We start from the raw sequence: 279,638 nt of genomic DNA on the forward strand, positions 1-279,638 counted from the left end.
CTGGGAGCACTGGGGAAAGCCCAGACCCCCGCCCCACTACAGTGCCCTGAGCATGCCCAGATCTGAGGCCCAGGAGTCCCCTTCTCCTTGGCCTCCCCTCTGATATCGGGCAGAACAGCTCAGTGTGGTGGGAAAGCTCCCCAAACCCACAGCCTGTATTCTTAGACAGAAGTTGCTGGGTGCTGGGTGAGCAGGAACACAGGCTTGGGGGCACCCCTCAGGGAGCAACATCCAACTATCACCTCCTGGGTGAAAGTTGATGGCCCAGAGGCGGCCATCCTGACCGTGAGGGGGGTGGGCGGATAGAGAACCAGCAGGGTCTGGGATAGATTCCCAGGCCCACAGCCCAGCGGGGCTGGGAACGGGGAGCTCCATTTCCTAGAAAGCTGGACCAGGGGTCCGGAGCGTCCCCTAGCCAGAGCAGGGAAGGAACAAACAGCGAGCCAAGGCCTGTCCAAAAGAACTATACACTTTCCATATATATTTATATACAGCATATAAATCTCTTTCATCTTAGTCCCAACAACACCCTCCCCCCTCCAACGAAAAAAACAAACAGAGAACAACAAAATAAAACAAAAACCCAACCTAAAAGTTGTCAGTAGCAGATCCGAAACCTTACAATAAGAGAGAGAGAGAATCAAGTCCTTCTTCCCGTTCCTTTCCTTGCTGTGGCCTTCGCGAGGGGGTTGATGTCGGGAACCGTAAGGAAAGGTGGCGTACGAAATTACTCAAAGTGCAAACCCACTGGACTGGCTGAAGTGGCCTGGGCTGCGGCTGGCCGGAGGCGACGCTGACGGTGGGGGACGGTGGGCGTCGGATGAACCGTTGTCCCCGGCACTGGCCACCTGCCCTGGGGTCTTCTGCGCTTTAGACGAGGCGTCCTACTGGGGGTGAAAGTGGGAGGGGTGGAAGGGCAGACAGTGGCTGTGTTGGCTTTGGGGATGCCCAGTGGTGCCTTAGGGGCATTTCCCTTCCAGGAGCAGACTGTGGTGTACTGGGGGTTTCTGGGAGCCTGGCAGTGCCCAAAAGCCCCTGTGTGACCAGTCTGAACATTGTCACAGTGATGGAGGCACACTCGGCATTCCACTTGGGGTGTGCACCCGACACCAACCACACCTTCTCCCTCCCCGATTCCAGCCTCCCAGTCGGGAACCAGAGCTACAGTGCCAGGTGCTTGTTTATAGGTTATAGGGGATGGCCCTCACCCCGTCTTTCTTGGGGTTCTTCACAAACAACTAAAAGTGAACACGAAAGCCCAAGCCCCTCCACTCCTGCCTGAGGGGGTCCAAGGAGAGGAGCCTGAGAAGAAGGTGACTTACTGAATGGGTTTGTGCCTGCACGCTTGCCTTGGGGGAAGCTGCCCAGACTGCCACCTGCAACAGATGGAAACAGAGGGTGCTGGCAGGAGCCGGATGGCTGATCACACAATTGAACCTCCAGAATAAAGAGACCACTTGAGACAGAGAGGAAAAGAGCAGAGAAAGTGTGTGCTCTCTGTTCCCTATTCTTCCTGACCAACTTTTTTTTTTTCCTTTTTGGATCACACCTGGAGATGCTCAGGGGTTACTCCTGGCTCTGCACTCAGGAATTATTCCTGGTGGTGCTCGGGGCACCATATGGGATGCTGAGAATCAAACCCAGGTTGACCATGTGCAAGGCAAGTGCCCTACCCACTGTACTACTGCTCCAGCCCCGATGGCCAACAACTTTAAACAAACCCCCTTTTCCCACATGGCCCAGTCTCCTGCCTTCTTGGTTTCTCCTCGGCTGTTCACTGAGAAAGGGTTGGCATGGGGGGATGTTGGCAGAAACTTCTTGGGCACGAGTCTTCCAAGTCACAAAGTTGGTCAGAGATGGACGGAATCTGAGCCAATCTGCTATGGTGGGGGCAAATCTGGAAACAGGCTGAGAGCAGAGGGTCCTGCGAGTGCTCCTGTGAACCCCCAGGGTCCCTCATGGCAGAGGGAAGTACCTGAGAGGGTCCTGCAGGGGAGCAAAGCTGAAGGAAGTACCCCCCCCCCCATACTCGGAGCCCTGCGGGTTGTGGGACCATGTACATGGACCCCTCCCCACTTGCCCTCTGGATGGGAACAGAAATGGGAACCAGAACTGCCCTGCTTAACTCTACTTCTCTCTCTCTCTCTCTTCTCTCTCCTCTCTCTCTCTCTCTCTCTCTTCCTTTCTGGGAGGAGGATGGGCTGTACTTGAGTAGATGTGGGAAAAGACATGATCAGAGGAAAGGTTGGGGAACGATTCCCACACTCACCCACTGATCATGTGACCCCACTGCTCATCCTCCCCACATGGTCAGGGGAACAATCCTTAGCGCCAAGAAAAAGAGACAGAAGGGGGAGGCATGGTTGATCTTGGGTGTCTGGTTTACCTTGGGGGAAAGCAACTTGGAGAGAGAGAGAATAGAGCCATGTTGGTATGTGGAAAGTCGCGGGGACAGGTGGCGAGGCTCTGTCCAGCGACTGCAATCCCTCGGGAGAGTGGCAAGATCTTCCACAGGAAGAGGGACAGTGCCACCCTGGCAAAGGGGTGTCAGGAAGGCGGGAGAGAGTGCCCTCCAGTGGGAAGGCCTGCTGCTCACAGAAGCCAGAGGAGCAAGTTCCTCATCTGGTTAGGTCCATCATGATGGAACAGGCTTGAGACATCACAGCTTTTGTTTGCTTTGGTTTGGGGGCCCTAGCGGGTGGTGCTCAGGGCTTACTTCTGGCTCTGCACACAGGGGTCATTCATAGCCGGGCTTGGGGAACCATCCAGGGTGCCAGGGATAGAACCCATGTCGGTCGTATGGAAGGCAAGTGCCCTACCTGATGTCCTACTGTTCCAGCCCAAGCAGTGGGTCTTTATCCAGTGAAGCAGTGTGGGCATGACTCCCTGCCTCGGGAAAGCCTCTTTTAATTAATTCACTTATTTTTGGTGTTTGAGCCATACCCGGTCCCACAGGAGGGCAGGAGGAGAGACTGTATCTGGAACCACCAGCAGCCTTGGGCAAGTCAGAGGAAGAGTTGGCACTCTCTGTTGTCTTATTGCCGGGGGCCACATCCAGCAGCATTCAGCTCTTGCTTGGGGTTTGCTCCTGGCAGTGCTCAGGGGGACTCTACAGTACTAGGGTTGAAACCCAGGTTTCCCACATGCAAACCATGTGATCAGGCCACTGAGCCATCAATTGGCCCAGAGCTAGATTTTTAAAGGCCATTGCCAACAGTGCTCAGGACTTATTCCTCACTCTGTGCTCAGGGATGTTTCCTGGTGAGGCTCAGGGGACCATATAGTGCCAGGGATGGAACCTGGGTCAGTCACATACAAGGTAAGCACCTTACCTATTGTACTATCATCACTCTGAACCCAGAACTGCTTTAAATATATGTGTGTGTGTGTGTGTGTGTGTGTGTGTGTGTGTGTGTGTGTGTGTGTGTATGGAGGAACTATTCTCTGTCCCACCTACCTTACAGGACAGTGCCCATGGGTTTGACACAGGTGCTTAATAAAACTGGGACAACCCCAGGAAAAGAGAACCAGCATTTCAGAATGGCTGTTCTTTCCAGGATGTGCAGAAAATTCCACTCCCCAACAAGGACTCTGGTTGGTTTATAAATAAATGAATAAACTATTTTAAAAAGGACTAAAAAATAGAATATGGATTGGGTCCCTTGCCTTGCATATGGCTGATCCTGGTTCAAATTCCTGGCCCCCTACATCGTCCCCTAAGTACTACCAAGAGTGGTCCCCGAGTACAGAGCCAGGCATAAGTCCTGAGCACCACCTGTGTGTGGAATCCCCCACAAAAATACCCCCCAAAAATTACAAAGCTAATTAATAAAATAACCTGCCTGTAGGAAACATTTTTAAACACGTCCCTCAGACCCAAAGCTATGCTCATCCCTAAACATTACCCCCCATTTAGTGTGCAAGCCTGGCTCAATCCACCAGAGGGTGCCACCTGACCCTATCTGGCCTTGGTACAGGCTCCCTAACCTATACCCTGGGGGCCCTTTGCTACCACTTCCCAGAATGGAGGAGAGAAGGGAAACCTCTTGTGTTCCTAGTAGGACATTCGCCACAGCTGAGTTCTTCACACCAACCATGGTGTTACATCTTCAGGCCAGATCCACGAGGTGAGTGACTGCAGATGAGGAAACTGAGACCCAAAGAGTTCTGAGAAGTCACCCAAAAGCGGGCAACAGAAGTGGGATTCAAGGCCAAGTGCAAAAAACTTCAGGGCATCTGGTTTTCCCTGCAACTCCCCCCATCCCTCCAGCCTCCAGCCCAGTTCCCCAGGCCTCTCCCACGCTATCCACTGGGGGTCTGCTCTGCTAGGATGAGCCTGGCTGGAAATGACGAGTTTCCCTCTAGAAGCTTCTATTTCTAGAGGATCCGATCCCCCACTTCTCAACACTGGGACTCCCCCTGGCAAATAAAGATTGTGCTGCTCATGCAAGATCCTCTTCAGGGACTCAGAAGCTCCTTAGGAAGGGGCCCCAGGCTGGTTGGAGCCCCAAGCTGTGTCCACACCTTTGACCTTGCACTGATGCCTTTTTCTCTTGGGCTTGTGTAGACACCCCAACTACAACATGGTCTAGGGAGCCTCAGAGACTCCCCCCTCTCGAAGGTCCTGCCAACATGTAGACATGGGGAACAGAGTAATCCTGATCTACTTGTGTCCATGCTGTCTCTTCCTCATGCCACCCTGGCTGATTCATCCTTTCTGCCTCACTGCATCTCACACACACACACACACACACACACACACACACACACACACACACAGGCTGCCAGACTTCCAGGCTTCACACACACGTGCAGACATAGGAAGACAGACATGCCAGGGCGTGGCAGTGCCACCCACCTTCCAGATAGACAGACTATGCAAAGACACGAGAGACACACCTACCTGCCACCATGTTCTCAACCCTGCAGGGCTCAACAGCACCTCCAGACCTTTGGGTTGGAAGGTCGGGAGGGTCTTTGAAGAGCCCAGAAGAAAGGTGACTGCATGTGGAAGCACCCTGGGAGGGCCCACCTGCACAGGGCTGGGATGACAACTTGAAAGGAGGGGGGGCAGAGAGATAATACAGTGGGTAGGGCACTTGCCTGACACCCAGCTGACCTGAGTTTCACCCCTGACATCCCATATCCCCCTCCCTCCCCAGCACCATCAGGAGTGACCCCTGAGCACAGAGTCAAGAGTAAGCCCTGAGCACTGCTGGGTGTGGTCCAGAAATGAAAAGAGAAAGGAAACCCATCCCAGCTGGAACATCAGACTGAGCCCCACCCCGCCCTCCCCAGGGTGCAGCGGGAACATCCCATCCCGGGGGCCCAAGGAGCGAGGCAGGAGCACTCACCGTCTTTGCTGACGCCCAGGCAGCCCTTCAGCTCGGGCAGTGAGATCACCTTGTCCTTGTTCAGGTCGCAGTAGTCTGCGAAGCGCCGGGCGCATTTCTTGGGCTTCGCTTTCTTCTTCACGTAGCGCTTGAAGGGCTTCATCTCCCGCTTGTTGATGTCGCTGCTGCCGTTGCTGTCTAGCTGGCTGAAGTACCAGTGCACCACGCGCTCCTCCAGGGTGTGGCTGGGGTCTGGCTCCGAAAACCTGGGTCAGGAGCCCCACAGAAATCCTCAGCCCCAAGGCCGTGCTCCCCAGCCTGGGCAGCAAGCAGGCAGGACAGTGGTGCGGGGCTGCCTGCCCCCACCCCCCAAAACACCTAGATGGTTCATTTCTTGGGAGGGTCCCCAAGGGGTGACCCTTCTCACATGAAACTGCCAACACCCCCTCCCACGCCCAGGAATGTTCTTGGTAGACAACTGGTGGGTGCCCCAGACACCCTGGCATCCTTGACTTCATCTGGGAAAACCACTGGGGTTCAGATTTCCCTGCTCCTGGCTGAGTGCTCGCTGCCAATGAGGCTGTTTTCCCCAAAAAACGGGCACAGAGAAGGCCCTCCCCCACAGGTAGGAGCCACACTCTTGGCTCCTGGCCAGGTCCTGGCACAGCTTCAAATATGGGATGTGTAGTGTGACCTGTGGCCTCCGGCTGGCCATCATCTTAGTGGGACAGAGTCAAACACGTGAAACCATACAGGGATGAGTCCATGTCCCCCGTGACGTGTCCGTAGCTGGGCAGGGAAGAATGGGGAGAGGCAGCTGTGGGTTGGGCACGGACAAAGGTGTTGAGACAGACTAGTCCCAGGATCCTCCAAGAAGAGATGATTTCAGGAGATCCAGGGGGTAACAGGAAGCCACATGCTAACTGGAACCCCCAAAGAGCTTCTGCTGAAACACACTCCACTCACTCACTCATGCAGGAAAGAAAGTGTCAATGTCAAAGGCACATCACTGAGTGCGTCCATGTCAGCCCATGCATACACAGCGATCATGGCATGAGACATGAGCAGCACTCAGGGGGATGGAGTGAAAGCACAGCAGGTAAGGTGCTTGTTTTCCTATCATGAGACCCCAATTCAATTCCTGGCACCTCATGGGATTCCTGGGAGCCCTACCAAAAGAGATGCCTGAGCACTGAGTTAGGAGCAAGTCTTGAGTACAGCCAGGTGTGCCCCCCCCTCACACAAATCCCCAAAACAAGAGCAAGAAATAAATCCTTGGTTGTGTTTCTGTCTACAGGGCTACCCACCCATTTTACTCACGATGCTTCCTTCCCCACAAAAGGATCCATGATGGAAGCTAGTCTTTGGCTCTCTTTTTTTTTGAGACACTCTTGGTGGTCCCTGGGGGCTACATGGCATGTGGGGGGCTGGTTGTGGTGGTGGTCTGGGACCACCATGCATGCAATGCTGGAGACCCAACTCAGAGCTGCAAAGTATGTGCTCCCGCCTTTTGAACCATCTTCTGGCCAGTATCTAAAACACTAAAAGCCAATGATTGGTCCTCTCTGGAGCCACTGGCAGATCTGAGGCCAGAAGCACCTTCCTGGAGGCCCCCAGCTCCTGCACCCAGGACTTGGCACTGAGGCAAGGGGCCCAGGCCCTCCAATTCAGATCTCCAGACACTGCCTTTGTTGGCAGGAGGCGGAGATTAGGAGCCTCTCACAGTCACATATTCAGGCCACAAGCACTGGGACAGACTGTGCAGCTAGCGCTGGCCAGAAGTGACTCCCCAGGGGACCCAGGCAGGCCCATCAGCAGAAAATAAAACTGTCCCTGCCACGAAAATGCTCACTCGAAGAGGCGGAATGCAACTCAGTGGTAGAAGACTGGCCTTACATGCAGGAGGCCCAAGTTTGATCCTAGCACCGCAGGGTTCTCCAAGCACTGAGCTGGGAGTAATCATAAAGTATCACCAGTGGTGACTCAAGAAGAAAAAGATAAAAGAAGAACGAGAAAATGATTTATTTTGTTCTGGGGTCACACCCCTTGGTGCTCAGAGCTAACTCCTGGGTCACTCCCGGTGGTTCTCAGTGGACCATATGGGATGCTGGGGATGGAAGCCTAGTTGTTTGCATGCAAGGCAAGCCCCCTACCTGCTGTACTATCACTCTGGCCCTGAAAGAATAATAATATCTAAGTGCTTGCCAAAGCCTTGGTGTTGTTCTCTGGGGGTTTCCAAAGGAGGCCACTTCAGTCACCTCCCAAGGAAAGAATTATTTCCAAATGACCTCAATGATCAGAGAGGGGATGGAGGCTCATGACTGGGACCAGAGAGCTAGTACAGAAGGTAAACTTACATGTAGCCAACATACATTGAATCCCCAGCCTGTCTTGTTTGCCACCAGGAGTAATATCTGAGCCCAGAGCCAGGAGTAAGCTCTGAGTACTGCCCAGTGTGGTTCAAAAAACAACCAAAAAAATTGTCGTGTTTTTTTTTTTCATTACCAAACCCCCTCTCGGGCTTGCCTGAGAACCAGTGGACCCGTGTGCCTCGGGATTCTGCAAGCCGTGGTGGACCCAGACCCACGCATCCTTTGAGACAGGAGAGAGTGCAAGTGCATGCAGCCCTGTCTGTCCGCAGGGTTTGTGCTGTCAGCATCTGCCACTCGCCCTGCAAACCTCTCCCTTTCCAACCTGGCTCTGCCCAGCAGGAGCCTCTACCAAAACATTGCAGGAGAGAGACAGAGAGAGAGAGAGAGAGAGAGAGAGAGAGAGAGAGAGAGAGAGAGAGAGAGAGAGAGAGAGGTCAGAGTGCCCCACCAGCCCATGCCTCTCCCGAGGGACCCCTGGAGGGGGGGCATCAGAGCCAGTTCTCCCTTTAACCTTTAGATGCCACATAGCGTAACGTCTACAGAGAGGGTGGAATAATAAAGGCGCTTTCCTCACGGAGACGGGTGGAATGAGGTCATCGCCCGACACTCTGCCAGGGAAGCCTCTGGGCCTCTGGCGTGTCCCCCCGGGGCTCCTGCCTCGCCAGCGGATGCAGCCACTCAGCGAATGGAGCAGCAGCAGCAGCAGCCTGGTGGGCTGTGGGCAGGAGAGCTCGTCCCCCACCCCACTGCACGCTTCGGAGTTCCTTCCCTGCCAGGAAGTGACCACTGCCCACTCCTGCCCTTCTCCCCCTCCTTCCTTCAACGCTTCCCTTCTCTCCCTGTTGTCCACAGACTCTCTTCTCACTCCCGAAGACTTCTGAGCACAGAAAAGCCACCAGGCAGGTGTCAGGCTTTCTGAAATATCCCTTCCCCCCTGTTCAAAGTTCACTTGGGGAGCCCAGGGCTGGCTGCTTCTTCCCTCCTCTTAGGGAGGCTGCTCAGAGTACCCCTGAGCTCCACTCACCCATGCACTGCCCCACAAAAAGTGCCCGCTTCCGGGACTGGGGCAATAGTACAGCGGGTAGGGTGTTTGCCTTGCACAGAGCCAACCTGGGTTTGATTCCCAGTATCCCATATGGTCCCCCCAGCGCCGCCAGGAGTAATTCCTGAGTGCAGAGCCAGGAGTAACCCCTGAGCATCGCTTGGTGTGACCCCCCCCAAAAAAAAAAAACAGTGCCCGCTTCTGCGTGGAAAGCTGGGCCATGCCAGAACCCAACCCTTTGTTCTAGCCAAGTTCCAAGGACATTTCAAGCAAGAGTTCCTTACTTTAGGGACCTTCCCCCCCCCCAAGCACCTAAACACATGTGCTAGTCCTTCTTGGTAGAACAGTTTGGGGACACATGGAACTCCACACATTTCAGGGGTTCAGTGGCACATTTGAGGTAGAACACTGAGCTCAGGCCTGGCCTCTGAGGGAAGGCAGGTGAGCCTCGCCATGGTGCTGGAAGGACATTCAGCATGAGTCTCACAAGAAACAGGAATGGAGCGGGCTGAGTGGTAGCTTCCATATTTTTCTAACAAACCCCTGAAAGCATCTCACTCTGAGTGAGGCTCTGGTGTGGCAGCTGCCTCGGGTCCCACCTACCTAGTTCAGTCCAAAGTCTCTTTTAGAGAGACTAAGATTTCTGCAGAGTCCAGCTTTGCCCAACCAGAGAAGACGTGGAGGCCACTGGGAGCTCAGAACCACACATGACACAGGATGTGTGTGTGTGTGTGTGTGTGTGTGTGTGTGTGTGTGTGTGTGTGTTGGTGGTGGTGGTGGACAGGGGGCTGGCACGAAGGCCTTCTCTGGGGTCTCTCTGAATCTCTCAAGCCATTTTCACAAGAACTTTTTCCATCACAGTTAGACCTCCCACCCCCACACCTCTCTCCTGACCTCAAAGGCAGACCCCACACCTTTCCTGCCCTTGCATCCTTCTAGAAGGATTCCTTAAAAACAGTGTCAACTTGCATCCCCAGCAACTGGGGCTTCTACTTCCAGCCACACTGCACCCACTCAATCAGGCCTCCTGTCTGAACTGCTGCTCATCAGACAAGGCTGCATCCCCACCCCCATATGCGGGAGCAAAGGCTGCTCCAGACTCTGTGCCACCCACCTCCCACTCCCACTCAAAGGGCTCTTTGGACCCATAGAACATCCCCGTTTCCTTGGAGACGGCACGGCAATGGCACCCACACAATCCCAAGGTCCAGCAGGGGAATGAGCCCTGAAACTGGACTGTCTGGCTGCCTCTGGGTGGTTTTGGGGTCGGTCGAGTTGACGCCCATCTCCAGGGTGGAGAAAGACTCCAAGGGTCGAATCCCTGCTGGGCCTGCCCCCCCCCCAGGCTTTCCCCTGGGGCAGAGGTGGCTGCCCTCTCCCACGGCACTTTCCGTCTTGCTTCGTGGCCCCGGGCTCGCCGTTGGGCCTTGGCTGCCATGCTCGGCTGGAGAGCCAGCCCCATTCCCCACAAGGAAGCTGGCTTTGGCCAAGATCTTGGACCCGGTTCTGCTGTCCCAAGCAGTTTTAAAGAAAGGTGAGGCAGGGCGGCCTGGAGGTGCTAGCCAAGCCAAGCAGACCCACGGAGCCCATCTGGAGTCCGGCCGGCTCTGCCAGCTGTGCGGGTGGGGCTGGGATGTGCCGAGTCAGCAGCATTCCAGCCCCTTCCAGCACGGTCCAGTTTGGACCGACAAGTAATCTCTCCAGATGGGCCAGGGGAAGCACAAGAACTCTCGATGCAGGATGAGGTGAGGGGTCAGGAGGCCCACACAACCCCTCAGACCTCCACTCATAGTTGACTTCCTCTAGGATGAAGAGAGAAGCCAGCCACCAGGACCTCAGAGATAACTTTTATGACTGAGAAACACTACTGGGTGCCACAGGAAGGACTGATTGAAGGGGCAGGCTCTGTCTCCTGGAATTCTAGTGGGACCGACCCAGGGGGTAATTTGAAGGCCCTTCACTATGAACACCCCCCTCCCCAAATGCAGTTGAGCATGTGCCTCCACCATCCACCCACCTACCCACACACACACACACACACACACACACACACACACACACACACACACCAGTCACAGATGTTCCCCTGAGACCCTGTTCTACAGTGCTCAGTTCTTCAATTTAGCTTTCACCACTAAATCAGGCTGAAAGGGCTGTCACAAAAGTTGGCCTCTCCCACTCTTCCACTCCTTATATCTAATAAGTCTTCACATACTACAGACTTCATTGCTGGAACTTGAGTAAACTGCCCCTTCTCCTGCAGCTTTATTGTTTTTATTAGGGCAGGTGGGCATTGGGAGCCACACACAGCTGTGCTTGGGGCTTACTCCTGGCTCTGCACTCAGGGGTTGCTCCTGGCAATGCTGGGGGGACATATGTAAAGTCAGGAATCAAATCAGAGTGGGCTGTGTGCAAGGCAAGTGCCTTACCCTCTGTACTATGTTCTCCCTGGTCTCCCGTGGCTTCAGTCCAGGCTCCCCTCATCATTGCCCACCCCACCCTTTCCTCAGGCACCCTCCTGCCCTATCTTGCCCCCTGACCAACCAGTTCCCACAGGGCCTGCCAGGATGGTTCTGGGAAACTACCATCCATCCCACAGCTCCCTGCCCCCGTCATTGGCATGACTCTCAAGGTCAAGCATGACCTTCTCCATACGACAGGCTCAGCACTGTCTCCCAAGTGTGTGTGAGCCAGACTTCTCACAATTCCTTACACAGACCTTCCCTGGTAAAGACCTGCCCTCTGGCCCCACCAGCCCTCAGCCCTCTCTGCTGGGCTGGCCTTTGCCCACCCTAGTGGCAGGAGCAGAGCATGTCCCCATTCGTAAGTGAAGATGTGGCGCCAACATCACCTCCCAGGTAAGGTATTCTCCCGCCTCCCTGTCGCAGCATCTCTGTCTCTGTTATCACATGGACTTTCACCACTTCTCCCAACCAGAGCCATGCTCCTGCAGGCCAGGAATGGTGCCCATTTCCTTGTAGGCCCCCAGATTCCAGCTCAAAGTCTATCCTGGGGGCGGGTGATATAGGAGAGTCTGTGCAAGGGTTGGAAGCTAGTACCATAGGGAGCATGACCCCCCCAAAACATAAGCATCACCGGGTAAATCCCTGCAGGGCCCCAGCATCTCGGTGGGTGACCCACGTCATCTCCTCCCCAATGGGACCCCACAGACTCCTGAGCATACCTTGTAAGCATCTAAATTCCTCCCCACCAAAACACACAATAGAAACACCATCTGCACTCCTATGTTCACTGCAGCACTATTCACAATAGCCAGAATCTGAAAACAACTTGAGTGCCTGAGAACAGATGAATGGATAAAGAAACGATGTAGACTACACAATAGAATACTATGCAGTGGTATTGAAGTCATGAAATGAAGTCATGAAATGAAGCTTTGTAAGGGTCTATTTCACAGTGATTCAATTAAAAAAATTTTGCTTATAAATGGATGGACATGCTGAGTGAAAGAGTCAGAAGGAGACGGATAGATATAGAATGACTGAATTAACTTGTGGTATATAAAAAAAATACATAATAGAAGACTAATATCCAAGGCCAAGGAAAACAAAAGCTAGGAAGACTGGCTGTTGGTTGGAATCTACCGCAAGTGTGTGTTCGGGGAGCGGGGGGGGGAAGGGGGGCGAGGGAGGGTAGGTAAGATAGAGAAGGGACCAGTATGACAATAATAGTTGGAAATGATCGCGCTGGACAAGAAATGTTAAAAGTAGGTAAAGGGATATACACAACAACCTTTTAGTATCTGTACTGCAAACCATAATGCCCAAAAGGAGAAAGGAGAGAGAGAAATAGAGAGAGAGAAAGGGAAAGAGGGAGGGAGGGAGGAAGGGAGGGAGGAAGGGAGGGAGGGAGGGAGGGAGGAAGAAAAAGTGCCTGCCACAGATGGGGGGTGGGTGGAGGGCAATGGGAGGGAAACTGGGGACACTGGTGTTGGGAAATGTACATTGATGGAGGGATGGGTACTGGAACCCTGTATGAGTGAAACCTAATCATGAACAGCTTTGTAAGGGTCTATTTCACAGTGATTCAATTAAAAAAAATTTTAAGGGGTTTGTTCAAAGCCACAGTATATTTTGCCTGAGTGACAGAGAACAGATTGGGAAGAAGGTGCCCTCTTTTCTGGAATGCCCTGAGTGGGCTGGCCTACTTCCCACTAGCCCTGCTGATATTCCACGTCAAGGACCAGCCCCTCAGAGCATGCAGGAGGAGTTAGATGTGGCTTCTAGGAACTCCTGCCTGCCTGCCCTACTCTGCCTGAATTCAGAGTCCAAGCCCAACTCCAGGAAGCCTGGAGCTCTTGTTTTCACTGAGCCTCTGCATGTGGCCTCTGGAGGGCTGATGTGTGCGAAGAGGCCTTCCCCAGACATGCCTCTGTCAGACAGGATCCACGACTCCCATTAGCTGTGTATTCATGTAGCAAATGCAAACCCTGCACAGTCCAGGGGTGGGGGAACCAGTTCAGTGGCTAAAGTGCCTGCCAGCATGTAGTTCCCTGTGCTACAAGATGGAACACACATGATCCCAGCAGCAGCTCCAACCTAGCAGCTCCAAGATCCTCTTCATCACAAACTTCCAGGTCATTCCACAGCCAGGTTGTAGAATGACCTCTGACTTCTTGGAATGGTACAGGAAAGAAGGCAGGGCAGATTCCATCTCTCCCAAGACTTACCTTTTCAAGGGGTAAGAGAGATGGTAACTAAAGTCTGAGATAAGGAACTGCCAAAGAAGAGGGAGGGTGAAGGCAAAAGGAGATTTTTCTGACAAAAGGTTGGACAAAGCCACAACTGCGTAATTCTAGGAAAATGATGAAGAGACAAAAACAAAACAAACAAACAACAAAATACCTAACAACAATTGACACCAGGGCCTGAGGATTAGAGGTGGCATGAAAGATGGTGACTAGGCAGCCTTCTTGACACCAGGAAGCAAATAGAGGGTGACAGCCAACATGACAAGTGGGTCTAATTATGAGAATATTTGGAGTGGGGGTTACTTCTTTGGGACCTGGAGCCCGTAGTTCCAGGATGAAGGAACAACTGGCACGGAGGGCCTGAGTGGCCCAGGTTTGGCCCGTTTGAGGGCATAGTGAGCAGAACAAATGTACTGAGGGGAGGGAGAAGGATGGGTGAAGAGACAAAGAGGCCACCAAGACTAGCTGTGGGTGGGGTCAGGCAGAGGCAGAATGTCTAAATCAGAGCGTCCCCTAGAAAAGATGAAGTCATGAAATTTACATACAAGTGGTGCTACATGGAAAGTATCATGCTAAGTGAAATGAGTCAGAAAGAGGGACAGACATAGAAAGATTGCATTCATCTGGGGAACATAAAGTAACAAAATAGGAAACTAACACCCAAGAATAGCTGAGATAAGTACCAGGAGGTTTACTCCATGGATTGGAGGCTAGCTGTACACGCTAGGGGAAAAGGCAGCTTAGGAGAGAAGGGAGCACCAAATAAAGGGTATTTAGAGGATCCTCCCAGTATGGGAGATCCATGCTGAGAGTGGACTGTGGACCGAACATGATTGCCACTCAATGCCTCTGTTGCAAACCACAGCACCCAAAAGGAGAGAGAAAACAAAAGGGAATGCCCTGCCACAGAGGCAGGATGGGATGGGGGGAATGGGGGGGTGGGAGGGATACTGGGATCTGTGGTGGTGGAAAATGGGAACTGGTGGAGGGATGGATACTCGATCATTGTATAATTGAAACCCAAACACAAAAATTTGTAAATCTACAACTGTACCTCTGCTGTCTCACTAATAAAATAAATAAGTAAATAAATAAATCAGAGCATCCAACTGCCAGCAGGGTCCATGGGCTGAAAGGGCTAGTAACCCTGCATGAAGCTCTGGGAAGGATTTCAGTCCAGGAAAATGGGGGACTGGCCAGTTCTTCACTTTGGAAGGGGTTCACACTCTCATCTTCCCTCTCTGGCCCCACCCGCACCCCTGAGTCTAAACCTCTTCTCTGTTTACCTTCACCTTGTCTGCCTCCGAACTACAAGTCCTGCCTCTCCGTAACACAGTTACCAAAGGCTGTTAAAGCCTTTCCGCTTGCATCCACCCTGAACTCGGTCAAGTTAACAGGCACTTCAAATGAAAAACAGGTTTAGGAAAGGAGTTATTTTTTAAACTTCTCCCAAATCTAATTGCACCCAAAGGAGAGAGGCTGGAATTTTTTTTTTGTTTGTTTGTTTTTCTAGGAAATACAAAAACCTCTTCCCTAAGGGCACACTGGTATTAAAAACATTTATAAGCGTCTTAGTTCTTTTCTGCCAAACATCCCTTCTGCTCATGATTCCTAGGCAAGGTATCACCCTGAATCCCCCTGGTGGGGTATGGAGCGTGTGTGTGGAGAACGAAATATCCAAGATCTTGCCCCCACCCCCAGCCCCTCTCATGCTCCATTCACACCCCCCTGGGCTGGGATGCAGCCAGTTCAGCCAGTTGTGTCCAAAACTCAGTGATCTCAAACTGGGTATTCAGAATGTCCATCTTCACTGCCTCAGTACAACCGAATCACCAAGAGGGGGTCCCTGCTTGAAATGCTGGCTCCCAGGGAGGCAGCCCTGCATGGGTTCTTCCACCTGCATGGGGCTTGGCACTCCTTGTCTTGAGGACACTCAGGGCAGTTGCTGGGGGCCAATGCCTTTTCTTGGTAAAGCACATAGGCTCAAGGCAGGTTTCCCATCCCTAGCGAGCACATGCCACTTCCCTAGTCTGACTTGGCTGTGGGAGCTTCCAATTCTATTACAGTGAACTCCTTGGGGGCTCCTACCTGCTCAGAAGAAAAAAGGTCACAATGTGCTCTGTATTCCTCCTCTGCCTGTCCTGCCCCCTCATCTCCTTCCTGCCTACCCTTTGGGACTCTTAGTCCAACACACCTATTTCCAAGTCTCGGGGGCTACATGGCTCTTGGACTTACCTATCATCAGGTAACTAAAGCCAGAGATAAGTAACTGCCAAAGAAGAGGGAGGGCGAAGGCAAAAGATTTTTCTGACAGAAGGTTGGACAAAGCCACAACTGCGTAATTCTAGGAAAAGGATCAGCTTCCCAGCCCTTGTTCTATCTAACCCATCCTCATTCTCCCCAACGCCCTTAGCATCAGAAGTCTGGAGCCTTCATTCCCTGCTGCACCTGAGACCCGCTCACATTCTCACCTCCCACCTCCAGTGGGTGCTGCTGAGTTAATGGCCTGCACCATGTCTGTGGTGAGGGCATCCAGGAGACTGGTGATAAATTCCATCTTCTTCCCTTCTGGACAACCTGAGAGATAAAGTGGGATGTGAAGGCAGACATGAGGAAATAAACCATCAAGTAAATAGCTTCTTCAATACTAGAAACCATCTCCCAAGCTGCTCCTAGCGCCTGCCCAGCCAAACCCACCCTGGGGGGTTATTTACCACTCATAAATCTACCATTTCCTCCAGAGTTCCTTGCAGCCCACAACGCATCAGATCAAATGGATAATAATGATTTTCATTTTAATTTTCTGCACATTTTTGCCGAGGATCAACTCAGGTACTACGTTAAATGTTAGGGGTAGAATTCTGAGTTGTGCACAGGGGACCTTATCTTCGTGGAGTTCATGACAAACAGGGGGCTTCCAGTCAATGGCCAGGCAGTCATAGCAAGGTGTGGAAAACACTTCTCCAGAGGTAAGGACCAGGCGCTAGTGGACAATGTGGAATCCCCAAGGGAGAAGTTCCCATCTAACCTGACTCAAGAAGACCCAACTACTGTTTATCCAAGAGCCCATTTTTCACACCCTTGTCATCCAGCCTAGTGAACTACCAAATCTCCTTGATAAATACTCTCATGTCTCTTGTTTCTCTTCTCCTCCAGTGCACAATCCAGAGAAACTCCAAACCTGGACAAACCTCCTCACAGCTAGATTCTCCACGTCCTTGCACTGTGGCTGAGTGCTGTGGATACAGACACCAACAGACCCCTGGAGGGATGGTGTCCCTGGAGCCCCAGCCTCAGTCCCCTCTGAGCCCATAGAGCTACCCACAATCCTCCTCTCTGCGATGATTTCATTGCCTTCCCTCCTGGTAAAATGCCAACCACAGGCAGACTGCACTTGGTGTTCATGGCACCTGTCTCCTTACTACTCAGGCATCTGGGCGCTTCTGACCACTAGGTGGTGTAATGCCCAGCGCCTGGCACAGGGCAGCATCTTAACTCACTTTGCTGGGATGAAAGCTAAGAGGGTCCCAGGGCGGCAGGACTCCATTCTGCCAACCTCACCTGGACCAGAACCCTTGGCTTCCAGCACCCTCTGACTCAGCTCCTCTCACTTAGGAGTTCTGATAGAGTCGGGTCGAGAGTGGGGGTGGGAGGTGGGATAGCGAGGGGCTGCGAGGGGCTGGTCCAGTCCCAAACTATGTCCCTCCACCTCTGCCCTGAAGCCCTGATCCGATCTGAATTGGTGCTGAGCAAAGACTAGTTAATGTTCCAAGCCACCAATATTTACACATCTGATTGTAATTTACTGGCAGAGAACATTATAAATAGCAGACATGCTGTACAAGTGTCATGTTGAGGTCCTGGGTGACCAGCCAGTATGTCCTGTGTTGTATATATCCCAGTGACTCTCTGTGCCAACAGGGATCACTCATCAGTGCAGGTGACAGCTGCCAACACACCTTTCAAGACAGCCCCTGACTGGAAACTATCTTTTCTCGGAGGCTCTGGAAAGAGGAAGTGCAGCCCCCAGAATATGACCCCAATCACCCTGGGCTAGAGAAAGAAGAGCAGAATTGCAGGGATAAGATCTGAACTTTGTGCCTACTTTGGGTGTGTTTGGGGAGGGGGGAGTGATAGTGCACAGGGGACTTGGAGGTCATTCACGACTACTCACACCAACCAGTGGGGACGGTCACTAGGGACCAGCAATGCAGTTCTGCTTACACCCAACAGTGCTGGGGCCATCAGGGCCACTCCTGGTAGTGTTGGGAGAATTATATGGTCCCAGGGATCATATCTGGGGCTTCATGCATGCCAGGCATATAACTCCAGCTCTTTGAGGCCGCTCCCAACCTGGCCTGCACTTTAAAGCTAGGAAACCAAGGAGAAGCCTGGGGCCCAAGACAAAGATCAGGCTGGTTGCAAAAACCCTTGGAGTTCCTGGTTCCACCATCTTACAGTGCCCCAACCCAGCAGTGCCCCCTGCAGGTTATGGATGGAGAAAGAGACCAGGAGAGAAAGTGCTGGAACAGCCCCCAACCCTGCAGAAGGGAGCAGAACTACGGAAGAAGGTATCACTCGTGGGGAAGGGGGGTGGGCAGCGTCACCCACCTGGCAGCTCCCTGTCCTTGAAGGGGTCGTCCACCTCTCCACTCTTGGCCCTGGCGTCGCTCTCACAACTAGGCATCACGTAGCTGAGAAGAGAGGTGCAAGATGGGAAGGGGGACAGGCGGGGTCCTGGGACTCCTGGAGCTGACCCCTGCAGCAAGCAGGTCCGGCAGAGGGGTCTGGCCTAGCACCAATGTTCCACTGACACATGCTCAGTCATGTCACTTTATTTTTTTTTTTTCATTTTTGGTTTTGCTTGGGGGCAACACCTGGGGGCTTACTCTTGGCTCTGCGTTCAGGAATCACTTCTGTGGGTGCTTGGGGCGACCATATGGGCGGCCGGGGAATCAAACCCAGATTGGACACATGCAAGGCAAGTGTGCCTCCTGCCAAGCTATGTCTCTGCCGCTGCCCACCACTACCAGGCATTTGTGTTTTGCCACGTCCCTCAAATCAAGAGATCAGGATGAGGTCAGCGATTGTTGGCTCCAGGATGTTTGGGAGTCATAGAAATGTGGAGCAGGGCAACGGCTGTCTTACAGGAGAGTTGGGGTGCAGTGTAGCCACCTCATTTCCCAGGGTCGCCCAAGTGGGACCAGCAGGGGCTTTGTTGCACGCACAGGGTCCACTGTCCTGCTCAGTCCTCACTCACACTGTCCCAGGCAGAGTGGACAGGAAACAGGCAGGGTCAGCCTCACTGCAAAGTGCTCTGCTTGATTTGGGGGCAAGGTTGTGGGAAGAGATGGGGATCTTACCGTGTGGAGGTCCCGGGCAGCGGGCGCCCTGTATCTACCAGCACACACCAGCAGTAGCCGGTGGACTGGTGGCACTGGACTGGTTTATAGAGTCCCCCAGGGGCACACTCAGGAATAACAATGCCCTCGCGAGGGTTCTGCCGGGCCTCTTCCAGGGCACTCTGCCGCTCCTGGTCGCATGAGTAGACTTTCTCTGCAAGAGAGATGGCCCTGGTGAGCTTCCTCATCGTGGCTCCTGTGGGGGCGGGGGGTGCCCAGCCTGGACCCCTGGAAGTGAGGGTTTGTTTGGTGCCTCCAAATAGCATCCTCTGCTGCCCACCGGTGCACACCGGCGCTCAGAATCCAGAAGGTTCTACGGCAGGCAACTAATGGGTCTGGGACCCAGGTTTGTGGGTGTTTGCAACTGTTTTTTTTTCCCTAGTAGGCTCTGTTGATCACTGTCTGTGGGCCTCAGTGCACAGGCCTGAGTGTCCTGCGAGCTGCCGAGCTGACACAGGAATGTGTGGGTGAGTGACCATTCTCCCAAGTCCAGACACAGCAGGACAGAGCCCCTGGCTGCCAGCCACGAGGAGCGAAGCTCACAGCCGAGAGAGGAGCTGAAACAAGGCATAACCTGCTCGTTCCCGCCTGCCCCCAGGCCCGCAGGTCCAGTCCGCAGCTGGCAGCCGGCAGGAGAGAAAACTGGCAGGGCAGGAAGGTGTCTGCACCCAGTGGCCTCTGGAAAAATGTGCATCTGTCTAAACAGCCAGAATTGCTTTCCCCAGAGCGAGGCTCGGGCTGCGGTATTCTGGGGTGCCTTTTGCCAGGCCCCAGCTCAGGGGCCCCAGGCCCACCTGTAGGGGCCTGAAAAGTTGCCTGAAAATTCTACCCTGCCAAGCCCTCAACTTGCCTGATTTTCCTTTCTTGCATTATTGTGCTATGGTTGGTTTTGTTTTGTTTGGGGTTTTGTTGTTGTTGGGAGGGGGGTGTGCAAATCTGTTGGTGCTCACGGCTTACCTATCTGGCTCTGCAGTCAGGGATCACCCCTGGTGGAACTCAGGGGACATTATGGGATTGGACCTAGCCTGAACCATATCACTCCAGACCTGCTTTGTTTTGTCTTAAAATTACTAAAAATAAATAGCAATGTATTTCTTTTCTTTTTAAAAAAATTTTTTTTTGCTTTTTTTGGGTAACACCTGGAAATGCATAGAAGTTACTCCTGGCTTTGCACTCAGGAATTACTCCTGGCAGTACTCGGGGGAATTATATGGGATGCTGAGAATCAAACCCCGGTTGGCCTCGTGCAAGGAAAACGCCCTACCTGCTGTACTATCACTCCAGCTCCAGCATTGGATTTCTTATAAGGGAACAAATTGAAAACTATGTAATCGCACTAAAGTTAAACACTCTTTTCCTATGACACGTATTCTATAATGTTATTTACCTTTTGTAAAGGCCACACCTGGCCGGGCTCAGGGCTTACTCCGGGTTCTGTGTTCAGGAATCTCTCCGAGCAGCAATGAGGGGATTACATAGGGTGCTGGGGATCAAATCAAGGTTGGCTTGTGCAAGACAAGTGTCAAGTGTCTCACCCAGATCCCAACCCCACACCACCTCTCTGGCTGCAAGACACTTTCTTATGCACAGACACAGATGTAAATCCATAGTCACACCTACCTTTCCAAAAAAAATAGTAAAGGGATGACACTATACTTTTTAAAAATTCTACTGAAGTATCTAGGTATCTATTTACTTTAATAATATTTTCCCCCCATGAACATTACCCTACAGTTTTCCTCTTGAAGAGGATAATAGGAATACAGTCTTAGACAGCCCACAAATTTCCTCAAAAACCCACCAAACGTTCTGTTACTGAACATTCATTTTGTTTTGCTTGGTTTGGGTAGGTTCGGGTTGTGGAGGTGGCAGTCACACCTGCTGTGCTCAGGGCTTATACATGGCTCTGTGCTCAGGGGTCACTTCAGGCTGTATTCAGGGGGATCACAAAGGGTACTGTGAATCAAGCCCAGGTCAGCCAAATGCAAGGCAAGCTATTTACCCACTGTACTATCTCTCCAGCCCCCCTAAAATCTCATTCTTTTTTTTTTGCTTTTTGGGTCACACCCGGCTATGCACAGGGGTTATTCCTGGCTCTGCACTCAGGAGTTACTCCTGGCGGTGCTCAGGGGACCATATGGGATGCTGGGAATCGAACTCAGGTCGGCTGCGTGCAAGGCAAACGCCCTACCCGCTGTGCTATTGCTCCAGCCCTAAAATCTCATTCTTAAAGACAATGTTTTGGTGGAAGCACGAATTAAGAGATTCTCAGTGTCCTTGAATAACTGTACAAATGATAAAAAAAAATAAACTCAATGCTACTTTAGAAGAGCCAATCCCTTAGAAATAATGGCTGTGGGTGATACCTGTATGTACGGTACAGCTGTTTCCACCAACCGTAGGTGCACACAGAGAAATGCAGCAGCTCAGCACTGCTGAGGAGTCAGAGTACTGCTGGAAGTGATTTTCAGTCTGTGTCTTAGAAAAAAGGCTGAAAAGTAATTGCCTCGGTACCTTCATTGTACAGGAACAGGAATACTTCCGGAGAGGCACAGAAATCACTGAGCACCAAGAGGCAGGCAGTTTAACATGCTCATTATAAAATATAATTTTGAATTTAGAATATGCAAAACTCATGATGATTGCTTTATCACTCAGACATAGCAAAGCTAAGCAAAATCTCTTTAGTCAGAGGAATGGTCACTGAAAGCAATTTTGAGAGGCCCTGGCCCAGGGATTCTGATAACCACCACCAGGAGCACCTTGTAAAGGGGGTAGAGAGGTCAGTGCAACCTCTGCATCCATGATGGGCAGAGGGCATCCTGGGGAAATGGGTCTTGGAGACCTGATCTTGGACATGTGCCCATGTCTGGGATGGAGCCTGGCACCCGCCATGGGATTCCAGCAGGGTTTGTCGACTCTCCCCCGATTGTAGTAAAGTGGCCTTATTTTCCTACCTCATATTTCATGCCATGAGGGCGGCAGGGGAGCACACACAGGAAAACAGCATTTTATGGGTACCACGCTCATGTAGCAACCTCCAACAGAGGCTCTAAATTAAGATCCTGCGAGTGGACATGCTGAAGCCATAAATCATCACACTGAAGAGAGACAGAAAAGGCGGGGAAGACTTTCCCCCTTCCACCCCAGGCCAGAGTCCACGCAGCTCTGCCTTCACAACCTCAGGGGCATGAAAACTTCTGACACTGGGCACGGAGCCCAGGGGGAACCTGCAATGCGAGTGCCCAGGGGAGAGTTCTGCAAGTCCTCCAGGGTTGCCCTGAACTAGTTCCAGCCAGCTCTGGGAAGAAACCCATCCAGGTGATGGAGGTGATTTGGAACAACGGGATAGGGGTTCAGCAAGCTAAGTGCAGGGTTTGTGACTTTTTTCATTCATTCGCCTCTTTGTTGCTCTATGACTGCCCACACAAGCCAAGTACCCCTCCAAGAAAAAGGTGGAACTGCAGCTGAGTGCAGAGAGTTTGTCTTCCGACAGAGGAAGGCAAATCCCCCACCAACCCCCACAAAGCCATAGAGAAACCACTGAAACCAATAGTAGTCAAAGCAAATATTCATGAAGTGAAATGATGGTGTCAGACAATACATGAAGGGCTTTCCTTGTTGAATCTCAGTGTCCAAGGGAGGAAGGCACTAATTTATTTATTTATTTATTTATTTATTTGCTTTTTGGGTCATGCCCAGCCATGGTCAGGGGTTACTCCTGGCTCTGCACTCAGGAATTACTCCTGGCGGTGCTTGGGGGACCATATGGAATGCCAGGGATAGAGTCCAGGTTGGCCTTGTGCAAGGCAAACGCCCTACCCACTGTGCTATCACTCTGGCCCCAGGAAGGTTCTAATTTTCATGTCCATTTTTTTCAATGAGCAAGCTAAGCTAAGGAGAGATTGACGAATTATCCCAAGTTCTGTCAATGCAGAGAGAATTCCTGAAACCACACAGGTCTTGCTAACCTCAGTGAGGAACTGCAGGACAGAAGCAATCTGGCTGGCAGGGGCGGCCCACTGCTAGTCACACGAGCTCTCCGGGGAAAAGAAACAAAAGGTGTTTCGTGTTATAGCATCAAGTCCTCCCAGATGGCCCCCTGTGTAGTCACTCCAAATCTGCTGTGTTCCAAACCAGGTAGGTTAAAACCCCCAGCTTGCCATCCGACACAGCACCGTCTGTACACCCATGGTGTCAGCATACAGCATGTCTTTTTTTCTATTTCTCAGATCTGGAACCCCCACATCCTACATGTATCACCCAGCTGCCACTACCCACTCATCAGAGTAACAGTAACAACCAGGCACTGGGTCAGGGCAGACCACAGGCCAGTGTGGCACTGGGCAGTCTGCAGGTACGGGCTCACTCCTGCCCATCACGAGCCTCTGAGGTAGTGTTCAACCCTCCTCCCTGGGAAGCAAGGGCCCCAAACCACAGACTGGCTGGGTGGGTCCCCAGGGATGTCCACTCAGGATGAGGCACCGTTGCCCTCTGCCCACAGTCGTCTCTGTGGCTGTGCCCTTGTCTCCTGGACATCATCTTCCCCTGCCACTAGCCCAGCATCTACTCTGACTCCATCCCACCACTTAGACTACCTCCGCCCTGGCATCTTACCCTGAAGCTGGCATCTCGCCCGCCACAGGCAGCTCTGACGGGTTATCTAATCGCTAGCTTTCTTATACTTGTTCTGGGAGCTTGTTACAAAACCGTTCGCACGTCCCCGCACTCATGCTCTTGTGCAGACCACTCCATGCTGACTCCACACACACACACACACACACACACACACACACACACACACACACACACACAGATAGGCAGGCAGGCAGGCAGACAGGCAGACAGACAAACAGACACAGAGAGACATACATAGAAAGAGAAAATTATTTTAAGGAGATGGCTCACACACAGTTGGAGGGGAAGACTGGTGAACCTGAAATTTGGAGCATATACAGGCAGATGAGAAATTCAAGCAAGAGAGATAGCCCAGTCTCAAATCCAAAACCAACAGGTCAGGCGGGCGGGATAGAGATTTTGGCAGGGTTTCCCTGTTACAATCTTGAGGCAGAATTCTTTCTTCGGGGGAAAAAAAAATCTCAGTTTTGACTTGTTAGGCCTTCAGCTGATTTGATAGATCCACCCACCCACCAGCAGAAGGTCATCTGCTTTACTTCACATCCTCTGAAGGCAACCGGTGATCCCATGAGAAGGGTGCCTTGCCTGCTGCACCTGAACCTGTGTCTGATCAAACTAGGTATCAGAGCTTAGCCATGCTGTCACAGACAACCACCACCACAAGGTCCCTATGGAAAGTGAGAGCGAGGGGAAAGCCCATTTACCAGGAAGCCGGGGAGTGTCTCGGGCTGTGGAGTGGGGTTCTGGGAGGCCCTGTACGGACTAAGGCGTCCTTCCTGGCACCCAGCAGCGCTCCTCCTGTAGACAGCCCTGACTCACAGCGGCCTGTCCTGCAGAGACCGTGAGTCTGACAGGGCTGAGAACATTGTATGAAGAGCACAGGAGCCTGAGTCGCTCCAGGTGGAGGCTCACAGGGAGCCGTAGGGACACAGGTTCTCATACTACCTTTGCAGTGCTCTGTTCTGGTCCCATGAGAGGGCAAGGACACACCATAAGAATGAGTCTGCTGTCTGCACTCGCTGCAGGCCCCTCCAAGAGAGTCTCCCTGCACTGAGTCCAGGCTGGGGAGCTGCCTTGGGGGGGCCCTGGGCCCCAGTTCCTGGACAGACAAGACTGGGAATGCTTGAGGGCCAACTCTGCTGAAGGTTCCTGCTCCTCACCAGCCCTGCTCTGGCTCCACAGGAGAGCCCGACAGCTTGGTTTCAGGGTGCATACAAGGACTTAGCCCCAGTACCACCCCTACTGCTTGAATCTCTGCTGCTCCATGTTCAGGCACAGCACTGTTCTCTCAGCACTCGCATACAACGTTGAGTAAACACCGAACCATGGCATATGAGCCGGGAGCCGGAGAAGGGTGGCATGTCCTTCGACTCAGCCTGGGCAAAGCTACACTCAGACCTTGGATGCTCATGCACTGGATTTTATTTGTGTGTGGGGGGGTAATCAGTAAAAGGTTCTTTGCCTGGGAAATCAGAGCAGCTTATTTGTGTTTCCTTATAAAAGGAATTGTCCCAGCAGGCCAAGAATATTAAGGAGAACACTAGCATCATGTCGCCTGCAATGACCCTGAACCCCCTTCAAACAGCTCACACCCACCCAGCCTCTTATCAACAATGAATGAAATGCTGAATGATAACCCAAAATAACAAGCTGCGTGCTTAAATAAAACCTCTCTGAAATAACATGAAATTCCAGAGGCATAAGAAATCATGTGGTTCCTGCTCTGGTGTTCTCTGGGTCTCTGTGGGTGCCTGTGTGTCTGTGTGTGGAGGTATATGGGTTTTTGTATATGTAAGCGGATGTGTATGAGTATATAAGTTTATGTCTGTTTATGTGGGTGTATGAGCATGTGAATGTGTGTCCCCACAAGTATGTGTGTGAGCATGTGTATGTGTGTGAGCATGTGTATGTGTGTGAGAGCATGTGTACAACTGTGTGTACATGTGTACATGGTATGGTGTGTGAGAGCACTGTATGAATGTGTGTATGAATACGTATGTGCATCTGAGTGTATGTGAGCACATGCTTGAGTGCATGAAAGTGTGTGTGTGTGTGTGTGTGTGTGTGTGTGTGTTGTGTGTGTGTACGTGTGAGTACATGCTGTGGGGGAAGGACTGCAAGAACCCACAAAGGGTCAGGGAGGTGCTAACTTCCCAGATGCAGAAGGGTAACCGGGAGGGATGATGCTGGTGTCTTTGGGAGTGATTTATGATACCTTGCCAAGCAGGCCCTTTAGGTTTATTTAGCCACAAGGTTATCAACACCAACAGTTTCAGGCCAACTCTGAAGAGGTTCTTTTTCTCACTTGTGCTCTGCACTTCTTCACAAAATGGGCCCAGAAACCCCAGAGAACCATTTTTACAAGCCCCCTGTGCAGCGATGTTTCTGCCCTTCCACCGTGAGTCATTCAGCAGGCACTGAGCTGGCCCTTGGTATCACCGGAATCTCACAGTCACCCGAAGACTCCTAAAGAAGGAAATCCCTACAATCATGGCTCAGGGACGCCTCAGGAAAAGAGGGCAAACAATGAGTCTAGGAAAGGAGGTTCAGGGGAGAGGGCATGACAGGCAAGAAATAGCCACAGCCTAAAGAGCCAAGTCAGGGGCTGAGTGATAGTACAGCGGGTAGGGTCCATGCCCTGCACGCAACTGACCTGGGTTCAATCTCTGGATCCCATATGGTCCCCCAAGCTACACCAAGAGTGATCCCTGAGCAACTCTGGGTATGGCCCCAAAACAAAATAACAACAAAAACATGGGGGCGGGGGGAAGCCAAAAAGTAAAGTTAGCCCTAGAACTTGTACAGAGCTGGGGTAGTGGGGCTGGAGAGACGAGAAACTGAAGGTTCACATTCAACAGTCACCCCTTCCGCTCATGTGGGTCTCCCTGTCTCCTCAGACCCTAGCACCCCTTTCCTCACTGTGTAGACAGCTCAGAGAATGAGCATGGGGAATCTCATCACTCAGTTGTATCCCGCAAAGGGGGTGTGGCTGTGACATGGAGGCCATGACATTAAGTCCTTCTGATGGCCTAACTGGCCTCAAGAAGAGATCTCTGCAGCCCAGAGAAGGGAGAGTGGAGAAGAGCCCAGGGAATGCCATCGTCACGTGCAGAGAGAAGTCAGGGCCACAAGGCAGCATAGGGTCCAGGGCAGGTGGATAGGAAGGTGTGGGGAAACCCAGGCTCCCTTGGTCAGGGTGCAAGCCAGAGCAAAAGCCGGCTCCTGCTCCTTCACTCCACTGAGGACCCAGAAGTGCAGGAAGTTCTAGAACTGTTTCATAAATGTCAACAGTGGTTGGAATAGAGGCAGTGTAGCATAATGGTCAAGAGTAAGGGCTTTTGATACTTCTCTAAGAGGACCTACAGAGTGCCCACAGACACAAGGACAGGTGTTCAACACCACTTGTTATTAAGGAGATGCAAACTCAAACACCCATGAGAAGAGCCTATTACAAAAAGATTGGAGGAAGCCAGAAAGACAGTAGAATGTGTAGGGCACTTGCCTCACATCTAGCAGACCCAGGGTGAATCCCTGAACCCTGCCAGGAGTGATTTCTGAGCACAAAGCCAGAAGTAGGCTCTAAGCATAGTTGGTGTGACCCAAAATACAAAAAGAAAAAAATTAGTGGGGCCAGAGCGATAGTACAGCAGGTATCATGTTTTCCTTGCATGTGGCCAAGCCGGATTCAATCCCTAGCAACCCATATGGTCCCCCAACTACCGCCAGGAGTAACCCGAAAAAAAAAAAGAAAGGAAAAAACTGGAAATGACAAGTGTTGGTGACGATGTGGAAAAAATGGAACTCTAGTACTCTGTTGCTGGGAATGTAAATTAGGACTCTATGGAAAACAGTATGGAAATTTCTTGAAAAATGTTTAAATTGTACATGATCTAGCATTACTACCCCTAGGCCCAAGGATATGAAAATATTAATTTCAAAGGCTGCTTGAACTCTTGTGCTTATGGTAACTTATTTATAAGTCCAAAATAGACTCTGTCTAAATACCTATCAACAAATCAGCAGATTAAGAGGCGATGGTCTAATACTGAGACACAGCTCTGCCCTAACAGACAGAATTGTGCCTTTTGGGACAAAATAGAAAACTTTGAGGGAATTAGACTAAGTAAATTAATAAGCAAAAGAGAATTCCTGGATAGTTTATGTGGGAACTTATGAACTGGAAAACATGACGAAACTAACTCCTAGACTCAGTGAGAATGAAGGGGGCACCAGAGGGACAGAGGAGGGGTGGGCAGGAGGAGTGGGACCCAACCTTGGCCAACTATAATGCAAGACCAGTGCCCAAGCCAGCCTGTTGGAGGAGTCCAGCAATGGGCCCTGTGACCCCTGAAGCCTTAAAGGCAGCAGAACCTGGAGAGCTTGGAGCCCGGTGGCCTGGGCACTGGGTACATGGTGGCTGCTATAATTCTGAGCATCTCTAAGAGAGAGTAGTAGCTCCGGAAAACGTGACTGGGTCTTCTAGACCCAGGCCTGTTCATTGCTATCTCCCCAATGGCTGGAAGGATCTGGCCACGGATGGAGTGGTAGAAGCAGTATGACAGCAGGTCTAGTGGTGACACGGAGGGAAACTAAAGCAAATAATACAACTAAGGGTCTGTCTGCTATCTGCGATCCCCACACTAGCAATTCCGCACACTGAAACAGGCCCTTCCTTCCCGCTGGGGTGGGCTACCCCCCAGCATCCTCCCTGGGACCCACTGAGGCCCAGAACCAGTTCCTTCCTTAAGTGCTTATCTCCTGAGCTTTTAGCACCAAGCAGATACCTTGGCACAGAATAATCGTTGATGGGCACGAGATCTTAACTACTTTGGGTTCCATCATATCATTCAACATTAAGCAAGACTGGAAAGAAAGCTCAGAGTGCTGGAGTGTCTCTGCGCACACACAGAGCCTGAGTATGATCCCCGGCACTGCGTCACCCAACAGCACTACCAGGAGTGACCCAGATCGCTCCCAAACACTGCTGGGCCTGAGCAGCATTGCCTCAGTGTTGAAACATCTGGCCCAGCTGTCAGGGCATCACTGGGAGTGACCCCAGGTTAACTGAACATGGCTTTGTAGCACTTCCCCTACCCCAAAATAAACACTGTAGCACTGTAGCACTGTCCTCCTGTTGTTCATTGACTGGCTTGAGTGGGCACTAGTTACGTCTCACAACAAATTGTGAGAACTTGTTGTTACTGTTTTTGGCATATCGAATACATCACAGGTAGCTTGCCAGGCTTTGCTGTGCAGGCGAGATATTCTCAGTAGCTTGCCGGGCTCTCTGAGAAGGGCAGAGGAATCAAACTCAGATCGGCCGTGTGCAAGGCAAATGCCCTACCCACTGTGCTATCGCTCCAGCCCATCCCAAAATAAATAAATGAATAAATAAAATAAAGTGGTGATAGTAGATGGTCCACAGGCCCTTTCCACGCCCACTGTTTTGTACCCTGAAAGGTGGTGTGTTGCTTGCTCATGGATGGTTCAGGGGCCAGTTCATACCCAGTCTCCTTGGTCAAGGAGAAGTGAATTGGGAAGACCTGAGTGAGGGCAGGTGTTGGGACTCCCAAGATCTTTCTTGTACTTCAAACCCCCTCCACAGTCAGGCCTGTAGATACACCTGTTGTTGCTCAGAAGCCTCCTGGAAGAGCCTAGCCAGGCCCTTCAAGCATTTTTGCACACCACATCTCAGCATAGCAACTCAGGAGTATCTGCAGTGGGTACAGATACTGGGCATGTTGCTAGGAAAAATGTCACAGGGGAGGAAGAAGTCACAGATGAATCTGCCTGTCTGAATCCTAAACGGCCATGCCCGGTGCCCTCCCTCCCCCCATACCCTCCTCCACAGACAGAAACTCACTTCTTAGGGCATGGAGGAGAACAAGACACACATTCCAGAGGCTATGGCTCCAGGACAGGACTGGCCCCAGAAAACTTGGAGAAATGAGTCCCAAACCATCACTGATTCACATCAACTGGGATTTGAGCAAAGACTTAGGTCTTCTGCCCGTCAAAGGAACATGATGACTCCCACATACTTCAGTGTTTCTGCAATGGCAGGGGCTGAGCAGTGGCAATCATTGACTCTGGTTTTCTTGGTCACTTGGGTTGTCTGTACGAGATGAGCTCTGGCATTAAAAGACAAAAGCCAGGCAAAGAGGAGGGAGGGGGCATAAGCCAAGGGAGCAGAGGGAAGAGACGGGTTTTAAATAGCCAAAATCAACAACTAACTTTACTTCCAAACACTAATGGTGTGTGTGTGTGTGTGTGTGTGTGTGTGTGTTTGCGCATGTGTGTGCCTATGTGTAAGATACATATACCCTGTCTACCTGCAAAGTCACTTTACAAAAAAACACAGCAAGCAGTTCAAAGCAGGTTTCATACCTATCTTTGAGCAAACCAGAAGAAACCAATCACCAAACCTCGGCAGCCCCTTTGATTCCCATTGCAGCATTCAGGGCCAAAAAGAAACTTGAAATACGTGCTTCTGTGACCAAACAGTACAGAAATTTAACTGCAGAAACAAAACTTTGGCTTGGTCGAGCAAAGTCCTAGATGCTGGATCCCATCATCCTGCCTGACTCCTCAATGTGCTGAGGGGACGTTGTGAAAGGCAGGGGCCAGGCAATGCACAAAGCTCAGGGGAAAACATTCAGGGTGAAAGTGGAGATGAGGCCAATCTTTCTAGGTGTTGATGCAAAGGGAAAACTTAGAACACTTGAACATGGGTCTCAGTGAAGACCCCATGCCTGCCTCTTATCCTTCCTACTCACCACGATGGACCAAGACACCTGCCTAAGACAGATGGGCAGACTTCCAGAAGGCCAGTTATAGAACAAACACCCAGAGCTTATTTTTATATAGATATTTTAAATGCACACAAGTCCAGACCCGTCGGGCTGCTAACGTTAGTGGATTACTCATTCTTCCTTCAAATCACGTCATGCACGGGGCTCCAGGTGGCTTGTGAGGTATTTGCGTACAACGGCTACCGCTGCTTTCCCCGAGAGATGTTTATTTTTCCAGGCCTCAGGTCATTACATCAGCTGTGGTTTCTGGGCAGACCCAGAGCGCTGGTGTGGGGGTAGAGATCCAGCCAGGGGGTGCGGTTGCCTCAGTGACCACCCCCCTCCAAATGTCCATGGAAGCAGCTCTCTGGCAGGACCCTTCTTGGGAAGGAGGGGCTCAAAGCCAGGGAAGGATCAGGTCATGCAGGGAAGGTCAGGGTGCTGCCTACAGTGTCTGGTCCTTGGATGCTGTGAGGGTAACAAGGAGGGTTGGGGCTGGTTTCCAGGGCATCTCGCATCAGCAGTGCATCTCTACATGTGGCCTTCCCAAGGCCTCAGTCTCTGGGGCCAGAGTCACCATGGGAGCAAGGATCCAGGAAAAAGGAAGGCCTCTTGCCACTGGGCCAGGTTCTAGAAGCCTGAAGCCAGATCAGAAAAATAAGTTACACAGTTACACAGCAAAAATGCCAAAAGGAAAGAGAAAGGCAAGGAAGGAGACTGGGTGACCCTTGACACTGCAGGAGAGAACCCTGCTGGACAGTGGGGAAGGGTCCCTTGTCCCCGCAGAGCTCGGCTGCACAGACAGCACAGCCAAGTTCCGCCAGCACATTCCTGAGAGAGCGTTTTCCCAGAGCAGAAAGCACAGAATTTCATCATGCGCGGGGCGGGGGGGGGGGGGGGGGGCAACATAAATCACAGCTGTCGGGTGCTGTGGGGGAGGGACTGTTCTGGAGAGCAGTGCTCGGGGCCCTGAGGTCCCTCCTTGTGAGAGTCAGAATGGTCAGGAGGGTCAGACCAGGGCTGAGGACTGGTGATGTTGGAGGTCTCCAAGTGAACACCCTGTGACGCTTGAGGTTTCTGCGGGACCAAGATTTGAACTCAGATTCACATGTGCCCCCAACATCTAACCAGCTCCTGTGCCCCTACAGCTGTGGTATTAAGTCTTTATGTGTAATATCTGCATATAGAAAATCAGAAGCAATGAGGATGAAGATTTGAGAGGAATCATATTTTTTCCATTTCTTTCATCATCATACTCCTCTATATAATATAGATTTTTGTTTTCCTTTGGGTTTTTGAACCACTCACAGCTCAGGAATCAGTCTTAGCACATGTGGCATTGGGGATTGAACCCAGAACAGCCACTTGCCAGGTAAGTGCCTTATCCACTATATTATCTCTCCAGCCCCCTTCAGTGTTTAAACAATATTTTTTTAAATTCCTATTATCTCAAAATCCTCCTTGGTAGCCAGCCCCTAATACAAAGAACTCAGCCGGAAGTCCTGGTTAAAAATGGGATGGCAGCTTGTGCAACAGAAGGGACCTGAGCTGGCCCCTGAGCACGCAGGCTCCCTGCATGAAGGAAGACATCCTGCTGACACCAGGGTAGAACCATGAGCACTGAGATCGAAAACTGCCCAGCTGGGAACAGCTAAGCACCCAGAAGGCAACACGGGTCAGGGTCAACACGTGACTGTGCCTCAGACAAGGAGCAAATCCTCCAGGAGAGAGAGGGAGATGGGACACGTCTGTGGGCGTGTGTCATGTTATTGCAAAACCTCAGCTGCCCAGTGGAACCCTTCCAACATCAACAGTCCCCAGGCCAGAAAACAAACCTGGCGTCACAGGGTCTGAGTGTGAAAGAAGGGTGTTTGGGGTGTAAAAGAAATGGGGATGGCCTTTTTGCCTCTGAAGACGATTTCTCACCCAGACTGCTTCTCAGGGTGCCACGGAAAAGCTCCCAGAGATAAAGACTCACATGCCCCTTAACCCTGAATCTTTCCTCAGATACTAATGGGAAACATCTCCAGGGGGGGTGGCCCTGGGGGCTTCAGGACACACAGAAGTCAGCCACAAGTTATCCTCCAAGTTCAGATGACTGCTCAGCACACCAGAGGCCCCAGTGGCAAAGTGGTGAAAACACTGCAGAGAGACAGGCCATCAAAAGTGACTCTGTTTTTCTAAATCATTTATAGAGATCTATTATGTGCTGTTGACCGAAATCCGAGTGCCAAATCTTCAGGAAAGTTCTGCAAATCACTAATACTTGTGCTCTGCACAGATGGGAATCAAGACTCATAGAACGCGACTTGGCTCTTTGTAGCAAGACAGGGCTGTAGGCTGCCTGCTAACCAAAGCCCATCCAAGTGCTTTCAATTGACTTAATTCTTCTAGCTGCAAAAGCTTCCTGACCTTCCTGCCTATGAGAGAAAAGTCTCTGGAGGCTTCCTTTGTGGTCCTCCTATGACAGCAACACCAGGACCATTGCCGATGCCTGTGGAATCTCAATAGAACTCCCGGGCTATCAGGTCCTTTCTCTTGAGACATGCCTTCTACTTCCACCTGGCCCATGAGAGAGGCCCAACACACCTGAGAAAGAGACTCCTACCAAACATACCCCAAAATGCACCCCTTGCCGTCCTCTCCACCCAGAGCCAGAAAATATTTTCCAGTCAATGCTTTAGGTTTTGCAAGGAAGGCCAGACCATCTTGCTTACCATTGTTCAACTCTACCATGAAGCAAAAAATAGTCACAGAACATATATATTTTTAAAGTGGGTATAGCTGTTGCCCAATACAATTTTATTTGCAAAACTAGGCAGCTGGTCAGACATGCCTTTGTGGCATCTGATATTTTATGCACAATTCTAGCAAAAGATGGAGAATCTAGGGGAGGTGGGAGCCTGAGCAATAGTGTAGCAGAAAGGCACTTGCCTTGCCCTTGCATGCAGCTGACGCTGGTTCAATCCCCAGTATCCCATTTGGTCCCCCAAGCACTGCCAGGAGTAATTCTGGAGTGCAGATCCAGGAGTAATCCCTGAACATTGCCTGGTGTGGCCCCAACACAAAACAAAACAAAAAAATAAATAATAAGATGGAATGATTCTCAGAGAGTATGAACTCTGATTCAGATGGAGAAAGTCTCCCAATTTTGTTAGAAAGTCCCATAGGTATCCATTTCTGATCTATAACACTGGTGTCAGTCTCCTTTTCCAGTTATCCTGCCTATACACAAACTTTACAGTCATACCTTATAGGCATAACAGGGGTTAAACAATAAAAAGTAGCCAGGTGACCAGGTCATACCCTCATCCTCCCATACCCAAAAGGAAGTAGTTGTACCTCTCTAGAGACCACTTCTCACTGAGATCCTACTCATCCATTTGGAATCTAGAGAGCGGAAGTAGGAATGGAGAGCACAAGAACACAGGAGACAGTAAACATCACCAGCTGACTTGACATTGCCATTGGACACACACAGAAAATTTAATTCAGGGCAGAGAGACAGCACAGGGGCTAAGGCACTGCTTTGCTCGCAGCTGAACCCAGTTCAATCTCGAGCATTACGTACAGTCTCCCAATGACCACCAGGAGTCAGTCCTGAGAACAGAGCAAAGACTAGCCCATGGGCATCAGTGGGTAAGGACCAAACACTTCCCCACACTTCTGCTCACCACCCAAAAGAAAAAAAATAGCTCAACAAGACTCCCAAGCTTGAGCACTCTCTGACCCCATTACTTAGGAGTTGTGCCCAGGATTTAACTGCCACATCTCAGCTGCCAAATCTTTATCTGTGAGATGAGGACACTAGCAACACTTATGTCAATGACAGAAAGGGTGAGGATGAGGTCGCGTGTGTAAAGTTCTGCAGGATGTAGCATGGAGGAACAATGATGACAGTAAGGACTCTCATTTTACTGATGTTAGGGAGGATGATAATTTTTTCTCCTCAAGTAATCAAGCACATGGGTTAGACTCTAAGCCACTAGACTGGCTAGGAAGCCCTTGTCTCACAGAATGTATAGTCTGTGAAGAGTAATTAACCAGTGAGAGATGAAAAAGGAAATTTAGGGGAACAGCTGCTAAGCGTCAAATAAGTGTCAAGGTGCTGTATGATTTCAGAGAGTTTTCCCACATACGGATCACTTGGACACAGAATGATAACTAATCTGCACACTAGGGTTTTGCAAATCTGCCAGGGACTAAAAGACTGGGTGGATCTGTGGGGGAACATTTGCTGGCATCACTTCAGATAGCACAGACACCAAGACTATATCTCACATTTGCCAAGTAGCGAGTGAAGAGTGTAAGAAGGTTATAAGGAATATCTTGATATTCACCCCTCCCCCCCATCCGACCTTAGGTTGACAGTCAGAGAAATTGTTTCTGAGTTGAAGAATTCTTATGGTAGTTTTTCTGCCAATGATGATGATGATGGTAAATACCTGCACTTATGTACTATGTTATCACTTAGCCAGGCCTCCTTTAAGGCTCCAGCGATTGATCACTACCTCAGGGAGTGATCAGGATCCCGAGGGAGTACAGAGGCTCTGGAATCCAAGGGGATTGGGTCTCACTAAGCAGAGGCAGAAAGCCCGCCTAGGTCCCTCTGATTCTGATGCCTGTACTTAACCCCTGCCCTACACTGTCCAAGACTGGCCCACAGGAATGTGCTCACATAGTTTCATTCCAATCCCATTCAAACAAGTCTCTCACAGCTTATAGATTCTGCTTCAGAGACCTACAGTGAGGCACAGATCATTCCCAGTCTTAGAAACCACCCAGGACGTCGAGGCAGCTGGATTCAGCACAAAGTCTCTTTCAACCACCACTTAGAGGACCGAATTGGTCTAGATAAACCTGGAAGGGGCCAAGGACAGCACACTCATCATCAATGATCACATGAGACTCAGCCTGCCAGTTCAGAGGCCTTATCTCTGGCTGCTAGGTTTCCTCTCTACACGGGAGAGGGGCAGTGGCAGAATTAAACCACCAGGCATAAAGTATGCTCAGGTCCATTTCGCATAGTGAAGTCATAGAGGAAGAATTACCTTCCCAGAGAAAAATGCAGACTGGGACTATGAGACTTATTTCTTCTTCTCTGTTTTTGGATCACACCCAGAGATGCTCAGAGGTTATTCCTGGCAGTGCTTGTGGGACCATATGGCATACCAAGGATCAAACCCAGGTCAGCTGTGTGCAAGGCAAATGCCCGATCCGCTGTACTATCTCTCTGGCCCCCTGAGATATTTTTCTGATAAAGGAATTTATTGACTTTGGGCTTCATTTATGGCAAATGAACTCTACAAATAAGTCCTATGAACAGGAAAGATATTTTTAAACTAATCACCTTTAAAAAGGGTCCAGCCAGTACCCATGCCTAAGTACTCCCAGGAACATTCTGAGATCAAACAGAAAAGACATGACAGCAAGCAGCTCTGGAGAGCCTTCAAAACACAGAGATCAAGATTTGGGAGGTTTGAAATCCAATGTCTCTCTGTCCAGCCATTCTTTCAAATTCTTCTGCATAGCATATAGAAAGCCAATTCAAACAATAAAATGGGTTTAGCTTTCTTGCTCTCTCTGTCTCTCTCTCTCTTTCTTTTTTTCCTTCTAGCTTTCTTTCTTTCTAGCTTTCTTTTTATTTTTTCCTTCTGTTTTTGTTTGGGGGCCATTTCTGGCGGTGCTCAGGGAACTCCTGGAGGTGCTCAGGGACCATATGGGGTACCAGGGATCAAACCCAGATCTGCCACATGCAAGGAAAACACTCTACACACTGAATTATCACTTCAGTCACTGGTTTTGTTTCTTAACTGCATTGGAGGTCACACCTCATGGAGCCTGGGATCAGATGGGGTCACACCTATACCCCACCTTGGGCCTTATATATGCAAGGTGGATGGCTCTGCCATTGGAGCCACATCCCTGGCCCAGGATCAAAAGATTTTTTTAGCTAAAAGGGTCATCTAGTCACTAAAAAAATGATACTTGAGCTAATAATGGGTCAGGGGTATTAAGTCAGAAGGAACTGATTCATCAGATGTCATTTTATGGCTATAGAAAATGAAGACCAGACAAGTTAAGTGACATGCTCATGCCTGCAGAGCAGGTACTCATGGGGCAGTCATGAGTATAATCAATTCATTATTTACCTGAATTTCTTACATTGGTGCTGTTCAATTTGGAGTCCTTGATTACCAAGTGTTTGATCCATAGAGTAGGAGCTGTGATTTCTGGAGGAAGGGGATGGGGGAGGGGGGGAGGGAGGGAGAAGAAAGAGGGAAAAAATGAAAATAAAGTCTGAGCCAATAACATGTAACAAAGTTTTATTCCTAGACTTCTTCAGTAGCTTTCTAAGAAGGCTGAGGCGTCAAGGTTTGACATGGACTCTCTCATGTCCACTTTGTCCCTATACCCTCCGGCTCTCTCGCAGGGAAACTCCCTACCCCATCTGCTCTTTTGTGCCAACAAGGCCCCATGTGCCGAGAGGCAGAGTGGTCAGAGTTTAGAGGCACTGAGACACTCCATCCAGGAATAAAAATATTATCCCAGGAGGCAAGGATCATGGGCCAGGTCAACTCTCTCAGCTGCTTCCCTGAAAGAAGATTTAAAGGGGATAAATCAACAAATCAACGCCAAACAAACCACAGCGGCCATTTCAGAGGAAATGACTGAGTCACCACAGATTTCAGAAACTAGTCCACATGGCGAAGAAAGTAACAGCTTTACAATGTGTTCTGACTCAGTTTCTCACCATTTCCCACTGAACGGAGGCTGAAATCCCCCAATCCCAAGTGCTCTGGGAGCCCACTGGCTCTCCGGGCCTTGGGTCTGACAGAGTCCTCATGACTCAGGAATCCAGAATGACCTCAACACCTAGGAGAGTGGCAAGATCTTTAGGAGAGGTGTTGAGAGGGTTAAGATCCATGCCTTTCTGATTCCCTTGGTCCCAGAGTCCCCAGTGATCCAGGACCTTGGCGGATCACAGAGATATTTGAATTTCTAGACATGAACAGAAGTTTCAGAAAAGGCCCAGTGAGTTGCAAAAGACATCTGACATTTCCAGCCCTTCTCTCTAGAGCTGTGCCTGTGCTTCACCAGAATATCAGCCAGTGGCATAATTTCTTTCTAATCCTCTGTGTCACTGCCCAGTCTTGTGATCCAGGCCTGGACACACTGCTGAACGCAGCCTGTTGCTCGGCATTACATCCTTGTCAGATGTTTAACAAACGGCACTCTGAGCCAAGCTTCCTGGCCTTCCCACTTGGGAATCTGGGATATTGCGCAAAGTGTGCTGAAGAATGCAGGCTAGGCCTCTGGACCCCATGCTCTGCCTGACCGCTATTCACACCTCTAGGCAGATATAGTCTCCATTTTGCTAGCAGCCACCACGATTTCTTTTGACCTAGAGTTTCCCCTTTCCCAGAGGTCTTGATTCAATTCCCAAGGTCCTTCTGCATTAGTCAAACCATCTATAGCTCCACTCCACCATCCCATCTCCTGGGTTCACCCCAGCCGTGATCTCAATGCCCTGATTCACATTCAGGATCCAATTCAAGAACCATCTATTCATCAGATGGTTTCTCAGGCCATTTTATCTTTCTTTGGGTGGGGAAAAGGCTGAGCCACACCAGGTTATTCTCAGGGCTTACTCATGGATCTGTGCTCAGAGATTACTCCTGGCAATCCTCAGGGGATCATACGTAGTGCCAGGGATCAAACAGAGGTTGGTTGCATGCAAGGCAAGCACTTTGCCCACCATACTATCTTTCCAGCCCCCTATTAGCTCTTTCCTTCCATAAATTTCCATTATACTAAAAAAAGGGGGGGCACCATATCATTAACAGAAAGGATCTCTAATAGAGAGAAGAGTTTCATCTCATTTATTTCCCCCTGCTTCCCAAGGATCTGATTCTTTGCAGGGCATAAAGCAGGGCATAGCTCATTTACTAATAGAACACCACCCGCAGGGCTCCTTGGTCTTGGCTGCCTGAAGGGTCCATCCAGGCTGTGTTATTGTTGGACATCAGCTGCCAGGCAGGAAGCCTGGGGAGAACAGAGAGGCCTTTCCAGAAGGGGAGAGTGGACCAGTTCCTGGGAAGACTGGCATTTTTGTAAAGGTTAAAACAACCCAGCTTAAACTGGGGGAAACTTGCATTTTAAAAAAAATAGAGAAAATAATAATGAAGCTTAAACAAACATCCGAAAGGAAGACCTTCCCTAGATCTGAAGTGGGCAGGAGGAGAAGAGTAGGAAGCGCCGTGCAAGAGCTTACTTACCATCTCCATCGAACACCGGCTGAGTCTCCACTGTCGGTGTCGGCTTGGACCCGTCATCTGAATTCAGGGTTAAAAAGAATCGAAAAGAAACTACCATTATTGAGGTAAATACTATCTACTCTCCAGCACTGTTGAATGGTTGGGGTTTGCACATGGCCCGGCCAAGTTCCAGGGAAGAATACTGGGACTGGAGAAAGAGAAAGAAAAAGAGAAAGAAGAAGAGGAAGAAAGTCAAGCAGTCAAGAATAAGAAGGGAAAGAGAATCACAGAGACATCCCCCACAGAAAGAGAGACCCAGGTATGTGCTGGCCAGCCCGGTGAGGGCGGAAGGGAATTCTGCTGGCCTGAATCGAGACAAACCTTCTCCCGACCATCACCTCTCCTCACAGGAAGTCAGGAGCACTGCCTTCCCCAGACTGACATGTGGGGATAAGGGTAGCATACTTGTGGTACATGATCTCCAATCCCTCTCTGTCCAGCATCCTCTCGGTGGCCCTCATCAAAGAGCTCAACACAATGATGCTGTGTGTGCCACTGATGGCTTGAGTTTAGCTTAATCAACATAAATTGCATGGCTGGCATCAACATGTCAAAGAGGAGTTGATGGCGCTGCCAATCCCTTCCAAACACCTACCTATCTCCCCAGTCTCATCTGAAAAACAAGGTAGGCAGAGTGATGGTACAGCGGATAGGGTGCTTGCCTAGTGCTGGGCCAGCTGGAGTTGGTCCTTTGGTACCACCTATGCAGGTGAGCCCTGCAAGGAGTGCTCCCTGAGCACAGAGCCAGGAACGAGGCCTGACCACAGCAACAGGTGCCCCCAAAGGAAAACAAAACAAAAATCAATGTGAAGGCAAAAAGAATCCACTTCTTGCTGGCTGAAGAGAACCAAAGAGAATCAGGAATCACTTTTAGCTCTGAGACAGCATGCTTTCCAACTCCCAGGCAGAAGTGGGGGACACACAAAGTGGAAGGGACTATGAGCAATGCATCATGGGAGTCTGAGCTATCTAACACAGAGGAGAGAACAGAGGGTTCCCCAGAGCAATGTTGTCGTGCTTCTCCTCTAGTGCTGGTGACTCTTGGCAGACCTATCACCTCCATGAGTCAGGAGTTGGGGTCGACTTGATTCTCCTTTCAGAATTCCCCCAACCTTATCTGAGCACAATGTGTCTCAATTTGTGTTTCATTACCACCCTCCAAAGGCACGTTTTCAGGCTTTTATTTTTCCAAATCATCTTTCCAGTGAAATCATAATGGCAAAGACATTTATGTATGGACTGGACACCTGCCCGTGATATGCACACACAGCATGTGCTCCCACAAAAACAAATCTTGCCCTCTGGGTGACGTTATCTTTGCCACAATGAGAATACCATTTGTGATTTCTCTGCTTTTTCCCTTGACACAGGGAGGGAAGAATCACTCTCTGGGCTCAGGGAGTTGGGTGATTATGTCGTCCTTTCTTCCAAGGTCCCCACAGCTCTTTTAGAATTGAACTCAACATGACTATTCTCCAAGTAGTAACAATTTATATTTATATAGAATCCAAGTGCTCCAGTCATCCCATGATACCAGTCAGATCATCAATGATAATGACTCTGGACCTTATGGAGCTCTCAGAATCTTTGTGCATCATAGGAAGGGTGGTGGGTTGGGGAGAAAGAACAGGGTGCTGATCCCATTTTTTGCACCAACTACCTGAACTTCGTCTCCTCAGATTAGAGAGATGTGGAGCCTGTCCCCCTTCGCTGGAGGCTGAGGCCAGCAATGCAACTGTTGTGTAACACCTGACACTGCTATTATCTTCAGGTGCTGACACCAAGACCTGGCTCCCATGGAGAGCGACCATGGCCATCCTGGCTGATTTGGCTGTCAGTCCACGGAAGAGGATGTAGCAGGAAGACATGAGTAAACTATGGTGGATATCTTATTTGCCTCCAACTAGAGTCGAGGCCAGGCACTATCTGCTGCCAAACCGGGTAAGTTTGCTCTGGAAATCACTGAGGAAGAATAAACACATTCTGTGGGGAGAACAGATCCCCACAATGTCATGTCTTAAGCGGCATCACTTCCCCTGACTCTATTAACACCTCTCTCCATTGAATTCAGCAAGCCACAGAAGAAAGATTTTTGGCAGCTGCCATGCAGATTTGGTCGCTCCCACTGGCTGCAGAGTTCACAGTCTAAAGAGTCCAGTGCTTGGCCCCTCTGAGCAGGGTGGTTTCATTCTAGGGGTTTTCCGAGGGAACAAGGAGAGAGGGAGAAAACCAACACCCACACACTCACACTTTAGGGACAACAGTGAGAACCCAAGTGGAAAACAGCACATGCACATTTTAATATTCAGTTAAAATTCTCCCATATTCCAAGAGCTGACTCTCTCCCCAGAGCAGAAGTATGCTGCCATTTTGTCCCCTCTTCCAGGGACTGTGGGACTGCCCATCTGTTTCAGTGATCAAGAACAAGGGTCGGGACCTCTGCAGGGGGGCCAGAAAGCAGGAAGCCACGTGCAGGGAATGAATCACCCAGCAGGGGAGGGTCACCTCGGGTGAAGAGTCACCCAGCTGCACTGCCACAGGGAGGCCCGAGGGCAGGATCTCTGTGAAGCGAGAAGGGGCAGGGGGTGCCAGGAGAACCACCTGTGCCACTCAGCAAGCCCAGAGAAGAGGAAGCCAAGCCAAAGCCAATAGGCCCCCCTGCCCATCATCTCTGGGCACCTGGGCCACCGGCTTCCAAGGTGGCACACAAGCACCCCCTTCTACCAGCATGAGCCCCATGATGCCAACACGGTTCTGCTTCCTGGCAGCCAGTCCGAACAGCACTCTGGGGAGAGAATAAAGCTGCTCACAGATGCCCCAGCCTCCCTCCCACCCTCTAGGTCCCAGTTTTTCATCCACTGAGTGGGGGTATCCTGAACTCCGCATTTTTTCTTCTCTGAGCAGTGGCATCTATGAATCAAAAGTGCCCGCCTACCCTCTCTCAGACCTCGGTGTAGGAATCAGAGGTGGTGAAGGGGCTCTGAAGAGTAACAAAGCTCTGGAACTGCTCAGTCACTTATCCAAGGACTGACTTTTAAAACTGGGTTTGCAAAACCAAAACCCTACCAAAGTTATTAAATGAAAAATAAAGCATACCTTAGACCTCAATAAGAAGATAGCATGATTTATATGGCAAGATATTTTAATGGACATTTTACCAAATGAGTTGCATAGACAGTTAATAAATACATTCAAAGATGTTCAAGATCATTAGTCAGAAAACACAAATTAAAACTATAATGAGCCTACCACTGCATTCCCACTATAATGACCTCTTTCTTTTTCTTTCTTTCTTTCTTTCTTTCTTTCCTTTCTTTCATTCCTTCTTTCTTTCTTTTTTTTCATGAAAAGACCACACCAAGAGTTGGCAGGAATATGGAGAAATGGAAACTCTCATTTGTTACTGGTAGGAATGAAAAATTGGGTAGCCACTTTGGAAAAGAGTTTGGCCCTTTCTTTAAAAAGTTAAACATAAATTTACCACTCAACCCAGAAATTCCACTTCTGGGAATCTATCCAAGAAAAATGAAAACATGACCACTTGAAGTTGACATGCATACAATTAATCACAGCAACTTTATTTATGGTGGCTTCAAACTGGAAGCAGTCTAAATGTTTGTCAACTGGTAAACAGATAAACAAACTGCTGTATATCCATATATTCGAATGTTACTCAGCAATTAAAAGAAATGAATTATTATCCATGTGGCAAAACAGATGATCCCCTCAAAGTACTAAATGAAAGAAGACATGAACAAATATTACATATTGCATGACTCCACTTATATGAAGTGTCTAACAGAGAAATTATAGACAGAAAGCAGATGTGTGGTTGCCTAGAGCTGGGGTGAGGGGGAGTGAGAGAGAATTGCAAATGGGCACAAGCTTTCTCTCTAGGATGATGGAAATGTTCTCTGATAATGGTGGAACCACTCTTTAAATGTGCCAGATTCATTAAATTGTATACTTACCGAGGGCAAATTTTATGCTGTGTAATTATACTTTATTAAAACTATTAAAACTATTAAAATTAAAGGGGAAGCAGTGCCAAAGTCATCTGCTAAATAAATCATCCGCTTGATGACTTGAACAATTCTTAATTTGGGGAAAGTTTACTTATATCTAAGCAATATCTATGTTTATGTGCATAACTATTTACGTACATTTCTGAATCTTAGTTTACACCTATATACAAGGTTGATTGGATGTTTGTGTTTGGTACCCATTCGTGGTGATTCTTTTGGACCTTGAAATAATATCACTTCATTTCACTTTAATTCCAGACTATTCCTCTACCCAAGGGCAGAAGGGTAGGACACTGCAAAAGTCAATTCAAAAATTATTGTTTCCTTAGTGGGGAAAGTAAGTAAAAGTAGCACTTGTAGCACTGTCCTCCCGTTGTTCATCGATTAGCTCAAGCGGGCCCAGTAACGTCTCCATTCTGAGACTTGTTACTGTGTTTGGCATATCGAATACATCACAGGTAGCTCCTCAGGCTTTTCCATGTGGGCGAAATACTCTCGGTAAAAGTAAACATATTTTATTTAAACAAATAAATAATGAGTAAATAAATAATAATCAATAATAAATAAATATTAAAGCAAATAAATAAATAATAAACTTATGAGTATTTCTCAAGGATGGTATCAAAATCAACAACCAGGGCCCAGAGCGATATAGTACAGCAAGCAGGCAGCGCATTTGCCTTGCACACAGCCAACCTGGGTTCAGTTCTCGGCATCCCATTGAGTTCCCCAAGCCCGCCAGAAGTAATCCCTGATTACAGTGCCAGGAATAACTCCTTACTGTCCTGGATGTGGCTCCAAAGCAAAAACAAAAACAAACAAACAAAAAACCCCAACAACCATAAGACGATTATGGAGGAAGGGCTGAGGAGGCAGTTGGGACAAATGCTTAGCATCCATCTCACCTGGGATCCATGACCAGTACTATGTGACCACCTGAGTACAAGTCCCCAAAGCCCCCTTGTATCACTAGATGTGGCTCTGATGAAGGCTTACCCACCATCCCAGTGGAGAAAAATCACTGAGAGTGATTTCTGGGCATCCTGAGCACCACTTAGGAGGACTCCTCCCCAGATTCCTCCCCCCCATAAAAAAGAGTATTATGCTGCAGTTTGCCACACTCCGAGTTTCTAGCAGGTGGCTTTTCTCTTGTGTTCTCACCACCAGTCAGGGCAGAAGAAGTCAATGGGCCAATAAAAAGAGACTGAATCTCTTTTTCATGCCAGAAAGTGATTTGTCCAAGGTCCCAAAGGCATCAGCAGCTGTGGAAAGTGCCCAGACCCAGGAACATTATTTGGCTTTCCAAGATTCCCCAGCCCCCAAGAATGCCCCATCCTTGCAGGTGCAGACCCTGCATGGGCTCTGCAAGCCTATACAGACAGTGGGTTTGTGTGACAGAAGGCCTGGCCCATGCACAGACAGCTGGAAGTCACTTCGACCCCCAATGACACTGTTCAAAGCCTCCTCTGTTTGGCTTTTTGATTCCTGATTGACATTTGCTGGCAAGTGGAGATAAATGCCGAACCGAGGACAATGTTGATCCGCTCGGACTATTCTCAGGGAAAGACTTTTCAGAATAACAAACAAAACCAAACAAAACCCCAAAAACATTGGTGTGCTTAAGGGACTGAATAGAGCCCAAGAGGTCCAGGGAAGTAGGGCCGGGCCTTTCAAGGGGCTGGCAAGTCCATTGAGGAGTTAATTGTTTGGGTGTACAATGAGTTTATTCTGACCACATACAAAGAGCTTTCTCTTCCAGGTCCTTCAAAAGCACATGTGTCAAAAGGGGCCAGAGTAGGAATCTGTATTAATGGCATCTTTGGGGGTCTCCAAGACTGAGGAGCCTTGGAGAATGAGCAAAAAGAAACCACCATCCCCCATCCAGAGATTCAGAAGGTCTCTCAAGATTCCAAGTCCCCATCAGTTCTTGGGCCCTGCCCAAACCATGTCCCTCACTAACCAGTGACCCTCCCTCTTGAACTCCTGTATGCTGCCATTGGTTAGTTATCCTTTACAAAGACACAGAGATAAACTTCAGCCTGGTAAAAATGCTGGAACATTCTTGCTTTTGTGGGGACCACATTTACGTCATCGTCACTCTCCCCCTCTCAGTATGTGACCCGAGGGCCCAGTGAGGAGGCTGAGATGACTCATTCTGGGCATCTTTGGGAGACAACTTGGGCCTGTTTTCAAAATTCTCTTAAGAACTTGGTCTGAATCAGACCATGAAGGAGGCATGTTACTCAACCTCAGCATTTCCTGAGATGCTCAGAAACGTAGTGTGAGCCAGCCCCATTTTGACCTTTGAGAACTGAAACCATCCAAGGACTCTGGGTCCAAACCAAAGCAAGGTGAATATTTTCCATTCTTCCTGCCTATTCTCCTGCATAGTCTCTGCCCAAAGAAACTAAAACCAGCTCCAGCTGGTATGTCACTGATTCCCTTAAGGTCCACATCCCCCTGAAGAAGAGAGAAATCACAAGGCAGGTGAAAAAGGTAGATCAGAATGGAACGAGAAATGGAGAAAGAATGGAAGGGAATTAGGGGAGAGGAGAATGAGCCACAGTGGAGTTGGTTTGGTCTAGGCTCACACAGAAGACTGTGGAAATGTACTTTAACTTTTTAATTCTGAAATGGTTACAAATCCTTAGGGAGTTGGACAAATAATACAAAGAAATCCCATGTATCCCTCGCCCTATAATCCCCAATGGCAGCAACCTTACAGCTAACAGCACTACACAGGTAATCTGTAAGTATATCAGTAACATCATTAATGTACAATGTCATAATCAGAACACTGATGTTGGTGTAAAACCACAGATCTTATTCACATCCCACCAGTTTCACCTGCACTCATCTGTGTGTGTGCCAGCACAGGTGGCATGTCATTCTATATAATTTTGTGCAATCAAAGATTCATGAAATCAATGTGATAGTCACAATACTGAGCGATTCCATCATCGCAAAACGCTCCCTTATGCAACCCCTCTATTTTCACGCTTTTCTTCTATCTCCGCCAGACCACTGGTAAATCAAACTCCATTTCTAATCATGATTTTTTAGAATATTATACAAATGAAGTCAAGTGAAATAGGAATTTTCAAAATTGGTGTTTTTAGCATTCACTTTGCTAAATGTCTTTGAGATCTCAGTCAACATTTTTTCCCTTCCGTATTACTTAGTGGTTACACTAATTCCATGGTATGACTGTATCTCCATTTGTGTTTAGTTTTCATCTCTGATTATGCCAGATAGAAGTGATGTGATCAATCATGTACAAGTTTTTCTGTAGACAAATATTTTTTTTCTGCAATACAAATACTCAGGGGTACTATTACTAAATTACGTAGTAATGATATACTTCGTAATTTCATTTTTGAAGAAACTTCCAGAACGGCTATATCATTTTATTACCTGAATATCATGTTTTTCCATAGCCTGCCCAATACGTGGGAGTATCACTAGTTACTTTTTGCCTTTTTAACAGGCACAGAGTGATACCTTATCGCTGTCTTAATTTACATTTCCACATGACAGTTTTGTGACTATTTATTTTTCCTCTGTATATGCACTTTGGTGAAGTGCCTATTTGTGCTTGTGCCCATTTTTTAATTGAATTTTTTCAACTGCTGAGTTTTGGAGAGTTCTCTATAAATCCTAGATATAAGCCCTAGGTCAGATATGTGGTTTGTAAACATTGGTGCCTGGCTGTAGGTTTTCTTTGTTCTCTTAACAGGATCTTTCACAGACCAATTTTTTTCATTTAAAAAGTTATGTTTTGGTATAAGACATCAAAGCTCAAGGCTCATACGCATATAGATTCTCACAATTTTCTTCTGTTCTCTTCTAAATCTTTAGTAGCTTTAAATTTTATTTTTATTTATTCATATATTTTACTTGTATTTATTCATTTATTTTAGGGTCATACCCAGTGGTGTTTGAGGATTACTTCTGGCTCTGTGCTCAGGGATCATTCCTGGGAGAAATCAAGGGACCATATGGGGAGCTAGGGATCGAACCTGGGTTGACCATGTGCAAGGCAAGTGCCCTACCTGCTGTACTACCACTATAGTTCTATACTTCCTAATACACTTCAAATTTATTTTTATATGGTATGAATTTAGGTTAAGGATTTGGGCATGAAGGTGATTCTTTTTTTTTCCATAGCTATCCAGTTGCTATAGTACCACTTGGTGGAGAAAAAAAATTCTTCCTGCTTTGGATTGCTTTTGCACCTTTGTAAAAAAAAATCAGGTTGCCATGGGGACAAAGTGATAAAACAGAAGGTAGGGCACTTGATTTGCACATGACAGACCCAGGTTCAATTCCTGGCACCTCATATGTTGCCCAGAGCCCTTCCAAGACTGATCTCTAAGTGTATCTCTAAGTAATCCCTGGCTCTACCAGATGTGGGCCCACCTCTTCCCAAAAAGAACATGTTGCCATACCTGTATAGGTCATATCTGTTCTACCTTGTTGTATAGATCTATGAGTCTATCCCTTGGTAATCTTGGTCATATACCATCTCAATTACTGAGCATGAGGTCTAAAATTCAAAGAGCTATTTTATGACATTCATGTTACTGGCACCCACTCGAGCAAATCAATGAGCAACAGGATGACAGCAACACTGTGATACAGTGATTTTATGACATTCTAGGAAAGGTAAAGCTATGGAGACTAAAGAGAAATGTGACTTTCAGGGGTTGAGTTAAGGAGAATATAGGAGGAACACAGAAGATGAATCTGGTACAAATCCTCAGTGAGATACCCTAATACTGGATGCATGTTATTGCATGTGTTCTTCCCATAGAATGTACAAACCATGAACTTTGGCTGACTGTGATGGTCAGAGTAGTTCCACCAGCTATAACAAATGTAACACTCTGATAGGGAATGTTGACCATGTGTGTGTGGCACCATCCTCTTAATTTTCCTATGAACCTAAAACTTCTAACAACTAAAGTCATGGGGTAGGAGTGCTCCCAAGTAGTGCTTAGAAGTTCAAAGAGGCCTACCAGTGGCTGAATCTCCAGGACGGTGGTTCTATGCAATTGATATAATTACTGCTTAGGCCCAGAAGGTCTCTGGGGCCATACCAAGTGGTGCTAGGGATGGGTGGGATGATGTTGAGGGCTCATGGAGTGCCAGGAATGGATCCCAAGTTGGGTGCATGCTAGAGAAGCTCCTTCACTGTTATACTCTCAGCCCCCCCAACCTGAAGCCATTTTAAACAAATAAACATTTTATTAAGAGGGGAGTCCCAGCATTCGTTCAGAAGAATGAAACGACACATGGACTGAAAATCAAGAGTTATAAAGAAGGGCTACAGCAATAGAACAGTGGGTGGGACACTCGTCTTCCACAAGGCTGATCCAAATTTGATCCCTAGCACTATCTACGGTCCCTCGAAACCACCAGGAATGATCCCCAATGCAGAGCCAGGAGTACATCCTGAACACAGCCTGGTGTGGCTCTCAAACAAAGCAAATACAAGGAAATAAGACATTAATTATCTCTTTATTTAAAAACAAAACAAAACGATAGTGAGATCTTCTCAAAGTTTGTGTGTGTGTGTGTGTGTGTGTGTGTGTGTGTGTGTGTGTGTGTGTGCGCACGCGCATGCGCTCACATGTGCACGCCAGGAATAAAACCCAGGACCTCACACATGCAAAGCAAGTACACTATTGCTGAGCCCCTTCCAGACCCAGTGCATTTTGTTGCTGTTTTAAGGGTCATACCAGTAATGCTGGGAGGGATGAGCACATGTTCTGGGGAATCAAAGCTGGGGTCTTCCCCAAGCAGGGCCTGGACTCTACCACTCTGAATCAGAACCCTGGTCAATACTGTTTCTTATGACAAATGATGTTAGCTGGTCTAAGGTCACTTCCCTCTTGTGTGAATTTTGCTAAGAGCAGTTCTTGAATCGCTGTCTCCCTCACAGGCACAGAATTGGGGCACCAGGGCCTGAGTATAACTGTTCCGTGACCTTTCCTTGCCCTCTGGAGTGACATGGTGGTCAGAGCTGGAGAGAAGGGGCCATAGGCTCTTCCTTTGCCCAACAAAATCCCTGCCTCCCTCCAGGTTCCAGCAATAACTCAAACAGAACCTACTCCTAGAGTAATAGTGACCAAATATTTTCTCCAAGGGCTCAACCCTCTTGACTTGAAGTATTTCCCACCACCTTGACTAACACACACACACACACACACACACACACATACACACACACAGATGGGGAAGTTCCTGATGGGTCCCATGCATCACAAGGGCCCTCTTCCCAGGGTCTTTGCTTAGAGGCATTGGCCATGCAAGCTGCCCGCTAGGGTTGTTTGGAGGAGCTGCCCATCCATCCACCTATCCCCCCAAACAGTGACAACTTCCTAACACCAGCCATCTGGAGGTTTCCCTGGGAGGTTTGACCCATCCCTGGAGATAATAACCTCCAGAGAAGGAGACAGAGGCCCCCTGACAGTGGGTGCACGATGAGGAAAGGCCCAGGCTCATCCTCCATTCTGGCTGGTCCTCAGTGACTGCAACAATTCTGGCTCTCTGCACATCTTCAACAGACAACGTTGAATAAACAGAATGAATTAATCAAATGCAAATCCCCAGTGGCTCCTTACGACATCAGAGGCTCCTAATAACCTATGACAAGGAGGGTTTTACCAGAACCCTAATTCCTATTGGGGCTCCAGTCCTTGATTTAGGATCCACCATGCATAAATCTCCTCTCAGCATCCCTAGAATAGGGGCTCAGATGGAAGACAGGATGATAAGAGGGCGGAACCCAGCTAGGGGTTCCTAAACGCTTAGTTCTCTGTGGGAAGGAAGGAGAAGACATGGTGCAGTCATGAGCTCAAGCACTCATTTGCTCGCCTCTTCTGCAGTTCCTCCTCACCATAGCTCATTTCTCAATGTGCTAGGTTTCGGGGCTCAGACAACATATAAGCAGAGAGCAAATGAGCTGCTTTGGGGGCTGGAGAGACAGTATAGGGGTTACAGCGCAACCCTAGTATGTGGATGACCGTGATCCAATCCACAGCATCACGTGGTCTCAGAGCACTGAGTACTACAGACCTGGAGGTCCCCAAGCAGCCTTGGAGTGGTCTTCATATTAACATGCCCACCAAGAGTCAGTGAAGGGATCCCCAGGGGTTTTATGAGTACTACATGGGAGATCCCTGTGAAACAAAGAAAGAAAGAAAGAAAGAAAGAAAGAAAGAAAGAAAGAAAGAAAGAAAGCAAGCAAGCAAGCTGCCATTAAACCATAACATCCAAAAGGAGAGAGAGAATAAAACGGAATGCACCTGCCACAGAGGAGGGGAAGGTGTGGGGGGATAGGGCGGGGGTGGCGGGAGGGATAGTGGGAACATTGGTGGTGGAGAACAGGCACTGGTGGAGGGATGGGCACTCGATCATTGTATGACTGAAACGTAATCACGAAAGTTTGTAAATCTGTAACTGTGTCTCATGGTGATTCATTAAAAGAGAGAGGGAGAGAGAGAGAGAGAGAGAGAGAGAGAGAGAGAGAGAGAGAGAGAGAGAGAGAGAGAACTAAAAGAAATAATAAAGCTGCCATTCAGGACTTGGAGCTGTTCAGGTCCTGCTGTGTCAACAGGCACAGTAGCAGGAGGAATGATTCCCACAGGGAGATGTGCTTGGGGAGCAGAGCTTTCCCACAGGGTCCCTGCAAGCCCTGGCTCACAGCTTGTTTCTGCTTTTGCCGTCCCCATAGCAATATACCATAGAGTATGCTTCCCCTTGGTGCTGGAAGTTAAAGATAAAAGGAGACACAAGGATGTGGGGGGAAGAAGGGACTCTCATCCATCGCGGGTGTAAATATCAAGTGAACCTGTCTTTGTTGTTATTTTGTTTTGTTTGGCGGCCACAACAGGCAGTTCTCACGTGTAACTCCTGGCTCTTGCACTCAGGAATCACTCCTGGCAGGCTCGAGGGATCATATGGGATGCCAGGGATCAAATTCAGGTCAACTGCATACAAGGCAGACACCACTTGTACTATCTCTCTGTACTATCTCTCTGGCTCCTGGTTCCACTTTTTTTGGAAGACAATATGGACAATCCTCAAAAAACTAGCATGCGACCCTGATTTTGAAGCATACTGCTTCCTGGTACTCTGAGTCCCCAAGCCCAGCACGTTGAATTTCCATATAACCCTGTAATTCTACTCCTTAGAACATGTCCCAAGGGCCAAAAACACAACATAGGCAAGACATCTGCACTCCTATATACTGCATATATATGTATATATATATATATTATATTCCTATGTAGTTAAAATCTGAAAATGGCCTAAGTGCCCCAAATCAGATATCTCAATAAAGAAGCCATGGTACATACAAACAATGAAATACTACTCAGCACTAAGAAAAGATAAAGTCATGCGATTTCTGATACATGGATGGATTTGGAGAGTATCATGTTGAGTTACATTGGTCAGAGGGATAAGGACAGGACACAGAATGATTTTCCTCATATGGGGGACATAAAGAAACTTCATAGGGGAATAGAAAAATGCCCAAAGGAAGAGAAATGAAAAGCAGGAGAACTGGTCTTCAGTAAGATGCCTGACCATGGGGTGGGGAGGGGCGGGGGATAAGTTAGGGATGGGGAACACTGGGATAATGTGGGAGAGGAAAGTGCCTGACACAGAGGCAGGATGGGAGGTGGGAGGGGACACTGATAGATGGAAGTGGACACTGGTGAAGGGACTGGTGTTGGAATATTGCATGCCTGAAATTTAATACTGAAAAACTTTGCAACTGTGTTATTCACAGTGATTTGGTTAAAACAAAAATTCCCCGGGGAGAGGTAAAAGTGACATAAGCAGAAAAGGCATTTCACAGGTGGACGGTCCCACACAGCCACCCTGTGGACCTCAGCCAACCCTGCGGCAATGAAGCAAAATTCCTGCAGATGCCCACTGAAGACCTCTAAGCAGTCCGCCAAGAGCCCCATAGCCCTCTTCACCTGGATGTCTGCCAACCGCCGCCCATCCCCCAAGTCCATCGCTCAGTTCCAAATAAGAATACTGCTTGTACCATTACTTCAGTGAATAGGTTGACACCCACTTAGGGTTTAAAAATAAAGACTCAGAGCAGGACCCTGGAGAAAAAAACCTGTCACTCATTGTTTTATGCAGCTCATGATGGATCGAAAAAGAAATCTGCAGGGCCAGAGAGATAGGCCAGCGGGCAGCATGCTTACCTTGCACACAACAGACCCAGGTTTGATCTTGGCACCACATCTGGTTCTCTGAGCCCTACCAGGAGTGATCTCTGAGCTCGGAGCCAGGAATAAGCCCAGAGCATAGCCAAAACAGCACAAAACAGACCACTGAAGAAATCTGTAAACTGTGGGTGGACTGGGTTTTGGATGACTTCTGCTCTTCTCCAAGACTGGTATGACAGAGCTAGAAGTCCACACGAGAATAGGAGCAAAGGCAGTTTGTTCCTGGCTTTGTTTTCTCTCTCTCTTTCTTAATAACTAAAAATAACTGATAACTAATTCCCAGAGTCCTAACAAAGAACCAAAAAAACAAATTTTAGATCCCCCCCCCCCCCGCAATGACCCTAAAGTGGCCAGAGAACTGTCAGGAATCAGTTTTTGGGGTTGGAGTGGTAGCACAGCAGGTAGGGCATTTGTCTTGCATGTGGCCGACCCGGGTTCGATTCCCAGCATCCCACATGGTCCGCTGAGCACTGCCAGGAGTAATCCCTGAGTACAGAGCCAGGAGTAACCTCTGAGCACCGCCGGGTATGACCCAAAAAGAAAAAAAGAAAAAAGATAAAAGAAAAGGAGTGAGTTTGTAAGTTCTCTCTCATCATCACTCTACACCCACCCCCCTCCTCCAACCCCACCTCAGGCTGAGAATATCCTTCCTGCACCTTGGCAGCAATGAAACCCACTGTTCTGGGATCTGGGAGCTCCCTAGATCACCTCCACCCATTAACATCAAGGCACCCAAAAGAGGCACCGGAGGGAAATGCAGAACCCTGGGAGACCAGGAACTGCAGGTCTGGCTAAATTCATCATCTGCACACACTAGTGTCCCAGCTTCTTCCCTTCAACTGCTTCGCCGAAACTCGTCTCTCAATGCCTGCAGCCCCTCTGCTCTGGTGGGCTTTACTTCCCTTTTTCATATTCTTCCATAGCATCCATAGAACACATGTGCTTGTTTCTCCAGCGCCCCCCGCCCCCCCCCGACACACACACACACACACACACACACACATACACACTCAAACTCTCCCCCGCCCCCATATCCCCACCCCTGCTTGCATCTCTCTTCAAGACTTAGGACCAAAGGAGGAGGGGAGGGGCAGGCGGGATGGGAGCGCCCCAGATCAATGGATATTTGAAACTCACACACATGGCCCGGGACCTACCCTGCACGTGTTAATTACCACACATGTGCCCATAAAGGAGTCGTGGAAACACAAGGGGCCCAAAGAACAGAGAGAGGAAAGGACATTCCAGGGGATTAAGTAAATAGTCTGAAGTTCTGACCCTCCTCCCCTGCCAGCACGTGCATCTGGGTAAGATAACAGCGCTCCCTGCCCCTGCCCCCCACTTCTCCCCTCGGGCCCCACACCTGTGGACCCAGGAGGGGCAGCAACCCGGGCCTCCAGTCCAGGGCCAGGCTGTGACCTGCTACCACCCAGCGGCCGCTCGCTCTCTCCTCCCTTCGCCCTGCGATCTCCACACCTCCTCCCCTCCGCCTTTCCGCTCCCCTCTTTGGAGCACGAATTCCTGGCTGGCAACCCCAGTCCCCTCATTGCACAATGTGCCTTTTCGCTTGCTTCCTTTGTGGCAGAGAGAGCCGATCCCTCCAGACTTGTCGCTGAGGATAGGGAAAGCAACTCCTCCATCCCCCACCACCTTGCTCCCCTCCCTACTCTTCACACACCAGGACCTTGGGCCTCCCCTCCTTTCTGGCTCTCGCTCCGCTCAGGGATCCTGGGCTGAGCATCAATCTGTAGCTGTCTCAAGGCCGCGAGCTCTGGCTCTTGGAGACCCCACGTGTGGGCAAGAGCTCAGACAAGAGGCCTTTGTGCCTTCCCACCTGCTACCCTCCGGAACACATTCCATTCTTAAGTGGCGGCTGAAAGAGGGACCTGAGCGGGCCAACACAGGATATTATGAATGCCCTCTTGCACCCTGTCCCCATTCAAATCCCCACTTCCTGGACAGGTGTGGCTTCAGATGGCCTTTTCTACAGGTGGCCTAAACCTGCTTCTCTTCTCACTACCCACCGCAGGCAAGGGAAAGGGATCAGCTCCTATTGTGATGAGCCATCACAGAGGGAAAGCCAGGTCACCGGGTAGAGTCAAACTCTCTCACTTGCCAGGGCAAGCAAGACCTAGCACTACCACCACCACCACCCTGCACCCCGGGGCCTTTGCACCAAAGAGGAAGACTCTACAGTGACACCTGGGAGGGAGGGGAGCAAGGCCTGAAAACTCATCCCTGTCTCCTGCATCATTTGTGGGAGGATCAGACTCCCTGGGTCCTCTTCCTGATGAATCCATAAGAGCTCATGACAACCACAGGTCTGTTTCTTCTCATTTATCACGGGATACCAGGTCACCTCTACCCAGAACACACTTCTCTGTGCAGTTCAACAGCCAAAATCCCACGACCGGTCTTTCAAGTTGTGGGTGCGACATTCAGTATCACACACTCACGCGGTTCCCACTGATGTCAAACGTTTGTGTGATCTGTTTCACATGACTGCCACCTTTTTTTCCCCCCAGTCCAGGAATGATGCAGCACTCCTGAAGACTTCATTGCAACAAGCAAACCAGAAGGTTTTGTAACCCCCATTAAAGTGCACACAGTCATATATGTTTCTGTGCTGAAGACTTCAGGTCTTTGCAGAAGGAAATAATCATGCCCCATCCCAACATATAGAGATATTTCCCTTTATGCTGGGAAGGACATGGAGAAGGGTTTGCTACTGTCTTTATACCCACTTACTTAGTCCTTCTGTGGGGAGGGGCACAGCTCTTCAGTCCATGGATCCATAGTGGAGATGGCAGCACCATGCTCTACCTCTAAGTCTTCTCGGAGCACCTGCATTCTTGTGTTGCAAGTTCTCTTCTTCTCTCTCTCTCTCTCTCTCTCTCTCTCTCTCTCTCTCTCTCTCTCTTTCTGCACTCTGGCAGGAGAGTAACATTACCTCCTTTTCACTTGCAATAAGCATCTGGGGCAGGGCCAGGATCCCACCTTGATTGATGGGTTCCCTATGACTGCGTATGTTGGACGAGCACCTGAACATCAGCAGACTCCACTTTTTTAAAGTACCCAGATTCAAGTCGAAAACCTCAAACTCTACCAGCTTTCCTGTCTGGATTTTTCCTAAGAGCAAAAACAGGGATAGTGAGGCAAGCAGAGGGGTGGGAGATGGGAGGGAAACTGGGGACACTGGTGGTGTGAAATGTACACTGGTGAAGGGATGGGTGTTGGAGCATTATATGACTGAAACCCAATCATGAACAACTTTGTAACTCTGTATATGATTGTGATTCAATTAATAATAATAATAAAAGAAAAAAAACAGGAGTACTAGAATGCTTGCACATGAAATGAAACAAACACTTGATAGTCATACAACTATCAACTCTTTTTGTCTATTGTCCTAGAGGATTGCAGAGTAAATCTTAGTGTCTCTCACACTGGAAACAATGGGCAGCATATCCCAGGACCTCATCCTCATGTTGGCTGGTCTGAGTTAAACAACACTCAGTCAAGGACCTTTGTGAAGTAAGCTTCATAATTTGTAGAGTACAGACTAAAAAAGATTCAAAAATTCCTTTGTTCAAAACTCAGGGGGGAAAGAAAACAAAATGCAGATTTACCTTCTGTTCAACAAGTACTTTATACATTGCATTGAATGACATTCTGGATAAAGGAGAATTTTAAAAAATTCAGCGTACCATGAAAACCCGTAGTCTGTATCCCAGCTGCTCTGTGTGAGCATTCAGGGTGGGCAGCAGATACAGAGTGCACAGATCCCTTCTGCTCACCAGTACCTTCCCCCGTCCCATCAGACTTTGCTTACAAAGCACAAGTTCAAGGACAAAATAACTCAGAATGTCAAGATAACTACAGAGGTGGCAAGTTCACAAAGCCCAGCATAAGTATTAGTAGAGAGAATATGGAACAATTATCAAGGGGAATCAGCCAGGAAAACCCTGCTCAAGGAGGTTTCCAAAATAAGACCTGGGGATGTCTACTTTCGCCTCCTTTTTGGTTTAATCCTGTCTACACAGTCAGCTGATTGGCAGACCCCACTCAAGAACCGAGATTCTCAGGGCCCCTACCAGCTCTTGCACTGTTGTCACTCACAGAAATGTGCATGATCCTTACTTACCTCCAGTGCTTCTGGGAGGAAACACAGAATACAAATGGAGATTTTCTGCAGGGCACTTTTGTACCCTAGTCTCTTTCCGTCTTGTCTAAGAGCTCTTGCTTGGATTGGCTTTGGAAGGGAACATTTAGATAAAGCATAAAACTCTACTCACCTTTCCTTCCTGAGTTCCCCTGGCTCAGGGGCTTGTCTGTGACAGAACCTTGGGTGAGAGAGGAAACAAAAACACAGACATTCAGAATGCATTGTGGTTGGTTTCTTTCAGCCTGATGTTCTGAGCATATGGCTATGTGGGTGTATGTATGCATGTGTGTGTATTGTATACACATCTAGGAACATTATATACAAAGTCAGTGCATACATACATGTTGAGTGGGGTTTGTTTAATATCAATGTCACTGATACCTCAGCACTGCTAAAACGGACCGTGATGCCTTGCCCAGAGTTTCATAAAATTATGCATTTGCATGACTCCCTTGATGAACTTCCAGTGACTTTCTCACCTCCACTTCTCATGTCCTTCACTTTCTACCAATTCCACAATCTGGGCCTTACTCAGTGATAGGGTCAAATTAAAAGAACCTCTCTTACTGCAAGTGCAATGATTGACATCCCTTGCTGGTTACGACAGGAAATCGGCAATTTTCCATCTACATTAAGTAGAAAATTGTGGGTCCAATTGTACTGAATGGGCCCAAATAGTCTGAGGCATGGAAACAATTTTCTACACATAGCCTGTTCGTCTGGGGGACGGAGGAGAACATGTGTGTTTGCCCACATATTTTGATTTGCAAAAATGGGATTGTCCTGCATCTCCATATAAAGGCCAGGCCCCTACAGCACCTGTCCTCTCTGTGAAGCTCAATCCCGCACATGTCAGGCATAGCCAACGCATCTACAGGACAACTGTGGCTCCTACCAGCAAAAGAGAAGAAAGACTTTGTATTGTCCCACTCCACAGCATGTCCCTTCTCCGTAGACAAGCTTAGTAAGAATTCAGTAATACCCCCTGCAGGACTGGCTTCTGGCACATTTGTTTGCTTTTAATGAAACTTTCCAGGTCAGCAGCAAAGAGGACCTGTCCCTGACCTCCCCATATAGTCCCAATTAAAGTTTCCAGTTTCCATGTAGACCACAAATAAACACCCCCCCCCCCCACAATTGCCTGCAAATCTTTATTCCCCAAGGCAGAAAGTTTCCACTAACTTTCCCCTTTCTACTGCAGGGTCAATAGAAAAGGGAATAAATTTTGATAAATAAATAAATAAACAAGTTGGGATAGCAGAACTACTAATCTCCAAAACTACCCAATAAAACATTTTTAAAATAATGTTTTATACATTGGCTGCACTTAAAGACTAAAAATAATAAATAAAGCCTCAAAAGACAGAGATTTGAGGAAACGTGAAGCCACTAGTGAGTGGAGATACTTTTCTGAATGAGGGCTGAGCCCACAAGTAAATTGAGGCTTGCAACCCCTCTCCCATCCGAAGGGAGACTGAACAAACAGGGCTTGCATCAGGAATTTCATCAAAGAGGCCCAAGAGCTAAATTTCTATTGGCTGGCCAAGTTTGGAATAGAAAGGACTTGATTTGGACCAGCCCCATAGGTCATAGTGGTTCTGACATGAAGTACCACTCCATGGCTCCCCTTCTCTGATACATCTATCCACCAGAATCACCTGAGAAACTTCATAAGCATGTAGAATTCCATATTTTGCCTCCTTATCACTCCATCCTACTGGGTGTCCTTCACTGGGTGTCCTTCAGATCAAAACGAAGGGGGCTCAGCATCTGAGTTCTTCCGGGCATCAAAAAAACCCGATGCCTGGAATCTCCTAGGCTCTGCTGACGATTGGCAAGATTTAAGGACCACCATTATGAGTTTTCCATTGCTCTCAAGAGCAGCAAGGTAGGGAACATGGGCCACCACTCCCTCCCTGTGCCCTGGCAGCCATCAGTAACTGATCCCCCAGATTCTGATGCCAGAGTCCCATGTCACTATTGAAATCTATCCCAGTAAATCCATCCCAGAGCTTCTAGCAATCAGAGCACCCGAGATGAAAGCTTGAAAGACATGCACTAGGGGTTATGCATGCTTCAGAAGATAGAGAGCAAAATCCAAAATAAATAAATATAGGCACACAGGCATTCGGGGCCCAACTGACTACAAAGCAAGCACTGTGGAGTGAATTCCCTGGTCTGGAAGAGGACTCAGAACTGTGACCTGTCTCCCAAGGATTCTCCCACAAGACATTGGAGACCACCCAGGGGTCTCTTCCACGCCCTTTTCTTTCTTCCCGCCCCTCCCTACGGTACCTGAACATACAGGAGTTTTGTTCTGCACAGAAGAGCCACTGATGGGCTTCCCATCGGGGGTGACGCACCAGCAGTAGCCCGTGTAAGTGTGACACTGCACCTGTCCAGGCAGGGAGGAAAGAAAACATTCAGTCTTGGGTCATGACACCAACAGTCACTTGCCCCCACCCCCATATGCACCCTTTCAGAACACCACCAGCATTCTGGAGGGGCTCCCTCCATCACTCACCCAGCATGTGTCCCCAAAACCTCTCATGCAGAGGGTCTGACACTCAAGGACACAATTCTGTATTTTCTGCGGGACTTCTGCAGGCAACCACAGCAGTTTGTCTATCATTTCCTTATGACTTTAACACTGAAGATATCAAACTAAAATAAGTCCACTCTACTTTTCCTATGCTGGTGCTCACCTATGTCGCTCATTCCCACCCACATCCTTGGGATCCACTCCCATCCAATGCCTAAAACTTCTGGTTGATGAGTGAATCTGGCAAGAATAAATGGGCAAGTCCCAGGGGTACATTGATAGAGCCCTTTTAAAATAAGTAGAAACAAGGGCTAAGTTTTCCCCCCTCCATCCCTAATTTCCCCCAGGACCCTTTCCAATGGTCAGCCTGCTAGCTACTTGTGTGGCCTCTTGAGACACAGGCAGGTAAGGCATGAACACTGTGTGTGTCCTGGCTACAGTTCCAGGTGCCCTGCTGCATCGTCATGTGCTTCTCAGATCTCCAGAAGCAGCTCGGATCCTGCCCGTGGATCTTCAGTGAAAATGAGGCTTTTGTTCCATTCAGGAAAACTATTCAGGAAAGCTGCTAGTCTATTCCTTCACCCTCCAATCTGTTTTCTGTGAGAGGTTCCTAAACATGAACAGGGCATCTCTCTTCTGCTTCAAACTGCCAGTTGGAAAAATCACTTCAGAAGCTGTGGTCTGTACACTCAATGGAAAACTACTCTGTCAATAAAAAGAGGAAATTGTGCCCTTTAGGATAACATGGATGGATCTTAAGGAGGACATGCTAAGGGAAATGAGTCAGAAAGTAAAAGACAATTACAGGATGGTTTGACTCACATGCAGCATAGGAATCATCAAAACAAACAGACTGGCAAAACACACACACACAGAAACACACAACAACAACAACACCAAAACTGGTCCCTCCTCATTCAGTGAAAATGAAGTGGGTAACAGAAGGGAAGTGTAGAATAACATTGCCACAGGGAGCTTAGGTTTATTAGGTTACACCCATCACACTGCTCCCATTCCTCTGTTTATCTGTAAATTCTTCTCTGTGCTCTCTTCCCCAGTCAGTTAAACACCTTTTTTCCCTAATCAGATTCTGTTAGCTTCTAAGACCAGATCCTTCTAAGGACACTGAACTTGTATTGTAAGTTATGTCCTTTGCATAGTTTACCTTAAAGCAATGCCCTTTCTGTGTGGACACAGAAAGACAGTTAATATTATACTTTGTAACTTGGGAGTTGATTGACTCCGAATAATATTTACTCCTGGGCATCTGCTTTCTTGAATCAGTTGCCCTTAGTTCCTAGCACCCCAAAAGCAGGGTCCCGACGAGGGACTGAATGGACCCAGGGCAAGCTGTGAGCTACCCTGGTATCGAAATGGGCCAGGCCAAAGCGCCACGATACTCAACTATAAGTTGAGGGCATGATCATGGACAAATGCTGTCATGATCCAAAAGAAAGTAATGACGAGACTAGGACCCTGCTGGGGCTAGGAAGACTAACCTGGCCTGAGGTAATATATATATATATATATATATATATACATATATATATATATATAGAGAGAGAGAGAGATGGTGGCAGTGGGGAGTGGGGGGTAAGGTGGGAGAAATGAGGAGAGGGGTGTTTGGATGGTGGATATGTTAAAAATTATACACATACAGAGGTGTAAAGTTTAACCATGACATTCCATTGCAGAAGTAAATTTTAAGTCAACTAAAACCACCGAAAGAAACAAAGGCAACTAGTGAATGCACGTGTGCATGTACACACACACATACACACACATGCACACAGAGAGAGAGAGAGAGACAGAGAGACAGAGAGACAGAGAGAGAACCACTTAATGATTTGCCTTCAGACTCAAGGCAGAGCTAAATTTCCGGCACTTCAGCAACTCTCTTATCTGCCACCTGCCAATTCACACAGCCTTTGTGTTCACCCATCTTTGCACTCACCTTCCATCCCGTACAAGAAACATCTTTGAAGCACATTACACTGTCCTTCTCTTCAGCTATTCAGTTAGTCTAGCATACCAGGCTCTAAGCCAGCTCTCACTCTTTCCCAACACTGGCCCCCTCTGACCTTGTTTCCTTTCTATACCTCTGGTCCTACTGATTTGCCCCTAGTCTTGTGCCATGCCCCACATTTACACAATTTTCACCTCTGACCCCTTGAAATATGCTGGGCCCCATATGGCCCCTGATTGAGAAATGCTGTTCCGACCCATTTCTAACCCATTCACTTAGGGCCCCTTTGATTCCCACCCCCTTTTGATATACTTCTCCTCAAAGAGGTTCTAACCTCCCTCTTTCCTCTAACCCTCCACATACCCCAGTTCTCCAGATCTAGACCCATGTGACAACAAACTACAAATTATAAACTAGATAATCTACATTATTTAGGTATCCATTTAGATCATTACCACTGTAAAGCTAGGAACTTCTATATTCTAAGGTAATTTCTATATTACAGGCATCTAGCATAATACATCTACTGTAGCCACCTGATGAATTGAATAAGTATATGTATTTCCTCAACTATTAGTCCCTATCAATTCTAAAAATGGAACACCAGTTTAAAAGGCCCCACCACACTAGAAGTAGTTATGGTGCCCAATTAATTACAAACGTGTGTCAAATAAAAGAATATTAAAATGGGTGGGGATGGCACCTTTTAGAATCAAGGGCATATTGGAATTGAGAATAACCCATCAATGGCATACAAAATGAGTGATGCGGTAAGTCAGGGAAAGAGATATCTGACAACTGGGGTGAAATTCAGAAGTCGGCAAAAGGCAGAAAGGCAAAAGGAAGAAGGATTCTGACCTACCACATGGAAAACTCAAAATAAGGATAGGGCAGCTTGATCCTACCTATCCATTGAGTATTATAAAGGAGGTAATGCCAGGTCTGTACAGGTGAGAAAACTCAACTCAATGTCTTTGCCCCTCTTCATCCTGAACCATCTGTGCAAGGAAACAAGATTCAATGCCTTTGTCCCTCTCCATCCCAGGGAATCAGTCACAACATGCATAGCTGTGACAGTTGCTCCAGAAGCTCGCGCTCAACTGCCATCCTCGATTAGGTCAATGCTCCCCTCAAAAGAGGCTTGATGGGACAATGAAAAGGACCCCAGACAGACCTGAGTTCAGATCCCATCCTCTCCACCTCCAAGGTGGCGCTGTGTTGGCCTCTTTGAGCCCCATATGTGAAATAAGGCCATCAGAGCCAAACTCAGAGACTCTGGCTTGAACAACAAACAAGGAAGCCTGGCACCAGACGGTAACGGGGGAGCTCAGCAATACCTGGCAAGCAGCCTCCTTGAGCAGCCAGAGCTCCCCCTGGAAATTCCAGAGGCTTGGGTAGGAAACACTGCTCGCAACATGGAGCCACCCCCTTCAAGTCTTGTCAGCCCTGCAGGGAGAGTTCCTAAGGGACTGTCCTGCCAATGGGCCTGGCTGGCTGTGCTCTATAGTGGCCAATAATCATCTCTGGGAAACTTGTCTCTGGGGCTGGGCAGCCTTGCTGACACAGTCCTGGGCCCCTGAGCAACTACGGCTAGGACTAGAAGTCCCCTCCAAGAGGGTAGTGTCCCTCGAGTCCAAAATGGAGTCTGTGCCTCTGAGCCGGCACTGCTGGCAGAAGTGGGTGCCATGGTCTAGCAAGCCACAGAGAACAACTGAACTGAAAGTGGCTCCACCAGCAAGCAGAGGCCCTTCCAAGGCTCCCAGAGACTGAGCTAGATGCATACATAGGAAGCTCAGCCCAGAGCTTTGTTTCAGGGGAAAGAATCAGACCCCTGGGTGTAAGAGGTCCTCAGAGCCACAAGCTCCCTGAGAGCACACATTGTATCCTTTCATCTGCAGTACTGCCTTCATCCCCCAGACACTCCTGCAGGCACAGACTCAGCCCCTTTCTCTCCTGGGTCCTCATCATGGTCCTTAGACCCAAGCTTCCAAGACACCGACTCCAGATATCAAAATCCCCAGACTGGGAGTTGCAACCAAATCCTGCAAACATTTATAATGGAATGGAAGGAAGAATTGTTGTTGTTTTCCCATGAGGAATGCACACCTTTGGACTCATCTGCCCCACGAGCTGCAGGGAAGGGGCAGCGGGGAGCAAAAGACAAAGAGGACAATGCTGCAAGAGTGGCCAGCAATACCACTTCCCTCGACTGAAGGAATGTGACTCTCACCCTCAGACTGTGACTCTCCAAGCTGGAAAGATATCTGGGGAACTGACAAGACGACTTCTTGAAGGAAGAGAAGTCCCTGGACTCAGCCTGCAGCCCAGCTCCCGTATCACCCCAGCTAACTTCTTAGCTACTCATCTGTCCCCCTTCCACAGCCTTGGAAGGACTTTGCAAACCAAGCCTCAAAGTGTCCCTGTGTATTTAAAATCTGGAGATAATAATACATTCCTCACTTGGTGGTTCAGAGGATTGAATTAGATGGTGTAAATAAAGCACTTTGTTCACAGGGTTAGGGCGCAGTTCAGACAAGCTATTTATTTTTGTGATCCTTGTTTTATTTTTCAGCAAACTGTCTGGATACCCATTCTCAGGCATAGCCTGATTCTCTGATGGCATCCAAAGAACATCCTATTCTGGCCAGCCTCATAGGAAGAGGCAGTAGAAAATCAGCAAAAGTTTGAAAAAGCCTCAGAGGAAAGTGAGGGGAAGTGTATGTTCATATAGAAACAGTTCTAGTACTCTGCAGAGAAAGGTGTGCTTCTTATAGAAAAGCAATCAGGGTATAAATTCTCTAGTATTGATGGTTTATGCATACATGATCAAGATGGAATTCTACCCTAACTTAACATCTTCCCTTGCAAACTTAATTTTAATTCACTAAGTAATACCTTTATTTTTCTCCCAGATCTAGTCTCAAATCAATCAAGTCTCAAAATTAATTTACAAGAAAAGCAAGAACTTGACAAGGCAATCAGCTAAGTCTAGTAATTCACTTTGTAGTTCTGAATACTTGGTCTCAATACTCAATACGCAATACTCCTCAATACTCAATACTTCTCAATACTCAAGGGCTGACCTCAGTGGTACAGACACAAACCGTGGAATTAGCTTGCTTCCCAGGAAGCTGACATATCAATGGATGGGTCTCAAGAGAACAAAAGTGTTGAACGTGGATCTAACTTATACTGTAACTTGAATATAACTAGTAGTCAGTCCTTTACTGCAAAAATAGTGGGGTTTTGATTTTATCATTATAGTTTAGGTAACATGATTACAATAATATTAAAGTTTATGCTATTGAGATAAAAAGTCACTGTACCCCACCACTACCAAAGTGCCTACGACCCTCCACCATGTCCCTATACCACCTCTAATAAGATCTTCATTTCCCACTCACCCCCTCTTCACCCCATTGTATATTAGTCAGCTTTGTAATCCCCCAGTTGTTTGTCGTTGTTCAATATAAAACAGTGCATTTTTATTTTAGTAAGTACATTTCATCTCTTATTCATATGCTTAAACATTTTTGGCAAGATGCCCTTTGTATAAACAGTCTGGTGGTGTATTTCAGGTGCTAACTCTGTCCAAATTAAGACAAATTTGCAATTATTTTGAGTCTGTTCATTGTCAACATTACCCAGCCCCTAGATGCCAGTAAAGACGTGGGAGGTTGGTTAGCACCCCCAATAAATGCAGCTGTGTGACAGATGAGTAAAGGATGATGAAACAAAGCACCAGCTTACTATACAAAGTGGATTTTGGAAGCATCGAAAATGAGAATGACACAAAGACCTAGGTTCGCTGGTCACTCTCTCCCCTGGGCACCACATCCAACATAAGAATCCACCTTTTATCATGGATCCCCCAACATTTAGACTGTAAGGTCACTCCACGCATGACCTCTATTAGAGAGGCACAGAGAATGAAAGTTATTTGTCCAAATGTCCCAGGTTGTTTATAAAAGAACCAAAACTGGAGTAACATTATTCAAACACTCATCAAATTTTAGAGTCAGTAGAACAGGGATAAAACTTTGAGACCACCAATCCAACCCCAATGCCTTATAAATGAGGAAACTGAGGTCCAACGGCAGGGAGGATGAATGCCAGCACCAAAGTGTCCCCAGCTGGAAGTGAGCAGCAGAAAGGTCTGATTTCTAGAGCTGGTGCCAAAACTCTGGGCACTCTTTGGAAGGGGGGAGGAGGAGATACGATAAATGTCCATCCAAGGAGGCCACCAGAAGAGAATCTTTGTTCCACTATGAGTGAAAAGTTACCTGGAGTCATTTGGGTGATGATCTGGGAGACCTTTCGGTCACCCTCTACTCCAGTCAGCCTGTTTTCCTTGGCTGTTCTAGAAGGGGTCAGACTCATGCCCCAGGGCAGGTTACCTTTGGCTGAACTCCTACCCTCCTTCCTCACCAATACCCCCTGCTTCTTGACAAGGCTAATATGTCCTGCTCATGGCCACTCTCTTCCAGGAATGGGAAGCTGCAGAGACACGGAGCACATACCCTGTATGCACAAGGCCCCAGGCTTGATTCTCTGAACCTCATGGTTCCCCCAAACACTTCCAGGTGTGTCCCTGCACCCCTTAGCACTGCCAGGCCTGAGTAGCATCCTATTACCAGGCCCAGGTCCTAATGGCGCTGTGGGCCCATATCACAAAGTTTCACTAGGAAGGCACCCAGGTCCTCGAGCACTGCAGGGGGTGGGAGGAAGTGGTGGTAGTGGGGTTCTCACTTTTCAATAACTACAAAGTTCCAGTTGGTCAGGATATGACTCCATGGTAAAGCTCATGATTCATAACTGTGAGGCTCTGGGTCAAGCACCCACAAAATGTCTTGACTAAGAACTTCTCAGAGTAAGGAACACAAGGTACCATTCGCAGCAACTCCCTCACTTACTTCACAGTGGGACCCTTCCTTAATTTTCTGTGGAAAAGCCTGATAAGGTAGCAGTGTTGTCTGGCAGTAGAATCCCTGTGTCCAGGAATGTTCTCAGAAACATGCTTTGAGCAGGCAGGGGTAGGGAGAAACAATGAATTACCGGGCCTTGCTACATTCGGTTTCCAGTCCTACTTCCTCTCCATCCAAGTAAGTTCCTTCCAGAAAACACCATCCACATGTTGTCTTGAGAGACATGTAGTTCCAAGGAGCAAACTCTGATCCTCACACTGCGTGGAAGGTGCTACAGGTCTCTGAGCTACGTCCTCAGCACCACTCTCCCACTTCTCTTTGGCACTGCTTTCTCCAGCTCTCCAGCTGTTAGAAAATCATCATGATGAGGCCAGAGAGGGAGAGAACAGCCAGTAAAGTGCTGACCTTGAAGGTGGTCAACCAACCTGCAAGGTGGTACCAGATTTGGGTAGTACCAGTGCTCAAGTTACCATAAAGGGTGGTACTCTGAGCACTGCCAGAAGTGAATGATCCCTGAGGACAGAACCAGAAGTAATCCCTGAGCACAGCTGGGTGTGGCCCAGCTCCCAGTGGCCCCCCCATTGATCATCTTGAATTGCTTTAGACCTGCCCTGAGCACTGTATTCCTTCCAAGGCACAGTACCTTCTCCTGCAGAAGGTCAATCTCCACCTCAGCCACATCTTACTTCTTTGTGCTTCTATTATAAAATGAAAAATGTGAATGTAATGCAAAGAGAACAGCTTCATTCAACATTCCTAGTATCAACTACCAAACTTGTAATAAAGTGGTTTCTATGACCTACAAGAATATTTTCCTAGGGGGAAAAAGTTAAACCCAAAAAAAGAAGGCAAGTGGGCATTTGTCCTCCAACAGGAGTAGAGACCTTCTTTTGTTATGCAATCTATCAGTTGTTCAAGATAACTTAGCAGAGGATTCAAAGGATAAAGCAAAGATGCAGGAGCAGGGAAGCATCTTTCCACTGGGCCAGTGAATGACTTTGGATCTAGCAGTATCTTCAGCTGCCCTGTTCTCTATGGGATAAGGAATTCTCTGTGGGACCCCTGAAAAATGGTGCTTCCCATGAGTGTCATGGGTCCTGGCTGGCAAACTGAGCCTGCAGGCTATCTGTGGAGACCATGTGCTCCCCCTGAGTCTCCATCTGAAGCATCAGGAGAATAACATTTATGTGGGCGGGATTTAGATTCACCTGAAGGGTTTGTGAAGCCAGGAGTCATGTAGACCAGACTTTACTTCAGAGTGTTTATATTCCATTTGTTCTGACAGTATGTGGGCTCTTGTCTTGCTTGTTTGTGGGGAGGAGGGCACACGAGGCAGCACTCAGGGATCACTCTTGGCAATACATGGAGAACCATTTGTAATGCAGGGGACCACACCAGAGTCAACAGCCTGCAAAGCAGATGCCTTGACCCCTGTACTATCTCTCTGGCCTGGCATGTTGGCTTTTAAGTCATGGATTGAGGGATCATAGCATTAAGTCTTCTGGGTGGATTTGATTGCAGTGAAGAAAAGAGAGAGAAGGAAGGGATGATGTGGTCTTTTGAGTCTTGGGAAACATGAGCTCGGATTAGAAAAGGTTATCAAACGTTGCCCTCACCTTTAGTCAGGTTTGCCTGAGAGGCATCAAGATGCAGAAGGAAAAGTAGCTTTTGAGCCTAAAGGATTTGGGTTTTAAATGGCAGTTGCTGTTTTGACAAATTTGACAAATGCACCTCTCTGTGCAGCAGAGAAAGTGGCCCCCACCTTGAAGACAAAATGGGACAAGACATATAAAGCATCTAATATGATATTGGGCGTTGGGCCCACACTTAGCCCGAGCCCTTTTCTTCCTCCTCCTCTTCCCTTTTACGGGGTGGGTGCAGTGCTGCTATTCCTGTTGGCTGTAGATATTGTCTCCTGCTCCGTGCCAGGTCTAGGGAGGACAGTCTGTTGGGAATGAGGGATTTTTCCTTTTAGGGTATCTACCTCATCCTCCAGAATTCATGAAGGGGATGGAGGGAAGGAAGCTGATCCTTCCATTTCAAATCCTCCTAAATATGGGAGTCTTTGCTGACCCTGTTTTTATGTGCTGATGGTGTGGTGTGGCTGCCAACATGAAATTAGTTAGAAGTGGTGTGTTTAGAACGAGAGAGTCTCCCTCCCCAGGCTGTTTATGACCACATCTGCAATACTGTGTCCCGTTTGCAGAAGAACAATTTATGGGGGTGGGAGGGAGGTTTAGAAGGCGGGTGGCAAATCAAATTCAGAAGAAAGAGGCCAGGAGGGAAAAAGAGAGGCACAAATCCCTATGATATGGGAGTGGAAAAAGTAAGAATTTTAGCCAGGCCAAAATAAGTAAATAAAAAAGCAACTACTTGTTGGCTGAAAGAGAGTACTTCATAAGAATATAGTGGTGACTGTGCTCAAATTTTTCAGTACAGTGTAGGATTTCTGAGCATTCTGAAAGTCCATAGTTATAACTGGGGTGATCTGTTGGAAATTACATGAAGACAGCATTCATATCAGGCTTTTAAGCTCAAACCTCCAACCCCATGATGTGTTGCGTCATGATGATAATTCCAATGGTGGCAATCAAGCAGAAGGTTGACAACCACTAGGTGGGAGATTATAAATGAGTCCTGGGGTAGGGGAGAAAGGGGAAGGAGAAGAGCCTTTGAGGTCCCTTTCAACACTCATGTTCTATTTATAACCTTTCTCTGTGTTGAAATTTCAGTGCTTACAAATAAGGTAGCAATTTATAAAACAGTAAGTTTACCTAGCTGTCAAAGACAAGACCACTATTCCAAGTATGTGATGGAAGAAATCATTTTTATTTTCAAAAAAAGTCTGAACCCCACCACCAACACATATATAATAATATTCTAAATATCTGAGTTTTAAGGCTTCAATGAATGTTATACTCTGTAGTTTTTTTCCCTTCTTCTGGATGCTTCCAATGACTCGGGTTTGGTAACCAGAAAACATGACAGCTCTTGTTCATTTGCTTTTATTTCCATTGTGAGGACTAGGAGTGGGTGTCAAATACAATTCAGCAGGTAGGGCGTTCGCCTTACACGTGGCCAACATGGCCGACCCGAGTTCGATTCCTCCGCCCCTCTCGGAGAGCCCGGCAAGCTACCGAGAGTATTCGATATGCCAGACACAGTAACAACAAAAGTCTCCAATGGAGACGTTACTGGGCCCGCTCGAGCAAATAGACGATCAACGGGAGGGCCTTTACCTTTACCTTTACCTTACAAAAATACGTACTGTTTAGTAAAAAGAGGCTCATCTGTAGGAGCTCTGTTGTGATCAGAACTATAAAGATGGACCCAGAGATGAGAAAAAAGAGATATGGAAGAGTAAGTGCTATTTCTGGTTCCCCAGTGCTAAATTCACTGTTTTGGTTTGACCTGGTTTGGCTTGAGAGGCTATATCTGACCCTCAGGAGCTCAGTCTCAGTACCCAGAGTCACTTCCAATATTGCTCAGGGACGCAATCAGTGCTGGGGATCAAACCCAGAGTTCCCACATGCAAAGCATTTGCTCCAGTCCTTTGCAATATCTCCCCAGAGGCCCCTGAATTTTTCCCCCACAAACCTTGTAATATAATTAGCTGGCGCAAATTATTCATCAGACAAGTTGGACCTAAGCATCTTCCCATAACATTGCTGCCCATGTACCCAGATCAATTAGTAGTAACAGTAGTTAAGATTTACCAGGCTATTACCATATGCATGGCATTAGGCTAAGCATCTAGAACACAGTTTATTTACTTATCTTAATAGCTTGACCTAGAATGTATTATAAGAGTTAGAGTCTTAAATCCCTTGCATTATGACCTAACTAGAGCATAATGAGGCTGGGACTTGATTAATTAATCTGACTCTGGATTCCATGTGCTGCTCTTACTTACCTTTCTTCTTCAAAATACTATTTTTTTAGTTTCAAATTTAAGATGATTTTTAAAGAAAATTATTGACAGTGATTTACAAAACTATTCATAATTGCCCTGAACTCATTTTTAATGAAACATTTCTCCTTTCAGACCTCTCTTCTCTGTGCCTATTGCCTTTCCCTACTTTGACATGGAAAGAAAAATCCAACCCTTTAATTTCACAGCAGAGTTTAGATGACTAACCTGCAGAGTCACCCCCTGGCATGTTACATGCACCCACAGTGGTGTGGCAATAGCCCCAAGTGCGTGTATATTAATAGCTCTGCCTGGAAGGTTCTGAATAAATGTTTGCTATGCGCCTACTTGTGCCTACCAACTCAAATGAACATCGGGTCTCATAAAAACCTAAAAAATGTAGATTTTACCTTCCAAAAGTCATTGAATGTACTTCCTTCCCAATGTGGTACCTCCTTGGGGGTGCCCATTCAATCCCTTTCATTTCCCAGGGTGGGGAATTAAATTCTTTAACTCATATATTCCATCTGTGAGCTGCTCAACCTGTAAAAGGTTTGAGTCAGAATCTGATTCATGGTGTGTTTCATCCAGGGAGCCTGGGTAGGCTCTGCTGGGCTAGTCAGTAAAAACCATTGTCAGCCACAGACAAAGGCTTGCAGACCGCTCTCATGTTTGTCTTTGGTCATCTCTTTCCCATCTATCCTTTGATTCTTTCCATCTCCAAAGCAAACATCTCTGACTCCTTCAAGTATTCCTCATGTGACAATATTTCCCAGGCTTACCCTGCTGAGTAACCCTCCTGGATATGGTCAGTTTGACCACATCACTTTATAGGATGGCAACTCCCTTTAAAAGAGGCTGTATAGAACCACGGTTAGAACCAAGAGCTCTGGCAATCAGAGTTGATCTCAGGCTGATCACACTTGAATCCTGACTCTACCATCAGCAAGCTGTGACCCTCAGCAAGCTACTCAGCCTCTTTGTGGTTCAGTTTCCTCATCCATCCAATGGAAATTGATAGTGTCTACTTCATGGGTTGGAGTGAGGATTGGCTAAATTACTATGTGGCAGGCACGTATAAAACACTGGCACATATTAAGTGCTACATAAATAAGTTTTGTTGTGGTTACTGAAATTTGAACAAAAAAAATAAGAAAAGAGGAGGGGACTGAAGCTCCCAATCTCCAGCTTCCCTTTATAAGAGGCAGCAGGAGCCAGAGAAGTAAGCCTTAATACCTTTCTTCCCTCTCCCCCTGCCTCCTCTCTGCAAAGAAAGAATATTCCTGGGCTTAAAGAGTAGTCGCGAATAGTGCTCAGAGCTTTCTGCTTTCAATTCCACAATAGACAGCCTCACCCAATGACAATGGCCCAGAATGGCCAGTTCAGATGCCAACCCAGATCTGGTTCACTTTTTCCATGATGCCAATCAATGTAGCAGAGCATGCAGTGTAGCCATGCAGCTAGATCAAAGCCATTGAAGAGTCAAAGCAACCAGTGGTTGAGGGAGGTGAGTCCCCACAGTATGCGACAAATGTGTTCTGAACACAGCATAGCCATTCATCCTCATCCTCATCTTCTTGCACTCCTCTGTCCCTGACAGGTGTCCTCAAGAGTGAGAGCAAGTTCTCTCTTTGAAAAGATGAGAGGAGTATCTACAGCTTTGTTAAGGAGCTTAGCTAAATCACCTGCAAGACAAATCCTCCTTGCACCTAGGCCCTGCCCAGTTAGAAATTTTAAAAGGAACCTTCAAGCTACCTAATGTAGTTTGCACATGCACTGTAAATTATAGGCTATCTAAAGATCAGCCAGAGATAGAAACTCTCACCCGGCATGAGGAGGTGGGTCCTGGACCCTGGGACTCCTGTTTCTCCATTGTTCCAGACCCTGATGTGCTGAGCACTGCGGTGACAGCATAAAGCAGTGTGCAGAGAGGGAATGGTCTAGTAACCAGCTTGCATACTTCAGCCATTAAAACACACATAACTCACAGCTTCAAGTTTGAAGGAAAAAAATCCCTCCCCTACTTGCCAACTCAAAGAAGATATAATTTGCCAAAAGATTAAGACATGTATAAATCTCATCTCTGGTGATTCTAGAAGAGTTTTTCACCCTTAACTTGCACCCCTCTTTTCCCTTGCAAACACCAAATCAAGGGCCCTGATACTGGTCATAAAAGCTAAAACTCCAGCATAGGCTTCAGGTTTCTGATTATCTCCTCTTCTAAATTGACCATCCCACATATGGGTCCAGAGAAACATCATTTCACTGTTTGTTTAAAAAGAAAAAAGAAAGATCTAGAGAGACAGCAGTACAGGAAATAGGGCCCATGACCAGGTTTGATCCCCAGAACCACATGGCCTCTCAAGCACAGTCAAGTGGAACCCTAAATATACACCCCAAGACATCATCAGGTGTGGCCCTAGAAATGCCCATGGATCACTGTGATGGCTCTGGTGACCCCTGGAACTAAAGCACAACATCCTGAGACTGTAACACTAACTCACAGGCCCAGTGGATCAAGTATCACCAGGAAAGACCTCCAAGCTCACTGAGAGCACCTCTTGGGAGGCCCCCCTAATAACAAGTAAAAAGATGATTTTAGAACTTACTGAAAAGCTGCAGTAATAAATCAGCATGTCACTGGCACAAGGATAGACATATAGGGCCATAGCAACAGAACAGCAGGTAGGACACTTACCTTGCACACAGCCAACCTGAGTTAATTCTCTGGCACCACATACATTCCCCCAAGAATCACCATGAGTGCTACTGAGTCAGAGCCAGGAGCAAGCCCTGAGCACCACTAGGTGTGCCCCACCATCACCAAAAAATAAAAGAGATAAGGATAGACATATACATGGGTGTAATAGAATTAAAAGTCAGAAATAAACCCTCATCTTTATAATCAACTAATTATCAACAAAGATACCAAGATATTCAAGTGGAAAAGAAGAGTTTTTTATTTATTTATTTATTTATTGGATTTTGAGCCACACCTGGTGGTACTCAGGGCTCACTCCTGCCTCTGTATTCAGGGATCACTCCCAGGCTCAGATGATCATACGGGATACCAGGGGTTGAACCCAGGTCAACTTCATGCTAGGAAAGCACCCTAACTGCTGTAGTATCACTTTGGCCCCAAGAATAGCTTTGTTTTAAATAAGTGATTCAAAGATGATTAGATATATACATGCAAAAAAATGAAGTAGGACCTCTACCTCATGCCATATGCAAAAATGATCTCAAAATAGACCATGAACTATGTAAGAGCTAAACTCTAAAACCCATAGAAGAAACCACAGGAGTAAATTTTTGTTATTTTGTACTAGGAAATGATTTTTTTATGTATGACAGTAAAAGTACAAGCAACATAAGAAAAGTTGTGATTTCGGGGCTGGAGTGATAGCACAGAGGGCAGGGTGTTTGCCTTGCACACAGCCGACCTGGATTTGATTCCAAGCATCCCATATGGTCTCCCAAGCACCGCCAGGATTAATTCCTGAATAAATGAGGCAGGAATAACCGCTGTGCAACGCCAGGTGTGACCCAAAAAGGAAAAAAAAACTAAAAAAAAGAAAGGTTGTGGTTTCAGTGGCTCTTTCATGAAAATTAAGATTTCTTTGCATTAAAGAAAATAATCAGGAAAGTAGAAAGCAAGCCCACAGAATGATAAAAACAAAGTGAATAAGTCATATAACTGAAAAGCCATACTAGAATGTATAAACACTCTAATAAAAACATGCAAGTAAACACAAAAATAGATAAGGTATCTGAATAGACACTTCTACTAAGAAGATATACAAATGACCAAACAAACAAGAGACTATAAAATCCAGCTCCTGGAACCAAGCGGCCGCATTCGCGGCCATGCGACATCTTATCAGGACATCTTTTTATGACATCTTATTATCTCATTCCTACTTTGGACAAACTTGCAGGCTATCGAATGTAGCCTGCCCACAGGGCAGAGTCTGACAAACTCCCCTTGGCGTACCAAATATGCCAAATACCAGTAACAATGATGGGTCTCATTCTTCTAAAGAGCCTTGAATATAATCTCAGGGCTAGGATGAAAGAGACGTTACTGGGGCCTGCTCGAGGCAATCGACGAATAACAGGATGATGAATGAATGAATGAATCATTAGCCATTGAAACCACAAAAAAGCAAGCTCTGAAAGTATCTATAACTCAAACCACAATGAGATAGCAGTTCACATCCAACAGAGTGACTATAAGAAAGAAGACAGACAAAAAAGGTTAGCAAAGATATAAATAAAGTTGAAATCCCATGCATTGCTGGTAGAAAGGGAAAATGGTGCCACCAACTTTGAAGAAAAGTCTGTCAGTTCCTCAAAAGTTCAAACATAGTTACCATGAATCACAGCAATTCCTTGATATAAACCAAGAAAATTGAAAACATAAATCCACACAAAAATTGTCATATAAATGTTCAAAACAGTAACTTTTATGATAGCACCCCCCATGGAAGTAGCCCAGTTGATGAGTGGATAAACAAGATTCATATGACCATTCATATACCCATCAATGGAATATGCTTTGGCATAAAAAGAAATGAAATACTTATTCATGCTCTAACATAACTTATTCATGCTCCATATTCCTGGTACATGGAGCCCTAAGTTGGGAACTACTCTACTTTTTTTTATGTACAAGAAATATTAGTTATGTGTTTTAAATCTATAGTATCTATTAGAACTTGAATCACTCATCTGCATAAAAAATTTAAGAGACTGGGGAATAATAACAGCCACCAATGAACACTGTTTGTTGCTCAATGCTAGAAAAATTGCCATAAACGTGCATATATATATCCTGCTGAACCTTGAGTAAAGTAAGATTTGTTTTAGCTTACTTATGCTAAGGAAGTTAAGTCACTAAAGACCACGTGCTATGTGATTCCATTAACTGAAATGTTCAGAACAAGCAAGTCCATGAAAATAGGAAGTATATTATTGTTTGTCAGGGCTTGGGCAAGAGAGTTCCAGAAAGACTCCACTAATGAACTTAAAATCTTTTCTTGGGAAATAAAAACGTTTCAGCATTGGAAAGTGGTGATGCTTGCACAATTCTATGACTATTCTAAAAGTCACTAAATTGAATGAACACTCTAGAGGTACATTTTACAGTATGTGAATTATACCTAAAGATGTTAGGGTACAAAATAAGTTGGCTAGTTCATAGACCACAGCTTGCTGAGCTCTGACATGCTTAACTGGCTCTCCCATTTCACTGCTAAGCAAACTGAGACCTAAAGAGGAAGAAAATCAACATTTGTTGTGAGCAATTATGTGCTGAACAGGGAATTTTCATATGCAATATGTGGTTATTTGGAACAAAAGTAATTCAATGAAAAACACATGGAAAGCAAGGAGTAAGATGCCCTGGGCACAGTAGAAATTCAAATAGTAATAACAATCATATGTTTGTTGAGCATTTAACAAATTAGGGGGGGAAATTATCGAGCATTTAACAAAATATGAAAAGACAAATAGAAAATCTTGCCCAACAGTGGGTCTATTTACTATTATTCCATAGATTCATAAAGGGTATTATTAATTTTAACAGTGCAACTGTTTTAGAAAAAGAACAGTTGGCATTAGACATGCCACAAAAGGCTGCAGGAGACTCAATCAGGACACCATCTGCTAAAACATACAGAACTGGCTTTGTCTGGGGGCAACCAACGGTCTACTGATGGCTGGAGACACTTTGAGTACTCCAGCTTATAGGATCAGCTTGGCACTCAGTGCTTTTTGTCCACAACCCTCTACATCATTCCCAGAGACCACACAGCTGCCCCAGGTAAGGCACGGCGTGTCCACAAGGAGACAAAAGAAAACATCACTTCTGAACTCTTTTAGGTCTGCTTCCACCTGCCTGTGTTAAATCAGCGAAGGGCATCAAAGACTCACAGTCATGCAAAGTATGACAATCTCCTTCAGTGCTTCTATGAGACCCAAGATGGTGAGTCAAGACAACCTAGTCCTGAAACTCAGGCCTGCAGAGCTGACTTGAGGAAGCGGTCTGTACTACAGAATAGCAGGAGGAGTAGGTAAAAAAGAACATCAAGCAAGTTTCTGAGTATATATAAAGATCGAAGCTGAGGCACTCAAGAAATAAATATAATTTCTCCCAGGTTTTAGGAAACACAGCAGTAAAAACAATAGAAATGCTGGTAAGGGAGCTCACTGATTCTGCCCAAAAGCCACAGAACTTTATTCTTTACACTTCCAACTTTCGAACAAAAGCATCATCAAGAAAAAATTACAACTTCCCAGGTCCCTATATTCAAAAAATGACACCAGGAAACCAAACAGGGGGGAAAAATGTGTCTGTGTTCACTGGTGAGAGAAAATCACTCCTTAGAACAAATGAAAACAGGCAAGTGTTGGTCCAGATTGTTCCTGGTACATGGAGCCCTAAGTTGGGAACTACTCTACTTTTTTTTATGTACAAGAAATATTAGTTATGTGTTTTAAATCTATAGTATCTATTAGAGCTTGAATCACTCATCTGCATAAAAAATTTAAGAGACTGGGGAATAATAACAGCCACCAATGAACACTGTTGCTCAATGCTAGAAAAACTGCCATAAACGTGCATATATATATCCTGCTGATCAATATTCAACTTTTGGAAATTTAATCCCCAAATCTTTAGGGGATTAAATAACAGCCACCAATGAACACTCTTTGTTGCTCAATGCTAGAAAAACTGCCTTAAAAGTGCATATATATCCTGCTGATCAATATTCAACTTTTGGAAATTTAATCCCTAAATCTCTAGGATTCATGATATTTTCATATAACACAGTACAGCCATTTTTAAAATGAGGAAGATAATTTTAATGAGTTAGAATTACATCTAATTAAACTAGAAATAAATCCACAATATAATTAAAATATTAGACATGTTTTTCTAAAATCAAGAGACATATGGTCAACAGACACATTGAAAAAAGTATTTGGCATCATAAACATGGAAATATAATTCAAAACCATGATCAAATATCTCCTAAAGCCTATTATAATAATAAATAAAATAAGAAGTACCAAGAATTTAATAATAAAAGAAATACCAAGAATTGGTGAAGATGTGGGAGAAATTGAATTTGTGCAGTGTTAGCAGGAAAGTAAATTGACACAGTCACCATGAAGAAAACTGGCTTACTTGAATTTCTACAAAAAATTAAATATAAAATACTATATGACCCAACAATTCCATTTCTAGGCATTTATCCAAAGAAATAAAAACACAGAAAGATATTCATACCCCAGCAGATATTCACTGCTGCATTGTTTACAATAGTCAAGACATTGGACTCAAATGATCTTGGATGAGGAGTGGATAAGGACAAGGTGTCATATAGTATACAATGGAATATTACTCAATCTTTAAAAAAGAGATTTTGTCATTTTTACAGCATAGGCAGAATTTATGCTAACTGAAATAAATCTGACAAAAAAGATAAATGCTGTATAATCTCTCTCATATGTGGGATCTAAAAAAACCAAGTTCATAATTACAGAAAACAGTTGGTAGTTATCAAAAGCAAGAGGTGGGTGATAGGTGAAATAGGTGAATAGATTCAAAAGGTACAAACTTTAGTTAGAATAATAAATTTTCCAAAACTAAGTCATGAACATCATGATATATCACATTATTACAATTTTGAAAGATGCTAAAAGTTTTCATCAAAAGAAAAAAATTGACCATTTATATGATTAATGTTAAATACACTTATTACTGTAAACATTTCCCAGTATATAGAAATATGGAATCAATATGGTATGTACCTAAGATATAGCAATTATATCCCCTAAAAGTGTTAATTTATATTAATATGCAAAAACAAAAAAGAAAATGTTGCAGAAGAAAAATATGATATAAAACTTTTGTTGTAAATAGTTAAGAACATACAAAGGAAAAATCTAGAGGATTATAGGTTCAATCATTGCTCTTTTGGGGAAATGAAATCACTGGCTTTACCTTCCTACCTATGTACTGCTACAATATCAGAATTTTGTTTACAAAATATATATAACTTTTCAGGAGTCGAAATGATAGTACAACAGATAGGGCATTTGTCTTGCACACGGCTGACCCAGGTTTGATCCCCTGCACACCATATGGTTTCCCAAGCACCACCGTGAATAATTCCACAGCGCAGAACCAGGAGTAACCCCTGAGCACAGCCAGGTGTGGCCCAAAACCCAAATACATATATATGTATATGTATCTGTTTCTGTATATGTATATGTATATATATGCATGTGTATATTTAATATGTGTATATAGGTATAATATGCATACCTATATAAATATATATAATATGTGTGTATATACACAAAGTTTTCTATTTAGAAAAAGAAAGCGAATACCACACTTTCTAATTTGGTTATGCCAATAATAGATATTTATATACATAAACATATATACACACATACACTAAACAAGCTTCTACAGTACATCATTTTTATTATCTGTATAGTGGAGCTAGTTCATCATTTGTTGAAGTATTTCTCTATTGTAGAATGTTTAAATTGCTTTTGTTTGCTACTATAAACAATTCTGTGACACATCTTGTGGCTAAAATTTTAATTATTTCCTTAGAACATTTCCTAGAAGTAAAACAGAAGGCTCAGGACAAAAGTACAAGAGATCAGAGAGATAGTACAGCAGGTAAGGCAGTTGCCTTGTACACGGCCAACTTGGGTCGAGTCCCCGGCATCCCATACCCATATGGCCCCTGAGTCTGCCCAGAATGATCCTTGAGCACAAAAGCACTATGTTCTACTATGTTCTGGTTGCAATGGGTGGCTGGGAGTGTGGGGTAAATTTAAGAAATATAATGTTCTCTATCCTCAAGGAGCTTTCATGCAAAAAAATTATTAAAGCATATGATAAAGTCATTAATTGATGAGACTACACATCAACAGCTAGTCATATTTTCAATGCCCATTTACAAGTCAGTAATTTTGAATTTTGGGTATAATTAATTGATTGCTGAGGAAATACATAAAAATTAAAGTTTTCCATATATAAGGTAAAAGGTAAAGGCCCTCCCATTGTTTGTCGATTTGCTTGAACGGGCCCAGTAACGTCTCCATTGGAGACTTTGTTGTTACTGTGTTTGGCATATCGAATACATCACGGGGAGCTTGCCAGGCTCTGCCGTGCAGGCAAGATACTCTCGGTAGCTTGCTGGGCTCTCCGAGAGGGGCGGAGGAATCGAACTCAGGTCGGCCATGTTGGCTGCGTGCAAGGCAAACGCCCTACCACTGTGCTATCGCTCCAGCCCTCCATACATAAAAAAAGCACTCAATAAAAACACTACCACGTTGGGAAAAAAAAGTGTAGTATGCTCAGACTTGGGTTAAAGGGCAAGTCAACCATTATATGTGGTTGGGTAAGTAAATTGATGCTGAATTTTGTTTGCTTATTTTGTTTTTGGCCTCCCAAGTGGTACTTAGGAGGTCCGGAGACCCCACTAGTGATTCTCAGCCAATCTGACTGTCGGTTGAGTACAAAGGCCTGAGGATGTAATGGTGCTCAGGCTCTGCAGTGCTGGGGTCATCTGCCCGTCCCCCAACCCACCCATGGTGCTCAGGAGCCTCCAGGGTTCTATCCAGTGATACTCAGGGTTACCATATGGTGTTAGGATTCAGACCCATGTGAATTCAAACCCCTGGATTTAGGATAATTTTGCAAAGGGGTAAAAAAAATCTCAAATTTTGCTTTTGTCCATGTTTGTTTGTTTGTTTGTTTTAGCCATAACTGGCTCACTCCTGCCTCTGTACTCAGGGATCATGCCTGGCAGGACTGCAGGGACCACATGGGGTTCAGAGTATTGAAACTGTGTCAGCCATTTGCAAGGCAAGCACCCTACTCACTGTACTATTGTTTCAGCCTCTGTTTGCTTGATTGATTGGTCGAGAGCAACAGAGTGGCACTTCTAGAAAAACAGTGGTGAAGAAAATTAACTATACATGAATAATGGCCACTTTTGTAAAAACATTATGTATCTAAGACCTTGAAATAAGGCAGGCCTGGGAATAAATTCTTTCTAGCTTAGTGACCTTGAACCAGTTGTTCCAACCCCTGCAAAAATCAGTTTTCCGTTATAAATAAGGATATAAGCAACTGCCTCAAAGGGCTCCATTGAGGATTAATGGGTGTAAAACTCAGTGCCTAGCACCAAGTAGTGCTCAGTAGAGTCAGCATCAGTATTATTCAGAGGTGTTCACACTTGACAAGCTCTAGAAGTCTCTTAGCAGAACTGATTCAATACTTTTCACGATAACTAAGATATCAGATTGGGCATTAGACAGCTGTTTGGCAGAAGAAATGGTAGAACAGATGCCAGGAGTTGCTCTCCAAAACCCCCAACAGAGAAGAAGCTCACAGCCCCCAACCTTATCATAAAGATCTTTGGAACCATATTCCAAAGATGCAAACAATTAAGGAAATGGACTTTGCAACTTTGAATAAACACCAACATCAGACAACATAAAGCCTAAGAGAAGGACCACATGGAGGGCGGGAACCACAGATCCCGGAGGAAAAAAAAAAAAAACAGGTTCCAAAAAGAGCCGAGATCACTGGCAAGTCCTAAATGGGGTAGGTACCGCATCCCGCCTCCCCCAGATGGAACCCCGGTGACCAGAAGCCTCTACAAGCACAGCTCAAGTATGCGGGAACTAGGACTTTTTCTCAAAACTGCGCGGCCGCTTATGCGGCCGCGCAACCTCTCTCTATATACAAAGTGATCGTTGGGAAGTAAACCACCCAACCTTTCTCCCTGAAAATCAGAGTTAAGTTTGGAGCATGGCCACAGCCCCAGAAACACAAGGACTTAATGCAGAACCCAGCAGCTTGGAGCAGAAAAGTGAACGGACTATGCGTTAATCCAGGCCATCATGTCTGCCCGGAGGGGAAAGGGTGTTGCTCCCTTCCGCCCTCCTCCCTCTGGAAAGAAAGATGGCGGCCACATGGGAGCCTTGTGGACAGCAGGTATGAGCCGGGGGTGTGGGGGCGACTAAAACCTCATGGGAAGGGGGGCGTTCTGGTTCGTCCTTCACACCCTACCGAGGTCACCAGTTGCCCCCCGCGAGCGGCTCTCCAGCACAGCCACGGCCCCAGAAGCACAAGAACTTAATGCAGAACCTGGCAGCTTGGAGCAGAAAAGTGAACGGACTATGCGTTAATCCAGGCCATCATGTCTGTCCGGAGGGGAAAGGGTGTTGTCCCATTCGCCCTCTCCTCTCTGGAAAGAAAGATGGCGGCCGCATGGGAGCCTTGTGGACAGCAGGTAGGAGCCGGAGGTGTGGGGGTGACTAAAATCTCATGGGAAGGGGGGCGTTCCGGTCCGTCCTTCACGCCCTACCGAGGCCAACAATTGCCCCCCACGAGCGGCTCTCCAGCACGGCCACGACTCCAGAACACAGAAACCAATTTCTTAACTATCTGACTTTCAGTAGAAATACTTCCAGGGTCAATAGGTAAAATAGCAGAAATCCAAAACCAACATTTAATTCTTGAACCTAGCTGTAGAAAGCAAATCACTTCACAATGCTTTTTCAGCATTTATAATTTGGGGGGGGGGGTAAACTCTAAATAATAGTGGTGAATCTTTTATTGAAACAATGAATCTAATCAAAGCAGATAGAGTGTTAACTAGAATTCATCTGCCTCACAGGGACTGGGAGGGGTGGGGGGTGGGGTTTTATTGGGGTTCTTCATGGTAAAAAATAAGTATTGGTAAAGGGAAATGTGTTTGATATTTGCATGACTGAGACCTAAACCTGAAAGCTTTGTAACCTTTCCCACAGTGATTCAATAAATAAATTAATTAATTAAAAAAAAACACCAACATCATCCTAGGAGCTGGGAAAAATGCAGTGTCTTGATCTCACTCAGAGAAATTTTGATTTAAAAGACCGGGATGTTGGGCCACAGATCTAGTACAGCAGGCACTTGTCTTGTATGTGCCCAATCCAGGTTTGATCCCCAATATTCCATAAGGTCTCCTGAGTACCACCAGGAGATATTCCTGAGTGCAGAGTCGGGTATGACCCCCCCAAAGAAGTCGGAGATGTGAACTAGGCATTGAGGTTTTAAAAAAATATTAGCCAGAGCAACAGTACAGAGGGTAAGGCCCTTGCCTCGCACACAGTTGACCAAAATTCAATCTCCAGCACCACATATGGTCCCCCAAGCACTGCCAGGAGTAATCCCTGAGTGCAGAACCATGAGTAAACCTTGAGCCCAGCTGGGTATGGTCCCCCCAAAACAAAACAAAACCAAATTTCAAGGATCAAATGTGTACCACTCTGCTCTATGAGTGGGTTAAGGGGCCAGGGTAGAAAGATGACAAAGGAAAACAAAGAGAACAGAGACCACTGCACCCCACATGAACCCCATTAAAGCCAATCCTGTCATGTGGTCCCAAGCTGTGTCCCACACAAGATATACTCCCTCCCTAAACTTTTAGAGTCTGTTACTGTGTAATAATTCACAGGAGAAAAATATGTTAATAACACCAGGATGTGTGCATATCAGTATTCTAAAGAATTCAAGCAAGATAGCTTGTCTCTGGGTCTTGGTCTGGGGCAGGGGTGGGCAGGGGGGGGGAGAGTTAGCAGTTAGCTAATGGAGGGTGAAGGTTGGAGAAGGGAAAAAAGCATTTGTCTCAGAGCCTTTTGGCAGCTTGTCAGTGTGACTGCAGCACACTCAAAGAGACAGACCCACTTTGTGAAGTTATTGCAGTGTCTTTGATCAAGGGGAAAAGCACATCCATTTCAATCACAGGCATGGGGACAGGCCGCCGTCTGGCTGCCTGGCTGCCCAAGGCATTGAGCCGGCCTGCAGCCTGTGCACACATGGCAGTGCTTAGTGCATTGAGCCAAGGAGGGGGCCCGTGATTGTCAGTCCAACCTTTGCTGAACTTCGGGGGCCCTCTCATTTAACAATTTGGCGTGAGCTAATCTGGAAACACCGCCACCTGGCAAACACCACCTGGTTCAGCCTGGCCTCACCAAAACAAAAGCTGGCCAGAGGCTGTCCGTCAAGAGGCAGCAAGCACTTCAGAAACTGAAGGGCAGGGGTCAACTATTTTCATAAGTAACACATTCGGTATGAGAGGAGTCCAGAGACGCCTGCCGATGGGGAGGGACGTGGTGGAAGGTGATGGAACTTTGGGGTGGGGGTGGTGAAGCAGCATCACAAGCAAAAAGCAGTAACATAGGAATGAATGTAGGAATGGTTGTAAACCCCATTACCTTTGGTGGTAGAGCAGTTGCGGGAAGTGCATCAAAACCACAGCAGTTAACACTATTGTAAGCAAAGGACCTGAATTACAATGATTTTTTTTTAAATGTTAAACAGCATGGTTAAGGAGGTGAAGAGGAGGGTGTGAGGAGACAATGGTGGAGGGATGTTGACACTGGAGGTGGGTATGGAGTTGGAACTCTCTATGCCTGAAGTTCTATTATAAATAAGATTGTAAATTATGGTACCTGAATAAAAATGGGGGGATCATTTAATGAACTTGAAAAACAGTTTTTTTAAAGATCTATAATAACAGTCCTCACGTGATATAAATCTTTCTTACTATAGGAGAATAAAATTCAGGCTGGAAAGATAATTCAGCTGGTAGGGCACTTGCCTTGCACACAGGTAACCCGGTTCAATCTTCAGCATCCCGTATGGTCCCCCAAGTTCCGCCAAGAGTGATTGCTGAGCAGAGAGCCAGTGGTACCCCCTGAACACCACAGAGTATGGACCAAAAACTTTTTTAAAAGAATAAAATATAATACCCCTCCCGTTGATCATCGATTTGCTCGAGCGGGCCCAGTAACGTCTCCATTGGAGACTTTGTTGTTACTGTGTCTGGCATATGGAATACTCTCGGCAGCTTGCCGGGCTCTCCGAGAGGGGCGGAGGAATCGAACTCGGGTGGGCCATGTTGGCTGCGTGCAAGGCAGACGCCCTACCCGCTGTACTATACCAATATTAAAAATAATAACAATAATGGTCTTTAAATTTAGCTTCTACCCTTCTACTGAATTCTGGCTGGACATTTTAAACAGTTGAGAAGCTTTTAAAAATATGGTGACAAATCCCTATTCCATGTTTTACTCCAACAGTCTGAAATCAGCAGTCCTGGTGCCAGAGAGATAAAACAGTCCAGGCACTGCCTTGCTTGTAGCTGACTATGGTTCAATTCCTGGTAACACATCTAGTTCTCCAAGCATCACCAGGTATAACCCCTCGATGAAATTACCCCCACTCAATCAAATCATAAATGTCTTAAACTTAGTCCAAAAATAAGACCACTAAACCACTATTAGGCCCCTGAAGCTCCTGCCTCCAGCTTTTAGATAGTGGAATCCCTCAAAGATCACTCTAGTCCACAGAAAAAGTCATAGATATAGAGACCACAATACCAACTCACCAGACAGACTACAATACCAACTCACCACAATCCCAGCTCACCAGACTCTTGTCTCCCCACTTTAATCCAAACACCCACTTTCACCTAACTGCCTCTCACCCAACTGGCTATGCCCCATGCCCATTTAAGAGTTGTAGGAAGAAGCACCTTAGTGTCCTGTGCTGGCATTTTTTAGAAATAGTCGTTGCCCACATCAATACAGACAGGGTCATTTTCAGAGAAAGCGCTAAACAGAAGATCATGCAGGATGAGAAGTAGAACTCCCTGCAAAGAAATTTTGAAACCTGTGCATATGTCTGTGTGTGTGTACCCACACACACAAATGCTCACACACACACACACACACACACACGTTATTGGAGGTCAGTCAGAGAACAAGCAGAAGAGGACAAGCAAAGGGGGAAGCAATGAAGAGCGAAGGGAGTGCAGGGTTGCCCATGGAAACTGGCAAGGCTATGAAACTATAATCAGCCTACATTTGACAGAAGAGAAAAATGGAAACAGCCAGCAGGGAGGATGGGGACCAAGCAATCCCAGTTTCCTGGCTCAGACTTCCCTGTGCCTTTTGAGGACCCAGTGCCAGTTGGCAAGGGTGGCATAGAGGGCCCTGGAGGGAAAAATGTGGGTGCCAGAAGGAAATATGGAGGGGTACCAATGAGCCCTAGGCTGTTTCTCAGAAAGCAAAGGCTCTAGGTAACTCCCACGCCCGCCTCGGCACCTCCCCATGGCCTCCATCCAGGAAAAAGGCCTGAGAAATTGGGCCAAGTCCTCACCTGGGTAAAGGAGCCATCCTCGTTACACTCGGGCACAAACACCGCCTCCTGGGGCTTCTTGGCTTGCTCGAGGGCCTGAGCCCGCTCCAGCCGACACTTGCTCTGGCCAGCATCTAAAAGAGAAGAGGAGCGAACATTTTTCATTGGATTCCACACTGGAGCCAGGGAACAAGATGGCTAGGAAGGTGGGGAGAAATGTCTGCCCATGGCAGAACCCACATGCCACAAGTCACTTCCCTCAGCCCTCACCAACAAAGGCAAGTGAGTGCCACTCAGCCTTCAGCATCTTCTTTTCTTTAACTGTGTATCTCACTATAATTCAATTAAAAATAAATAATTTTTAAAAACTGCAATTACAATTATTTAAATGCCAACACTTCCCCTTCCCCAATAAATGTCACTGTCACTGTCACTATCCTCCCGTTGTTCATCGATTTGCTTGAGCGGGCCCAGTAACGTCTCCATTGTGAGACTTGTTGATACTGTGTTTGGCATATCGAATACATCACGGGGAGCTTGCCAGGCTTTGCCATGCGGGTGAGATGCTCTCGGTAGCTTGCCAGGCTCTCCGAGAGGGGCAGAGGAATCGAACCCGGGTCGCCCAGGTCAGCCGTGTACAAAGCAAATGCCCTACCTGCTGTGCTATCACTTCAGCACCCCCAACAAATATAAAGTAAAAAGTTGCTCAGGAAAGGAAACACAGAGTCAGAGAGATAGTTCAAAGGGCTGGAGTACATAACTTGCATGTGGGGCCCTTGAGTTTGAAACTCCATAGAACACAATTCCTCAAACACTAAGCACCAATGTATGTGACCCCCTCACAACATAATAGAATAGGAAACATAATAGAATATTATCTGACGCATTATTGTTCGACAACAAGCTCTTCTGAATAGTATAAAACAGAGTCTGAACTTAACTCCCAATTTTCGTTTCTATCACTTTCTGAAGGTGGAAAGAGTGAATCCAGTTGCTAATCATTTAAAACACCAACCTCTCATCTGCTATAATAGAAAATGAACAAATAATGCCTTAAGGGGGCACACAAAACATTAGAAGTATGGCTGGAGTGGTAGTTCAGTAGTAGGACGCGTGACTGCTATGTGTCAGGTCCTGGGCTCAAACTCCAGACCTACAAGAATAAAATAAACACTTAGATGTAAAACTGCTTTTAGAAACAAAGACCAAGAGTGGTGTTCTGGAGGTGAGCTGGGAGTGGAAGGAGGGGTGATGGGAGGAAAACTGGGGGCACTGATGCTGGAAAATGTCTTTTTTCTTAATGGTGATCTTAGGTAAGTGTGTACATGTGTAGCGGGGGATGGGGTAGAAGAGAAGTATGTTTAGAACAGGATCAGTATTTTTGTTTTAAGTATTCCCATAGCACAGAGAAGGTTGATGTAAGTTCTACTGGCATTATTTTTCTCTGGACTAATTAAAAAATGTGTAAGTTCAAGGGGCAGTCTCATAGACGCTGTATAGTTCAAGATTTGCAAACACCTTTCTTTGGAAAGTCACAATCTCTAGGGCAGACTGCTTAGCTTCCCACCCCCCACCCCACTCCAGTTCCTATAATAGAACACTCAGCACTGTAGTGGTCCTGATCTGAAATATGAACAAGACTTTGGAAAGTGAAATTAGTGACATGCACTGCAAGTGTGGAGAATTTCATTCAGCCCAGACACGGGACAGGGAGGGCTGAGGATGATAGCAAACTGGAGAGTCTTTGCTTCCTCACAGGAAGCTTACTCAGCTCTGGCCACATGTTGCCATGTGGGAAATCAGATCTCATATTATCAGAGCTCCCATTTTTTTTTTAAAAATGAGAATAAATAACCAGATTTTCATGTTGAATCTTTCGTCTTAAATGTCATCTCAAATGTTTTAAATATTTTTAAACATGTGAGCAGACCAAACAAAATACATCTATTGGCCAACCTAGTCAGGTGCCAGCAATAATACCTTGCCATTTTAAGCATTCTCATTTACCAAGAAATAATAAAAATAAAAGTCACCAGCCAGAGAGTGACACCCCTCACTAATCCCTGGCCTGGCAGTAGGCGTTTGACAGAAAAGTGTCCCTTCGTTCAAGTGGGAAGTCTTCCATCCTGTACTTCCCCATGGAAGGACTGCAGCAAAGCAATAGCAAACCAAACAGACTCCTCCTGAGCTGCCCCATGATCAGGGGCCACAGGACCTTGGAGTTTCTCCTCCCTGTCTGGGTGGAGGTGCACATACTCACCTTTGCAACGACCACGGTGAACCACACCCAGGGTCGGCTCTCGGCACTTGGCTCGCTGGTACTCACACATGGATTCGTAGGACCGGCCATCAGAGGCACAGATGGGTTTGGGTTGAGTTCTGGAGCAGTGGAGGTTGCACTGAGGGTCACGGTCACTTATGAGAAACTAGGTTGGAAGAAAGTGAAAAGGTACAGTTTACCTTTGCAAGAAAAATGGTGAGTCTGGTGAATTCTAATACTGTCTTTCCCTTAGGAAGCAAGTGTAGATTAAACCCAAAGATATTAAACCCTAACCACTAAGTCAATGATGGTTGGAGGGATCGCTCAGGATGGGAGATGTGTGCTGAAAGTAGATTAAGGACCAAACATGGTGGCCTCTCAGTATCTGTATTGCAAACTATAATCCCAGAAGTAGAGAGAGAGTAAGAACGAAGGTGCCTGCTTCAGAGGCAGGGGATGGGATGGAGTAGGGGTGGTAGGAGGGATATTGAGAACATTGGCGCTGGAAAAAGCGCACTGGTGGAGGGATGGGTGCTTGATCATTGTATATCTGAAACTTAATCATGAAAGTCTTAATCATGAAACTCTTAATCATGAAAGTCTGTGACTGTATCTTATGGTGATATAATATTTAAAAAAATAGAATTAAAATTTTAGAATAAGATTTTAAACCCTTGAAGTGGAACGGAATTGAGCAGCCACAAACTCTCACTAAGGAAAGCATACAATATGTTCTCCTTCCCCCATCCCTTTTTTCTGAGGGGGGCGGCATATCCCAAGCAGTGCCCAGGAGTCCACTCCCAGCAATACTTGGTCAACCAGATGGCCAGGTAGCTTAATGTAGTGCTGTTCAATATAGATGAAATTGAAACTGTTTTGTAGATAAGGAAACTGAAGACTATAGAGAGGTAACATGCCCATTATTACATAGCTATTTAAGTGGCAGAGGCTGAAGTTGAATCTAATTAAGTCAGAGGTCAAATCAAGGCTTTCACCACAGGAAAACTCAGCCTCCCCATCCATACAGATAAATCCTTTGATCTCTATGCAGGTACCTTCCCAGATTAAGAACTCAGCAGCAATCTAGATATTTCATTGTTAGAAATTTTTATTTATTGTAAAATAATACTGAATCCTGAATCTATTGCCTTTCAGTTTCTGCTCACCACTCCCAGGCAGATTGCAACTTAAGTAATTTTCTTTGACAACAGATTTTTTAATTTAAAAATCAACACTGACCACCAGCTTGGGAAATGATGTCAAATAGGTTACTTTACTGCAACGCTTCTCAAGCACCTCTGATATGTCCTCAATCATTGTGATTCTTCAAGAGGTAAAGTAAATTGAAGAGAGCTGTAAGTTATTTTCTACTTTTTTCAAATGAGATATAGTACTTAATTCATTCCCTCCTTGAATCTGGACAGGCCTCAGAAGCTTTGTCTGATCACTAAAAGGCACAGCAGTGATGTTTTGTGGCATCTAAAGAATGTCACATAAAGTTTCTCCCCAGGCTTCATTTCATTTCATCATTTCATCATCCTGTTATTTGTCGATTGCCTCGAGCAGGTCCCAGTAACGTCTCTTTCATCCTAACCCTGAGATTATATTCAAGGCTCTTTAGGAGAATGAGACCCATCATTGTTACTGGTATTTGGCATATTTGGTATGCCACGGGGAGTTTGCCAGACTCTGCCCTGTGGGCAGGCTACATTCGATAGCCTGCAAGTTTGTCCAAAGTAGGAACGAGATAATAAGATGTTATAAAAGATGTCTTGATAAGATGTTGCGCGGCCGCGAATGCAGCCGCATGGTTCCGGGAGCTGGATTTTATAGTCTCTGAGTCTTGGCCGTTGATGGGATTACACGGCGCCAGGGGGCCAGGTGGTGGGTGTGACCCCCGCCTACTGGAATTTGGAGGATCTGGGTGGAGGATGCTCGACTCCAATCCGAGTAGGCTGGGAGATCTCGGCCCCGGAATCCGCGTGGATTTGTCCCTCTGCCTGTACCTTCAGGTGTGCGGAGAGTGGTCTCAGCATGGTGGTGGCTGGTCCTGGAGGTCTTCGGCTGCCGGAACCCTGGTCGGGGCAGGGAGGAAAGCTCAACCCGCTCCCCTCTAACGGCCCCGGCGAGGAACAGCCAGGCACGGGGGCAGAGACTATAAAATCCAGCTCCCGGACGTGCCTCCCCAGGCTTAGTCAAGGGAAAATCAGCCTCCAAGTGCAGAAACCCAATAACCCAGAGACTGTCATGGACTGTCAGTCCCAAAAGGAAGCCCAAGCCAGAGTGTGACAAAGACAATGGAGAGTCCAGTCAACCTAGTTCTAGAGATACAGAAATGAAGATATCTTCAGATGAGGCTATTCCAAGCCCGCTCTTACCATCTGGTTGAACTGAAGAAATGGAGAGAAGTAAAAGTAACTGCCTGAGAGACCCTAGATGAGACTATGCAGCTGAGTTTGGAACAAAGTTTTGTTTTAAGTCATTACATTTTGTCGTAGTTCATTACATGGTAATAGATCATCAGATCAAAAAAGGGTATATGATGAAGCATCTTTGAAACTCATTTGAGCATGAAACCTTTGATTGGTGAACTCCTGATATCAAGTACAGAATACAACTGTAAAACAAGAAAGAATCGGGTCATATAATCCATGAGCTTCTGTTTCTTATATCAGAACTTGAATGTAGGGGTCATAAGAGTTGAATCCACTCTTTATCAAGCCATCATGTTGCAGTGCTCTGGGCATCTCAAAGGCCCTTCTTCATCAAAGGTCAACGGGATGAACCCCCGACAGTAAGTAAGGTGTGGCAATAGTATGAGCATACATCTGGCCATTAGAATTGGCTGCTAGAATTGTCTGAAATATCTCAGCAGGCTAATGAAGGTTTAGGGAAGTATGAATCTGATGTCTTTTACAGATGTATCTGTAGGTCCTTTGCATAAAGCAAACAGATGAGAGCTTGTGGCCCTTTTCCAGAACAGCAGGGAGATGTCTCTTCTAGACCACTCTCATAACACACACCCCAACCTGACCAGAGCATGAGGAACCAGAACCTGTCCATGAATCCACAGACTGCTCCCAGCTTTCAGACTGGTGCCTCCATCACCATGATCTCTTATCTAACACTTGTTGTCAGCATAGAGAGGAGCAGGTGAGGGCTAAAGCCCTAACGATGGACAATGGATGACTTGGTCCTCCCTTCACCTTCCCCTGGGCTCCCACACTCCTAATTTCAATCTGAGTCTTGCCCACAGCCCAGAGGGATATGTTCTGGCAGGATCTCATGATAGAGTCTAATATTCCAGGATAAAGATCGATAATATCATATGCAGTATAAACCAAACAATTGATGAGTGAATTAATGAGAAAGCAAGAGGTAGTGTTATGCACAACTAAAAAATGCAAAAATCCCGGCTTCACCCCTCTCTGGCTTCCCCCTTGAATGATTTCCCGACCCCCCTGGAGACCTTCCCACCACCTCCCAAACCTAGCAGGATTGGACCCAGGATGCTCTCTGGCCTCAGTCAGTTCCTACAGCTCCTGCTCACTGTTGGTGGAGCTCCTTGGCCTGTTTTTCCTTCCTAAAAGGACCCCTGTGGGTTCCCAACACCCCAGGTGTTTGTTTTGTTGCTGTTATTGCTATTGTCTTAAATTTTATTGAATTACCATGAAAAGCACAGTTACAAAGTTGCTCATGACTGGTTTTCAGTCATACAGTATTCCACACAGGTCCCCTCACCAGCGTACATTTCACACCACCAATGTCCTCAGTTTTCTTCCCACTACCCCCACCTACCCCCTTCTATTTGCCTCCACGGCGGACACTTTTTTTTTCTTTCTCTTTTTCCTTTGGGGCATCATGGTTTGCAATACATGTACTGAATAGTTGTTATGTTTGTCCCTCTATCTACTTTCATCACTCAGTTCTTGTCCAGAGGTTTCACTTACTTCTTGTGCCAGTAGCCTAAATTTTTTACAGGTTAATTATACAAGTGACCATACATGGACACCCCCCCAGGCTTTTGGACACACTGTTCCTCTCCTTCCTTCCTTCCTTCCTTCCTTCCTTCCTTCCTTCCTTCCTTCCTCCCTCCCTCCCTCCCTTCCTACTTCCTTCCCACTCTTACTTCCAGTTTCAGCTCCCTTCTGCTTTTCAGGGAGGTTTTCCCTGCTTCTCATAGGTCAGGTGGAGGACCTCTTGACTACTCTCTCACAATCTCACTTTACCTTCATGGCTCACCACACAGGTCATGCAGATAGAGTTCTGTGAGTGGCCTGACTGAGCAGTAAAGTACTGACACCTCACTCTAGGAAGACAAGGGATTGTTTCTTTGGCCTGTGACCACATCCCCACACAGAGCTCAAGGCCAGTCTCTTGATTATTTCTATGATGAATGCACCCTTGTAGCAACAATTCCCGTAGGGGATTTCCTCACAACCAGCTAGTGCTATAAGACAGCCCAGTTCCTGGATCCATGCACCCTCTTGCTTCCAACAACCCCCCACGCTCTATGCTTTCCCCTCCTCTTCCTTATGCATGACTCAGAGGGCAGAATGGCCCTGACCTCTTTCTCCCTCAGCACTTATGTTCTCTGCAACTGAAAGGAGGGTTTCTTCTTTACCCATCCCGATCCCTCTAATTATGAGGGACCCCCTGCAATGGAAACGCCAGTGGAATCAGAATGAGACAGGTCCAAGAATCCCTGGCCACAAGTTCTTGGAAGACACAGCACATACAGGTGACCTCAAAAATCTCCTTTCTCAGGCAGGATTCCTCAGATCCAGGCCTTACCTGTCTGCCTCTAGAAACGCAAGCAGCCCTGCCCCCGCTGTTCTGCCTGCAGACCATGTATACTCAGCCAGAAGGTAGGATCCTCTTCTTAATGCCCAAGCTTCTAGATCAGCCAGAGGCCCCCAGGTTGTTGAAGAACAAGTCAAATCCCTGCCTGAGTCACCCCAGCTCTCCTCATCCATGCCAGGTGGGGCTAGGCCCCTGTGGCAGACCTTGCTTTTCAGACTCATTTGATAGCATATCTTTGCTACTTGAACCCAGGAACCTCAGAGATTGGCATTCTCTTTGTTCTTGCCATCTTGTGCAGACAGAGGTGCCTGGGGAAATAAAGGAATTTATCCTGGGTCAAAAAGGGTAGCCAGAACTTAATCCTCAAGAGTTGCATAATAAGAGCTGGTAATTACATCTCATTTATGGTATATTAACTAATTTAATCTTCATGATAATCCTACTAGGTGGTGTATGTTACAGCCCTCATTTGACAGATAAGACCAAAGAAGTAAGGTGACTTCCCCAAGATTAAATAGCATGTAGGCATCAGTACTAAGACTGACACCACTTCCCAGCTGCAGCTAAGCCTCTTCCTTCTTTGCTATATTATTTTTCATCAGTCAGACCAATGCTACAAAAAAGAAACTAACCCATTTCCACAACTAGAGTCACAAAGGCCAAAACTGTAAATGAAGAAAGAGCTTGTGCCCACCAAGCTCATGAAGTGTACTCCATGGGAAGCTCCTGAAAAATCTTTCTCATCTTCAGAAAAGACAGACCTAGAGTTTCTTTACAAACTGGAGGAAGTTGCTACTGTTGTCTTATCCACAGCTCATGGGAGTGGAGCACTCTGGGTGTCCCCATGGAGCTGCATCAATTTGCTTTGAAAAAGACTTGCTGGGGGGGAGGGGAGAAATAAAAGAGACTTGCTGATAGGCCACAGGAAATACTCATCCCTGAGGCCACATACAGAAGTCAAGATAGCTACGGACCACTGCTAAAGACCATCTACAAAGCTCCACAACTCCTGACCCACACACAGATGTGTGGCCACATAACAGCTCTACTGACCAAATTTTATTTTCACAGTGAAATTTACATTATCAAATAACACTGCTTACAGTTATACTTCTTGTCACAGAGTGAAGACAGGCAGGGAAGAAGCAAATCCCATAATAATCCCTCAGAGACTACCAGGAGGTTGACTAAAAAGATATACCTTCTACACAGCAAGAGCACAGGAAATCCAACGAGGAAAAAGCACAGAAGTCCACAAAATTCAATTAATAAAAAACAGTAATGAGGAAGACTCAATAAGCACAAACCAATTTTTGTAAATTCTCAGAGAATTTTTTTTGAGTTTGTTAGTCTCTCCCATTTTTATTTTTCATTTTTTCCTTAAATTTTTATTAGTGAAACACCATGAGGTACAGTTGTAGACTTACAAATTTTTGTGCTTGGGTTTCAGTTATACAATGATCAAATACCCATTCCTCCACCAGTGCCCATTTCAGAGAATGTTTTTAATGACACCATGGTGAGAATGTTTGGCACATATAGTCAGCAAAGTCAAGAAAGTATGAGAGGAGAAATAAGAACACTACAACCAGAAATAATGAAAATGAAGAGTATGATAGGTGATATTTTAAAAAAATCAACAGACTATCTGAGCAGCAGAAAAATAGTTGAGAAAAAATCAAGGAGCATCAAGATGAGATTAAGGAAATCTCTAGAAAACAACAGACGACTGGGAAATGTATGAAAAGAAATAAACATCACATGAAAGAATTATGGGATGAGTTCAAGATGAACAATATAATAATTATCAAGGTCCCTGAAAAGGAAGGAGAATTCTATGAAGAACAGATAGTTAAAGAAATCATAGATAAGAATACCCCGAAGTTGAGGAATATAGGCAGATTTAAGGGGCTTGAAGGATCCCAAAGAAAACAGACTCAAACAGAAAAATTCAAAGACACATTTTACTCAGAATGACAAAAGTTAGAAACAGGAGTGGTATTGCTGGGTCAAATGGGAGCTCAATTTCTAATTTTTTGAGAACTGTCCATACTATTTTCCAAAAGGGCTGATTCCAAAGAGGCAAAAAAAGTATAGTCGAAGTGACATCTGCACTTGTTTGTTCATTGCAGCACTCTTTACAATAGCCAGAATCTGGAAAATATCCAAGTGCTGAGAACAGATGACTGGTTAAAGAAACTTTGGTATATTTACACAATGGAGTACTATGGAGCTGTTAGAAAAGATGAAGTCATGAAATTTACATACAAGTGGTACTACATGGAAAGTATCATGTTAAGTGAAATGAGTCAGAAAGAGAGGGATAGACATAGAAAGATTGCATTCATCTGGGGAACATAAAGTAACAAAATGGGAGACTAACACCCAAGAATGGCCGAGATTAGTACCAGGAATTTTGCTCCATGGCTTGGAGGCTAGCCACACATGCTAGGAAAAAGGGGAGCTCAGATAGAGAAGGGAGTACCAAATAAGGGGCGTTGGGAGGATCCTCCCAGGATGGGAGAAGCATCTGAGGGTGGACTATAGACCAAACATGATTGCCACTCAATGCTTCTTTTGCAGACCACAACACCCAAAAGGAGAGAGAGAACAAAAGGGAATGCCCTGCCACAAAGGCAGGGTGGGATGGGGGGGATGCGGGGTGGGAGGGATACTGGGACCCGTGGTGGTGGAGGGATGGGTACTTGATCATTGTATAACTGAAACCCGAGCACAAAAATTTGTAAGTCTACAACTGTACATCATGGTGTTTCACTAATAAAAATCTTCTTAAAAAGTTAGAGACAGAATAAGAAAAGCACCAAAATAAAATAATAAAACTTACATACAAAGAAATGGTCATAAAATTCACAGCAGATATATCAAATGAGACTCTACAAGCCAGAAGAGAATGGAGGAATATAGGATAAAAAACCTAATGAAATAAACACATCGCCAAGAATACTCTGTCCAACAAGACTTTCATTCAGATTTGGAGGAGCAATACAGAGCTTCATGGACAGGCAATAGCTTGGAGAATTCATAGCCTTGAAACCAATTAGGCAAAAAGCATAAAGAACTGCCTTAAAAAAACAGAACAAATTTCTCAGCACATGGCACTGAGTATTTTATTCACACATGGCACTTATGGTTACCCTCTACTAGAATAATAAAGGTCTGTTTGGTGCCAGAGAGAAGTGCAACGGGTAGGGCATTTGCCTCTCATACAACTGACCTGGGTTCAATCCCCAGCATCACATATAGTCCCCAAAGCACACCAGTAGTGATCACTGAGTGCAGAGCTAGGAGTAAGCCCTGGACACCACAAAACCAAAAAAGTGTGTTTACTCCTAGCTTTCTAAGAGAATTTACACACATATTAATATTTCACTTATATCGAATGTTCTATGTCTGTTCAAATGTGTTTTAATATCCTTAGACTTTTATTACAATCTTTTACTTTTTAATGCAGATACTTAAGCAGTACTGTAACAAAATATTTTCTAATATGAAGTCAATAATCCTTTTCTTACAATAAAACACACTTTTATACTTTTTAAAAATTTTTATTAGTGAAACACCATGAGGTACAGTTGTAGACTTTCAAATTTTTGTGCTTGGGTTTCAGTTACTTTTATACTTTTATAGTCTATTCCAGGGCTGGAGCAATAGCACAGCGGGTAGGGCATTTGCCTTGCACGCTGTCAACCTGGCAGACCCAGGTTAGATTCCTCCACCCCTCTCAGAGAGCCCAGCAAGCTACCGAGAGTATCTCACCTGCACGGCAAAGCCTGGCAAGCTACCCATGATGTATTCGATATGCCAAACACAGTAATAAGTGTCACAATGGAGATGTTGCTGGGCCCGCTCGAGCAAATCGATGAACAACAGGAGGACAGTGACAGTGACAGTCTATTCCAATTTTCTCCTTAAATTTTTATTGTTTTACTCTTACTGAATTTTACATTTGTTGTATTATAAATTTCATATAAATTATTGTAACATAATTATTCTTAATATAATTTTTAAAATTTATATACCTATAGAAAAAATAAAAATAATCAAATTTTGAAAAATAATATTTGTCAATCTATTGATTTTGATTTACAAGTTTGTGAAATTTTAATTTAACTCTACCCATCTATATGTGTGTGTTACCACCTTCAAAAAAAAACCTCTTGTATGTGGAATATAAAGCATAGCAAAGATAAAACAAATGGCCAAAGTCTGCAGATATTGTCTACAAATTGAGCTTACAAGGGAGGGATGATTAGAAGGAGTCCTTGGAACACTGGTATAGGGAAGCAGGTTCTATTGTAACAGGTGTGTTGGAATGATGCATGAGTGAAATGTACAATTTAAAGTATTATAAGTCCTAGTACTGCAATAAAAATTTAAAAAATTAATAAATAAAGACCTTCCACAATCGTCAGTGGGATCTCATTGTCATCCACTTCAGGAACTGTTGTATGTACTTATTATTTATGCATGCAAATAAAAATTAATACTATATATGCATAATTGATATTTGTGCATGCATGTGCATAAATTTGTGTGTGATTATACATACAACAAAATATTTATGCATATCTATACATAAATAATTACACTGTGTGCACGAAAGGTATAATTTAAAGTATCATAAATTGTACATCAATAAAAATGTATTTAAAAAAAATCTTTCACAATTGTGAGTAGGCCCTCATTGTCATAGCTTGAGGAACTATATGTACTGATCATATTTAGAAAAGGCAATGAGTTCTATAAAATGGAGATTTAATAGGATGACAGTGCCTTCATAGGCCACTCAAATCTCCAGAGCCCCATAGGATCCCTTCACGACCACAAGCACTACTGGCTCACTATCCATCCCTCTCTTGGGTTCTAAACAAATGATCACAAAAGAAAGCAACTCTCTAGGCACACAAGAATAACGTGGCCAAGGGCCCTGTCTTCAGTGAGTTTGCACTCTAGGAGACAAGTGACAAGCAAGCTGGATGTCTACCACAAGTGACAATGGCTATCTATCACATGTGACAACTTTCTGGGATCATGAACCTATTCAATATTTGTGCTCTCCAACAGAGCAGCCACCAACCTTCTGTGGCTATCAATCACTGAAATGCAAGGCATTTAAAATGCACAGCAAATGTAATGGAGGAACTCAATTTTCAGTTAACTAAAAATTTTCAAGTGTTCAAAGCCATCTGTAGCCAGTGGCTACCTACCTATTAAAGAGCACAAAGAGAGGACAAGAGAGAAAGGCTCATCTTCAATGGAGGTTCTCCCACTTGAGCCAAGCCAGATTGTACCAAGAAGGCAGAGAGCTTAATACTGCTTGGGAAAAAGCAGTAGATCCTGGAAAGAGCTCCCACATTTTGAAACTTGATATGAACCCAGCTCATTACTGATGGATCCACAGTAGCACATCCCACTCAGGAGTTTATCACAGTCCACCTGAAGTCATAGAAGCAGCTTTCCCCTCCCTTCTGTAAAACACATGTGAGAAATTCACATTACAGGCCAGGGGATTGGAGCGGTTCTCTGGGTACAATGACCAAGTCAGAGTCTGAACACCGTACTGGGATCTGAACTTGGGACTACAGAAGTCTCTTGCGGGCTCAAGGGCAACCATGTTCAGTGGAAATTTTTGGTATTGGGCAGGAGCAAATTGTCTCTCCAACTCAGCAAACAAACACTGAACCACACTCCCCTAGGAAGGAAACTGTATTTTCATCAAAATCCTCATATACATCATTCCCTTCCTACTGTTTTTAACCAAAAAAAATAATAAAAGCCAACTAAAACAAAACCATGACGTTAGATATGATTGCCCAACACAGAAACCAAACAACAAGGGCCCAGACGATAATATATTTGCAATCTTCTACTCCCACCCTGTCTCCTTGGGAAGTGAATAATTCCGGAGCAGACACAGAGCATGGGAAATACACTTGCAATACATATAAACAGCTCATCCTTCTTATTAGTAAAGTAAGCCACCCACTAGCTCTGCCACAGAAAAGAAAAGGAAGGGGGATCGACTGAGATTGACAGTCCCTCAGTTCCTTCTGCCACACACACACACACACACACACACACACACACACCGTCCCCAGCAGAGAAGAACACATATCCTGCCACAGCTTTTGCTTGGGAGACCACTGCAGCACCACTAGCCATGTTCAGCTGAACTGACTGCCAAACCTCCAGGCCTAGAGGAAACAACAGAAGTAGCCTGAGCTGTTGTCTGGGAGGAGACATTCCAGTCTCTTATAACATGGAGTTGGCCACATATTCTTAACTTCCACTTGTATGTGCTGATTTCACTGGTACCTCAAATCATACATAGCCCTTTTGGTGATAAGATGTGTAACTCTACACATTACCCAGGAGCCAGCGAGGGGGTCAGGAGCCTCACTAAGTAGCCAGGACAGTGGCCCATCCACTGAGTTTGAAGATGCCAAGCTCATCATTTAGTACAGCCAGAGTGTACTACTCAGTAATAATGAGACTCAAGTTTTATGGGCCAAACTCAACAAATCGGAGGCTTTTCCTTTAATGAATTCATGCCGAACAATGCCAGGCTTTACTCTTAATATTTTTGCTCCACTTATCTGCTGATGCAAAACAAGCCACCCCAAAACATAGTAGCTTCAAACATTGGCTTATCTGGCTGGACTCTGCTCCCCATCAGGCACTTGCCTATGCTGGAACTTCCCCTAGGAAGTCACTCACCAGTACCTCAGTGGGAATGGCTGAAATGGGACAGGGGAAGGCCCCAATGGCTGGGCTCTCTCCCTAGAGGGTTCTTCCCTTGCTCAGGCTGACATCAGTCAGTCTTTTATCTTTCACCAAGGTGTTTGACTTTTTTGACTGGCAGGGGGGCTTCAGGGTGCCCAGGAGTCACCTGCAGTGATATTCAGGCTGACGGTGTGGGCCTGGTGATTTGGTGCTAGGCCCCAGTGCTTCCGTGATGCTCAGGCCCCATGCTGGGGATCTCCAAAACCATCTCAGTCATGCTCATATTACACATGGTGGAGGTTGGGGGCACCACGCAGTGCAGGGATTGAACTCGGAGCCTCTCACCTGCCAAGTATGTACTCCATCCCTTTGAGCTATTTCCCCAGCTGCAAGTGTTTGACTCTGTCCACCAACGTTGTTTTTTTTTTTTAATTTGAGTTCTATATATTACTTCTGAGGCCAACTCTAAAAAGCAAACATTTTCATGTTTTAAACATCACCATTAGCTCCCGTGGCTCTCTTACTGCATCGTGTTCATGTTTCCATCAAAGCCCTCAATGTACAATGTCATCATGTATGTGTATGCATTACTATAGACCATGTCCCCTTGTTCTCTATCTACACAGGATCTAACATGGTCCCTGATCTAAAGCAGCTGTTCCATTTGTACTTAAAGAATAAATCAGTGACTATCACACCTTACAATATAGATGTATCTTGGATAAGAGGCTCCTTCTTTCTGGCAGTAACTATGAAAAGAGATTCTTTTTCCAACTACCACTGAAAGCTTAAGGCTCTTAATTGCACAGAGGAATGGAAACTGTTTTTACCATTTCTCCTTTTCCACTTAAGAAATAACTGTTAATAAAGTGGGGGCAAGAGTAGTAGTACAGTGGGTAGGGTGCTTGCCTTTCACACAGCCGACCCAGGTTCAATCCCTGGTACCACATGTGGGGCCCAGATCCCTGCCAGGAGTGATCTCTGAGCACTGCTGGGTGTGGCCTAAAGCCAAATAAGTGAATAAATAAATAAATAAGGTAACAAAGAACTGTTATAAAAGAAAATCCAGGCATTAAATACAATATTTTCCTCTTGAATTAAAAGTGAAAGTGTTGGGGGTGGGGGGAAGGAAGCCTAAACTATTCAAGAGAATACAGAGCAGGACTGAGACAGCATCTCTCAACTCCAAGTGAATCTCTCAACACTAAGTGACTAGTGAGAGGGTCTTTGCTGAAACTCTTCTTACACCCCCTCCAGGAAGCCTTCCAACCAGACCACGATATATCATGTCACCCCTAAGTCAGGCAGTGACCGGAGTGAACCTCCATTTCTGCACCTAAAGTAAGACCCTGTCAGGTAGAAAATTCCAATCATTTCACAGCTAAGTATGAATTACCTGGGGCTGGAGAGATAGTATAGCAGGTAAGGCATTTGCCTTGCACGCAGCTGACCTGGTTTCAATCCCCAGCATCCCATAAGGTCCCCTGACCTGCCAGGAGCAATTCCTGAGTGCAGAGCCAGGAGTTTACTCCTGAGCATCACCAGGTGTGACTCAAAACCGTTTTTTACACAAAGTATTTTCTAAGTATGGGTTTCCAGCAAGTGCCATGTGTAGGCACAAGAGTAAGAACAACTCCTGGTGATAAAACAAACTAGTTCAGGGGCTGGAGCGATAGCACAGTGGGTAGGGCATTTGCCTTGCATGCAGCCAACATGGCCGACACAGGTTTAATTCCCAGCATCCCATATGGTCCCCTGAGCACCGCCAGGAGCAATTTCTGAGCGCATGAGCCAGGAGTAACCCCTGAGCATCAGCGGGTGTGACCCATAGGAATGGTGATTCCACTCTGCAAACACTGCGCTGGAGTGAATGAATGAATGGGATGTCTATTGACAGATGACAGGTTACACATGACAGGACTGCCCGTCATACACCCCCAATACCTTTACTTTTAATTCAAGAGCAAAATGTTGTATTTAATATATTTAATACCTGGATTTTCTTTTTAAATAGTTCTTTCTTCTTTTTTTAATGTTAACTTGTTTGTTTATTTATTTATTATTTGGGTTTAGGCCACACCCAGCAGTGGGGCCCAGATCCCTGCTCACTTCTGGCAGGGATCTGGGCCCCACATGTGGTGCCAGGGATGAAACCTGGGTCGGCTATGTGTAAGGCAAGCTCCCGACCCACTGTACTATTGCTCTGAGTGCCAGGTCCAAGCTGGGTAGAAATTCTTCACCCCAGGGCTCTGCTCCTGCCTGCCTCCTTCCAGCCCCTTTCTCCCCAGACTATGCTCCAACCTCCAAACCCTTCTCAGTGCCCAGTGCCTCTTTTGGGATGCTGAACTTCCCAAGTTTGTCGGACCCCAAGGATGAAACTCTGCTTCCGCTTTTGCCTTCCACGGGGGTCTGTGCCCCAGTGAAATGAGACCTGAGAATTATATAGTGTCTGGGTCTGTAATCCCCACAACGACAGAAACTCCCGACAGACAAGGACTAAGGTGTGGGTGCCTCACAGCTCAGGCACCTCCCTGTCCTGCAGTGCTTTGTGTAAGGCGGGTGTGTACTAACTGCTGAGGATTGGAATGAAAGAGGGAGAAACCAAGGTCAGCAAGGTCCGGCGTGAACATAGTGGAGCAGGTGTGTGCTCAGAGTCCTGGTTCTTTCTGCTGCCCCCACCATGCCGGCTTGCACAGGGAGCAGAGCAAGCGGGTCCCAGAGGCAGGTCGAGGCAAGGGAGGCTCCATCTTACTGCAGCGGGGTCACTTTGGTGGAGCTGAGGAGGGCTCTTGGAAGCGAAGAACTTTCCTATGAGAGACAAGTCTTCCCATCATGCCTGTGAGTCAAAGTCCAGTTCAAACTCTAGAACATTTCTGGGAAGTGAATACACGGTGGAAAGAGGGGGGCTGCTGCCCAGGAAGCCAGTGAGTGGGAGTGAAGAACTTCATTCCAGACCGTTGCTGCCCTCCAGCCTCTTCCTCTCCAAACGAGGACCCACTGCCTGTCACTTGTTCCTCTATCTAGAAAACCACAGATTTGGGCCTTTTTTTTCTCCCTCCCCTCAGGGACCCACGTCTTTGGGAAGGGGGAGCAGTTTCCCATTAAAACATCACTCACCCACCCACTCTCCAATCCATCATCTGCCTTGGAAATCCACATCTCCGCTCCCGCCAGCTCACCCTCACCCTGCCCTGACCCCAGCACCGTGCATTTACACAGGTGCAGGCACGAGGCTTCAGAGTGGGCTGGTGAAGATGGAGGAGGGGAGATAAGGGAGGTCAAAGGGAAGGGGAGTCAGCAGCGACCAGTCTGCTCTTCTTCTAGCACCTCCACAGTGCGCCTGACAACAGCCCGCCCCCACTAAAGAGCTTTTCACACCGATGAGGCAAAGCAGGGGTGAGGGGGGGCTAGGGGGGCCCTCCAGCTGTTCAGCAGCTGGAACCACTTCTGTTGTTTGAGCCAGGAGAGGCGTGACCTTTGTCACCCCATCACCTCCTCCCCAAGGGAGGAATTCAATGGTCACCCCCACCTCATCCACCCAGCTTCCCACCCTCACTAGGGCCCCATTCCCCGATGGCCCCACAGAGCAACCATCTCGGCCCCAGAGAAGGTCATCCCACACTAGGTGCCAATGAGGAGGGGAACAGGGAGCAGAGGTCTGTGGGTCTGGTAAGGCTGCTCGGACCCTGGACAGAGAGAACATGTTTGTTAAAGCTCAACAAGGGTCTGAAGCAGGGAGGGTTCAGGGGCTTCCCAACCACCAAGCCTGTCTGCTGCCACGTTCATGCCCCTGGTAGCCTATCAGGAAGGCAGGTGGGGAAAAAGAGTGGGTGAGTGCCCAGATCACCTCATCTCCAGAAAATGAAGCATTATTCTAAAAAGAGCCAGACAAGGAACGACTCACTGTAATGTTCATTTACAGGATCTTCTGGCATAGGGAAAAATATTCAGATAGAAAATCATACCAGAGGCTGGAGCAGGTAGGGCATTTGCCTTGCACGTGGCTGACCCGGGTTCGATTCCCAGCATCCCATATGGTCCCCTGAGCACCTCCAGGAGTAATTCCTGAGTGCAAAGCCAGGATTAACCCCAAGCATTAACCAAAAAGCACAAAGAAAAAAAAAAAGAAAATCAGACCAGTAATTTCCAGGACTGGAGTCAGCACAGGAGAATGAGAGAATACGGAGGGTGGAAATAGTGACCGTCTTGATCACCATGATGGTTCTACCGCCATGTACATTTGTTGAAACTAATAAAAGTATAGACCACATAAGTGTACTGCCTTGTAACTCACAACTTGGACCAAAAAGAAAACTTAGAACTAAAGAAAAAGAATTCCAAACAATGCTTGTTTTCAAGGGCACAATCGGGCCTCCCAAAAGTAGTCCAAGAAGTTTCTAGAGATTTCTCCAACCACCCCCTTCCATTATCAGGCATTGAGTTAGGTGCATTGGGGGTTATAAAAACAAACAAGACCAAATGTCCTATCCTCCAAAGCTGGTCTATCTGCAGAGACTGATATGTGTACAGAGAACTCCATTGGAACATTTTACTAAACCAGCCACCAGGAAGCAAAGGCTAACTCACAGCCAAACAAAAGGAGAAAATATTTGAAAATGGTATGCCTAGAAGCCAAAGAAATGAGATGACTAATTCTTTAAAAAAATAAAAATTAAGTGCTGGTGGGGAGTGTCAGGAGAATGGAGGGATGAGGAAGAAAGACATCCATCCGGCCAAGAATGACTGAGTTCCCAGGCTGTACTAATTATATGGATAGAGTAGCTGACCATACATTCTGTGGGCTTAGAGCCCATTCTTCAATCTTTTTACTCCTGTAAACCAGCATCTGTCCTGCATACCATCCACAGGCGGGCAGTTATAACCAGAATGGTCTTCCAATGGTTTCCAACCATTCTACAACATTTCTACACCAGAACTGGTCTGCAGACTTGTGGTTGAAAAGATGGGTTTAAAGGATGAGGTTGTTTCAAACTGGAAGTATCTAAGAGGACATTTCAAAGAAGAGGCCATAGCCTGAGTTGTCAAGGATTTCCGCAAGCATCAAGGAGTGTCTCAAGGACATTGTAAACAAGAACAACAAGTTCACATAAGTGAGGAAGCAAACTCATTTCAACAGATAGTTTAGAAATGACCATTTAAGGGAGGAACAAGTCTCTAGGTCCAAGTTGGTAGTGAGATGGTGGAGGGTCTTGCAAACTCCCAGTTGGTCTTTTATTAAGAATTGGAAACTAGTGAAGGAAACACATGACAATTCATACCTGAGCCTTAGAAACCCCAGGCAGAGCAGTACAGGGCCACCAAGGCTGATTTGGAGGTGGCCAAAGCTGAAGAGAGCAAAATGGAAAAGGTACATAAATTGGACCATGCCATAGCAAATCCATCAAAGAACTGGAGGCTTGTGTGGGTAAGTGATAATCTATTTCTGAGTGGCAGTTCAGGATCAATCCATACTCTGCAGCCTTCTGCCTGGAAACTAGTTATTCCAGACACAAAACCAAATGTACCAGGTAGCACCTGAGAGAAGAGGCTGAAACAAAAGTACCAAGAACCTAGAAACTATCGGCCTCATGAGACTTAGGAATACAAAAAAGGATCACACACACACACACACACACACACACACACACACACACACACACACAAAACCCTTAGTAAGGAGGAAGGAGATGGAAGCCATGTGGCAATAAAAATATTTCTTTACATATTTTTAAATAGTAAACTCATCAAGCTTATGGTCTGTAGGCTTCTGAATCACATCAGGCCACCAGCCTTTCCATTGTGGGAAACATCTATTTTTGTTTCCTGCTTGCACTCCCCAGTCCCTCCACACAAGTCAGCAGAACTTTCAAAGCCAGGGTATGGAGAAAGCCACTTGCCCATCCCCCGCTCATTCCTCAAATCCTGCCACCAGCATCAATAAAAACTCCCCTCACTCCAAATCAAATAAACAGAGCACTCTCTAGGACCTGGATTTTTTTTTAAACTTCTCTCATCCTAATAGCACCGAGGGGGTGGGGGAGGATAGGGGTTAAGTTGATGGCATTAGCAAAAGCAACAAAGTGGTCTTGTATTTAAGGTGTTTCCAATAGATTACAAGATGTACTCAAGTTTATATGAGATTACAAGAGAGATCTCAGACTTGAAGACAATTTAGAGAAGACAGAGTAGGTGTTCCAAAGTACCCATTTGGTTCTAAGAGTCTGGTTTGAAAGTTCAAAGGCACACACACATCAAGGAGTAAGGTTGGCCACTTTTGCATTGTCTCTAGACCTGGAGAGAATAATGAATTCTGCAGAGCAAGTGGCTTCTTACAAGGTGATTCTGAACATTCCTTCAGGCTTTGCCCAGTGACACACTCCAGATTTTCACTGAGTGCTACTAAAAAACTATCTAACATATCTCTGAGTGTCCTGGCAATGGGGTCCAGTGTCTACTACATACTCTGGCTTCCCCACCCCACTCTGTCCCCAACACCATAGTAATAACACTTAGTGCCCAGAGATATGTAACATGTGTCTCATAAGTGCATGGGGGTGGGGGCCCTGGGGGGAAAAAACAAACATGTGCGTCAGGATTGAGATGAACAGCTAAGAGAGGTGTCAAAGGGGGGATGTTCTTGGCCCAGATGGGTGCTGGCAGTGATTGAGTTCTTCCAATTGGAAGAACAAGGTCCCCAAACAGAACTGCTTTCACAGGTGACTTGCTGAGATTCTGGGCACAGAGAAAGCAGAATCTAAAAAGTGTTCACGCGATTCAAGATTACTTGGAGAGAATCTGGGCTCACAGAGAGCTATTTCAGGCCTAGGTGACAAAGAGACACAGAAATGAGGCAGGTCCTTTTCCCCACCTCTGCATGAAACCCAGCCCCACTCTGCCAACTGCTTTGGCAGCAGCTGGAGATAGTTCCATTGGCACAGACGCGTGTTCTCATGATAGGCACTGCCAGCCATTGAGGCTCCTTTGCACAAAGAGGAAAGTTATGACCAGTTAGTGGAAATATTCAAAGCACCCCCAAAGAAGGAACTTTGTGCCCCTCAGGGGAATTTGTATTTAAGTATATTCAGTGAGGGTCTTGGTGCTATTATAAGTCGAGAATATAGGAAAATGTGATGCCATTTTGGAAATACAAACAAGAAAACATACAAACAAGGAAACACACAAACAAGGGAACTAGAACTACTGAAAATAAGAATTGACACTAACAGGCGTCGTCCAGTTCTATTTAGCAGGACAGGGGGCTTAAAACAAGCAACCATATCTTTAGGAAGAATTCATAAAAACAAAAGGAAGATTTGGTTTCCAGAATGATAAGTTATATGGCCACCAGGCTCACAGGCTGCTCAGAATGTGCTACCGTTAAGTAACTCAGTAACTGAAGGAAAGCTAGAAATTCCTGATCGAAAGATTTTGAGGGAAGTGGGTAGGCCCTCAAATGAAAGGGCTGCTCAAAGTGGAGATTGAGCACAACTGCTGTGTACACACACACACAGGTGCATGCACACACAATCACACTGAGGAAGTGATCCCTCAAGGGCACCGTCATTCATTCACAATTCGGGGTCAAAAATAGTGAAGGAGTAAGGTGCTTACTAAGTTTCTTAAAACAGCACCAGCACTGGGGCTAGAGATATAGTACAGCTGGGTAGGCATCCAATCAGGGCCCCTGCATACTTCCAGGAGTAATCTCTGAGTATATAGCCAGGAGTAAGCCCTGAGTACCACTGGGTATGCCCCCATCGCATAAAAAAATAGCAATAGCACTGAAGTCTGCATGCCACTCCCAGGAAAACTTGCTTTAGGCTAGGAGATGTAAGTCCTTGGACTCCACATGTTTCCCCAAAGATGATTAGAGGCCCTCGTTGCTGAACCTCACCCCCTCCCACACACCTAAATGATGGCTCACACTCTTGGTAACTCCCCTTCCCATGGCCCAGTTGTGCCAAGTAAGCACTCACCAGTCTGATTCCTGTCCCTCTCTTTTTCCACACACAGGCCCCCGGCATCCTGGCTGGTGAAGAGATCTCAGGTGACCAACAAACCTTAGCCACTTGCCCTGGATGGCAGACTCGCATCTTGGTTCACCCCTCACCTTATTGCAACCTTGAATCTCCCCAGTCTAGCACTTAGCACTCTTGCTGCTACCATGGTAAGTTTTCTGGCTTTCAAGAACATGTGTGGACCAGAGAGAAAACTCAGCTGTGCTCATGCTCTGGATGAAGGCGGCCTGCATTACATCCCTGACACTTCATAGGTCCCCCCACTGAGCACCACCAGGAGCAGCACCCCATCACAAAGCCTGGAGTAGCCCCTAAGCACTGTGGGTGTGGCCCAAAAACAAAAACAAAACATTTGTGAACTCGCATACTTTACAGTGAGCCCTCCAGCTTTTACCACTTACGGCTCCCCATATCGGCACAGAGAGGGCCCCAACAGACCCACCGCAGCCCACCCAAGATAAAAGACTTCCACACAAATCCTAAACATAGCCGGGAGAAGCCGCTAAAGCATTACTCCCTCCCAGCCCCCGATCATTATTTCACAGCCCCATCACAACTGCATGGAGATGCTGGCAGACCGGCCAGTAATGGGGTCCCTCAGGAAGGAAAAGGCCGGCTGAAGGCAAGATACAATGCCCGGCATGCAGGGCCCAGCTTGGAGCCCCTCACACAGTGGAACGACTTGCACTGACAAGGGAGATAAGAGAGGAAGAAACCCTTTATCCCAGCACTTGAGGAAATCCACTCCCTCATAGCACTAAGCCCCGGGGGATGAAAGCTGAGCAAGTAGAGACTCAAACAAACAGAAGAGGAAATCCCAGTCTTGCTCTATCATCAGATTATGTTGGAGCTGCATGTGCTTCGCAGCCGTGTTCCCTTGCAGTGCTGTTTCCACCATCATTTGGAGATCCTGCTGCTCTGGGACAGACCTTCAGATGGGCAAAGAGGCCAACACTTACACACACACACACACACACACACACACACACACACACACACTGCCTTAAACTCATGTACAGACAAAAGAGAAATGGTTTGGCCCATGTGGGGATCCCATGGGTCACGAACAAGCTGGTCCCATCAGCCCCCCTCTCAGGCTGAAAATCCCCCCCTATGTCATGCAGACAAGGATTAATTGCTGCTGTCCAGAGCCCAGTCTCACGTCTTGCTTCACACAAGCATGAGGCTGTTTTGAACAGAAGAGCAGTTCTGTTGACCCACACTGGGCCAAGGAAAAGTAAATAGAGCCTTGTCACATTCTACAGGCGGGACGGGAAGAGGGTGAATGGAAAACCAAAGAAACCACTCCTGAGGGACAGAAAGAATAGCTCTTCCGTTTTCTTTTTTTTCCCTTTTTTTTTTTAAATTTTTCTTAGTGAAACACCATGAGGTACAGTTGTAGACTTACAAATTTTTGGACTTGAGTTTCAGTTATACAATGATCGAATACCCATCCTTCCACCAGTGCCCATTCTCCACCACCACTGATCCCAGTATCCTAACCATTTTCATTCCTGGCCTCAGAGAAGTCTTTCAAAAGAATGAAAAATCTGTACTTGACTGTAAAAATCTTTTTCTTATCATCCCGACTCATATCATTCTAAAGTTGGGATTTCCCTCAAAACTGGATGGAACCACTGTTTTGAAGGTCATCTGCCTTTTCACTGAGTGGGTGTTGGAAATGAGCAACTCAGTGGAAAGAAGTGAGCAGGGATTAATCTATCCCAAAGAGCCTGCAGGGTTTACTGCACCAGGGGGAACACTCCCATGTCTGAAATCCCAAGCACTTTCAGACGTGAGACAGTGTCACAAGCACTCAGCATGAGTGCTAAAGAGACCGTGCAGGGGTTAAAGTATTGGCCTTGCATCCCACCAACCCCAGTTTGAATTCCAACATTGCATATGGTCCCCTAGCTCCAACAGGAACCACTCCTGAGGGAACAGCCCCTGAGCACTGCCAAGTGTAACCCCAAAGCAAAACAGAGCAAAATAAAACAAGAACTCAGCTCCAAGAGATTCTTGAGACCTTGGAGGCCAAGGAAATGCTGACAACATAAAATTAAATAAAACCAAAGCCGAAGATCCAGTTCTTTATAGAGAGATAATCAGGGCATATGAGAATGTATATGTGTAAAGATACACACATAGAACGTGTTCACATTCAGTTGACCCTTAAGATGAAGTTTATGGGCACCCTAGACAATATAATTAATAGAGTATTTTACTCCCCACTGACAAAAACTTTACAGTACCCCTTACAATCTGCAGAGTCTGGCTTCAGGACAGTTCCCTCCCATCCCATTATCAAGGGTACTAAACTCTGAGGATGCTCAAGTCTCTTAAGACTGACCTTTCACATCCACAGCTGCTATAGACGCAACTCAAGCCACTCACATCCACGGAGGGATAAACTCACAAAGATGGACATAGGGACAGGAAAGCCAACTGGATTGTTTAAACACACACACGCGCACACACACACACACACACACACTCAAAACTGTGTGTTCTAAGATGACCCACACAGTCCAAATCCATGGTGTTTCCGGTTCTACTGTTCAGATGCAAATCTTCCCCACCCCCCTCTGCCCCTCCAGAGTCACAGAGTCAGAGAGGACAGACAGTGGGGCATCACAGTGGCAATCACTAAGTGACAGGGACACAGATGGGTGTGTGTCTGACTTTTCCTTAAAACTCTTCCTTATTCTCCAAGGTTCCTGCTGCGATATGCATCTTTTAAGAGGTGTAAGGACAGAACACTTACAAAACTCCAAATGGGACTGACCCAAACTTGCCTTTTAAAGTTGCCACCAAAGCTCCACCCAAAACTGAGTGGCACTGCAGGAACACAGAGTTCCCCACGAAGGTGAGGGCACCCATCACACATAGTCCTGGGCCCCTTCACAGGCTTGCCCTCCCTGCAGGTGGGAGTGGACAGTGTCTTCCAAGATTTGAGATTCTGTTTGCTGCTCTGGGTCTCAGGAAGTGGACACTCAGATCAACTCGGCTCCCTGCCTGGCGGGGCATGCAGAACCCAGGGGATCTCTCTGCAACCTCCAGCTAGTAGGGAGACTCCCTCTCTGGTTCTAATGGCACAACCACACCATCCACAGCCTTCTCTTTGGAAGGGCTCTGGAACTCTGGGGTCTAGATGAAGTTAAACCTTCCCATTCACAGCAAGATTGTGGCCGGGTTGGCCAGCAGCATGCAGCAGCCTTTCAAAGATACACTTGTGTCCTGCATCCGCCATCAGACTATAGGAGAGGGCTGGGGTTATGTGGGCACTTGAGGGACTCTGGGAAGAGTGAAAGCCACACATCTGAAAAATGAGGATTTTGATGAAGAAGAAAGAGTACAGCCGGTTAAGGCACTTGCCTTATAGGCAGCTGGCTCAGGTTTAATCCCCAGGAACTCATGCCCTGCCAAGAGTGATCCCTAAGCACTGAGCCAGGAAAACCCGCTGAGCACTGCTGGGTGTGGCTCAAACCACAAGCCTCCACATGAGTCCTGGAAAAACATGAAGCTCTAGTTTCAGATAGGGAGAGAAGGGGAGCACGGGGCCAGCTAGTGTTCATCCATCCCTCCAGAAAGATACCTGCCTGCAGAACAGAATGTCCTTGCTTTTAGTTCCTAGCAGAAGAAATCCAATCAGCAAAGTCACTTCCCATCCTGCTTTCAGCATCTGCTGCATTCATCTATTGGGGAGAGAGGGACTTAGCCCTCTCTGAGCTATCACTGAGGACGTGGCATGGCAGACACTGACTGGTCCCTGCACTCCTGGGCTCGACTAGTCTGTGGCTCCTGCTGCTCAGATAAATGATGTCCTTCGAAGTCCCTTGGCAGCACCAAGCTACAGAGTTGGGTCCCAGGCACAGACCTCAGAGTCAGGGTGAGCCAAAGCAGGTTGGGCCACCCAAGTGGAGCAAACTCCTGAAGGAAGTTTCTAGGCCTGACTCACAGCATAACTGCCCCTGCCCCTGACACAAGACAATTCCATTCCTGAGCTGATCCCCACCAAAAAAAAAAAAAAAAAAAAAAAACCAAACCAGCCTGACTCTCACCTAGAAAAAGTACTGCCAGAGGGATTCTTCACAAGGCACCCAGACCAACTCCCCAGGTTGCTCGAGCTATGTGGAGTTCCAAGCCTGACCATGGCTTGATCTGACCTCCAGGAAGTCAGGGGTAGAAGCACATGGACTGCAGTACTTAGTCTTAGTCTTGTATAAGAAACATTTCTCCTTGGAAAGCCAGATAAAGATGATTTCCAACTCATGCCTTTTCACCTTAATAGAGAATCTTCTCCCAAGAACTCATGCATGTTAAAACACTTCCAAAAAGGATGTCTAAAGTAGACGCTTCTTGGCTTTAAATAAACACTCCATGCCAGATTCCAATCTATTGGGATCTGCAATTCACCAGAAAACTACTTTAAAGCAGTAGATTTTAGTGCACACGTTCCAAAGGGGAAAAAAGATCCTATTTCTCTGAGACTATAAAACACCTAATTGTGTAGCTAAAATTTCAAAGCTCTCTAAAAGAGTTTGAAGGGGAAAGGTCACAACAGAAATAAGTCTGGAGGGGAACAGACCAACTTATAGGATGATTTCTCTGTGTCAGACACAAGTTCGAGGCATTAGGTGGAAGTAATTTTAAATGATCCGGACAACAATTCAAGAGGTAATATTTTGCACCCATTTGGCAGATGAGAAAACTGAGGCTCAGCAAGTCCAGCCATTGCTCAAGGTCACAAGACTGATAACCACTCTATAATCATCACAGCAAGGAAGGGCCATAGAATCAAGGAGAAGGACCCCTCCCTCTGAGTTACCTGATCTAGACGTGGACTACATGGAAGTCCCATATTTATTATTACTATTATTTTAATTCCCTTTTATATGGTTATGTTCTCACATAGTCAAGGGAAAGAAAATGCAGACTTCTACTGAAGCATCACATTCTCCTGCCTAACCTTTTAAAAAGGTAGTGAGGAAAGAGAAGACTAAGGGGGCTGAAGCAATAGCACAGTGGGTAGGGCATTTGCCTTGCATGTGGCCAATCTGAGTTCAATTCCCAGCATCCCATATGGTCCTCCGAGCACCACAAGGAGTAATTCCTGAGTGCAGAGCCAGGAGTAATCCCTGAGTATCGCAAGGTGTGACCCAAAAAAGGCGGCAGGAAAAAAGGACTAAGGTTCTAGATCTTTCATAAGCCATAACATGCAAATCCTGTAGCTATTATACAGCAGGTAGGGTTTTTGCTTTGCACGTGGCCGACCCAGGGTCGATTCCCAGCATCCCATATGGTCCCCTGAGCACCGCCAGGAGTAATGAGCCAGGAGTAACCCCTGTGCATCACTGGGTATGACGCAAAAAAAAAAAAAAGCACGGTCCTCAATAACGACTTTCCCAAAATTCCCCCAACAGGGTCCTGCTGTGCCCCATCTGCCTAGCTTACATGGCTGGCTTTAGGGCGGGTGTCCCAGCTGTTTGCTAACATGGAAAGGCAGAAATAGCAGGGACACAGTTCAGAATCAATATCGTTCTACTACTGCAGGGTCAGGGGGAGAGGTTGTCCTCATTCATAGGAAAAGGACAAGAGAATTCCCAGATGAACTCAATACCCCAGCTGTCAGTTAGCTGTGATGTTTTTAGCAGAAACCACATCGAACCTTTCATGCAGAGAAGGTACCATCAGGGAGATTTTTCTGTACCACCACCATGCAGAGTTGTGTGGACAACACAAGCTGCAGGTGGTCAGACCTGGCCTCTGGCCCCATCAACATCACCTCCAGAGGCTCCTTGTCTTCATCCATGAGGACTGTGTAGCAGTTCTACTGCCAAAGGTTGCAGATAAAATCGGGTTGGAGGCCCACAGAGATAGTTCAGCAGTCAGGGACAGACACAGGGCTGTGTATGTAAGGACCTAAGCTACATCCCCAGCACTGCATGACTCCCTGAGCACTGCCAGACATGGATCTGGTGCCCCAGTATATGGGCCCAAGGAGTACAACATCACCATGCCCGAGTACTGAACCCGCAAGCCCAGTTGGCCAAGTAATGGCCAGAGTGACTATGGGGGCCCCTGAAAATTTCTTGGGAGCCCTGTCAAGAAAATGAAAGAGGAGGTTGGCTCCTGACAGTTTCTGATAAACATGTATTATTATTTTATTACTTCTCTTATCAACTAAATCAAGTTTTTCAAACTGCATTGCAAAACTCCACAGTCTCACTGCAGATCCTGAGGATTGGTTTGCCAACAAAGTGAAACTCTGGATATTTTAGAAGATAGCCAATTCTCTTTGCATCTTCCATTTATGAGAATACATTTGTTTCTAATTTCATATTCCAGTGATTTTCAACCCATAGCAGTATCATCAAGAACCATGGCAGAAAGAAGTGGAAAATATTTAAGTTCTAAAAGGTTATAAATTAAAATACTGTACAACTGTTATTAACTTGAATCAAAAACGTCTCCTGTTGCTTCTATGGAGAGGGCAACAAGGATTTTTTTTCAAAGAGAGACCGATGTTATTACATCCCACACTTGCCATCCAACCTCCCACTAAGTAAATACCCAAAAGTCTTTATTTCAAAATGCCTCCTGTGCAACAAAGTCCTTCACTCACTGCCTTCAAGTCAAAGAGGACATTTACATCACAGGATTAACCTAAGTGAGGATGCTAAACCCTTTTTTTTAAGGGTCATTTTGTGACCCAACTGTACTTTAAGCCAGAGCCATCCTATAGGTAAAATGCAGAGACCCCAATCCATTTGCTCTGACATCCTATATGTTTGTCGCCCTACACAGGCTAAAATATGGCCACATTCATGTAAAAGTCCCATGTCTTTGAGATGTCTGGAAGCCATAGCCCCAGGCTGATCCACACTTGCCCATCTTACCTCCAAGTGCTCAGAACTCCTCATGGGGAGACAGTGGCAGATGGAGAAGTGGCATCATCATCCCCCCCAAATGTCAGTCCTAACAAAGCACCTTTGTGCATTTCCTCTCCCACCACCCCCACCCCAGCCCTGCCATCACTGCCACCCCAGCAGTTCTCCGTCCTCCAGCACAGGGGTGGGGGGATTCCCCAAACACCAGGCCCACCCTGGGCCCACAAAGCCGCCTTTGAATGAATAGAGCAGAGAGGACTGCTGAATGCACGTAATCCGGCCATTGAGGGCCCAAGAGGGGCTGCACCTGTACGAACAATGCTCCGTGGAAGCTCAAGTGGGCTCTGAAAGGTCCCTGTGGTTCCCCCTGCCCCTTGCCTCCTGGCTCCTTTGTGCTGCCTTTGTTTCTGCATCCACTGCTCCTTCCACACCCAGGACCCCCGCCCACAAGGAGATAAAGGGGGGCCTGGGAGCAGAGGGCAACAGGGCAGCTGGCTGACTAGGAGCAAGCGCTCCCCACAGAAGCACCCAAAACAGCCGAGAAAGACCACCCCCTGCCTCTCAGCTGGGGTCCAGCTTCCAGGCTCCCCCTAATCTGCTAGAAAATGCACCCTGGCTTCCCACCTCCTCACTAGGGCCCTGAGGAAGCCGACTGTGGCTGCCAAAAACCATCCCCGGCAAACCAAGCAACCCCTCAGCCCTTGCTGGCCAGCCCGAGTTTGGGGAAACACAAAAGGGTAGTAAGGAAGGGTGTGTCCAGTTCTGCACGCATGCAGGCTCCGCACAATCAGCTGTGTGCACCCCACTGCTGGTGGGTGAACAACTCAAGTTCCAGGTGACAGGCTGTCCAAGCCACTCTGGCTGGTGCTGCAGGCTGTGATCCTCTGTGGGTGGGTTGGTGAACCCCTCCCTGTGGCATGCCTCTCTTCCCACGCCATCAACTCATTTCGGCAGCGGCACCTGGAGCTGAGGAATAGGGCAGGGAAAGTGGGGATTGTCCTACCCATCCTGGGTCTGAAGTCAAAAGGCAGATTCCAAACCAAAGTCTGGGGCCTGCAGACCGGAGCTGGGGACTGGAGGCTGGTCATTTCTTCCCCATTCCCCACTTAGCTCTGGAAAAACGTCAACAGCTGACACCAGGCCCACTCCCCTGGCCCACAGCAGTCCTCAGAGGACTCTGAGTTTCCACAGATGGTAAGAGACTGAGTGCTGCTTACACATCCCTCAGTTGCCCTTTTTATTTATTTTGGGGTAGGGGGTGGTTTGGGGCCACACCCAGCAGTGCTTGGGAGCTCCCCCTGGCTGGTTGCTCAGAGCAGTGCTCAGGGATTAGTGATGGAGTGGGGGCCTCTGGTGTGCCAAGTCTGCCCTCTGGTCCTCTGAGTCACCTCCCAGGCCCTCAGCTTTTGCAACAACTCACAGCTCTCTAGAAATCTTCTCTTAAACCTAACTCAAATCCCTCCTGCATGATTTCTTGTTGGTCGATTGATTCAACTATTTTCTGAGGCTTGCTCAGAGCCTGGGCTCCTTGGTAATATGATCCAGTTCTGAGGCCAGCATTCTGATTGAGGGGGGGAAAATCCATAAATCTTTTCTTTATAAAGATCCATAAATCAGGAGCCCTCTACTACCTGCCTCGCGGCCCCGTGGTCCAAAGCAAAGCCAGCCAGCTGGATTTCAGGAGCTGGGAAAGGCCTGAGAAGGAGTGGAGGAGCCTGTCCAGTGGCTGAGGGTGGCGGCCGCTTCTTCAGGGCCAAGCATCGCCTGTGCTTGTGGCTAAAAGGAAACTGGAAGCTGAAAGGCCGTGTGTGCGCGGGAGAAACCAGTTTGGTGGCAGCAGACTTCTCTCCGTGAAGATGGGGTGGGGTTGCTCAGCCGAAAACGTCATTGGAGGCTTGGGTAGGAAAGTCACTTCATAAATTGTCTATTTTGTGAAGGCAACTCTGGCCATGGTGGACAGGAGTGTCTGTAGGGCAAGGGCGCACACACACACACACACACACACACACACACACACACATACACACACGCACACACACATACACTCACACACACTCATACACACAATACAGTCATACACACACACACACACACACACACACACACACAGGGATGGGTGAGTGCCTCTGGCAGGAAGGCAGGCGTGAGGTGTTGACAGGGGCCTGTGCTACAAGGTGGCAGCCAAGATGGAAAGAAAGAATCAATCTGGGAGATGGCTATGAGGAAGATTCTGGAAACGGCTGTCACCATCTTTCTTCTGGTTCCAGCTTCCCCAGTAAAATGCAACGTAATTAGGTTACCTCCTGCATTCTCTGCTCCAGGTCCAGAGCTGTTCCAGCCAGGGGGCTACGTGTCCTTGTCACTCTCGCCAAGTCCCCTCTCTGGAGACCAGAATGCCCACATCTGTTCTCCAATATCCCTGAGGGTTTCTCCTCAGGCCTCTGACCCTGGAAATGCCAGCCCAGGGGCCTGGGCACTGTTGGTTACCCGGAAGAAGAATCTGGAAGTAGTGAGGGCTTTTTTTTTTTTTTTTTGCACCTCATCCACTGCCAAAGGGAAGATTCCTTTCCTCAAGCTTCAGATTGTTCTGGGTAACTTAGACTCAAATTCCACAAAAGAGCCCCCCCCCACAGGTCTCTTGGGACCCCCCTCCCATGCACAGTCTTCTCCCATCTGAGAGTTTGGGGGAGCAGGTGCCTGACCCAGCATGGTCAGACCTAGCATGTGTCTCACCTGGATTCAACTCCTGGCAGCAGCATCCAATGAGCATCTCCAGGCATAGCCCTGGAGGTTTCCAAGCACTGCCAGGTGTGGTCCTGGAGGGCTTCAATACTGCTGGGGTGGCCCAGGCATTCCCAGCACCACAGACCCTGAACAGCATCACATCCCCAGGGCCCTGCATTGGTAAGCCGAGGACGAGCACCATGTGGGAAGACACCCCCCATCAAAAAACAAAAACAAAAACAAAAACCCAGAAGTGTTTGAAGGAGCCCAGGGTATGCCTCAGTGCCAGAAGGAGAGCACATAAAAGGTGACACACATTCATGATGTGCAAAGCAAAACTTTAGACAAATCAGGCTCTCAGCATTTTATCTGTAGGAGGGCAGGGCAGGAGCTCGGTCTTAGCACCATTACACTGATGGATCCTGGCAGCCACACCAAGTGGATGTGTGGTCCCCAAATCACCACAACCAAATGGGTGTGGCCCCCAACACCATGACAATGAAGGGGAGGGAAAGGGAGAAATGTCTTTGCACCTCTCTCAAGAAGTGCCCCAGCAGCTGACTCGGGGGCCTACCATGCAGTCAGTCTCTCAGGGACTCGGCAGGAGCTGGGCTGAGGTTCAAGGGCCCCATCAGGGTGTCACTTGACAGAGAAAGAAAGGAGGCTGGTGGCTGAGGAATGGTCCAGAAACAGGGCAGCAGATAAGGTTCGGTTGCTGCGTATGTTTGCTGCAGCCCGGTGTCAGGAGAATTTTCTCTCAGGGGGCATAAAGCCCCCTCAGGCTAGTTCCCCCACTTTCTTGAGGGCTGATCTCTAGTTATGGAGCTAAAGGCACTTTATTAAATTCTGCAGCAGAGCCTTCCAGAAAAAGAGGCTGTGCCCAGCTTGGCTGGGAATGGTGAAGGTTCCTATATGGAAGCCTCCCTACTCCTGAGCCCCTCCAGGACCCACAGGCCTGCCCACTTCTATGTCCATATTGAGAATAGGCCTGCTGAGAACCAAAATCCTCATTACCTCTAAGAAGCTTTCCCTGACTTCCAACCGTGACGACTTTCCCTGGAGGGCACGTCCCTTTCCTTCCTCCTCCTCCCTGGAGGCTCAGACTCCTAAAGCTGCTTCCAAGATTCAGCATTCTACCTCCTGGGTTTAATTCTAAAGTGACTCCCAGAGCATCACTCTAAAACCCCCGACTGCGGGGCCAGAAAGTCATCCATGTCTGCGGCCAGTGCTACCAAGATGTGCTACTGAACAGCAAGGCCCTTAGAATCAAATCAGGATGTCAAACCAACTCTCCACGTATTTGCTACGTGTTTTTGGGACAGCCCCTCAGCCTCTCCAAGTCTCAGCTTCTTCCTCAGTAAATAAGATGATGACCATTCCATGGATGTGTCCTGCAGGTCAATGAGATGGTGCATCTGAAGCACAAGAAAGATACCTGGCTTGCTCTGTAGGCAGCCGTCTGCCCAGGGCCCCTGCCTAGCCCAAGAACAGCATCAGACAGGGAGGGGACAGACAGCGAGGGAGGAACAGAAGAGAAAGATCCAGGCAGGACACAGTCTGTGCTTGCTGCTAGGGCTTCAGCTGCCTCCTTCGTCCCCCCACCCTGCTCTCACTGGGCAGCTGAGAACCTGTGTCAGTGCCTCTTCCTGTGTAACCTGGGGAGACTCCAGTCACTCGAGGAGACCCTCCCAAGTCAGCTGGAGCCTCAAGAAAGTTGCCAGTCCTGGACAGAGAAACGTCGAGATGCCCTTTCCCTCTCCAGAAACACTCTTCTCTAGGTCATTATCCCAGCACCTGCATCGTCTGTTTTCTAATTCACCCTTGGCCAATTTAGGATAAAGGCAGAAAATAGGACCCATCTCTGTGTGTGTGTGTGTGTGTGTGTGTGTGTGTGTGTATATATATACAGATATATATATATGTGCCACATGGCTACTATATGCAGTCTATGTGACAACACACCCATAACTGAACTTTTGGGACTCAGAAGATGCACGCTGACTCTCCCCAGATAAGCACCTAAATTGGACAGGGCAGTCTAATCCAGATTTCCTCCCGAACTATGTTATGAAGGCCTGGTTTCACTTGCTCTCTGGAAGAAACCGCCCAGGATGCAGGAAAAGGACCCATGGCAGAGCACCTCTAGGACACTCAGCAACACACAGCACGAGGTCACTCGCGTGCTACAAGGATGCAGAGCCAGGGTCAGACTGGAGTTTCCAGCAGAGCTTTGCTGCTCTCAGGGGCCCAGCTCCCCATCCTGGCTGGCTCTGGTTGGGGCCTCAAGGCCTCAGAGCCTGCATAAACAAACAGGGGATTATGCTGACCCACGCCACAAGGAGACTGCATTTTTGCTTTCTGAAAAGGTATTTGACATGAAAAGCCATCTCTGATACAGACAAGGAAAATCTCAAAATAACCCAGAGCAACATGACTCGAGGAGCCTCAATGCCAGAGACAAACGTCTAGAGTCGCTTTAGAGGGAAGTCCTTGAGGGCCTGCCTCTCCAGCACCCCACTCCTCCTTATCTGGTTCCCGTCCCCTTCTCCACCCACACCAACCTCTGCTTTCTATGTGCTCTGTCTAGTCTCCTCCAGGACTCCCACTGAGCTTCCCATTACAGGATAGAAGGAAACAGGTTTAGAGCCCCGTGGAAGGACCAGGCTGGCCAGTGGTGGGGATGTGGACACAGAGGGCACCAGGATCTTCCAGCTTATCCTCCAGAACACCAGGGCAATGACTAAAGAAGTTGCCTCTCACCCCAAGCAATTCTGCAACTGCCCTGGGGCTTTCTTGCAGGACCAAGAGATTTCCTCTTACCTCTCTACTGAGTCCAGCTGCCCTTCCTGCCCACTTATTACCCCCATTTTCAAACAGTCACAGAGTTGCCTGACATGTTACCAAGCAGTTTTTACATACAGACTCTCAACTGGTTGTGTGAAACAAACTGGGTGCCATACCCTAACTCGAGCCTGTAACCTTGAACATGCTATTTCACTTGCCCAGGTCTCACTTCCTACATCTTTAAAATGGGCATGATCAAGAGCCCTCACACAAGGATGTAGTGAGCAAGGTGAAGCCATGTGCAGACAATTATCATGCTGGCTTCCACCAAGAGCCAGGAGTCAGCAGCCACTGTTGTTGCATCATCATCATCACATTCAGTTCTTTTATTTGCAGTGGGTTGGGGATGGTAAGGTGGAGAGGGGTTTCTCCCAACTGGTGCTAAGGAGGCCTCTGGACCCTTACCACAATTTTCGTCAACCAAACCAGCATTTCAATGCAAAGGTTCAAGGATATGGGGCTGCTCAGGCTTGCAATGCCAAGGATTACCCAGCCCCCCAGGGCTTCACCCACCAATGCTTGCTGGTGCCAGGGATTAAATGAGGGTCAGCCACATGCAAGGCCTGTGCCTTAACCCTTGTACTATCCCTCTGGATCACATTTAGTTCCTACAATAAGTGTGACTTGGGCCAAGTAGTGGTGAGCCAACATCCAGAGATATCAGATGAGGGACTGGAGAGATAGTACAGCAAGTAGGGTGTTTGCCTTTCACGTGGCCAACCTGAGTTTGATCCCAGCATTCCATATGGTCCCCAAGCACTACCAGGATAATTCCTGAGTGCAAAGCAAGGAGTAATCCCTAAATATTGCCGGGTATGACCCAAAAAGCCAAGGAAACAAAAAGGAGATGTGAGATGACTTCCTCGTCACCCCATACGTGAGCACTTTGCATGAGTCCCCAGGGGGTCTTCTGGCTCCAGTGCATGCTCCACCATTCAACAGCCCAGAATTTTTATTTGTGCTTATGCACCATGCTGCTCGAGCAGCCACAATGGGGAACCCCCACCCCCAACTGTGCCCCAGGGAGGAGCGGGCAGGGAGAGGAGAGGAAGCTGGTTTGGGAACACTTAGGTGAGATTGGTCTAAGTGTTGGCTATGGGACAAGTGAGGTTCCGCTGCCTCTGAGGAAAAGGCCTCTTGATGCTCTGCAGAGCCTGTCAGTCTGGAGGCCCGAGAGAAGGCCCTGCGACAAGAGAAGGAATGCAAACGTGCCCTGCATCCGCTCCTGGCCCCCTGAGCCCAGCCTTCACTTTCCCTTCCCCATGCTCTCAGAGTTATCATGCCCGACCGTCTGTCCAGCTCACCCTTTCCCATGGCCTGACCCCAGGGGTGAAGAAGGGAGAATGGCTGTGCCTCCTCCCCCAGCCCAAAATCAAACCACCAAGCTCCCCCCTCAGCTGTCTGCAGAGAGCCTCGCCCTGTACAGCCTCTGCTCCTTCCCACTGGCTCCTCAGAACACACAGTTGTGGATATTAAATGACACTAACTTTCATGCCATTCCTGCCCCAAGATTCCCCATCAGCAACATCCTGCTGCTTGATCTTCAGACAGTAAGTCACCACCCAGAAGAATGTGGTTCAGATGGGTCTGTTCCCTGGACTGTGTCAGGGTTTGGGTAATACAGGTCAGGAAAGGGGCAAACCTAGTCAGGGCCGTGCTAGCACCCAACCCCACAGAACAGAGGTCTCTCAGGTGTAATCTGGAACTGTGGAGCAAGACCCAGAGGCCTTTACTTTGGGAGAGCCTGGACCCTTCTTCAGGATATGCTCAGATTGTTCCAGATTCATCTGTCTTTCCTGGTGGTCTGAGGTATAAGCAGGAAACTGGGTCTCATTTCCTGCTCTGCTTATTCTGATAAGAAGAAAGTTGGAAAAAGAACATTTTCTGACCTACAATGAACTTCCTAGAAACAGCGGACTGATCTGAAAAGTCAGTCTGGGGATTCCAGCGAGCCGACCACTCTCACCTCTAGTCACTCATCTCTCCCAGGGCTCAGCCAGTGGATATGTCTGTGAGGCATCTACATCAGAGGTACACAGACCTTCACTCACGGGCTTTACAGCCTTGGAGGTGGAAACAGATCAACCCACTGGCACAAGGACAAACCCTTTCAGACAGTGACTGTGTTCTGAGGAATGTGGAGCAGGGTGAGGGCACAGCCGGCCACCGGATCCTGCTGTAGAGAAAAACTGGGACAAGAGTAGAAGATGACATGGAAGCATGAACTTGATCTGAATGTCAGGAATGTGCCAGAGAGAAACCGAGGGAAGATCATTGGCTCCTCCTCTCAGGAGGAGAAAGTCCACACCAAGTCAGCACATACGCTTCTTCACCCCAACCCTACAGGTACCCTAAAGGGCCCCAGAAAAAGTGATGAGACCGTCTCATGTGCATGGAAATAATTTTGCTGCATTTGCTGGAGTAAGTCAAGCCCTCCTGCCCATCTAGTGGTGAGCTGTTGCAGAGGGTGCTTGTTAATGATCCCACAGACCCAGAACTGTGCACAGGTCAATGGGGTACAGTGTGACAACTGATAGGGGTGCAGAGAGCCACAGGGTAAGTTCTCCTGAATTTTAGTTCTTCAGTCTCTTCATTCCTCTCCTCCCTGTGCACATGTCCCTGTATCCAACACACCAAATACAGAGCTAGCATGCCAAGGCCAGAGAGACAGTACAAAGGTTAAACCCTTTCCTACCATGCAACCCTGGCCCTCGCAACCCCAGTTCAGTCCCTGGCACCGCCTACGATTCTTTGAGCACCACCAGGAATAGTCCCTGAGCGCAGAAATGGGAGTAAGCCCTGAGCACAGTCGAGTGAGGTACAAAAATCAGAAGGAATATGCTCTCCCCATGAGCTGAATCAATGACCAGCAGCTTGTGAAACCCTAAGGTGAGGAGAACCCCCCAGGAACACGGCAGGCAGGTCTTCCCTTGTTCAGTGGTGCTGGAGGGCAGCCAGGATGCTGTGTTGCTGATGAGCCTCTAATAAGCAGGACTGGCTGGTGAGCACACTTGGAGCATCAACAGTGGAGAGAAGAGAAGGTCAACAACAGCAAGAGGTTAGCCTGAGCCAGGACTTTCCCCAGGAAGGCCAGTGCCTGTAGCTCAGCAGATCTCAGGCTATATGTCTGCAGCTTAAGCAGCAGAGTGCAGGACCCAGGCAGGGGGAGGGAGAGCAGGGCCCTCCAGCAGATTCTCCCGCGCATCCTTTCCATGTTCTCCATCTGTGCCGCATGGTACAAGAATGCTTATGATCATCTTGCTTGTGTCATCCCAATAAGAAAGCTCCAGAGGGGGGCATTACTTGTCCAATAACCAGGCTGCACCCTCTAAATCTGCACTGGGCTTCACATCCCCCAGGCTGCCTCTCAAATGAGCTCACGCAGCAGGAAGCCCAGCACACTATGCACCGGGTACTGTCTGGGTCTGCAGCAGAGCCACTGGGTCTGGAGAGGGAAGTGGACATAGCAGAGTGCACAGTAGAGGAACTTCATGACTATAAGCAGGCAAATCTGCTGGAAAACAGCACTCCAGGATGGAGAGGCCCACCCCAAAGCGCTAGAAGCCTCAAGCCCCTCTGAGCAAATTTATAAAAAGGGCAGGGGGTGGCTCCTTCTCTCCAGCTGGCTGATGGCTGTGAGACCACCCAAGTCAGGGCTCCAGCCCCCGGGAACACTCTTGCTGGAAACAGAAAACTAATCAGATTCTCCTGGGTTTATGTCAACCCTTCTCTTCCCTGAAAGCAGAGCCCTGTAAAGAGATGGGATTTCATTCACCCGCTCCCACAGTCTACTGGGGGGAGAGGGGGAGAAGTGGGCACTCTCACTGGGCTGGAAGCCCCCAAGGACTCAGAACTGAAGAACTCGGTCTGTGCTGCAGAGAGGTATAATCAATGTGGTTCTTCTGTGCTGCAAGAATAGAGAGGAAATCATCCTTCTAAAATTCACAGTGAGTGCAAATAATAATCCACGCCATACACGAGTTTGTGAGCCTCTAGTCCTCACCACCTGTCCAGGAAGGTCCAGGCATACTAGGAGGAATATGGGGATCTGTGTAGTCCCCGCACACACACACCTCCACCTTTAATCCGGCAGTCTGCACATGCATGATGTCCCAACCATGGCAGTCTGCAGAGCTAGAGGCTGCAGTTTATGCTCGTGCCTTCCACCCTGTTCCTGCCTCCCTGGACCTGGACTCAGAGGCATCCAGCCATGAGAAGTTTATGAGATGACCAATCCCAGGAACCACATGTGGGCCCTCATGGCAAAGAATGAAGCTATTCCCAGAAAAAAAAAAAGGTGCAGCAAAGACCCTAAAAAATCTAATGCTTGCTGGAGGGATGCTGACACTCTGGCAGTGTGTGTAGTGTTGGAACACTGTATGCCTGAAATTCTATTATTCACAGCACTGTAAATCACAGTGTTGTGTGAAAATGGGGGGAGAGAAAGAAAGAGAGAGAGAGAGGGAGAGAGAGAGAGAGAGAGAGAAAGTGAGAGAGAGAAGGGAAAAAAGAAAACCAATTGCTCAGGAACACAAAACAGGGCTCCCTATCTGAATGGCAATCATTAGCTGGTTTCCAGGATGGGCAGGAGCAGGGAGACTGCTGAAAGGGGTCAAAAGTGTGGCCAAGCTTATGGGAGGACCTGAGTTTGATTTCCAGAATCACAGGGTCCCCAAAGTACAATTTGGTATAGCGTGGTAGTCCTCAAGCATTACTAAGCTGTGTATTCCAAGGAAGCAGTCCCCAAGGTTCCCTCCAAGTACTTCTGGGGGGAGCCTTATAAAAAGAGAGAGAAGGCAGAATTTCAAGAATTCATTTGCAGTCACCCAGCCCTTCCTTAAACTGAGCCCTCTGCCTCGACCACTCCCTGCCTGCTTCTCTGAGCAAGTCCTCCTCTCTCACCAGACTTCACCTGGAGCATCACATCCTCGGGAAAGCCCCCTCCGCTTCCCTGACCCTTCCAGACAAGGGCCAGGCAGCTCTCCTCAGTAGCCTTCACTACACTGAAGCTGCATTTGAGCTGTGTGGTTCTTGCATCACTAGCCCCACTAGACATAAACACAGCAGCTGCGGCAGTGACTGGCTGTTTGGCTCTCATCCGTTGTATTCTCACCTGGGGCTACGTCTGGTGCAAAGCAGAAACTCTGGATGGCCAAATGTGCTGGAGGAATGTTAGGACTGGATTGGGAGGACTGAGTAATGACATTTGGGGTAGAGCAAATCATCTTGAAATTAGCAAGGAACAGTTGCATTGGATGAGTATACAAATTATGACTCTAAATCCCAGCCCTGGCAAGAATTCCTATCAGTAATAACCTGGGGAGTTGCTGCCAGGGCGGGCCCCTGAAGCTCATCTGCACCCCTTCATTTGCATATCCCTAAGACCTACAGTGAGGTAGGTCCAAGAACAGCCAACACAGCTGCTGTCTAGAACCAGCAAATCAGGGGTCATTCATTTCAGAGTTGATCACAAGGAACCAACCACAGAAGAGAGCTTCCAGCTGCAGCTTAAGAGGCCACAGGGGCTTCAGGAGACTTGGCCCCACTGTAGGTGTGAACACCATCCTCTGTCTACAGGCCCATTCTCATTGGAGGCCCTGACGTCACTCACAGCTTCAACTGAATTCAGTCCCCAGAAACAGAAAGCACCATGCAGAAAGCACCTAGCCAGCCTTCCTGGAGCCCACAGAAATGGTGGCACCCACTTGGATGTTAAGGCAGGATGTATGCCTCTTAGCCTTACACCAGGGGAATGTGTATGTGTGTGTGTGTGTGTGTGTGTGTGTGTTGAATATCTCCAACAACTCTTTTCTAAACTTGTTCTGAACCATTGCAAAATCAAAGTGCAGGTTTTGAAAAGTCTACCACTGGCAGGCTTCCAACTATTTTATCAAGCTAGAAAAATGAACAAGGTAGGATTCTCTTTGAGTATTAGAGTCACCTCAGCCCTAAGGCAGCTTTGAAAACAGAGCTAAGAGAAGATCTGAAATCCTGTTCATTTTCAGACCCAGATGCACAAGCCAAGAGACTCTGGACTTGGGTTGACCATTCTACCCCAGTTCCCTGTACATGTCTGTGAAATGTTAACAATCTCAAGTATGTTAGGATACTGCATGTACCTGGTACCTTCTAGACCCAGTAAATTCATCCGTCATAATGATTGCTAGGGTTAATTTTTTTCATCTTTTTTTAAGTACAGAAGCAAAAGGTTCAGAAGCAGGAATTCATCCACAGCTGGAAGAGAAGCTATAAAAGGTTCGAGGCTAGAGACACAGAGTACAAACTAGGAAAATGCTGAAAGGGCTGCATCAGGAGCCTGGACTTCATTCCTTAATCCCCCTTGCAGGGTCCCCTGGATTTTGTAGCCTGCCTTTGTCCCAGAATAGGCAGAAGTTGCTTAGTCTAACTCTTCCCAAAGGTATCACTGAGCAGTACGGGCATTTGGTGCTTCCCAGTGGGAAATTAGTCCCAGGAGAAAAATTCTACTCCTTTCTATGAAAAATGATGCAATTGGCACTTCTCTAGCCCACCCCAAGTGTGGGTGCCCGAGAGGAAGCAACAAACAAAATACAGAGCTTAATATATGTCCATACCACCTTGTCTGGTCTTGTTGAAACTCAGAAGCTAAGCAAGATTGGGTTGGAGTAATAGTACATTGGTAAGGCGTTTGCCTTGCACTCAGCTCCGCCCCTTTTGGAGAACCCGGCAAGCTACCGAGAGTATCTCACCCCCACGGCAAAGCCTGGCAAGCTCCCTGTGATGTATTCGATATGCCAAACACAGTAACAACAAGTCTCACAATGGAGACGTTACTGGGTCCTCTCGAGAAAATCGATGAACAACAGGAGGACAGTGACAGTGACAGGTGGAAGAAAATAGAACTTAGATTCCAGAGATGTGGGAGCTAGGAGCATCACCATCACCACCCTCTTGAGGACCACATCATCAGAAAGAGGGCAAAACTTTGTGCTTCTGTTCTTTGCCAGATTATGACTGAGGTCCTAAGAACCATCAGAAACTCCTCAAAGTGCTACAATTCAGGAGGGACAGAGAAGTTTCGTTCTCAGCTCAGTATCCTCAGTATCCTGCTGGGCCACCATGAAAAATGTTACCTCTCCAAAATAAGAACAGTAATTATATAAACAAAAAAGCAATAACAGACAACATATTTTTATTATATTTGGGGGGAGTGGTCACACCAGCGTTGCCCAGGACTTACTCCTGACTCTGTGTTCAGGGATCACTCCTGGTGAGGCTCAGGGGACCAAATGGGATGCTGGGGGTCAAAGTCAGATATGCTGCCATTTTGGAAGGCCATTTGGGGAAGGCATTTGGGGTGCCAGGGATCATACCTGGGTCAGCTGCACACAAGGCAAGTTCTCTACCTGCGGTACTATTGCTTCAGCCCTCATTTTTATTATAGTTGAGGTGACAGGCTACAATACAGTTAACATTTATGCTTCTGGGGTACAAAGAGCACTACACCTCCACCAACCACGAGAGTATCCAACACCTTCCACACCACTGTCCTATGTCACATCTCTCTTACCTCTTCAATCTCCCTCCCCCCTCACCCACACATTTGGTAACCTCAGTTCTGCAGCCAAAGTCCAAGAGTTTGTTTTCATTGGATCCTGCCCATTCCCTAGCTTTGTTTCTTTTTATGCCACATGTGAGTGAGATCATCTGGTATTTGTCCTTGTCCTGCTGACTTATTTCACTTAATACAAACCCCTCTAACTCCATCTAAGTTGTAGCAAAAGGCAAGATTTATTTTAATGTAGGAGTATTGCTATTTATTCGGCCATTGATTAGGCTGAGTGAATTGGAAGGCAAGATTTTTTTTTCCTTATAGCTGAATAGTATTCCATTGTGTGTACATTATCACAATTTCTGTATCCACTCAGCTGTCCTTGGGCATTTGGATTGTTTCAAGATCTCAGCTCTCATACTGGTGCCACAAACATAGGTGTGTGTGTGTGTGTGTGTGTGTGTGTGTGTGTGTGTGTGTGTGTTTTCAAATTAATGTTTTTGTGCTCTTGAGATAGAAGCCAAGGAGTGAAGTACCTGGCTCAAAGTTTTTATCATCAGACATCAATTCTAGGTGTTCAAATGTTCATTCACTAAACCCTCAAAACAGTCCCATGGGATAGGTACCCTTTTTGTACAGATTTTAAAGAGGAAGAAACCCAGGACAGAGGAGTTCTGTCATCTGGCCAAGTGCACTGACTGGTAAGTGATAGAACAGGACTGGAATCCAGCCAGCTGCCCCTGGGGTTCATTGCCAAACCCACATCAGAGCAGCAGGGAGGGAGGTGAGGCAAGGTTTTGATTTTTAAAGAGGACACTGCATGCCACCTCCTCTCCTGACTTCCACTCTGTTCTTTCAACATCTCCCATGCATTGATGAGGAGTCCACACCACAGAAGCACCCTTTAAAGACTATCTTTGGAGTCATGCCTCAGATCTTTGGAAAAGACACTGGTCAATTACCCTGATATTCCGAAACTTTTTCAGTAGATTTTATTCATAGATAAACCTGAAAAACAAAGTTTAAAAGAAGATTAAGGAGGCCAAAGCCATAGTACAGCTGGAAGGGTGCTTGCCCTGCATGCGGCCAACACAGGTTTGATCCCTGGCAACCCAAATGACCTGATCCCTAATGCAGAGCCAGGAGTAAGCCCTGAGCATCACCATCTGTAGCCAAAAAAAATGATTAAGTAGGAGACCAAATCAAAAGAGTCTGTTTTAAAAACCACCTTTTGAATGATAACTGAGGTATTATGGTCCACAACTTGATAACACACTGAAGTTATCAACATATCAACCACTGCTCTCAAAGTTTCTGTGTGACACTCAATAACAAAATATCTCCTGACCCTCTTTCTGTAGTATTTATTCAGATGTTTTCTAAATGTGTCGGTGTGAACTGAGAAGCTGTGGGTTTTGTGGAGTTTTCCATTCAGACTGCACATGTGTGTTCTTGCGAAATTCTCTAACAAGTAAACTTCACCATAATAGCACTTGCATCCAACCATCAAATGTGCCGGCACATATATCAAGCAAAAATTCTCATCAAGGGTTTGGGGTCAATTGTTTAAGTACCCATGAATGGGACCAGAGAGATAGTACAGCAATTTAGAAACTTGCCTTGCATGCAGTGGACCCCAGTTGGATCCTTAGCACCATATGCACCTCAGAGCATCACAGACTATGACCTTGAGGGCCCTGAGTGCTACTAGGTACAGTCCTGAAGGCTCCTGGCATTAATGGGGTGGTCCAGGCAATTCCCAGCACCATAAGGTCTGAGAAATACTACATCCCTTGTGCCCTTGCTTAAAACCTCCATTCCAATAGGCAAAAATTGAAAAAGGGTACACTGGGCCTTTTGAGTATTGCTTGGAAGATCAAACAAAATTTGTAAATAATAACACATGAATATGTAACTTATTACATAATAATAAGATTGAATAATTAATGTTTTGGAGACCTAATATAAATTATGCATAACTGCCTGCTGAATGTAAGCATGTGTATGTAGGGTATGACTTTAGGGGAAGTTGTTTGATTGGGTTGGTCAGAAAAATATAGCATTAGTATTTAATCATTTTTGCATCCCTGTCAAGCACTGTGCAGAAAGTTGAGAGGGATAGTAAGTAGGTTTTTATGCCTGTATCCAGACAAGAAACTAATCTGCATTTGTAAATGTCATTTAAGCAATATAATTACATCAGATCAGAGCTGGAGCAATAGTATAGCAAGTAGGGAGCAGCCAACCCAGGTTAGATACATGGTCTTTTGAACACCACCAGGAGTGATCTCTGAACACAGAGCCAGGACTAAGCCCTGAGCACCACTGGGTATAGCACCAAAAACAAATACTGATAGCACAGAGGGTAAGGCATTTGCCTTGCATGCGGCCAACATGGCCAACCCAGGTTCTGTTCCTCCACCCCTCTCGGAGAGCCAGGCAAGCTACCGAGAGTATCTCGCCCACACAGCAAAACCTGGCAAGCTCCCTGTGATGTGTTCAATATGCCAAACACAGTAACAACAAGTCTCACAATTTGTTGTGAGATGTTACTGGTGCCCGCTCGAGCAAATCGATGAACAATGGGAGGACAGTGCAGTGCTACCCTACAACAAAAAGTACAGAATACTGATTTCATCCGAATTCCCTTTCCGTGGTGAGTACCTGTGGGCAGGGTCTCCACACCCAAGCCTTGGCCAGTCCTCCCAACACCCTAATCTGATGTTTCCAATTTTCAGGTGAATATACTGTAACAGACATGTGCAAGTTGTGTTTAAACAAATAATCTGTTCTTCTCCCTAAGAGAAAACCTGGATATTTCTTCTAGACAGTAGAGACACATCGTAAAGGACTAGGAAGTGAAGAAACGCAAACTCATCCATCATGACAAAAAGACTCCAAGGCCTTTTATCGTCCTTCTTGCCTGCCAGGAAGGTCATGGTAAAGTTGGGACCCGTGACCTTGATCAAGGTCGCCAAATCTGAGCATAAAGGCACAGAAGGGGGACGATCATGGCTCCCTGATGCCACATAAGGGAAAAGATGATAGAAGCCAGGAGCTCTGATGCAGAATTCCATCCCTGGAGCGGAATATCTCATTGATGAGCCAGACACTAGTCCTAAATGTCACTGCATAATAAAGTATAAAGTTACACCAAAGCAAGGTTGACAAAACTGGGTTAAAACTTAAATATGTACACTTGACAGATGAGTAGATTTTTCCACATACGAAAGTACAATTTAGCATAATTATGCTATTTTTCTCAGTCCTGAAAATTGTGACTGTACCTGTAACCACATTTGGAAACAAGGTCCAAAACATTTTTAACAAAAATTCAAGTTAAAACCACAATGAGCTGCCACATACCTCCTAGAATGCTAAAAATATGTGCAACAATAAAGGCAATGCCAAGGTTGGCTGCTAAGACACTCAGCATGTGGAACCCTTGTGTATTGCTACCAGGAACACAAAATGGTACAGCCGCTCTAGAAGAAAGTTTGGAAGTCCTGCAACAAGTTAACACATTCTGTTACCATATGACCATTTCTAGCAATCACAAGCCTAGAAATGAAAACTTATGTTCAGACCAAAACCTGGACACAGATGTTCCAAGCAGCTTTATTCATAAACTTTATTCATAACACCAGAAACTGGAAACAATCCAAATGTGCTTCAACTGGTGGATGCATAAACATATCGAGATGAAGACAGACTCTAAAGACTATGCAATTCCCTATACATGACATTTCAGAAGGGGCAGAACCATAGGGACAGAAGCCAGATTCGCAGCTGTCAGGGGCTCAGGTAGGATGGATGGTTGGATTAAATGAAGAAACACAAGACTATGTGTAGGTTTGGGGAGAAGAGAGTGGAGAAGAGAGAATGTTCTGTATTTCTTTATTTTGTGGAGTGGCACACCTGGTGATACTCAGGAATTACTCCTGGAGATGCTCAGGGGATACCAGGAATTGAACCCAGGTTGGCGACGTGCAAGGCAAACCCCCTACCTACTGTACTATGGCTCCAACCTTCTGTATCTTTCTGATGATGGCACATAATTTTGTGTGTGTGCCAAAACTCGAAGACCCGTATACCAACCGGAGCTTCATTTATTCTAAGTCATACTGAAAAAGCAAATTCTAATCATGTTTAAATGTATGATGACGTCAGAGAAATAGATCAGGGCCACTGGCTTTCTAGAGATGTCACTCTGGGAGCTGGTCTCAGTATCGGTCCCACCCGTTCTCTCCCCTCCCCTCCCCCGGGCACTGTCTGCACATCACATTCCTCCTGCATGCACCACAGCAGTCGGCAGAAAGGATTCTCCATCCAAACCCTGGACACACTTGAACACCAGCCACTTGCTGGCACCCTGAAATGCAGAACAATAGCCATATTGTATGCAGCCCCATACAGGCGGCTACATCAACATTAGCAACAAGTTCCATGGTGACTCCCTGCTACTGGCCTTTGCAGCTGCCCAGCTCCCAGGACTTGAGTATCTGCCCAGGGTAATGTGGAGTCTGGATACAGTTCAATGTGTCAGTCTTAAATCTATAGCTCATAACAGTCTCGGTCCCTGGAAACTCCCCAGTAATAAGACAGACAACAGACTTACCCCCCATGTATCCCCCCGCCACACCCTTAAAGCTTCCCTACTGTTGGTTATCCCTGAAGATCTCCCAAAGGACTGTCCCCTGAATTTCCAAAACCCAAGACTAATCACTGAGAGGCAAGACCTGGAAAATCCATGTGTTCTGGAGGCACTTGACCAGGGTACATTCAACTCAACACACTTTCAGCACAAACACAGTCTGTCCCTTGACCGTATACTACTACTAAGCCTGGTTTATTAAAAATGGGGTATCTGAAGTTCATTGGAATAAGAATATTTTTGTCTACAAAAAAAATCTTCTTCAAACATAAATCATTAATGCACCCTTCACCTTAGATGGCATGAAATACACAGAGCCTGTCTTGTGGGTAGAAAATGCCAAAGTAGCTTTGCCAGCTGTAAACCTTCTGTCCCCCACTGCCCATCAAATTACATACCTACACTAGATGCATGAAATACAGTTGTTTGGGTTTTTGAGGTTTTGGTGTTATGTTTTTTAAACTTCATGGAAAAATTGGTTTCCAACTGTTTCTTTCCACCTACCTGTGCTGGCAACCAGAAACTTGCTCTCGTGTGCTAGCCTCAACTCTTCTGGTTTGTTTTGCAGGGTTGGGGAAGGGATTAAACTCAAGACCTCTGCAGTACCCTTACGTTTGAGCTCCATCCCAAGCCCTTTGCACTACAATCATTAAAGTAGCCCAGGCCCCAGGAAAGTATGGGGCCTTGGATTTAGGTAGATAGATAGACTTGGATTTAGGTCTAGCTTCTTCCTCAGGCCTGTGACTGCCCGTCAATGTTCTGTCCCTCAGTCTGCTCATGTCTGAGTGAGACTAATAGCCAATCCCCTGTGGGAGTGGACACAGAATTAGTTAAGAGTCTGCGAGAAACACTAAACATGGGCCTCATCAAACACTCTCATCACACTTAAGCTTTTCTCCCCTCTCTTGGGAGTAAGTCTATGTCAGCCTGAAAACAAAGCTAACACAGAGAATGAAAGACCAGGAGAAAAGCAGCTGTAAGTATGGGAGCTGACTTCAAAGGAGTGGCTGATAGAGGGAAGAAACAGAGATTTGGTCTCTGACTATGGCACCTTAACCAATAACCAAGCAGGCTTCCTTTGGAGATGAGTAGGCCCAGTAAACTGCTGCTCCCTCACTCCTCCATCCTCATTCACACCCAGCTGGAGTTCTTTTCTGGCCTCAGAATCAATGAAAAACAAATTCAATGGCCAATGTCCATCAGAATACAGATTTGTTTTTTAACTAGCAGTTTTAACTGCTCCTACCTCCTAGGGTGCACTTGGAAAATGCCCTGACATTTCCTGGAATTTTTTTTACACCCTCAAACTTCAAACCCAAGATTGTTTTCCAATGAAAATTAGTTCTTCAAAAAAGAGAAAGAGAGAGAGAGTGAGAGAGAGAGACACTGCACATTCATTAAAGATACAATCATAATTTTGAAAACATTTTACATAAATCCTTGCCAGCTATCATGGTTTGCCTTGTTGCTACCCTCTGAACTAAATTTTAAAAATGCCTCCCACCATAACCAAAATTTTAAACACCTAAATATATGAGCAGGAACATACTAAGTTGGCCTGAATCTGTAAAGTCAAAGTAAAGGTCTAGCAGAGGACAGGTCTTTGCTTAGAAAACTACCATTAATAGGAAGTGCCTCTGCAACCCTTGTTATAGAATACTTTATTACCTGTTCAGATCATAGAGCAAAAGTTCTAATGTGGAGTTCATGTCCAAGTCAATCAGCTCAATCAATGGCTGAATAAACAGCAGTGGTCCAAGATTTAAAAATAAATAAATAAAGCAGAAGTTTCCAAACTAGTTAAAAATAAAACGCACGGGTGGAGGGGGGGGGCACTGGGAGACTTAAGAGAGCTACAGCACTTGCTTTGCATGTGGGAAGCATGGGTTCAATCCTTGGCACCACCAGAAGTAGCCTCCCCCCCCCAAATATACACCTTCCAAAAAGGAAAACATATAAAATATAGAATATAGACTAACTATGTACTATGGTTCAGAAACTCACATGATTGTGGTAGAATACTACCTGGAGCCATTATCAGCAGATAATTATTTAATACCTCAAACAGCCCCAGGCCCTGGGAATAGAGAGCTTGAAGCACTGTCTACAGAGTTCTTTTAATTAACTTGGTATTATGAAGTTCCTGTCTTTGAAAAGCAAATAATCAGGAGCAGGAGAGACAGGTCAGCAACAGAGTATCTCCTTTGCATGGAACCTACCCTCATTCAATTCTTTGCCCCCATCATACCCCACCCCCATGTGCATTACCACCAGGAGTGATCCCTGAACACAGAGCTAGGAATAAGACCTGAGCTCTGCTAAGTGTAGCCCAAAAAGAAAAAAGAAAAACAAAGTTTTAAAAATCACATTATCGGAATACTATGCAGCTGTTAGAAAAGACAAAGTCATGAAATTTGCATATAAGTGGATCAACATGGAAAGTATCAAGTTAAGTGAAATGAGTCAGAAAGAGAGGGACAGACATAGAAAGACTGCACTCATTTGTGGAATATAAAGTAACAGAATGGGAGAATAGCACCCAAGTACAGTAGAGATAAGTACCAGGGGGATTGCTGCACAGCTTGGAAGCCACCTTCACATGCTGGGGGAAAAGGCAGCTCAGATAGAGAAGGAACCTCTAAGTAAAGGGTGTTTGGAGGACCTGCTCAGAATGGGAGATGTGTGCGAAAAGTGGACTACAGACTGAACATGATGGCCATTCAACACTTGCACTGCATACCACAGCACCCTAAAGGAGAGTGAGAGTAAAAGGGAATGTGCCTGCCACAGAGGCGGGGTGGGGTGGGGTGGTGTGGGAGGCCAATTGGGCGGGGTGGGCGGGGTACTGGGAACATTGGTGGTGGAGAACAGGCACTGGTGGAGGGATGGGTACATTGTATGACTGAAACATAAGCACAGAAGTTCGTAAGTCTGTAACTGTACCTCACGGTGATTCATTAAAAAATAAAAAATTAAAATAAAATAAGAACCTAATGATTTGCCCAGAAAAAAAATAAATAAATAAAAATCACATTATCAAGTGGGGCAAAAAGACAAATGTACAGTGAATGAACCACTAGGTCACCAGAGTAAGCTTTAGTAGGCATGTGTATAAAGTACTGAAAGGGAGGAAAGCAGTCAAGAAATGGGAAATGGAGAAAGGGGAAAAATCTGGAGAGGAAAATCTCCCAAATAAAATTCTCAAAAAAAAAAAATCCCCCATCCTCCATAAGTAGAATTAACAAGAGACATGAAAGGAAGAGAAATAAAAGAGAAAAACAACTCCCCAAGACCATTTCCAGTCCTGCCCGCTGCAGGTCCTGGGCGTCCTTGAGGAGGTTACCACAGGAGAGGAGAATGGCATCCTTGCCTGGCCTCCAGCATTAACAGGAAGAGCATCAGAGGGCACCGGAAGGCCAAGGCTCCATCAGAGTTAGAGACGAGTCCAAGATACACAAATTTTTTTAAGTAAGGGGTGGAGTAAACATAAGACAAAGGAGGGGAAGGACAGAAAGGATGCTGAGATCCAGGTCCTCAAAAGACTGGTTAGCATCATTAGATTCGTGGGGCAAGAATGTGCTCTGTTCTTTCCTATCTTCAACATTTCATCCTCCGGGGAGATTCTGTTCCTATTTTCTTTTTTTTTTTTTAATGTAGGAGTACTGTTATTTATTCAGCCATTGATTAAGCTGGTTGAATTGGGCATAAATTCCACATTACTTTTTAAAAATTTTTTGGTGGAATATCTGTGAGATTGACCATTAAAAAGCTGTTCATAATTCGGTTTCAGTCATACAATGATCCAGCACCCATCCCTCCACCAGTCTACGTTTCCCACCACCAATGTCCCCCGTTTCCCTATCACCATCTTCCAACATCCCACTCCCCACCCCCAGCCTCCCTCTATAAGAGATACTTTCCTTCTTGCTCTCTCTCTCTCTCCTTTTCCTTTTGTGCATTGTGGTTTGCAATACAGGTGCTAAGAGGTCATGGTGTTTGTTCAGGGCATTCATATTTTTATCAGGATGGTAAGGCTGGAGTAGCTTTTTAATTGGGTGGCAGCTTTGGGGTATGGATGTGACTGCTGAGACTTCCAGAAGTACAGTGAGGTGCGGGGAGGTAACCCTTACCCACCCCGAGAAAATCTGGAGATTTCGGTCACAAAACCTGCATAACAGAATTTTCAGCAGATTATATCTTGGTGAGGTCTATCATGAGACGGTGGAGTCAGGCCGGGGGTATGGTGGCAATTTTGGATTGTGGAAGGAAGAGGCTGCTGGGGCTCTGCTTGGATGGGCACCAGGCTGACCCACTCCCCTCTGATTTACCCCTACCTGTGCAGCCATGTGAGGGTCTGAGATTAATTGTGGCTTTTGATCTCTTTTGAGATTAATTTATGGGTTCTCTGAAATAAGGCTGATAAATGAACTTGTATAGCTGAACCAGAGATAGTGTGTGGGCTTGGCTCCCCCATACTTAACTTTTGACTCTTTGATTCTTGGTGAACTTGGTCCCAAGTTATTGGGGTCTGGCCAAAGGCACAGCAGCAATTTTAGGGTATCAGGAAGATGAAGACACCATCAGACTGCTGATGCACTCACCCCGCAGGTATAGGTTGATCTGCTGGTGATAACATACCTCTAAGTCTGTTCTTGACCCTACCTACCTCTGGAATAGCAGCCATCCCAACAGTGTAACAGGGCTTCAGAAAAAGGGTGAAATTTCAGGAAAGACATCTACCAACACTTGTCTTCTTGAATCTAGAGAACTGAGACATTATTGGTCAACTTCCCACTTGAGGTGAATACACAGGTCAATTCATTGGTAGTCTTGTTATTGCTGACTTTATGTTTATGCACAAGAAGTAAATGTTCCTCTCAATGAGGAAAATAAAAATCTCTTGATTCTACTACCCCTAGGAAATTATTACCATTCAGAGTTAAGTCCAAGTGGCAAGAGAAATAGTACAAGGAGTTGAGGCAGCTGACCTAGTCTCGGTTGGTCCTCAGCACCCAATATGGTCCCCAAAGCACTGCCAGGAATGATCCTTGAGCACAAAGGCAGAAGTAAGCCCTGAGAACTACTAAATATGCACACCATCCCCCCAGTCCTCCCCACAGACAAAAAAGTTAAGTTTTCACTTGGTCCTTATTTTTATTCTGTCTACCCAGAGATCAATTACAAGATAAACATAATCTTAACATTTATTCTCCTATGTAACTCTGAAGGGAGAGCTATGGGTGGAAGTCTCAGGAAAGTATGATTATATTTAATAGAAAAAATCTATTATGTATTTAAGCAATAAAATTAAATCATAAGGATGTTAGAGAAAGATTTCTTAATCATGCAGGAGGGAAGGATATAAGATCCAAGATCCCTTCTATAGATTTCACCTTTTGGTATCAAAACAATTTCAGAGCCAGAGAGACAGATCTAGAGACTGAGTACATGCTCTGCATGTGGGAGACCTGTGTTCAATCCCCAGCTCCACATGGTCCCCTGAGAACCATAAGGAGCAACCCCTGGCACAGAACCAGGAATATCCCTTGAGCACTGCCCAGTGTAAAGAAAACAAGCAATAGAATGCCTCAAAGATAAACACTAAATGGAACACGATGCTTTCTGTCACTGACAATCCCTAAATTTCAAGGCAGCCACCAGAAGTGAAAAAAGTTATGATCCTCAGCCCAGAAGTTATGGTCCTCTCTTCCACATCCATTAAACCTCCTTCCCTCTGCACCGGAGATTATTCAAGACCATTTCTTCAAAAGCATGATTGTTTTCATCTATCTCCTAATTCTTTCAAGACCTTCCATTATTAGTCTTTCAGAATCTCCAGTTTCTTTCTCCTTTTTCTCTCCTCTCAAACCTCTGCCTATCGTCATTTATGTTCTCTTTTTTATTGAGACCATGATTTATAATACTTGTAATGGTAATAGATTAAGAATACAGTATCACTGCATCACATCCTCAACAGAGTGCTAACATCCCTCACCACTGCCTCTGGTCCCTTCTCTTCTAACCCCCACACTTGGTGGTTCCACAGGCAGAATCTCAGGGCTTGTTTTCTTTGACTGCTGTCTAGTCTTTTTCTATGTCTCTTTGGTCTTACTATACATGAATGAAAGTATTTAGTAGGTGCTACCTCCCATTGACTCATTTCACTCTGCATGATACCTTCAAATTCCATCCAACTTAAAGCAAACTGTAAGAGTTTGTCTTTCCTTATAATTGAGTAGTATCTCTGTGTGTGTGTGTGTGTGTGTGTGTGTGTGTGTGTGTACCACAGTGTCTTTATTCATTCATATGTTGTTTGGTACTTGGGTTGTTTCCAGACCTTGGCTATTGTGAACAGCACTGTGGTGGATATGAAAATAACCTACCAAAGTATTCTTTTATTGTTGGATTTTTGTATTATTGGGATAGAGACTAAAGGGTATGGGTCATATGGAAGCTCTAGTTTTAACTTTTTGAGACTTCTTTATATCCTCCCATCATTTATAGAAAGTCTTTTGACCCTTCATCTCCATCTAATTCTTACCTTTCCTACTTCCACCTTTCATGGTCAAAATTTACTAAAAATGTGATGTTTTGTTTCTCCTGAATTCAGCTACCTTAATGCTTCTGACAGTGGCTGACACTCAGCTGACATCACTAAGACTTTCCCAGTGTCCAAATCCACTGCTCACCTCTTAGATGTGAAGAGCAACCTTGCCCCTCAGTCATTGATTGATGTCTATTTTTTTCTATGCTTAGTCTGAGTATACATGAATGAGAGTATTCGGTAGGTGTCACCTACCATTGACTTAACTTCCAGCTTCATTTGACTCTTCTTTCTTGAGCTTGTTCTAGTTATCATGTTATCTGTTACTATAAAGCAAATTGCCCCATATCATTGTCAGTTTGTTATAACAAACATACCATAGACGGGTGATTTAAACTACAAACATTTGTTTCTCACAATTCTGAAAGCTGATGAGTCCAGGATCAAGATGCTGGCATATTTAGCGTCTAGTGAGGGCCCCCTTCTTAAGTTTGCAGATAGAATCTTCTTACTGTGCCTATATAAGGCAAAAAACCTAGCAGACCTCACTAAAATCTCTTCTATATGGTCACTTATACTCCCATTCATAAGAATTCCATTCATAACTTCATCATCTCCTACCTTTTACCTCCTAACACTAACACATGGGAATTAAGATTTTAACATATGTTTTGGCAGGGACAGGGACACACAAATATTCAGTCCACAATACTCCAATATACAGAAAAAAATTTTATCATGCTTACAGATTCTATGAGACATAAATTCAGAGAGGGAATAGCTTGTCTTTCCTTCATGAAAGACTTGAAGGCACTGGGTGAATCTATAGCCGGGGGCAGGGATCATCCACTAGTATCTTCACTCATGTCTTACAGGCAGTGCTGGCATCCCATGAGACCTCAGGTAAGGCTACTGGCCAAAACACCTACACATGAATTCTCTTGATGAGCTGAGTCCTTCAAATCATTCTGACAACCTCAGATTCTTCCATAGGAACTCAGCACTGCAACAATGTTAATCCTAAGAAAATCAGCGGAAGATACCTTTCTTTTCTTTTTTCTTTCCTTTCCTTTCTTTTCCTTTCCTTTCGTTTTTTTTATTTTGGAGCCACACCCCTGGCTATGCTCAGGGTTTATTCCCATCTCTGCACTCAGGGATCACTCCTGACAGTGCTCAGGAGACTAGGGATCAAACGTGGGTCAGATGTTTCCAAGGCAAGCTCCCTACCCGCTATGCTACTGCTCCAGCCCCTACATCTTCTTTTATTACCTACCCTTGGAGGTCACCTTGCATTATCTCCACTGGAGTCTCAATCTTGTCCAGAAAATGGAAAAGATAGATCATTTTCATAGAGTAAGAGGGGCAGGTGGGATGGTGATTATTGCTACTGTCATCTTTGGAAACTGCAATCTATAGTCATCCTCTTCTCTGAATTTTCTTCCTATACTCACCATCATCTTAGCATTCTCCAGAGTTTGAGCACACATTTCCATCGGATATTATTCATTCCTATGGCTTAACTCTCATCCACTCTTTGGCGTCTCCCAAGTCTATATCTAATCTAGAATATATCCAAATTGCCTCACCTGTATTAGAGGTGCCTCAAATTCAAACCCAAAACTCTTCAAGTCTGGGGGCTGGAGCAATAGCACAGCGGGTAGGGCGTTTGCCTTGCATGCGGCCAACCCAGGTTTGATTCCCAGCATCCCATATGGTCCCCTGAGCCCTGCCAGGAGTGATTCCTGAGTGCATGAACCAGGAGTAACCCCTGTGCATCGCTGGGTGTGACCCAAAAAGCAAAAAAAAAAAAAACAACTCTTCAAGTCTGTTCTTTACCTGGAAACCATCTAATTGTTTTATGACACCACGTAGTTTTCAAAATCATCAATGTGACAAAACAAGAAAGCAGCTTCAAGCAACTGGCTCCCCTTTTTGCCCTCAATACTCCCAATTGCCCACCAACTTCTAATACAATCTTCTTGATAGTTTAGCCCTTCTTTCCCACCATCACACAACCTCCTTAGCTCAGACCTTCATCATCCCTCAATGGATCTTTATATATAATTCATAATTGGTCCCCCATACCTCAGTCTTGCACACACTTGCCCCAAACTACTCATTTTCCAACCTTTCTAAAGCATTAATCATGTCATTTTTTGTTCTTGAAAGTCCTTCTGTGAGCCCCACCATCTACAGCACCAAGTCCATCTCCTTAGTGCTCAGCAGCAGCCTCCACGACTGGCTGTAACCTTCCATTCCAACGTCACTCCCTCTATTCCCTCACAACAGCCTACATCAAAGCAAAAAGGACATTCTCTCCAGTTCTCACCTTGGAAACTCCTACTCAGTACTGCCTACAACTCCACTGCATACAACGACCCTGCCACAAGTTTAGATCAGCACCATTCTGATCAGAGTGTCTGTAAAGGTAAAGGCCCTCCTGTTGTTCGTCGATTTGCTCGAGCGGGCCCAGTAACATCTCCATTGGAGACCTTGTTGTTACTGTGTTTGGCATATCAAATACGTCACGGGGAGCATGCCAGGCTCTGCCGTGCGGGCGAGATACTCTCGGTAGCTTGCCGGGCTCTCCGAGAAGGGCAGAGGAATCGAACTTGGGTCGGCCATGTTGGCTGCGTGCAAGGCAAACGCCCTACCGCTGTGCTATCGCTCCAGCCCAGAGTGCCTGTATGACTCATATTTAAAAGGAAATAACCAGATGTGCCATAAGAAAATATTCTCATTATCAAAGGCAACACACTATAATCTTCTTCCCAAGACAAAAAAAATGATAAGCTTCTCCTCTTAAAAAAAAATAAGATAAAGAGTCTTTCTGGAGAAACCCACGTGTGCCCCCCCCACCCTGCCTCTCTTGCTCTCTCACTCTCTTTCCCTTCATTCCTATTTCTCTATTTTAAACGTAAAATTATTTTACTTCAAAAATGAGAAAAAGGAAAAAATGAGAAAAAGGAACGAAAAGAATCATACTCTAATAGATGCTGCATCCTACAAGCAGCAGTGTTGGACCACTGTCAAGTTAAAATTTCCACTACTGCATATCTGGTTCTCACACTGCTTATCTTCACATCTCCCGGGCATGCTAAGGACAAATCAGGAACCCCAAAAGTTAAACACGAGAACCCCTAAAAAGAAGCTTCTAGTTTCAAGATATCATCTTCAAGAGAACTTTCTTAGGCTGGAGAGCAGCCTTGAATGCAGCTTCAGTCATGACACTGGCCCAAGTCCTGCATCATTTATGGTCACTGAACACCACCAGGTGTGGCCCCTGAGCCACAGGTGTGGCAGGTGTGGCATCTGACCATAGAGCCAGGTTTGGCCCCTGAGCACTTCCAGTTGTGTTTCACCCCACCTCCCACCCACCCCCCCAAAAAAAAGAAAGAAAGAAAAAGAGAAGACTTTCTCCCAAAGAGAAAGCCTAGTTCACCGCCTAGATGGCAGAGTGAGATGGCGTGCACAAACATCATTCTGGAAAAACAGTTTATCATACCAGCAGAGCAGTCAGGATGCACATCAGTCTCAGCTGCAAATATCAGGAAGTAAAATCAAATAGACTTATGTTTTAAAAAAAAAGTGGTGTGTAACAAGCCACTCCAAAATTTAGTGACTTGAAATAATAATTTATGATTCTGAGGGCTGACTGCTGCGTGCAAGGCAAACGCCCTACCGCTGGAGTGATAGCACAGGGGTAGGGCATTTGCCTTGCACGCAGACAGCCCAGCCGATCCGGGTTCGATTCCTCCGCCCCTCTCGGAGAGCCTGGCAAGCTACCGAGAGTATTCAATATGCCAAACACAGTAACAAGAAAGTCACAATGGAGACGTTACTGGGCCCACTCGAGCAAATCGATGAACAATGGAAGGACAGACAGACAGTGAGGGGTGACTGCACTGCATCTGTTGGTTTCACCTGGGCCCCAGAGTTGTACTAGAACTGGCTGAAAAGTCCAAGAAGCCGTGTGGACCTGCTGGGCAACTCTTGCTGGCAGCCAGCTGGGGCAATTCAGTTTCCTAAACACAGTCTATGAGAGGTGCCCATTAAGTTACACTGACCTTCTTTCTGGGTATGATGACTTCAGAGCAGAGGCCTCAGGCATAAGCCACAAGGATCTTGGAAATCAGTCTCCAGTACTCCTGTTTTGTTTTGTTTTGCTTTGTTTTGTTTTGTTTGCTTTTTGGGTCACAACCGGCGATGCACAGGGGTTACTCCTGGCTCTTCACTCAGGAATTACTCCTGGCGGTGCTTGGGGGACCATATGGGATGTTGGGAATCAAACCCGGGTCGGCCGCATGCAAGGCAAATGTCCTACCCACTGTGCTATCACTCCAGCCCCTCCAGTACTCCTGTTTTGATCCCATTGCATTCTGTGAGCCAAAACAGCCTAGATTTACAAGGTGAAAAAATAGACTATAACCTCAAGTATTTAATTCACACTGGAAACTTTTGACATAAAAATTAGAATACAGAAAATGCAGAGAAAAATAATTATGAGATCTCACTTCACACCACAGAGACTGGCACTTCTTAAAAAGAACAAGAGCAACCAGCATCGGCGTAGATGCAAGGAGAAAAGGGACCACATTCACTGCTGATGGGAACGTCTACTGGTCCAGTCTTTTCGCAAGACAATATGGACATTCTGCAAAAAAAAACTAGGGAATTGAATTTTCATAGGACCCAGCAATTTCACTTTTGGAAATAAACCTTATGATCCCAAAAACAATGCAGAAAAGACAGCTGAACCTCTATGTTTATTGCAACACTATTCACAATAGCCAAGATATGAAAATACTCCAAATACCCAAGAACAGATGACTGAATAAAGAAACTATGGTATGTATATTCAATGGAACATGATGCAGCCATTAGAAAAAAATGAAGTCATGAAATGGGCTATCTATGTATGGATCTGGAAAGTATCATGCTGAGTAAAATGAGTCAAGTGGAGAGGGACAGACAGACACAGAAAGATCTTGTTTATTTACAGGATATTAAAAAAAACATAGTAAAGGAATAATTAGTGCCCAAAGATAACAGAAATAAAGAATGGGCACTGGAAGGATTGGGTATTTGATCATTGTATAATTGAAACCCAAGCACAAAAATTTGTAAGTCTACAACTGTACCTCATGGTGTCTCACTAATAAAAATAAATAATAATAATAATAATAATAAATAAAAAAGGGCAGGGAAATGGGTCCTTAGTAGGAAGCTTACCAGTGTGAGGGAAGGAGGGATACTAGGGAACTGGCCACTCTGGAGGAGGGCTGGGTTCTGAAAGGAAGTAAAGTAAAATTCATGATACCCTTTCAGTAACAGTATTACAAACCACAGAGCCTAAGGGGGGAGAGGGGGGAAGGAAAAAAAAGTGCCTGCAGAGAGATAGGCTGGGGACAGGAGGGAATCTAGGAAAAATGATGCAGGCAAGTGGGCACTGGTGAAGGGATTGGGACTTGAACATTGTAGCCTTGGAACATAATCATAAAAAGTTTGTAACTTTGTACAGTATGGTGATTCAATAAATTATTTTAAATTTTTTAAAAGAATTTATACCAAAATAATAAAGCAGTTGCTTGCTAATAAAAAATGAGAATAAAAGGAAGATTTAAGTATAGCTGCATGTGGATACTCACAATGTATCCCCATAAACCCCTTTTCTCTCTCAACTTTGTTCTGTGTTGGATTTATTCTTTTCATTCATAGTGATCAAGCAAGTACCATCCACTATAGAATGATATATTCCAGGACTTCCCTTTCTGAAGAGCTGCAATTAAAAGTCCCTAATTTTATTCATTAGACCAGCTTGGGTCCCAACACTAACCCTGCTCCAGCAAGGAATGTACACTGATCAATCAAGCCCAAATCACACTCATTTTGCATTAGTCTACTTAAGTCAGGGGAACAAAAAGTGAGGAGGAGATTTTCTTTTATCCTAAGACAGCAGTCTATTGCCAGAAAAAAAGAGACTGGCTACAAGACAGACTAAAATCATAGATTCTTATTATATGCTTCTCAGGATGGGAAGGGCAGATCAATAGCAGAATGGACTGAACTTCTCTCTCTAGACATCTCGTGAAACTCTGCAGCCTGAGAAGTCCCAGTTTCCCAGCAAGGTGGTATGAATAGTTTGTGGATTTGAAAAACAAAGACATAGGGCAATGCCTTTGCAACATGCACTTGCACAATTCTCCCATCTGGCAAAAGATCTCCTTTCTTGGATGTTCGTCACATGGATCCCAAAGATGCCTCTTTCTAGTAGCACTGTCCTCCTGTTGCTCATCGATTTTCTCGAGCAGACCCAGCAATGTCTCCATTGTGAGACTTGTTGTTACTGTGTTTGGCATATTGAATACGTCACGGGTAGCTTGCCAGGCTTTGCCATGCTGGCGAGATACTCCCGGTGACTTGCCAGGCTCTCCAAGAGGGGCGGAGGAATCGAACCTGGCTTAGCCAGGCCAGGCCGTGCACAAGGCAAACGCCCTACCCGCTGTGCTATGGCTCCAGCCCAACTCTTTCTAGTAGGAATGAGAATTTTTTGTCTTTTAACTTGTAGTTTTCTGTATCAGAGACAAACACAACTTCATCCTTGGTTCCCACAGTGTGTCAAAGATCAGCTTATACATGAATAAATAAAGGAAGGAAGGAATCAAAATACCCTTCCTTGACTAGAGCTATGGCAAAGCGGTAGGGCGTTTGCCTTGCACACAACCAACATGGCCAACCCAAGTTCGATTCCTCTGCCCCTCTCGGAGAGCCCGGCAAGCTACCGAGAGTATCTCGCCCACATGGCAGAGCCTGGCAAGCTACCCGTGATGTATTTGATATGCCAAACACAGTAACAACAAAAGTCTCCAATGGAGATGTTACTGGGCCCGCTCGAGCAAATCGATGAACAATAGGAGGACAGTGACAGTGACTAGAGCTATGAGCAAATTCAAAGCCCCCAGATCCAAAGGGCAACAATGGTCAATGAATAAATAAACCTCCACATCCAACCAGCCCATCACTTTGACTGCAATGTTCTATGTTCATTGTATGACCTCTCTTCTGTTGTCTTGGCATCTGAGTGTGAAATTAGGACTGGAAAATAAATCATTTTAAATTTCATTGCATGGCATGGCACTTACATGTAACCCACAGGACTTGGTCTTCCAGGAATTGGACCTCACTCTTTCAGAACTATAACTACCCAGATAAAACTCTCGATTCTGTATCAGCCCACTAATGGCTACAACACCCAATCATGACTCTCCTCTAACCTCAAACAAGAACATAATGTCTGGAAGAACAGAAGTCAGAGACTTCAAGAGGCCCCCTTCCTTTGAGGGGCATTTGTCTTATATCATACGAAAGCGATATGGGCAAAAGCAGATGGAATTTGAATTTCTTTAAGTACTTTCTCTTCCACCTCTCTGGTGTGAATGCTTGGACCTCCACTGGAAAAACTCAGGGAGTCGAGACCCCTCGTCAATCACTAGCCCAGGTATACACACTCACCCTTGGTTTGTCTGCTCCAAAGCCAGGCTGCCCCACCACCATCCCTCCTACAACACAGAGGAGATGGGAGCCTGAGCTACCAGGGAACAGCAAAGCATAAGAAGCTAGGGCACTGGGTGGTGCCTTGAGGGTCTTCAAATGATCTCAACTCAACACTTCAAAATAGAACCACCCAGCCCTTATAAAATCAGATCAACGCTGGAGCATTGTAAAATGGGTGGAAACAGATAGAACAGTATAGCTCACGTTCGTATACTGTCAGGTTTCAGTACCAGAGTTGAGCTCATGGAACTTCCCTCCGCCTGTTGTCCCTACTTGGCTGAGGGACTCTGCTCAGTGGCTCTCCTGCCTCGTGGATGCTACCCAGCTCTGGCTCCGAGTCAGGAGTCTGCAATCAAATGCAGCCATGTTGAGGGGAAGGGCACAGAACTCCATACCTAAGAAACTCAGAGGCCTGCCAAAGGTAAGATTAGTTTGCACTCCAACAATTACGTTTCCAGTGATGTCACCTGCAAAGGGAAATCCAATTCGTTGCTATAATAGCCTGTGTGGCTTTGACTCTTTTTTGAGGTTCAAAGAAATGGGGTTCAAAACGGGACTGTATGTGGAGACCCAGTTCCTTTATGCCCTCTGCGAGCTGAGCTGGGGTCCGTGCTGAGCACGGGTGCACAATGGAACCCTGTTTGGCAGGCCTCACAGGCAGCTCTGATCGATTTCTCATCCGCAACCCAACCCTTGTCCTCTCCCCAACAGCTCCAAGTGGGGAACTCGAGGGAGGGGCCGCTCCACTCTGACGTCCCCCTCAACAACACCAGCACCCGCAGCAGCAATGCCAGGAACTTGGCTGCTGGAACAATAGATCTCTATGTGGTCGGGAGAGAAAGGGTGCCCTGTACCTGCTAAGTAGAGCCCTGCTCCCCCTCCCCTGGCCTCTGCAAAGCAGGGTGTGGGGGCAGAAGGAAGAAAGACAGGCATCAAACCGGAGCTCACCTCCCCCGCACCCTCTGGCAAGTAAGACTTCTGAACCACATCAGCAAGTAAACGTCTTTCTTCTGCAGGGCTGGGGCACAGAGGTAGCAGGCAGGGCTGGTCCCCCTGCGCAGGGGAGCGGGAAGCTTGCCCACTGCAGGCTCAGCTTTACAATCAAGCCCTCTGGCCTGCTGATGCAGTTATTTAACCCAGGGCCAGGGCCTGCTCAGGGTCCAGCTGGCCAAGAATTGAAACAAAAGCCAATAATCACTCCGTAACTTGGTAGTTTAAGGTAGGACCACTCGCACATCTGGAAAGAGGGAGGCAGGAGCAGAAGAAGGCAAGAAGGGAGTCCCTACTAGGCGGGGTTTCCTTTGTCTGCCCTCAGGTGCAAAGAACTGAATTCACTGCAATCTTTGCTTCCTGCTGCATTCAACACTGGCCCAAGCAAGACCTGTTTTTATTTTTTATCTAATCAGCCACTCAAGGAAAAAAATGCCTTCTTACTCATCTCCCCCTCCCCAAAAAAAGTATGCTAATCATTGACACTAACTTGCACTGGTTTCCTTACTACCAATTCACCCCTGCCACATCCTAAAGTCCCCAAGACCGTGATCATCTTCACCTTTATTGTTTAGTCGTATTGAAGGTGTATGCATTTCTAAAAATTTTTAATTTTATCTGTCACTGTCCTCCCATTGTTCATTGATTTGCTCGAGAGGGCCCAGTAACGTCTTCATTTTTTTGAGACTTGTTGTTACTGTGTTTGACACATTGAATATGTCGCAGGTAGCTTGTCAGGCTTTGCCGCGCGGGTGAGATACTCTCAGTAGCTTGCCGGGCTCTCCGAGAGGAGCGGAGGAATCAAACCCGGCTCCACCGGGCTGGCTGCACGCAAGGCAAATGCCCTACCGCTGTGCTATGGCTCCAACCCTAATTTTATCTATTTAAATTTATTAAAGTGTTATTCTGCATATTTGGGGGCATTCTTTTACTTGATATATTCCTATGGTTCAACCATATTTTCCATGTTCATTTGTTTCAACTATGGATGTGTCTTGCCTTTGTGAATATATCACAGTTTATCTCTCTGTCCTCCAGCTATGGAGTTCTGGGTAGTTCTCAAGCTTCGAGGATTAGGAGCATAGTTACATATAAGTCGCAGTGAACAAGGGCTGCTCTCAGGGAAATACACCTGGGCCATAAGAAAAGCAATTGTTTAGGACAGAATGACAAGCAATTAAAGGGCTTTCCGTTTGATTATATTTTCTAAAGTTTCTAAGATGACCATTTCCTCTTCTTGAGGAAATTATGTTTCTTTACATTTCACATGTTCGACCAGATATTGGCATAACCCCTGAGAAGTATCTCTGATAAATTCTCCATATTGAATAGGAGAGTGACTCAGGATCATCCTGATCCAAACACTGAGACAGACACACCAAATGGAAAGAACTGCCTAGAAGCTACTTCACATTTGGCAAATGCAAGTTTCAAAAAAGGATTTGGGATAGAGTTAAAGCCTACTTCCCCATCAAAATCTCTCTGTTTAGTTTTTTTTTGTGATTCCCCCCACCCCCCACCCCCACCCAAACTTCCCATAATCACTCACACAATTATTTTTAAACAAAGGACAAGAGTCTAAAATGGGATGGGGAGGGGGGAAGTCACTTGCAAGTAACCAATTTCAGGTTTCAATGAGAGCAGGGTCTAGCCTTGACTGCACTGTAGAGTCCAATTCATTTCAACAAATATCGTGCTAAGATGAAGATGCAGGTCTGATCTCAAGAGGCTCACTCTATCATGGGTTAGAACACGGATAGAGGGTGCTGGGAGGTGACAGCAATCAAATCAAGCCACAAAGAACTTCCTAGAGGGTGAGGCTACAGCTGGAGTTAGAAGGATGCATCAAGTAATCAAGAAAGGAGAGAGTAAGGAAGAAAGCAGTGTTGGTGCTGAAAGGCAGTAAAGTGTTATGTATGTAACACTATCAGCAACAGTATTATAAACCACAGTGCAAAAACTTATTTTTTTTTTTTGGAAAAAAGAGGGGGGGAAGTGCCTCTCACAGAAGCAGACTGGTGGGTCGGAGGCAACAGGGTTGGGGGTGGGGGATCAGTAGAAGGAAGTGGACACTGGTGAAGGAAGCAGTGTTAAAACTGCTGAATCCAAATTTTGAATAACTTATAATTTCACAGTGATTAAATTTTTTTAAATAAGATAATATAGCAAAACAAAGAAAAGAAAAGAAGGGAGAGAGTAACAAATATAATGAGAAGAACTGACAAGTCAAATACCCTTTTGCTTGCTTTCATTTGGTGGGGGTCACACCCAGCAGTGTTCAGGGGCTCCTCCTGGCACACTGCTGGGGAGTGGGGGGCAGGGATGTTTCCAAAAACCTGGGACCATGAGGTGCCAGGGATTGAACCAGACCTCCTACATGCAAACATGCCCTCCAGTCCTCTGGGCTGTCTCTCTAGCCTAAGAAGTCAAATTCTTTACTAGCACTCCTGGACTCTCCTATCTTTTTTCACTTTCTTGAACTATTCTTTTAATTGCTTTTTGGGTCACACCCAGCGAAGCAGAGGGGTTACTCCTGGCTTTGCACTCAGGAATTACTCCTGGCAATGTTCAGGGGACCATATGGGATGCTAGTAATCGAACCTGGGTCAGCCGTGTGCAAGGCAAATGCCCTACCCGCTGTGCTATCGCTCCAGCCCCACTTGAACTACTCTTAAAGTTGGTTTTTTTGTTTGGTTTGGTTTTGGTTTTGTTTTGCTTTGCTTTGCTTTCTGTCATGCTGAAGCGACGGAAGGGGGAGCAGAGGATCACTGCTATAACTACATTGCCTGTGTTTATTTGTCCATTCAGTAAATAAAAGCCAAGTCAGTCCCAACAGATGCTTGGCTCTGTGCTGCGCAGAGAACTAAGGTCCCTGCCCTCACCCAGCTCCCAGTCTCATGGACAACCAGACAAAGACAGCTGTCAGCTTGGCAGGATCATCAGCCAGACCCATCAGCCCAGGAAGAAACCCCTCCTTTCCCCACTCCCCCAAACATTTTCAGTAAATTGTGCAGGATTAGAGAAGCAGCCGCTGCTTCAGTAATCAAAAGGATCCTGACCAGGTAAGCCAAACAGCTGCTCCGTGGAGAGCCCCCCACCCCTTGCAAATCAGGTGCTTCCTACCTAATAGCCTCCAATCTGATACTTGATAGCCGCTGGTTTCCAGAGTCAAACAAATGTCAGGAACTTTATGAAGGCAGGAAGCAAATAAGGGGGCAAGGATTGGGGTCTAGGCCTCCGGGGAGCTCAATTAGTGGGCCAGATAAAGTTAAACCAAAAGGGCATGCTCCTGGTTTCCCAGAGAGCCAGCTGGAAAAGATGCCAATCCTTAAGCCCCTGTCACTCAAAAGATTAACAGAAGAGACCCAGGGGTGCCCAGGGGAATGCTGCAACAAGCCAGATGTTTCTGCTCTTCCTATGACACTGCCACTCACGAGGGCCATACTTCTGAGGCCACCAATAAGCCGCAGAAGAGAACTGCAATCTAGAGGGAAACTCAGGCAGCACCGTTAGCAACACTGATTCCAAAAAAATTCTATAAATGATGCTTGCTTACAGACTTGCCTGGTGCGACTGGGCTCAGTGTTTTCTCACTGTTCCCTAAAGAAATGGTCAGTCTCTACAGCTGCTTGGCGGAACGTATGTGACCTGTAAATTCACAGAAACTTGGGGTGCAGAGCCTAGAGCCAAATATGCCATGAGAGTTTCCAGCAAACCAGTTCACCTCCTGAGTCCCACTTGCAAAAGTGTTCCTATTCTTCCAAGCAAATATACAAAGTACACCTATCCCAAGGGTTCAAAGCATTGCCTATGAATTTATCCCGCTTACCAGATGCTTCCTCTTAAGTACAAGAGGGACAAAGAAAACGCAGCATGAGCAGACACAAGTCTATTTACCGATCCTACTTACGTTCCATCACTTCTATCAAACTAACAAACTAAAGAAGTTGGAGGGAAACCAAACCAAAGTGCCTTAACTTTCTCCTAAAAAGTTGCTTCCTCCAATTTCAGGAGGCAGGGAAGGAGAGCCATATGTCTTGAGAACACTAGACATGGCCAGCAGCTCGCGAGCCCCCCACCATTTGTCTCCGGGCCTCTCCCATGGGCGGGCATCCAGATTTCAGTCGGGGTGCTCTGGTCTGCATCTCTGTCTTGACTGTTCCTAATTATTGAGGGGGGACGGCAGGGCTCTCCTGACCTCGGAGTTGAAGAACTGCGAGTCCTAATATCGAAGCAAGCCGCTTCGTTTAAAAGGCAGCCTCATCTGCGTCCATAAAAGTCACTCCCTGAGCCCTCGCCTGCCCCGGCTTGGGGAAAGCCTGCTGTCGAGGATTTATGACACGCCCTGGATCTAATCTGCCGCACTTTAACTGCTGCTGTTGCACATCTGGTCATAAAAGCAAGGGGCGGCCCGACATGGGGACAAACACTTTTCTTTCCTAAGTGGCTGCCAATCTGAGCTCACGGTGATAGCTGGCCTGGGATGTAATCAGCCCGCATCTGGGCAGTCTGGAAGCCTTGTCAGGCTTTGCGAGACTTTTCTTCCATACAGGACAGCAATAAGGATCATGCTCTTAGGGCAAATACTATGAATAAAGAACCCATGGCCTGGGCAGGTGGGGATGGGGCTAAGCCAAGGGATACTCGGGAAAGCACAGTGGAGAGCCGAGCCAAGCATGCTTTCACCGAGCTCCTAACTACTCTCTCCTGGACTGCCTGTTGAGGCAAGCCACTCTGCAGACAGACAAGGGCCCTGACATCAACCACTTCTGGGCCAGAGATCTTCGGGATGGAGTTCGGTCAAATAAGCCAATGGTTTCATGTACTATTTTTAAAGGCCGCAGAATCCTTTTATTTCACCAGTTGCAGCAAGGGGGGGGGGGGGGGGGGACGGTTGCAATAATCCAGACCAGAAACGAACACAATGCTGCCGGTTCCAGATTTTACAATGCCCTGGACAGCCTGCCCGGTGCGCAGATTTGGCACGTTGCACATCGTACAGAAACTCCAATCAGACCAAGGTTCAGCAAGTACTTCAACACCCCCCACCCCCAGTGCAGAAGTCGCCGGTAGATACTCTTGTACCTTACTCTGTTGGCCTCCACCAACACTCAGCCCCCTACCACCTCTCCTCCTCCCCCAAGGCTGGGCCCAGCAGGAGGGAGCATTAAAATTATCTGCTGTGGCTTTTATGAGCAGTGATCGCTTTTTAAAACAACAACACAAGGTCCTTGTGTGGCTCTCGGGTAACCTAAAACTCGAGGCAGGGCTGCCCCCACTACCCCCCCCCCACCCCCACCTTGCCGCTTGCCAAGAACGCCAGCGCTGGGGGACTGGACTGAGCGCAGTGTGAGACCACAGAGCAAGCCCGGCTTTGCGCCGGGGAACGCAGGGGCCATCTCTCAGGGTCTTGGAGCAAGACGCGCTGGGAGAAGAGATTGGGAAAGAAAAGTCCATCGGTGACAGCTCCGGAGGGGATTGGGAGGAGTGGGGAGTCGGTGTTGCAAGAAAAGATCCGGAGAAGTGAAGGGGAGCGGTGGGGGCGGGGAAATTGAGGGTGGGGAGGGGGTGGGGGGGGAGACGGACAATGGGAGAAAATGGATTTCATCAACTTGGCCCAGAAGCCCGCGTGGAACTGGGTCTTGGGTGAAGAAGAGGGAATAAGGTCTGACACCCTTCCCTTCCCCCCACCCATCCTCTGTCCCGCGTGCTCCCCACCCACCCCAGAGCTGAGTCCGCAGGTGGGCGCGCGGCCGGGGGCGCACTTACCCGGGGGCCCGTGGTGCGGTGGCCGCGGGCGGGGGGCAGCTGCACCAGCACGAGCAGCAAGTGGGGCGTGAGCAGGCGGGCGCAGCGCGGGGGCAGCATGGTGCCAGGCGGGGCGGCAGCCGGCTGCGGGCAGGGCTCGCGGGCTCGGCGGCGGGGCGCAGCGCCGGGCCGCTCCTTCTGCCTTGCTCGCCGGGGGGCGCAGGCTGCGGGGCTGGCGGAGGCAGCGGTGGGTGTGGGTCGGTGGGGGCGCGCGGTCATGAACCGCGAGGAAGGGAGCAGGAGGGGAGGGTGGCGCGAGCGTGTGCTCCGCGCGGGGCGTTCGCTCGCTTGCTCGCTCGCCCGCTCGCCCGCTCGCCCGCTCGGCACGGCCGCGGCTGCAGCAGGTTGGACGCCCGGAGTCCGGGCCATGGGAATTCCCGTTATAAAGCCCCGGGAGGGGCGGGGCGCGGGCGGCCCTGATTGACGGGCAGCGAGGCCCGTAGCAGCCGACCCTCGGGGAGGGGAAGGCCAATGGGAGAGAGGGGAGGGGGGCGGCTCGCGGTCAGCGCTGCGGAGGAGCGACTCCCTTTTGCTCCGTGCCAGTGCGCACCTCCCGCCCGCCCCCCGGGGAGAGGCTTTCCTAGGGTCCCTCGGTGCGACGTAGCCCAGGGGCGCTCCCCCAGCTCCAGCCTACCAGAATGCCCAGGCGGGTGATGCTGATAATGCCTTTCGCACGATGGAGTTTTCAGCAGAGTCCAGAGTCCTCCCCCACCGCCCGGTGAAATAAGGCAGGGGAAAGCCAGTTTCTCCGTGCAGAGGAGCTGAGAAATCCCGCTTCCCCGGGGCATCCGCACCGGGCACGGCTGGGAGGCCGCTGGGTACCTGGCACAGGACAGGTCTGAGCGGCATTGCGTGGGATGGGGACACCTGTAGGCTTCTTTCCAAGAAGCGTGGGATGGGGAGGTCACTCCCCACCCCCACCCCCCAAAATAAAACCCTGCAGCGACTGCCCCAGACGTGTGGAGGAAACCAGGGGAAGCACGTGGCCAGCAGCTGCGGGCTCTGAGAGGCCCGGTGAGTGGGGCAATGCCCATTCACCGCCCAGCCCCGCTTCCGACTGCAAAGCAAAGGGCAGCCCTTCTGCAACATGGGAGCGCTGGGAGCGAGGTCGGAGGAGCCGTGATCTCCTGGAGGGGGAGGAGAGAGGAAACCACATGGTTTCGGATAATGCCTGTGGGGGGGGGGGGGTCGAACCCCAGGGATGGAGCAGAGATCTTGGCTGCCCATCGCTCTGGTCAAAGCGACAACACAGCGAGCAAGGTGTTCGCTTTGCATGCAACTGACCCTGGTTCCGTGCCTCTGGCACACTGTAATGGTTCCCCAGTACCCGCCAAGAGTAAGCCCAGAGCTCAGAATCAAGAGCAAGCCCTGAGCACCGCCAAGTTAGCAAGTTGGCAGAGAGAGAGAGAGAGAGAGAGAGAGAGAGAGAGAGAGAGAGAGAGAGAGAGAGAGAGGACAAGAAAAGAAAAGAAAAGAAAAGAAAAGAAAAAAGAAAAGAAGCAACACACAAACAAAAAACTGCCTGCCAGATTCATTTGGAGAAGGACTCTGCCCAAAGAAGTTCCTAGATGGCAATTCAGGGTTGGTTGCAAGGGGCACAGCAGCTTCACAGTGAAACATCACCGTCCTGTTCAACTAATAACAGCACAGCCCCTGCTAGGAGCCATTTGGGTTCGCCTGGGACAGAGGGGCTCTCCATTAGATGGGACCCTTGATTCTAGCGGGACAGGAAATGGGCGTGAGCATTTAACACCTCCTGCGTGTGTCTGGGCCTGAACAGCGCCCGACCTCTCCACGCTCTGTTCCCCAGGCCTCCTCCTGCCTTAGGTGAACAAACTTCCAACCTGGCATCTGCTTTGCCCATTCCCCACCAGGCCCCACTTTAGAGCCCGTTCATCCTTCCTAAAAAGCAAGTCTGAGTGCACCTACCGCTCCCCACCTGAAAGACTTCACCTCTACCCTAGTTACCCCCAAAGCCCCGCCTGGACGCTGAGAGGATAACAAAGTACTGGTTGTTCTCCAAGCAAAAAGAAAGAAAAAAAAAAACACCGAACACCTGCCTATCGCCTTGGTTGAGAGCACGCGCGCCGCGCGAAGTGCAGCGCGGCTTGCAAAGCTAGACAGGGTGGGAGCAGATTCTGTGGTATGTGCCACCTAGTGGTATAATGTGGTATGTCACTTTACTTTCCAGGTCCAGCTTTTTTCCCTCTGTAAAATGGGGGTAAAAATAGTGCTCTATTTGATCATTATATAATTGAAACCCAAGCACAAAATTTGTAAGTCTACAACTGTACCTCATCGTGTCTCACTAATAAAAATTTTTAAAAATCCTAAATAAAAATGATTTAAAAAAATACTGCTCTCTTGGGGCTGGAGTGATAGCACAGCGGGTAGGGCGTTTGCCTTGCACACGGCCGACCAGGGTTCGATTCCCAGCATCCCATATGGTTCCCCAAGCACCGCCAGGAGTAACTTCTGAGTGGGTGAGCCAGGAGTAACCCCTGCACATTGCCGGGTATGACCCAAAAAGCAAAAAAAAAAAAAATAGTGTCCTCTTCATGAGCTGTCAGGATTAAGCAACAGGGAGTCAGTGGAGCCCTTGAGAGGGCTAAGTTAGAAATGCCACTATCTGGGATATGAAGAGGGCTCATTTCATGTGATTTTTATATATAGGTAGAACCACTTTTATACAGGTAAATGGGTACTTGGTACTTTAGGGAGTTGTGACTTGACTGGCATCATTTAGTCAATGATGGTTGAGATTTAAGTCCAGATTTCCGAGTCAGATTCTACCTTCAGTGGGTGATGACTTCAATGTCCAGGCTCAACTGTCATGTATAGGGTTAGGTATGTCCTCTGTGGCAGCTGGGAAGGTCCCCAGTGGTCTGGAAGGGGGTGTCATTGTACAGCAGGGGGAGAGAACATTGTAACTGCCAGGTTAAGCCTTTCCTGCAAATAGCCTTGTGGTCTGTCCTCCTGGGAAATTGACCAGCTGGACTCATGACACTTGTCACAAGCACCCCTGTGCCTCATGGTACACTGACATCAATGTCCCAATGCCCGCTGATGTGTTTACTCACCGGGTGCTCGACAGAATAGCAGTTGCCATCTGTCTTAACAGTCTGATCAATATGGTCTCACTCTACCACCTGGCCCCTGGCACCCCAACCAACTGATGCATTTCTTTCTGTTGCTGGAATTATTGAGAAATCTGTTGGAGAAAGTAAATATGCTTGAGATGGCCCCATTATCTGGCAACACAAAATGCCCAGGGAAAAGGTATCGAGGAGTCTTTTCCATCCGTAATACCAAATGCTGCTTTCCAGCCAAAAAAACTGATTTCCAAGTGGTCACTTTGTCCAGAAATCTATATTATTCTGGATTTCGACCATGTAGCTTAGTTTAAAATATGAGCAACGGCTTTCCAATTACTTTCCTCAGCAAGTATTTTCTTTCCCTCTGGTTGGCATGTAGGGCTTGCCATAACCATGGCCATCATTCAAATGATGTATTTACTTCTATTGAATCCTCCCAAGTCCAGAGAAGCTTAGAAATTCCCGAGAACTACCAGTCCTAAGCAGTATCTCTCTGCCAGAATCAATCTTCTGATCCAAGCAAGAAGTGAAATTGACAAGTCCTCCTTTCCCCGGAGGCCAGGCTTGTGATCCAAAAATAAATCTAACTATTCTGGCATCTGGTCTGTCCAGTTTCAGCCATATTCTTAGTCCTCTGGGGCTTCTATTTGCAAGGGGATATTTCTGTAGAAGAAAAATAATACCTTGTATCCCATGTTGAGGTTTGAGGGCTTCAAGCATTTAATATTAACTATGAATGTCTGTTTCAAATATATCTGTGTTTCTGTATGATCCAGAGGAGACTTTCCTCACCTCCTGAACAGAATAGAACCTTTCTACCCATTTTAACCAGCACTCAGATGCATCTCTTTCTACACCCAGAGTAATGCTCATTATTATGCAGGTCCTTTGGAAGCACATCCTACCCTCTGAGAGGTGACTATCTAGAAAGGGACATAGAGCAGATATGCAGAGACCTCTTTTTAAGACCAGTCTGCAGTGTGATCTGGGGAATCAGACCCCCTAGAGATCTAATGGGCAGGGAAGGTATCATTTAAAAGGGCAGGGTTTTATTTTGTTTGGGGGCCAGACATGGCTGTTCTCAGGGCTCAATTCTGCCTCTGTACTCAGGCATCACTCCTGGCAGTGCACATAGGAGCATAAACTGTGTTGGAAATCAAACCCAGGTCAGCTGCTTGCAAGGCAAGCACCTAAGAGGCTGTACTAACTTTCCAGCCTCCCAGAGGGCAAATCTTGAATGAACTTTGGAGGATTGGTTTTATAATATAAATAAATTTTGTTTTATCCTCACTAGGTACTTTTTATCAAGCAGGAAAAGGTAAGTATACCTGAGGTGTAGGACTCCTGAAAAGTTTTATTATTGAATGCAGAATCCTGAGACAAGAACCCCAGGTTCTGTAACACAGAACAATAGTCTGAGGTAGATGGTATATGTCCCATTATACAGATAAGGTTCACCCACAAACACTGCCAAGCTCATTCTTTGGATTTCGAAAACACATGACAATTCACACCTGCATACACACAAAAGGAAATGTGTGAGGTGGTGAATGTTTGTTAACTCACTGTGGAATCTTTCCCCCTTGTATACAAACATTAAATCTTTACGTTGTATGCTTTAAATATCTTATGATTTTATTTTTCAGTTATATTTCAATAAAGCTGAAAATGCATAATTAAAAATGGGTGACTTCAACAATTTAAAAACGTATGTTTTTCGTGTTCTTTCTTGAGTCTAGGGTTGCCCCTCTTCTCAGGTTTCTTCTAGTATTTACCTGTTATTCTTAACAATCTTCTAACTCGTGGTCCAGGATGGCTATCCAACTCTAGTCATCAGATCTGTCCCCTAGTCAGCTGGGAGAAACAAGGAAATGGAAGATCATCCTCCTCTCTTAAAAAGATACCTCCTAGAAATTACATATTATTCTATGTCATTAACTATAACTTAGTCACATGATCACATCCAGCAACAAAGAAGGTTGATATTCAGGGATACTATGCAGCAATATCTGGAAGCTGGAAAGAGAATGAGGGAGAATGAAGGGGGCTCAAGAGAGAGAGAAATAGGAGGGGAATCAGAGGAGGATGCTGGAGCGATAGCACAGTGAGTAAGGCATTAGCCTTGCATGCAGCCAACCCAGGTTCAATTCCTCCGCCCTTCTCGGAGAGCACAGCAAGCTACCGAAAGTATCTCACCTGCATGGAAAGGCCTGGCAAGCTCTTCGTGATGTATTTGATATGCCAAAAACAGTAACAACAAGTCTCACAATTTGTTGTGAGATGTTACTGGTGCCCACTCGAACAAATTGATGAACAACGGGAGGACAGTGCTAGGACAGTGCTATGCAGCAAGTAGAGCACCTGCTTTATTTGCCTGGGTGAAGCCTGAATTCAATCCCCAGTACTTAAAAAAAAATTTAAAAAGGTAGTCTTAACTGAAGATTGACATGTGTTCAGCTAAAATCCAGTGTTTATGTCACAATGAAAAATTCAAATTCAGAAATTCAGGGGCCAGAGAGATAATAAAAAGAATAGGGTACTTGCTTTTCATGTGACTGACACAGGTTCAATATCCAGCATCCCATATGGTCCCCCGCATACCATCAAGAGTGATTCCTGAGCACGGAGCCAAGAGTAGCCTTCTGAGTATTGCCAGGCAAAAGAAAGAAAAAGAAAGAAAGATCTGGACAAGAGCTGAGTACTGAAAAGGTAAAAGGATATACATGATAACTTGTATAAATTCAGTACCTGTGTTGCAAAAACATAGTGCCCAGAAGGAGAAAGAAGAGAAGAGAAGAGAAGACAAGACAAGACAAGACAAGAGAAGACAAGCGAAGACAAGAGAAGACAAGAGAAGACAAGAGAAGACAAGAGAAGACAAGAGAAGACAAGAGAAACATGCCTGCCTTAAGGCGGGCTAGGGCAGGAGAGGGAGGATGGAGGTGCTGGTGGGAGGAAAATTGGAGACATTGATCATGGAAAAATGTACACTGGTGAAGGAAGGGATTGTTGGAAGATTCTATTACTAAAACCCAATCATGAACAACTTTGTGAATGTGTGTCTCACAGTGATTCGAAGGAAAGAAAGAAAGAAAGAAAGAAAGAAAGAAAGAAAGAAAGAAAGAAAGAAAGAAGGAAGGAAGGAAGGAAGGAAGGAAGGAAGGAAGGAAGGAGAGAAAGAGGAAGGAAGGAAGGAAGGAAGGAAGGAAGGAAGGAAGGAAGGAAGGAAGGAAGGAAGGAAGGAAAGAGAGAAAGAGGAAGGAAGGAAGGAAGGAAGGAAGGAAGGAAGGAAGGAAGGAAGGAAGGAAGGAAGAGAAAGACTCAAATTCTGTGCCTGTGATAGAACACATGACTCATAGGTATAAGGCCTTGACTCAATCCCCAGATCCATAAATAAAATACAAAATAAGAATAAAATATTGTAGGACAAGTAGCAGTAGGAGCTGTCGCCATAACAATACCTTGAATTGTTAAACAAATGAACCATGAACAATGCACTGGAATCCATAGTGTTTATCTGTGGCTTCCCCCAACTCTCCATGTCCAGCCCAGTCAAGCTCAATAATATTAATAGTCTTAGAGAGCTGGACACTTAGATTCTTTTTGTTTTGTTTCTGTTTGGGGACCATACCCAGTAGTTCTCAGGACTTATTCTGTGCTCTTTACTCTGGGATCACTCTGGAAGGCTCAGGGGACCATATGGGATGCTGGGGACTAAACCCGGTTCACCACATGCAAGGCAAATGCTCTGCTCACTGTACTTTCTCTCCTGTCCCCTGCACTCAGATTTTTAATGAAAAATTTATTCTACAATGTCCCTCTCAGATACCGTCAAGTGGAAGGAACCCAAAACATAGTGGGATAAAGCTTGTACAAGTGTGGAAAGAGAGAAGTTTCTTAAGAGACTAGTAATCAAGTCTGATGATCAGGAATAATGCACATCTTCATGAAAATATTCTTGGCAATCATCAATACTTTTTTACTATTTCTTTCCACCCCTCTTCTACCTAAAGAGGAATCTCTGTTTATTTACTCACTTTTCTGTAACCTGGTTTTAACATTAATGATAGTAATTATAAAAGTAAAAAAAAAAAGCCAAACATGAAGACTTTAAAATACTCTTGCATATCCTCTTGAGGCAGATTCCATTCTTTCTCCCATTTTGCCAATAAAGAAACTGAAACTTTAGGAGATGGTACAAATTGCCAAGCCAGAAACAAATAGGAAAAATCAAGAAGAACTGAATCTTTTTGCTACGTGATCCCCTGTCCTCAGGTCTTGCCTATTAACTCAGTATTATTATAAGTCCCATTATGCATGAGAAACTGAGAGACAAAGAAGGATTTTTACCAAGAGTGACCCCTAAACTATCCATGCATATTAAAAGTTTAGCACTTGGCTTAGATCTATCAACTTTAAGAGTCAGAAGTACATCTTTATTTTGCATGTGCCATTTAATATACATCGAAAATTAACTCCCATTTCCAAGTATTTGAACTTTATTCCCACTTACCTGATCTTTCATTTTTCAGATTCACTGGTCTGTATTGTTCCCACTGGAGCTCATTGGACTAGACGTTACATGACCAGACAAAGCACTGTTCCAAGAACCCCTTTCAAACTAGGGTTTTAGATTCTTGCAGTATTACCCTTTGTTCCTAATCCATTGGCATAGATGCAAACCAGTCCATCAAAACAACTTTACTACATTCTCATTGTGGGTGAAGCACTGTACCAGGCACTTTTTTACTGAAAGAGAACAAAGAGGAAGGAACTGACCTCAAGGAGCTTAAAATGAAAAGACTCTTATTAGGCAACAAATTGCCAATGATCATTTTGCTGATTACAAGTATCCACAGCATTGCAAAGATATACAGAGTGTTGGGGGGAGTATTTAAAGGGTGCCTAACTCAATCTGGAGGTCAGCTTGACAGAGGACATGTTTAAATTGAACTCTAGGGGCTAGAAAACCCACTTCCATGTCACTTACTTGTTTGTTTGCGGGTCCCCACCAGTCCCCACTAACTGCTGGTGGCATTCTTCCCTACTCACAACAGGGTAACAGACTCCTCCTAAATCAAGTGATTAGAGTAGGAGCCCAAGATGGACACCCAAGTCTTATCACCTAATCTCAGGAGTGATGTACTCTTCCTTCTGACATTTTCTATTGGTCATACAGACCAATCTTGGTACACCTTGGGAAGGTATTACTAAGGACAAGAATACCATCAGTAGGCAGAAGTCAGAGAGATAGTACAGAGGTTAAAGGACTTACCTTGTATGCAATCACCCCTGGTTCGATCCCCAGCTTCATATACAGTCCTCCAAAACCAGGAGTAAGCACAGAGCCAGGAATAAGCCCTGAGAAAATGTGTCCCAAACCCCCTCCAAAAAAAAAAAAGTAATGAAAGGCAGGAATAGGTGGGAGCTGTCTTGGAGACTTTCATTACCAACTATTGGAAAAACAACATGGTTAGAAATGTCAAACGAGGAGAGTAGGAGCAATAATACAAGGGGAGTAGGAGCAATAATATAGGGGCTAAGGAGTTTGCCTTGCATACTGCTGACCCAGCCCAGCCAAGAGTAATCCCCAAGGACAGAGCTAGGAGTAAGCGCTGAGCACCTCCAGGTGTGGCCCCAAAACAAACCCAAGAAAGATAAATGAGAATTTAAATATAATAATTCTAAGGCTATACTCAATTTTCCCTGTTTTGAAAGAAAAATAACTAAAAAGATATCAAACTTTGCCTGGAATACCTGTTTCTAAAATGTCATGAACTTGGAATTCATCTTGTCAATATTGATTCCAGATTTCAAAACAATCTAGCTCATTAGTCCTTATGATTTTTCTGTTTACATCACATAAACAAAACACAACCTTTAATTTGAAGTGTGTTGATTTTCCATTGGTTCACAATACTGTAGAATTTCAGAACCACTTCACAACTCTACATGTGTAGAAGCCTCATGATACCATCTACCAAAGTTCCAAGATCATCCCACTACCAAATGGATCTCTCAACCCATTCTCCCACCATGCTCAGCCCTCCATGACTACTCTCCCTCTAAAAACCACCATAGTTATCACAAAATCTATGAGTTGGTTTTGTTGGGCTTTCCCAATTTATTTGTTTTAGTTGTATAGTTCCACAGAAGGGTGAAACAATCTGGCAATTGTCTTTCCTTTCCTTTCACTTAGAATCCCATTCATTTCATTCAACATAATCATTCACCTTCTATCCACCTTGTTGCAAAAGGGACAAGTTCTTCATTTTCCTAAATATGAAAATTATTTCTGTTAACTTAATTTTATTGTAGGCACTGTGGTTTACACTACTGTCAATGGTAGGGTCTCTTGCATAAATCATTCTAGCACCACACCCTCCTTCATTGTCCCAGTATCCCCACACCATTCTCTTCCTCCCCGACACCTCCCCAAAGTTCCTACTGGAGACCAGCTCTTTTTTTCTGTTGTCTTTATACATTTGTTATATCCCCAACAGAAACTTCCTCAAAGAAGACATAGAGATGGCCAACAGATATATAAAAAAAAATGCTCTACATCACTTATCATTAAAGAAATGCAAATCAAAACATCAATCTCACACTAGTAAGGTTGACAGACATCAAAGAACAAAAAAATCCAGTGTTGGTATAAATTTGGGGGAAAGGGACCCTCATTCACTGCTGGTAAAACCAAAAAAAAGGCTGAAGCAGCATTTTGGGAAAATTACATAGACACACCTGAAAAATTAGGAATGAAGCTCCCTTGTGACCCAGCAATTGGACTTCTTGGCTTCTACTCCAAGGAATAGAAAAGACATTTGCACTCCTATGTTCATTCCAGCTCTATTCACAATAGCCAAACTCTGGAAACAACCCTAATGTCAAGAATAGAAGACTGGATCTTTAAAAACAAAATAAAGAACAACTATGGTACATATATACCCTGGAATGCTACTTGGCTGAAAGAAAAGATGAAATCATGCAGTTTGCTACTACATAGATATGTCATGCTTCATGCTACATGAAATTAGTCAGAAGAGGGGCAAACATAGAATTATCTCTCTCATATATGGAAAAGAATGAAACAACTTTATTTGTTTTAAAAACTCTGAGAAGTTTAACAACAGGGCTTAAGGCAGATGCTTTGCATTCAGCAAACCCAGGTTCAATCTCCAGCACCTTGCTAGGTCCTCTTAGCACTAAGCCAAAAGAGTAGCCCCAAGACTACCAGGTGTGCACCAAAAAACCCAAGTTAAAATAGCTAAATATTATTCCAAGGAGGATTTAAACCATAGTTTCCTTATACCATCATCTATCAATGAGCAATATCATGTTTTGCCCATTGTGAATAATGCTGCTACAAACACAATACTTTCAAACTAGTATTTTTCACATCATTCACAAAAATACCTCAAAGTGATATTTCTAGATCATAAAGTTTTTCCATATTTATTTTCTAGGCACTCTCCATACTGTTTCCCATAGAGGTTGTACTAATTTATATTCCCACCAATATACCAGAATTCTTCCACACTCTCTTCAACTGTCGTTTCCAGTCTTTTTCACATAGTTAATTTTCACCAGCAGTAAAGTCATAACTCGTTGTAGTTTTGATTGCATTTCCCTAGGGATAAGTGACATTGAACTTTTTTTTTCAGGAAAATGCAATACTTGGAAAGATTTGGGGGGCCTCATAATTTTATTTAAAAGAACGTGGTCATCTTCTCTGATCCACAATTGCAAAACATTTTTACTTTCAGATTTATAGATATAATTTAAAATCCTCAAACCAATATTTCTACATCATCTTCTTCCTCTTTGGATACACACCTGCTTTCAGAATTTGTCCTTTTATATACTATGTAAAGGAAATTCTGGAGCCCCAAACTCTAAAATGTTAGAGAATATCTTTTCAGTTAAATAGGAAGCAATGGGCTTTTACCATAAAACCTTGTGTAATAAAGTCTATCTTGTCACATGACTAGCTTGATAAAAATACATTTTCTCTTTGTTCTTAAAAACACATTCTTAATTCATTGATATGGATTTGAGACAAATCACATTGTGTCTCACCTAAAGATTCATAAGTTGATTTCTCTTATATGATTAATTTCACCATAGTCATTTGTGTGTATTCCAGTATGCAACAGCCTCATTGCATTGATCTTCTGGGTCAATGTCATAAATGTGAAACCTTTTCTCTCACAAGGTTTTCTCTCACAAGGTTTCTCTCTTCGCCATTATAAACAGAAAGTAAAAGCTTCAATTAGCAGCTGTATCCAATAAAACCAAAAGGGCGACTCAAAGTATGTTGTCCCCTGTCTTCATTTACATCTTTTTAGAAAATAATATGATCAATTAAACTATGATGCAATCAACTAAGAAAACTAAATGCTGATAAGTACTGATGACTTAAAACAGTCTTTTAGTCAACTCCATCATTATTAAATTTTCTGATTATTTCGACAGGGAGGAGTCAGCTTAACAGAGATAATTGATTATTAATGATGAAATAATTCCCAGGATGGCAAAAATACTTCAAGACATTTGAGGAGAAAATGAGATCACTAATATTTAACCATGTGTTGTACTTTTATTTGTAAGAGAATTCCAATGCAAGAGTATCGTAATTGCAAGATAGGATAACTTTTATTCTATTTTGACAAAATAACTATTATCTTTATACCTAGGAAGCTAAGAAATGATAAAAAAAAATCAGAAAATATCAACCCTTGAAGTACTGAAAAATAATAATAGTGACTAAATTTGAGTTCCAGAGGTCCTGGGTGGTATTAATAAAAATGAGCTAGTAGGTTTTGGAGAAATGGAAGCATTGACAAGTCCTGAAGATAAAGCTGCAGTTGCCTGAGGCAATAGCCTTCTGGCTGAGGAATCTTTTCTTGGCTTTCCTCCCTTCCCCACTGCACTGCTCTCCTCTGACTGCGCTGCCTTGGATCGCCTCCAACTAAACTACTTGCACTGAATTCCTTGTCTCAGTATCTGCCCTTGGGAAAACTTAAACTGAGACACAAGGTGAAACCACATCATGATAACAAGCAGCTGCCAGTCCAAAAAATCTTTAGTGGAGCTATCCTTACTCTGCCTGGAGCCTTCCCCAGGGATACTATCACCCCCCACCCCCCCCCCCACCACCGCCTCCTACTGAGAGAAGGGGGCTGACACAGTAGGTCAAACAGCAAGGAGACTAGTTGATGATGGTAGACTGCAGCTCGTTTCATTTTGAATTTAGTTTGGTTTGGTTTCGTTTGGTGGACCACAGCAGATGATGCTAAGGGTTATTCTCTTCGGGTTTCCCTGAAGTACACAGGGGATCATGTGCCAGGGATGAGATGCATATCTCCCATTTCAGAGCACATGCTCCAGCCCATTGGTCATTTCCCAGACCGAGTAGACTGCAGAAGAGAAATAATGGTTTTAGTGATCATTACAATAAGGACTTCTCTAGAATAATCAAACATGCCTTCTCTGACAAAACGTTGGAATGGCCTCCCTAGAGGCAATGAACACTCTGATCTCATTTAAGAAACAGCCTGGGCAATGGAGTAGCCCTGGGCGTGGAAAAGGGAGTTCAGATCTGGGCCTCTCTGATTTCAATCGCTACCCCTGCCAAACAGACAGTCAAGTTGCTGAAATGATAAGGACGCCACACTGAAGTTTGCAGTGGAATGAATGCTCTGTGGTTCTCATCTTCTTTAGCAAACCAGATCATTTGCCAGCAACTTTGGGGTGTAGGCAGAGATAGGGTCACACCTGGTCCCTAGCCCCTTTCCTCTCCCTTCCCCAGCTTATTTTGGAAATGTCATTTGCATTGTCCCTTTTATTCATGTAAATGAAGAGTCCATAGGCATCATTGTCCTAGGAAGAGGGTCTCTCTCCTGATTCTTTAACCAGCTTTGCTCCTTTAAAGGAAGTTGGCCACTGTGGAAGGAGAGGGTCCCTGGGTCTGGGCAGCGGGAGGTAGGTCTGACACACTGATCTCCTGCAGCAGCTCAGACCCTGGGGCTAAACATGGAGAGCTCAGGGTCAAGAAGGAAGCTTAGACAGGAGGAAGGCACCAGGGCTGCTCAAGGCCATTCGAGGCCACTCAAACTGCTCAAATCACTCACTCAAGGCCACTCCAACAGCGGCAAGACAGCTGCTGCCCGCCTTTGAGGCACCCCTCACCAGTTCACTCAGAGCATGCCCTCCCTCCACTGCCACCGCAGAGACTGTCACAGCCATATCCATGAGCCACCTCCCTGCAGGTCGAGGTCATCAGCGTGGGCAGCAGGACCTGCCTTCCTGTAGTCTAGCGCAGCATCTGGGACCTCCCCTATGAGAGACCTAGAGCTGATTTCCTCACTGAGGTGGGCGCGGGCCTCTGCATATAGCTCACTCCCTGCCAGTCATAGAAGCCAGTGAGATCCCTCTGCCAGCCAGCATAGGCCCCTTCCCTCAAGGACGTCTGCTGTGAGGGAGAAAAAGACAGAACAAAATGGGCCCTGGAATCTCAACTCCATTCTAACAGGTTTGAGCAGCTCAGCCTTAGCCCAGTCCATACTCCAGTGACCCAGACATCCCAGATACCTAGCAAAATTCCTACACTACCAGTGTTCCACATAAGCATCCTCCTTCCTTGTATCAGTTGCCTGTTGCTGCTCTAACACATGGCCACAGACAGGAGTTTGAAAGAACCTAGATTGATATTCCTGCAACCACACAAGTCAGAAGCCCATAATCAGACTCAATGGACTAAAAACAATGTGTTAACTGGGCTGTGCTCCTTCTGGAGGCCCAAAGGAAGAGTATGACTTCTTGTCTTTTTTCTCAAGGTCGCCTCCATTCCTTGGTTTGTGCACCCATCCTCCGCCATGAAAGTAAGTAGCTCAGCACCTTCTCTCCAATGCTGACCCTCCTTCCTCCCTCCTACACGGCCCCTTGTGATGACATGGAGCTCATCTAGAAAATCTAGAATAATCTTACTAAAATATTTAATCACGCTTGCCAAGTCCCTCTTGCCATATAATTTTTCAGGGATTGGGAGATGAATATCTCAGGGTAAGGAGAACATTATTATCCTCAAGCGTCCCTCCACCCCCACTTATATGATTTCCCTTTCTGACTCTCTCCTATATTTTCTTTTTTCTTTTCTTTTATGCTCAGGAGATTCGTGGAGTAGAAGTGGAGGGTAACTCTACAGTTTGTTTCTCTTTGTTTTTTTTTTCTTTCAGGGTCACACCCAGCTATGTTCAGGAGGTGCTCCTGGCTCTGCACTCAGAAATTATTACTGGGAGTGCTTATGGGGACCATACGGGATGCTGGGGATTGAAGTTGGTTAGCCATGTGCAAGATAAGTGCCCTACCCACTGTATTATTATTCCAGCATTTCTCTGCAATTCATTGTGAGGACCCAAGGATAGAGTGTCGCTCGGGCCCTACAGCCCCAGGGATACCCAGACAGTGCTCAGGAGACCAAATGGGGCTGCGGATTCAAGCAGAGTTGACACATGGAGGATAAGCAGCCTCCCTGCACATTCTCTCTCTCTCTCTCTCTCTCTCTCTCTCTCTCTCTCTCTCTATGTCTCTCTGTCTCTCTGCTTCTCTATGTCTCTCTGTCTCTGTCTCTCCCTATCTCTCTCTCTTTTTTTTTTTTTGCTTTTTGGGTCACACCCAGTGCTGCACAGGGGTTACTCCTGGCTCTGCACTCAGGAGTCACTCCTGGCAGTGCTCAGGGGACCATATGGGATGCTGGGAATCGAACCCAGGTTGGCCATGTGCAAGATAAGCACCCTACCCTCTGTGCTATCTCTCCAGCCCCTCTCTCCCTCTCTCCCTCTCTCTCTTTCTTTCCCTTCCATGGCCCCCACCTCCAGAAACCCTTCCTTCCATAGCAGTGTCACTGACACAGACCTCCTACTCTCACCTTCTACCATCAGTCCATCTGGCCTATGGTTGATCATAGCCTCAGTGCCACTGGTGATTTCATGATTCCCAAACAAATGTGTTCAGCCTATGGGACTCACCTACTTATCATACAGGAACTGGGTGCATGACCCCAAAGTCTCTCCTCACCCCATGGCCTGGCCACCACCCACAGTGTATCCAGGTGCCTGATCCTCCCATCTCAAACCCCCTCCCACCTTTCTCGTCTTTTTATTTATTTATTTATTTATTTATGTATTCATTGAAACACCATGAGAACAGTTACAAAGCTTTCAGGTTTAAGTCTCGGTCATACAATGATCAAACACCCATCCCTTCACCAGTGCCTATTTTCCACCACCAAGAACCCAATATACCCCCCCCATCCCACCTCTCGCAATGCCTATGAGGCAAATGATTTCCACTTAACTCTGTCTCTCTACTTTGATTACATTCATTATTTTGACAAAAAATGCACCATTATTATTTGGAATTTTTCCCCCAACAATTAGACCTGCTGAAAAGGCATTGTGAAATAATTTGTTTTCTATTGCTTGTTATGAAGACCATATAATCCAGATTTTGGATTTTTGATATTTTACTAATTAAGCCTGGAGGGATTTCTGCCAAAATCTGCACAGTTATGGGATTGGTTTGTGTGCTTTGGGGGCCATGACCGTGCTGGAGAGTCGCTCGTAGGAGGCAACTCTCAGGCTCAGCAGGGCAGGACGGATGTGCCAGTTCTGTTCCCCGTCCCATGAGGCCGCAGTTGCCCCATCACCGCCGGCTCATGCCTGGCTGTCCAATAAACTCTGAGGCGGCAGCCACCGTGCTGCCGGGAGGAGGGGGTGAGGCAGAAGAGACAGACACCTCTTCTGAACCTCTCTTCTTCCCTCCGCTTGACTGTCATCACATGTGTGGTGTCCCCTCTGCCATGTGGTTGTCCTCACTTCCAATGCATTTCCTGAGAGCAAACCACCATACCTTGTCCCTATCTCCTGCTTAAGGACTTCTTGTTACAGATTCACCCCCTACTTGAAAATAGAAGGTTCCTATTTGATAAGCTTGAAGGACAGGGTGAGGGGAGGGAGGAATGGTGAAAAAAAAATGTGTCCATGGGGTCCTTGGGGATGGGAGGTTGTGACGGATGTGGTATTGGAAATATATGCATGAGAAACAATTATTGATAGTATTGTAAACCATGGGCTGGAGTGATAGCACAGCAGGTAGGGCATTTGCCTTGCAAGTGGCCAATATGGCCGACTGAGTTTGATTCCTCTGCCCCTCTCGGAGAGCCCAGCAAGCTGCCATCTCACCCAAACGGCAAAGCCTGGCAAGCTACCTGTGACGTATTGGATATGCCAAACACAGTAACAATTGTCACAATGGAGCGTTACTGGGCCCACTCGAGCAAATCGATGAACAATGGGAGGACAGTGACAGTAATTGTAAACCATATAATCTCAATGTTTAAAAATGTGTCCAGGGGCTGGAGGGATAGCACAGCGGGTAGGGCGTTTGCCTTGCACGCAGCCAACATGGCCGACCCAGGTTTGATTCCCAGCATCCCATATGGTCCCCCGAGCACCGCCAGGAGTAATTCCTGAGTGCATGGGCCAGAAGTATCCCCTGAGCATCGCCGGGTGTGACCCAAAAAGCAAAAAAATAAAATAAAATAAAATAAAAATAAAAATGTGTCCATAACGGTCACGGTCCTCCCGTTGTTCATCAATTTGCTCGAGCGGGCCCAGTAACGTCTCCATCGTGAGACTTGTTGTTACTGTGTTTGGCAAATCGCATACGTCACGGGGAGCTTTCCAGGCTCTGCCATGCGGGCGAGATACTCTAGGTAGCTTGCCGGGCTCTCCGAGAGGGGAGGAGGAATCGAACTCGAGTCGGCCATGTTGGCTGTGTGCAAGGCAAACGCCCTACCGCTGTGCTATCACTCCAGCCCATAATAATAGTTTCTAGTCCCAATAAATAATCTACCAAATAGAAAATGTTTACTTTCAGATAACAGATAAAATCTGCAACAACGCTTTTCATCCTCACTACAGTGAGTATATATTATAGTATGCTAAAAGGAAAGTATTCTTTAAATATAAAAGGAAAAGCTCAAAGCCAGTCTCCTCTATCTTATCACCACACACTAACCCCTAATGCTCCCACAGCTCCCTGCGTGCCTGGCTCCCCACCTGGAACACCCACCCCAATGGAGACATAAACCCACCCAGCATTTAGAAGGAACCACTCTGAGCTGGGCATAACCCCTCAAAATTCAGCCTCCACCCTGACTCAGACCATCCTCTCTCCTCTTCTTCAACTGGTTCCTCCTGCCGCACTGAGGCAGACAAATCGCATCACCACCAAGATGGAATAAATTAAAATTCAGTGAGTTTCTCCCACAAGTCTTTACACACACATGGATTTTAATGATTACTAATCAATGAGCCTTTATAATTTACCCAGCCCATCTCATCCCAGACATCTCATTCCACCTTTTTTTTTTATTAAAAAATTTTTTGATAGTGATACATCATGAGGTACAGTTGCAGACTTGCACATTTTTGTGCTTGGGTTTCAATTATACAGTGATCAAATACCACCTTTTAAAAACTTTATTATCCCTGATTTTATTCCCATTGTTGAGATCAAGAGAGTGATACTCAAAAAGGCCTAGAACCCTTCCTGTGCAGAGTTCTTCAAACACTTCAAGACCAGCCAATCCCAGGGACAGGAGTCAGGCAGTTTCTGTGGGACTAGGTTCAAAGTTAATGGTGAAATCTGCAGTTCTGGCCTTTGGACAGAGCAGCATTGGACCATGGGTCCAAAGTGTGAGAAGCAGAAGAGACCCAGCACAGCCTGACTGAGGAGAGCAGGCTCCCAGCCTTGCCTTCCACCTGACCATTCAAAAAGAATATGTTACAACTCCTGGGCTACTGCTCATTCTTACAGATAGTTTTGAACAATTAGAACACCTACTCAAGGACAGGAAACACTTGCCTTGATTCAAGTTCTATTCCTGAATCTTGCTGGCTGACCACAACTAAGTTACTCTGCCTCTCTAGGTCTCTATTTTCTCATCTGTGAAATAGTAATTAAAAATGTCCTCCCTGTTCACACCCATTAGGTGGCAATGGTTGAATAAATAAATAACAAATGTTAGCATGGAGGTGGAGAATTTAAAACCCTTGTACACTGCTGTAGAGAATGAAAAATGAGGCAACAACTTTGGAAAACAATGGCACTTCCACATAATATTATACAGTTATCACACAGACCAGCAATGTCTCTTCCTGAGTACATAAGCCCAAAAGAACTGAACGTAAAGACTAGAACTGATGTCAAACACCCATGTTCTGGGCAGCCACCAAATTTGATGCATGAAAATTACCAAGAGGTGGAAACAACCCAAGCATCCATCAGCAGATGTATGGCTAAACAACATGTGAACTCCACGTACCCTAGAATATTGTTTAGCCTTAAATAGAGAGATTCTAACATCAGGCTATAGCCTCTAAAACCTTAAAGATACTATGCTAAGAAAAATAAGCAAAACACAAAAGGACAAATGTCATGTTATTCCACTTACTTATAGAAAGAACCTATGGTAGTCAATGCATCAGCACAGAAAAATAGAATGGTGGTTGTCTAAAAGGAGAGGAAATGTAAAGTGGGGAGTTTTTGCTGAAAGGGTGCATAGTTTCCCTTTGGGAAGATGACAAAGCTTAGAAGATAGATGAGAATGGATCACACAATGTAAATATATGTAATGCCCCCTGTATGCCTAAAATATAACTTAAAGGCTCTGTTTTAAGTAATATCTAGCTGACCACAATGTAGAAAAATTGCCTTCTTTGTAGCTTGTTGAGGAATGACTGGGTTAACCTTGATAAGGCGCAGAACAGGGACCACAATATTGTAGATCTCATGACCTTCAGCTTCACTGCTCAGAACCAGTGGCTGGATCTTGAGCAATCTAGGCCTAAAAGTAGGAATGAACAAGGGACAGTTTCTCAGTGGAAATGAGTAAAGGACCCCAGACCAAGAAGTATGGAGATGACAATTAGACAGGAAGGTGGTAGGAACTAAGTCTCAAAAGCATCCCGTGAAGAAAAGAAAAGAGCCCAGACACCAAGGAGAAAGAGATCTCAGGGGTTCCTGTGGAAGAGATTCAGAACAGGATACCAGGACCCCAAAGGAGGCCCCACTATGTGAGATCTCAGAGAAAGAGAACTCATTGGTCAGACTTCATCCCACACACTGCACAAATGCCTGATGGCAGGGTCAAACAGCATCCCAATGTATTTCTTGCTCATCAGACCTTAAGCTTCAACTGGGTATCCAGAACTTTTATTTGCTCAATCTAACAATCCTACGTCAATGACTCATCCATCAGGATTTCACATCCATCAGTCACTTCAGTCTGATTAAAAATTCTAGAATCTCAATCCTAGACTGTCCTAATATCTAAAACTCGATTCTAGAATCTCAATCCTAGACTGTCCGAATATCTAAAACTCAGGACAACACCGTGGTTGGGAAGTGACTCCTTCACTTTGTAAATGTGTTCTTTCTCAGCAGCAGTGCTACGAATTTAATAAAAGAGAAAAATTTCTTTCACCATCTTAACACAGATTCATTTTTAAAACTCACAAGCCCCTCTTGAAGCCCACCTTCCAAGGCATAACAGCATTGCCAGCTGCAGTCCCCAAAGCTGTGTTTCCCCTGGCTTCCATGAGCAGAACCCACAGCAGACAGGGGGACTGACAAAGGGGTCCGGTAGATGAAGGTCCAATGGCCACTCTGCACCCTGAGATTTGGTCTACCCCCACCAAACACCCCCTCCCCAGGCAATGCCTCAGCTCCTCCAGATCCCACCACCACCACCAGACCCTCCTACAAGGGACTGCTTTGGCCTTTCCTATCAAGGGCAGAAGACCACTATGAAAACAGAGACCCAAAAAAGGCTTTGTCTGCATAAAACCAAACACAATCCTCCCGCCTCAGCCCTAAACTGATTAAAAGCTGGAGTGGTTCCTTTTGTTTTGAGAAGTGCCAGGGTTTTATGCTCAGGGTCGGTCCCCCTCTGCCCCCCTCACTATTTCCAGCTGCTGAGGCACATCAGTGTAAAGGACCACACACCAGCAACCCAGCGGTGCGGAGGTCTGGCGGAGATTAAACCCCAGGCGAGGGCCCCCACAGGGCCAGGCCGGGTGCAGAGCGGGGAGCTGAGGGCTGACAGAGAGGAGGCATGCCAGGAGAGAGTTCTCTGAGCCCACCCCAATCCCCCTTCACCCCTGCCTGGGGTCACCCTCCCCTCAGACAGGATGGAATCCAGGATAGAGGTCAAAGGCAAGTGCAAGGGATGGAAGCAGTGCCCTGGATAGGATGTAGCCAAACATGCCCTCCTCAAGACGTTTTGGTTTTTAACTTAGCCATCCAGAAGCACTTACCGCATACCAAGCAAACGTACTTACCACATAACAAGCTGCTCTCAGTGGGGAGAAATCTGGAGCAGACAGTGGGAACCGGGGGAAGAAGAGTTTAGATTTTGACCCCAGCTCTTTGCACTAAATGGGCCACCTTGGACCATTTGCTTTACAGGTCATCTTGCCTCGCTTTCCAGCTTCCTGGCCAGCAGGCAAAGGTCCAGACAGAAAGCAGATAAGGGGAACTAGAGAGCTGGTACAGCAGGTGGAACACTTGCCTTGCACACAGATGACTTGGGTTCGATCCCCAGCATCCCTCATGGTCCCTGGTGCACAACCAGGAGTAATTTCTGAGTGCAGAGCTAAGAATAATCCCTGAGCATCACCAGGTATAGTCCAAAAAATACTCAATTCACACCCCCCTCCAAAAAAGCAGGTAAGACCTGTCATTAGGACCGGTGACCTGGGCAGGACCCTCACAGAAATATCTGCTCTCTCATTTATTGTTTCCACAAAGCTCAGAGCTGAGAATCCTGCGGCTCCCCCAGTGCCAAGTGCCACCGGAGCTCCACAACATTTTCTCTGCTGAAGAAGAAAGTCTGAAAAATGCATTGGTAAAGAAAGCGGATGGAGGCAGAGGGAGGGGAGCTACCCTTTCCCTGAAGCAAACCTTTGCTCTTCCCTCTGACGGGTTGTCTTGGGATTCAAAGGGATGCTTGTGGGTCAACTCCTGGTTCTAAAGCTCAGGTGGGGTGTCATATCCAGAGCAGAGTGCTGATGCCAGAGAAGAGTCCTTTATCCTTTGCCTGGGGGACTCGTTTCCTCTTCAGCTAGGCAGGGTGTGTGGGAACAAGGAGGTGAACTTCAATGAACCCCTCTTTCTGATCATACCTGTTATGTGTCCTTCCAGGAGAATGAAATTGCTGGAGCTGAATAGAAATAAAGCCAGGTAGAAGGTACATGAGGGAAGAGGCAGAGTTTCCCAAGGGAGAGAAGCAGGCATGGGCCCAGGGTCTCAGACATATGTGTCCTGGATAGAACCTGGAGGACTTTCCCTCCAGCCCCATACATGACTCTTGCTCGTCCCCACTCCCTTCCTCCTCTCCACCCACCCCAGCCCCCAGCCATAATGAAAAATTCATGTTAAAAGCTTCACATGAGATCTGATTTTCAACACTTTAATTGGATTAATAGAAGGGAGTGCAGCAAGCCCATGGCCCTTCCTCCCTCGGGGCCCTTTCCCTCACTGCCCCCCACCTCTCCCCATTGCCCCTTTTCCAGGCTTTGCTCTATGCCTCTCCTCTCCCCTCTCTCCTCCCATCCAGAGCTCCTTGCTGACTGTTCTTCCAGCTCACAGACTCTTTCTCTCCCTGTCCACCACTTTCGGACTCCAATAAAATGTTCTCCCTCTTCCTCCGCTAAGGAACAAGCAGTTTGACCACTCCAACCCTTGATGAATGGAAGAGTTCTAAATACCAGGTAAAGGGAACATCCCTTAAAACGTGGAATTACTCGATGTCTCTTTTGCAGGCCACAGCACCCAAAAGGAGAGAGAGAACAAAAGGGAGTGCCATGCCACAGAGGCTGGGTGGGATGGGGGGATGAGGGGGGTGGGAGGGGTACTGGGATCAGTGGTGGTAGAGAATGGGCACTGGTGGAGGGATGGGTACTCGATCATTGTACAACGGAAACCCAAGCACAAAAATCTGTAAGTCTACAACTGTACCTTATGGTGTTTCACTAATAAAAAATTTTTTTAATTAATTTTAAAAAAACATGGAATTGCCTGGAGCTCTAGAATATACACTATCTCCTAAGAGATCTCCAGGAGACCAGCTTTTATACAGATGAGTTAAACGTACATATCATATTGGTTATTAGTCTGCCAGTGTTATCCTTAAAGATCCAATTCTTGAGGTTACATTTACTGGCTATAATCAGGACAATGGCACTGCTATCACCATCACGCCCCCTAAACTGTGGTGAGTGGGACACTATCTGGTTCCCTCTTTGCACAGTGAATGAGCTGGGAAAGATCAGATCCTTAACCACAACAACACAGAGGCACCACTAGATTGTTCCCTGAGTTCCAGTCAGTGGCTACTCAGTGCCCAGTTCAAGTCTGCTGAAATACCTGGCGATCCACCCTCATCCCTGTAACCAGAGGGGCAGTCTGGTGAGTGGCAGTGAACTTTTTCTCAGATTTTGAGCATTCATTTTCACTGTGTGTGTATCTAATAATAAGGTTCTATTTGTCCCAACAGATTGTGTCCATGTGTACACAACATATAGAAAAATGTAAAGGCTAAACTGCATAAAATAATGGTACTTTTTGTTTAACTATGACAATATCTATCACTCATTGGCATTCCAGGATACAGTGTTTATTTAGGGCAAGGCTCTATATTAATGGTCATTGCCATAAATGCATACATTACCAGTAGCCACCAAGAGACTTCCCATTTATTTTTGTTACTGAATTCTTACCAAATCATAGTCATTATTTTCTAATCTAGCTGGAAATAAGAGCTTATAGGAAAAGGTAAAAGATACATCAGCTCAGTCCTGGTAATGCTTGTTTTTGCTCCAAAACAATATTATATTATAATATTCTTTTTTGTTTTTTGTTTTTTTGCTTAAAACCTCTTTTAAGAGTTTTTCAGTAATCTGTTAAAGCTGCTTGTTTACTTTGTGAGTTTAAGTATTAGTTAAAGCTAAAGGATCTACTTTGTAAATTATTAACAGGCCTGATATTCCATAAGGCATCACACCATGCTGGAACTCCAGGAAAGATGAGAGAATGCCTGGAGGCAGGAATTTCCTCTCCCACATTGCACATTTATGAGGAAGGAAGGAAGGAAGGAAGGAAGGAAGGAAGGAAGGAAGGAAGGAAGGGAGGGAGGGAGGGAGGGAGGGAGGGAGGGAGGAAGGAAGGAAGGAAGGAAAGGCTGGCAAGCAACAGGTAAATGGATGGATAATGGAGTGAGGGATTAAAAGTCATTCTGTGATAAAACATTAGTAGCACTTTTGGTTCCTGTTTTTAGGCAGACTAGAAATAGAAATCAAAGTTCTATTCTTCTGTGCCTGCCCACCAGAGGATCATATGGGGCTGCCCTTGGACACACTGTGCAGGATCCCCTTATCTGTCTATAAAGCTCTTTGGCATCCCAAAGTCTCCATAGACAGAATCTTTCCCAGCTCTTCCCTCTACCTGCTAATGACTAGCACTGCCACTTGTGAGTTGAATCCAAGATCCTGACTTGCACTGATGAAGACAGAGATGGACCTGTGCTGCCTGGCGGGGGGGGGGGGGGGGTGACTCTTAATACCCTTGAACATAGAACACAGCCCCAAATCCCATCATCACAGAGCAAACCAGATGAGTAGAATCCTTGTTCCGGGGATCAATTCTCCAGCCCTTCATTTGCACAACCACTCACACCTAGTAGGTCCCTCCTTTCCTCTGAATATGAGTTCTTCGCCCTCTCCTCTCACACAATCCCCAACAGACTGAGAAGTTGAGGGCCCATGGAGCAGGCATTCTGCCTCAGCCACACCCAAGACCAGTTCCTGGTGGCTAATGAGAGAATGAGGCTAATAGTCCAGCAAAATGCAAAGCTAAGGTTCAGACTTCTCTGCTCCTGTCCCTTCTATTTAGTCCCTTTGGCAGAACAGTATTTACTCCGGTCTTACAGCAAAATTCATCCTGATTTGAAAAGGGGTCAGTTGTCTCATGGAGTTATAATGATCCAAACACCATTTAGAGACTGTCTGGAAGTTTGAGGGATAAACTCAAGGAGGAATTTGTGGTCCTTCTGCATCTAAATGACTAGGTGATTGGCAATCAAATACAGTTTCAAGAATAAGAAAGCAGGGGCTGGAGAGGTAGTGCAGTGGATAAAGCACTTGCCTTTCACGAAGCTGACCCAGGTTCCATCTCTGTCACCCAATATGATTCCCTGAGCATGCCAGGAGTGATTCCTGAGCACAGACCCACGTAAGTTCTGAGCGCTAAGTGTGTCTTCCCTCTGAAAAATATAGCAGATGAGTAGAAGCACCAAAAATGGATTTGGCCCACTCTTCAACTAATCCTGAGGTAGGAATTGAAGAGTACTTAATAATGAACACCTACATTCCCTTTTGTCACAGTATCTTGTATAGGTTATTGGGGAAGGTGGGGAAGGGTCAGAATCAAGATAATGAAGATGAGAATGGCCTTGATGATCACTAGCATTTGTCATACCAAGAATCAGCTTAAACACCTTTCAAATGATCTAAATTCACCCCCACAACTCTTCTTCTCTTTGGATAAGGAAACTGAAACTCACAAGGCTGGATCCTAGTGAACCCGAGTTCACATGGTTGTTATGAGGTAGAGCGAATATTTGAATCTAGATCTGTCTGCTTCTAATGCCCATGTTCTTAGCCACAGCTCTAGGAACTCTGGGATGAAAACCAAAGATGAATGACATCCTTCTTTCATTGTTTTTGGTTTTGTTTATGTTCTTGGACCATACCTAGCAGTTCTCAGGGCTTACTCCTTGCTCAGAGCTTAAGGACCACTCCTGGTAGGACTTCTGGAGAACCACATGGAATTTCAAGGATCAAACCCAGATCCATCACTTGCAGGTCTTGCATCTTACCTGGTGTACTGTCTCACCAGTCCCAGAGTACCTCCTCTTATTTATCAAGAAGAAATCTGATCTGACACATATGTAGAGCCAAATATTCTCCTCCTGCGAGGTGATCAGATCATGTCCCCACCCCCTTGTCTATCCATTCATTCACTAATGACTGCTCTCTTATTTCACACACACACACACACACACACACACACACACACACACACACACATACACACACACACAGCAATGCTCAGGCGTCACTTCTGGCTCTGCACTCAGGAATTACTCCTGGTGGTTCTCAGGGGAGCATATGGGTTGTTGGAAATCGAATCTGGGTCGGCAACATGCAAGGCAAACACCCTACCCGCTGTCCTATAACTCCGGCCCCAAGGATGCTCTCTTATGTGTGTGCCAGGCACTGTTCTGATTGCTAGAGGTAGAGCAATCAACAAAACAAGCTCTTTGTTGTCATAAAAGCAGAATAGGGGAAGGTAGATCCAAAATATGTAATATGTCATAAGCTGAAAAGCCCCAGGCAGACTAATACAGCGGGGTTGGTGGGGTTGGCGGGGCAGAGGGGGGTTGCTGTTCGGACAGAGCCTGTGAGGAAGACCACTCTGACACTGACATTTGAGCTGAGAGCTGAGAGCTGAGAGGAAAGCAGGCATAAAGAACTGATCATGAGGATACACTACTGAGCACCCCATCATGCCCCTAGTAGGCTCTCACTCCTGCTATCTATCCTTTTTGGTAATTTGCAGGACTATATTATTCTTCCATTGCAATAAAAAAAAAAAACAGAAGGCTAGATTCAACCCATTTTCCCCCATCACCCGTTTCCTAGAGAGGAAAAGGAAGGAACTCTTGTATTTACTTACAGGAACTTAATTCTCCATATATGGCTCTGAAAAACTTGTAGTTGAAAGTTTTGGTCTATTGGTTCCAAAACCTGAGTCCTGTCCATCATACCCCATAGACGTGAAACATATGACTTCAGGCTGAGAGAATTCCTTCCTTCTTAAGAGCACAGAGCACCTGGAAACCAGAACTTCAGGTCCTCTAACAACATTAGCCGAAGGCCTCCTGTTTGAGTGAGAATACCACACACCCTCGGACCTGTGAGGATCCTGACCTGAGCCAGACTATCTTGGCCCTTCCTCCCAAAGAAAGTTCTAGACACTCTCCAGGGGCATTTCCAAGACACACACTCACAGTGTATCGTGCAAAATCTCATCCACCCTCCACCCCAAACTAGGACCCCGGAGGAATTCGCCCCTGTACCTATTCAGCCTGGCTCTGGCGAGGGAAAAGGAGGCCTGAGCGTCTGCCAACTTGGAGCTGCCAGCTGGGGCTGAGCCTTGCTGCCTGCCCCCACTCGCCCTCCACCCTGCTCCCTGGTGGCCTCCTGCTGAGAGCCAGCCTACAAGTCTCCCCCTCCCTATCTTGACATGGGCTGCGAAGGAGCAAACCAAGGAAGTCAGATTCTGACTTCCCAAGGAATGGGTGAAGAAAGGTGGGTTGAGCATGAGAAGAATCATCAATGGAGCTGAGGATTCAGAGATGGAACCAGCTCCCATTTAATCCATGCGATAAGCTTGACATTAAGCCCACCACACACCCCTACCGCCAAACACAGTTAAGCTCCATCGAGCATTGCCAGGAACCCATCTCTCAATGTCTCCCATAGTTCAAAATAACTCCTAAATCCAGCGGATCAACGATCAGATCCAGGGAGAGCTGACAGATGAGACAGGAGTCCGATTGGGGCCCGTCAGAGCTTATTCTGAAATGGGTCTGTCAGCCCACCACTTCCCTCCATGCAGAAAAACTAAATGGGGGTGCTTAGAAATTAGACAGGGAAGGATGGCAAGAGGGAAGAGTGTTAAATTGCAGCTGAAATCCACCTCCCCCAACCTCAAGGGCTTCCCCTTCCGTGTCAACAAATATGCAACCAATTAATGTAATTGCAGAGTTATTTATGGTGCCCAGCAAAGTGCAGCTGGATCCTAAAAGATGTGGGGGAGGGAGGGGTGGGGAGCAGAGGGGGGAAAAAAAACTCTTTCTCGGTTTTGGGTGTGTGGCTTTGGTGGTTGGATTGCTTTTTAATTTTTTTCCCCTTTTTCTTTCAGATGTTTCAGTCAACTTGTGGTATCCATGTGTCTGCTGACCACGGCTCCTTCCAGTCCGTTTGCAGGTGTTCCTGCCTGCGGGGACCAGAGGAGGGGGAAGCTTGGGGGAAAAGCTAAAGGTCTTCGGATTTCAAACTGTGACCTGACCGAGGAGACTTTTTCAAGGCTCCCCACTCTGACTGCACCCCTGTTTTAATCTTCCGCTGACCCTTTCCATAACAGTCACCACCCCCAAATGGCATCAAGAGAGCCCCCCTTTGTCACCTCCCCCCCCTCCCCGGCCTCATAGATCTGTTTGGAAAGACAGCTGTGTTGCCATTCAGCGCCCCATACAAGGCAGGTTTTAATTAGAGTTATTGAGGGGTTGAATTGGCATAATTAGGGCCCGAATTAATAGAGTCCCCATATGTTCTTTTGAACAGTTCGGTCCTATATTTTGTCCCAGGGCAGGCGGGGGTTGCAGCTAATGAAGTTGGAGGGTGCAAGTTATCTCAGCAAAATGAAGGCAAGTGTGAGCCACCCAGGGGATGCGGCCTGTATTACATATGGTGGAGATATGCCTGAGCCCATGTGACTTCACGCCTTCCCTTTTTTAAACATGATCCTTTTAGAAGGAAGCTGTGGCCACAAAGTACGTATCACTGACAAAGAGAGGAAATAGGAAAGATGCGTCTGCAATCTCAAGCTCAACTCAGCCTGTGCATGCTATGTACGTAGATATTTTGAAACTGGATGCTAAATGCAAATGGGCATATCAAAGGAAGCACGAGCTATAAAGACAAAGCTCAACAATCAAAAGTCCTTTGTTATCTGAGATGTGAATGGCTCTTTACCCCCCCCCCCCCATCTCTCACTTTCTTCCTTTCCAGATATCTGTTCTCTTTCCTTGACAAGGCTCGTGGTTCAAAACAATGAAACTTAGTCCCCAGTCTTTGCAGCTCAGAGTGTAGCGGAGGCAAGCCTGAAGTCTGGGGGGCCCTGATGTCTCAGACTTCCCTACGGGCCTGACACTCTTCCCAGAGGGGTCTTAACAAATGCATTTCCCGTAAAAAGTCAATACGGCCATTTGGAAGGTCAGATCTGAAGAAAACAAATGCATGCAGCTCAGTTATCCATCAACTCTAAGTGAGCCGGAGGCAGTTGAACTGAAACAGGCTTCCATTCCTGGCGGTCTGGTGGCCAGGGCTTGGTCTTCAAGGAGCCTGAGTTGCTCTGGGATCCAGGACCATTCACTCTGTCAGCTAAAGCAGCCGCGGGACCAGACAGAGGAGGAAGGGTTACATGCAAGTTGTGGCTTAAAAATGCTGCAAATAGGGACTACTGGTGCATCTCAGGCTAATGGCCCTTCCCACACCAACTGACTGACTGCCGGCTGTCTCACCTCAAATCTCAGCTCTATTTCGCACAGTGGCATCACCTTCTTGCCAGCTGCTCTCTCTGACGCCGCAGCCCCTCTAGTAGGTGGTAGAAGGAGATGGACTCCTGCCCTGTGTAACTGTCTTGAAACAGCCCTGGGGAGATCAGCTGACTGAACAGGGAGGGCGGGTGAGCCATTCCAGACAGATATTCCCAATTCCAGTTGGAGAGTTCTATTCCCTCCCATTCAAATTCCCGCAGCACCCTATGTAGCTCTGGACTCCTGTGTCCCATGCTTAGGCCTGGTCTGATCCAGCTGACACTTTCTCCGCTTCACCAAACCCAGGGATTCTGCTTAGGAAATGAAGCTCAACTTGCTGTGAGCTTCCCCCAAAGGTGAAATACTGAAGCTGAGGGAAAGCAGCATGCTAACTCATGCTGTGTTCCTAGGCTGCTTGAAAGCTTGCTCAGGGGGTGAATGTGTGTGTGTGTGTGTATGTGTGTGTGTGTGCATGTGTGCGTGCATGTGCGTACACACACACACACACGATTTGGCCATGTCTGGAGACATTTAGGTTGCCACAGCTGGGAAGGGGGTGCTACTGGCATCTAGAAGGTAGAGGGACGCCACTGTGTAGAGGACAATCCCACAACCAAGAGTTATCAAGGCCAGCAGAGTGTAGGTTGGGAAGGCACTGGAAAGCCAAAGAGCCCTCCGATCTGGTACCCATTCCAGCTTTCCCTCTTACCAGCCGTTGATTTTACCAGGCCAATCCATTTGTACACCTATAAAGCCAGGCAGAGCATAGCTCACTCAGTGTGCCTTTCCAAAGCCTTGTAGGGCTGCTTGAGAAATACCCTCTTTCCAAAAACAGGATTTTCGTCTGTTTTGCTTGAACATCAAGAATGTTCTGGGATAGTTTTCCTGGGGTCACTCAAAGAATGTGGCATCCGAGTGATGGGCCGATGCTGGTGTGGCCCAGGTGCCTTTCTGCCCAAGTGGATTTCCACCAGGGAGAGCAGAAGATGAAGCGTCCCTGCCCTTTGGGGAAACACCTCCGGGACCCTTCTTTCCCACCCCAAAGTACCTGGGAAACTACGACACTGAGGTCAGTCACTACGACCCCCAGAGACCCACCCAGGGCTGGTGGTGGGTTGCTCATTTCCGGGGGACACAGACTCGAGTTCCGCTTTGACTTTTGAACCACTGGGCGGCCAACGTCAATGAGCCGAGCCCTGAAAAATGAGTGCAAAAATGAGTGCGTTCCCCTACTCTCTCCCAGGGGAGGGCAGGGCGCCCCCCGGCCCGGCCTGGGGTTGCTGCCCCGTTCCCCCTATTGTGCCTCCAACAAGAGCGTTTTATTGAAAAGAGCTGAGTGCATCTAATGCAGTTATCCGTGTCCGCCCCATCGGGCCGTCGGCTGGGGGCAAGGCGCGCAGCTGCCGCCGCCTCACACGCTCCCAACAAAGGAGCGCGCCGTGGAGAATGTGCTCCCCTTTGAACAGCTCATCTGGTTTCCATTTTTGAAAGGTCCCCAATCTTCGCTTCCACCCAGCCCCCATCCACCTTCTCCCCTCCTCTTTCCCCTCCACCGTGCTCCAGCTATGCCCCGGGGAAGGGGGCCGCCCTGGGCTCCCGCACAGGGATGCCGCTGGCGCCCCTTGTCGCAGGTCCGAGATGCTGGTCCTGAGCCCCACTAGCGCCCCTGGTTGCAGCCTTATCTGACTTTCTGGCCAGCAACGCCCCAACCAACCATGTTCCCCAGCATGGGCCTCAGTTTCCCCACCGTGAAAATGCCACGCCAGGGTTGAGGTCCCCTTGAGGCCTTTCACCTCCAATGTTCTGGGGAGTCAGCAAACTGATTTGTAAAAATACGGGTGAGTCCGTAATAGTCTAATAAAGTTTTTTTTTTTTTCATTTCTCTTTCAGTTTTCACAGCCTGGAGATAACCACTAGCAACATTCCTTCCAGAGTTTTATCTTCTAGGTTCCCTGCTTGCCGCCACCACCATCACCAACCCCCCCACCCCATGTATACTAAGTCATTTATAAAATTATCATTGTTAGTCAGGCTAACCATTGGTTGTTTTGTCTCCTGCCTTTATCTGGCGTGTTTGCCTATGTGAAGAGCCTTGGAAAATATTTTTAAACAGCAGCAAATAGACGCCATGGAGGAAGGGCTTGTGCCATCGTTGATTTAGCTGACCTCCCCATTGTTAGACAGTCAAGTCATCTTCCTTGCTTAGACTTTGTTGTTTGGTTTTTTTGTCCTGCTCTTACAAATTACAAGAGTTAAAAAAAAAATACCAGAATCCTCCTGCGGCTTCCCAAGTTGACAGCTGGGACTAAGCCCCCTGCCCCACTCTACATCAAAGGCACAAGGCAGGCACTTCCACTCCTGCCAGGGAGGCCTGGAGGGGAAAGGTCATCACTGCTGCCTCCTCCCCTCCCTGACACCTCCAGGCACCTGCAAGTTGCAAATTCACATGTGAATCATGGCCCCTGTAAATTATGGCCTTGGGCAAGTTGTATAAACCTCAGAGTCCTCAGCCACACAATGAAGATGCAATCATAGCCATCTCCCAGGGCCGCTGAGAGAGCTCAATGAAACAAGATATGCCAAGAGCTTAACTGGAGCCTGGCACCCAGAACTCCCTCCTTGTTAAGTCAGGCCCGAATTCCTGCCTGATGGGTAGGGAGGGGGGAGCATCTAAGGAGTGGGCTTGTGAGGACCCCCATGACTGTCCAGCTATTCCATTGACTCATGGAGACTTGGGCAAGTTTCCTAACCCTTTCTTTGGTGACTCGGTTTCTCCACCAATAAAATGGGAAGCTGTGACGATGAAATGAAATCACAGGCAAGAAGTTCACAATATCTCACACCTGTTGAGATGACTTACATCAAGGAACCAGAGAGATAGTACAGCAGGTAGGCACTTGCCCTGCATGTGGTGGGCCTGGGGTCATTCCCCAGCATCCCATCTGGTTTCCCCAGCACCGCCAGGCATGATTTCTGAGTGCAGAGCCAGGAGTAATCTCTGAGAATCACCAGGTGTGGGCCAAAAATAAACAAAAAAGATGACTCACATCAAAAATACAAGAGACAACAAGTGGGGGGGTGGAAATATGGAGAAAAGAGAATCCTTAGCACTGCTGGTGGGAATGAAATTAGCTCAGTCACTGTGGAAGACATACTAAGGTGCCTCAAACATATCAAGGTACCTCAAAAAATTAAAAATAGAAACAAAAAATACATGAGAAAATTTAGAGAGATAATACACACACATTTAAAAAAAAAAAAACACAACCCTGGAGCACACGCTATGCATGCAGGAGAATTTAGTTGGATCCCTGGCACCGTATGGTCTCCAGAGCACTGTCAGGGGGAAACCCTCCACCCCACCCAGGCACCAGGCCAGGAGTAGCCCTTGAGCATCCCAGGGTGTGACCCCAAAACAACAACAATAGAAAATTGTATTTGAACCATATTTGGCAGTGCTCAGGGATAACTCCCACCTTGGTGCTCTGTGCAAAATTATGCACTCAGACTGTTGAGTTAAATCTCTGGCCCACCACCCCACATCCACGCCCAAGTTTTGAGAGAACTGCTATCTGCTCTAGCAATTCCACTTCCGGTTATTTTATTGTAAGAAAATGAAAATACTGTCTTGGAGGATGTGTATACCTCATAATTCATTCCAGCATAATTTACAACAGCGCAAAAGTGTGGAAGCAACCTTAGTGTTCATGACAGATGAATGAACAAAATAGTTGTGGCAGTCTGTGTGCCTGAAATAGTATTCAGCCTCAAAAAAAGAAATTCTGTCATTTCTACAAGCATGGGTGGCTCTTGAGAACATTACGCTACAGGAACTGAGTCAGCAGACAGAAAAGTACTATCTGATTGACTTTGTGGAATCCTAAACTCTGAAGTCTGAGATCAGAAAATAGATCAGTGGGTGCTGGGATGGAGAGGTGAAGCGGATCAAAAAGTACAAACTTAGGGGTCAGAGAAATAGCACTTGCCTTGCATAAGACTATCCCGGGTTTGATTTAAAAGTACAAACTTCCAGATATTAGGTAAATAAGTCCTGGGCTGCAATGCATAGTACGGTGGCTATAGTTCACAATATTGTAAATGTATTGGACAATTTCAAAAGAAGTAGACACTAAAAAGTTCTCGTGAAAAGAAAAAAATTATAATTGTATGAGGTGACACTTATTATGACAATCATTTTGCAATATACATACCTATAAAATCCTTGGCAAGCTACCCGTGATGTATTCGATATGCCAAACACAGTAACAACAGGTCTCATGATGGAGACGTTACTGGGCCCGCTCGAGCAAATCGATGAACAACGGAAGGACCGTGACCGTGACCGTATACATTAGACAAATACACCATTATATGTCAATTATATCTCAATAAAACTGAGGTGGAAAGTAACTAAAAAGGTGTTTGAAAGTCACACTGGTTGTGGGACAGATGTTGGAATATTGAATGCCTGCAACAAATGCATCATAAACAACTTTGTAAACCATGGTTTTTAAATAAAGTAGACATTTTGGGACTAGAGTGATAGCACAGCAGGTAGGGCGTTTGCCTTGCACGCGGCCAACCCGGGTTCAATTCCCAGCATCCCATATGATCCCCCGAGCACTGCCAGGAGTAATTCCTGAGTGCAGAGCCAGGAGTAACCCCTATGCATCACTAGGTGTGACCCAGAAAGCAGAAAATAAAAAAAATAAATAAAGTAGACATTTTAAAAATAAATAAAACAGGTTTTGGCACATACTAGGTGCTCAATACATTTAGCTATCATTATTGTGTGCTTGACTATCCTATTTAGGAAAAGGTTGACCTCCCCCAGAAACTAGTTTTCTCTTTCATCACCTGGGACTAGCCCCTTCCAGAACCTTATCAACATAGTGTTCTATCTCCAGCCTCAGGCCCAGCTATACCTGAAGAACCTCAGGCCTGGGCAAGTCAGTCCGGGAGAGGCTACTTCACAAAGTGCCCAGGCTTGATTCTCAGTATATGCATGCCCCATCCACAACCCCAGCCTCTCCTTCTGGGGTTTGGCCTTCTCACCGGCTCAGGGAGGACTCAGGTTAGGGGTGAGATGGCTGCCTTGCTGTGACCTTGGGTCTCCTCACTTGCTTTCTCAGAGCTTTCTGTTCTCCCATCAGTTAAGCGTTACGCCCATAGTGGCCACCATGGCACTGAGAGGCCACTGGATGTTGGGCCCATGACTCATACAGGATCCTGTGATGTGTTATAGTGGCACTCAGGAACTAACCGTCCATTGCACAATTGAGAATGGATTCTGAGTTCAACAGTAAAGCGACTCACCTGGAGAGGTGGAGCAGAGGTGGGAACTTTGAAGAGTGGCTCAGGTTCCTCGGGAGGGCTCTAGGGGAAAATTAACTGACTTTATTTGGGGGGCGTTTGCCTTGCACACAGCCAACATGGCCGACCCGAGTTCGATTCCTCTGCCCCTCTCGGAGAGCCCGGCAAGCTACCGAGAGTATCTCGCCCACACGGCAGAGCCTGGCAAGCCACCCGTGATGTATTCGATATGCCAAACACAGTAACAACAAAATCTCCAATGGAGACGTTACTGGGCCCGCTCGAGCAAATCGATGAACAACGGGAGGGCCTTTACCTTTTTACCTTTATTTGGGGGGAAAAGGTCATACCCAGTGATGCTCAGGGATTACTCCTGCCTCTGCACTTAGGAATTACTCCTGGCGGTACTTAGAAGACCATATGGGATGCAACAGGTTGAACCGGGTAGGCCACCTGGAAGGTAGTACCTTACCTCTGTATGATAGCACCCAAGGTTGCAAAACTTAGCAAATGAAAATGAAGGACCCTCAGTTAACTAAATATCATATAAGCAAGAATAAAATTTTAGTATAAATGTGCCCACCTGGGCTGAAAAGATAGTTCAGGAGTAAAGGCAATTGCCTTGCACACAACTGATCTCATTTTGATCTTCGATCCCTGGCACTGAATTATTTCTTGAACACTGACAGGAGTGACCCCCAAGCACTCCTGGGTGTGGGAAGTGAAAGAAAAGAAGGAGGTAGGGAGGTAGGGAGGTAAGGAGGAAGGGAGAGAAGGAGGAGGAGGAAGGGAGAGAAGGAGGGAAGGAGGGAGGGAGGAAGGAAGGGAGGGAGGGAGGGAGGGAGGGAGGGAGGGAGGGACGGAGGGAGGGAGGGACGGAGGGAGGGAGGGAGGGAGGGAATGAATTTATTTGCCCCCATGCAATATTTGGGACATAATATTCTAAAAGACCTTTCTACTTATCTGAAATTCAAAGCTAAAATTGAGGGTCCTCTAGTTTTATCTGGCAGCCTTCCTTTGGGGGTTTCTTTTTTCTCCCCAGCATCTGCTTCTGCAGGAGAGACGCTCTTGACATCCAGATGACATCAGCATGATAGGGTGTCACTCAATCCCCTCTCATCACTGAGTCCCTTTGGAAGTCCAAGGTTACTTGTCTTATCGGAGATCACAAGACTGGAACTTGAACCATACAAACTCTGAAACTCTCGAGCCTCCTGATATTACAGTGCTCGGCAAAGTAGTGCCCATGATCAAAGGGAGCCTCTGTGCTGTTCAGTGTAAAGTTTTCATTAAGTAGCGTAGTCATAAGAAGAATCTGAGGGCATGTAAATTTTTCATTAAATCACGATCACAATCATCCTGTTGTTCGTCGATTTCCTCAAGCAGGCACCAGTAACGTCTCCTTCTTCCTAGCCCTGAGATTTTAAAAGAGCCATTTCAATGCTCTTTCAGGATTAGGAGAATGAAACCCATCATTGTTACTGGTATTTGGCATATTGAATACGACACAGGAAGTTTGCCAGACTCTGCCGTGCGGTCAGGATACTTTTGGTAGCCTGCCAGGTTCTCCAAGGGAAAAATAAGATAATAAGATGTTGCACAGCCGCAAATACAGCCACACGCTTCCAGGAGCTGGGTTTTATAGTCTCTGCGTCTTGGCCATTGATGGGACCAAACTGGCACCGGCAGCAACTGGTGGGTGTGACGCCTACCTACTGGAAGATGGGGGGTCTGGTTGGAGAAGGCCCAGTCCCAATCCGAGTAGGCTTGGAGACCTCAGCCCCGGAACCCGCATGCCTGGGTTCCTCTGCCAGTTGTTTCATGCATGAGGCCCATCTGGACGTGTGAAGAGTGGTCCCAGCATGGCCGTGGCTGGCTCCAGAGGTCCTCAGCTGCTGGGACTCTGCTCAGAGCGGGGGGGCAGGGGTGGAGAGAAACTCAACCCTCCCCACTCCAAGGGGCCTCAGTGAGGACAGCTAGGCACGGGGCCAGGAGACTCTGCGCTGTTCTCCTCCGGGAGCTGGGTTTTATAATCTCTGCATCTTGGCCGTTGATGGGACCAACCTGGCGCTGGCGGCAGCTGGTGGGTGTGACGCCTATCTACTGGAAGATGCATTATTCATTAAATAATGCAACCAAAAAACTTTGTTTGGGAGTGGGGTTCCCAAGCAGTATCAGGGGCCCATATGTTGTTGAGGATCAAAAACACGCCAGGCATGTGATACTTGGAACTATCTCCCAGGCCACTTATACTCTTCTTCTATTCTTTGTGAAGAATCTTTCATTACAAGTGACAAAACATTGATCAACAGTGACTTAGACTAAGAAATTGACAGCTCTCATCAATGTAAAGTCCAAGTGACCCCTAAGAGGGGATGCCCACAGAAAGATCTCCCAAGATGCAAGGCTGGAGAAGAGAAATATAAGTGTCGTGGGGTTATGTCCCAAGTCGGTGAAATAAATATATGAGAGTCTGCTTAAATAAGAGATGATTCTATCAATAGATGCAGAGAAAGCATTTGACAAGATCCAGCACCCCTTTATGATGAAAACCCTAGCCAAAATGGGTATAGAGGGGATTTTCCTCAACATAGTTAAAGCCATCTACCACAAGCCTACAGCAAGCATCATCCTCAATGGGGAAAAACTGAGAGCCTTCCCTCTAAGATCAGGAACGAGACAAGGATGCCCACCATCTCCACTGCTGTTCAATATAGTACTTGAAGTACTTGCAATAGCGATTATGCAAGAAAAAGATATTAAGGGCATTCAGGTAGGAAAGGAAGAAATCAAGCTCTCACTATTCGCAGATGATATGATACTATACTTAGAGAACCCAATAACCTCCACCAAAAAACTCCTAGAAACAATAGACTTGTATAGTAAAGTTGCAGGCTATAAAATCAATACCCAAAAGTCCATGGCTTTCCTATACGCAAACAGTGAGAGAGAAGAAAGCTACATGAAAAAAACAATCCCGTTCACAATTGTTCCCCAGAAAATCAAGTACCTAGGAATCAGCTTAACTAAGGAAGTAAAGGACCTGTACAAAGAAAACTACAAAACGCTACTTCAGGAAATAAAAGAGGACATGAGGAAATGGAAAGATATCCCCTGCTCATGGGTTGGGAGACTTAACATTGTCAAAATGGCAACACTACCGAAAGCATTATATAAATTCAATGCAAACCCTATAAGGATACCCATGACATTCTTCAAAGAAATGGAGCAAACACTCCTGAAATTTATATGGAACAATAAGCCCCCACGAATAGCTAAAGCAATTCTTGGGAAAAAGAAAATGGGAGGAATCAACCTCTCTAACTTCAAATTGTACTACAAAGCAGTAATAATTAAAACAGCATGGTACTGGAACAAAGGCAGAACTGCAGACCAATGGAACAGGGTTGAATACACTGACATCTCCCCTCAATCATATGATCATCTAATCTTTGATAAAGGTGCAAGTAATATGAAGTGGAGTAAGGAAAGTCTCTTTAACAAATTGTGCTGGCACCACTGGACGGCTACATGCAAAAAAGTGGGCTCAGAACTCTGCCTAACACCATGTACAAAAGTAAGATCAAAATGGATTAAAGACCTCAACATCAGACCAGAAACCATAAGGTACATTGAAGACAAAGTTGGCAAAACCCTCCATGACATTGAAGCTAATGGTATCTTCAAAGATGCCACACCACTGGCCGAGCAAGTGAAAACAGAGATAGATAAATGGGACTATCTTAAACTAAGAAGCTTCTGCACCTCCAAAGAAACAGTGACCAAAATACAAAGACAGTCTACAGAATGGGAAAGGATATTCGCCGAACACACATCTGACAAGGGATTGATATCAAGGATATACAAAATACTGGTTGAACTCCACAAGAAGAAAACATCCAACCCCATCCAAAAATGGGGCAATGAAATGAACAGAAAATTTCTCAAAGAAGAAATCCAAATGTCAAAAAAGCACATGAGAAAATGCTCTACATCATTAATTATCAGGGAGATGCCGATCAAAACCACAATGAGATACCATCTCACACCTCAGAGACTGGCCCACATCCAAAAGAACAAAAGCAACCAATGCTGGCGCGGATGTGGCGAAAAAGGGACACTCTTTCACTGTTGATGGGAATGTCGACTGGTTCAGCCTTTCTGGAAAACAGTATGGACGATTCTCAAAAAATTAGAAATTGAGCTCCCATTTGACCCAGCAATACCACTCCTGGGAATATATCCCAGAGAGGCAAAAATGTATAGTCGAAGCGACATCTGCACTTGTCTGTTCATTGCAGCACTCTTTACAATAGCCAGAAACTGGAAGAAACCTGAATGCCCAAGAACAGATGACTAGTTAAAGAAACTTTGGTATATCTACACAATGGAGTACTATGTAGCTGTTAGAAAAGATGAAGTCATGAAATTTATATACAAGTGGTACAACGTGGAAAGTATCATGCTAAGCGAAATGAGTCAGAAAGAAAGGGATAGACATAGAAAGATTGCATTCATCTGGGGAATATAAAGAAAAAAATATGAGATTAATACCCAAGAATAGCTGAGATCAACACTAGGAGGATTACTCCATAGCTTAGAGGCCAGCCGGGCATTCTGGGGGAGGGGGCAGCTCAGATGGATAAGGGAGCACCAAATAAAGGGTGTTTGGAGGATCCTCCGAGGAGGGGAGATGCATGTTGAAAGTAGACTATGGACTGAACATGTTTGCCACTCAAAGCCTCTTTTGCAGACCACAACACCCAAAAGGAGAGAGAGAACACAGGGGATTGCCCTGCCACAGAGGCAGGGTGAGATGGGAGGGATGGGGGTGGGAGGGATATTATCCATGGTGATGGAAAATGGGCACTGGTGGAGGGATGGGTATTTGATCATTGTATAATCGAAACCCAAGCACAAAAAATTGTAAATCTACAACTGTAACTCATGGTGTTTCACTAAAAATAATAATAATAAAAATTTTTTTTTAAAATAAGAGATGATTCAAAGATGGGTTTGTATGCACAGCTCTAGATGTGATCCCTATCACCTCACATCCCCCACACACCACCAGGAGTGGTGCCTCAAAAACAATTAAATAAATAAATAGGGGAGAGGACACTGACCTCCCTCGAAGAAAAACTCCTAAGAATGTCCAGAGCTGCTCCATCCTCAGATACAAGGGAGATAACTCCACATCCTTAAGCAGGGCCCACACATGCTGACTGCCTGCCCGAGAGCAGTGAGAAAGGGAGGTGAAGGGTACCAACCCATCTCACTGTGTGGACCAAATCAACAGTGACTCTCACGCCAACATCAGGTCCCCTTGATAAGAGGGGCATGTCGCTTCTGTGTTTCTCCTCCAGAAATAGAACTCCTATCTAATAGTGAGAAAAACAACAGACAAATCCCAGTGGAGGAGCATTTTACAAAACAAACACCTTGGCCAGCATTGCTGGGAGCAACAAGGTCACCAAAACTAAGGTATGTCTGAGAAACTGTCACAACCTAGCATTGCCTAGGGAAATAAGACAATGAAATGGAAGGTGGTACCCAGGATTGGCTCCTGGAGCAGAAAAGGGGTAGAAAGGAACAAAACATCAATATTCCCCCACCAAAAAAAAAAAAATAGGTGTAAAGAGACTGAACAGATCAGCTGAAGAAAATTCAGGTTCAAGGACCTTAACTTTCTCCTTGGCTGACTGAGACACTTTTTCCGCTTTTTTTTTATGCTTTTTTTTGGGTCACACTCAGCGATGCTCAGGGGTTATTCCTGACTCTGCACTCAGGAATTACTCCTGGCGGTGCTTGGGGGACCATATGGGATGCCAGGGATCAAACCCAGGTCGGCTGCGTGCAAGACAAGCGCCCTACCCACTGTGCTATCGCTCTGGCCCCTAACTGAGACACTTTTGAATCAAGTTGATTTTTGCCCCCTTCTGAACTCATGGCCACTCTGTACATCAGTTCATTCTGCCTGTTCATGGCTCAGACCCTCACACCCAGCAGATATTCAGCATAGATTTGGCACTCACCAGGGTACTCAGTCCTACCCCTCCTCTGCAGGGAAGGTGGAGGGGCAGCATTCAGACTCTCTTTTCAGAAATTCTCAAGAGTGCCCACCACACTCTTATTTGGTGCTCAATTCCTTGTTATTATCAACCTGGATTTTATCCTAAAACTTCAGGAAGAAAATCATGCCAAACCCCCTTCCTGTCTTCCCCTGTGAGCTGCTGTCTGTCTGCTCTCCAGCCAAGGACTTAGATGCTGCCACTGCTAGGGTGGGCGTCAGAGAGAGCCCCGTGCGTCCACTCACCACCCCGAGTCCTGGCTCCTGAGAATTCGGCTCCTCAGTCTCAGCTCTGCCCTCCCTCCCCTAGTTGCACCCCCTCCAGGTTCCCACTATCCACCTAGTTTGGATATCTGGTTTGCTCCAACTCCCTTCAACCCTCCACCTCTGGAACCTTCCTCCATACTCTGCATCTCATGCTGTAGCCTGTGGCCCTGAAACACAGTGACCCTCAGCTACCTAAATTAGCCTAGCAATGACTCCTATGGCTCCCGAGGGCCCAACTTGGTTCCAGGAGTGGTAGGAGAGCAAAGTGAGGAGCATTGCCTTTGTCCCCAGAGCATCACTGCAGCCCTGGCGAGCCACAAAAACACCCCAAACTGTGTAGGAAACCTCCTCAGAGGTTGAGGTAAGAAGGGTCACCAGCAAAGTATCTGGCGCACAGCAAGAGCTTAGTTAGGAGATTCCAGAGGATGAGGTTCCTTATCATTACTCCCAGGTAGTACAGATGCTGTCCCCGGTACCTGCTCTCAGTGCCAGGCTCTCTCTGGGGCCAACAGAAATGCCCAGCACCCACCATCCTGAACACTCAGCCCTCAGCTGCCAGGTGCCAGACAGCTTTTGGAGGCTCCGGGGAAAGATGTCCCAGAATCCAGGATTTCATGAACTAGGCTCCAGCAGGCTCCAACCTCCCCCGCTCCTCCTCACATGCCGCTGCTCCCCCGCCTAGGTAGATTTGGACTCTCCAAGCTGCTTCCCAGCCCAGTACCACCCACCTCCCCCCAGCAGATCTCTGTATACTGCCTGAAGAAAGCCCATGGGGGAGCTCATGCTCTCCAGGACAGAACCCCAAGGGCTCTCTCCAGCCTCTACACCGCAGCTGACTTTCCTTGCCTAGGTGGACAGCAGACCCAAACCTGGCCCATGTGCCACTTGAGTGCTCAAAAGTCCAGCCTTGCTCTCCAGAGAGTAGGTGACTCGGCTGGAGGCAAGGCCAAGAGAGAGGCTGTGAATGTAGGTCTGTGTATCTGTGTTTGTGTATGTATATGTATGTGTGTGTGTGTTGTGTGTGCGTGTGTGTGTGTGTGTGTAGCTCCAAGATCTCTGCCCCTCCGCTCCGCTCTAAGGCACTTTGCCTAAAACTCCAAGACTTTCAACAGTTTCCCAACTGCTACCATGAATCTGGCTCCAGGGAGCAGGTCAGCAGTGAGGGAGCTGTAGCTTGTGTGAAAGTAACGCCTGCCCGCCCCAGCCACTCACACCTGCGCACTCCATTCATCCCCAACTGTTTACACATTGTCATCTGCAATTAATGCTTTCCCAGGCACTGCAGCAGGGCTGATTGCCCCACCGCCACACTGGGACCCCATTCTGAGCCCTTGTGTCTGTTAAATTGAGCATGGGGCCCTGTGATTAAATTAAGGTTTGTGGCTCTGCCATTCTGGCCCCCGACTCTGGCCTCCACTGCCGCCTCCTAATGCCCACCCTCCCCCCTCCCTGGCCTTTCGCTTTGCCTTCCCATTCATCACTGGGCCTCTCCGCAGCTTGATGGGGGCAGGGAACTGGGCAAGGGAGAAATGGTCTAGTCTGTGGACAGGGAGGAAGACTGGTGGCTTCCACTTGAAGCAAGGAAAGGAGGGGACGCATGGCCCCTTAGGGAGAGTGGTTCTGGCAAGATAAGACCGTGCTGGGCCTAGAAGGAAGAAGAAACAGCACAACCTTAGCTAAGTTAATTAATCAGTTCCTAGAACTAGCTTGGCAGAGTGGTTAGGAGTACAGGCTCCATGGGGATAACTAGATAGCCACATACAAAAGCATGAAATTGGGCCACTTTCACACACAATGGACAAAAGTCAACTCAAACTGGATTAAAGACAGATATTAGGAAGTAAAGTGCATTGAAGAGGACATGGCAAAACTCTCCACCACCACAGCTTTAGTGGTGGGTCTACAGTGATTCAATTATATTGGCAAGGGAAAACAGAAATGGGATTATATCAAGCTAAAAAGAAGGTAAAAAGCACAACAAAAGGAAGACATCCTCCTGAATGGAAAAAACGTTCACACATCAGACCTTTAACAGGAGGGTTAATATTCAAGATATAAAAAGAACTCACAAAATTCAACAACAACCCTCCCCCCACAAAAAAAAAACACCTTATTGCCCCAAAATGGGGAGACACTTTTCCATGGAAAACTTACAGATGATCAACAGGCACATGGAAAATGACTCATTATCACAATTATCAAAGAAATGCAAATCAAAATGATAATTAGATATCTTCTCATACTGATTACACACACACACACACACACACACACGCACGCACACACACACATAACAGTAACAACAAATGTTGGTGGGAATGTGGAGAAAAAAAAATTTCATTCATTATTGGTTTAATCTCTATGGAAAAGAGAAAGAATATTTCCCAATAAATTAAAAATAAATCTACTATACGATCAAGTAATTCTACTCCTGTATAACCAAGGAACACAAAATCACTAATCTAAATGTTATATGCAAGCTTATGTTCATAGCAGAAATTTTTACAATAACCAAAATCTGGGGGGAAAAATTCCCAAGAACAAATGAGTGGATAAATAATTTGTGGTACATCTACACAATGGAATATTGCTGTTATGGTTTTTGGGTGGGTTACACCTGGCGATGCACAGGGGTTACGCCTGGCTTTGCACTCAGGAATTACTCCTGGTGGTGTTCAGGGGACTATAAGGGATGCTACGAATCAAACCCAGATCAGCTGCATGCAAGGTAAATAAATGCCTCACCCACTGTACTATTGCTCCAGCCCTAAGTTATTTTTAAAAGTGAAATCTTGCCTTTTGTGGCAGATGGATGAAACTGAAGGGGGTCATGTTAAGTGAAGTAAGTTAGGAGGGAAAATAAAACAAAACAAATACTAGATAATTTCATTTATGAGTGGAATAAAAAGGAAATAGATACACCCGAAGAAAAGAAAAGCCATCTTGAATCCTGGGCACAGAAGCATGATTATCATGAAGAGAGGGGAGAGTGATCCAAGGGTGGAGGGGCCAATAGATAGTAATGGAAAATATTGGCACCTGGGTAGTGGACATGGTGCGGTAACAAATGTTTGACGAAGTACAAAGCTATGTACCTAAAATGCATAAGTATAATAAATGAATATTACCTATAAAAAATCTTAAAATCTTTTTGTAGAGAAAAAAAACAAGTGTTGTCAAGGATATAGAGAAAAGGGAAGCCTCTTAACTGATGGTGTAAATGTAAATTGGTACAATCATCACGGTCACAGTCCTCCCGTTGTTCATCGATTTGCTAGAGCGGGCCCAGTAACGCCTCCATTGGATACCTTGTTGTTACTGTGTCTGGCATATCGAATACCTCACGGGGAGCTTACCAGGCTCTGCCGTGCAGGCGAGATACTCTCGGTAGCTTGCCAGGCTCTCCGAGAGGGGCAGAGGAATCGAACTCGGGTCGGCCATGTTGGCCGCGTGCAAGGCAAAAGCCCTACCGCTATGCTATCGCTCCAGCCCACTGGTACAATCATAATGAGAAATAAAATGGAGGTTCCTCAAGAAATCAAAAAGAAAAATTTCATATGATCCAGTTATCCCACTTGTGGGTATTTATGAGAATAATATAGACACTGATTCAAAGAGATATACACACACCATCTTCATAGCAGCATTGTTCACCATTGCCAAGAATTGGAAGTAACCTGAGTGTTCATTAGAATATAATTGGATGAAGAAGATGTGGTGAACATAGATAAATAATGGAATACTAGCCACATGTTAAAAAAAATGAAAAAGATGAAATCCTGTTATTTGCAACAGCATGGATAGCCCTAAGAAATATTACACTAAGCAAAATAAGAAAAACAAAAGCATACTATTCCAGTCATGTGGAAAATAAACAACAAGCAAAATAAAATGAACTTGGACCAGAAAGAAAGTACAGTAGGTAACGTATTTCCTTGCATGCAGCCAACTTGGGTTTGATCCCTGGCATCTCATATGGTTCCCTAAATATGCCAGAAGTAATTCCTGAGGGTAGAACCAGGAATAAGCCCTGAACACCCCCAGGCATGGCTCAAAAACAAAATAAAAGAAAATAATAAAAATTATCTTGCTTTTAAGGCCTACTGTTGGGGCAGACTTGGGTGGTGTTTGAGAAAATTCAAAATAATGGTGGTGGGAAGGTGTAATGGTGGTGGAATTTTGTTAGAATATTGAGTGTAATAAATTATTGTGAACAATTTTTGTGAACAAAAGTAAAATTTTTTTAAAACTATCTTGCTTCAGAAAAAATATTAAAAACAAGCAAAAATCTCTTAGACTAAAAGAAGAGAACAGTGATCACCATAAGACAAGGGGAAAGAAAGGTGGGCTGCATGCATAGGTACAGTGGTGAGTGGAAAGTAGACTTCCGGTAGGAACATAGGAAGTATACATAGATTTTTATTTATTATTCTATATTATTATAGAATAATTATCATATATTATCTATTAATTATTATATATTCTATATTAATGTGTATTTATTCTTCTATATTATTATAGAATTATTATTATCCTATACACTGGACCTCTATAATACAATAAACCAAATCTACTTAAGTTAAAAATGCTATTTAAAAATAAAGGACACAATTGAAAAAGAGCAAATGTGGGCTAGAGAGAAAGTTTAGGGGATAAGACCCTCCAGATCCTAGCACCACATATGAACCCCCTGAGCATAGATCCAGAAATGATCTCTGAGCACAGAGCAAGAAATAAGTCCTGAGCACCATTGGATGTAACCCAATACCCCCTCAAGAAGAAAGAAAAAAGAGCAATTGAGAGGATGAGAGAGGATCAGGCAAAACCATGAGACCAGAAGGATAGAGAGGCCATCAGTACGGATGCTGAGTCGCTCAGGCAGGTGGGTGAAGTTGCTCAGGTTCATGGGGATGAAGGCTGAGGTTGCTCAGGCAGCCAGTGAGCCATAATCTAGAATGTCTTCAAGAATCAGTGTCCTAACCCTAATGCCCAAAAGTAGAGAAAGAATGGGAGAAATTGTCTGCCACAGAGGCAGGGGGAGGGGTGGGATGGGATTGGGGGATACTTGGGGACATTGGTGGTGGAAAATGTGCACTGGTGGAAGGATGGGTGTTCAATCATCATATGACTGAAACTCAAACATGAAAGTTTTGTAAGTATAGCTCACAATGATTGAAAAAAAAAGAATCAGTGTCCTGCCCACCCAGATGGGACCCTTACCCACTGCTGCCTGGTTCCACTTGGAACCCCAGAATCACACCCACCTCATCTGTTCAGGCTGTTGTAATTGAATATCATGGACTGAGTCCTAATGAGCAACAGAAATGTGTTTCTCACAGCTCTGTGGGCTGCGTGTCTGGGAGCCTGGTGGGAACCATCTTCTTAATTGCAGACCACTGATTCTTGGACCCTCACATGGTGAACACAGAGGATCGGAGAAATGTCTCTCTCATGGCTCTTGAAGGGCCCTAACCCCATTCATGAAGACACCACCCTCTTGAGCGCATTCAAGTAATTCAATGCTAATTACTTCCAACAGATCCCCACCTCTAAAATCTACTAGGGATAGTGTTTGAATATATAGCTTGGCAAGTATGGGGGAGATATAAACAAAGTTTCAGTCTATAATAGACACCAAAGTCCTAAGCAGGGCACACAGGGTGCAGGGTCTTCATCCTCATTGAAAGTCACAAGCCCCAGGAGGTCATAAAGACCACGAGGACCCGTGGATCCTGATGCTTCATTTGTGCACCTGGTTTGCCCCACCCCTCAACTCTGCTAGATGTACCCAGTTTTGTCCAACAACCAGCTGTGGCTACTTGTGCAGAGAGAAGTCAGCTCCAGAGAATAGAGGTGGGAGCCGGTGGAGCAGGAGTTCAATCCTCCCTAATGGGCGCTAATTGAAAACACTGCCTAATGTCTGAGTGCCAAGTTTGGGCTGCTCTCTCTCTTTCTCTCCCTTTCTCTCCCCCCCTCTCTCGCTCTTGCTCTCTCCCTCTCTCTTTCACTTTCTCTCGCTCTCTCTCTTTCTCTCATTCTCATTCTCACTCTTTCATACACACACACACACACACACACACATACACACAGATCAAACATTCACGGACCCATGAAAGACATGGAAAATGAAACAGAAAACAGGCTTACAATGTTACAATCACAGTAAAAACATTGGGAAACTTTTTGTGTGTCATTTATGTCATTCAAATATACTTTTTTTAAAAAAAAGAAAGCAAGAAATAGAACTGAGAAGACATTTTCGTTTACATAAATTTTATGCACCTGTTATGTAAATGCCCCTGAGTGTAGACAATCACAAACCAAATGGGCTTTCCAGAGGCATCTGCCCTCCCTGGACCCTTTCCCTTCGCCAAGCCCTGGGGGGGTTCTTGGCTAGTCTGGGCAGTGCAGACTCAACTCCAGCCATGCAGAAGCACCCCTCGTCGTTGGCAGCCAGCTTGTGACTGGCCAGGGTACGGTAGAGGGTCACTGCAGTGGCACTTTTGCCAACTAGGCTGAGAGGAGACAGAGATGGGTCTGGGCTGTGAAGAAAACCATCGCTTTGTTTTCCTGCCTGACTCCCAGTCAAGCACAACGTCCTGGATTTCTACCCAATTCCAGGGACTAGGAGAAGCAAGTCCTTAAAGAAGGGTCAGCAAGTTTTTGAAAGTGAGGAGAATTGGCTGCAAGGAAGGTCAACTGGATTCTGAACGAGGCTCCCTCAGAAAACCCCCATGCCTCAGGGGTCCCACACTGTGCGTGTGTGGAGGGGTGGGGACCTGACAGGAGACCCTCCTTACTTCACCATCACAACCACCTCTACTGGGTGGCAGTGACAAGTGACCCTTGTATTTATGGGACTCATAGCCCTAGCTTCTAAAAAAATCTATTCCGAAAATTAAGATGCTTCATGGAACATAATTACCAGTTTAATGGATCCTTGGCTTTATTGGGGTGTGATGGCAGTACAGCTTGTAAATGTATGATCTGTCATTCAAGTGTGCTTTTCCAAGGGCTGATTTTAAGTTCAGTGAATTTCACCTTAATTAAAAAGCGGGGGCAGAGAGACAGTACATTGCTTCTTGTGTTGCATGTAGTCAACCCCAGTTCTATGCCTGACAACATAGTTGTCCCTTACAACCTGGTTGGTCCCTTACTCCTTACCAGGACTAAGCTCTGAGCCCCCATGGAATATGGCCCCCCAAAACAACCAAAAATAAATAAATAAAATTGATATCATAGACATATATAAAATTAACTATAAAATGGCTAAATAAAAAATTAAACAAGCACACACAAATTCTTTGGACAGCTTAAATTTTTTAGAAATTGAAAGTATATGTTTTTGGAAAAGATAAAAAGCATTGCAGTGGAAATCTCAGTAGTCAGAGTGGATTTCAACTCTGCAGCTTCGGGTTACAAAGGCAAGACCTTTGCCATGATAAGAAACTCCCCCAAAGTTCAAGAACCTCTGCTGCAGAATGGTATTAACTACTCAGAGCTGAGTCCCTGCAAGAGCTATGCAAATATAGCAAGAATATTCTTATTATGTTCTGAGTGCTAAGCCTAGCACTTCAGATATAGTGAATCCCAGCACTCAGTAAAAGATTATATTTCTATAAATACATAGCAAATACATAACCACTACATGCTTAATGTTCTACTATGGACTGTATTTCTATACATTCGAGTGCCCAGCCTGGCACTTGACTGTGCTCAGTCTGTATTTGTTACATGAAGAACTAAATCTTGGCTCATCTTTTTAAAAGATGGCTCTTCACACGCTACCTGTCTGAATGCAAGGTTCCGTCCCAATGGAAAACCAGCAGGACTGTACTACTGTACAAGAAGGGAGACTTCCATGACATTGGCAACTATCGCCCAATCTTCCTACTGTCTGTCATCTACAAGTTGTTCACTCGAGTCATCCTGAGTAGGATTGGCAGAACACTAGATGAAGGACAACCATGCGAGCAAGCCGGGTTCCGCAAAGGATTCAGCACCATTGACCATATCCACACGATAACCAAGCTCATTGAGGCTTCTCGGGAGTTCAAGATGCCGCTCTGTTTAACGTTCATTGATTTAAAGAAGGCCTTTGATTCTGTTGAGACGGAAGCGGTCATTGAAACCCTAGCCAATCAGGGCATTCAAGCCCAATACATCAAGATCCTCCGTGAGCTGTATTGCGGATTCACTACCAGGATCTCACCATTCTACAAAGAAGTAATCATTGATGTCAAGAGAGGGGTTCGGCAGGGTGATACCATTTCACCGAAACTCTTCAGTGCCACCCTCGAGAACATCATGCGAAAACTGGGATGGGAAGGAATGGGAGTGAAGATAGATGGTCGGCAACTATACCACCTCCACTTTGCTGATGACATTGTTTCAATAACACCAAATATTAGCTAAGCGGCACAAATGCTGGCCGACTTCGACCATGAGTGTGGAAAGGTAGAACTACAGCTGGATCTTACAAAGACAATGTTTATGAGAAGCAGCCTCGTTCCTGACGCTCCATTCACTCTCAACGGAACGATCATCTCCGAATGCAACAGTTATGTGTACCTAGGTCGAGAAGTCAACATGACAAATGACCTGGCACCCGAGCTGCGCAGGAGGAAGAGAGCAGCTTGGAACGCCTTCAAGAACGTCGAAGAAATAGCTAAGAGGACGAAGAACCTCCGGCTCTGGGCACATCTCTTTGATTCCACTGTTATTCCTGCATTAACATACGCCTCAGAGACCTGGGCCCTTTGCAAACAAGATGAGAACACTATTCTAGTCTCCCAAAGAGGAATTGAAAGAGCTATGCTTGGAGTATCACGTTTCACTCAAATGAGAGAAAGAATCTGGAGTTCCGACCTCCGTCCACGATCAAGAATCAGGGATGCTGTCTCGTTTGCCAAGGCATCAAAAATCAGATGGGCTGGTCACGTAATGAGATTTAGAGACAACCACTGGACTAGAGCCGTTATCGACTGGATTCCACAGAATGTCAAAAGACCGCGTGGCTGCCCACCTACCAGATGGTCAGACTTCTTCATCAAGATCATAAACGATCGGTTTGAGGCTCTTCGTGTTCCTAGAACGAAGAGACGCCGTTGTGCTACACTAGCACGCAACAGGGACAAATGGAGATGTTACTGGCACCCGCTCGAGCAAATTGCCGATTAACAGGAAGTCAAGTGATCAAGTGATCTTTTTAAAGCTTGATACAGGTTGCAGTAGTAGCCTTGGTTCCAGCATGGGGTTGCATGCAAAGGGAATAATCACTCCTCCACTGGCAGACAGGCAATGCCTATAATATTCAAAAAACTGAAGGGCCCAGCTTCACAGCTCCATGACAATTCTCATGAGACACAAAGCTGATGAATTATCCCCGTGCCACAGCTCCTGGAGTGTGAGGCCCCATACACAGCCAGGCAACACTTCCTAATTTCACAGTACTGACAGCCCAGAAGGAGCACAGCAAATTTGAAGAGGAAATTGAATAGAAGCCCACTAAGCTCAAAGAGCAAAAATAGTAACACAGAAGGTTCAACTATCACCAAATAGCTCAGTAAATCCTCAAACAATGACTTTAGTAACATCACTGTAAGATAAATGTATAACAAGCAATATAGACTAAATTATTTAGTGCCTGCTAAGGGGGCAGACTTGGGGAGGGGTGGGTTGGAACTGGGGACATTGGTGGAGGGCGATAACACTGGTGGCAATATTGGTGTTGAAACATAAAATATCTGAAACTGTATTATGAACAGCTTTGTAAATCACAGTATTTAAATAAGTTTCAAACTTTTTTTTTAGAAAACAATGAAAATGAGGCAGGAGAGATAGCATAGCCAGTAGAGAACTTACCTTGCACGTGGCCAACCCATGTTTGACCCCTAACACGACAAATATTTCCTGAGCACTACCAGGACTGATCGTGAGACACAGAACCAGGAGTAAGTCTGAGCACCTCTGGGTGTGGTCCTAAAACAAACAAAACTGAAAACAGTGTTTTAGATGCCCATTGAGCAGGAATTAGGAACTTTGACTTCAAGTAGTTCCAAATAAGTTAAACATTTCCACACCTATGGTCATTATAACCATCACTGGAGGTCACTCCAAGGTGAAGGTAGTAAAACTGTGTGATTGGAGCAGGAAGGGCCAACCTTTGCCCCCATGAGGGTGAGCTCTAAAGGAGAAGTTACTGCTCTGCTGGGCTGGACAGTCCCTAAGGGGTTGTCATGTTTCTGCCCAGGTTTCTGTCACTTTGATCCTTGGCTTTTTCCAGGGACAATATGGTGCCCAATTTCTTTATGAGAAATAAAGAAAATGAAGATTTACCTTTAGAAACTGTGATGAAGGAGGGACAAGCCTGCAGCCCTAAGAGCCTTCCTGTGCTGGCAAATATGGGTGGGTCTGAGGTCTTCAAGTCAAAAGAGTGGCACCTACAGCTACTTCTCCTACCAGTCACACAGAGCCATGGTACTGAGGGCAGACCACTCCTTGCTAGTCAAGATGCAAAAGGGGTGAGAGGGGTCCTGCCCAGGATCCAACCCCTCCACCTCTTCCCTGACACCATCCTTCACCAGATGGGCCTGTGTATACATCTGTATCTGACTCCCTCCAGCTCGCAGCCCCTATGTCGACACCCTAAGTAGTGGTGTGTATATACACACACTTCACCTGACTGGTCCACAAAATAGTTTGCCTATTTTCACTCATCCAGGTGTAAAATAGTTGAAAACCAGGGCCCTCGGCCACCAGTAGGTGCCATGGGGGCAGGAGAGTGGCAGAAAGCCTATGTGGAGTAGAAAACAGAATATGGCTCAAAAAAGACGGTGGTGGTGTTGTGTGCACACATGCTCACTCCAGACAGATATGTCTCCTCAGCTAAGTAGGAAAGTGATAGCTGGAAAGAACTAAAGTAAGACCCTGAAGAATCCAGTGCCCAGCAGAGCTGTCTTCCCACTCCATGAGGCTGGCCAAGCTACAGATGCATCACCAGTCCTGGGCTGGGATTGGGCCAGCCCCTCCCCACCTCTGAACACTGAGCAGTGTCTGCTGATGGCTTGAATTGTTGCTGTGGGGAGCAGGGGTGCTCCTGGCATCAAGTAAGTGATAACTAGGGATGCTGCCAGGCATCCTTCAATAGACAGGAAATACCTGGCACGAACAAGGTGGTGATAGTGGCAATGCTGAGATATTTGGTGACATACGAGTGCGTGGAGAGAGAGGGGACCAGGCTTCTGGCCCCGGCTCTGCCACTGACTTGTCATGGGACCAGTCACTTTTCTCTCTGTGCCTCCATTCTCTCTCCTGTGAGAGGAGGTGAAGAGGAGCAATGATTTCCGTGCTTCTGTGGAAGAGAAAGGCAACCGACTCTGAGAGATGCACAGCACAGAGCAGGTCTTCAGGCAGGCGAAGGGCTGAGCGGGAAATGGAGAGGAAACCAACTCTGTTTTCCTCAAGGGCTTCTGAAGAGCCAGGTAGAGTCCAGGGTTTTAGGAGAAAGCATGTGGATCATGCTAGCCAGAGAATGTGAAGTGATTTCAGAACTACTGTGGCTGGAGCGATAGCACAGTGGTAGGGCGTTTGCCTTGCACGCAGTCAACATGGCCGACCCGAGTTCGATTCCTTTGCCCCTCTCGGAGAGCCCGGCAAGCTACCGAGAGTATCTCGCCCACACGGCAGAGCCTGGCAAGCTTACCCGTGATGTATTCGATATGCCAAACACAGTAACAACAAAGTCTCACGATGGAGACGTTACTGGACCCGCTCGAGAAAATCGATGAACAACGGGAGGACAGTGACAGTGACAGTGACAGTGGAGGAACACAAAAAGTCCAAAGTAATCCACCAAGAAGTTGCTTCTACAAAATGCTTTAATGCCATGAGGGATTGGAGCTATAATAGGGCACTTGTCTTGAACATGGCAGACATGGGTTCCATCCCCAGCATCCCTCATGTTCTACTGAGCCCACCAGGGGTGATCCCTGAGTGTGGAACCAAGAGTAAGCACTGAGCACTGCCAGGTGTGGCCCCAAAAAAACAATAAAAGAGATCATGAATTATGTGACGATGAATTGTACTTTCTGCAGGTGTTTCTCTTTCCCACAAAGGAGTCTCCTATCAAAACAGCATCCTTGCCTCTCCCCCTGGCCTCTGTCATGCTTTGATTTACTCCCTGCATGCCTCCCCCGAAGCAAACGTGCTGTATAGGGAACTTCCCTCCAGAGGTGACTTGCTGCCATCTGCTGGCAGAATTGGAAAAGGCGGATCTTGTCCCTTATTTTCATTCTTCTGGGAATATGATCAACCTCACGCAAGGCATTGTTTTAACTGAGATATAACTGACATGTAACTTTGTGTGAATGCAAAATATATAGCATGTTCGCTTGATGCACTTTCGTGCTGTGTTGTTATTTCCATTGTAGCGATATCTAATAGCACTTGGAGCTAAGGCTACAGACCAACCCCGCCCTCCTTGCCAGAATCAAATAGAGACATTTGGTGAGAAGCTCAAAGCTGCTTTAACACATGTGTAACTGGAGTGGGAACTCTCAAATAAAGACATAAACTATTTCCAGTTACACATTGTTCCCAAAACAATCTCCAAATGTGCTTAGCAAGTCTTTGTTCTGAGCACGCCCTGTGCACTCTTGGATCTCAGCATGCTCTCCACTCCCAAGAGACGCTGAACAGGAGCCAACCAGGCACCTTCTGCTCCCGGCACACCATGAGCTCCAAGTATCCACCACACACCTCGAATGTGCTGTGTAATTCTTGTTATAGTTATTGCTGATTCTATGTTCTAATATTTTACTCATAGTTGTCTCTTACTATCTTCTTGATATCTAGAGTCAGGAGGGGTAGCTTGCTTAGTTTCTATTAGAAACTCTTTTCTGTTATCACTTTTTCCAGTTTTGTCTTGGGCAAGACGGGTGCACCCATCAGTGCTGAGGGGTTATTCATGGTTTCAATGCTCTGTTCTCAGGAATGACCCCTGGGTGATGCTCTGGGGACCATGTAAAATGTCAGAGATTCAAAGAAAGGTTGGAGGGATACAAGGCAAGCACCTTAATCCCTGTACTATCTCTTCAGCCTGATATTTGCCAACTTTATTGGTCTTTTCAAAGTGCTCTGGGGGTTTTCTCTATTTTTCTTTTTTTCCCAATTTTATTGATTTGTTATTTCCCCCTTCTAGTTGTGTTAGTCTTCCTTTTCTTTCTTGCTTCTCAAGATGAGATTTTAGATGATTGATTTAAGATTTCCTTTTTTCAAAAGATCACGTTTAATGTTATAAATTTCCTCTACCTCTAAGAAGTAGTAAACCAGGGTCCAGAAAGATAGTACAACAGGCAGGGCACTTGGCTGCCATGCAGCTAACCCGGCACTTCATGTATTCATTGAGCCCTTCCAGGAGTGAACACTGAGAACAGAACCAGGAATGAGCCCTGAATCTCACTGTGTGTGACCCAAAAATCAAAATAAAAAAGAAAAAGGGGAAAAATAGAAGTAGTAAACCAGATTATACCAGATTATAGTATTCCCCTAACAGTTCTCAGAACTGTGGACTTTGCCATGACTCCTAGCAGAACAAACAGCCCTGAGTGCACAGATGCCCTTCCATGCAGTGTAAAGAAGGGGTCAGATTTCTGTCTCAGTTCCAAATAGCTCCACAAGTGGCTAAAAGCAAAACTTTGGGTCATTGACTATCAGTGATTTATCAGATGCTGGATTATGAGCCAGTAAATTCATGGTAAGCCACCTGCTTATAACCAGGCTTAGCAACAGGGCCTGGTGTAGGCCCTCAACTACCAGTAGAAGTTAGCTATTACTGTTATTATTTTAAATCATTCAACAGTAGTTCTTCATTCTAAAACACAGGAATGAGGAAGGCCCTACCTGGCCACACTCCAAAGTGAAGTAAACCTAGACAAATTGAGAGACAAAGCTGAAAACTTAAAGGATACAGTATTTGCCAACTTTTCCTGAATTCACCTCCAGAAAATAAATTTCTATAAACATTTAGAAAAAGGATTCTATTCCAAAAGTCAGTAGTGAATCTATCACAGTCTTATAGATCATAAATTTATATACATGTTGATTTTCAATGATGTACACCCAAAACTTACAATGCATGTGCCTTCTATAAAGATATCTTTGCTCGAGCGGGCCCAGTAACGTCTCCATTGGAGACTTTGTTGTTACTGTGTCTGGCATATCGAATACTCTCGGTAGCTTGCCGGGCTCTCCGAGAGGGGCGGAGGAATCGAACTCGGGTCGGCCATGTTGGCCGCGTGTAAGGCGAACGCCCTACCCGCTGTGCTATCGCTCCAGCCCTAAAGATATCTTAAAACTTGAATTTTAAACTTGAATTTTAAAAAGTTGTTCAAAATTTTAAATGATACAGGGCCAGGAGTAGGTGTTGAAAGGAGGTGAAGTGACATGAACGAATGATACCTTGTCAGTAAAGGTAAAGGTAAAGGCCCTCCCGTTGATCGTCGATTTGCTCGAGCAGGCCCAGTAACGTCTCCATTGGAGACTTTGTTGTTACTGTGTCTGGCATATCGAATACTCTCGGTAGCTTGCCGGGCTCTCCGAGAGGGGCGGAGGAATCGAACTCGGGTCGGCCATGTTGGCCGCGTGTAAGGCGAACGCCCTACCCGCTGTGCTACACAGGAAAAAAAAAAAGTGCCTGCCATAAAGCCAGCCTTGGAGGGGGGAGGAAAACAGGGGACAGTGGTGGAGAGAAATGGACACCAGAGAAGAGAATGGTGTACATCTGAAACTCAAACATGAATAGCTTTGTAACTCTGTATTTCCTAGTGATTTCACTTTTTAAAATGTATCACCAATCGTCAAGGAAATGCCAATCAAAACCACCTCATGACAAAGAGATTGCCACTCATCACAAAGAACAAAAACAACCCGTGTTGGCATGGATGCAAAAAGGAAAGGGACCCTTCCTTCATTGCTGGTAGGAATGTCGACTGGCCCAGCCTTTTTCGAAGGCAATATGGATATTCCTCAAAAAAACTAGGAATTGAGTTTCCGTAGGAAGCAATGCTGCTCCTGGAAATATATAATGCAGAAAAGACATCTGCACTCCTATGTTCATTGCAGCACTATTTACAATTGCCAAAATCTAACAAACAACCCAAGTGTCCAAGAACAGATGACTGGATAAAGAAGCTATTGTATGTCTACACATGGAATATTATGCAGCCATTAGAAAAAAATAAAGTCAAAGTTGTAAAATTTGCGGACACATGGATGGACATGGAGAGTATCATGCTGAGTGAAATGAGTCAGAGAAAGGGACAAAATATAAATGATTGCACTCATTTGTGGAATATTAAAAAAACAGTATGAAAACAATACCCAAGGGTAATAGAAATGGAAGCCAGGGAGACGGATCCTTAATAGGAAGCTTGCCATTTGGTAAGGAGGGAAGTTAGTTCGGAGAAGGGACCACCATGGCAGTGTTAGGGAAGTGGTCACTCTGGACAAGAACTGGATGCTGAAAGGAGGTAAAGTGACATGTATGATACCCTCTCAGTAACAGTATGCAAACCACAGTGCCTAAAAGGGAAAAAAAAAAAGATGTCTGCCATAGAAGCAGGCTGGGAGCCTGAGACAGAAACTGAGGGACATTGGTGGAGCAAAGTGGACACTGCCAAAGTGCTCTAACATTGTACGACTGAAATTCAATGAGGAACAACTTTGTGACTTTGTATATCAATAAATATTATCTCAATGAGGCCTACACTGTAACCTTTCATGAAATTGGAGGTGGGGGGTGCTTAAAAAATATTAGATGATTTTTTTTTCATTCTTTTTTCAAGCTCTATCAAACAACTTTCTTTTCTCTTTTGTTCTTTTTGTTTGGTACAAGAGAGGGTTTGGGGCCACAGGCAGCAGTGCTTGGGGCTCCTCCAGATCCAAGAATTGTTCCCCCTGGTGCTCGGAGGACCATCCAGACAGGCAAGCACCTTAACACCTGCACTCTCTCCAGCCCTTTGGTCTTTAGTAATGTTCCTAATTGGGCAAGTTTCTTGAAAAGTTAATTTAAATTAAGCAATGACATATCATATTGATAATTTTTGAAATAGTCTACATGTTGAAATGATATCTTTGATTATGTATAATATGCAATATCTTCAAAGTATGAGCTCTGACCATTGTATATTATTTCGTTTCTACATGGACCATGTTTTCAAAGATAAAAACACACTTACCTCAATAATAAAAATAAAAGGCAAGAGCTAAAGAAATGACCCATTAGGTACCAGAGTAATAGTAAAGGGGTTAAGGCATTTGCCTTGCATGCTGCTGACCCTGGCTGGATCTCTGGCACCACATATGATTCTCTGAGCACCATGAAGGTCAATCCTGAGCACAGAGCCAGGACTAGCCCCTGAGCATATGAAGGGGAGAGGGAGGGACTCCCCTAAGTATGGAGAACTAACCTCTTGGCTGCCCAGGGTTTCCCAGCAATGCACCTACCAGGCTAATAGACTTCCTTCCATGGGAGAGGCACACTGATAAATTAGAGGAAGCATCCCAGGAAAACAAGAGGGCTTGGGTCAAGACTGGCAGGAAGTACATACATGTTCTCACCTTGGTGATTTTCTGAGGCTGGTACTCCACTGTCCATTTGCTCATTGCAGTTCTTCTACTGCCAAAATCTTGTCTGGGGGACCACACCCAATGGTGTTCAGGGGTCAACAGCCAGGGTACCCCTGACTCGATGCAGGAGGGCCTATGTATGTACTTTGAACTGAACCCAGAACTCCTGCATGCAAAGCGGGTATGTGCTCCAGCCCGTTGAGCCCTCTCTGACCTTCTATACTCAAAATCTTCTAGACTTCTTTGATTAAATTCTAGCCTGCATTTACAGAGCCTTAGAAGAAACTCCCACAGAATCCCAGGACTTTTAGGAGCCCCATTGGGCATCTCCAGCCTCAAATACTAACCTGTGCTTATCTCTGGGCATTAAGGCTTTTGCTTTCTTCTTTGTGTTTATCTTAATTCTGTAAGCATTCTAAACTCCACTTGTACCACTTTGAAAGGGAAAGGAAATCAATGCTATGATAAAGGACTCCGAACCCTGCGGCTCTTTGCCCTGGGGACTTTAGTCTCTCCAGGTCCCTGAATATTTGTTTACCTTAACCAGCAGTAACTGGCGTTTCTGGGGTAAAGGCTACTTCCACTCCCCCGCCAGCCACACCATTCTCAGATGCATGCAGGAACTAGAGAAAATTCCCAAGAGGGACAGAGAAATTCCCTCAGTCCGGGCTGAAAGCCCCCGGAGGGGCTGCCACAGAAGTAGCATAAGTCCTTGATAAGTTTTCCAAAAAGTGGTAGAGAGGGTTCTCAGTGAACTCAGAACTGAGCTCCCATATGAACCTTTTGCTTATCTATCCCCAAGACAGAAAAACAGTCATTTAAAAAAATATATGCATGTTATTATTCATTGCAGCACATAATAGCTAAGATTTGCAATCAACCTAGATGTCCAATGACAGATAAGTGGACCGTGAAGGTGTCAGATATATACACAATGGAATACCATGCAGCAGTGAAGAATAATGAAATTATGCAATTTACAGCAATATGCGTGGAACTAGAAGACACCCTGTTAAATGAAATAAGCCAGAAGAATGATAAACACAGGTTGGTATTATTTATATATGGTATTTAGAATAACTGGATCAAGGAATGCAAAAATTTAAAGGCGGATGCCCAGATCACCCTTGGCTCTAGTCTATAGGGAGAAGGAAAAAAACTAGAGTAAAGGGGAGTGGGAGAAAAGACAGGTGAGGAGCAACCCAGGCAGGTCAGGGAATTCAGACACATTGGTGGTGGTAAGAAACGACAGAGTCAAATATTCAAACCACAGAGTCAACAACACTGAAATCATGACACCCAAAACTTTAACAACCAAACTTAAGGTGCCTGTCAGAAAGGCAGGCTTTAGGAAGGTGGGGATGGGTTGGGGCAGGGGGACAAAGGGACCTGGGAACATTGGTGGAGGGTAAATGACACTAGTGGGATCCACAGTGCTTTAATAAAAATATATATACGTAATAAATATATCACTAGTATCACTTGTCATCCCGTTGTTCATCAATTTGCTCGAGCGGGCACCAGTAATGTCTTCATTCATCCCTGTTGCATGCTAGTGTAGCCCAATGGCATCTGCTCGCTCCAGGAACACGAAGAGCCTCAAGCCGTTCATTCAGGGTCTTGACAAAGAAGTCTGACCATCTTGTAGGTGGGCGGCCAGGCATTCTTTTGAAGTCCCGTGGAATCCAGTCGGTAACAGCTCTAGTCCAGCGGTCATCTCCAAATCACATTACATGTCTGGCCCATCTGATTTTCAACGTCTTGGCAAACGACGCAGCATCCCTGATCCTCGATCGGATAGACAGATGCAGAAACCAGACTTTAAAAAAATAAAGTGGTACAGAGAGCATAGGGTGAGGGTCTAGAAACCCCACACACCAGAGGGTCATCACAGACACGTGTCAGTAAACCCCTTCTCCCTCGGTTCAGGTCCTGCTCCTGGAGCAGGGCCATCATGGTCCAGCACAGGCCTTAATGACCCCCAGACACTGGTCTCCCCACACAGGCAGCCAGGCTGACCCTGGGACCCACCTTCTGAGCTTTGGTACCAGGTGTACCCAGCTGCAGCCAATCCCAGCAGCACCCCCAGAGCTTCGAGAACTGGAAGTCCACTCCCAGAAGTGCCCCTGGCTCAAGTGTGACCACGGCTGTTCCTTCCACGCTGCACATGAGCGCTGCTTTTCAAGTGTCTCATATGCATGATTAGCAGGGATCTATCCTGCTAAGAGCAAAGCAGTACTCGTTCTTACTGATGAGTAACTGGTTTCCCAACTTGTTAGAACTACGGCCGGCTCCCACATTGCTCTCATCTCAGTAGACAACAACCGAAGAGAGTATGCTTTAGATTCTCTGGGAATCCCTTCTTTCCATCACCCACTTTCTAGCGGGTGACCCCACACACTCTGAGTGGAACCCTAGAATTTCAGGTAGTCCTTTTGTCCAGCTCCCCATTTGACACCCCTGAAAAATGATAAGCACTGCCAAAGCACATTATTTCTTTTTTAGATTTAGAAATTTAAAACTGGGCAGTGGTATGGTGCCGCCAGCAGGTCAATCTGTACCTGTGAGGCGAGTGCATCAGCAGCCTGATGGCACCGTCAGACTTTCAGTTACCCCAAAATAGCTGCTGTGCATTTGGCCAGACCCCAAAAACTTAGGGCAAAGTTTACCAAGAAAGTTAACGGCTAAAAATTAGGTATGTGGGAGACACACCCACAAACCACCTCTGGCTCAGCTATATAATTGGAGGCATGGCCTCTCTGGTTCCTGATCAAACTGCTTAACGGCCATGAACCCAGAGACTCAGAAACGAATCTCAGAACCCAAAGGCTTTTGGCAGAAATGCGTCCTGTTCCTACAGTAGGTTACTGGGGCTGGGCCACTCCAGGTGGGAATAGGTTTCATGCCTTGGCCTGCTCCCCCTGATGGCCCGGTGACAGCCATCCTCCAGAGGCCACTGGACAGTCAGGTTTGGGCCTGCAGTGACAAGACACGCGGGGCCTCACCAGATGGGGTGGAACCGGCCCTTTCCTCCCGATCCCAGCAAGACCCCGAGTTGCCGCCTACAAAAGGCTTCTCTGGCTCCTGATCAAGCTGATTTACAGCCATGATCCCAGAGATTCGGAAACAAATCTTGAAACCCAGCGGCTTTTGGCAGAAATGCATCTGGACCACATACAAGGTGGCCACCACCTCAGAGCTTATTGGAAAGCCAGGTATGAACCAGCGGTGATAGGGCAACTGCAGTCTCATGGGAAGGGGGGCAGTGGCAGTACCGGCTGGTCCTTCACGCCCTACCGAGGTCACGAGTTGCCCCCCCCACGAGTGGCTCTCCAGCACAGCCATAACACCAGACACACAGAAACCAATCTCGTAATTATTTGGCTCTTTGCAAAAATCCAAAATCATTATATGACATTATATGATTCTCATACCAGCTATAGAAAACAAAGTATTTCACAATGCCTTTTCAGCAATTCTGATTGTTGGGGGGAAAATTCTAAACAATAATGGTGCATCTTTTGTCGAAATAATGAATGTAATCAATGCAGGGAAGAGTTAAGTAGAAATCATCTGCCTCCACAGGCATTGGGAGGGGTGGGAGGAGGGTATATTGGGGTTTTTGGTGTTGAAAAATGAGTACTGGTGAAGGGAAAGGTGTTTGATCATTGTATGACCAAGACTTAAACCTGAAAGCTTTGTAACTTTTCCCACAGTGATTCAATAAATAAATATAAGGGGGGGAAAAGAAATTTAAAACTAGGGCTGGAGCGATAGCACAGCGGGTAGGGCGTTTGCCTTGCACATGTGGCCAACCCAGGTTTGATTCCCAACATCCCATATGGTCCCCTGCGCACCGCCAGGAGTAATTCCTGAGTGCCGAGCCAGGAGTAACGCCTATGCGTTGCCGGGTGTGACCCAAAAAGAAAAAAAAAAAAAAAAAAAAAAAAAACAGAAAAAAAAATTTAAAACTGCCTTCGTGTGGAATCCAAAGACAAAGTCATTTTGCCAACTCGGCAAGTTCCATTTTGTTTGGAGAGGTTTTTGGTAACTCTGTTAATGAAGTTTTATTTTAATCCAGATTCCTTTTAATATATATTAATTTAGTTATGCTTAGTTTTTAAAAATTGATATAAATTGTATGTATTTCTTGATCTGTTTAATCTATATTAATTAAATCAATCATATGGCCATCAGTATAAGATATATAGTGATACATTTACCACTTTAAGAACATCTTGTTCCTGAACACACTTCACCCAAAGATTTGGCACCAGTTGACGATCTGAATCAGCTATTATATTAGAGGTCCCAGAATGATGACTTAAAATTTTTGTGTGTGAAAGGGAAATGCCCTGCCACAGAGGCAGGGTGAGATGGAGGGGACAGGGGGTGGGAGGGATACTGGGATCAGTGGTGGTGGAGAATGGGCACTGGTGGAGGGATGGGTATTCGATCACTGTATAACTGAAACCCAAGCACAAAAATTTGTAAACCTACAACTGTACCTCATGGTGTTTCACTAATAAAAATCTAAAAAAAAAAAAAGAAAAAAGAAAGAAAATGAAATAAAATAAAATTTTTTGTGTGTGTTCTTGTAGTTCTGGTTTGTGGATTTCTTTCATGGAAGTGATTGTTGCATTCGTTTTTGTTTTGTTTGGGCAGCCACACCCAGCACAGTCTCTCCCAGTTATTCCTGGGGGACCATGCAGTACTGGGGATTTTACTTGTAGAGTATTGTCATGCAAGGCATGTACCCCAACGCTTGAGCCATCTCCCCAGCCCTACTGTGTTCAGTTGTGTTTTTTTTTTTAAGTTTTCTTGTCATGAAATCTGGGCAGTTTCTATCTGCTTGGTAGCAACGTTTTCCCAGTGAATATTCTTCAGCTGTTGGAAGCTTTTGCTCTTTGACATTTTCATTGTACTCTGGACTTAATCTGGTACCGGTTACTGCTCCTCATTGAATGGGCCATTACCTGCAGGAACTCCTGCAGAGGGGGCAGGAAGGGTCTGGATTTAGCATGTTTCACTCACCACCAGCAACCACATTCCTATTCTGCTTATTAGGACACTGCCCATCCGTGCAATGCTATATAATCCACATGCATTAAACAGGGCCGAAAGTTCTCTGTTGCTTTTCCCTTTGGCGGGGAGGTGGACTATATTTCCACCTAGAATCTGGGACTTCTCAACACCTTGTCAGACAAAGAGAATATTTGAAAGTGAGATTGCTGGGGCTTCCAAACCAAGGCCTTGGCGTAATCCCTTTGGGGGGAGGTCATCAGCAGAAGGGAAGTGTGAGCATCCGAGATCACACTGCTCTGAGGACACAGAAAGGCTGCATGGGGGAATAGCTGACAACTGGAGGCACTGGGCATGTCAGTGAAGAAGCTTCCTGTGACTCATCCCCAGCCCCTAACTGATAGCAATTGCATGAGGAACCCAAAGCCAAAGCCATCTGCTGAGCCTGCCACATCCCAGAAATGTCCACAGTGACAGGAAGCTACTGTGGCTGAAGTAGCTTCTATTTCTACTGCTTGAAGAAATTTATGCTAGCAGCCTCACTCAGCCCAGATCCTTTGCTGTAACTGGGAAAGGAGGGACATCATTGTTGAGGTTGCACCATTGCATTTCCCTTTGTGACTGTGTGCAGTGCACAAAAGCTTGTCCTCAAGTGGCCAAAATTGAAAGCAAGGAACCAGAGATGAAATGGCCAAATTCATAAAGATAGTTTTTTTGTCTGCTTGTTTTTTTATTTTTGTTTTGGAGGGTGGAGCACATCCATTGGTGTCCAGGGCTTACTCCCGGCTCTACACTAAGAAGAGATCACTTAAAAAGACCAATTAGGGACTGGAGTGATAGCACAGTGGGTAGGACGTTTGCCTTGCACGCGGCTAACCCAGGTTCAATTCCCAGCATCTCATATGATCCCCCGAGCACCATCAGGAGTAATTCCTGAGTGCATGATCCAGGAGTAACCCCTGTGCATCACCGGGTGTGACCCCCCCCCCCAAAAAAAAGACCAATTAATGTCTTCCCTGGGCTTCAGTACTCCAAGTATGTTTGCAAACATGTTTGTGAGGGTGCTGTCCCTAGTACTGTGCAGTGTGCAACTTATATTACTGTACATGGTGGCCCCATGGGCATGCCATACTCACATGCTTCTGCTTTCTACTGTGGACCTAGTGGACTCACTAGTGATCTCCTAGAGCCCACAAGGGTACTGCGGTCAGCACCAAGGATACTGTCATTTCCCATCATTCAGGACTGATGAAAGAAAGAAAGAAAGAAAGAAAGAAAGAAAGAAAGAAAGAAAGAAAGAAAGAAAGAAACTCTCTCCTAGGATTCTGTGCCCTGCATTCTGCCAGCCCTGCCCTTAAGACCAGATCAACTCAAATACCAAAAAAATCATTTCAGGCAGAATGCTCTCAGGAGCCAGCAAGTGAGCTCAGGTGGCAGAACAAGTGAGTTAGCATATGCAAGACCCTCAGTTCTATGCTCCAAATTACCTCCCCTCCAACCACCTCAGCTCCTCCAGGTGTAGCCCTTATCTTTAAAGGTCTCAAAAGGAAAAGGGCTTCAGAACCAGAGAGATAGTACGGCAAGGAGGGGGAGTTGCTTTGTCCACAGTCAACCCAGGTTTGATTCCATTCCATATGGTGCCCCAGAGCACTGCTAAGAGTGATCCCTGAGTTCAGAGCCAAGGGGAAACCCTAACTAAGCATTGCCATGTGTGGCCCAGAAACAAACAAAACATTAAAAAAAATGATGGGGACTTCGGGTCACTTGGGGATGTAGTTCACAGTCCCAGCAGCTCAGCATAGCCCTGGGGGCAGTCTTCTGGCAAGTACCACATATGGTCCAATGAGAACCATTAGGGGTCACTCACGAACACAGAACCAAGACTAGCCCCTGAGTATAGCCATTTGTGCTACCCCCCAGCACACCCCCAACCCCCTCAAAAAAAGAAATAGAAGAATGTTCTTTTGGGTAGGAATCACCACTCCAATTGAGACCTAAGAGAGTGCGTGGGAATTCAATCAGGAAACTGAAATCATTCAGGGTGGCCTGTAGGGGGAGCTCTCACAGGGCCACTGCACTGCCCACTTTTCACCTATAAGAGCAAGCCTCTCTCCCATGCTTGTGGATCTGCCTCTGGTCTGCCTTAGCAGAAATTTCCTGAATTGCATGTCCTCTCTTTTAAATAAACGTGTTGCACTGGTCAAAAGAATTGGGGGTTTTTACGGCCTGAGATAGTAGAGAGGGCAGGATGTTTGCCTTGCATGCAGGCTTTGATCCCCAGCACCCCATTTAGTCCCCTTAGCCCACCAGGCATGAACTGGTGTGGCCCAAAACAGTGAAAAATGAACTGGGGATTTTCACTCTAGATCAAGTCCTGTTACCAGTCTTATCCATGCAAGAGTCTAAAGGCCTCCAGGGTCCTGCTTAGGAAAAGCCCACTCAAAGCCCAGATCTATCTCTCTCTCACACACACACACTGTATCAGTGGTCACCTGTGCCCCTAATCATGTCCTGCCCTTTCAGTTTCTGTACAGAAATTACCTGTTTCGGCAAATGTGCAACTCTGAGACTTCACCCCAGGCTCGGGGGCTCCAAACTAGTTAGTCTAGGGGCCTTTCTGTGGGAGACTAATGTGACCATACTGAGATAGAGAAACGGACATGTAAGAGTGATTAAAACCAAAGTTCTAAGATTAGAGAAAGTTACCTTCTTGGTATAAGAATATTCTCTTGGGCTGGAGAGATAGCACAGGGGATAAGACACCAATTCAAATTCCCTGCACCACATCCCGCCCAGAAAGGACTGTTAGGAGTCACTCCTGAAGACAGAACCAGGAATATTCTCTGATCGTGGCCAGCTGTGCTACCCCCTCACACACACAGAACCCTCCCCCCACACACACACAAAAAATAGAAGAATGTTCTCTTGGGTAGGAACTACCACTCCTTTAAAACCTAAAATGATTTTGTAGAAAATGTATGCTATGGATGTCAAACATTTCAAAAGGCAAGAACAGTGAAGACCAAAACTCACTGGAGGGGCTGGAGCAATAGCACAGCGGGTAGGGCATTTGCCTTGCACGCAGCCAACCCAGGTTCGATTCCCAGCATCCCATATGGTCCCCCGAGCACTGCCAGAAGTGATTCCTGAGTGTCAAGCCAGGAGTAACCCCTGAGTATCGCCAGGTGTGACCCAAAAAACAAAACAAAACAAAACAAAAACCTCACTGGAATCTAAGATCAGTTGGAGCCAAGAAAATCCAAATAGGAGCCTGGGGGTTATAGTACAGCAGGTAGGGCATTTGCCTTGCATGTGGCCGACCTGGGTTCGATCACCAGCATCTCCCTCAAGCACCACCAGGAGTAATTCCTGAGTGCAGAGCCAGGAGTAACCCTTGAGCATCGCTGGGTGTGACCCAAAAGACAAAAATAAATAATTTTGTAAGAATCCAAGATGGCAGGCAGGAGGGGGTGGGAGGCAGAAGGAAGACACATGGGGGACCAAGTGAGCAATGGATGACTGAATACTACTGCATAGGAAAAACACTCACCTGCTCTGGGACAGTTTACAACAACCCCCAGATATGACCAAGCACAATCTGAATCTGGATGGACCTTAACTGCAGGGAATCAAACCCCGAGTCCTCCCTGCTCCCCAAAATATCATGACTATCCCACCTCCAATGAATATTCTATTGTTGCTCTAGCTACATAAAAAAGAAATTTGGTGGGAACAGTGCTGCTGTCCTGGGCAGACCGCCACGCGACCCCTGGGAATGTGCCGCCTCACTTTTAGAACCATCTTGCTTAGCACAAGGCTGTCAACCACCCTCTGAGGACACCCGTGCCCACATTCCTGAGTGCACACTCGCCCTCAATCAACTTTTCCTACTCTGTTTGTCTGTAGTGTGCTTGAATTCATCCCTGGAGGGTCATACAAGCCTGGCACCCGAGTCAGGGCCTACGGACCGTGCCCTCCCCGAACTCCTGCTGCTGCCGTGGCAGGAGACAGGCACAGAATGACCTCACACCCTGGTGTGACCACTCTCTGCCGCAGCTACTCCCACAGAGCACAGTCCTCCCGGGGACAGACACACACACACACACACACACACACACACACACACACACATACACACACACACACACACATCCAGCCTGGGTGATGGGTTGCAAGGCAAAGGTAGAGAGTGAGAGAATCGAAGGACAGATCTTGCGTTCTGCTTCCTTCTCTGCAAGCCACAGACTCCTAGACTCCTAGGCTGCTGGCACAGGCACAGGCACTAGCAAAGCTGCAAGGCCAGGGGCCCCTCAGGACCACTTTTTGGAGGGAAGAGATTAACAAAGACTTTACATGTCCTTGGGGAGCAGAAGGAGGTGGCCCTCTAGGTTTGAGAAACTGAGGCATCAGGAACTGGACTGAAGAGACCCCTAGTAGTCCCCAGGCACAGAAGGCCTGGAAACTGATGGAAACTGCCTTTCTCTCGTCCCAGAAACGGCCAAGTGGTCCAGGAGAGAATAGCCCCGGAAGGTCGCGGAGGTGGAGGAATTGGGAGATGGGGCAGATAAGGCTCTGGGCTCTGTCCCCTTTGAGCAACAGCCAGAAAGACAGCACAGCCAGTTGCACAATCCAGCTGTTTGCCCAGAGCTAGGTTTGTCCTGAAGCTCTCTGCCCTGGGAGACGAGTGAGGACGGCACCGGCAACAAGGACTGTGCAGGGGCTGAAGCCAGCAGGCACTCCCGTGGGCTGCGTCGCGGCCGCACAGCAGGAGATGGAGGCGCTCAACGTGTCCAACCATGTCAATTTCACCCTGCCGCCCAACTTCGGCAAGCGGCCCACTGACCTGGCCCTGAGCATCTGCCTGATAATTATGCTGCTCGTCATCATGCTCTCCCTGGGCTGCACCATGGAGTACAGCAAGATCAAGGCGCACTTCTGGAAGCCCAAGGGGATGATCATCGCACTGGTGGCACAGTACGGCATCATGCCCCTCACCTCCTTCGCCCTGGGCAGGATCTTCAAGCTCAACAACATCGAGGCGCTGGCCATCCTGGTCTGCGGCTGCTCCCCTGGGGGCAACCTGTCCAACATCTTCAGTCTGGCCGTGAAGGGGGACATGAACCTCAGGTAGGACTAGCGGGGGCGTGTGGAGTGGGGAAGGCGCTGTTTGGCCGATGTTACTAGCAAGCACAGTGCACAGGCCGGAGAGGGAGGGAGAGGGAGAGGGGTGGGCGCCTGACATGGACTCCACGGAGGTTATGCTGGGCTGCAGGCAGGAGCCGGGGTACATCTATCTTATTTTAAGCGCTGGGTCAAAGGGGGCTCAGTTGCTCCGGGGCATCCTGGAAAAGCCCCCCAACTGCTAGCACGGTCTCAGGTGGAGCCACGGATGGTCCTAGAGTGCTGATTTAAACTGGATCTCTGGAGAACAGGTCCTGCAGCCGGAGCAGTGGGCACGTGGCCAACTCAGGGCCCTGTGATCTGGAGGGGGAGGCCGACTGATATCTCCAGGGAGGCTGAGCACAGAGCTCAGCGTGCAGAGAGAGGCCAGACAGTGCTGCGGGGACACACTCTAATCCCTCCAGCTGCAGAGCAAGGAGACTGGAAGGAGATAAGGCACGTCACAAACTGGATGGCACCTGCTCTCTTCGGCCGAGCAGGGGCACAGGGACTAGGCGCCTGGGGGTGCTCTCAGAGCTCTGTGATGTGTCAGGCAGCAGAGCAAGGGGGACAGGGCATAAAGGACCTCAGAGGAGTCCGACAGTGAGTGACCAGATGGCCAAGACTCGGCCTGGAGGTGCTCATAACATTCCTCCAGAAATGCAGATTTCTGAGGCTCTCCACCCACAGCAACTGCAGTTCCAGCAACTCAGACCTCCGTTTCTCTGCTTAACTGCTTTATCCAGGCACCTGAGGACTGTCACTTCTACCTACTGCCACAAAGCCCTGCCCAGAAAAACTTCCCACACACACTAAACTCTGTCGCAGATTCCGCTGGCAGGCTTGTCCCTCAGTATGTACCAGGTGGCAGGGGGAATCAGGAGGCGTGTTCCTAGCAAGGCTGACTGAATTTCACTTTAAGTTCCTTTGCACAGATTATAACAATAAGACCTTGACCTTTGGAACAAAAACAGCCTGACATCACACCAAGCCTTTGACCTGCAGAAATCCTCATTTCACTGCCTGCAAGGAGAACCTTTTTTTAAAAAAAATTAAATGTATTTACATTTTGCTTTGGGGGCCACAAACAACTTACAAGGAAAAGTACCACAGTTGCATAGAAAATGGCATATTCTAAAAGGATATGGTGTATTTTTGTTTTGGGGTTTTTTGGGGCCACAGCTGGCAGTGCTCAGGGCTTAATCCTGACTCTGTACCCAGGGATTACTCCTGACAGTGCTAAGAGGGCCAGGGATCGAAGCGGGATCAAACACATGCAAAGAAAAAAAATGTCTTAACCCACATGCTCTCTCTCTGGCCCAAGAACCCCCTTCGAGAATGAAGAAACTGAGCTTTGGACCAGATGTCCCGATGTCACTTTTCACTCAGATATCAGGCAAACACATGCATGAAGTGGCTGGAGACTGGCGGCCCCCTCAGGAGGCACATCCCCCCAACAGGTCACCATGACTTTGCTTAAATATGAAATCTCCATATTTTGTAATACTGACAACTTCCAGAAATGGAAGGACATCCGCATGTTCCACAAGGCATATCCAAGCGCCAGGTGCAAGTGCTAAGGCTGCTGGTGGGTGCTGGTCCCCTTTCCACCTTCAGGGGGCAGTAATGAGAACTGCGGGTCCCCATCTCCCACTGCAGGGTGGCTGGAGACAGAGACTCCCCCAGGCACCGCAGAATTGGCGAACACACGTGAAGATGCAGCTCTGAGATCTCTCCTCCTGCTTCTGCCTCTGGGCTCAAGGGTGTGGGGGCAAATCCCTCACATTCCAGAAGCTGCTCCCTGCCCCCATTGATTCACAGCAGACAGGAATGACTATTCCTGCCCAAGGACCCCACTAGGCACGCCCTCCACCCAAATGCAGGGGTCCACAGCAAAAAAAAAAATGCTGCTAGTCAACTGACCTTGGCTCAGTAGAGACTGAGATCACCCAGGAGGGTGATGGCACTGGGTGACCCCCCCAGGTTTATCTGTCCCCCACCTGCCCCCTGCCCAGAGCAATGACCAGAGCTAACGACTGTGGGGACAAGAGTCTAGACATGACCCCAAGAGTCGGCTCAGGTGTGGACACCACTCCACACCTGTGATGCAGGCAGCCTAGTCAGGAGAGGGAGGCCTCCCGGGTTCCAGGAAGCGTCTCCTCTCACCCCAGACTCCAATGTGCCCCTCACCACTGCCTGGACTCCTGCCTTCACTACCTTGACTGACAGGGGCTCAAAAGCCTTCCCTCAGGCAGCCACACAGATGACCAAAAGCAGGGGTCATGTGGCACTCTGAGAATCTAAGCAGAAAGGAGGGACAGAAACCAAACAGGCTCCTTTCTCCTCCCTGCACCTGCCGAGGTAACTAGGTGCACCACGTTGCTCCTGAACAGGTCCCAGCCTCTCTCCCCGGTCCCTCAGGATCCTTTGGGGATCACTGATAACTGCACGTGCACCAGCCCACACAGCCCCAGAAGTCGGAGCACAGTTCCCATACATCGGTCTGACTCGGGCACACCAAGTCCCAGAGCAAATTCCAAAACTCTTGATATGCCAAGCCAAAGTAAGCAGGACTTCTTTGCTCAAGGACATCAAAATATGCCCACACAGTGCCAGAGTGATTGTACGGAGCGAGTGTGTCAGACGCTTGTCTTTCATATGGCCGACACAGGTTCGATCCCTGGCAACTCATGGTACTCTGAGCATTGCCAGGAAGAATTCCTGAGTGCAGAGCCAGGAGTAATCCCTGAACATCGCCAGGTTTGGCCCCAAAATTAATTAATTAAATGCACACACATCATCTGCAGCTTCTCTCCAGAGCTAACAACAGCTAAAACAGAAGCCCCTGCATGCCTGTTGAATCCCTTACCCACCCCCAAAGAAGCACCTCCTAGAATCAGGTGCTCAGCATACCTCCACGCATCCTGTTCTATGTGTGTGTCCATAGACAGGATGCACTGTTGGTTTTTGCATGTTTTAAATCATACCATACTACCCATATTGCTTGGTAAATAGGCTTCCTGAGGTACCAGTCATTCTCCTGCTGTCAAACATCCCTGGGGCTGGCATGTCTTGCTGGGTTCACAGGTGAGTTTGCCTAGTCAGCCTATACATTTCCCCCAACACGGTGTTCAAAGTCCCACTTTCTTCACATTTGCATCCATGCTTGGAATTGTTGGAGCTTTTAGTCTTTTAGATTTGCTTACAGATTTTTGCTTTTATGAATATCTTATCTTTTATTTAAAATTTACAGCTTTTTTTAATTTTTAGATATCAGTGCAGGTAAAACATAATGGTAGTTTTACATTTTGTTGTGTCTGGCACCTCTTTAAATTTCTTTTGACCATTCAAGGGTCCTCTTTTAAAATAGATACTTTCAGAGGCCAGAAAAATAGTACAACCGGTAGAGCATTTGCCTTGCACGCGGCCAACCTGGTTTGATCCTTGGCATCCTACATGGTCCACTGAGCACCGCCAGAAGTAATTCTTGAGTGTCAACCCCGAGCATTGCCAGATGTGGCCAAAAAATAAATTAAAAATAAAAACACACCATGTCCTCTTAGAATATACCATTTTCTATAAAACTGTGATAATTTTTGTTACTTTGTAAGTTGTTTATATTACTATAGATCAAAGTTTGGGGCTTGACTTTACATTTAATGTTGTCTTATGAAAAAGTGCTTATTTATTTTTTAAATATAACAAGCTTATAGGGAAATAAAGGTGGGTAAAGAAAGGGAAAGTAAGATATGTGCTCAAGAGAGAACATAGGCTTCTTCAGAGCAAAGGGAGTTCAGACTTAATTTTTAGCCAGACCGACCAGTATTTTTCCTTGAAGATCTTAGAGTTTTGTTGGGATTTCTTTCAGAAATATTTTACTCACCAAAGATTTCTTCCTCAACTTTCTTTGCATCTTTCAAGTTTTGCTTTTCACATAGACAATGTCACCCAGAAATTTATCATTTGACAGGACAATCCTGCCAAAGTTTATTTCTTCCTTTCCTATCCCCACATATTTTTCTGATTTGGTTATCTTTTCTGTATCGATAAAGAAAATTCTTCAATCACTTTCAATGCCATTTTTCTCACTGTTCAAATTCAGATAAACATGAGCGTCTGGGCTAAGTCCTGCCTCCATCTGGTCTGGCTATCCTGACATTTTTTTCAACTACAATGCACATCAGGGTTTTTATATCTGAAAAGTGTGCACCCTTACCACTTGAATACTATGTTTAACCGATTTATTTTTATATTTCTAGTTTGCTGTTGTTTGAAATGCCAGGGGTCACTTATTAGTCGTGCCAGGGTCTGAAAGGTCAGTGAGGGCATGCAGCAGTTACCCACACTTTGGCGTAGCACAAGGGTTTGCTCGGGGCAATGAAAGATGGTACCAGAGATCAAACTAGCCGCACAATGCAAGGTCAGTGCTCAATCCCTGAACCACATGTTCAAGTACCCTGTTAGATATTTTTGGCTATTTACTTGATCACTGGAATTCAGGAATTACTCTCGTCTACAAAAAGAGTTTCAATAAAATAAGACCATCTTAATAGTGGCATTTCATTTCATAAAAATGGCATAGCTTTTTATTTTGTATTTATTTATACCTCAGTAAAGTTGTAAATTTCTTCCATAAGGATCTTGCATCTCTTAGATATGCTTATAAATCTTTATCATTTTCATTTTTTAAAAAATTTACATGTTCATTTCTTTTCAGTATATCAGGCTTTGTTTTATATTGCTAATGTATTCAGAACCTCATGAATTCTTTTATTTACTTTATGTTATAATGGAAATTTACTTGTATTTTCTTTATGGACAATTCTGTCATTGGTGTACAATGAAAGTTTATTTCTTCCTTTCCTATCCCCACATATTTTTTATATCTTGATTTTTTTGACTGCAAATACCATATAGAATAAAACCATTTTTAAAAAAGAAACAAGGGGCTAGAGATAGTATAGTGGGTAGGGCACTTGCCTTGCACACAAGGATATGGATCCCTAGCACTCCATATGGTCCCTGAACTCTCCCAGGAGTGATCCCCTAAGCAGAGTCAGTCCTGAGAATCATCAGGTGTGGTACAAAATCCAACAAAAATAAAAGTAGATAAGAGGTAACAGGTATTCTTGCTTTATTTCTATTGCTAAAAGAACTTTCTGATTTTTTTCCCACTGTTGACTGTTTCTATAGATTTTTTGATAACCTTTTTCTAGTTCAGCAATTTTTAATCTGTGTGAAAAATTTTGTTTTGTTTGGGGGCCACAACTGGTTGGTGCTCAAGGATCACTTTCAGTGGGATTTAGAGGACCATAAAGTTGAAAAAGGTTCTTTAAAATCTATAGTAACTGAATCGGTCTCCTACATACAAAGCATTGGATCCAGCCCTTTGAACCATCTCTCTGGCCCAAGTGCAGGTTTTTAGTTCCTGAACAATGAATTAGATGATCATGCCGTATTTTTTATGGGGCAAGAGTCGGGGATTTGAGTCACATCAGTGATGCTTAAGGATTATTCTTGGCTTCACACTCAGGAACTGGCCATGTCGAAGAACCATATGGGATATTGGGGGTGGAACATGGATAGCCATGTGCGAGATAAATGCCATACTCATACTATTACTCCAGTCCTCCTGCCATTTTTTTTTAAAATCTGGTTACAAAAGAAATTTACTTGTAAAATGCCTTAAGTCCTTATGTTGCTGGAGACCCCGAGCTGCTGCCCACGAGCAGGCCCTCTGGCTACTGATCTAGCTGCTTAAGCCATAATCCCAGAGACTCAGAAACAAATCTCGGAACCCAGCAGCTTCTAGCAGAAATCCCTCCAGATTTAATTATTAAAATATCAGAATTCCAAAATCACGTGACCTATGCTATTCATAATCAGCAAAGAAAACAAATTGCCTAATGTTGCCTTTTCGGCAGATCTGAGAGTTGGGGTAAAATTCCAAATAATAATGGTGGATCTGGTGTCGAAATATTGAATGTAATTAAAGGAGAGTGAGTAATGTGGAAATCATCTGCCACACAGGTAGGGGGAGGGGGTGGGATGAGGGGGGTTTACTGGGGTTTTTGGTGGTGAAGGGACTGGTGTTTCATCATTGTATGACCGAGACAAACTCAAAAGCTTTGTAACTGCTCTCACGGTGATTCAATAAATAAATTTATAAAAAATTAAAAAAACCTTTTTGTTGCTGGGGAAAAAAACAAGGTATACTATTTTGTAAAAGCATTACCAAATTCATTTCCCAGTATTTTATGATTTTTGCCTATGTGGCAATGGCCTAATTTTCCTTTTTTCTAAAATCCTGCTTGCAGTTTTAGCTCTAAAAAACATTCAATCAGCACACATTTCCCCTTTTTGGTATCCTCTGCATATCGGGGTGCTCTGACTATTTAATAGAACTTCACTGTAAAATCATATGCAGTTGTGGGTTTGCTGGAAAGGTTTTAAACTACTTAATGTTTGTAGTGATTGTTGATTTAGCTTTCTATGGAAGCTTCAGTTTTTATAGACTATATTTCTTAGGAAATTCTCAATCTAAATTTAAAAAATGTAAATATAAAACTTGGGTTACTTCTATGACTTCAAAGTCTTACTAGTTTTGGGGGGGAAGGTTGGGGTTTTTTTTGGGGGGGGGTCATACTCAGTGGTGCTCAGGGTCCAGACTTACTCTTGACTCAGCACTCAAAGATCACTCCTGGCAGGGCTCCAGGGACCATATGGAATGCCAAGAACTAAACCCTGTTGGCAGTGTACTAGGCAAGCACCCTGCCCACTGTATCTCTCCAGCTCGCAATAAAGTTCTTTTTTTCAAATTCCGGGCACATTCGCTCTTCTTTCCTTTGACCAGTCTGGTTTTTTGTTTTAATTTTACAAAGACTCTGCTGAAAGGATTTATTATTCAGCTCTAATTTTCTCTCTCAATTGAAATACTTTAAGCATAAGCCCAAAAGAATGAGACTATTGGTGCTGAGAGAATATTGTTCAAGATGGGCAGCAGGTCAATGGTCGCATAGTCCAAGCTTCTCCACGCAGGGAACTCTTGCTACCTACCTCCTTTTCTGCTCCACCAATAGGATCATTCAGTAACTCTTTGTTGCATATACTTTGCTAGTTCTTGGAATGTTGTTGGCATCTGAGTGCTGTTCCCATGTCACTATTGTCAAAAGACTGTATTGTCCATGTTTCACGTTCTAACTCCCAGAAAGAGGATTTTAAGGGGGAAAAAAAAAGCTTTTCACTTTTGTTTTTTCAGTGGGAAAGAGCAGCTGTGAGCAGCTGTCTCCCAGGTTCCAGCAGGCACTTGGCAAAATGTTGGCGGCAACGGTCAGGGAGAGGGATCACACAAGTATACTTCTTTAAAATGGGCCGTGCAGGTGACAAGTGCGTACAGCAAGTTCTTTACAGTGGGCACCAGAATGGCTTCCTCTACAGGGACCGAAGCAGTTGGCAAGGCCAGAATATGAATCCTGCCTATCTTCTTTAAATCTGCATGACACTAAGTCACAACTCCTCTAGTTCCCAGCTTTCTCTGCAGCAGAGGTAGCAGTATGCTATGTTCAAGAAATGAAACCAGACCAGGTAGAGGTGCCTGGCACATGGCAGGCACCAACACCCTTACTGATGGTTTTTCTCTACTCTTCCTGTCTCCCAACCAGCATTGTGATGACCACCTGCTCGACCTTCTTTGCCCTGGGCATGATGCCCCTCCTCCTGTACGTCTACTCCATGGGGATCTATGAAGGGGATATGACGGATAAGGTGCCCTACAAAGGCATCATAACATCACTGATCGTGGTTCTCATTCCTTGCACCATAGGGATTGTCATCAATGCCAAACGGCCACAATATGTACGTTACATCATCAAGGTAAGAACCCGGGTCACAGAGCCAGGAATGCCACCACCATCTTTAGTGCAGGGCTTGAGGAGAGTCACTTGACCTTTTTGTCAGGTTCATTACTTGTGTGTGCAAAAACTGTGTTTTCACTAGTACTTATTTCATGGTATTGTTACAAGAATAGTTTTGAAAGGTTAGAAGCAATGTGTAAAATGCCAAAATAGAAGGTGTCATTATCTAAAATACAAGACTAGATTTGGATTACACACCCAGCAGTACCCAGGAATATCAAGGATGCACCTGATGATGCTCAGGGGACCGAACCTGGATCAGCAACAAGCAAGCAAAGCATGCACCTTAACCCATCAGAGCTGTCCGCCCCTCCCTCCCCCTTTTAAGAACCATGACTTACGAAGTTGACAGATGAGTATTCGGCATATATAATGTTCTAACACCAATCCTACCACCAGTGTAAACTTTCCCTCACTGGTGTTGCCCAAGCTTCCTCCCACCCAATCCCCTTCCACTTCTCAGGTTTTTGGTTTGCAGGCAACACTTAGTGCTGCTCAGGGGTTACTCCAGGCTCTACACTCAAAAATCACTTAGCAGTGCCCAGGGAACTGTATGGAACCCCAGGGATCAAACACAGGTCAGCGGCATGCAAGGCAAATGCTCTAACCATTGTACATTGTTCCAGCCCTCTTTATTTTTATTTTTTGCTTTTTGGGTCACACCCGGCAATGCCCAGGGGTTATTCCTGGCTCTGCACCCAGGAATTACTCCTGGCGGTGCTCAGGGGACCATATGGGATGCTGGGAATCGAATTCAGGTCGGCTGCGTGCAAGGCAAATGCTCTACCTACTGTGCTATGGCTCCAGCCCCAGCCCTCTTTAAAAAAAAAAAAAAAAATTGCCTCTGCTCATTTCCCTGTCTGCAGTTCTGCAAACTCTCTACAGGAGATGAATCTTATCATTATCTATCTGCTTAAGGCCACAGCCAGGTATTATCCCTTAGCACTGCCAGGTGAGGTCCCAATATTTAAAAAAACAAACAAAAAAAAAAAACACCTTGTTTTATTAAATATTAGTGTAGATACCTAAGTATTAAATATCTAAAGCAATATATTTTGCTTTTACACTTAACTGGGGTAAAACAGACCTGCATTTTTTCTGATGTCCTTATTACCCACAATACTTCTAAAACTTCTAAAACACAGTACTTCCTTCATATCCAATTTGCAGGTAACTACAAAAGAACAAGCACTTCCTTTTCCAGCTATTTATCATTATACATCTAAAACCTAAAACCCTACATATATATCTACACTCATTCTGATTTGACCACTCATCATGTTTACCAGTTTCACATCAAATGACTCTTAGCAGCTTCCAAATGTAAAATTTATTCTAAAATAGAAGTCCCTAGCTGCAATGGGGATTTTAAGAATGATGTATCTTAATAACTGAGCTCCAAAACAGAGCAGTCGACAGTACTGTAGGGATGTATATGCAGATTTCCAAGATCACTCAATTCTTAATTATAAAATTAAGTCGTAAAACTTAAGAGATTCATTCCCTCAGAGCTACAGCACTTCACTGTAAATTTGCTATCTAGAGATGATAAGAAGTTGCTTTGCCAAGTTGGCAGTAACCAGCTGTTGTTAGTCACCCATTTAGCCACTATTCCAGAGATACCAAGTTTTACAAAAAAAAAAAAAATTGATTTTTAGATTAGGCATCCTTGACCTTTAAATGTTTTTTAATTGAATCACATGAATTACAAAGTTACAAAGATATTTGATTATTTCAGGCATATGTTGTTCCAACACCAATCACTTCACCAGTGCCCACTAGCCTTCCGCAATGTCCCCAGTTCCCACCCACCTCCACTCCCCCACCTGCTTCTGTGGCAGGCACTTTCCCCTCCAACACTGCCCCAGTGTTCCCTACTCTATCTTATCTCCCTCACTCCTGCTCCAGTGCCAAGCTTCCAACTGTAGACGGGTTCCCCTGCTCTTCGTTTCTATTGCTATTGATACCAGTATTTTTAATTTTTTTATAGCAGTTTTTTAATAGCCTTTTCTCTTTGTCTTCATTCACAGGTAGGGACGGTCATCACGATTCTGCTTAGTGTGGCTGTCACAGTACTCTCAGTCATCAACGTGGGCAACAGCATCACCTTTATCATGACACCACACTTAGTGGCGATCTCCTCCATAATGCCTTTCACTGGCTTCCTGCTGGGCTACATTCTCTCTGCTCTCTTCCGCCTCAATGAACGGTGGGTGTTACTACTTCCTATTTCCTGTCCCTGGGTCCTTATTTTGGCCCTGGTTTCTCCTGAAAAGGGTAAGGAAGTCAGATGTAAAGCTATATTTCTAACAATATGTTTAAATGCATCAACTAAACAAGGAACTTTGGACTGAGAGATATACTCGGCAGGAAAGATATTGCAGGGGAACAGTAACCAAATCATACAAAGTGCTTCTTTAAAGCCTGAATTCTAAGTCTGGTTCAATTCCCTAGAAATGCACAGAACATTTAAGCAGCTCCATGTCACGATGCAAATGCCATGTCACCTGACAGTGTTGGCGCTATCTCACTTTACCTCCTCTGCTTTAGTCTTGACAAGGGCACCTCCATGTCAGCCCAGCCAGCGGGCACTCATAGCTGAACCAGGTGGGGCTTTCTGCCATAATTTTACCCCAATTCACATATGAAGGGGAACCAGTTTGAGAACCAGTTTGGGAACTTTATCAAGAACAGTACAGTTCCAGAACATTTTCACTTTTCAGCCATTGTATGCAGGAGTCTAAAGCAATAGCCTCCCTTTCATTCACTCCCACAAAACTAGTAAACTAGAATATAACCTATTTGAAAGCAATGAGTCATAAGGCTGCCAGTGACCACAGCCAGCTTCAGAAGGGCCGCCCAATGCATCTAATAGTGGGGTGGGGGTGGGGGAGACATGGGTTACGCAGGCAAGTTGGGGCCATTCCTGGCAGTGCTCTGGGAACTATATTCATGTGCAATGCAAAGCACCTTAAGCCTGTGCTCTCTCTTCAATCCCTTCAGTATTTTAATAACATGTATACTCACCAAGGAAAAGCATTCCATTCTTTAATCCATAAAACAGAAAGCAAGGGGCTGGAGCGATAGCACAGCTGGCAGGGCTTTTGCCTTGCTTGTGGCCAACGGGGTTCGATTCCCAGCACCCCTATGGTCCCCCCGAGCACTGCCAGAAGTAATTCCTGAGTGCAGAGCCAAGAGTAACCCCTGTGCATTGCTAGGTGTGGCGCAAAAGCAAAAAAATAAATTTTTTTTTTTTAAAAAAGAAAGCAAAACCAAGACAATGTGTTTTCAAACTAGGTAATGGGACAGAATCATATTTGGAGGTGGGAGAAGGGTTTGACCATACCTAGTGCGGCTTGAGGAACCAAGAATCAAACCAGAGTAGATGATACCCCTGTACTCTCTCTCCAACCTAAGAATCAACTATTAAGGCATCGTGTTCATGAAAACTTCCAAGTAGAAACTAGTCAGCAAGACAGGGACCCCGGACTTTTCAAGCATTACGTTGAGATTTAATTATGCTTCATGAGCTCTGATACAGAAGGAACCACCTAGTAAAGGATGCTTGGAGGACCCACTCGGGATGGGAGTTGTGTACCGAAAGTAGACTACAGACTGAACATGACGGCCATGCAGACCACAACACCCTAAAGAGAGAGAGTGTAAAAGGGAATCCGCCTGCCACAGAGGCGGGAGTGAGGGGTAGGGGTGGGGTGGAGTTGGTGGGAGGGATACTGGAAACATTGGTGGTGGAGACTGGGCATTGGTGGAGGGATGGGTACTCGATCATTTTATGATTGAAACGTAAGAACAAAAGTTTGTAAGTCTGTAACTGTGTAACTGTACCTCACGGTGATTCATTGAAAAACGAAGAAAAAAATTTAAAAAAGATTTAGAAGATCAAAAAAAATAATTGTGCTGCATGTAAGGCAATGAGTAAAACCTGGCTCACACCTTTTCGTATCTCACCCATTTCCCTGAACTTCAGTTCAGTCAATTCTACAAAAGACATTTGTATTTACAAAAAAACATTTATCTATTTGGACTTTTAAGCTACTCAAAAGTTCTACAAAACTTCCTGTTCTCTAACTACCTGTCTGCAGCATCCACAAGGTCAAGTCAATTTTTTAAGAGACAGGTCAGCGTTTCCCTGGAAACCGTGTGCGCAAGCCACCCTCCTGGGCTGGACTGCTCAGTGGGCCTCTGAAGGGCCACGTAAAGCCATGCTTCATGTCCTTCTGTGAAGGCACACAGGCTGTTTGTTACCTACACAGGTGCAGGCGCACTGTCAGCATGGAGACTGGATTCCAAAACATTCAACTCTGTTCCACCATTCTCAACGTGACCTTCCCCCCTGAGGTCATTGGACCACTTTTCTTCTTCCCTCTGCTCTATATGATTTTCCAACTTGCAGAAGGGCTTCTCCTCATTGCCATCTACAGGTGCTATAAGAAAATAAAACCTTCCAAGGGTGAGTACTACAATCATTCCTCCGTGAGTTCTACTCCCTTAAAAGATCTGATTCTGCCAGCAAGAAGGCAAACCTCTGGCTAGAAATCTTTTGGTTCTTCAACTTTTATTACCAAGTTCATGAACCAAGTAAGGGGGCAGAATTATAGTACAGCAGGTAGGGCATTTCCCTTGCACATGACCGACCCAGATTCAACCCCCAGCATCCTATATGGTTCTCCAAGCACTCGCAAGAGTGATTCCTTAGTGCAGAGTCGGGAGCAACCCCTAAGCATGGCTGCTGGGTGTGCCCCCCCCCCAAAAAAAACTAACCAAGTCACTTTTCATCCTGTTCATCGATTTGCTCGAACGAGCGCCAGTAACTCTATTTGTCCCTATCTCGTGCTAATGTAGCCCAATGGCGAACTGGGAGCTTTTTCAGGGTCAGGTGAATGAGGCCCGTTATTGTTACTGTTTTTGGCATATCGAATACACCATGGGGAGCTTGCCAGGCTCTGCCTTGTGGGCGGGATACTCTCGGTAGCTTGCCGGGCTCTCCGAGAGGGATGGAAAGCTTTTGGGGAGACCTCTAATCGCTTTTACAGGTGCTGCTCTCTTCACAGAGCTTAGTTTTATAGTATCAACTCTAAAGACCCTGGCCACTTTCATCAACTGCACTCCACTTCTGCCTTCTGGCAGAGCTGGGACAATGAATTATGTAACTCTGATGCTTTAACTGAAGAAACTATACAGAATTGTGGATGAGAATTTAAGATAGACACCAGATAGTTGTGAGATTAGCTGTACCAAAGGCAGCTATTCCTAAAACGCCAATAGGTTTGCATTACTCTTCAGGACTAAAACCAGGTCAGAGCCCCGGCACCACTGACCCCTAAACTAAGGGAAAACCTATTACAACAACTCAGCCTCATAACCAGAATTTAAAAAAGGATTCCAACAACCAATTATACACTAAAGAAAATTTAAGTCTATCAACTCCTCAAAGTGTTCTGAACACACTTTTTTAAACCAGGAAACCTTGATAATTCAGCACTATAACATAGTATATTAGTAGTATATTCTTCTTAGTCACTTATTCAAATTTGTTAACTATTTCCCATGAACTTAATTTGAAGTCACTTAAGAATTTTTCTTGATCCTAAATTGATTTGCAACACTTAGGAGAGTAAGTGCTAGAATTCATTAACTTACAATAGCAAGTGAAGATTCAAAAATAGTAATCTTGGTTATCAAGAAGTCAAAGAGTCACCAATAAGTATCTGATCATATTTCAGAACCATTTTCAAAATATACTGGAAGGCTGGGGCGATCCTTTAGCTGGTAGGGTGCTTGCCTTGCAAGCTACTGACCAGGATTTGATCCCCAGTACCCTATATAGACCCCTGAGCACACCAGGAATGATCCCTTACAAACACAGCTGGGAGTAAGTCCTGATCAACAGATGTGGCCCAAAATAGAAACAAACAAAAATATTACAGTGTAGTTATGTGAAGAATATGGTACAATACTAGAAGCAACTAAAATTTACTGCACATTGAAATTGCCATTCACAAAATGCCAATCATCTCTAAACCCCCAGATTCCCAGGTTTGCAATTTCACTCCCAGGAAAGACTGGAATGTTATCAAGTAGTCACCACACTGTCACTTAAGGGATACAGTTGTTTCCAAGACACAGAAGAACTTCACTCTAAATGAATTCCCCCCCTCCTTTGGCCTCTCTGTTGCAGCCAGGAAGCTATAGTTGATTATATATACTCAATTCTCTTAATTGTATCACATGTCAAAGGAGAGGGAATGGGCCCATATTCTAATTTACAGGCTCTTTTATTACTAGTACTACCATTACAGATGCTAAAAGAAGTACAACTTTCCTCAGAATAAAGGGCTGAAATGGAAAACAGTACTCCCAGGATTACACATTGGTGTTCTCATATTTTTATATTGACTGTTGTTTTCCCTTGACCCTTTCTTACATTGCAGATAAAACGAAAGTGATCTACACAGCTACCCCAACTGGAGAGGCAATTCAAGCTCTAGGAAATGGTACCCACACTAAGGAGAGGGATATGCATACCGCACAGCCCAGCCTCCCACAGGGAACTGAATTATATTCAGAAGGCAACCCAGAAAGCTAGTATGGGAAAACAACAGAGAGTAGAATGGTTACATGAAATACAAATGGAGTCTAGTGGGGCCTCAGTCTTTCTCTCCAGCATTTCCAACAGAAACTATCAGAAATATCGTCTTGCCTGAAGGAGAGAAAGCGGTCTACAAAAAAAAAAGAAAACCAAAGCCTCACCCATCCCAAAACCCACCTCAGAATTTGATCACCACTTACAAACTACAGGACTGCATACTGAGATGCCCAGGAAAGGCAGAACCAAAACTGCCTTATTCCCACCATCTCTAGGAACAATGCCTGAAAGGGATTATAAAGATACCTAACTTCTGGACTATTGTGTTTTTTTTAACCCTATAGCACTTTCCTCCTGTTGTTCATCAATTTATTCAAGCAGGCCCAGTAACGTCTCCACTGTGAGACTTGTTACTGAGTTTGGCATATCGAATACGTCACGGGTAGCTTACAAGGCTTTGCCGTGCGGGCAAGATACTCTCGGTAGCTTGCCAAGTTCTCCAAGAGGGGCGGAGGAATCAAACTCGGGTCGGCCAGGTGGGCCGCGTGTAAGGCAAACGCCCTTCCGCTGTGCTATCGCTCCAAATGTCCATTACCATATTTGAACTTTTGTATCCAAAAAGTAAAATAAATGCTGAGTGCTTTAGAACTGGACTCAGTTATTTCAAACCTTGAAAACTGAGATACTGGGGCCAGAGTAGTGCAGTGGATTTGCCTTGCAAACATTCATCCCAGGTTCTATCCCCAGAACCCCATAGGATCCCCCCAAGCACTGCCAGGAATTATCTGAGTGCAGAGCCAAGAATAAGATCTGAGTACTGCTGGGTGTGCCCCCCCCCCCCGCCCCAGAAAAAAAACTTTTTGTTTTTGAGATCCTGGTGGGGCAGGAAACAGTACAGAAGGTAAAACACTTTCCCTGCTGCTGCTGACCCAGGTTCAATCGCAGGTACCATCAATGGTTCCCCCCTCCCGCATGCCAGGACCGATTCCTTAGCACCAGTGGGTGTGGCCCGCAAAACTACAAGATCCAGATCCTCGAGCCAAGGACAGTCTCCAGTATCACGTGTCCATGTCCTTTCCCCCCACATCATCATCAATTATATGCCTGAAAGTGTGCGTACCCCACTCCTGAACCACCACCACATGTCCCAGGCACCAAGGTGCAGAAGCAGTGTCCTTGGGCCCCAGCTACTGAACAGTACTAGCAATGGTCAAGAATCACTGGGAGTAAAACCTGGATCCCATTTCTTCCCTTTTGATATTACTGAGATTAAAATCATTAAGAACAGAAACGTGGCATCAAATATGCAGAAGCAGACAAGGTAAATGCAAAAGCAACAAGCAAGCTCCACCTTCGGATGCAATCAAAGGACACTACTGGGAAATAGAATCCCAAGAAGCATCTGCTCCACCCCTGGAAAGATGAATACGCTTGCAAATATCATAGTTTCTCGATTGTTCTACTAGTCAAGAGGATTAGATATGAGATCCCAAGATATTTCAAACATCAGTCTAGCAAATGGTATAGGACTAACAATAAAAATCAGTTTAAGAGGTCAGAGAAAAGAGAATACAGCAGGCAACCTGGGTTCAATCCCTGGCACTACATGATCCCCCTAAGCACCACTTGGAATAATGCTCAACACTCCACTCCCAGGCACAGGCAGGTTACACACACTTTCAGAGCTGTAAGTAATGTTAGGGGGAGGAGGGGGAAGGACATGGACATGTGATACAGGCACTGCTGGATATAGCCAAAAGAGAACCTAAAAGATCACTCACTCACTCACTGATTTAGGTCCCTAACATGCTGTTCCACCACATCATAACAGCACTTTCACTCATTACATCTCTTTACTTTCTAGGTGGCAATATCAGTTAAAAGGAATTAAACACAAGTTTACCCTTTTTGGAGATAGGGCTAGAATTGAGCTGTTACCCTCAAACTTTAAAGGACTTGATAAAAATATATACAGAACATAATTTATACCATCTTGCCAAAGCTGGTCCTGAAACTTTGCTTAAGGATCACACACCTTATGACTTCTCGGATCTTGGATTTAGAAACATACACTAATTTGTTGGTTCAAATCAACCCCCAGCCACTTGTGGAATCTGCATAAATAACCTTATTTATTGCCTCAATGTATAGCAAATAGTATTTACCTGAAGATACTGCCTATATAGGACAGACTAGGGAAGGGAGGGGGACTGAGGGTAAACACATATGACATAATTTGTATGAAGTCCCAAGCACATGCACTATACCACCTTAAATTCCCATATAGTCCAATGGTTCAAGAGTAACGTGACTGGGACAGCCTGATACACACCATTAAGGTTTTAAATAAGCCGTGTCGTCCATCCATTTATGTTAAGGAGTATACTACTCATATGCTCCCTTGCAAACAGCCTCCTGTTTTAAAAGGATCAGATTCTCTTAACCTCCAAAGTTTTAATACAAAATACCAAGAACTCTCCAAAGTAAAAGCAATCCTTTTTTTTTGATTTTTGGGTCACACCCAGCGTTGCACAGGGGTTAGTCCTGGCTCATGCACTCAGGAATCACTCCTGGCAGTGCTCGCGGAATCATATGGGATGCTGGGAATCGAACCCAGGTCGGCCGCGTGCCAAGACAAATGCCCTACCTGCTGTGCTATTGCTCCAGCCCCTCTTTCCCATGCTTTTAATTCTGCTTTCCTCCAATCCCAGTAAGATTATGTACAAGCCTTTATGTACAAGCAAAATGAGAGGTGTATACAACCACCAAAATTCTTTGGGGGCTCTGAATTTCCTCTCCTGTATACTAAATGTCAAACCAATCCACTATCTACTGGATTTTTCTTTGGTCAATTTCCTTTTGTAAAATGGTGGCACTGTGTACTATATTGTTCTGAACTCTACCAGCAACACACTTAAATAGTATATAGCTACTATCTGGCAAGCCACCCATGATGTATTAGATATGCCAAACATAGTAACAAGTCTCACAATGGAGATGTTACTGGGCCTGCTCGAGCAAATCGATGAACGAGAAGACAGTGCAGTGCAGTGCTATTACTATACCAAATCGTGCTCAGTGAATGCTAGAATAGGATATCAGACTCTTAAGTAACAGTACTAGAATAAGCACTTATTTCTTGCAAGCATGAAAGCTCGAAGAGTTAATAAAAATTAATGTAGAGCCTTAAGTCATTTTCATTACAACACTGCTTTTTTCATTTACACTGTCACGTCTGTCTCTCAGGACAGAAAGAGAAAGATTAAAAGCACCTTAAGCATTTTGCTCCCTCCAGTAACTTTTTTTAGTGTCCCAAATCATGTAGACAAACCCTAAAGTAAGCAATGCCAATTAAGTCTAGCAGCCAGAACACGGGAAGATCACACACCAGGGACTCTGTCAAACCATAGCTGTTATAATGCCTCCCCTTTGCCCATTTTGCCTCATCTACAAATGACAAATGTACTAAATATTTTTAATTGAAAAATGAGAACCAAACCACAGGATCCTTTATACAAGGCGATGATGTTAAATGTCGATGGGGAGTAGTAAATAGCATACTTCCTTTAGACAAACAGACAAAAACACTTTTAGAATCTTTTATTATCAATAACAAACAGCTGCTTTTAGGCCTTTGCTAGGCAGCTGTTAAAGGGTGGGGTGAGGACACCCTTGACCCTTACAAGAAAAACTCAAATTAAAGCCTTTATGTACAAGCAAAATGAGAGCTCTTTTAAGTGTCCAAAGCTATTAATTAGTTTAACTGAGGCATTAAACTAATTCTGAAATCAACTTATTTGAAATAACCAGGAACAAAAATGTTCAAACTTTTTCTAGTACAAAAAAATTAAATTGGCTTTAGTTATAAAAGAGCTCTGTCAATATACACAAACTATATATACTTCAGACATTCACAAAAATGTGAGAAGGCTTATCAAAAGACATTTAATACAATTAGTTTTCAACAACCCCTTGGTGGTCCACATCTACAAAGATAGCCAGCCCAACCCAACCTCCCTCCAAACCCCACCCCCACAGAAAAGCACATACTTACCAGGATTTTTAGCAAGTATGGTTTGGGAATTTGTTTTAAAAAAGGCCCCCAGGGCAAGTTATTTACAGTTTAATTGCCACTGTCAACTGATCTGGACCTGGACCTGGACCTGGACCTGGACCTGGACCTGGACCTGGACCTCTGGCGATCCAAAGATGCTGGAGATTTAGATCTACTTGAAGAACCACGTTTCTGGCTCTTCTCAGGCACAGGAGACCTACTAACAGAACGGGACTTGCTCCGGCTCCGGCTCCTGCTCCTGCTCCTCGACCTGCTGTAAGACTTGCGACTCCGAGAACGAGACCGACTACGAGACCTAGAGGAACTCCTGGTCCGAGAACGAGACCTGCTTCTTGACCTACTAAGGAAAGGAGAATAAAGGTTTAAGTGGCGGGTGGTATGACACCAGGGAAAAAAAGAGCTCTGACTTAAATATATTAAAGTGCATTTAGATATATATATATACCTGTGCCTTTTGCTTCCTTCAATTAATTTTATTTTTCTCCCATTTATTTCCTTTCCAGAAAGTTTTTCAATAGCATTCTTTAAGTCACCATAAGAGGCAAACTCAACCACCCTACAATAAAAGAAAACTTTTGTGAAGTTATACATCTGATACTCTCAGAAACTACATCAGTCTAGATTAAGTCATTCTCCTTTTACCATATGACAAGATTTCTCTTTTGGGAGAAAGGTGGGACCTGTCCAAGCAGAGCTCAAGCTGTCAAAGGCCACTCCCAGCAATTGTGAACCAGATGACAAGTGGCTCAATGGTACAAATGGAACAAGCTGGGTCAACCCAGGGCAGGGGTAAGGAGGTAGGCTTGAAGATCCTCCAAGGACTACTTCCTACAATTAAGCTGCCTACAATTAGGGATATCAAACCAGGGCTGGCCACATACAAGGCAGGCACTTTAACCCCAGGACTATCTCTTAGCCTCCAGATTCTCATCTGCTGCTGGAAAACAAACCACTAGGGCCAAGGTTTTTTTTTGTTTGCATTATTTGTGAGTTAGAGGGGATAAAACCCAGGGCTTCACATGTGTGGCACATGCTGCATCTCTGAGTCAGATTCCCCAACCACTGAATTTTGAAGTCAAGTAATTCTTGCGGGGGAGGCCTTCCTAAAAACTGAAGGGCATTTGGTGGCATCCCTGGCCGATTCAAGAGGCCAAGTAGCACCCTCAATCAGTTTTCTAGATATTGCCAATCAACTTCTGGCAGACTCATCACTGACCGAAAATTACTGGGTAAAGGACGATAGCACAGCGGTAGGGCATTTGCCCTGCGCGCAGCCAGCCTGGTCGAGCCGAGTGCGCGCCGAATTCGATTGTTCCGCCCCTCTCGGAGAGCCCCGCAAGCTACCGAGAGTATCTTGCCCGCACAGCAAAGCCTGGCAAGCTACCCGTGATGTATTCAATATGCCAAACACAGTAACAACAAATCTCAAAATGGAGACATTACTGGGCCCGTTCGAGCAAAGGACCATGTCCCAGTTTTAAGTACACTCAGGAAATATCAAGGGTAAAAATTTCAGTTAATTTTTAAAAATACGGGTATTCTGAAAGGCACATACATTTTCAGCACATACTCACCCTTCATTTAATTTAGGTCGATGTGCATCCGCAAAGGTTACTTCCCCAGCTTGTCTCATAAAATCTTTAAGATCCTTAACACAAGATAGTTGTGTCAAGCAAAGAAAAGGAGAACGGACACACAAACAACCACATGGTATAAAAAACAAGACTACTGGAAGAGAAGATGTTAGATAAAGTACAAACATGGCATTGACCACACTTGTATTCTATCAGAATTCAAAAATTAACTATGTCAGGGCACGAAATAATAGCATAATGCTTTTAAGCAAAATGCTAGAGAAAATTCAGATTATAGAATTTAACATTAAAGTAGTATTAGTCAATACTGAGGCTCAATACAAAGGAGGGTGAAACAAAACAAAAAAATAAAAACAAACAGAAAAACAGAGAAACAGTACATATTTTAAAGTAAAGACTGAAGTAGAAATTTTAATTTAAAAACAGAACATATACAAGACACCAGTTATTTTGTGCCCCATATGCCATTAAAAAAGTTTACTTTACCTTTATTATTATTTCCCTAGGCTATTCAAGCAGCAAACCATTAATCGGTCGAAGAAACCTTCATGACATTTGCCCGACTGGCTCTTCGCCACCCACTTGAAGGACACTACCCAATCGATGGAAGCCTTTAATTGTACAGCCCTCCCTATTAGCGTACTGACGAATGCAGACATGTTCTACTCTTGTGCAGTTACCAAGGACCACTTTACTGCGATCAGGATTCCAACGATCACCTAATTTCGTATCTTTGAACTCTTTTCCACCAGGACCTCTTATTCGGAAGCGTTACAGGAAGACAGCTCTCAACTTAGGGATCAGATCACGTTATCAACGCTCTGGGATCGCTGCAACCTGGCACTTCGTAAGTGCACCGATTACGTCTAGACCGGCAAACACAGATCTAGAGGTGGCCAACTGATCACTTGTAGGAGCTGACTGGCAAAGTCAACCAGGCCCAACCAAGAGTGACCAAGACAACGATTAGGATAACCCACAGGTACTCCTCGTCATTAGGCCAACGACACAGATAGGCTGGCAAATAAAGGGTTTAATATTTGGTTAAAATGGATTTTATAAAACAAGAAATCAATCCTCAAAACATTTACAATTGATCACTAACATTAAAAAGTTAAACATCCCCCATTTACAATTAATTAATTTTAAAATTACAATTAAATCCATTAATTTAATTAAAAATTAAACTACTTTTAATAATAAAACATTTTACTTTTTAAAATTAACTACCCATTAATTTAAAAAATGCCACATCAAAATATCTCAAAACCGTATGTCAACAAACCTGCCAGCTGACTCTTGAAGATAAATTTTCAACTATAAGTCGGTTTTCAGTTCTTACTGGTGGAGCATTTCTGAAGAAGAAAATGTGTACTCACAATCGAAGAAATGCAGAAAGCGTGCACTTACTGTGTTCAATTGTGGACAAGTTCAAGCAATCAGATAGGACAAGTCATTCAAATAATTTCCACCATTATTTTATAGGACTCATTACAGACTTATCAGGAACAGTGGAGTAACATAGGAATAACAGAATTGCCTATAAAGTAAATACCAGAATCACTTTTGCTAGTGGTGCTTAAAAGAGTCTGCGGTAGAAGAGTGTCACAAAAGCAGCCATCTGTCCATCACATACCGTCTATCATTTCGAGGTCTGCGACTACTAAAACGGTCAGAGTAGCGTCCTCTACCGCGTCCACCTCGAGATCGAGCCCTAGCATGTTCAATAGTAACCCTGGAGGAAGGAAAGAGAAACCTGCATTATCTTCCAAGGGCCGGCTGGGAAGCCTCCTGTGGAAACCGGCCCGGCTGTCCTAGCGTGCTCTGTTTCACAGTGCTCAACGGGCAAGACCACAAGCACCAAGGCTCTTTCACCTTTCACTGCAGAGTTCTTTTCCATCGAGTTCATACACGGCGTCATCCGCGTCCCTGGGGTCCTCGAACTCCTACAACACAGGCACGAGGAGGGCAATGCTTAACAAAGGTGGCGAGGAAGGGCACCCAACACCACCCGACTTAGGAGCAGCCGCGAGAACCGCTCCGAGGGCGCCCAGGGAGCCCAACTAAACGGGGCAGCGACTTTGGAGTGGGCTATGTGTGTGTTTGTGCGTGCGTGCGTGTGTGTTTTCCCCACTGGGCAGCGGGAAGGGAAGGGAGCTCAGAGGGCGGTTCCTTTCTCCTCCCTCTCCAGGGGGAAGTGGCCAAAGCAACTTTTGGACCTGAACTCAAGGCCAGAACCAAAGAGGCATCCTCAGTGGCCACAATCCTGACCCTAGGAGACCCACCACCGGCCCGAAATACTTACCACGAACCCAAAGCCTCTTTTCAGATCAATATCTCTTATTCGCCCATACCCCTTGAAGAACCGCTCCACGTCCTTCTCCCTGGCCGCCGGGTTGAGCCTCCCGATGAACACGCGACAGCCACTCATGACGTCCGGCTAGGTTCCTGTCGTGACATAATCCAATCGAAAACAAGCACCCGTGAGTGTCAGGGGGTCGGGCTGACCCGGGAGGGGGCGTGGGAGGGTGCTGGGGGACGGGGACGGAGGGGGCCGGAGAGGGAGGCGGTTGGGGGTCGAGGAGGGAAATGGGGACTGGGAGGAGGGCGGGGAGGAACAAGGGTGTTGGGGTGGAGGGGAGGGTCGGGAGAGAGGGGGACGGAGGGAGGAAAACAACAACAACAACAAAAAAAAATCAGAAAACGGCATGAAACATAAAATGTTTACCCGGTGCTGTTATAAACCAGACTGCCAAGAGCGCGCCTCTTATTAGGCCGGGTCCCTTGCAGACAAAATTTTAAAACTCGGCTCCCAACACGATCCTTCCCGGGGGGCCCAGACCGCAGCCAGCCACCGCAACGCCCACCGCCGCCTCCGGAGCTGCGCAGCCGCACACGGTCCGCGGCTCTTCTGGCCCCCTCCCATCTGCCGCAGTTAGGAAAGGCCGAGAAGGGCGGGCGGAGCCGACCCCGCCCCTCCGCCGGGGACTGCCCAATGGGGCCGCCGGGCCGCGCGCGCGTCGCCGCCTCCCAGGAGCGTCACAGCGGGGTGTGGAAGCCGGAATCTCGCGACGCCGCGGCCGCGCCGGCGCAGACGACGGCGGGCGGGACGCTGGGGCAGGCACAAAATGGCGGCCGGGGAGTCAGCAGTGGGGTGAGCCGCGCGTGCCAAGTCCCCTCCCGCCCGTCCTCCCTCCCTCCCTCCCTCCCTCGCGTGCGTCCGTCCGTCCGTCCGTCCGTTCCAGGCCCCTCCCCCACCCCGGCACACCCCCACCACCACCACCACCAGCACCGCCACCGCTCCGGAGACCGCGGACCCGCCCGCACACGCCGAGCACAACAGGGCTCGGACCACCACCACTCGCGGGGGAGGGGGATGATGGGGGAAGGGTCGGACAGTCCAGAGGGCGGCCCCCGCCGTGACCTCTCGAGTGGACACCACACCGACCACGGCCGCGACCACCGCCCCGTGCACCTCCTGCAACTCCCGAGTACGCCGACCAGAAAAAAAAAAAGAGACAAAAAATAAAAAAAACGGGGGTGGGGAAGGAAGGAGGGGGAAGACGTGCCCCAAAGCCCACCTCGAGTAAACTGCGCTCATTGGACGCCGTCCTCCGCAAAAAGAGCATCCCTGGCCCACTCGCGATCTGAGTGGCCATGAAGAAGCCTCGATCCAAGAAGCCTTTGCCCTCCAAGGGAGCCACTCACCTACCGGACGGGATCTTTGGCGGCCGAGACCCAGAGAGGTCCGTAGTCTGCGACGGAGCTGTCGGCCTCCTCGCAGACCACGACTTAACCCGTCTACGACTCGCCACAACTGACGCACTCAGTGGGCACTGGCGTTCTACAAAATGGAGGGCGCGTCCCACCGTCACTTCCGGGACCCTCCCTCCGCCCCCCCCACCACCACCACGGGGCCTCCCCATTGGACCCCGGGGCCCGGAAGTGGCCGCGGGACCGAAGCCTTTCCGGCCCGCCCCAGCGAAAGCTCCGCCCTCGGTGGGCGGGGCGAGGGGCGGGCGCTGGCGTGGGAGCTGCTGTCAGGTGCTCGGCCTGGGAGTGGCTGCCCGGGAAGACGCCTAGCGTGAGAATCGCTTTGTGGCTCTCGCCCGTGCAGCTTCCCGAAGGGGCGGGGAAAGAAAAAGAAAATTAATTTTTTTTTAATTAAACAGCAAAAAGAAAAAAAAAAAAATAAGGAAAATACCCTCAGAAAAGTGACACCTCTTTTTAACCCAAAGGTTTGGTTTGGTTTGGTTTTTAGGGGTCTTTAATACCTGGAAAGAGGAGGTATTTACCAGGAACTAAGGCTTTGCAAAAGTATTTGGCCATCTCGTCCTTTTGGATACTTGTATCTTTGGTTTTGGTTTTTGGGTTTTTTTTTTATTTTTTTAATTTTGGCAGCGCCAGGATCGAACTCAAGACCTCTCAAATTGCAAGGCACACTTGGGCCTTGCACAGCTGGGCCACTTCCTGGTCCATAATGCTTGCATTTGAGGGGCCTCACCCAATGGTGTTCAGGGCTTAACTCCTGGCTCTGCGCTCAGGGATCATTGCTTCTTGCGGTGCTCAGGGGTCCATGTGGGATGCCAAGGATCCAACCCGGGTCAGCCATGTGCAGTGCAAGCTCCTTACTATTGCTGGGGCCCTGCATTTTAAGACTGCACTTAGGAGGGCACTTGTAAATAACGAACGATGGTTCAGACTAAAGAAGACTGGAACAGCCCAGTGGGATACTCAGGTGGGGACTGCAATTAGAAGGCTGTCTTGAATTGAAGCCATACAGATTTCTGCATGAAATACTCGAACTGTGCTAAGTGGAAGAGGTTTCTAAGCTGTTGTTTTATTTGCTTTTGGGAGCTACAGCCCACAGTTCTCATGGGTTAACTCCTGGCTCTGCACTCAGGAATCATTCCTGGTTTGTAACGGGGACCACGTAGTATGCTATGAACTGAATCCAGGTCAGCCACATGCAAGCGCCCTACTCGCTAGCAGTTACTATTGCTCCCCGCCCCCCATCTCCACACACCCCCACCCCTACCCGTTTCAAGCTGTTTTTAAGTGCAAATGGTGTTTAGTTAACCCTCCTTAAGCAAGTTTCCATAATGGAATACTGGACCGGCCACCCCTTCTGCACAAAGACAGAATGTTGGGGCCAGAGCAATAGCAGAGCCAGGAAACTTGTTTGCCTTGCATGTGGCCTACCTGGGTTCCATCCCTGGCACTCTATATGGTTCCCCTAGCCGGCCAGGAGTGATCCTTCAGCACAGAATCAGGAATAAGCCCTGAGTATCACAGGTGTAGCCCAAAAACAAAACAGAGAATGTTGTGTTGTTGAAGTGAGTGTAAAACACAGCCTTAGACATTCTAAACTATATTCCCAGGAAAGATGGTAGGTTTAATGCAGAGTCATAGTTAAAAGGTTCCTACTGATGCTTTTTATGAGCCACATAAGAACGTGTTTGAGAGGTGTACAGCCTACGTTGCTGCTTGCAGTTCATGTTCAGAGACAAAGTCCTTCAAGAGAATGGGAGCTGCTTGCCCTGTCTCTGCCTTCCAGGGCCTTTAGGAACTCAGATTTAGAATCTGGATGGTTGGTTTGTGGTACAGTAAAGTAAAGTAAGTAAAGGCCCTCCCATTTATCATCGATTTGCTCGAGCGGGCCCAGTAACATCTCCATTGGAGACTTTGTTGTTACTGTGTTTGGCATATCGAATACCTCACGGGGAGCTTGCCAGGCTCTGCCCTGCGGGCAAGATACTCTCGGTACAATTCACCTTTTTTAAAAGTGTTATCTCAGGTACACAACAAAATTAAAAGTTGGTTATCTAAGGGATAAGGAATTTGAGGATGAATTTAATAAGCAATAATCTATGTTAAATGAAAGATTTCACTTTAGCTGCTAGCTTGCTAACAGTGGCATTTCTAATGCAAAGATTGACCCAAATCAGCACTCAATTATATTACAGAATGAAAAAAAATCAGTTTTCAACTATTTTCTACATTTTGTGTTGATCAAAGGACACAGCTGCCTGTTTTCTTGTTCACTGACTGTATTTGGGAGGACACAGTGCTCCAGAGTCACGCTTGATGGTACAGGAGATCAAATCTGGGCTTCCTCAAGCAAAGCTGTGCTCTAGCCCAAGCCCTCTCCCAAACCCACTTAACATTATTGTTGATGCAATAAGAAAAAGTAATCTGGGAAAAAAAAAAGGCTTCTGGAGATAGTAAATAAGAATGATAGTCCCGAACACATCTTAAAAAAAAAAAAAAAAGCTTTTAGTCCATGGAGTATTTTCTTCAGGACTAAATTTTGCTTTTTCATTGTTTCTTTTTTAATTTATTTAAATGTATTTGGGCAGGAGTGATAGCCTAGCTGTAGGGTGTTTGGCGGCCAACCCAACCGACCCGGGTTCGATTCCTCCACCCCTCTCAGAGAGCTCGGCAAGCTACTGAGAGTATCTCGCCTGCACGGCAAAGCCTGGCAAGCTACCAAAGCCAGGCAAAGCCTGGCAAAGCCTGGCAAGCTACCAGTGGAGTATTCGATATGCCAAACACAGTAACAACAAGTCTCACAATGGAGACATTACTGGGCCCGCTCGAGCAAATCGATGAACAATGGGAGAACAATGCAGAGCTAAATGTATGTATTTTTTGCTTTTTGGGTCACACCCAGCGATGCTCAGGGGTTACTACTGGCTCTACACCCAGTAATTACTCCTCGTGATGCTCGGGGGAACCTATAGGATGCCGGGGATCGAACCCGGATTGACTTCGTGCAAGGCAAATACCCTACCCACTGTACTATTGCTCCAGCCCCAATTTTCCTTTTAAGGACTGAACCCAGAGCCTCATATCTGCAAGGCAAACACTCTACTGCTGAATTTTCTCCTAGCCCAGAACTGTTTATATTATATTGGGTTATTTACTACTTACAGGCTTGTTCTTTCCCAAAAAAGGTATTTTTTCATTAATAGTACCAACTAAGTTAATCTACTGTAAATTAAAACTCTTGTGCAGTATTTGTTTCCTTCATGACTACTGCCTCATATGCCTTCCTATCAGATTGTTTCCTACCAATTTCTCCAATAAGCAGTCGTCTTTGGGCCTAAGGGACGATCTTGGCTAAAAGAACCTTGCAAGCACGCAGTCATGAGTTGGACTCCTGGTGTCTCTCAAGCTCCATCTTTGATCTGTCACGCTGGCATTGCAACAATATGCAGTCTCCGATCACAACCTGGTGTGTGCATGCACCACAAGTAGACAGACTCCAAGCGCACACTGCAACCAAAATGTGCCAGGTCACCACAGCTAATTGAGATAACCCAGTGAGCACCAGGGCCAAGTGTGTGAGCACCACAACCAGGTGTGCAACCTTGGGTCGACACCACAACCAAGTGTGTGCAGCCCTGATCACAACAGCAGCAACAAAGGGAGAGGGAAAAAGTTCATGAGCAGAAAAACACTTCCTCTGATGCAATCCTATAATAGTTATGTATATTTCTATCATTTCTTCATCACTGACATAATAAAAATACATTATACTCATGTTTTTAATTTCCAGAAATGCCTCATACCAAAAAAAAAAAAGCCAACAATTTCAGGCCTAAGAATTTGTATTAGTATTTTTATTCTGGACATATCCTGTTTCTATGTTAATGATTCAATAAAATGACTTGGCATTCTTTTCCTATGCTGTCAAAGTGAATGACTAATCTTTTAATTTTTTTTAAAAAATGAAGATAAATTACAGATGGAAAACAAATGCAATTTTGGGGGGACATCTCTCTTGGGGACTTTCAGCATAACTGTTGGATTATTCATTCATCATATTCCTGATTTCATCTAATCCAGGTCAGCAAATTATTTGTATTTAAAAGGCCTTAAGGTCATTTTACATTTTTGTATGTTTTTGCTGCTCAGGCTCTGAAGAGCAAGAGATTACCCAAATCTTCCTGGCAGTGTTTAAGAGTCTCCAAGGACACACACTACAATGCTGGGGAGACCATGTGGTGCCAGGGGTTGAACAAGGGTCAGTGGTGTGCAAAACATGCTTCTTAAGCTCTTTACTAGCTCTCCAGCTAGTTTTATGGTTTTAAATGGTGGGTGGTAAAAGAATCAAAATAAAAGTAATATTTTATAATACACTGTAGCAGTGCAGCACTGTCCTCTCGTTGTTCATCGATTTGCTCGAGCGGGCACCAGTAACATCTTCATTTTGAGACTTGTTGCTACTGTTTTTGGCATATTGAATACGCCACGGGGCGCTTGTCTGGCTCTGTCGTGTGGGCAGGATACTCTCGGTAGCTTGCCCAGCTCTCTGAGAGGGGCAGAGGAATCAAACCCTGGTTGGCCGCGTGCAGGGCAAACGCCCTGCCTGCTATGCTATAGCTCCAGCCCATTTTATAACACAATAGAAATTAAATAAAATTCAACAATTATTATCAAAGTTTCTTCAGTACATTACTTCTGTTCATTTACTTAATATGTATATCTGTTACCTGCCACAAAAGCCAGGCAGACTAGTTGTATTTGAGACCAGATGTGTTTGCTAATCTCTGAAATAACTGATTCCTTGTCCTTAAACTGCTCTGTGAAGGCTCCTCTCTGTGCCCTTCCTCAGATAATGAAACTGTGAGCAGGTACATAGAATTTAATATTTTGTTTTGTCTTATTGTTGGGGGTTAAAACCAGATCCTACACGTAGGAAAAGTGTGTGCTCTACCTCTGGTTACATATCAACCCTGTGATTTTGCTTTTGGGGGGGAGGGAGAGGGACACCCTGTAGTGCTCAAGGGATACTCCTGACTCTGACTGGGGGTCCATGTGGTACTGTAGACAAATACAGGGGAGCTCTAGCCAAGATAAATTACTTAATCCCTGTACTATCTCTCCACCACTTAATCATCTTTTTATTTTGGTGTTTTTTTGGGTTTTTTTTTTTTTTTTTTTTTTTTTTTTTTTTTGCTTTTTGAGTCACACCCGGCGATGCACAGGGGTTACTCCTGGCTCTGCTCTCAGGAATTACCCCTGGTGGTGCTCAGGGGACCATATGGGATGCTGGGAATTGAACCCAGGTCGGCCGTGTGCAAGGCAAACGCCCTACCTGCTGTGCTATTGCTCCAGCCCCTTAATCATCTTTTTAAAATAAGAGTTTCTTTGGGTGGGGATGGAACTCAAAGGAATGGAGCACATGAAAGGTATGCTAGAACTAAACTGTTCTGAATTCATTCCCCAACACAGTACCATCCTCAAGAACCACTGAGGCAACTCTACTGACCACCACCCCCCCCCAGCTCAGCACTTCTGAGGTTGCACCGGTGTCCCCCAATTCCACTTGGCCCTGAGCACCACAGTATTCAGTGCAAACACTAGGCCATCAGGCTCACACGGACAGCTGAGCATCACAAGGAGTTTTAGTGAGTGGCCCCTAAAACCAAAAATAAAAAACTCCCACCTCTTAGCTCCAGGTTGACAGAGAAACCTCTAAGCCAGTGAAGGTGGTTTCTCTAAACTCCTCAGGAACAAGCTGATTGAGCTGAATGCTCTGGGGCAGGATGTATCGGTGTAGGATGATTTCCATGCATGAGTGAGACCCTGGGATCAATCCCCATCAGTATACACACAAAAATATAGTTTATGCTGATTGTAGAAAGGAATATATACTCACTAGAAAGAAAATTCAAGACAAAGAGGAAAACAATCATATCACAAATCAACATTTTAAAAATATTTTGTTAGATTTTTTATTTTTTGCGTGTTAGTTTTGGGAGCCAAACAAGGCTGTATTCAGGACTTACTTCTGGCTCTGTGCTCAGGGAATCACTCCTTCTGGGCTTGAGGGGCCACCTGGGGTTCTGGGTATCAAACCTGTGTCGTTTCCACCTGAATAATGCTCTGCCTGGGTATCAATCCAGATTGGCTACATGCAGAGTTCTACCTGTGGTACTATAACTCTAGACCTGGGCGGGGGGGGGGGGGGGGGGTGGTGTTTGCTGTTTTTCAGTTCAAAAGTAATTCATTTTTTTAAAATATAATTTTAAGATACAGTTAATGGGGCCAGGGAGAGAGTATCATAGGTAGGGCTTTTACCTTGCATTTGGCTGACCCAGGTTTAATACCCAGCACTCATACAGTTCTCTGAGCACCACCAGGAGTGATCCCTAAGTAGAGAGCCATGAGTAAATCCTGAGCATCTCTGGGTGTGGCCCAAAACTCCAAAACCAAAGCAAGCAAGGAGGAAAAACAATATACATTCAAATTTGTATCTTTCCACGCAGCTTAGCACAAATATGGGCTTGGGGAAAATATTCATCAATTCTGTTTTTCTAAATATATCCTAAATATCACCAGATGCCTCTGAATTTCTATCGAAAACACAACACTAACCAAAAAAAATATTGCTTGATTCTTCCTAGCTAATAATGTTACAGAGGAAATGAGAAGGGAGGGACCAGGGGAACAAGATCTCAATCAGAGTTATGTGTGCTCTCCCCAAGTGGTCACTTCCACAAATCCTCATTTACCCAGGGCATACCCAATCAGATAACAAGAGGGTATGTTATTTGAGACCTCATACTCAGAGCAGATATTGTGCCTTTTCTCTCTTTTTCCTCATGGCTTGTGTTCTTGCTTATGGTCTTGCTGAGAGGCTCACCCATCTAATACAATGCTCTTGGCCCCACGCTTGGTGTTCCCCCACCTTGCAACAGGTCTTAGCTCTAAGGGCTTCATATGTGTGGGGCGGTGACTCTCAACCCCAGCCTTAGTGTTTACCCTGGGGAAGTGTCTCTCAGCCTCATCCTTACCCGTGTGGTGGTATCTTACAGTGGGAAATTAGAAGCAGGAGCGCGAAACTAGAGGCAAGAAGGTAAAAACCTCTGAGTGACCCATTCCAGGAGCTGAGCAAAGATGAATAGGCCATAAAGTTAGGACCAGAACAGAGAAGAAATTATGAGCAAAAAAGAGCCCAAAGTCACAGGAACAATTGGCAAATGTCTATATGGAACCTAAAGCAAAATGTATTAATCCCTGATAATGGCTGGAGCGATAGCACAGTGGTAGGGCATTTGCCTTGCACGCAGCCAGCCTGCCGAGCCGGGTTTGATTCCTCCGCCCCTCTCGGAGATCCCGGCAAGCTACCAAGAGTATTTCGCCTGCACGGCAAAGCCTGGCAAGCTACCCGTGATGTATTCAATATGCCAAACACAGCAACAACAAGTCTCACGATGGAGACGTTACTGGGCCCGCTCAAGCAAATCAATGAACAATGGGAGGACCGTGACCATGACCGAATGCCAAGCATTACACATGTTGGCAACCATTATCTGTGTTAGATGAGAACATTGTTCCCACAGAATCAGTGTATTCTGCATCTAACTTTCAATGAACTCTGTGTGAACTGCATTCATGGAATGGTCCATTTTGGCATTAGCCAGGTTGAGTCTGCATGCATAATAAAACTTGGCTCTCCCGCTAGTCTCTTCAATGCCAGCATTTGATTCTTAGTCAGATATCTGAAGTACTCTCACCCTGCCCCTGGGTTCTCATTCATGGGGCAGTAGCTCTTGGGCTTGGTTAAAGGCGAGGCACCTGCCACCAAGACATCCCTTCTGCTTATGCATTTCAGATGGGAACTGTCATACAGTTCCAATGACACACACTTAGGACTTCTAGTGAGAAGTCTAGTTTGGGAAACTGGAAATATGCTGGATCCGTAGTCTCTAAACAAGGAGGAGCTCATTTTGATTTTGGTTTTGAAGTCATCCCTGGCATTGTTCAAGGAACCATGTGTGTTTCTGGAGATTTGAGCCAGCCTTATGCAAGGCAAGCACCTTAACCTCATTAGTATCTCTTAGCTTCCGAGTTCATTTTTCTTCTCCACTCAGGCCTGGCCACAATATAAACTGGAAAATCAGGAAATGTGAATGGAACAGGGAAGCATATACTATAATACCTGGGAATTTGATTGGTTTTGAAGGAGAATGGGCAGGACAAGGAAGTTCCCTACAGCTTATTCCTCTTTACCCTACGTGCAAACATGACTTCTGCTGAGCTCCTGCCTGGATCCAGCTTTATGCCTGGCCATGGTCCCTAAAGGCCACCATCTCTCCCTCCAGAGCCCCCAACCCCCACTCTTCTCCTCCCTACTGGGCCCACAGTCACCTAATGAGCCATGCGATTCAAAGCCAAGGCCTTTGTGCCCTCCTCAAGAGGCACCCCCAGGTGAGTTTGGGATAAGCAAAATCCGTGTTCCCTTCCCTTCCAAGCATTATTCTTGGCTTGTATTGGAGCCACGCCCAGAAATGCTCAAGGGTCACTCTTGGCTCTGCACTCAGGAATCACTCCTGGCTCAGGGAGACCAAATGGGGTGCCAGGGATTGAACCTGGATTGGCCGAGTGCAAGGCAAGAGTGCTTGTGTTATCACTCCGGCCACTCTGAAGGATTTAACACAAATTAAATTGGATCAGGGAAAGTTTTCATATGATCCTAACAAGTACACTGAAAGCTTCCAGAGCTTGGTTTAGCTGTTTGAAATGACCTACAGAGACCTGATGCTCAGGTTTTTAGAACAAACTTTAATAATAAATGAAAACCACACTGTCAAAAGTATTGCAGAATCCTTTGTCAGCCTGTTACATTTGCCATTGGAACCCTTCTGGCAGTGTAGAAGGGATTATTGGTATGAGACTGTCCCTTAAGTCGAAGAACACAGGGTCATTTCAGTCCAGGAGATTTCACCCAAGGGTGATTAGTGGGCCCCTAGGCTTATGGGAGCTCCCAAATGAAACCAACAGTATTCCAGGTGTGGAGCCTAGGATAATGATGGAGCTGGCAGATAAATCTATTAACTTCCTCTTGGACATGGGAGAAGCCTGCTCAGTTTGAAATTCATATTCAGGACACCTGCCCTTTAACACCTGTCGGATGATTGGGACCATTGGTAACTACAGCACCCCATAGTCTCCTCTTTGCTCTTAATGGAGCAACCATCTGTTTCATCACTCCCTTCTGGTGATAGGTAACTGCCCATATATTCTCCTGGGGAGTGACATTCTTAAATACCCGATGGCTTCAGTGTCTCTCAGACACCCTGGTACTGCCAGTTTTTGTTGTTGTTCAATCTCAGGACAGAGGTTTGGGGGAAACAGACAATGTTATCTGGGCATGTAGCACTCCAGAGAGAGCTATAAAGGCGAAACCAATGTGCTTCAGTTAAAAGATCTCAACCATGTCTAAATGGATGCCAGCACCCCTTAAAACCTGATGCAAAGGTTGGCTGCGGCCAATAACAGAATCTTGGCACATAGCCTTTTGAGAACTTGCAAATCCCTGTGTAATTCCCATGTAAGAGCCTTGTGTGGGCATCCCTTCATCCACAGTGACCTATTAATTTATTCTGAATATTTCTTGCTGCAAAGGTGTACCCTTATCCACAGATCATTTCTCCATACCCTACAAAAGTTTGATCAGCAGGTACTCTACCTAAAAGTATCTTTATTCCACAGGCACCTTGGTATTAGTTAAAGCTTACTGAGGTGAACCACATTAACCAGAATTACAAACTCTCTAGAAGCAGGGCCGGACAATAATACAACCTGTAGGGACATTGCCTTCATGCGAATGACCCAGGTTGGATCCCCAGCATCCCATGTGGTCCTTCTCCCAAACCTGCCAGTAGTAATTCCTGAGTGCAGAGTAAGGAATAAGCTCTAAGCAATGGACAGGTGTAGCCCCCTCACTACCCCTACACACACACACACACACACACACACACACACCCCTCTGAAAGGGTCTATTGACAGTCCTACACTCTACTCCCGGACTTATCAGGGTTTCCAGGATCCTGAGCTGGATTTATCACACTTGGGTGAGGTGGACTGGTTTCCAAACACTCAGAGCCTGAGAACTCTGACTCAGTGGACCCTCTGTCAGTGGAGACCGAGGATCTTGGCTCCAATGATGATCACAAGGTATAATACCAATTCCAACATTTAGAAGGCCTATAGTGCCACTTAAAACCGGTTACATTTATAAACAGTGAGCTCATCTTCTAACTTGTAAATACCATCCTCATGTGTGCATATATATATATAAAGGGATCCCTTTGAGGGTCTCATTACTGTCTCTGTGCTCAAAGATCACTCATGTTGGGGCTCGGGGGACCATACAGGATGCTGGGAATTGAATCCAAGTCGACTGCATGCAACAAACATCCTACCCTCTGTACCATGACTCTGGCCCTCTGTTTCCAGATTTTGGCTATTGTGAATAGTATTTCAATGAACATAGGAAGCAAATGTCTTTTCTGATTAGAGATTCTGGGTCCTAGGATAGATACCCAGAAGAGGAATTGCTGAAATATATATATGTGGAAGCTCAATTCTTACTTTTTTAAGGAGGTGTCTCTACTGTTTTCCAACATAACACTGAACCAGTAAATATTTCCTCCATCTTATCTTGCACACGATTGACTTCAGTGTGATCCCCGGAGTGATCCCTGAGCACAAAGCCAGGAGTAAACCCTGAGCCCTGCTGAGTGTGCCCCCTCCCCCACCAAATAAAGAAAACCAACCTCAGAAACAAGTGTTCACAAGTGGAGTTGGAATCTCTCAAAAGACAGTGACTTCAGTTGTCACACAAGTCAGATTCAGGATTCAAGGTGCTTATTGCTTATCTCACACTTTCCCAGCCATGAACAACACAGATCCCACTGGTGTGCTGAGGAGCAATTATCAGGGCCCACCAGAAAGGGCCCCTCTCCTCCCTGAGGGTGGGGTTTATCCTTCTGTCAGGTTCATACCTCCTGCAGCTGTTCAGGCTGGCGGCCTGTGGTGAACACCTAGGGCAGGTGACCTTCCTCACACACCTTCCCCGGATTATCTGGGAGTAGGATCCTATTGTAAAGTGTTCCCCCCTCTCTCTCCTTGTCTGTCTGTGTGTCTGTCTGTCTGTCTGTCTCTCTCTCACTCTCTCTCTCTCTCTCTCTCTCCCCCCCCACACACACACACCTACCCCCATGTCCTTCTAGGTCCTTGTCTCAGCCCGCATGAGCAGCTACATTGAAACTATAAACTGAGAAGCTAGTACACTCCGATTAGGGCCTGGACTGCAAGTTCAAGAGCAGGAGGTCAGGAGAAGATGTGGCATATAAGGATTCAATTGCAGTTTTTCTCTGCCCTCCTCATACCCTTTGACTTAAGAAATTCAAAGGGTATGATCTTGATGTATTGTTGCAGTGATGGAAAGTTAGAGACAGGAGTAGGGAACTAAGCACAGGTAACCAGGCAGGCAGCCAGAGGTGGGAACCTTTGGGCGGCCCGTTCAGGGAACTGGGCAGAGTTGAATAGGTCATAAATCATAAGTTATGATCCAGAACAGAACAGAAGGACCCAAACCCATCTATTACCTTGGTTCCAGGAAGGGGGCGGGGCCAACAAGGCAAGTAACCACTGTCACTGTCACTGTCCTTCCGTTGTTCATCGATTTGCTTGAGCAGGCCCAGTAACATTGTGAGATTTGTTACTGTGTTTGGAATATCGAATATGTCACAGGTAGCTTGCCAGGCTTTGCCTTGAGGGCAAGATACTCTCGGTAGCTTGCTGGGCTCTCCAAGAGGGGCGGAGGAATCGAACTCAGGTCGGCCATGTTGGCTGTGTGCAAGGTGCAAGACAAACTCCCTACCCGCTGTGCTATCGCTCCAGCCTGAGACAAGTAATAAGTCAATAAATGTATGTATGAGACTTAAAAGAAAATATATCCACCACAAAGATTCCCAGCAGCAAGGGCCCCCACTCCAAGTCCCGTGTTGGGCTCCTCCTGCCTCAGTGTTCCTCAGTGCATTGTGAAGTAAGCAGTTGAAGAACTCCATTCCTGTGCCTTTCTTCTCTGTGTTTCACCGATGCTACAGCTGCCAGAAGAATTCTCGATCCCCTTTCTCGGGCCCACAATTTCAGGTGATTGCCTAGTTGTGGTCTGTATTGATATAAAATCATTAAAGGTCTTTGCTGGGGCTGGAGCAATAGTACACCAGGTAGGGCGTTTGCCTTGCATGTGGCCAATCTGGGTTCAATTCCTAGCATCCCATATGGTTCTCCCAAGCACCACCAGGAGTAATTCCTGAGTGCATGAGCCAGGAGTAACCCCTGAGCCTCTGCTGGGTGTGACCCCCCCGCAAAAAAAGCTCTTTGCTTCCTCACCTAAAGATGGTTTCAGTGTGACTGGTTAAGCAAATTCCATTAAAACAGAGAAAGCTCCTGTTTTAGGGAGAAAGTGACCTGGCCATCCTAACCAAAGACTCCTCCCCCACCAAGTGTTATCCCACTGTGGGGAGGACATAGGAGGGGACACAGCTAGCTCAGTGTTCACTCCTGCACCGATGGCTAGTGAAGTCTCACGCTGGTCTGGGTGTGTATGTCCTCTCAGCCCCTTGTCGCTAAGCCAAGAACCGGCTCAGGGAATAGTCACCTCTCCTTTGTCCAGTTGACAAAGCCTGTCCCCAAGGCACCAGAAAATAATTAGAAACATTGGCAGGTATTGAGACAGCCATGTCCAATGACAGAATAATGGAGCCTCTGTTTTTATTTGTTCTGGGGACATGAAACTGGCACTAACCCATAGCTACAGGTTGCAAGATTGGTTACTCTACTGCTGAGCTACATTCCTGGCCCCAATTTTTGTTTTTATTTTTAGATGTGAGGACTCCCAGGAAGTCTGCTCAGGAGAACTAGGGCCACTCTCCATGATACTTGGCCAATTGGGCTCAGTGCTAAGGCCTAAGGATGTAGTACTGCTCAGGCCCACAGACCCAGGCACTGCTTGGTTGTTTGGGGGCCTCTATCACTGCACCCAGGAGTGCTCAGGAGGGCATGGGGTGTGGGGACCAAACCCAGGTCTGGCTCATCAAACCCTGTACTCTCACCCTGCCCCAGATATTTTTTTTATCTTTGTATTATTTTAGTTTTGCTTTTGGAGCCATACCCAGCAGTGCTCAGGGCTTACTTCTGGCTCTGGGCTCAGGGTCACTCTTGGTGGGGTTCAGAGGACCATATGGGGTGCTGGGGACTGAACCCAGGTCGGATGTGTGCAAGGGAAATGCCTTATGCACTGCTCTCTCTCTCTTTCTCTGTCTCTCTCCCCCCCCACCCCCCGCCCCGTCTCTCTCTCTCTCTCTCTCTCTCTCCCCTAGATTAAAAAAAACTGTTTGTTGAAGAATTAAGGTGATAACTAACTAGAGTGCATTTCTGGCATGCATGAGACCACCAAATTTGATCCCCAGAATCATCTGCACCCCGATCTCCCAACACCACCGACCCAAGCATTCATGGGAGTGACCTCCCGAACATTGCTTGGGAAACTCCTCCCAACAAACACGCAGACTATCAATTCACATGCTGGAACTCAGGGAGCCCCCAGAGCAGACCTACGGCAAAGAGATTCCACTGTGCCCTGTGCCGACTCCAGGCCACAGAATCACATTCCGGGTGGGGCCGAGGGAGACGCTGTTCCCAGCACAAGCCAGAGTGGAACTCTCTGGGCTGGTGGGAACAGTCACTCCTTCCTAGCACAAGCGGCCGCTCCTGGGAAGTCCACCTGCGCCTTTTCCTAACAGACTTGCGTGAGAGCATTTTCTGGGAAATTCACCAGTCTCGCGCAGTTTCAGGAGGAGCTTCAGGACCCTTTGGCAGTGCTGGAAGTTTCAGGTCATCATGCCCGTGCTCCTCTCCTGCCCCTGAAGGTCCCCTCCTCCGTTTGTCCTCTCTTCTGTCCAGGTTCCTCTAAACCAGCACTTTCCAGTAGAAGGATAATACCAGTCGAATGCAAGTCACACGTATATGAAAACGTTTTCTCAAAAGATAAAATTAAATAGGTAAATTGATTTTAATAAGACACTTAACTCATCACGCCAAAAGAAGTATTAGTATTTGAAAATGCAAGCAACATGAGAACAAACAACATGATGTTTTATGTTTTTATTCTGGTCACTTCACAGTCATGATTTCCACTTAGTGTTTCTGTTCTGACTGGCCATATTTCAAATGCTCCTTGGCCACGTGTGGGGTGTGGCTGTTAGGGTGAACAGCTGAGTTAAACACTTTTATTTTGTGATGTCTCTGCCAAGAAATAAGTTCTTGACTAGATCTTTTCTGTCTTAGAAAGTCCCTTTCTTTGCAATAAGTTTGAAACAAGACTCTGGGACATTTGGAATCATTCTCTCTGCAAAGTTGCATTAACTGAAGGGAAGATTACAAATCTATAATTTGGGGCTGGAGTGATAGCACAGCAGGTAGGGCATTTGCCTTGCATGTGGCTGACCTGGGTTCAACTCCCAGCATCTCATATGGTCCCCCGAGCACTGCCAGGAGTAATTCCTGAGTGCATGAGCCAGGAGTAACACCTGGGCATCTGCTGGGTGTAACCCAAAAAGAAAAAAAAATCTGTAATTTAATAATTCCTTTAGCAGATTCCTGTGCACACGTGTTTTCTCCCCCTTGTTTTGCTCTTTGTTACTGGGAATGAAACTCAGGGCCTTACACATGCAAAGCAGGTATGCTAGCACTGAGCTCATTCCTGGCCCCACACACTTTTATTAGGGGATCACTTTTTGTCTCATCTACATCTGCTTCTAATTTTCAAGTTCTTCCATAACTGTGTCTAGGGAGAAGGATGTGTTGGCAAGTTCTCACAGGCTCGGTGACAATGACTGCTATGTTGCTTCTTCGGGACTACCAGCCTCCATAAAGCACTGTCACGCCCCTGACTCCAGCTCCCTGTCCCCAGCACAGAGCTCTGACGTGTGTATGGTGCACATGGAAAGGCTGAGAACAGCGTGTCTGCCATGTGCAGGGCACCTGACTTTGAACCACTGTCACTGCCCTCCTGTTGTTTATCGATTTTCTCGAGCGGGCCCAATAACGTCTCCATTGTGAGACTTAGTTGTTACTGTGTTTGGCATATCAAATACGTCACGGGTAGCTTGCCAGGCTTTGCCATGCAGGCGAGATACTCTTGATAGCTTGCCGGGCTCTCCGAAAGGGGTGGAGGAATCGATCCTCCGTCGGCCAGGTCGGCCAAGGCAAACAACCTACCCGCTGTGCTATCGCTCCAGCCCAGGCTTTGAACCAGGCGCTACCATTTAGTAGCGATGTGATGAGGACAGCTGGTAGCCTCGGACCTTGTAAATTCTGAATAATAAGCTTCCTCAATCACAGAATTGGACCATTAGTAAAAGTCTGCTGGGCCATGTTTAGTAAACTCAAGAAAGAGAAGTGTTGGGGAAACATTTGCACTTTGGCAAACCTTAGGCATGATAACAAAAATGACTCAAGGGCGTTTGCATAGGCTTATGCTGATGTCCTGGAAAAGGAATGAGGCGATGCCGGGGGCAGCTCTGGGGTGAGTGTCTGATGAAATAGGGATGGTTTAGCAGGTGAGTTCTTCAGGAATCTGCTCAGGAGCCAAAAGGAACAAGTATGTCATTGGTAAGAAAGTAAGAATGATGGGACCGGAGCGATAGCACAGCAGTTTGGGCACTTGCCTGGCATGTGACCAATCCAGGTTCAATCTCTGCCATCCCATCTGGTCCCCCAATTACTCCTTTCACTGCCAGGAGTAATTCCTGAGCGCAGAGCCAGGAGTAACCCCTGAGCATCACTGGGTATGACTGAAAAATCAACAACAACAACAACAACAAAACAACAACGACCAAAGCACAAAGCAAACAAAAAGAAAGTAAGAATGATTCAGAAGGAGAGGGCCACGGTTCCTGTGAAGATTAAAGATTCTGTCAGAAACTTCACTGAGACCAGGGAGATGGCTCCCAGGACTGGAGCCTATGCCTTGCCTGAGGAGGCCCCAAGTTCTATCCTCCCAGCACTACATGGTCCCCGAGCCCTATTGGGGTTCCTGAGTTTTGATGGGGTCGCCCTGAAATGGGGATTTTGGAGGGGGGCAAACACCAAAGTTTCGGGCTGAAGAGCTGCCCCCCTCACGTGCATGGGGTGGTGACTCCCCAGTTTCTGCTGGGCGTTTGCTCTCCCTTGTGCACCGCCCGCACCTCTGGCCCCCACACTCCTTCACAGCTGAGGAAACAGAGTGGCTAGCTAGGATTCTGGGGTCCCTACTCCAGGTCTTTGTCAGACAGGGTCTTCCGGCCCCCCTGCCCTTCTCTTGGTTGCACCTTGTGCTCTTCCACCACCGTGAGAGGAGAGTGGACTGGAACAAACCTGTCTTCACTCAGAGCATCTTAGGTGTGTAAACCGGTGTTTAGTTTTCTATATACATCTCACAGAGAGAAAGTAAATTCTGCAAAATAACGAATGCGAAATACCAGTAGACACCCCACAAATATCGCTGAAAGACTCATGTCCTTCCAGGACTTTTTTCCTGCAAATATTTTAGAAAAATTGGGGGGGGGGTCACCCTCTTGGAAGTATTTATTTTCATGTAGCAAAAAGGAACCCCCCGAACTTCTTTCTCAACGAGGTGCTCACCCAGTGACTGATCACTCATGAATCCACGAGGGGGGCGTGCTACATAGGAGGAGGTCACTTTTCCTCTGTCATGTTTTCCAACACCAGCAACATGCAGGGCGGGTGGACAGTGGGTGTGAAATGTCTGAACCTTGAGACAGACAGCTGTGCTCTGACGAGGCAGACGGCCAACCTCTCCTGCTAAGACAAGATCTTCCTAAAAACAAGCCATGAAGGATTGGACTTTGAGCGCTGGAAAAGAAGCAAGGCAAGGGAGAGCATGTGTGGCTTACATCCATCTTATTCAAGCTCAGAGGTGCCGCCAGAAAGATTGCTTCACTGACTTAGCACGTGCTTTGTGTGCAAGAGGCCTGGGTTCAAACGCGACCATCACCTATGTTCCTGCCACCCCCAACCCCAAGTACAGAGCTGGGAGTCATCACTGAAAACCACCAGTGTAGCTCCACAACAAAATAAACACTTAAAGCCCAGTGATAACTTGAGCTGACGCCTGAAACCCCTCGGGGAGGTGGGTGGTCGGTCGTGCTGACCATGCTGGTACCTGCTGGCGATTCAGGCCTAACTCAGTTCACCAAGGCCAAAACTTCACAGAAAATTGCTCTGGGTGAGGGAACCTGAGTGTCCTTAGCACTTCCCAGTCTTCTCTCCCCACCTACAGGTCCTTTTTCTCTCCTCTTTGACAGCCTCAACACCTTCTTATTTCGCCTTGTTTCCACCCTTTCATCGGACTCACTCCTGACTTGGCCAAAGGGAAAGAGGACGTGAGCAGCAAACTTGTGCTTAGGGCGCCACCTAGTGGAAGAGCTGCATCCTACACGGCCCCACTGGCGCCGACGAGGTCTCAGAAACAGGAAAACTCTTCAGAAGGCTGTGAAATACCAAACCTCCCCCGCCCCCCGCCGCCCCCCCCCACACACACACACCACACACACACTGTTCCAGTGCATTTATAAACCTAAACCTGCTTCTTAAGTTTCTTGGTTTGGGGGCCACACCCGGCGGTGCAAAGAGTGGTCCCAGCTCCATGCTCAGGAACTTGCCCCCAGTGGGCCTAAGAGCCCCAGGCTAACCCGTGACCTGCAAAGTAATTTCCCAGTCTGTTGAGCTCTCTGGTTTTAAACTCACTTCTAGCCTTCATCATTGTTATTTAAATATAAATTTAAATCGGAAGGAGTGCCACGTGCCTTAACAAATTCCCTAGATGGAAGTAAGTGAAAATAGAGCTTGGCATTAAAATTAGACAGAGGCCGGAGCAATAGTATGTAAACTGGGCAGGGCTCTTGCCTTGCACACATCCAACCCAGGAGGTTCCTTGAGGTTGCTAGGAGTAACCTCTGAGCGGAGAGCCAGGAGCAAGCCCTGAGCACAGCTGGCGTGGGCCCCAAAACCAAGTAAATAAAATTAAACATACTGAAAAGTCAATGCAACCCATGTTCACCATAATCCAGGGGAGCTTCTTGGCCTAGAGCAAACAAGTGACAAAATGTCATGGAGAATTAGGCAAATCCACGACGTACTCTGAAATGCTACCACACGCCTCTGCTAAGCAGGTGTTAAGGATAGAAGCAATAGAATTAGACTGGGATCACAGTTGTATGTAGGAGTATTACGGGGTAAAGGAGTACACATTCTTTCTGAGATATACAACAATCGAAACAGTGTAGTAGGGGTCGGTCTGGAAGGTGGTTCATGGCTTAAAGTGGCCAATAGGCGAGAGGCCATGAACTTTATCCCCTGGTGTTGTGACATGTGCCAGAGTAGTCTTAACTGCTGTACTGTCTGTGACCCCCCCCCCCCCCCAGTAAGGCCTGGGAATGGTACTGTAAGCGATAGGTCTTTATTTTATTTTATTTGGAGGGAGGGTCACACCTGGCAATGCACAGGACTTACTCCAGGCTCTGTGCCTGGCAGGGATCAGGGGATCATATGTTGCCACGGGCAAGGATGTTTTAGAAAGCGTCTACAAATTCAAAAAATTTACATATACAAGGGCTGGAGTGATAGCACAGCAGGTAGGGTGTTTGCCTTGCAAGCGGCCAACATGGCCGACCCGAGTTCGATTCCTCCCCCCATCTCAGAGAGCCTGGCAAGCTACCGAGAGTATCTCGCCCTCACGGCAAAGCCGGGCAAGCTCCCCGTGACGTGTATTCAATATGCCAAATACAGTAACAATTGTCACAATGGAGATGTTACTGGGTCCGCTGGACCCAATCTATGCGGGAGGACAGTGATACAGTGACAATGATTATGTATACATATTGTTTACATGTAAATATAAATATAATTACATATGTATATGTATTGTTATACATATCAAATCTCTTCGATAGCCATGTCCACTTGCCGACATACCAAATTCCACAGGATGGATATGTCGTTCCCAACGTTCTCCTTTCCGAAATCCGACACGCCATTTCATAGGTAAAGAAACACACAGCACCCGGCCCAGACAAGGTCAGACCTGAATACCTGAAGAACCTGCCGTCAGTACTCATCAATACACTGGCTCGGCTCTTCACTCGCTACCTGTCTGAATGCAAGGTTCCGTCCCAATGGAAAACCAGCAGGACCGTACTACTGTTCAAGAAGGGAGACATCCATGACATTGGCAACTATCGCCCAATCTGCCTATTGTCTGTCACCTACAAGTTGTTCACTCGAGTCATCCTAAATAGGATTGGCAGAACACTAGATGAAGGACAACCATGCGAGCAAGCCGGGTTCCGCAAAGGATTCAGCACCATCGACCATATCCACACGATAACCAAGCTCATTGAGGTTTCTCGGGAGTTCAAGATGCCGCTCTGTTTAACGTTCGTTGATTTAAAGGCCTTTGATTCTGTTGAGATGGAAGCGGTCATTGAAGCCCTAGCCAATCAGGGCATTCAAGCCCAATACATCAGGATCCTCCGTGAGCTGTATTGCAGATTCACTACCAGGATCTCACCATTCTACAAAGAAGTGATCGTTGATGTCAAGAGAGGGGTGCGGCAGGGTGATACCATTTCACCAAAACTCTTCAGTGCCACCCTGAAGAACATCATGCGACGACTGGAATGGGAAGGAATGAGAGTGAAGATAGATGGTCGGCAACTACACCACCTCCGCTTTGCTGATGACATTGTTTTAATAACACCAAACATCAGCCAAGCGGCACAAATGCTGGCCGACTTTGACCGTGAGTGTGGAAAGGTAGGACTACAGCTGAATCTTACAAAGACAATGTTTATGAGAAACAGCCTCATTCCTGACACCCCATTCGCTCTCAACGGAACGACCATCTCCGAATGCAACAGCTATGTGTACCTAGGTCGAGAGGTCAACATGACAAATGACCTGGCACCCGAACTGCGCAGGAGGAAGAGAGCGGCTTGGAACGCCTTCAAGAACGTCGAAGAAATAGCTAAGAGGACGAAGAACCTCCGGCTCCGGGCACATCTCTTTGATTCCACTGTTCTTCCTGCATTAACATATGCCTCAGAGACCTGGGCCCTACGCAAACAAGATGAGAACGCTATTCAGGTCTCCCAAAGAAGAATAGAAAGAGCTATGCTTAGAATATCACGTTTCACTCAAATGAGAGAACGCATCCGGAGTTCTGACATCTGTCGACGATCAAGGATCAGGGACGCTGTCTCATTTGCCAAGGTGTCGAAAATCAGATGGGCTGGTCACGTAATGAGATTTAAAGACGACCGCTGGACTAGAGCTGTTACCGACTGGATTCCATGGGATGTCAAAAGACCGCGTGGCCGCCCACCTACCAGATGGTCAGACTTCTTCGTCAAGATCATGAACGATCGGTTTGAGGCTCTTCATGTTCCCGGAGCGAACAGATACCATTGGGCTACACTAGCACGCGACAGGGACAAATGGAGACGTTACTGGCGCCCGCTCGAGCAAATGGACAACTAACGGGAAGTTAAGTGATTAAGTGATTAAGTGATTGTTATATACACGTTGTTTACATGTACACATATGAATCTGCATGTATATTTAAATCTATTTATGTATAAATATGTACACATAAATATGTACTAATATTAGTGGAATATTATTCAGAACTTTTTTTGTTTTGCTTTTTGGGTTACACCCAGCAATGCTGAGGGGTTAGACCTGGCGGTGCCTGGGAGACCAAATGGGATGCTGAAAATTGAACCTGGGTCAGCCAAAACATGCAAGGCCAACACCCTACCCACCGTACTATCTCTGCAGCCCGTGGAATATTATTCAGTCATTAGAGGTATACATATGGTTTATATGTAGTAATATTAGTGGAATATTATTCGGTCATTAAAAATTGACATTTTCAAAAACATAAATGGATTGCAAAAGGCATTTTACTAGGTAAAGTAAGTCAGCAAAAGACAAATACTGTATGTTCTCATGTATAAATTCTTTTTAATTATAACAAAAGAGCAGGTTTATGGTGACCAAAGAAGGGAGGTAGAGTGGGAAAATTGAATAATGATAACCAAAAGGTACAAACTTCAGATTATAAGATAAATGTGCTAGAAATATAACGCACAGCATAGTGATCATAGGGAGAACTGCTATAGGGTTATTTGAAAGTTATTAGAGAAAGAAAACACGTGATGTTTCTGTGTTTCTATGGGATGGCTGTGGACTGAACCAATCGTGGGAGTCATTTCACGTAAATGTAAGCCATTGTTTTATGTACCGCACACGGTGCTGCAGCTTAATTGTATCTCAATAAAACAGAGGGCAGGAGGTGGCAGCCCTACCCCTCTGCTGTGAACATGGACTAAAATTAGTGATGGCAGCATCCCATATAGTCTCCCGTCTCCACCCAAAGTAAACCTTGAGCATCACTGGGTGTGGGCCAAAAAGCAATAAACAAAATTAAATTGAAAAAAAAAACTTAGCAATAACTTCTAATGAACAGACTGTGGCAACAGTGAGGGCATACAGGCCCCTTGAGTCACATCCTAGAAGAAGACATCCCACATCCCTGGAGACACTCCAGCAGCCCAGGAGGGCACAAACAGGGGTAACAGCTGACCTGCCTGGAAGGAGGCCCTCAAGCGAGTGGAAAATGCTTATATTGTGTTAAGTTGTTACAGTAGAGGAGGTCATTTATTATACACAAGATGTTGGACAAAATGGTCTTGACTTGTAGAAAGCAAAAACTGACCTAACTATGAGGAACCGATATACATCCCTAGACCTCGTGAGAGATTCTAACAGCATCAGTCCTGCGGAAAGAAAGAGAATATTGCTTGCGATCATTATTAAGAACCCAATAGTGGCTATCACCAGATTTTTTCATTTTTATCTGGAAGGCTCTCTGGACTCCTTTATCAGGGTCTCTGTCCAGAAATTCATAATTTCCTGGGTAGTTCAGATGCCTAGAGCATGCTTTAAGGCCCAGGGGGTGCCCTTCCTAATATGTATATATATATATGTATATAAATATTTATATATTGAGCACAGCTGGAAAAGGAGCAATTCATTTAATTAGCATAACATGACTAAGGACATGTCACTCTGTTTTCAAATATTTGCAGGCCAGGATGGAAATGAGGACGCACTTATAATTCCATGGAACGGAATTCCCCCTCACAGGACATGACTTGAGGGGCTGGGGACCAGGTGTCAAAGATTCTGAGAGGAGAGATAAGACAGCGCTTGCCTTGCCTTGCCCATGACTGACCTGGGTTCAATCCCCACCACCACACATGGTCCCATGAGCCCGCCAGGAACAAGCCGTGAGAATTAGCAGGTGTGGGGGGAAGGGGAGGAGGGGAAGAGGGAGGAGAAACTGAGAAACCAAGAAAGATTTGAATGCTCACCCAGAGTGATCTTCTTTTGGTTTTGCTTCTGAGAGCCGCAACCACCTCTCTCCTGCCCTTCTTTTCCTATTTTTTTCTTTTTGGGTCATACCTGGTGATGCACCGGGGTTACTCCTGGCTCATGCACTCAGGAATTACTCCTGGCAATATTCGGGGGGGAACATATGGGATGCTGGGAATTGAACCCGGGTCAGCAGCGTAGGGATAGGCAAACGCCCTACCTGCTGTGCTATCGCTCCAGCCCCTTTCTTGCCCTTCTGCCCTTTTGTCCCTGTGGGCAGAATCCTGCCTCTCAGGTGACCTTGCTGGGTGCTGAGAAACAGTGGTTGAAACACAAAGCCACAAGTCAGCGACAGGGACCCACAGTATCTGCTGCCCCTCCCCCCCTTTTTTTTTTGCTTTTTGGGTCACACCCGGTGATGCACAGGGGTTACTCCTGGCTCTGCACTCAGGAATCACTCCTGGCGGTGCTCAGGGGACCATATGGGATGCTGGGAATCGAACCCGGGTCGGACAGTGCAAGGCAGACACCCTACCCGCTGTGCTATTGCTCCAGCCCCCTGCTGGCCCCTTTAGCAAGCCCAAGCCCCCCACAAGCCAAGCTTTACTTTGTTTTGGGTTAGGTTCTGGAGCCACGCCTGGCAATGCTCAGGACTTCCTTGTGGTTCTGTCCTCATGAGGGAATCACTCCTGGAGGCATGCTGCAGTCAAATCCAGGTGGGCCATGTGCAAGGCGAACGTCCTACCCACTGTACTATCACTTCGGCCCCCACGTGCTTACTTTGAGGGACTGGAGGGCACCTGCCCCAGGCCAAGCCATCTCCCCCAAAGACAGGGTGTCCAGTTTGAACGCCCCGCGCCAAAGAAAGTGACCTTACCCGGCAGGCTTCTTTGCAGGATGGACCCTAACTCAGTGACTCGGTACTGAGGAACTTTACACATAGACACGCAGGCAAGGTGGCCACAGCTGGAAGAGGCCAGGGAAGATTTTCCCAGGGCCTTGGGGTAGGCGGTGGGGAGCATGGTTCTGCCCACGCCTTGGCTTTGAACCTCTAGCCTCCAGAACTGTGAAAGAACATTTCCTTAAACCCTCAGTTTGTAACAATTGTAGCAACAAACCTAGGAAACGAATACAAAGTCCAGCTCTCGGTGCCCGTGGGCTGCTGGGTCATCGTCCCTCCTCCATCATCCCAAGACGCCACAGACAACCCTGCGCCAAGATGAATTCCCCCTCCCAAGGTACCCCAGCCCCACTCCTGGAGAGAGAGGGTGCCCAAGCCCCCTCTCTGCACCGCTGAGCGCCACCTACTTGCTTGACGCTAGATGGCGCCCGCGGGCTGAGTCTCCACTTCCAAGGCAAGGACCAACCGTCCAACGCCTTTACCATCTTCGGAGAGAAAGTGACATTGGCCACTTCCCGCTAGGGTCTGCCGGTTTGGGTACCTTCCCCATTAGTGCTCATCGCACCGTGGATAAACCTCATTGGTTACAATTTTGGTGCATTCTCTCTCTTTCCATCCTACCCATTTCTAGGACTGAAGAGTCCGTCACCAGTCCAGCTGGGCTGTGTCCACTTCTCATTTTCCCTGCCACCCTCTGACGCGGCCACCACCACGTGGCTCAGCTTACCCCGCAAAGCAGCTGATCTGTGCCCCCGCAGCCTAGTCCAGATGAGAACTAATCAGCCGAAGGAGGCGACTCAATCTCCAGGCCAGCCAGCAGCATCAGAGAAGCTGAGCTCTCAGCGAACACCCTCACCCCCCCCCCACCTCCCCATCCCCCCGCCCCCCCCCCCCCGCGCCCCCGCCCCAGCAGCCCTTCCGGTGGCATGAGAGAACTCAAGGCTTGGTGCCAACTTCCTCACTCACCCCCACACTCCACCTCCACGCACAAGCAGAAAAGAAGACCACTCACACTGTCCGCCGCTGCAATCTTTCCACTTCCCGCTGCATGGAAGCGGTGACCAGTTCTTTTCCAGCATGCATAAGCCCCTGCTGACTTTGCGGTGGTATCTCTCAGTCTCCTTCCAGTCACCAGCCCCTCCCTGGCCCTGACAAGTTCACACAAGCACAGCTGGGTCACTACGCCTTTCACCCCTCAACCATCATCTTTTTTCCAATTTGTTGTGGGGCCACACCTGGCAGTGCTCAAGACTTAGGCCTGATTCTGCACTCAGATATCAGTCCCAGCTGGCTCGGAGAGCCATCTGGGAGGTAGGGTGTAGACCGAGGGGTGGTCACAGGCATACTATCGCTCTGCCCCACAACCATCTTTTTCAAGGAAGCTCTTCTTTAAAAACAAAAAAAAATTAAAATAAGTTTTTTAAATTTGGAACCAGAGTTTACAAGCTGTTATTAGTCGGCGTTCCAATACCCCACTCTCCAGCCAGGAGTCCACTTTCCTCACCACTGTCCCGGCGCTCCTCCCCCACCCTCCCCAGCCCATGGTGAGCGTCCAACTGAAGACGGGTTCTCAGTTTCTGTGGTCTTTGGGGCCTTTGTTATTCCCCTACTCTGTTTCTTCATCTACCGCGTATGAGAGAGATCATTCTGTCTGTCCCTCTCCTGCAGGCTGACTTCACTCAGCACGATATTGCTCTCCAGAGGGATCCACGTTGCAGCAAATTCCATAAGTGCATTTTTTCCTTAGAGCTGAGTAGTTTTCCATTGTGTTTATGTACCACATTTCTTTATCCCAGTCATCTGATTTTGGGACGCAAGGGTTGCTTCCAGGTTCTGGCTGTGGTGAATAGGATTGCAGTGAACTTTAGAGTGCAGATGGTTTTTCTAAATTAAGTTTTTGGGTCCCTTGGGGTAGATCCAAAAAATGGGGCAAAGCGATGAACAGAAACTTGCTCAGAAAAGGCGGACAGAGGGGCTAGAGGAGCGTGAAGGAAGCTCTTCCCGACTCAATGCCCCAGACTGGGTCTCCCAAGCGCCAAGTGGTCCTACTTTCTCTTTTCCGCATTCCTTAAGCCCCACAGTGCTTGGTTCAGCCAGAGACTTACTGGTGTGCCAGTAAGTCCCCAGCAGGACATACGAGCTTGTCCTTCCAGGACCTTGTGACCCCAGGAACATGAAGAACTAGATTTATATCAGCCCTGGGTGCCCCATGCCCCCCACTCCCTACTCCCAATCAGATCCTCTCCCCAGCAAACCGGCCCGACTCCCGTCAACCGTTGTTGGCTGGAGGACCTTGGCAGCTCTGGGGAGAAATAACTAAAGCCCAAGGATTGTTCCCTCTGCGCCCCCCAGTTCTGTCCTAACGACCAGGCTGCTGCTGGTCCTTTAAGTTCCCAACATTTTTTTTCTGTTTGAGGAGAGTCACTTCTCTGTTCATTCACCCCAGAAGTAAATCCCTGAAACGGGGCTTGGGGTCAGAGGTAGCACAGAAAATAAGGTGCTTGCAGGGGCTGGAGCGACAGCACAGTGAGTAGGGCATTTGCCTTGCACATAGCCCTCCTGGGTTCGATTCCCTGCATTCCATATGGTCCTCTGAGTATCTCCAGGGGTAATTCCTGAATGCAGAGCCAGGAGTACCCCTGTGCATCTCCAGGTGTGACTCAAAAAGCAAAAAATAAAATAAATAAAAAATAAGGTGCTTGCTTTATACTTGGCTCTCCCTAGTTCTGTCCCATACCACCAAGAATAATCTTTGCCAGGATCACTAGGTGTGCCCCTCAAAACAAAACAAACAACACCCCCAAATCAGGGTTTGGCTCCTACACCCCCTGGTCAGGTGTGATGGATCCTCCCCCAGGTGTTGGGTGCCACCACCGTGACCCACCAGCTCCTGGCATGCTCTATTCTGCCAAAGCCTTTATCCTATTTCGCAGTCCTCCCCCTGGACAGATGCTCAGTCTTTTGGACCCGTCTGTCTCTCATACTCCACAGCTTACAGCCAACCACACATTCAAAGCACTTAACCTGGACGCGCACACAGCTCTTTTCCTGAAGGTGAGTGTTTGCCCGAATGCCAGAGTCGGCTCCAGCCTGGGGCCTTCTCTCCCTCAGGCTGTGATCTCCTGGAGTATCTCTGCCCCAATGAATCCCCTCACCTCACTCCCAGGTCTTTTCTAATGGACTCAGGTCAGGCATCCTTCTCTTCCAATTTCTCCAGGGGCTCCCATTTGCAGGTAGAATCACATCCGAGTCCATAGCATTCCAAATCCTGCCATCAAACCCCTGCAGTTAGTACCCCCCACACCCCCACACCCCCTCTCCTGCCTGTGTCATCGCCTCTTTGAAGAGCCCTGCTTTGAAGTTGCATAGTCATCTGCTAAGGCTGCCAGAGCAAAAGACCACAAACTGGATAACGAAAGCACAGAATGTTGTTTTCTGAACCTCTGGCTGCTAGATGGCCCAGACGCCGTCGTCTAAATCAGGGTGGGTTCTGGACAGGGCCGTTAGAGGGGTCTGTCCTGGCGTCTGGCCTTGGTTGACTGTGCATGGAGACACATCGTCCTGTGCCTCTACACCATCATCCCTCTGCATACATCTGCGTCCAGATTTCTCATCTAACAACATCCATCGTGGGGCCACAGAGATGGCATGATGGGCTGAGCATGTGCGTTGCATGCAGGAAGTCCAGGGCTGATCACTGTCACCGCGTGGTCCCCTGAGCATAGAGCTGGGGCATGTAGGATTTCTGAGCACTGTTAGGTATACTTGCCTCCCTCCCCTCGCAGCTGGATTACTGGCTAAGGAACCACCCTGATATTTCACTTTAACTTATCGCCTTCTTTAAAGACTTCTCTCCAAACACCATCATTCTGAGAAGCTGGTGACTGAAGCTTCAGTATTTGCCTTTGAGGAGGGGTGGGGCACAATTCAACTCCGAATACTGAAGATTCCAGGAACCAGCTCTTATTGTCTCTAGAAAGGCAGATGGAAATCACAAACAAGTACTTTTTACTGTTCTTCAGGAAGCCACTACAGGAAATTGAGAGTCCCTTCTTAGAAGACAGATTGCTAACTCGTAACAAGAGACAAGATCAGATAAATTTGAAAAATTTCTTGTGAATATTCATTCCCTCTGTGTCTAAGTTGCATCCTCTCCTCTCCTCTCCTCTCCTCTCCTCTCCTCTCCTCTCCTCCCCTCCCCTCCCCTCCCCTTCCCTCCCCTCCCCTCCCTTCCTCTCCCCTCTTCTCTCTCATTAAGCCCAGGGCCTCATACATGCAAATGATTTACCACAGACAGTATTTTGATTTTTAAAAAAATGGTGTTTTTTTTGTTTTTAATTTGGGGATGGGATGGATGATGCCACACCTAGGTGTGCTCTTGTGCTCTTGGTTTTGTGCTCAGGGATCACTACTGTGGTGCTCAGGGTAAGCGGTGCCAAAGCTGGAACCAGCCACAAGCAAGGCAAGTGCCTTACCCCTGAACTATCTTTCCAGCCCCCATATTTTATGTTTTAAGAAATGTATGCTTTGGGATTGGAGGAATATGTTAGTGGCTTAGAAATCCTACTGTGCACCAAGCTCCATCCTTGGCGGTTCTGTTTCTGATTTCCCGTGCCATAAGCTATTTCCCACCGTACCACAGTGAGAGAATACAAACACAGCAGCAGCCAGCGAGCAGCACAACTCAAAAATCATGCCAGGAGCACAGCCAGGAAGCCAGAGCCCCAGCGAGCACGTGTGAGCACCGCAGTGCACCACCACGCATGTGCGTGAGTTCCGCCCCCACAAGGAAGGAATGGGGGGGGGGGAGAGGCCGGGTGGGGTCCGCCACTGAAGGGGGGCTGGGTGGGGGACCGCTCAGAGGGAGCCTCCGGTTGAAGGTTGAATGTTTGCCGCTCCGGAGGGCACCAGCCAAAAGCACGTGCGGCTGCAGCCTCAGGTGTGCGCTCCCAGGGAGCACAGCCTGGGGGAGAGGAAATAGAGGTAAGCGATCACGTGGTGGACTTTACACAGCCAGGCCCCCCTTCTCAAAAGTGCTTGATTTACTGAACAGGCCACCACACTGTCACTTACTTCCTGAGTCAATGCACAGGGTAGGCCGAGAGGATGCCTCGGGCACCCAGAGCACCAACGCTGTCCTTATTGATGGGGGTCCTCCTGGCACACAAGAGCAGGGGCAGTGACACACTTCTTCTTTATTCTGCTTTATGAAAGCAGTGTGGTTTTATTATTATTATTATTATTGGGCTGGAGCGATAGCACAGTGGGTAGGGTGTTTTCCTTGCACGCGGCCGACATGGCCAACCCGAGTTCAATTCCTCCGCCCCTCTTAGAGAGCCCGGCAAATTACCGAGAGTACCTGGCCAGCAAGGCAAAGCCTGGCAAGCTACCCGTGAGGTATTCAATATGCCAAACACAGTAGCAATTGTCACAATGGAGACATTACTGGGCCCACTTGAGCAAATCGATGAACAATGGGAGGACAGTGACAGTGATTATTATTGTTGTTGTTGTTGTTGTTGTTGTTATTATTCTCTTTGGGTCACACCCGGCCCAGATGCACAGGGGTTTGCACTCAGGAATTACTCCTGGCGGTGCTCAGGGAACCATATGGGATGCTGGGAATTGAACCCGGCTAGGCCGCGTGCAAGGCAAATGCCCTACCTGCTGTACTGTCGCTCCAGCCCCGTAATGTGGTTTTATAGTCATCTCTTTTTCCTTTTTTTATTGAGTCAACATGAATCCAAAGCTACAAAGATTTATAACTGAGTTTCAGGTCTATGCATATTGTTCTACCACCAGGCCCTTCCCCAGTGCCCTCTTCTCTCGCGCCAAAGTCCCCAGTTTCCCTCCCACCCACCGCCCAGCCTGCCTCTGTGGCAGGCACTTTTCCCCTCCCCCATTGCCTTCCCTAACATCCCTGCCCCAGTGCCAAACTTCCTACTGAAGACCAGTTCTCCTGCTCTTCGTTTCTATTGCCATTGGGTATTTGAGAGTCCCCTCTGAGGGTTCTTTATATTCCACATATCAGAGAAATCCCTCTGAGCCTATACCTCTTTCTGTTCTGATTTTGGTTTTGTCTTTTTGTTTTGTTTTGCTTTTTCTTGCTTTTTTGGGTCACACACCCGGCGATGCTAAAGAGTTACTCCTGACTCTGCACTCAGGAACTACTCCTGGCGGTGCTCGGGGGGACATATGGGATGCTGGGAATCGAACCCGGGTTGGCCGAGTGCAAGGCAAATGCCCTACCCACTATGCTAATCACTCCAGCCCCATTTCTGTTCTGATTTCACTCAACACCTCCTCTCCAGAGCCGTCCACATGGCAGCCATAGCAGGTTCTGTGCTGCTGCTCTAGTCTTGCAGTATGACTCCCGCATCCCCACTCCCCAGGGCCGTGACCCTTCACCACTGTGGGAGGGAGGCGGCCCTACCCCTCCCTCCTGCAGTTTTTTGGTCTGTGGGCAACATCAGCGCTTATGTGTTGCTCCTCACCTCTTTCTGGAACACAACCTGTTCTTCGTCTGGATGTCCCCACACAACAGTGAATTCTGCTGAATTCCCTTCTCCAGGTGATGGTGATGATGTGAGGAGGAGGAGGAGGAGGAGGATGATACTTAGGTGCCAGGCATTGAGCCTAAGCCAGCTTACCTGAAAGGCATGCGCTTCACCGCAAAGCCAAATCCCTCGCCCTGTCCAGATGATGTTATTGTCTCTCTTTTATATCCACATGCATCATTTATATTTAACCAGTTTGCACTGATTATTTAGATTATTTTCAGATTTCATCTTTATTAGACAATGGCAATGACTAGTTCATACCTATAGTAGCAATGATAACCATGGGGAAAATTCCTGAACGATGAACTTCTTAAAGTGTACATTTAATATTATTATGGGCTGGAGCAATAGCACAGCGGTAGGCTGTTTGCCTTGTCTGTGGCCGGCCTGGCCAACCCGAATTCAATTCCTCCGCCCCCCTCGGAGAGCCCAGCAAGCTCTCACCCACACGGCAAAACCTGGCAAGCTCTCCATGACGTATTCGATATGCCAAACACAGTAACAACAAGTCTCACAATGGAGACCTTACTGGGCCCGCTTGAGCAAAATCGATGAACAACGGGAGGACAGTGCTATGACAGTGGACAGTGCTATGTGTTTATTTACTATTTGGAGGATACATACAACAAGGTTAGCGTTGTTGGGTATGCAGTGCTGAGGATCAAACTTAGAGCCTCCGACATCCAAGACACATCCTGCCTGAGTCATGCCCTTGACCCTACGTTTAATATTTTTAAGCAAGTACCAGTATTATTTCCCCCCATTGGAATTTTAAAAACCTTTAAATTAAATCACAGTGAGGCAGACCCTAACAAAGCTGTTCATGATCAGATTTCAGTCACACAGTATTCCAACACCTATCCCTCCACCAGTGTACATTTCCCAGCACTGGTGTTCCCAGGTTCCCTCCTATCATTCCTCCACCCACCTACAAGTATCATTATTTTAAAAAATGTGGCAGAGATGCTTACAGATACCAAAGTCACTATTCAGTTAAAAATTTAACTCCAGCTCTATCACCCTCATTCACAATTTTAGAATTCCTGGAGTGACATCTCATACTTGACAACACTGATATGTCAAGAGTAGCATTGATTTACACACTACATTGGATGGTATGTAAAGTAGAAGGCAGCCGATCTCGCTTAAGAAAATATTAGCACACAAAGTTCGACCTGTAACAACATGTTAGTAATCTCTTATACAAGGGCTTAATGGCTCCAGGGTGAAATTCAACAATCTTCACCCACTTTCTTCTTTTTTTAAAATAATTTTATCTTTATGAAGTTGTTCACAATAATTCATTACGTTTAATATTCAAACACCAGTCCCACCACCATGCACCTTTCCACCACCATAAAAGAAAAGTGTGTGAAGATTGTTGTATTTCCTCCTGGGGCCATGAAGCCCTTGCATAAGAGATTACAAACATGTATGTCAAACCCAAACAAATGTGTGCTACTTTTGGTACATCAGTGGTGTAGAGTATAAGAGGTCGCACGGCTGCAAAGGGAGCTGTGTGCACCAAGAATTCTAAAATTTAGAATACAGTTATAGAGCAGATTCACTCATGGGTGAAGCCTATGTTGTTCTCTTCCGGGAGCTTTATTTCAGAGTCTCTGGATCTTGGCCTTTGATGAGATTATATGGTGCCAGAGGCAATTTTTGAGTGTAACTGCCAAGCTCCTGGAAAACTTGGGAGCTGTAGGAAGAGGCCCAGTTCGTCCCTCCTCCCCCCTCCCCCGCCCCGCCACTACCCTTCCCCTCTCCAGCGAGCTTGAATATCACAGTCACAGGTCCCGCATACCTGAGTTCTCATACTTTCTTCTGAGGAAACTTTTTTTGTTCATTTTTAGTGAATTTTTCATAACAAACAATATGATCATGATCACGATCACGATCATCCTGTTGTTCGTCGATTGCCCCGAGCAGGCACCAGTAACGTTTCCTTCGCCCTAACCCTGAGATTTTAGAAAGTGCCATATTCAAGGCTCTTTCAGGGTTAGGAGAATGAGACCCATCATTGTTACTGGTATTTGGCATATTGGGTACGCCACGGGGAGTTTGCCAGACTCTGCCGTGGGGGCAGGTTACATTCGTAGCCTGCCAGGTTGTCCAAAGTAAGAATGAGATAATAAGATGTTGCATGGCCGCAAATGCGGCTGCGCTCTTCCGGGAGCTGGATTTTATAGTCTCTGGGTCTTGGCCACTGATGGAAATTACACAGCACCAGGGGGCCAGTTGGTAGGTGTGACCCCTGCCTACTGGAAGATGGAAGATGTTTTGTACAAACAATACAAAATAAATTATTTAGGACCTGCTATTGGGGCAGGCCTGGATGGTAGTTGGGAAAATTGGAAATAATGGTCAATGGTGGTGGAAAGGTATAATGGTGGTGGGAATGGTGTTGGAATATGGAATTTAATAAATCATCGTGAACAACTTCATAAAAATACAATTAAATTTTTAAAAAATGTAAAATTGACAGGAAGTTTCTTGAACCACTTGGAAGTGCGGCGCCTAATCTCTTCCAAATATTTTAACACGCATTTCCTACAAGCAAGAACACTCTGACATAACCATATCAAGACCAGCAAATCAAGGAACTAATCTTGAGGGCCTAGCTGTAGCTGAGAGGGGTAGAGAAGTTTCCTCACCTCTGTGAGGCCCTAGGATAGATACCAGGCACCGCAACAACAATAAAAAGGTGATGAGGGCAGGGGTGATCGTATCAGTAATGTGCTTGCTTTAAGCCAACTCCAGTTCTATCTCCAGCATTGCATAGGGTATCCCCAACACCACCAGGAGTGATCCCTGTCTGATCACAAAGCCAGGAGTAAATCAAGCACAACTGGGCATTGCCCTCCCAGCAAAAAAAAAAAAAAAAAAACCTCAAAAAAAGCAGTAGATCAGAAAGTAGCTCAGGGAGCTGGAGTATGTCCTTTGCATATAAGAGGCCTGGGTTTACTTCTCAGCCCCACAGGGTACTCCAAGCACCACAGGGAGTAAAGCCCAAGCAGTGAGCTAGGAGTAGTCCTGAGTGCCACTGGGTGTAATACAAAAGAAGAAAAGGAGGAAGGAAGGAAGGAAGGAAGGAAGGAAGGAAGGAAGGAAGGAAGGAAGGAAGGAAGGAGGGAGGGAGGGAGGGAGGGAGGGAGGGAGGGAAGGAAGGAAGGAAGGGAGGGGAGAAAAGGAAGTTAGGATTAAGGGGTGTGGTTCAGCAGCAAAGTCCGTGTTTTCTTTGCATGCTTGTGACCTGCTTTCAATCACCAGCACTGCAAGAAAAAGAAGAAGAAGAAGACGGAAAAAAAAAAAAAGAAATTGGCCTCCATACACTTGAGCTATCTCATCCTCATTCTCTATTTAAGTCTTACCGTTGTCCCTATAATGTTTTTTTTGTTGTTTGGGGAGTGATACCTGGCAGTGCTTAGGGTTTACTCCTGGCTCTAAACTCAGGAACTCTGACAGGGCTCAGGGGACCCTATGGGGTGCTGGAATTGAAACCAAGTCAGCCGCGTGCAAGGCAAGCACCCTACCCACTGTACTATCACTCTGGCCCCTCCCGTTATCTTCATGGCAAACAGTTCGGGTCAGATTCATGCCTTGCATCTCCCATTCTGTGTGTGTCTGCAGTCTGGAACAGTTCCTCGATCTTCCCTGGTCTTTCATGCTTCTGACCTTCCAAGATTACAGGCCCGTTACTATGTAAAGCATCATTTCGTTGAATGTCACTTTTCCAAGATTACGTCACTTTTCCATGATTACATTTAGATTTCATCTCAGTGGCAGGTTATAAAAGTGATGCTGAGGGGATCAGAGAGATAGCATAGCACGTGTGCCTTGCATGCAGCTGACCCAGGATAGTTCTCTGGCCTCCCATATAGCCCCCCAAGCGCCACCAGGAGTTATTCCATGAGTAAACCATGACCACTGCCAGGCTGTGGCCCAAAAAAACAGGAGTAAGAGCCATGAGTAAGCCATGAGCACTGTTGGGGGTGGTGCAAAAACAAACACACAACTCCCCCCCCCCCCCCAAAGTGATGCTGGATTCTCTGATTACATCCTGTCCTGTGGTACAAAATTCAGATTTCCTGTGAGCACCAGGCTGGGAGTAGCCCCCCCAGCATCACCAGGTGTTGCCCCCAAACAAAAAGACTTGGATGCATCCTGCTTCAGGAAAGGAATGCCTGTCAGCCTTCTGTCCATCTGTGACGCCTTCTGTTTTCTTCAGCGATGCTCCAGCCGGTCTTGATTTGATCAGGAGCCCCTCCAAGTGGAAGTCCCTTGGGGATGGGGCCAGGCTTCCTCAAGCTCTTTCCTGCTTTCTGGTACAATAAAACTCTTCCAGGCTCATCTTGTCCTCTTTCCCCCTCAGCTCTGGGGCCAACCATCTCTCCAGGGACTCCTCATTCCCTTCTATGGAAAACAGACCACATCAGCCAAGATCCGGAACTCCAGCTTGCAGTTCCAGTTCCAGAGGTCTCCGGGAAGAGCTGGGCAGCGGCCGTGTGTGCTGGACACGTACTGTTCATTCACACTTCTCGGTGGGTTCGTGCAGATGGAAAGCCGCTAGCCCACACCAACACAGCAACTCCAATCTGACTCCACAGGCTTCATTCCCTTCGTTTGTTTCCCTTTTTGAATTTCTAACTATTCTCCCTTCAGTCTAGAATTGTTCTCTTAAGAGGAACTGCTTTGTAATTTTGATGGTTGTTGCCAAGTTATCCTCCCCTGAGACTGTTGCCATATGTACTCTACTGCTCTACTGGATATTTTTCAGTTTATTTTGCTTTTGTCAATCTGAGGGGTGGAGGAAGAAAAGAGTCTATTTTTGTTGTTTTAACAAGTAGTACTCTTAAAAGCTGCCTTAGTTCTTTGTTTTAAACAAAGAATAAAGGACAAGAAAAAAGTGGACTGTAACTATTACCCCTCTATTTCTGCCCTAAAGAAAATGTAGGGCTATGTGTGTGTGTGTGTGTGTGTGTGTGTGTGTGTGTGTGTGTGTGTGCGCGTGCACACACACACACACACACACATGTAAAAATCTCCTAACATTGCAATGATTGCCTGGCATTTGCCAGAAGTTTGGTCACCAGCTGTGGTTAGTCTTCTGTTGTCCTCCGCAGGAGCAAGGAACTGGATCTGTCACAGAGCAGGGGTGCTGCAGGCAGGTGGGAGGTTGTGATCAGAAAACAGGTGAGACTCTTAATTCAACTTACTTATTTTAGTGAAGCAAGATAGTAAGATAGTCCTAAAGAACCTTCCTTAGGAAGATGTGAGGGGAGAGAAAAAGAGGAAATACGTGTTCAACATGAGCTTCTCCAGAGTGAAAAAGCAAAGAGAAGAGCAAATGAGATAAAGTTCAAGGAGGAACATGGGCTTGAAGAACAAGCCTCTTACTGTTTTTCTGTTTTGTTTTGTTTTTTTTTTTTTTTCAGTAAATATAATGGGTTCAGGACATAAAATCTCTAGATACTTCTTTGAGTATCCTGAACTGTCTTTTTTAAAATTTGGTTTTGGTTTGGGGGCCAGATCTGGTGATGCTCAGGAACTCACTCTTGGCTCTGTGCTCAGGAATCCCTCCTGGAAGGTGTTGAAGCACCGAATGAGCTGCAGGGCTCAAACCCAGGTAGGCAAGCACCCTACCTGTGCTGTACTGAGATTCTTTCTGAAATCTCTTTCTTGTGATTATCATAGCAATTAAATTTTTGTCAACGCAGAGAAGTAAAGTCACTTCTTCACAGATTTTTTTTTTTTTTAAATTTTGTGCCACACCTGTGGCAGTACTCAGGTATCACTCCCGGCAGTACTTGTGGGATCATTTGTGCGCTGGGGATTGAAACAGGGTTTGGCCACATGCAAGCCTAAAACTATCTCTCCAGTCTCTTCACATAGCTTAAAAACAATTATTAGGTTGAAAATGCCCACCTCTTGGAGGGATGGGTGTCAGAACACTGTATGACTGAAACCAACTTATGAACAGCTTTGTAAAGATCTCACAGTGATTCAATAAAAAAATATTTTTTAAAAAAATGAAAATGTCCACTTCTGACATTTAAAAATATTTATTTATTTATTTAATGGATTTTGGGCCACATTTCTTGGTAATGTTCATGGGTTCCTCTTGGCAGGCTTTGAGGACCACATGAGATGCCAGGGATCAAACCTGGGTCTGCTGCATGCAAGGCAAGTGCCCTACTGGCTGTACTAGGCTTTGGAGGTGTGGAGGGGCTCAGGGAAAGGGAGGTTTCTATTAAAAAAAAAAAGTTTCCCTTGAGTTTTTTTTTCTTTTTGCTTTTTGGGTCACACCCAGCGATGCACAGGGGATACTCCTGGCTCTGCGCTCAGGAATTACCCCTGGCGGTGCTCAGGGGACCATATGGGATGCTGGGAATCGAACCCAGGTCGGCTGTGTGCAAGGCAAACGACCTACCTGCTGTGCTATTGTTCCAACCCCTCCCTTGAGTTTTAAGTAATTGTAAAAACTTTAACTCCCTCCCCATCCCCATTAATCTGCCAAGTCTTTTTTTGGGGAGGGACTTTTTGGGGTCACACCTGGCGATACTCAGGAGTTACTCCTGGTGGTGCACAGGGGAACATATAGGATGCCGGGGATCGCACTGGAGTCGG

General features: G+C 46.5%; 3 protein-coding genes across 13 annotated transcripts; 1 reads left to right on the top strand and 2 right to left on the bottom strand.

Moving 5' to 3' along the window:
- Nucleotides 1–455: 455 nt before the first annotated feature.
- SMOC1 (SPARC related modular calcium binding 1) lies at nucleotides 456–152,329 on the bottom strand. 3 transcript variants are annotated; one of them, XM_056133681.1, is made up of 13 exons: nucleotides 151,949–152,329; nucleotides 86,884–87,049; nucleotides 84,645–84,757; nucleotides 58,347–58,446; nucleotides 56,182–56,229; nucleotides 38,569–38,625; nucleotides 36,442–36,522; nucleotides 18,822–19,014; nucleotides 18,070–18,152; nucleotides 15,930–16,035; nucleotides 5,355–5,599; nucleotides 1,323–1,376; nucleotides 456–887 (listed from the first exon to the last, which is right to left on the bottom strand). In XM_056133681.1, the coding sequence occupies exons 1-13, from the start codon at nucleotides 152,204–152,206 to the stop codon at nucleotides 871–873; spliced, it is 1,521 nt and encodes a 506-aa protein (XP_055989656.1). In that variant the 5' UTR covers nucleotides 152,207–152,329; the 3' UTR covers nucleotides 456–870. The 3 variants fall into 3 exon arrangements, with proteins under 3 accessions (XP_055989656.1, XP_055989655.1, XP_055989654.1); XM_056133680.1 differs by having other exon boundaries at nucleotides 456–884; nucleotides 38,569–38,658; XM_056133679.1 differs by having other exon boundaries at nucleotides 38,569–38,658.
- A 66,212-nt stretch (nucleotides 152,330–218,541) lies between these two features.
- Nucleotides 218,542–233,891, top strand: SLC10A1 (solute carrier family 10 member 1). The gene is given in 6 exon segments (XM_056134087.1): nucleotides 218,542–219,020; nucleotides 226,715–226,925; nucleotides 228,997–229,175; nucleotides 231,241–231,437; nucleotides 233,419–233,492; nucleotides 233,495–233,891. Coding segments are annotated over 6 exon segments (1,065 nt in total). The 5' UTR covers nucleotides 218,542–218,664; the 3' UTR covers nucleotides 233,543–233,891.
- Nucleotides 233,892–237,158: 3,267 nt separating this feature from the next.
- On the bottom strand, nucleotides 237,159–243,099 carry SRSF5 (serine and arginine rich splicing factor 5). 9 transcript variants are annotated; one of them, XM_056133537.1, is made up of 9 exons: nucleotides 242,952–243,099; nucleotides 241,972–242,355; nucleotides 241,549–241,691; nucleotides 241,119–241,189; nucleotides 240,880–240,978; nucleotides 240,529–240,598; nucleotides 239,223–239,296; nucleotides 238,094–238,204; nucleotides 237,159–237,988 (listed from the first exon to the last, which is right to left on the bottom strand). In XM_056133537.1, exons 3-9 carry the CDS (start codon nucleotides 241,672–241,674, stop codon nucleotides 237,697–237,699), a joined length of 843 nt encoding a protein of 280 aa, XP_055989512.1. In that variant the 5' UTR covers nucleotides 241,675–241,691; nucleotides 241,972–242,355; nucleotides 242,952–243,099; the 3' UTR covers nucleotides 237,159–237,696. The 9 variants fall into 9 exon arrangements, with proteins under 9 accessions (XP_055989512.1, XP_055989519.1, XP_055989516.1 ...); XM_056133544.1 differs by having other exon boundaries at nucleotides 237,159–237,985; nucleotides 242,825–243,087; XM_056133541.1 differs by having other exon boundaries at nucleotides 241,972–242,026; nucleotides 242,825–243,086.
- Between the last annotated feature and the right edge of the window lie 36,539 nt (nucleotides 243,100–279,638).

The sequence above is a fragment of the Sorex fumeus genome, unplaced genomic scaffold (genome assembly GCF_029834395.1).
Source record: "Sorex fumeus unplaced genomic scaffold, SorFum_2.1 ptg000098l, whole genome shotgun sequence".
Classification (NCBI taxonomy): Eukaryota; Metazoa; Chordata; class Mammalia; order Eulipotyphla; family Soricidae; genus Sorex; species Sorex fumeus.

What these genes read in the sequence shown, in the direction of transcription:
- SRSF5 (XM_056133540.1), bottom strand. Translation starts at nt 241,674, where the DNA reads ATGAGTGGCTGTCGCGTGTTCATCGGGAGGCTCAACCCGGCGGCCAGG. An exon ending in AGACCTCGAAATGATAGACG is followed by an intron (nt 240,599 to 240,879) that starts GTATGTGATGGA and finishes TTTCTTCTTCAG; the next exon opens with AAATGCTCCACCAGTAAGAA. An exon ending in GAAGGAAGCAAAAGGCACAG is followed by an intron (nt 237,989 to 238,093) that starts GTATATATATAT and finishes TCCTTTCCTTAG; the next exon opens with TAGGTCAAGAAGCAGGTCTC.
- SMOC1 (XM_056133679.1), bottom strand. Translation starts at nt 152,206, where the DNA reads ATGACCGCGCGCCCCCACCGACCCACACCCACCGCTGCCTCCGCCAGC. An exon ending in ACCGCACCACGGGCCCCCGG is followed by an intron (nt 87,050 to 151,948) that starts GTAAGTGCGCCC and finishes CTTCCAACCTAG; the next exon opens with TTTCTCATAAGTGACCGTGA. An exon ending in CCTGGGCGTCAGCAAAGACG is followed by an intron (nt 1,377 to 5,354) that starts GTGAGTGCTCCT and finishes CATCTGTTGCAG; the next exon opens with GTGGCAGTCTGGGCAGCTTC.